Source organism: Haemorhous mexicanus, chromosome 2, assembly GCF_027477595.1.
Source record: "Haemorhous mexicanus isolate bHaeMex1 chromosome 2, bHaeMex1.pri, whole genome shotgun sequence".
Taxonomy (NCBI): Eukaryota; Metazoa; Chordata; class Aves; order Passeriformes; family Fringillidae; genus Haemorhous; species Haemorhous mexicanus.
The window spans coordinates 26,385,360-26,667,399 of NC_082342.1; the positions used below are offsets into that span (position 1 = coordinate 26,385,360).

A 282,040-nucleotide genomic window follows, 5' to 3' on the forward strand; every position below is an offset into this window, starting at 1 on the left:
AATGTGTAAATGTTTGCTCCATCCTTCTGTACACTTGAAGCCCTGATCTACACAAGTGTCACTGTTCAGGGGCCAAGCTGACAAGCTTTCCTGATGCTGATCTATGTAGCTTTGATCAGGGAGTGAATATCCCTGGGTACAGGGACAGGGCTAAGTGTATCCTTCAAAAAGTGGGACCCTGAATGATGGGCTTGGATCAACATCAGGGCCCTGGGCCAGTTGCAAGTGGTGCACCAGGTTTTGCAGGAGTAAGGGCTCTTCTTTCCAGAGGGGCTGGGGCCACAGACAGAGCAGGGCATGAGTCAGGTCCCACCACCTCATGAACACAGAGGTGGCAGCCTGGGCAGGTCCATGTAGACAGTTATGCCTCATGGGAGAATGGGGAACTTGAAAGCAGCCCACATTTCACACCACTAAAATTCCTTGTCCTGCAGGTTGCTCTGTCTGGGTTTGGTAGCCACACAGTAGCTCTGCACAGCTGGGTTCACGCCCGGCATTGTTGCCATCATGGGCAGACAGGCGCAGAGGAGGTGAGGGAGCACCGGCACAAGGGACCAGCTCTGGGTGTATCAGTTACGTCTTAATTGCAGCTGTCTGGTTGCAACGAAGAACAGGAAGGGGAGCAGAGAGCCAGCCTTGGCTTTTGTTTCATGTACTGAACTTTTGGGCTCCTCTTTCCTTTCTTCCACCACCCTCTTTTGCTCAAATACAGCCACCTGCATGCTCACACCCCACTTACTTGTGCTTTCTTGTTTTGTCCTGTCATGGCTCTTCCCCAAGAGCTTGGAGAGTCTCTTGAAAAAGAAAGCGAGGGGGAGAGGGGGCTGTGTGGAGGTAAAACACTATGCAGCACATTCCTTCACCTTCCTCCTCCTCTGTGCTCTCTCCTGAGCATCCCTCCCTTTTCCTCAGCAGGTACGTATGGAAAGTGACACTGTCAACAAACTCCCAGCAGGATTAGCCTTTGGTCATGCTCAGGCAGCTGGTTCCCATTAAATGTTCTCAATCATGGAGAATTCTTTCTCTCTCATCTGAAATATGTTATTATTGCTTTTCCTTTCTTTCAGTTTCCTAAGGAGAAGGGAAAGAATTTGCATGTGTGCATGCAGTGAACTAAAGGAAGGGAATTTAGAACTCAATCTTACCACGCTCATGTGGAAGGGTATGCATTAACCAGCTGCTGTAAAATTTATTCTTTCTTACACACACACTGAAATATTGCTCAGATTTTAAATCCCCCGCTGTCTTAGGTGGAGTCCCCAAAGATGAGAAAGGTGCTGTTTCCTGAGCACAAGCCCCTCCATCTGCTTGGCTGCAACTAGGGCAGGCCAAGATTTAAACTGGGTTGGGTTACCTGCAGTGGGAGGCTGAGAGCTGTGGCATTTGCTGAACAGTTTGTCAGCACCCTCTCTCCTGAGCTGCCACATGTAAGACCACTGAGTTTAACATATGTAAGCCCACTGAGAGCTTGGAGACACAGTTCTGGGGAAAAACAACGGGGCTGAAAGTAAAGCTTCCCAGGTGCAAGAGAAGAAATATCTCTCAGTAATTTCCCAGGGCATCCCAGTCTTACCCCTCTGCCTTGCACTATGATTCTTTTGGTCAGCAAGTTTTCTTGTTCATGCCGAGCACAGACAAGTGATTTCAAGCCTGAGACAGCTACTTGCTAGGTGATTCCTCCTTGCCTATAATTCCAAGAGCTGTCTCTTCTTGCTGTGGAGCTCCTGCATTCTGGGACCTCCCACAGGTCAGGAGCCACCTCGCTCCATACCTCAGATCCTGTGTGGGGTGGACCATGTCAGATTGCCAAAGTTTGCCACAGGCTTCCAGCACTGTGGAAACTTTCAGTTTCCTTTGGGAGATGCTGAAAGGAGCAGTAGGCTCTAACAAGAGGACCATGGATTTGGGTGGTTAGTAGACAAAGAAGGGCTCCTTAAGAAAAGAAAAATGTATTAGACTGCATAAACCCATGGCTTTTCTGAGACTGACTCATGGCCTAAATGGCATAGCTGATCCTAGAGCTTGTTGCAGAGCCGCCTCAGGTCCAAATGACAGAATGGGTTATGTAAATTTTCCCTGGTTATTGTTCAACCTCTGTTGCCTTTGAAAATACAAAGAACACATGAAGCCCCCTGGTCTCTAATGAGAAAATGCCTGCACTTGGTTTTCTCTGCAATTTCAACTCTTTCCCTCTGCTGTTTCTGCCCTGCTGCCTGGCTGTGGCCTGGTATGATGCCTGCAATCTTCCTCCTAGGACAAGAGACACGTTTCTCCTCACAGCTCATTAGTAGCAACCATCGTATCATCTTCAACCATCTGAGAAAGTGTCCTCATCTCCTTGCTTACAACTAGCTTGCCAGCAATCTCCCCACAGGGCTGGATGGCAGAGGATCCTGCAGCTCTCCTGCCTTAACACGGACACATGAGAAACAAATCAATCCCAAGTGCTTCGCAGTAGGGATGTAGTGCTGGAAGGGATCTCCTATTTTACCATGTCTTGGCCCTTGCTATTGTCAGCAATCACATCGTGCAATCTTCCACACAAATGTGAAGATCCAAACAATCCTAATAAGTTTTAAGATTCTCCCACTACCCCAATTAGTAGACTCTTCCAGAACTTGACAGCTCTGAGGCTTAAACCATTCTTCTTATTTCCAGTCTCAGTTTTTTCCTGGCTGGAGCATGCCCACTTGTTCTAGCGCCAACATTGTTCCAAGGCTTAAATAGCTCTGCTCCCTCCCTGGTGCCTATCCCTCTGATGTGTTTACCAAGAACAATCATATCCATTCTCAGCCTGCATTTCACTGGGCAAAATGAATCAACAGTCTTCTGCCTCATGATAGGCACTCTCTTCTCCTGACCATGCTGCTAGCCTTTGTCAGCATCCCCTCTCAACATTTCTCTTTCCAGTGTAAATGGCAAGAAGTGGAAACCATTCTCCATCACCCGTGTTCTGAATAAGGTCCTGAGCAGCACTCCAGTTTTTGTGGGTGTCCCAGTGCCAAAGAAAGTTCTGAGTGTGGGGATTTTTATAGGCACAAACTGTTTTTCCCAATGGATTCTGGTTTTGACCCTTGAATGCTAAGTAAAGTAGTGATTCATGGCAGTATTTTGACACCACGTAGGAGCCAGCAGCCCCACTCTGCTCTGAAGCTGTCATGCATGCTCTTGGTAAAGCATGCAAGACTTGCTCATAGAACTGTAGGGATAAAGTTATTCTTGAGGTTTTGACTCATTTGGTGGCACTAGCTGTTGAAGTTGGGTCTCTGATTTCCCAGCATTGTGAGGCACCCTGAGCTGTATCACTGGATGGGCTTAGGAGAAGGTTTTGTTATCAGGTGGTTTTCTTACAGTGCAAGAGGTCCACATAGGTTTCGTCAGTGATGCTTTCCTGGACATTCAGAATTCCTGTGAACATGATATTGAGAGGCCCAAATAAATTACCTGAGTGTGAGTGTGCTTTTTTCATAATTTAGTGTGCACCTGATCATTTCTCACTTATAAAAAGTGTGCAAAGTGCAGATGACAGCTTTTTAGGCTAGGATATGCTGCAGTAAAAAGAAACAGATAGGTGTACAGTTCAGTTAAGCCAAACCTGAAATTCAGGGGAAAAAATCCAACCAGTTTTGGCTCTTCAAAATATGATAACTCAGCCATGCTCTTAATTTTCCCTTACTGACAGCTGTCCTTCAGTTTCATTCAGTTCTGTTCTGTAGATCTGAAACACCACTTCTTTTATCTTGGTTAAAATCCTGTTTTGATTTTGCTGGGTTCCAAGATCTTAGCAGACACATTTTGTATAGAAGCAGCACAGCAGAGTGATTTCTCTCTTGATGGATTGACTCCCTGCTTGAGAAAATGCGACTCTGACATAGCACCTGTGGCCCAAACTGATTTGGTTCCTTCTCAGTGCCAGACAAGTGCTGGTGTTGTATCACAGCATGTTTTGTGTCCTTATAGAGAGGCTGAGGTGTAACAGAGAAAAAATACTCAAAAACTTAAATGGCTTCTTCCCCCCAGTAAAGTCTTTTGTTTCTGAAACCAAAGCACATTAAATCAAGAGGTTCTGCCTTAAATGAACTTCAACTGCTCTTTATTTTTAAAGAAACAACCCCCAACCAAACCAAATCCCCAAGTCCCCAAAAGGAAGAGGAGGAGGAAGAAGATGGGACCTCAGAGATGATTTGTAAATCACATTGCCATGGACCTGGTTCCTGCATTCAGCCCACCAGGTAAAGCGCAGCACCATAATGGGTCTGATGGGCCACGTGTGCGAGCAGACAGAGCGCAGCTGACTTGGAGGAGATGTGCTCTCTCTGGCACATACAGCACATGCTCTGTCCCTGCCATGGCCTCACTCAGTCCCTCCTGCCAAAAAATAAACAGGCGGGATCAAACCTGTCATGGTCTGGAAGTCTTCAGCTCTCTCTTTATTTTAACGTAGTGCGCATGGTCTGGTTTCCCAGCATTTAATGCTTTGACATAGTGCTGAAAACCTGTTAATTCTCCACTTCTTGAACTGTGGCTTCCCACCTGGTTGTCCAGGGTGTGCCTGGACCCCAAGCAGCAAGAAATTGGAAGGAGGGAAGAAAAGGGCCAGGCACTTCTCCAAAGCCAGACCTTGCCAAGATTTTTTTGGGGAACTTCTTGAAGAGTTGCCCAGGAAGCCCCAGGAGGGCAGCACCTGAAGCCCAGAACACCACTGCGTGACCCCCATGCCCTGAAGCAAAAACAGCCATGGGGTGAGGCAGCATTTGGACACAGAGAGCCAGCAAGGAGCACTGCGGGCTGTGGGGCTGGGCATGCCCATTCCCACATGGATCCAGAGGCACATCAGGCTGTGTGCCCATCTCCTGGGACACAGGCTGCTGGGTGCTGCCACTGCTTTGCCTGCACACCAACTGCAGACCACCAAAAGCATAGTCTGCCCCCAAATCCTCAATCCCTAAGTGTCCTCATTCACATCTAAGCATTCTGAGGCTTCTTTCTCCATTCTCCAAGCAACCAGATGTTAGAAGGTAACAGCTCACATGTCATCCAGTGGCCATGCCCTTCATCTGGGAACAAGGGAAGTAGGTGGCAGATTAAATTAAAGGCCAGGTTTTTCTGTGGTTTCCCTCAAAAATAACTTCTCCTCTTGCACTCCGGAAGCCTTAAATGCTTCTTTTATCAGAAATGGCATCAGGATGTTCACAAGTGATTGCCCCAGTGTCCTTTGGTGGACATCCACAACAAGAATATTGGAAAGAAGCTAAATCTAAGTCCTGACTATTCTGCAACAAGCTGAAGAGCAAGTATACTTTTGTTTCCTGTGCACCTGGATACAGATCTGACAGTTTCCCAAGGCACTGATGAGTTCAGAGACCGGCACCCTCCTTGCCTTTGGCCCCCCAGAGGCACAGAAACAGGCTAGTGTGATGCAATTTGGCCATGCCAGCACGGGATATTATATTTTTCTTTCTTTTTTTTTTTTTCTTCTTTTCTTTATTTGTCCTTATTTCAGGAGGAAATAAGGGACTGATTTGTCTCTCTCTCTCTCATTGGGACTGATTTGTCCTTTGTGTAAGGAAAGGGAAAGACAAATAGGGAATTCCAATGGGTTTTGGGGCGGCCAACACCTGGGTGGTGCATTGTGTTTAAAATGGTCTCCAAAAATAACTAGGAGCACAAAAGGGGAAAAATTAATAAGGATAATTAACTGGTTTCCATCTCGAAGTGCTTTGGAGACATGAGCTAATCAGTCTGTAGGCACATCCAAGCACACACAATGTCTGTAATTAGTTTGCTCTTCTACTTCCTTACCCTTTCCCCATAAGATTGCCCACCAAGATTCCTATCAGACAGAACAGGTCTCTTTCTGCCCTTTCTGCAGAGGCCTGACAGTCTTGCCTCCTCTTTTCAAAGTACACTGTCTCTCTGTCAGTCTGTCTACTTCCCTCCCCTGCTGGCCATGATCAGATTTCACTAAATGAATCACAGTCTAGTGGAAACTCCCTCCCATCTTTGCCAAGAATTGCAAAGTTGATGAAAATGGGACTCAGAGCCAAAGGCATTTTAGCACAGTGTCTTACCAGTTCCAACCAACTGGATTCCCATTGCAGTTGGTTGCTTCTGGTTGTCCTGTTTCTGCTTTCAGCTTGGCACCTTTCCACCTGGAGCATCTTTCCCAGGATTATCATGATGATTACTTAATGCTGAAACACACCTCCAGGGCCCTCCTGGCAGCTTCAGGCTTCCTTCCACTCCAGTGTTCCCTGGTTTATGGGGTTTTTTTCTTCAATGAAGAGGACTTGTTGAGACCAAGTGCCCATGTATCCCGATGACTGGTATGGGTTTATGTCTGGTGCAGTTCTGCTCTTGAAGCTTCCTTCCCTCTCTGACAAGTTCATGGCTCTGCTGGTTCTTCATGCTAGACTTTAATGGTCTAGCAGAGCAGGGACCCCCTGTCTGACAACCACAAGTCCTCTCCCAGGTGGGACCTGGATTCGTTGTGAAACCCAAGGCAATGTTACTTCACTTTTCTCCACCAGTAAAATGAGTGTAATAAACTCCATTTGGGAAAGACACTGGATTTAATCCCAAAATAGACTAGGAACCACTTCCAGTTCTCCTGGGGCTCTCCAGCACACAGAAAGGAGGTTTCTTCATGCCACCCTTAAGCTAACTCCCAAGGACATAGCAACAACCTAGTTCTCAGGCACAGGCTGAAATGCTGAAGCAAAATCTCTTTGTGTTGGTGTCATCCACATGTCCAGAAACAGACCTGTCCTCAGGCAGTTAAGCCTGGTGAGACATGGAGGAACAGTCCCTAGACATTTATGTGTTGATAGGAAGTTTTCCATCCCTGAGGCTCTGCAGGGAGGTCCCAGGGCTCCATGCAGGACAGCATGCCCTTTGGGGCTCTCAGAGAGGCTGCAGTTCTGTCTGGCTGCTAGCACAGCCTCCCCAGCCCACAGTGTGGCTGTTGCAGGCTGTACAGGGGCAAAAGAAAACATGATATATACCATTTCCTTATTCTCCAGCCTTCACATCTCCTTCTTGCCTTTTCTCTTCTGTCCCTTGCTTCTTCTATTTGTAGTACCTACTATTCTATTTCCTTTCCAAGCCTCTTTCTTTTCTTTTCCTGCCTGCTATCACCTCCCCAACCCCCTTCCCTCTTGTTTTCTCTCCTCTCCACCTCTGATCCACATCCAATCACTCCAGCTGACTCCTCTTCTCCTGGAACCCACCAGGGATGTGAGACAGATGCTCTGGATCAACAGACAGCCATGGCTCAGCCTCAGCCCCCAGCTGGCTCCCAGCTTTGGTGTCCCAGCTTCCCATCAGGAGAGCTCAAGCCATGACCAATCTGGGAAGTGATAAAGCCCAGGTGTGCCTTGCTGCTCTTCAGCCTTCCCACAGGAGCAGGGAGCAGTACCCCAGCACAGGTGTGGGCACTCTGACAGGAGAAGGCAACATGCCTCTGCCACCCCCATCCCACACACCACCACCTAGCCTCGGGGGACAACCACAAGCCCTTATCAGTATTCGGACCCTTGCTGTGAGAAGGAGAGATCGTTTTCCTTTCTGGGTCTCCCTGCTCTTCCTCTAGCCTTCCTGCTCTCTCCTTCCCTCTCATCTATTTCCTTCGACACTGGTCCCAGGCCCTCTGCCAAGTCTCAGATCCATTAGCGAGGTGCCTTGCTGACTGAAGCACAAATCAGGACAGATCCGGGTGCAATTAGCAGCTTCTAGCACCTCATCTGGAAGGCATTAGCTTGGCGTTTGGGGGAGGGAGTTATGGGATAGGAGGAGTAGAGGGAATGGATATAGATGCCAAACAGAATAAATAAGCTGTTTCTGCCACTCCTAGGAACAACCATCAAGCATCCAACAGCAACGCACAAGCATGTGCAATAACTGTCTGTGGGGAACACAGTTACTGTACTAAGCTGGTGTGACCCGTAGACCTTCCCTCCTCGAGGATGTGGTTATCATATCCAGAAGGTGCCAAGATGGCATGAAGGTATGCACTTAGCTACAGCTTGTGGGTGATATCCCTCCTGGTTTTCCCTCACAAACAAAGGCTTGTGGTTATGGTGTCTGTCAGTGGACTTGGTCTACTTTACCTTCCATCTGGCTCCCAGTGCACTAAAATCCCTGATAACATGATGATGTAGTGTCTGTCTTATGTGTGAAGAGCCAAGATAGACTACCAGGTGTTAGTTATCATGGCCTGTTTGTGTGGTAGACACAGTCCCCCAATAAAATAGTTCTCATCAAGACCAAGATTCTGTACAAAACATATTTGCCTCTGTTTTTTTTCACCCAGCATTGTAGATACCTTTTAGGAAAACCTTGGCATTGCTCTCTGCAAAGACCCAAGGCATCCCCTGCTCTCTTGCCAGCTGGCTCCAGGTTACAGCTTGTGAGAATGGATGCACAGGAGGCTGTGACTCTTGGGTACTCTCAGTCCCAAACAACAGGATGGAATAAACATACTCAAAGTGAGGCCTTTGTGCTCCCAGAAAGGTCCTGCTCTTTCACAAGCACAATGATGCTATCACACAACATGTCTCTGAGGGATTCCAACATTAATGACCATTAGAAAAGGTTACTGTCAGAATGAGAGAACTGAAGCCAGCCTGTTCATTACCTTCACTTTTCTTTTCTGATGGATCTTGGCTTTGGGGAGAAGGCAGGGTGGGAGTGGGGGTCCTGGGTCCCTCTGTGGTGACCGAGCAGTCTGCTGGGACATAGGACCCTGAGGGAGATGGGGCCACTGGCAGCAGGTTGCTGGCATGGCTCTGAAACAGTGTGTGTTGAACTGGGAGCATTCCCGGGGGAAAACCAAACACCGATCCCAGTCACCTCTTGCAGGAGAGCCCACCAGCCAGCAAAGCAAGGGGGCTGGCTTTTATTTATTCATCTGTGTACGATCCCCATGCCCACATGCCAAGTTCCCCCATGCCACAGCACGCATAGGCCATTCCACTGCCCGGGGCCACCTGCTGATGGCCAGGAGCTGGGGAAGCCAAGGCTTCCTCTGAGCCAGTGATCTCGTGTTATTTCTGTGAAGGAAGTAGCTGGAAACATCTCTAACAGTAATTTTTCCTACAACGGCTGATGGTCTGTGAGGCTCTGCTGGTTAATGAGGTCATGGAAAGTGAGCTGCACCTGGGCACCATGGCCAGCCATATTCTGAAGATTTCCAGCTCTGAAACTGTGGCGACATAGGTGGGGGAGTGCCTAGTTGAGGGCTGATGAAATTTGTTGGTTGAAGGAGTTGGGCACATGTTGTTACATTCTCTGTTCTCTGCTGGTTACCCAGGTAGGTACAAGGTAAAGGTGGTGATGGTTTATCCTATCAAGAGAATGGAGACTGGCAGCGGATGATGCTGAGTTAAGTTAGAAGGACAGTGGCTGGAATGATCCTGTGAGTGTTCTCTCTGGTTTTTTGTACAAAGAGGCAAAATTACAAGGCATGAGAGAAAGCCTGCGCATCCTCCTGCCCCATCTATGCCTCTTGCTTGCAAGCTGTGGCCAAAGTCAGGGATGGTAGAAACATGACATTCATCCTTCCAGCATCCTTGTTCACTGACCCAATGTGACAAGAAGGCAGCCCAGTGGTACTCAGTGTTTCCCAAAGAGCAGATGCACGATGCCTGAAGGATAGTGTACAACAGCATGTGGGAGCCTCCTCTGGGTGACAAACACCAACTGTAGATGGGAGAGAGGCAGAAAAGGGGAGCGGATATGCAATAAAAGGTGTGAGTGCAAGGGTGTCGGGAAGTGCATCTGTGCCAGTGCCCTGGGGGTGCCACGTGAGCAAGTGTCTGCCCTCCCTCTGGCTGTGAGTAGCTGTGCCTTGCCTACATCCTAGGAGGCAGAGGAAAACACCCGTGCACGCTCTGCCGGTGGCTGCCTGCACGTCCTCTCTTGTTTTCCTGGCTGAGGCAGAGGGAGAAGGCCTGGTTTCCGTTAAGGCTCGGTCACACAAAGATGCCTTTCCTATTACTCTTTTGTTTTTCCTTCTAAGCAGTGTTCCCATTTAACTCTTCCAACTCTCCCCTGTTAGTGTAGCCTGCCCTGCCTGAGGGCTGGCCCAGGTCAGAGATAATTCAGGAAAGAAGAGGAGCTGTTGGGCTGTGGGGATGGAAAATCCTCAGCCCTGCTGAGAAGCTTTGGGAACCTCAGCATGTAAGAAGGGTAACACTGTTGAGAAGATCTAGGAGGCCAGGATGAAGATACTGCAGTGGTGTAGTGCTGAGCATGGTAGAAATACCTAAAGAGTCAGTCATGGCATTATCATGACTGAATTTGGCACCAAGCTTCAAATCCACAGAGGGGGAGTGGGGGAGGCAGAAAAGAAAACATGCAAAGGCCTTTTCAAAACTCAAGACCACAAGAAAAAACTTCCTATAAACAAATCAAATGGAAATATTTTTTTAGTTCTATAAACACTTCCCCTTGAAGCGTTCAACCCAAATATTGCATCACTGTACTAAGACATAAACAAATCTTGCAGTGAAAGAGATGCACACCAACAATAGACTGGCCTGTTTGCCTTGTCCGGACTGCAAGAAGTGCAAAAAACAAACAAACAGGGGAAAGAGTGACAAGAAGAAGAGAGATGTCTGAGGAGTACTTGTCTGAATGTTCAAGGGAGAGAAGAATCACACATCCCACCCCCTAAATCCCACTCAGCTTTAATTAGGAAATTGATCTCCTTCAGGGTCCTTAGAAAATTACAGCTCCGGCAGGTTAAGGACACAAACCAAACTTGTCTTTCAAAAGCAAGGTAGCTTCTGATTTTCCCCAAATATATTATTTTTAAATATATATTCTTTGACACGACTGTCTCTCGGATGAAGATGTATTTATTTTTGCAGTGATCGTTACAGTGGTATCAAGAACTAAACTGGCAAAGCTGTCCTGTGTTTTACACCAATGTTGCACTTCCTATACAAGGAGCCAAGCCACAGACCTATTGGACAACTTGCGCTGAGAAGTAGTTAGCAGCACTTCAGCAGGAGGCAGGGGTCTGGGTCTGGCTTTCAGTTGGTAAAAATCTTTAGAGGCACTCTGGAAAGAAGAATTTGGTGTCAGATTAGAAAATGTGAAGTACCCCACAAGAAACACACCTCTAAGGAACAGCAGCTAAAGCTGATTTTGCTCTGTCAGAACTGCCATTTGCTCTACCTCATGTGTAGGTACCTCTAATCTGGCTCTACGTCCTCCATTTCTCACATTTTTGGGATGCAGTATGACTGACCCTGCAGACATCATACCTCTGAAAGCACACAAAGAGATCTGCCTCCAGCCCCTTCTCTTGCTCTTGTGCCAGGGAGAGCACTGTCCCTGTGTGGAAAAGGAGAGTCTGTGTGGGAAAGGAGAGTGGACAAGGACATACTGAGTGGCAGTGGCAGTGAGGGACGTGTTGTATTCACCATGGCATAACTGTGCTCAGCAATTTTGGTGCTCTCTGGTGTTGTGTATTTCGAGTCATAGTACTGTGCTGGGACCAATATTTGGCTTATACCTCAAACAGACACTGTAAGAGCTGCCTGGGACCTACTGGCTTGGTCTCTCTCATCATGAGACACAGGTGAGGAGCTGCAAAAGACACTGGAGTGAGAGGAAATTTCATTCTTGTTCCAGCTCACACAGGAGACACTGTAGAAAGGGCCACCAAAAAAAGTTCAGTCTCATGGGAAAGTTTCACTACCAAAAAGCTAGTTATAAATTGAAACCTCTTGGGCAGGTGAACTGGTTCTGTATTCAGCTGAGATGAAACAGAAGCAGGGTTATCCATGGCTCTTTGGCTGGAATCATACTGCAACAAGCAGACAAAACTATGGTTTCTCCAGTGGCTTAACCCTTCCACGAGCCCTCCTGGTGCTGAGCCATGCTGTGCGTGGTCCTCACACTCAGCAATCCTGGCCGAGCTGCCTGCAGCACTGCAGGGAACAGCAAACCTTCTGAGACCATTTGATCTCCCTAAGCTCTTGAGAAAACCTCATCCATGCATGCTTTCTTTGGTCTTGAGAAAATGACTTCAGGTGCTGCTGTGAGAGCTGATTTATGAGGGGAGGCTGAAAGAATAAAGGGCCTCACACACTTATCATGTTACATTGCATCTAGCTGGTGTGAATTCAGAGACATTTACACCCAGCTGGCTGAGGGAGAATTGGACCCAGACCCAGTTTATCTATCTGACAACAGAGAGGATTAAAGACCTGAAAATGCTAAGCAGGGTGGTCCAAAAATATTAGAATCAGAAGTAATGGAAAGAAGTATACAACAGTAAAATTTAAATTGCAGAGAAAAGATTGCAGCTGACATCATTCCCTAAGCCAAGTGTTGTGCCTTCCACAAGATGTTTCTAGGTATGGCTTACATCAGTCAGAAATGGGGATTAAATGGGTTTTGGGTTCAGCATGGTCTGGCACACAGCAGGCAGACTAAAATGGGAGTATTTTGAGCACTGGTGTCTTGCAAGACTTCAGAAGGCAGTCTGCAAGTGGATTACAGCATCCTTCTCCAAATTCCCACCCATACAGTCATGCCTCATGCAATATCTAACACATGCAGTCAAATGAAATGGCGACAAATAAAAGCAGCTGGTAGAAATGAAAAATGAAGAATTTCAAAGCTTTGCCTGATTTTTATTTGCCTATAACCACTGGCTGCTGTATTGTATCACACCACAAAAGAATGTGTGGATTTCTTTTTTCCTCCCTGAAAGGTTAGTTTGTTCTTTGGATTAAAAAGGATCAGAAACACTAAGTTATATAACTTTTTAAAGTTCACCTAACCCTTGTTCTCAGAGGCTGTAAATTCCTGAGCACCATGGCCTTGGTATCAGCCATGATTCTTTCTTCTTAGAGAACACCTAGCTCCTAAAGTTTTGAATAAATGATTGGTAGGTGGTCTGCTATCCTGCTTTTAAAAACGCAGTAGAAGTAAGTGTATTTGAGCACAGCCTAATGAAAAGACAAAGCAGGGCATATACACCCAGAGGCAAGGAGCTGTAAGACCAGCTCTTTCTCTTTTTGCCTTTGCCTGAGTCTCCAGATTGCATTAGGGTGATGGTATTCAGTGGACACCATATAACAAGCAGAGAGGAGAGTATTAAGAGGATACTGCAGACAGGCAATGTGTAGCCTGTCTGACCAAAAGGAGAGGGACTCATAATGGTTCAGATATCTGTGAGTGTCTGCAAGGCTTGACACCAGAGAGTTGAAGGTACTGAGGAAGATGATATTAAAGGATCATATGAAAAATAAGGAACAAATAATGGGAAAGTGCAGCTTGGTAAAATAACACTGTTTTGAGAGACATGTCCTCCAAGTTAGGCAAGAGCAGTCTCCTTCAGGCTCCCCCAGAAGGGCTAGCCACTGGGGCAGGGCAAGGGAATGTAGGTTTAAGGAGAGACACACTTCTGACACTAGGAGTTAGGACTGTCCTTTGGTCAGATGGTCAGCTGGGGAGAGAGAGGTTATCCCAGGGTGCATCCTCACAACCTAGAGGCTTGCATCAGCCCTCCTCTGGCTTCATGAGCTCTTGGATGACTCCAGAAAGCACAAGCTCCTGCCTGGGACCAGGGGCTTCCCCACAGCTGAGCCTGAATCAGGACCCCTTCCCTGAGCTCCCTTTGGTGCCTGGCTGTCTCCAGGCCCTGGCTGCCAGGCTGGGATGTGGGTTAGCAGATTTTTTCCACGCTGTTTCTCCGGGATCCCTGACAGAGCCCATCAGAGCTGCCTTTTATCAGCACTGCACGCCTTAGTGAGCCTGTCATGACTCACACACAATGTGCTCTGTGCCGGATTAATCCGGCTGGCTTTCATGCTCAGGATGTGAGCGACGGACTGGGCGGGGGGGGGGGGGGGGGGGCAGGGCGGTGGTGTTGGGGGGCACAGGGACAGATGCAGGGCTAGTGGGGGCCCTGAGGAACCCCAGCCTTTCACTTCCTGAAGTAAAGGACTTGTTTGAGGGCTGTTGCAGAGGACAGGGTGAGCACAAGCCTTAAGCAATGAAAAAGAAAGATGGAAAGGTAACAGGTGTGTGGGAAAGTGGTAAGGGAAGAGAGATTATAGGTGAATAATAGGTGAATAAATGGACTACAACAAAGAGAGAATGTGATGTAAAGGGAGATCTGTGTGCCTTAAAAGGTAAGCTCCCTTGTTGACAGACATGACAGGTAGCTATTTCCTATAGATATAATTATCTAGGGACTACACTCAATCTAAAGGGATCTTTTCAGTCTTCAGCATTAACCTGGAACACATTTAAGATACCTCCCCATCCTCACTGTTGTTGTCTGTAAACTTGCAACAACTTATACAGATTAGGGAATCATAAAAAGTGTGAAATCCTAAACCCAGCGGAGTCTGTACTGATGAGAATAAGATTCCCATCAACTACTGTAATACCAAGTTTCCCTGCAGAGTCTCCACAGAGTAAACGAATCTCAAGGGAGAAGAAAAAAACCTGCTTTTTCCAACAAACCTCTGCAAAGCTAAAAATGGATACCGGGGGAAAGGATTGGTCAAAGCCATCAAAGCCAACTCCACTAAAACATCTCACACTCTGCCATGATTTCCAGCTGAAGGGTTGCACACACACAAAAAAACCCCCCAAACTGATTCTTAAAGAGCTGGTGATGCTGCAGTTTTATTACATACATATAATTTGAATGCATATGCTAAAACATTATATACATCTTTCCTCTAATTTGAGATTCACAAGGTTCACTCGAAATTATTCATTCTATCTAATGCTTTTCACCCATAAAGTTCTGTTTCCAGCACCTACTGCCCAAGTTCCCATCTCCACTTGGAAAGGTGAACTACTTTATAGCACCCCATCCTGTCTGTCCACTACACATGCATCCAAAAATTTCCAAATTATTTCCCACTCAAGGATGAGAATAAGCTTGCCTGCCACTGAAATATCAGTGTCTCTGGATAAAATACAACACCTATTTAACAGCACAGAACAACACTGTCACTGCAAAAGATGACATGCATGGTCTTGGTTTTACATCCTGTCCATCAGGGAAGCATTTCTTATCATTATTCTGAGATGGATTTTGGCAGTGAACCAAAAGGCAGGTGGACATGTCCTACCTCTTTCTGCACAAAGCAGGTTCATGGTTCTCATGTGTTCAGTCTGAGGACTTCCCACATTAAGCACTGGCAGTGAGGTGTGTGGTCATGATCACAAATGTGGTTATATTGGCTTTCACTGCAAGAGAAGTTTTAAACTGTAGAAGAGTAATTGCTAAGTTCTGAGGAAGGAAAGCAGGATTCTAGAGGGGTGGGGGGAAAAGGCTATTTATTTAGGGCATTTGTCTGATCTCCTTACTCAAGCAAAAAGTTTTACCAATTGCCTTTGATAATTTCCCATTAACAAAACATTTTCTTAAAGACCTTGTCCTCCACTCAAAATGTTCAGTGATGTTGTAAAACATTTGCCAGACATTTATACCAATATATAATATGTTTTAATCCAATATATGTATCACTGCAAGAAAAGAGAGTAATACCTTTGTGGGGCTGTGTTTCTTTTGTATTGTTTTTATTATGTTTGAAACAGGAACAGTACTAATAAAACTTTCTTGCTGCCAACTCCTCTCTCAGAGGGAGAAGCTAGCACTGGTTCACTGTGATTTTTTAATTTCAAAATACATATATTATCCCTTGTGTGTGCTTGTGTTCATGGATGATGGGTAACATACATATTCTGAAATAAAAGAAACACCAGTGAACATATGATATTTCTGTCTGACATCAGGATGAGCTTGTCACAACCAAGTCTCTGTCCCTGACTTGGACCCTAGTGGTAAAACTAAACTGACATCAAGTTGGTTTAGTTTACACGAGCAGAGATTTCCTAATATAGGCAGGGCCTATCTCTTGTCCGTTCATCCCACCCCCCTCTTTAATTTGTCTGAGTTCTGATGACTGAGTCACTTCCCTCTTTGTTTCTCTGATTTCTTTCTTAATCTTCTGCTCCTGAAAGATGCTTAGTTCCTGAATCCCTATACAAATACACTTTCCTTTCTAAGCTTCTCACCAGCCAAACAAGATTTTGTTTATTTAATTTGACATGCTGGAGAGAAATGATCCCGTTTCCTATGGATTATCAAAGTAACAAATAGCTTTACAAGAGAGCAAACAAAGTAAAACTCATGCTGAAGCTCCTTTGAACTGGGGGCTTCCCATTCACGTCCCTTCATAAAGTGAGTCTTTCCCCTCTCCTCAACAGTACACAAGATGACTTTCTGGTCACTTTGGACCAAGGCCGCTCTTGGAACTGAGCTAGTCATCAATTCCACATCCATCCATCTACAAACTTATCTTGAATTTACAACAACATGGCCAGACAGCTTTGAACTCACTCTATGATGGAGCATTTTATTCATCTTGTCTTTGCCTCACAGCGCAATTCCCCTCATCAGGTTTTAATTTTTGCAAAAATGCAGAGCTAGAGGAACCTGGTGGTGAGCCTGGAAGCCTCCGTGGAGGGAGGCATATCACGGTGATTTTTACTGGGAGTAAACTCAGGCAGCAGACATGGTACACCTAAAGCAGCACTCTGCAACACACCTCCTGCAATGTACATTTCTGGAGAAAAATAGACCAAACAACACACCTGAGGTATGAAGCTGGGCTAAAATTCCTAAGGACTCATAGCCAGAGCTGCTGAAGAGCACCTCCCAGGACAGCAAACCTCTGCAGTGTGCAGCTGACATTTTTTCAGGGCGCTTAGGTTTGGTGGCTAGGGACTGGCTGGCTTCCCCCCACCCCCAACATCCCTTTCTGTTTATTACTGCTGCTGTAATTGGGAGGCATGTGTGGATGAATTAAACATAGCAGGACAGATGAGAAAACTCTCCCTCTTAGCTGGCTGAATGAGCAAATTTAACTGAGCCTGTTACCCACTGAGTATCAGGCTGACACGCCAGGGTCCGGTTTCCTTTGAGCTCGCCCTTTCATGCGGAGTCCCTCTGTGCCCCCTGCCTTGCTCCTCACAATATCAAACAGCTGGAGTTTCAGCAGCCCCAAGGAGAAGCCTTTGCATCCGACAGCAGCAGCAGTGGGAATTTTGTCTGGGATCAGAGAGGGACAGGGCCAATATGGGCAAATTGGTAGCCAAGGATCAGGGACACTCTGGCGTCTTCAGAAGGAGATGGGGCACCCCCACACCCCAGCCATGGGCTGTGCTTGGTCAATGCCCAGAGTAAAAGTTTCCTTATGCCTGAGGAACTGGGGTTAGTGAGGGGTTTTGGCTTTCACACTACTTCGAGCTTCAGACAGGCCAGGGGCATCCAGAAGTCGGTGCTGGTGGGGAGTTTGAAACAAATGCCTACAGCAGGCATCCCCAGCAGAGCAACAACAGAGCTTCCTGAGAGCAGGACTGCCACTGGCTTGTCCAGGGATGCCAAGGGGACGTGGCTGCACAAACCAGCACCCTGCTTTGTCCCAAGGCATTTTTTTTGGAAGGCAGAGGAGAAAAACAGTATATGAAGGGCACTGCTGCATCCATCTATTCCTTCAGCCCCAGGGATAAACAGGGAATGTAATCCTGCAGGGCTGCAATCTTTCTTTTCATACTGTTTAACAAACCCTGGGGCAATTCTCTGCACAAGGTAGCTCTAATTCTGCTCCCTCGCCTTTTTCTTCCCACCTCTCTAAGCCTAAAACTAGTCAGGGCTAATTCAATTCCTGCTTTAATTTAGGAGAGTTTATGACTGCTTTAAATTAGGAAACCAGCATTTTTCAGACAAGGCAGGTGCTAGAGGTCTTAGCACTTGTAAAAATTAGGCCACTTAGTGAGGTGTCTACATATGGATTTAGCACCTGAAGAGTGTGTTACTAAGCAATATAAGGAAAAAACTTGGAACCTTGGAAACAATACTTTAAAGATAATTAGAGAGCAAAGTTAACATTTCAGAGGAAGGAAGTTTATGTTCAACCTGTTAAGTCTTTGTGTTCAACTTTATAAGCTTACTCATTGAAATGAAAGTTGAAGGAGCCATCTTCACACACTCCATTGGAGCTCAAAAAATCCTTCAGAAAAATCAGTTTTAATCTTTCCAGTACCCATGTAATAAACCAAGGAAGTAAGAACCCCAAATATAAATGGAAGAAAACATGAAATCCTTTGCATCATCCTTATGAGAAATGAGTAACCTGGGAGATCAGAACTCTCCTAAAGTACCACTAAGCAGGAATAACTCGGAAACCCAATGATTAAAAACTTCAACTCTTTCACCTTCTTTGAAGACTGAAGGACTTCACATTTAAAGACTACAGATCATGCTCTTCTGTACATGGCAAAAACATGAGAAACCTATCCTGACCTTTCAGTGACAGATTTGTTTCAAGATAATCTTTACTGAAGGGCTTTGAAAGACCAAAGACTTCCCTGCACCTCTGGGTACATTTGGGGCATAAATTCACTCTTTTGTGCAGGGAGATGCAGTGAGGAGGAAGTGATGGGGTTGAATCTCAGGGAGTGGTAGCACTGCTTTTCCTGAAAATTTGTATCCGAGACACTTTCCGTGAAAGCAAGCACCTGCTACGAATGGATGGCTGGAAGAAAAGACCTTTTCATCCTTTTGGTATTTATTACAACTGATGACGGCCGAGGATGGGGCGCCCAGGAGGGGCGCCCGGGGGGGCTCCGTGAGCCGCTGGTGCCGCTCCAGCGTGCGCTGCCGGCCCGGGACCCCCGCGCCCGGGGGCCCGCAGCCCTCGCCCAGCAGCCCGGGCCGACGGGGCCGCCTCCCCCGCCTACAACAAACTTTTCGTCCCAAGTTTGCCGCTTCCGCCGGCCCGGGAGCGTGGGGCGGCGGGGAGCGGCCCTGGGGGCCCGCAGCTCCCGGTTCGCCGTGCTGGGGGGACGGGGATGCTGCGGGGGAGGATGGGGCCCAGCCGCCGTCCAGCTTTGGGGAAGGGGTTTTACTTGGACTTTTTTCCCCTCTCTGGCTCCTCCTCTTATTCCCTCCTCCTCAGGGGGAGGGGAACGAGGGAGGCTCTTGGGGCAGGAGTAGCCAGAACAGGGGATTGTTTGGGAGTTCAGTCATCCAAAAGCCGTCTCCCGTATGGAGGGTCTGGCTTCCCGCATCCCGGCTCCTCTTCCCTCCTTCTCCTCCTCCTCCTCCTCCTCCTCCTCCTCCTCCTCCTCCTCCTCCTCCTCCTCCTCCCCCTCCCGCCGCGCCTGAGGTTAGCGCGGCCCCCCATCCCCAGCGCCAACCCGCAGAAAAAGCACAACCACTACCCTCAAACCAAGGGCCCCCTCACTTTCCCCTTCCCCCCAAAACAGGCTTTCCCCCCTCTTTTTCTCTCTCGCTTTTTTTTTTTTTTTTCTTCTGCGTGTGTGTGTGCGTGCGTGCGTGTGTGTGTAGTGAATTCCCCGCAGATCCGGCCTGGAAGTTCCCAGCTCCTGGAGTTAAGCCTCTTTGTTGCTTCCCTTCGTTTGGGGCATCTTTGTGTTTCCCCCCGCCTGCTCCACTGGAGACCGCGGTGAGTGAAAGAGAAGGGGGCCCGGGCCTGGTGGCCCTGGCGAGGGGCTTGGGAGGACGCACGGTAGTGGCGGGCGATGGGGCGCAGGGCTTTCACCCCATCCATCTTCAGGCAGCGGCAGAGTTTGGGAAGTTGGTGTGGGGATGTGAGGAAGGGGGGCTGACTAGGGATGTAGGAGACGTGACAAGGGAGTAGTGGAGACCCACTGGTCCCCACCAGGACGGCGCTTGTTTTGGCGCAGGCAGGTGAGATGTGGGGGGCTCGGATGTTTCCCTCCAGCTCTTCCTCGTCGGCGGCTCGGCCAGAACTAATGGAGGGCCCAGGACACGCACACGTTCCCGGGCTCGCCAGGAACTTCCCCAGCAGCCTGGTACACGACCTTGCCCCGTCCTCACTGCCGGTTGGGCGAGGAGGCACGGTGAGCAGTGAGGGAGAAGGAGAAGCTGTGCAGTCAGCGCAGATCCATCCTCCATTGCTCCAACTCTTGTCAAAAGCTGCTGGGAGTTTACAGGCAAGAGTTGTCTCTGGAAGATGCGAAGGCATTTCGGTTTGTGCTCTGTGAAGGGGCTGCTGCTGCAGCAGAGAAAAGCGGGAGTAGGTAGTCTGTCTGTTAGTAGAATTTTTGTCCTCTTCTGTGACCGTAGAGTTTTTAACCCTGGTGCAAGGATGAAGAGTGATTTGGGTCAGGGGAAGTAATTTTCTGCCCGGCTGTGGGATGTTGCAGGATTGGTGCACGCATGCCTCCCTGCTTGGACTGAAACTTTGCCAGATCGTCTGGATGGTGCCTGTGAATAGAAAATGTTTAGGGGAGAAAGTGGGATGCTGAATTTGTAGCAGTGCCCAAATAAGACTTTTTCAAGTGCTCTGAAGATACTTACTTTGGAAAATAATAGACTTTAACCAATACCCCCGGCTGGCAGAAGGTATTTAATACAAATCTGTGTTTGGGCATTTCCTCAACTGATTCCCCTAGTGTTATTTCACTGGCATTGTGTGAAAGGCAATTCACATCTATTAAAGATGGTCCTTTTTTGTCCTTGCTTGTTTTAAAGAAACTCTTGTGACCTCTCTGCAGCATTATGTGAGTGGGATAATAGGAATCCATACACACACTCAGAACTCACATGTAATTCCCAGAATGTCTTAAATGTTTTTCTTGATGCCCAATTCTCTTAATTTCTACATTGCTACCATAATGTCTTTTTGATATGTCCATTTGCAATCTGCTGTTAAAATTTCTTTTCCCATGGTCTAAAAAACTACCATGGAAAATATTAGAAGAATGTGGGTGTTTTGTAAGTAGAATTTTATCTTAGTTTTCTTTTGAAACTAACTGACTGCCTGCGATTGAGAGGAGGGTTCCTCCATATTTATGCCTATGCACTTATATGGCAGACACTTTGAATTAATGGATTGAATATTGATGTTCATGTTTTGGGGAAGAATTTCAGCAGAAACACATCATGCAGTGAAGATTCGTTCTGTTTATTTAAGTGACCTAAAGAAATGAAGGTGAAATAAATTCCCATGCTGCTAGGAGTCATGTGGGGATCTTCTGAAGTAAGGACACTTAGGAAGAGCTGCGAGCTTCCTTCTGGGTGCATGATATTCTCTTACAAGAAATAAATGGAGTTTTGTTCCATGTCCTTTTCTTAATTTTCCCCTTCAGATACAGGGACTCATCCTGCATATACCAAGCAGAAGAGGTCCCAATAGGTGTTAGCTGTGAGGGTTGAAGTCAGATACAGTGCAGTCCTCCCTGCTTCCTGCTGGGGAATGTGAGCCAGGTTCATCTGGGCAGTGCACAGAAGTTCTGTGCAGCTGAGAAAGGCAGGGTCAGTTTTCTCCCACTCATACACACACACCCACAGGACCTTTATTTGAGAGATATCCCAGTACAAGAATCCACACACTTCTGCTCTGCTTGTACAACGAAGAAGCATTGGAGCTGCATTATTCTGCATGTGTGTGCTCCAAACTAATGTGTAAGTTGTATGAGTTCTATGTATCCCTGCAGTCTTTAGAAGGCAACTTTTCTGTGCCTTCTATTGACATGATACAGAAGCACAGAGCGAGAGGTTCTTTGAGACTGCAGAGTGGAAACCAGTGTCTGGTGTTTGCAGAGGTCTTTCCAGCCCTCAGAGTGTGAGACTCCTGGCTTGGAGGTTTGCTCCATTGAAGGACCAGTGAATCATTGCTCAGTCCACTTCACTGCTTGCAATTCTTCTGTGTCCTCAAAACTAACAGCAGACAGATCCCTCCAAATCTTCAGAACTAAACTGGCAGCCCTGCAATACCATCATGATGCTGGTACAGCTCCTGGCTTTCTAGGGCCAGCAGAATTGCCTCTTTGGAGCCAGCTGGAGCCTCCTGCAGAGCAAGAAGCATCACGGGCGGGGCTATGAAGCAAGCAGCCTGCTTTGTCCCCATACTCCACAGTGCTGCAGTGGAGAAAGTGCCTTTCCTGAGTTAAGAAAAGTTACTCATTTAGGGCAGACCTATTTTTTTTGTAGTTTCTTGTGATTGTTAGTGAAACACTGGACTGAAACACCACCATATCTACCTGCCAGTGTTTCCTGGACTTTTCTTGAACCACATGCCCTTAGGAGCACAGAAACCTTGCAATCTGATAACAAGCATAGGAAAAAAACCAACTATTGCTTCCTCTGCCTGGGCTGTAGGAGGGAGCATAGGTGACAGGACAAGAAAGGCACTTCAGTTGGGAACTTGTGTTGGGAAGTGGAGGTGTTTGGGCTGGGTCTTGAGCCCATACAGATGCCCTGTTGTGAGCTTGAATTTTCTCCAAGGCCTGTGCCTTACTGTTCCCATGCAGAAAATGGAACTGGACCCTGTGCTGATAGGTTGAGCGCTGGGGGGGGCACATACTAGTCTCTATGTTGGCTCTTGTCAGCTGACTTGTACCCATTCTCATGTCTCTCAGAACAGAACTCAGGTGCTCTGGGGAGAACCCTCTCTGTTGTGCTGGGTCTCCTCAGGACTGGCACAGGGCTGGAGAGGCACCTCTGTGCCTCCAAAATCACTCTTTTCCCAGGCAAAGGCAGGCTGTCTCCCAGCACCGCAGCTTGTCTGCCTCATGGAGCAGGGGAGCAATGACAGGGAAAGGTGTGTTGGGGACCATGCTGGTTGTTTTAGCCCAGGTTGGCCGGCAGGTGGGTTTTCAGAGACTTGAGCTCAGCCAGCTGGGCTCAGTTTAGTCACTCAGCCTGCAAGGTGTTGCAACAGCAGTAGGCTGAGGTAACTCGAGGTTAACAAAAGTTCCTTTGGCAGTAAATAATGGTGGATTGTTCATTTTAATATCTGATGCTGAGTGCTTCAGAGACATGAGGCACAATTCCCTTGGACTTCTTTAATGTGCAGAGGTGACTTTGATATATTAATGCTGGCATGTTATAGACCAAGGCTTGCAAATCTCTAGGTTTAAACTGTTACCTCCTGGCCTAAAAATCTGCAGTGTGAATTCTTCAGCTAGGATGGGATATCCCACAAGGAAAAAGTTCTCTTGCAAAGTCTTCGGAGACTTCCTGTTTCTGGTTAGACTGAAAACATCCTGAGGGAAAAAACGTGCTGCTGTATGTTCTGGTGTTCCTGTGGTCAGTCTCAGTTTAAGAGGATGTTATGTATTCCAGTTCCTAGGCCACAAGAACAATTTAAGGTGAATAATGACTAAGTGAATTGCAGGTCCTGAGGTGGAATGGGGATGAATATCATCCTTTCTAAATGTACTTTGTGAAATTGTTCAATGCAAGGTACTGCATGCTTCTTTTTCTGTTTCCTGATGCTGGGTTTAGTTCCCCTTGGCTCTGAATCACACGACATCATATTTGCTGCTTCTCTGGCTGAACACAGTGCTTGAAGCCGGTTCTCTGGAAGGAATGCTTGCAGAAAGGGAAGCTTTCAGAATTTTCTTTGGATGCATATTTGTGCGTAAATCTTCTAAAATCTCTCCACAGGAGTGTATGCTCCAGCAACCCAGCTGAGTGTCCATGGGAAGCTAAGACAAAAGGAGTACGGATGCAATGGAAGCAAGTTGGCTGAAAAGCTCAGAAGGATATTTATTGCAGGGAAAAGAAACCACTTGGTGCTTGCACAGTCCCAGAGCTGCTGCAGGCGGTGCAGAGCTTTCTTAAGCTGTTGCTCCCTGCTTAAACAGGGAGCAACAGATCCCTGCCCTGAGGATGTTACATGCTCCTTTTATTCAAATGGCCTCTCTTCCCTGCAAGAGGACAAATGGGATGGGAGGCTCAGCTCTGGGATGGGAGCCTGATGGGGTTGGTAGCAGAGCACCTGGACTGGGTGACTGTGAGGGGCTCTGAGCGCTGACATTGTGTGTTGTAGGAGCTCTTGAGTAAGAAGCAGTGCCAATTTGTTTTGGCTCTAGTGGCATTGATGGAGAGAAATGTGCATCAGGGAGCGTGTGGGACATGCTCAAGCTTCTTTGCCCTCCTTGTGGGCAGTATGCTAGCACAGAGGTGAGATCCAGACTTTTTCCTTGCTTTCTGCTCTGCTGCTCTTAAGAGGGTGCTGCCCTGTGTCCAGTCATCTTCCCTGAGCAGCCATTGGATGTGAGGATGGCGAATGTGCCTTGTGCCTGTGCAGAATTTTGGAGGCTTGCTGGGTGAAGTCCACACCACACCGCAGCATGTTGCCTCTATTGAAACCCACCGTTGTCAAGTTTGCAGAGGTTTTGGGCTGTGGTGTCTCTAAATGTGTGTGTGAAAGCCAGATGGTGTTTTGGAAAGTGATCATTTTTCATTAACTTCTGTGCCTGGCAAAGGCAGTAAATCTTTCACTCCGAGCTTGCAGCAGCAAAACCATTTTAGCTCTCTCAGGTCCACTCTGTCAGAGAGATTAGCTAGCAGGTTGTGCTTTCATGCACAGCCATAGACCCAGGGCCCTGCCAAGTGCAGGGATGTGTTCACTGGTTGTAATGTCAGTGAGTCTGAACAAGCTTGTGTATCTGAAGACTGTGCATCAGTCTGCCTTCAGATATATGTCCTTCTGCTGGTCTTTAAATCGTGAGTGCCGGGGAAAAGGGTGTAAAAATTCCTGTCAGAACTGTGTTGTCAGGTTTCAAATACCAGAATGAGGTTACTTTTTATTTTCTTTTTAGTTGACAGAAGGACAGGTTAGACAGAGCCCTGTGAATTAATGTGTTGAGTTTAGTGTGGTTTAGAAAGCCTGTGGTAATACAAACATAGTGAGGTAGTCTTTGAGAAATACACCTCAAATATGATACACTGGCCTGGAATACAGCATTTATTTGCAAAATTCAGCTTCTTCTGGTAATGTCACTGTAATTTATCCTGGTACTTATAGGGAGAGCAGCCACCTTGCTTAGTGATGCTAGTGTTTCAGGGTGCAAGCCTGGGATGTGAGGGCAGCTGTGTTTGATTCTCTTCTGCACTACAGATTTCCCCCCAAGTTGGGGTGAGTTGCTCTTTGCCTCAGCTCTCCACCTGCAAAACTAAATGGCACTTCCCTGCTTCCTTGTAGTGTTGAGGATAGGTCTGCTGGAGATCAAGAGAGACCATAGATTTGCTGGCTCTCAAAAACCTCTTGGATGAGGACCACAGTTGGTTTCAGCAGAGAGACTCCTGCGGCACTGACAGCCCAGTGGGTGGCTCCTGTGGTTGCCTCTGGGGATGTGTGCCCCTGCTTGTTGGGTGGATGGGGGCTCTGCAGGGAGTGCAGGATGCTTTTGGTTTGGAGGGCAGGCTGCTGTGCAGCTCCAGCAAGGGCCCTCTCTGAGTCTGACCCTCGGGGAGCCTGGCGTAGGTAGCAACAGTGCAGCTGCAGCGAACTTCTGGCTCCAGCCAGTGGTGGTACAGAGAGGCCATTGTAATCCTATGTGCTGTACAGTGTACATCTCAACAGGCTAAGTGGCTCCAGGGTTGGTTGTTTTTCTTATTTTCCCCCTCCTCCTCTTCATCCCTTCAAATCTACTTTATTGAGTTCCTCCCCTTAAATTGAAAATTTGGCCTTATCTTCAAAGAAGCCCTTTAGTGCCAAGCTTTTAAAGGTGGGGAGGAGGCGAGAGCAAAAGCATCACATCCATTAACAGCCCAGTTGCCAGAGAAAATGTTTTTTAAAACATAATCTGAAACCTTAGTGTTTAGGAGCCAAAGCCAAGATTGAATACAAGTATGGGCCTTGTCCCTAGAGAGTCGCAGTGCCGGGAGTATGCTGGCACAAAGACAGACCATGGAGCGAGGATTCTTGTGCATGCACGCACACAAATAGACAATTATTTGGAAGCCAATAGTGTTCTGGATGCTGAAGAAATTTAATCTAGTGCCTTCTGTCCCAAGTTGCTCCCTGAGCTGTGGCTGATGTGGAGAGCATTTTCATTGCTCCAGCACTTCTCTGGATGGCAGTCCCCACTGGAGCAGGAAGATTCCAGCAATTTGTTGGTCATGGGTGGTAAAAGGACTGTCTGGTCCAGCTTCTTTAGAGCCTGCTGCTGTCAGTGAGAGATTTCTTTGGGAACCCTGAATGGTGATGGGCATATGATTTTTGTGTTATTTTCTCCAGAAGAAAGCTGCTTGTTTAACAAACCCAAGCACTGTCAGATTGAAGGGTTGGGTTTGAGTTCCAGTGTCAAGGGATGTTTTCAGAAACATGTTGGGTGGGATATTTCAAAAATACCTGGGCAGACTTTGATGATGCAGTGGGGAGTTAATGGGACTTATGAATTGAGACGAGCTCCCTCTCTTCACTTTTCAGTACAGGGTCACGCTTGGGGGGTTTATGGGACGGTCCCACTGTCACCAGTCTAACAGCTGCCTAGATTAGCCCTGACCACCTACTCCTGCATGGAAGTGTGGACCCTGTTTCGTAAGTGGCTATTTAGGCGTATCCTGGCTTGCAAGCACTTGATGTGCAGCTTCTAAGCCAGAGTCATCTGGACAGAAAGAGCAAGATGGCCCCAGTTAACCAGTTGCAATGGGGTTTAAATCCCCATTTAGTGAGGAACACCTCATTACTAACTTCTTCTGGGCATGGTTAGCCAGATCACAGCAGAGCTGTGGGACCCTTGCAGGAGTAGGGCTTGATATCTACTAGCTCTTGAGTCCCTCTGGAAACCTCCATACCCCTCAGCAGGCCAAGCAGGGTATCAGCCTTGTAGCTGTCAGGAATTTCTCCAATTCGAGGCTTGTAGGGTGAGACAAGCCTGTGAGAAGCTGGTGCATGAAGAGCTCCTCAGAGAGGTACGCCAGCTGCTTTAGATGTGTTCATCATCACCTTTTGTCACTCCAACTTTACCCTTGTGGTGTCTGGGACTGGGAAGGGAAAAGATGTCTGCCTTCCAGCAGATGAGGAGCTGAGCTCCTGGTTCCGTGCCAGCCTGAACACCTTTGTAATGCCACAGAGAAGGAGTCCAGGGCCACGCAAGGACTGGTTGCCTTTGATGACCTTGCTGCTCTGTGTGCCTGAGGTGCTGTAAATGTTGCAAGAATAGATCAGCTATTGTCACCCCAGCTCCAGATCCTGTCAGAGGTGGCTGCCGAGGCAGCAGAGAGGAGGAGGGTCTTGGGATCATGATTAACTATGCCAGATCACCATGCAGCCCATTAGTTTGATGATGGATGCTGAGAAAAGGAGGTCAGTACCAAGGTACAGAGCTGGAGCTGCTGGAGCCTGGGTGTGTTTGCTGACCCTAGTCACCTCTTGGTAGGGAGGTAGGGAGCCAGTTTCAAGAAGAGTGATCTGGTTTACATGGCTACAGCAAGACAAGACAGCTCTGTGTCTCACAGGACAGGAACCAGTCTACTCCAGCTCCCACTAGAGCTGGCTGTGCTTGCCTGGTGGGAAATGTGCAATACAGGCTGTGGGATCCCGCTGATGGCATCATGAAGCCTGTGGTCTTTTCTGGAAGGAAGGGTCTGCTACTTACATCATGTACCAATTTAGGCAGGAACATTGTTGCTAAATATACAGTTGTCCTGTTTTTCTCACAATTGCCTGGGCTGCAGGTTTGGGGAGAAGGGAATAGGAGCACAAAGACACCAACATCAAGAGCGAGTGGCAGGCTATGTTTATCATTGATGCTTGACCCTATAATCTCCCTGGGGATAGCTTTGGACATCCCTAACCTCTAAGCCACTTGAAAGGACTACCTTTAAAAAAATTTCCCAAACTAGTGACCAAGCAAACAAGTGCAAATTTCATCAGCCACAAAAATGTGAGTATAACCCAGTTTTAGCATAGTTTTAGCACTGAAGTACAGGTTTCTTCACTCTCTAGATTAAAGCCTGAGAAAGGCCTGCTACGCCATCTTCCCCCATCACCATATTCCAAAACCTAAATTGCTGTTTGTATTACAGTTTTGTCTACAAGTTTTAACCAAGGTTGGGACTCAGCTATGACAGATACCATGTTAACTTGTAGTGGGAGACTGTTCCTACATTCCCATTCAAAACAGTGAGGCAAATGTGAAAGAGGAGATAAAAATAGAGCATGGAAAGGACACATGTACCTTGGAGTGACTCAGCAGGTTAGGGCTGCAGCTAAGTACAGACCCCACTGTGCCTGAGAGTCAGTCTCGTGTTCCATCTTCTACTGTGCCCTGCTCAGAAGAGGTCGAAGTCCAGTGTCAGTAAACCTTGATTGAAAGTTGTCCACCTTGAAGCTGAGAGTTGTCATAGCAGGGTCTCATATTCCTTAGCTTTCAGCTCACATCAGTGGCTACGTGTGCTCCAGTGAGTGATTTCCCAAAGGGGCACTTGGCACTGCAGGTGGTGTTGGTACCATCCTGCTGCTGTGCATGCCTTACATTGGGGCAGGCAGCAGGTCTTGCGGAGCTGGGGAGCTGCAGGTGGAGAGCAAGAGCTTGTGGATGAAGGGAAAGGAAAGGAGCCAGTTATGTCTTTGATTCTTTCCTGTCAGCCAGTTTTCAGTTGTGGCATCGTGCTTTGAAAGGTAGCTGGAAGAGGAGAGTGCCAGTGTAATAACAGTGTTTTGCTTCCTGCATGCAATCTCAAGTTAAACCATGCCATTACATAAGTATTGTGTGCCTTCTTTCCGCAGGGGGTCTGGACAGGGGCTCTGGAGGTATTGCCTTGCAGTGCACAAGCCAATAATAAGCTCTAACAGATGCTGCTAAGGCCAAGTCCATGGCTTGTATTGTGCCCAGGTGCAAGAGGAGATGTTCAGGTCAGCAGAGAGGCACCTTACACTGTAAGGAGGTGCAGGAGCAGCAGGGAGGGACAGCAGGGTTACAAAGAGCTGCTCTTCCTGAGCATATTGAGCCCATGTCTGGGGTCATATGGGGTACCTGAATGCAAATCTGACCCCTGCAGGCACAGGCAGCCCAGTAGGGAGCAGCTGTGTAGACACCAATGGCAGGACATGAGCAAAACTTGGCTTGATGCATTCACTGGGAGCTATCTCTTAAAGAGGATAGGATTGCTTCAATGACACCTGAGCAGGTTCTTTCCCCCCTCCTTTTCTGTCTGACTCAGAGCACTGTTTGGGGGAGCAGGTGGGGATTCAGATGCATCCTCTTCTGGTGTTTACTTGGAAAAAGCTTCAGGCAGACTGTATTGGGGGGCTTCTCATGGCCATGGCCTTCTGCTATCTGATTAACAGACTGAACTGCAGTCAGAGGCTTTTTGCTCAGAGGAATGCTTTGAAACATGTTGTTTTTAATGGCACTGTTGCCCAGGGCTCTTTGTGTCTAAGTGAAGGGATGACTCTTTGCTCTACTCTGCAGGAAGAAAAGCCTATCTGTAGTAGGACTCCTCCATTTGGCAAGTGTTTTGATCTGCTCTCTGCAAGCTAAATAATTGAATTACAGAGGAGATCTCAGATGAGGTGTTTGTGCCCTTGCAATCAGTGCCTTGGGAGTGGAAGAGTGGTGGGAGATGTCAGACAGCTGCACAGTTATGGTTTTTTCTTCTCTGTTGATCCCAGGTCACTCCCTGTGCCTGAAAGACTACGAAGAGGCCCTTACATAGCTGCTGCCTTCACTGCTGTCTAGCTGAATTAGACAGGGCATGGGATGGAAAAGGCATTAAAATGGGTTTGTGCCACCCATCCTTCCTCATGCTGTGTATAATCTCTTCCTCTATACCAGCACACAGCCCCCTTTCAGTTTTGCCTCAGACCTCACAATGAGAAGGGAGAACAGGATTGCAGCTGAGGATTCTAGCGTGGCCCTATTCCCTGCGTGCATGCTGCCTCGCAAAAGATGTAGGTGCCTTTGCCAGGTCCTTGCACCCCCTTTTCTCCCTGTTTTCTGTCTTTAATTTCCCCTTCTCAGCCTGAGGTCCCAGTGCTGCCTGCAGCAGTTGCTGGGGCTGAGAAAGGCTTGTTGGGCCATATCCTGTGTGCCCCTGCCCTTACTTGTCTTGGGGAAGGCTGATAAGGAACAACTAGGGGTGCCTCCCCAGGCGCCAGCCCACTGCTGCAGAGATGCTCCCAGCCCTCGCCGACCCGAGGCAAGCACAGCGTGCTGCGTGTCGGAGCGGGTCCGGGAGCCCTTGCCCGGGCACAGTGGCTGCCTGCAGACACAGGCAGGGCTGCTGCCTCCTCTCAGGTTATTTGGGAGAAATGCCGTCCTCGAGTGAGATCCATGTCTCTCCTTCCCTTCTTTCGCCTCAGCTGGTGGATTGGGGCTCAAGGGTTCAAAGGCAACATTTTGAAGTCCCCACCAGCATTTCTGATCTCACAGCATTTTGCAGGCTAGGAGGGTTTTATGCTGACCTGTGTCCTTACAGGCAGCCAGGGAAGCAGTGGACATGGCATGTGCTGAGGTGTCAGCATCTGCAAGGGTCGTGTAGGAACCAGGCCAAAAAGGATCAAGAGCTGTTAATGAGCCACAGATGGTCAGCTTTATCTTGGAGCCTGGTGATTTGGGCTTCTAGAGCTTTCTGCTGAAGAAATATATGAGTTAAAGCTGGTAGCAGGCAAGAGCTGGGAAGGAAGACCCTAAAATAAAGATCCTTAGACATATATGGAGGACCTCAAGAGATCATCTCTGCTAGAGCTCATCGTGTTTTTTCTGAAGGTCTCCTTAACTACTCGAACTAGTGTGCTGCAAAAAAAAGACTAATTTTCCGTAGAAGAATTTTGTAGTCAGTAGGTAAGACCAGCAGAGATTTTTCTGTGGCTGTTACAGAGGATGATCTCCAGAGCCTTTGCTTGAGCACAGAGCCCCAAAGGCTGCAATAGATGTGTTCCTCTCTTGCACAGGGCAGGATGCTCCCAACAGATGTTTGTTATCAGCAAAGTAAAGCAAAGAAACAGAAAAACTTCAGTTGGCAAAAAATGCAGAGGGAAATTATCATTGTTTCCCTGTTGTGCTTGCAGAGAGAATTCTTGAAGCTGCTTTCTGTCCCATTTTAATATTTTATGTTTATATAGCTTATCTCTTTCATGAGGAACTATTAAATCCTGCAGCACATTATGGATGTGACTATATGAGAACAGCTTATTTTACCCATCCCAGGGCAGAGTGTGCCAGCTGCACAACTGGATCTAAAATTATGGAGCAGCACTTTCACAAAACTGAGTGCTCTTCTTCCTGGAACAGTTAATAATTATATTTTTTCAAGTTAAGAAATAGTGAATGATTTCCCTAATGGTAATTCTGAGATCGTACTTCCCTTAGGTGGGTGAGTTTTCACAGTTGCTAGAGGGAAAGACCGTATTCCTTCCCATTTCTAATGCTGCACTTGTGGTCTGTAGCAAGTGACAGTATTTAATGTAATTTGGAGGGTAGGTACTGCCTGAGGTGAATTACAGATGGCTTTGCACTGAACAGTGAAAGGTTTTTCTAGGGGTATTTAGTGCTGTGGGACAGTCACAGATTTCCTTTCTCCAAGAAGGCGCTGACAGTCCCCGTAAGCAATTAGAGATAAATGTCCTTGAGGCAGAGGATGGCTTTTGCTGAGCACCTGGGTTCTTAAAGGAGTCTCTGTACAATAAAGGAATCTAATACTCCTTATGTTCCTTTACTGGACAGCAATATAAGGATTTTTGGAAAATCCAAAGAGTTCTAGATTTACACTTCCTGGTAGACAATCAAATGTCAGGAGTTTGCTGTGTCCTCCCAGAACACTGCTGGGTGAGTCTTTGGAGAAGGCCATCTGATCTTTTCTGTTAAACATTTGCTAAAACCTGTCAAGCAAAGGTGATTTCTGCATTGAAAAGACATTCTAAAATGATAAAGCAATTCACAACACAAAAGCTTCTTAGTCCTTTGCAGCAGAAGGACTGCAGACAAGTTACACTTCTTCAATTAGATGATTAGCATATTAGATTTAAGTTTTAAAAATGTTTTAGGCTGAGCAGGATGCCTTAATAGATGGAAGAATAGATTAGAATCTCCTGTTGTCAACCCCAAAGCCCAGGAGCTGGTGTCAGTGTTTATTTCTGGTCTTTTTACTGCTTACAGTTTTCTCCAAAAATGACTAAACATATAAAACAAGGATAGGGTTTGGGGTTTGAGGTTTCTTTTTTTTCCTTCCCCTGTTCTAAGCCAGACTCTGACCACAGTCATGTATTTGTTTTTTTTTCTCTCTTACTTCCAGATGCAGTCACATAACAATAGCCTGGAAAAAAAGTACTGGGAGTGATTTGTTCATGAATTTATTTCCTTTTTTGGGCTACAAGGAGTGGGTTAGCATTTGGGTAAGGAGGCTGGGAGCTCCAAGCCATCTCTTTCAGGATTGAAGAGGGTTTAAGTGGGAACCATCCTGTTAAAATGAGAAGCACTGCAGAAAGGCAGACTTTCTGGAGCAAGCATTTCCACTGCTCCATGGGCAGAGCCTCACGCTTGGGGCACCTCTTCTCAGCTGAACTTTATTTGTTATTTATGTAATAGCATCTTCTCTAACAGACGCTACTAAACAGGCTTTGTCTGCCACAGGCAGGCAGGGACCGACTGCAAGAGAAATGCCCCTCCTGTCTTGGGCTTCTTCAGAAGTGGATGATTGTTTGCTTTCCTTAACAGTCTGCTAATAGGAGGTAGTGGGTGGTGTTGATTTTCTTATTTATTTTATGTAGGATATCATGACAGATGGTGATTTTGACTGTTGTCCTCAGCTGTAGAAGCTGCTTTCTAAACCAAGCTAGCTATGATTCAGGCATTGTAGCGGGATGATCTGTGAAGGAGGAAAGCATATCAGAGACATCAGATTCCCAACTGATTGTGCTCTGTAATCTCTCTCCTGAAGAGCAGAAAAAGAAGTGTTTTGCAGACAGGGTTAGGAAATACATTTTTAATGTCTGTATCTTAGGGTCTTGGCAGGTGACACCTCTGATTGCAAGGAAAATTAAAAATCACCAGGTGGGACAACAGTGAATATGTGACTGCTGTGCTGGTCGGGAGGGTGGTTGTTAAAATATCAAACAGTACAGGCACTGAAATCTTGATATTTTATAGATGTTTCAATGGATTTGGTCCTTACAGGAGAGAAAGCAGAAGCAAGTGGAGCTTATGTATACTGGAGAGGGAACATAATCTGATAAAGGCCGGACCAGTCAGTAAAGTTTTCAGATCGCAGGAAATTTCCTCAAAGTATTTATTTATTTATGGCTCTGCTGAAAAATTTTCAACCAGCTGTGTTTAAAAATATAGCAGTAATGAGATACTTAAAAAAGGAGTTAATCTCTCCCTCTCTTTGACATGCTGCAGAGCACCAGCTGTAGCACAAGCAAGCCCTGGGGAATCCAAGTGGCCTGGCCATGCAGCCTGTGAGCCAAAGTCACTCTTCGGGAAGACAAACCCTGGAGGGAAGCACTGGCCTGTTGCAGGTCATGGGATGGTGACCATTTGGCCATCCTCCAGGGGCAGCAGTTTTAGCCTTTGCAGCTCTTCAGCTCCCCAGATCTCCCCAGTTCTCTTAGATCCCAGCCACTTGTTCTCAGGGCAGCAAGACCCAGTTTTGTCTGAAGTACTGGGAGGCCTTGAACTGTCTCTGACACCCCCAACGGGGAAGTGCTGGAATGAGGAAGAAGGAAAACCAAGGGCTTTTGTACTGAATTAACAAAAAGCATGCTCTGCATGTCCCTGGGTTCAGCTGTTACAGACTGCAAACCAGACTGGGTTTTTTGTTTTGCTTTTAAATGCTTCTTTAGCCAATGTATTTTTTTAAAAAATATTTTTTCTGTCTTTTTTTAAAATTACTTTTTCTGTCTGTCTTTTTGAGAGACAGAGCCAGTCTGGGACTCTTCATTTGGCCCATCCAGTCTCTGGATGCATGCACAAAGCATGCACAAGCCATCTTCTCCAGGCTCATTTCCTCTAGGATTTCCTATGGCTTTGCAATGGCCAAACCTTGTGTTTGATATCAAGGTGGAAATGGCAGGCCAGCTGTACTGTGTTACTGTGCCAGCAGGGCTCAGTGCTGCATGCAGGAACTCTGTGAGAGCTACAGCTGTGAGAGTAGTAAAAAATGTGTTTGGTGATTGGCAGAAATTGTTTTGAGGAAGCAGATGCCTCCTCCTCTGATGATGATGATGGCGTGGCACATGGTAGACTGGAAAGGCAAAGCATGTTAATTTTGGTCTCGGGTGGAGGATTGTGTGGAGAAGTCTTGTCTTCTCTGTGCCTACTGGTTTCAGCTTCAAGATGCATATCACAACAGAAAAATCTCCTCTCCCCTGTTTCCTTTTTCCACCACTGATAGGTAATCAAGATTTGGTTTTAATGACTTCCCTCTACTCTCTCTGTTTCCTCTCCCCTGCTCCACACATGCCTTTTTTATATTTTTTTATGCATTTCTTTTTGGCAGAAGTTGAAACGCAAGAAGCGTTTGGACCAAGATGAAAACAGTGGAGGAGCATGTTGGGCAGTGCAGTGCTTTGTTCTGAGTTCAGGGGGACACAAGGGGGGGAAGGGATGTCATTTCCCAGATGGGGACCCTGCCAAAGATGTTCTTGCTTCAGAAAGCAATGAGTGATTTTTGGGGCTGTACCAGGTTTAACCCTTTGTTCACCCGCTTCTGCCATCCAGGGAAACAGCAAAGGCCTGGATCAAAAGTGGGATGGTGTCGTGGTGTGTGGCCCAGGTGACATGAATGGTCTCAAACCAAAGTCTGCTGTTGTGACTAAATGCTGTCAGTGGTCTGATGTGCTTGTTCTCCTGTTGGAAACCCTAAGGAGTGGATGAGTAGTCTGCACTTGTTTATGATTGAGAGTCCAACACCGATTGTGCGATTGTGGTTGAAAAAACAAGATCAGCATGTTCCTTACAGGGGTTAGGACTGCTGTGCTGCCTCTTGTCCTGCCAGAAGCACCTGGTCAGATTTTGCTTCAGCTGTTCCCATTGCAGGACAGGGAGCACTTTTGTCTCATGATACTTGGGAAACACCTTGTCCTGTGACCAAAGGAGCCCTGCACTGTTGGGACTGCAGCAGCAGCAAGTCCCATGCAGCTTGTGGCTGTGCTGGGGACCACTGGCTGGTCATAGCACTGGTTCCTTCTGTCTGTTTTGAGCCAGTCTCCCATGTGAGAAAACTGCAAGTTTGGAGGGTATGGGGAGTGGAAAACCTCTGTAGGCATGTATTTACTGCCATGTTTATAGCTTCTTGGGCTTTAAATGTTGCATCATGTGTGCAGGCTGCTGATTTAACTGCCCAAGGACTGTTTGTTGCACAGTAGCAAATTGAGGGTAAGGGTACGGGAGGGGAGCAGAGCAGGGAAAGTTAAAGCAACTCTGCCTCTTTATTAATATCTCTTCCAGGTTATAAATACTTGGAGCACTTATGTCAGGACTCTAGAGGAGGTAGTTTATCTCCTGATGAAAAAAAGCTCAAGGGTTTTTGTCTGTGGTACTGGACTGTTTCTTAGTATGGAGGTTCAGCCTTTTAAATCTGGATGGAGTTCTCCTGTGGAAGGCCACCCTCCTCCCTCAGAGTTGGAGTGAACCAATGCTGTATGCATAAAATGCATCAAGTCCCTTTGTGTCAACTCAGAGTCGTTATTCACCACAACTAAACCTGCAAGCCTCTTTTTTTTTAGAGCCATCAGCCTCTCTGGGTCCTTTGATCTCTCACAGTCCTTCTCTAGCTGGGAGGATGACGGCTTTCCTAACCCCCCCCCCGTGAACCTCAGTAAACACAGTCTAGGTACAAAGGTGTCAGTAATTTTGACCTGCAGAACCACAAACTTCCTCTTCCCAGCACCTTTGCAGCATGAGAGTTTTTGATCACTTGTGCAGAATGCAGGTGGCCACAAACATGACAAGGAATGGTTATACCAACACTACTGTGAGTGCATCCATGGCCAGTGACTAATAAAAAAGTGATGCATCCAGTGCTGGCCTTGAAACATGCCCTTTGTCTCTTACACTTCTTTCAGACAGCCAAGAGAGGTCTGATCTATAGGAAATTAATATAATACCACTCTGGTGTCATTGTTGGGACAAGATGTAGAAGAATAGGGGCATGTAGACAAAAGATGCATGTGTAGGATTGCCTGTGATGGGTTTCTTTTTGACATATTCAATCTTGAATGCTTTGCCAGGGAGGTCAGCAGACCTGGTTGGAAATTCCATGTGCACGTCTTACTGCACAGCATGTCTAAACTTGCATATTTTTCATCCATTTTCTTGAATCCTTTAAGTCATCCAGGTACCCTTTCCAGCAGTCTTGTGAACCATGGGAGGTGAAGCCCTGACTGATGGACAGGCACTTAAGTGGGAAGCAGAGTCCAGTGTTTCCCCTCACTTGCACAGTGCCACTAGGCACCCTTGGCTTCAGGGCTGGGATCATCTGGTTTTTCATCAGATTTTTGGCTGTGGTTTCTGGCTCCTTATAAGTGCAGTAAATACCACTGCAGGCTTTCAGGTGAAGTGCATGGTACCAGAGCTGTTTGGTATTGCTCACTATCTTGGAGGACTACTTTCAGCCTGGACTTTGTCTTTATTTCACATGTCATTCACATGTCCAGGTGGTTGCATGTGTGTGGTGCAGGAAGGTGTCCACTGAACCACACAGACTGCTGTACTCACACCTGCCCAGTTCTGCAAATCCTATTCTAGATGAAAACATTTTGAAGGTGTGACTTGCTCATTGTTTGTCCATCCTGGTGGTGGGTCTTCCTGCAGTAGTCTTCATCCTCTTGGCTTCACTAGTGCCTGCTGATGGGCTCAGTTGGCCTGTGACAGCTGATCATGGGGTATTTGCAAATGGTGCCACATTGGCTCTGCTACTTCTCTGTTTACTTAGTTCTTGGCAGCTGGATGTTTGAATGTTTGCTTGACAAACACTTTCCCTGAAGTCTCTGATTTCAGAAAGTTTAGTCTGACAAATCCCAATGAATTCTCCTGTTCTCTGTTGTCAGTGGTATCTGTCTCCCTTAACCACAATATTTTGTGTGTGGTGCAAATTCATATTTTCCCCTTGTTGCAATAAGCATGCCGCTCCCTGTTTGGTTCAGTTACTGAGGCAGTATCCCCATGATGCTGACATCTGTATTTTACTAATCCAAAAATCCTGGGGCTACCAGGAAGCAGTAGAGATAATTATAACACTGCATACCTGTCTAGCACCTTTCTATGAGAGTCTGAAATTGTCTGACTCATGTTCATCTCGTTACTGCTTGTACCAGCCGGAGTTTGCTGTTCCTGTTTTTGCAGCCTGGAAAGCTGAGACACAGGGTAGGAGTGTATTTTATCCAGTAGAGGAGGCGATTCCAGAAATGTGGCATCATAACCTCCAAGACTATGAGTTTCTATCCCTCTCTGTCTTGCTAATTTGCCTCCAAAAGGGAGAGAGGTCAGAGTGGGATGGTTGGTTTTGAGCAATGCTTTATTTGCAGTGATCCATGGCTTTATTTGGTGTCTCTGTAAATTCCACCCCAAAACAAAAAAGCAATTGCAATATTTCTCCAAGGTAGCTACCTTCCTTGCCTGTGATCAGGGGTCCGTATTGTAGTTCTCAGGAAGAAAACTATCCAAATACTGTCTCTTGTTGTCAGTTTGGTGGTTTGGCGCAATGCTGAGGGACAAGTGTTCATGACTGGCCCAGAGAGGGTAAAGTCCTTACTGTGTTTCAGGGGTGGTAATGAGACTTGTGAAAACATGTCTGCAGGTGTCTGGGTAGTCAGGCTGGGCTGTTAATCCATCCAGCTGCTGGCCTGTTTTGGACAGGGTCCAAGACCAGGTAGGACACTGCTGCTTTTCTTTACAGCCTCCAAACACAGATGAGGACTTTCCAAGCAAACCTGGGCTGGTTTATGGTTTTGGGTGGAAACCACAAGCAAACCGTGTCAAATCGCTGGATTCTGCCCCAAACCAGGCAAAGTGCATATGTTTCTGTTTCATTTTGCTTGGAGATGACTGGGAGAGGGAGGAAAACGTGCATGAATCCAGTGTTGATGTAAGTCCATAGGTGATCCACTCCTAAAGGCTTCCAGTGCCATTCACATGGCTAGACCAGACGGATGAAGGCAGAATAATACATAATACCCGAGCTAACTTCTCCTGGGAGCTTGGGTTTAAGAGGAGGGATATTTTGTCTGAAACCCTTCCAGAAAGGGACAGTTGGGAGGGGGATTAATGTAAATGTGGACCTTCAACATATGTAATCTCAGCCGAGGTGATGGGGCAGTTGGGTCAGGGTTTCTTGTGCTGTGGGGCCCTGGAGCATAATGTGCATGGGAAATAGAAACCCTAAGAAAGAAAGAAAGGGGGAGAATTGCATGTCCCGGGGGGTTAAAGTGCATTTATTTTTCACGTGTTGCATCAGAGCACACTAATTTTTGCCCAGGAGGGAGGGCAAGCACATGCAAAAACAGTCCAGTTTGCTAGGAAAGGTGTGGAAGTGTGATGCCAGATAGCTCAGGAAATGTGGCTATAAGACTGTCCCCCCCTCCACTTCCTCACAAGGCACAGCTCTGCAGCAGGCATGTGCCCGGGCTTTGTAATGGAGTCACTCTCTTCCCTTGAGCCCAGGGCACCCCCGGCTCCCCATTCTGTCCCCCTTCTCCCATTCCCTCTTCTCCCACGTGCTTTTATTCATTCTGCAAACAGCGTATGCCAAATCCAACTTCACAGCTGGCTCTGCTCCACGTGTTTGTTTTCTATGCCTGCGCGGCACTCGCCCGCTCTGCTTGCGCCACGGCTCAGAGGTGGAGGCGGCGGGGGGAGAGCAGGGCTGGTGGGGAGGGAAACGGGAGCAGGCTGCTGCTTGCCAAGCCCTTATTTGTTTAAAGCTTAAGCCTGTTTGAGAGAGCCTTTTTGGAGTGAGGGGTAAGTGGCAGGGGTGGGATGCGGGGGAATGGAGAAAGTAAACTGTGTGTCAAGGAAAGCAAACTTTACAGCTGGAATTGCTCCTGATGCTTGTTGTGTGAAAGGCCTGGGGAGGGGCCTTCGCCTCTGAGCTCGTGCTCCTAGCATGGGTTCGAGTGTGAGCGGGCAGCAGTGACAAGTGGGGAGCCAGCGGCGGGCCTGTGCCGTGCCCGGTCCTCACGGGCGCTGCTGCTGCTTGACAAGCCTGGCTGTGGCGCTTACCAGTGGGTCCTAGGAGCTGGGTGGGGCCCAGGCAGGTGAGTCTCCCTTCCCAGGCTCTGAGGCAGCAGCACTTTGCCATCCTTTTGTTACGGAGCATCCCCTTGTTGATAGAGAGAAACCTTATGGCGGCCCTGCCCATCTGTCTGTGCAGGGTGACCTGAGGTCTTGCTTCATGTCCTGCCGTGCTTGGCTCACTGTCCTCAACGGGACCATCATTTTTGGAAAGGCGTGTTTATTGTTGTGGTGATAAACAGGGCAAATCACAAGCAAACACAGCCTTTAAAAAGGCCTAAACAATGCAACCTTCTCGTCTTTGTCTCTGGGAAGAGGGGAAATCTGTCACCCATCCTAAGACCCTGCTGTGATTGTGTCCCCCACGATTTTTCACCTCAGGGTGGGGCCCCATGCGGTTTTGGAGCAGTGTGGCAGCTGCTGATCATGGCATAAAGTAGGACTCTGGCTCAGCCCAGCTGGGTTCTGGCACTCAGCACTAATCCCCGCACCCCACCTTAGGCATTTGGCACAAGCCAGAGCATTTTCTATGGACAGTCATTTCTGTCCCTTTGTTTTGCTAGCCTTGAGCTTCCTCTTGTGTTTTTTGGAGTAGTGACATGTCTTCCAGGGGAAATTTGTCCCAGCAGAGAGTTCTAGAGGCTTTTGACCTGCTCCCATAACGAAAATTATTATTGTTAGTGAAAAGCAATTTAGTGACAGCTATGGAGAGTAAAAACTCCCATTTATTCTCAAAATTGGGAAAGAAAAAAAAATCCCCAACTTTTAAATGCCATCTTCAAAGGACAAGAAAAACGGGCTTGTGCTTTTTTGCATCCCAGCAACAAGTCATTGCTGAAAGGAGTGCGAACTAGAAGGCAGTTTCTCTTTATGGTGGTGATGGGGATGTCTCTAAAGCCAGCCATCTGGGGATTAAACTTTGTATTGACGTTACTGGCAAGTACTTTGTCCTGTCTCTTTTGTGTGCTCTTCTGGATTTTGCTGTCAACTGTGTTAAACTAGCCTTGTGCTTGTTAATGCAGTTTCTGGGTCTGCTCCCATTGAAGTCATGGCAAAGATCAGGCTGATTTTGGTGGGAGTAAAATCAAGTCCTTTGTTATAATCCAGGGGATGTGTTGCTTTAGCAGGTATTTCTCCTGTGCCACTGGCTTAGGTTTATGATAAGCTTGGTTCGTTTTTACTGCAGCAGTTGTAGGCACCCTTGCCCTTCAGGTGCATACTGAAAGAAGGTTCAGAGCCTAGGAAAGCTGCCCAGGTCTTTGCTTTGCCAACAGGAAAATTTCCCCGTAGCAGCTTCCCCCAAGGAAGGCTTAACAGTGTCACTGGCAGTTTCTCTGGAGTTTTCTGGTTTGTGATTTGGTTTTTTTTTATTTGTGTATTTGTTTCTCTCTATTACTGTTTCTAATTGGACATGGACAAGATTTTTCTATTGTTCCTAGACAAAGATTATTTGGATTTTTTTTTTAAGTTTGGTACTTAAAGGTATCCCATGTTTAAGCATTTGAAAATGTGGGCTGCTCTTAAAAAGTGTCCATAGCTGCTGTGTCTGGCTTGTGATCTACTCCGTGAACAGGAGCTTCTGAGTTTCATTTTGCAGGTGGCCATAGCTGACAGACACTGAAATGTGCTTGCTCCCTGAGCACTCCTGCTGTGCTCCATGCAGATGCTGCTGACTGGTGGGGTTTGTCCACCACTCCTCATTGCTTTGGTTCATGTTATACAGAAAGAGGAGTGTTTCAGCTGGTGGTTACCAGCATGAATGGATGCTGGGATATTTATTGTCTGTCCTGCAAGCTTGACCCCATCACGTGACAGAAACAATAAAATGGAGATGGGTCTTTTCAGGGCAGCTCCATGTCACACCTTTGCCATGATTTGTGGTTCTTCCTTCCCATTCTTGACCACTGCTCTGGCTGCAGGGAGGCCATAGGGTGATATTAGGTAGCCTAGGGTTTGGGTTTTTTAGCGTTGCTCTGTCATCAGTAGCAAAATGGTTGTTCTGGTCAACATCTTGATGTCCTGTAGTCAGAGAGTGAGAGTTGGCTGTGTGCGTTCCCCAAGAGCTGCTGGGGAAGCAATGGAGAGTGAAAACAGCTTTGGATAAGAGCATCCTGAAAGGAGTGCAAACTAGAAGGCAGTTTCTCTTTATGGTGGTGATGGGGATGTCTCTAAATGTCTATTTTGGACATTTAGATGTCCATTTTTCCATGGATTTCTCCATGGGAAAATGCTGTTTCACTTGAGACCAGGGCATGCTGTGGAAGTCTTAAGCTTTTGTCTCAGAGCAGCAGTGAGTTTCTGGTTGAGAGCAGGAGTGGTTTTCCTGCTATTCTGAGCAGGCCAAATTTAAATTAAGTGGAAGAGTGTCAGCTGGGGAGAGAGAATTGCTTGAGAGGTGATGGTGAGGTGACAGCCCCTGCTCAGAGGAACACAGGAAAAGGACTTGAGCCTGGATATACATGTGGTGGGTGAGCTATGGCATTGCCATGTCCTTGCCCTGAAGCAGTGGGGACAAATGCAACATGAGGAAATCTGCCAAAATCCCAGCTCCTCTATTTCTTCTTTCTTGACCCTGTCATCTAAATTTAATTTTCCTGCTTTATCTTTTCTGTCACTTTTATTCCACACTTCCCTTTAGTATCTCTGAGGGCTTTTGCCCGGCATCACTTCCCCTACATCTGCCAGGCCTGCCTTCTCTCTGACCTCCCCCTAACCCAAGAGACAGTTAGAATCTCAACATCAGATTTCAAGATTTGGGGTTTTTTTGTTTGCAAAGGATGAGAAGGGAAAAACAAAATCAGTGCCTTGAGAAATGTAAACTACCCACAGGCACATCTGTGCCTCTGTGATGACAGCTCCTGGTGGGAACTGCACCCTCCTCCACTGCAGCTGCTGACTGGGATGGAACAACCTGAGGCCCAGCTCATGTTGGTGTAGGATTCAGAGTGGTGGAGACCAGACCAGAGCCAGCTGCATCAGTTGGCACTCGCCACCCATCCTGTGGGTCCCACTGCATCAGTTGCCAGCAGAGCCATTCCCTGGGCCTTTCTTGCCCATATGCACATTCTCAATTATTCCCAGCTCTCTCTTACGTGCTTTTCCTCTTTGTCCAAAGAGCGAAAAGGTATGGACAGGTAAATTTTTTTAGTACTTGTATCAAGCATTCTAAAGTAACTACCTCTTCTACCCAATCATGTGAAGTCTAGAGGACATGGGATTGTTCTTCTGTGTTTAGTACAGCGTCTGACTGCATTGACACTGATCTCCAGCTTTAGTTGTGATGGGAATGATAAAGCAAGTGTTGTTTTGATATGGTAAGAGAGAATGCTTCAGGCAAGTAATACAGTGCACTAAATCCCTTTCTTCTGAGACTGAAGGTGTGTTTTCACATCATACTGGTATCAGTGGGTGACTCCTTTCCTGCTGCCTCCTCTGAAATACTTCTTATGATGAAGATTCAGTGTTGTCCCATAGCAAAGCCTCAAAAAAGCAAGACTTTGTTACTGCACAGCAACTGAGTTTATACCAGTTGTGAGGAAAACTGAAAACACTCCAGAGCTAATAACTCGTCACAAGTGTGTTACTACAGTGATGTGGTTTTCAAGGAGATCCTGACCCTTTTTTCCTGACACTAGCCTTGGCAAGAGAGTAGGTCAAGCTGCACCTCTGTGGGGCCTTGATCTTGCACGGCCTTGATAGCAGCAATTCTGCTGGTTCTCTGACATTTGAAAATCAAGCTCCTGAATGCAGGGCCTACAAACTTCCGTAAGTGCTGCAGATGTACACCCCGGTCAGGATTCCTCAGCTCCCTAAACTGGGACCTTAGTTGCGAGGCAGGAGAGTCTACAGGTGGATCAAGAATGAGAAGGATGGAGAGTGTTGTGGAAAAGTTGATCTAAAACTGTGGCAGTTCTCCCAGTTTGGGAGTGATTCTGGACTGAAAGATTTTGATTGGAGAAGCAGCCTGTCCCAGCCACAGGGGCAGCCCTGGCAGCTGCTCCAGGGCCCCTTTCTCCCGGCACACACTTGGGAGAAGGAGCCAGAGAGCAGCCAGTAGTTCCAGGCTTGTTGCAGCAACAACATCTGTTTTCTAGGTGCACTTTGTTTCTGAAGAGGCTGTGCAGCACACTCCATCTGCGCCTTTCTCTTTGTTTTTTTTTTTTTTTTTTTTTCTTTTTTGCCGCTTGTGCCGCGTTCAGGGCGGCTCTTAGTGGAGGCAGGCACTTCCCGGGAGGGCCCTGCGCCAGCTCCGTGCCAGCGCTGGCTGTCGGGCTCTTTGCACCCGGAGCAGTATTGTCAGCATCTTGACAGCTGGCCGGCTGCATGCTTATTAGTTACTACTTTCGTCTTGCCCTCCACCTCTCCTTCGCCTCCCTAATCACCTCCACCCTTTCCCTTCCCCCTTCCTGTTCCTGCTGCCCCATCGGCTGGCCAGCCCTTCACGGAGCCCCCAGCCTCTCCAGATTAGAGCTCTCCAGGGACTTCGTTCTTTTGAAAGGAAGAAAGAAGGCAAAAAAAAAAAAAAACCAAAACAGAAGGAAAAAAAAAAAGAAAAAAGGAGGGGAGGAAAAAAATTTATTAAAAAAAAAAAAAGAGAGAGAGAGAGAAAAGAAAGAGGGGGAACAGAAGAATGAAAACAGACCCAAGGGGCAATAGTCCCTCAAGCCATTTCACTGCATTACAATGAATATGGACTCTATTAAGCTCCGTTCTGCCTGTTAGTGTTTCCCAGGGCAACACAGCTCCCATATGGCAAGCATGCAGCAGATTAGGGTAGGCCTCTGGGCTTCATTGAGGGCCCAAGGCTTGACTGGCAGTTGAACCCCATCCTTCCCCCCCCCCCCCCCCCCAACACTTGACACTGCCTGTGTTTATCTAAAGCAAAAAGGGCCCGGGTGGGAGAAGGGGGCATTTGGGAGGTTATTGTCCCGGGCAATGGGAGAGGGCAGCGAGAGGGGTGGGGAGGGTGAGGAGGGAGGGAGGAGAAAGGGGGTGGGGGGGGGTGCAGCCCCTCATACATATTCAGGAGGGGTCTTGAATGGGCAGAGGAGAAATAAAGCAGATGGAATTCATGTTAAAGAACAGCCACAATCACCCTCCAAAAACAAGGAGAGAAAAGCGGGCAGCCTTAAAGGAGCATAGGGAGCAGCGTTTATCCAATTAGCAGGGTTGTCAAATTGAATTTACTCAGAATGGAGGGGGAAGCCAGGGGGGTGAAGGAGGGAAATTAAGTGTCTAGGGCATTGGGGGAGCATGATATTGAAGAAAGGAGGTGGGTTTTCTTTTTTTCTTATGCTTTAGCCTTGTCTTTTCAAGGACTGGAGCTGCTTTCAGGGCACACCAAGGGGCAGCAAAAGCCAGTGTGTATACTCTGTTTTAGCACAGGGCTCCTCTCCCGGTAACTGTGGAAAAAAGGACGTGTATCCTGTGGGGCAAGGCCATCCTTGCATCCGTGGCCTGCCTGCGCTAGAGCTGTCCCCGGCTGGCCGGTTTTACCACCCTGGGACTACCATGCCACAGGCAGTGCCCACAGTGAGCCACACTCACTGCAGTGCCACTGCCATGGTGGCACTAGGGAGCCCGTGGCAGGTATGAGGGCGGCATTTCATTCTTCAAGCGGCCTCACGCTTGCTGGCTGATGAAATGCCAACATGAAGGGGTTCTCTGGGTCTCAGCAAAGTCAGCCTGATCAAAGCCAGCTGGAAAGTGGCACTCAGTTTAGAGGAGCTGTTGGATGGAGAGGTGCCAGAAACTGCAGGCATTGGGTCCTCAGGGATATGAGCAAAAATCAGACAGGCTATGAGAAGGCTTTGCATCCTGTTGCTAATTCAAAGCCAGCATGCCCAGTCCTCTCCCGGGTGATGCTGCAGGCTTTTATGGAAAGAAACTGCTCAGGGAAGTAGCTTCATCTTGAGGAAGACAAAAAAATTACAAAGATGTTTGCATGTTTGGTTTGTTGCTGGTTTGGTTTGCATGAGCAGTTCTTGCATGTTCAAGGAAAAGAGATGTTTTCCCTGCAAGTTTCAGGACTTGCTTGACTTAAAACTGTGGTTCTTTTTAGGGTAACCCAGTTGCAGTTTTTAGGAAAACTCACTGATCTGTGGTGGTTTTGCCATGCCAGGTTTTACTCTGGATATTTTCTTTCTGAACATGAGCATGTATTTATCCCAGGCTTTCTCTGTTGTGGCTTTTTGATGGACTCTCTGAGCTCACAAGCAGCCACTGAGATAGTCTTTTTGCCTAATCACTTTAAAAAAGGGAGAAAGTGACCCCCTCATACAGTTAGTCAAGGGCTATGTTAAAGGAGCTAAGGCACTCTGAAATCAGAAGCTCTCTACAAGAGAGAAAAACATGCAAGCTTTTATCCCTGTTTCCACAAACACTGTGCTACCTCCTTGACTTCAAACATAGTGGTGTAATATTGGGTTCTACCTTTCTGCCCACTCCTGATACCAGCCTTTTCCCATTTGGGATCCTGCCACTCCCTAGGGCACCTGCACACACATCCCCATCAGCTGCCCATGATGTTCCATGGGAGGGGAGCTTCTGTCCTGCACCAGCCTGTCCTTTTCGCAAACCCTTTCAGAGAAAATGAGCCTGACTTATCAGTGTGAAATTAATACTTTGAAATCGGGACAGGGCTTGGGTAGAGGTCAATTTTGCCCAGTGGGGTGTTTAATGGGTTGGGGAGAAGCAGCTGGGGATGTCCAGATTGCTGTCCATGCCCAGGAATCATGCAGGGACTTTGCAGCTGATCTGCTCAAAGATGTCACCTGGACAGTATTTTTGCAGCTAGGGGATTATACAGTTGTACAGTGCAATTTTTCAGAGGAGATAGAAAAGATTTGGCATCCAAGAACAGCTTGCTTGATGGGATCGAGGTTCCAGTCAGAGAGCTTTTGATTTCCAGCCCCACTTGCCAATGCTTTACTGGATAACCTTGGGCCAGGTTGGCTTCCTCTTCTAGCTCTCAGATTCCTCAATTTGTAAAACAAAGGGGTGCCGTTGCTCTTTTCTTTTTCACATTTTCTTTTTCAGTGGTTTTTGCTTTAGGCGGGAAAAAAGTACTGTCTTGTATTAAAAAGTAATGATTACAAGTAAAATTGGCTCATAATAGTGTGTAAGACATTGCTTTTTCTGAAAAGCTGAGGTCTCAATGTATGAAACAGAGAGCTGGGAGTTTCACTGTCCCTACTTGACCTGCTGGAAACAGAGAGCAGCTGCAGTGAATTCTCCAGAGTCACCCAGGGTGTCCCCAGCTGGTAGGTGGACTGAAGTTGCTTGCAGCCTTTCCCTCGGTGCAGAGCAGTCCTTACCCCTTCCCACTGTTCATGACTTGCAGGAAGAAGTTCCCAAGGTCCATCTGCCTGACAGAACCCCAGACCACTGCCATGTGTGTCAGTGTCTTCACACAGCTCCCGGTCTGCCTGGGCATTCCCGCAGCCTTCCCATCCATCCCTGCCTGGGATGTGTGGTGCGGGATGCTGCCCTGGAGCTGGGGCATAGGCTGGTTCCTATTTGGGAGCCTTGTAAATTACAGGCAATGTGGCAGTAACAAGGGCTGCTTGGCTGGCCCTTGTTAAGCAGTAGGGAGCTTGGGGCTGTGAGCTGCATTTCCTCAGTAAAACCTTCAGTTTCTAATCAGCAAACACCTCTCCTGTGGCCTGTGCTTAATTCAAATCCCTTTTTCCTTTCGAGATTTGTCACCCCACCCGCACCCCCGCGCAGGAATGGGCCTTTCTTCCTTTTTATATCTTCACCTCTGGTTTTCCTTTTCCTTTCTCGCTCTGCTGCCTTTGCAGTGCCCTCCACCACTATGGCACAGCTGGGGCTGCAGGCAGGGGCCTCGCTGGGCTTAGGTGTGTGGTGGGAAGCTGAGCCGACAGATTTTACACCCCCACCACCCCTCCTTAACTGATTAAGCTCTCGTTAATTTCGTTCTCTTAATGGCCCCTCTTTTGATTTACTGGCCTGTCTGAAAGGGACTTAGAGCTCCACCGACAGGAAATTCTTATTTTAACCTGGCAGGAAAGAATTTAAAATAAATAAACAATTTTTTTTTTTTGTGTTCCCTCCTTCTCGAAGCTCTTTAAATTGCTTTAACTCTTTTCCTAGATAGCAATTAAGCAGGAGCTGTCAAGAGCGGTGTTATTGGTGGCTGCGGAAGTGCTGGCAACCAGGGGCACCTCACAAGGTACCTGCCTTGGGGAGATGGATGCAGCAGAGCAGGACCCTCTCATGTAGCAGCCCTGCAGCCCCTGGTGCAGCCCCTACCTGGGTCCACCACCTCTGGGAAGTCATCTGGGGTGCCTGGGGTCTCCTCCACTCCCCACCTCTGCCTTCTCTCCCACTGCAGTCCGCTCTAGTGCTGATGGCGGGACACGAGGCAGATCGAAAGCTGCCTGATTAATAAAGTTCCTTGCTTTGCACTATTGCAGGCTGCTTAAGGACAGCATTTTCAAAAGAGGTCAGCTTCCATTTAGGCATCGAAGTAAGTTGGTTGCCTATTCAGGAGAGCTCAGCATGTCAAGAACTGAATGCTTTTGAAAATCTGGCTTCAATTGTAAAAGCTGAGAATTTAAAAATCTGGCCCCAGATCCTAATAGTTCTTTTGGAATTGATGTTTCCATTCATTTTCCTCATTATTTTTTTGCTGGCCATTTACTTTTTGTACTTCACTCAGCTGTGAAAGAAATGGCCACATGTCCCTATTTAGAGCTCGTACTCTTGCCTGGAGGTTTGGGGAGGTACCATACATACACTTGTTGCAACACACCTTCTCTCCTCATTTTCTGCTCAATACTGTTCAGTCTGCCTAGTGCTGTGGCAAAATTTTTTGAGCTCCCCTTTTTTTTCTCCACCTATTGCTCTTCATCTTTTCACAGACCTGGGGGCAGCCAGTTTAGTCACTGCATCGATGTGCCTGGGTGGTCCTAGCTCATGAGGGGTCTCATGTACAGTTCTGTGCCTTTGGCTTTGCCCTTCTGGCCAGAGGCTCTGTGCAATGCGGAGCTGTGGGGAGGTCTGGTTAGGAATATCTTTGCCTACCCCCTCCCTCAGCCTGGGCTCCAGGGAGCAACTCATTTCTGTCCAACATTTTTCCATCCTGCTGCCAAACCCATCCAGACAGGGGGAATGAGTCAGCTTTGCTCCATAGGCTTCCAACGCTTAGGAACCAGACAGTAAGTCCTACCCCAAAATGTTTCTTCTCCGTCAGTGAAAGGCTTTCCATCTCCAGAAACCTTAGGGTGTGAGGTGTTTTTAAGCCTGAACTACCTCAAAGTCTTTTCCAGATGAGTGTAATTAGTGGGACCTTAACTTGTGCATTAGCAGTGGTGTCAACACTGCATGTTCTGGTATGGACAGACCCAGGGCACTTTTACAGCCATCATTAGTGGTGACTTCCAGTGGTGGCTGTGGCATAATGAAGTGTGCTTTGGTGGCTGCCTTACATGGAGAAATAAACTTGAGCAACTCAGATAGGTCTCCAAGTCAATCACTAAAGTATCTTGTGATTGACTTGGAGCTGTGAAGTCATTATGCACTGGTTGGTGGGGGAAATTTTGTGACTTTCTTGGGTGAGGAGAGTGAACACCAAGAAGGATGAGGTGTGTGGGAGGGAAGTTGCTGTCTTGTCTCTTTGGCACTGGAGGTTACCCACAGGGATTTCCACATGTAACGTGGCTGTGGCCTGCAGTAGCTGGAGTATGGCCTAGTGTTCTCTCTGGATGCCTTCAGGATATGTCCAATGTCTGAGCTCCATCCCTGCTCCTGGATGCCTGGAAGCCACATTGGGCCATACCAAGCTTGACTTAATTTGTTCTGCCTCTCAGTAGGGCTTGTCATCTTGGCCTCACAGCCACTCTACCCATGATTCTGTAACTCCTGTAAACAGCTGCCTTGGACCAGCCAGTGCACTAGACTCATACTGGCCCGCAGTATGGCCAGAGCATACTAATGCTCTTTGTGGCCTTTCCAAAACTCCAGCGGCATGTCACTTTACTTGGTGTTTCTTCCTTTTGAAATCACCAGCTCTGAGGAGGTTTTTCTTTCCTCTTCTCAACTTTATATGTCTCTTCCATGACTTCTCCTTCAAGCAGAGTTCTGGGATGTGGGGGGGAAAAAGGGGCGGCTTGTGAGGCTGTCAGAGGGACAGCCCAGTTTGCAGAGAGGCGTGCAAGCCAGCCGGCTGGATTCTTGCTGTTACGATGTGGATCTCAGCATGGCTGGCCATGGACATTGCCCTGTGCTGCACTTCTGCACCTTTGCTGTCACCAAAAGCCAAGCAAAGTAATTTGAGAGGAGCTTGGTGATATTTCCCCAAATATGTGTGGTTTCCTTGCTAGCAGTAATCAGCCTTGCCTTGAACAACTCACCAAGCATCTCAGGGAGAGTATGTGTCGGTCCTTACTTCAGGAGTTAGGAGGTTTAATTTTGGGGGTTAGGCTTGAAGGGACTTGTGCGCTCTTTTTGATGGAGATGGGTATGGAGAGCACATGCTCAAGCAGGTGATGGCTTAAGCAGTGACCATGGTGGAAGTAGGAAATACCACCCTGCAGTCAGGCGCTCCTGAGGATGGTGATTGTGGCTAATGAGCTGTTTGCTGCAGGGGGAGCAGGCAGTGTAACTCCTGTTTGGGCTGGCTGCCTTGGCTGCTTTGGGTTTGGTCTTGGGCTTCTTCCCTGTAGACATGCCACAGGAGCAATTCTGCAGTGCCTTAAGGCTTGCAGGTCATCTTAGTGCTGCAGCTGAAGGGAGCTCAAAATCCTATAGCTGCATTAGATGCAGTAGAGGGAAATCTCCTCTTGAATTCAGCCTGTTGCCTTTGATTAAAGATGAACTCAGTCAGACTTCTGAGGTGTCTCTTACGGCAACTGCTGAGGTCTTTAATTCCCCTGACCTGGCCTGTCTGCTTTAGTGTTCATTCATGGGTCTCCAAAGCAGCTGCTGCAGTGTGCAGCTCTTCACAGAACCTGGGTTGTGACAGGTGGCCTTACATTTCTAGCTTTTTGGGGCTAGTTGACACTTTCAGGTATGAACCTGGTGGTTTGTGTAGAGTTAAAATAGGTGGTGTGTTTCAGGCAGAACAGTTAATCTGAAGTATTTTCTTAGGTTGAGTCTCTTAGTTACAGTGGACTTTTACTGCTCATTTACTTTAGTGTTCAAAATAGAATATATCCAGACATAGCCAAGAAGTGGCAGCAACACTCAGTGGATATCTCCAGTGACACTTTGTTGGAAATGTTTGTGTTTTGCTCCTGAAAATTGCCCAGTGTGCATCACTGTCATTCACTGTGCTAAGTACGAAATGGGAAGGGGACTGTGTGTCTGTGTGTGCGTGTGTACTGAGGGTGGGATGTCTTGGAAGACTCCCAACCGTGCCTGGGAGAGAGGCTGGAGAAGAGAAATGCTTGCATCAGCATCTGTAGTCTCCTCAGGCCACTGGCTTGGTGAATCTGTGGCAGTTTAGGGATGTTGGTAGAGAAGCCAAGCAAGGCTGGAAAGCAGAGGGAAGCCTGAGGGTTTCATCCATCATGTCTCTTGTCATCCACAGGAATCCACTGCCACAAATTCACTGCATCCCCTGAGGCAGCTTATGGGACCCTTCCCTGGGCACCCCAGGTCACACCGCATGGGATGGCAATGACACGTGGAAGGAAGAGGCCCATGTCCCCCATCCCTTGCCTCGTGCTTGCAGCTGCCAGCTGTTTTGCCAAACTGAGTGAGTGTCTCTTCTTACCCATTCTGGTTTGCCTCAATGCTGTTTAGCATAGCCATGCCTCACAGACAAAGAGGTTTTCTCTCTCTCCTGTTCCCTCAGTAGCCTTGACCAAAGGTCTAGGTTCAAACTCTCTTCCAGAGGAGGATACATTTGGAGTCAAATGTTTCTCTCAGGTGGTGCCAGGAAGAAATGGGGCTGGAGTTCATCTCTAAAAATTAGGGTGGGTATATGAGGAGTCCAGGGGATGGTGCAACACAAGAAGAGGCCATTGGGAATGCAAATAATACAGCACTGCAGCTTTTTCGACTGTCTATTCTATTGCTGAGTCTCACAGAGCTTTCTTATTCCTGTTTTTTCCCTCTGTGCAGGTGAATCTCTGCAGGTCACCGTGCAACCTGCTTCTATTGTCCAAAAACTTGGAGGCCCAGTCAGCCTGGGGTGTGTGGTGGACCCCCCCCGAGTGAACCTCAGCTGGAGACTGAACGGGAAGGAGCTGGCTGGATCAGACGAGGTGCTGGGTATCCACGTGGAGCGAGGGAAGCTCATCATCACGGCTCTCAACAACCGCACTGTGGGGCGCTACCAGTGCATTGCTCGTGTGCCTGAAGGAGTCATTGCCAGTGTCCCTGCAGTGGTCACCTTGGCTAGTGAGTAGCTTTAGTTCTCCGACAGCCCCTGCTTTGCTTGGCCCATCGATCACACGTCTTGAGAGGCTCATCCATTCTTGCTTGCTCGTGCTGGCATCAAGGGATGACTCCTTTGGCATAGGGCCTTTTGTAGCATTTTTGATTGTGGACTGGCTGACATGATGTGGCCTGGTCTGACCCAAGCTATCCTCCTCCTGCGTGGTAGGCTGCAGATCTGTCCTTCAGGGAGAATCTTTTGCAAGACCAGGGAATACCTGAGCTATGGGATTTGGTTTCCTGACAGTCAGGCTGCCTCCTCTGGTTGCTGACTTGTTGATGGAGTTTGTAAATAGTACCTGCTGGAGTTGATGGCCCAACTGCTGCTGGGGCTGCTGCACATCTGCTGCCAGCACAGGGTCAGTGTGTGCTATTACCTTCCTGAGACACAACTCTGAGCAAGGGTCTTTGCTCCTAACCCTGAGCTTACATGCTCCTCACTGCTGCCCTCTGTCACTGGGAGACATGTGCGTGGCCAGAGGTGTCTTAGGTGGGCAATTTTTCTTACAATCACCTGGTTTTGGCCAGATGTTGTATGTATTTGACCAGAAGGGATTGTATCTGGATGCATGTGAGAAAGAGCAGTGGAGACCCCCAGCTTCTCAGAAATCCACACAGTATTTGGTGGAGCAAGTGTGTGCAGAGGAGGCTGCCATTGCCTTGCAGTGACAGTCCCTGAGTGTAGAAAGGGCTTCATCTTTCCCAGGAAAAGGGAGTTTGGGGCTGTCTTAAGAAAATGAAGACATGAAGATGTTTGTGCAAAGTGGGGCCTGGCTTTGCTTTAAAGCCAAGAACTACTGGCTTGTCACTGATTCATTAATCAGGAGTGAAATGTTTAGGCCAGGCAGGGTGGGAGGAGGAGGAGGCCAGGGAAAGCAAGGAGAGAGTTGCTGAACTCCAAGGCAGGGTGGGAGGGGGTTGTCACGGGGCCGAGTCTGTTGGGGGATTTGGCCTGAGCCCCATGCTGAGATTAAGTTTTGGAGAACACATTCCAGAGCAGAAAGGGGGCTGTGTGTGCTGGTGGCCTGATAGAGAGAAGGAGAGGAGGGGAGAGGTGGATGGGATTACCAAGGGCATGGTTTGAATTTAGGAGAGTAGGGTGTGCACAGCTCCTCAGGCTGATCAGCTCCCACTTAGCTGATCCCCTTTTCTTTTTTCACTCGCATCCCAGCCCCCTACCACCAGCTCTGTCTCCTGGGAAAAGTATGTCTGTCCTATCTGAGGTGGATGGGGGACAGGTCCTAAGGCACCAGAAGGCCCCACCATGTCCTTCAGGACAGATCAAAGCCTCTGAATAGTGCATCAGCCCTCTCCAGGAGCCAAACCACCTTTGCCTACTGGATTGCAACTAGGGATGTGTGTGCAAGAGAATGCTTGGCCATTACTGTGGTCCCTGTTGTGGCAAATGCAATTCTGAGAGGAAGTCAGGAGCACCACTTAGTGGAGCTCACAAAACTGGAGCCAGAGGTTGGATGATCAAGCAGCTAATCCATTGTGTAAAACCCCTGTGCTGTGCTGTGCTGTGCTGTGCTGTGCTGTGCTGTGCTGCACGGGTCCCTCATCCTCAGGGGTAGCTGGGAATGGTAGAGCTGCATCCCACACACCTGGATAGCCTCAGGTGATAGAGAGCACCCAGATGGGGAAGATATAGCAGTCAGTGAGTGAAGAGAGAGATAGGGCATCCCAGTGAAGGTGTGGGACTGAAGGTGTGGGAGGAGAACCTTCTGGAGGGGTTCAAGTAACCAGTCTCATGTTCATGAGCTGGAGTCTGCTTGCAACAGTGGTGTTGCTCTGAAAGAACAGGGAGCACCACTTGGTGGTGGGACTGAGTTTGAAAGCTGTGGTAGCAGGTGTGCCCCAGGCTTTCTCTCTGCTCCAGACCACCTCTACAGGACCTTGCTCAGAGCTGATTCAGTGGCAGCCATGGTGAGAGGAAAGCCCCTGAGAGGTAAGCTTGCAGTTGATAAGTCTTCTCCAGATAATCTTCAGGGCTGAAAGGAAACCCCCTGAAAGTCTTAGTTCCATCCAAAAATTATTTTGAGGTGGCAGGGGGAAAGTGAAACTGGAATGTGTGAATGAAAGCAGTGGGGGGAAGGAGGACGATGGAAATATTTTCAAGGCTTAGGTTTATTTTGGAAGGGGACCTGGAGTCATTGGAAGAAGTGACTTGCTAGGTTTTGAGGAGTGTAGGTAAAATTGTCTGGCCAACTTCTAGGCTATTTCCCCTCCTTTCTTTGGGCCTTGTTTGAAGGAAACATTTTGGAATGCCCCAGGCTCTGTGTGCCCAGTCCCCTGGGGCCTGCTGTGCTTTGCTGACAGTCAACAAGCAGATAAGCATCTCTGCAGTGCTGGCAGCCCGTGTAGCCCTGGGACTCACACCTCCTTCTCTCATCTGAGCCGATGAGAGTGATGCCAAGGCCATCTCTCTTCCCCCTGGCTCAGAGTGCTGGTTGAAACTTGCATTTAATTTCTCCAGCAGAGATAAAATAGCTGTTGCATATCCAAGAGGTGGAGGGAGGAGGGATTTGCAGAAGGGAAAGATTTCATGAAGTGACAAAGGGAGCAGCACTTCAGGCATTACTTGGGCACCACTGAGTCCAGTTAGAGCTGAACTGGAGCTCCACACAACCTTGGCAGGCCATGGCATATTAGTGCAGTTCACTGCAGGTCACACCTGCTGATCAGTGCGGTGCACAAGATCAGCCCTGCAGCCCCCAGGGCAGCACTGCAGTCTGGGACAGCTTGTATGGATAAAACAGGAGTATCCCTGGTTTTCCAAACCAGGCTTTAAGCCTTCATATGAATGACAGCTGCAAAGAAGAAAGAAATGTTTTCTGTGCCTGATTCTAGGTGGCAAAGTTGCCATCCTGCCAGGATGCCCTGCCCCAGCCCCTCTCCTGGGTACAGGTGCTGTATGGAAAAGACACAGCTGCAGTGGGCTCTGGTGGGGCCGAGTGATTCCACCAGGAACTTGTACATGGTGCTGAGGGCTGGTTCTGTAACAGCCAGAGGCTTGGAAGGTCAGGAGCTCTTTGTGGAGCTCACAGGGGCAACTGAAGTGCAGGGCTGGAGCAAGGCTGATAAGCAGAGGTAGCAACAGCTGTGTAACTCCCAGAACTCATCTGTATGCTTAGAAGATCAGGGCATCAAACACAGCAGCAAGCCTGACCTGGATAGACATGATATTTGAAAACAAAACAGAAAAATAGATGAGGGGTGCAGCAAAACAGCTCCACCTGTTCCAGTGTCTCTGTGGCCAGGGGTGTGGGATTGCAGGTACCTGTGTCCTGGGAATGCAGTGGGCAAGGGTGGCTCATTGCCCTGTTCCCTCCATCGGTGCCACACGTGAGGTCAGTCCTTGGCCTTGTGGCAGCACATGTGGGAAGCTGGGCCTCAGCGTGCAGAGCTTGTGGGCAGTGACCTTGCATATCCAAGAGGTGGAGGGAGGAGGGATTTGCAGAAGGGAAAGATTTCATGAAGTGACAAAGGGAGCAGCACTTCAGGCATTACTTGGGCACCACTGAGTCCAGTTAGAGCTGAACTGGAGCTCCACACAACCTTGGCAGGCCATGGCATCCCCCGGGATGGCATCCCCCAGGAATTTGCAACTGCTTTCTGAAGACAGCCCCATTCATTTTCCTTCGCCAGGGCCTCTCTGCAGATACTCCCCAAAAGCAATGGCAAGAGGGAGGGAGGGAGGGAGGGAGGGAAGGAAGAGGATAGCTGCCTGTTGGAAGAGCATACGCAGAGCAGGCACAGGGGCTCTGGTCCCGGAGGTAGAGGCAGTATGAGGAGGGTGGTGTTTTGTGAACCATCGGAGCTGTGGCATGAGGACTGTGAGATGGACCCAGCGTGGGGAAGATGTGCTGGGGGGGGGGGGGGGTGTGTGAGTGGGCAGGAGTCTGTGGTCTGTGCCTATCTCAGCAGGGTGAGAGGAATCTGGTGATGACAGTGCCAGTGCCCAGGCTCCTGTGGTGCTGGCGGGATGGGGAGTGAGAGCCACAGCCCTAGGCTGCTCTCACAGCTGAGGGGGAAACAGTGGAAGGTGCCTGCCCCAAGGCTGGAGGGCCCTATTCATGCCTGTTCCCCTTCCCTCCCTTTCCTCTTTCACTCTTCCTTATGGCAGGGAGAACTTTTACATTGGGGCCATCATTTAATTTACTATTGCTTCTTCTCCAGATTTATTTATGGTTTCCCATTCATTTAATCGTCTCTGTCTCGCCTGCCTCATTGCTTGGCCCCCAGCCCTGGGACTCAGCTGGTTTCCCTCCCCAGTGACAGCAGCACAGTTGGCTGCAGGGCTGCACCCCGGTTCACTCCATCATGCCTCGGAGCTGGCTGTAGATGGACATACGCAATGGTCTTTGGTTGCACGCCCTGGTAAACAAAAAAAGGGGGGGACCAAAAGCCCTCTTATCCCATCACGGCTGGGATTGGCAGTGCTCTGTCTGTCCACAGCACCTTCCAGACAATGGCTGGTAGATGAGGACTTGCTTCACTGTGGTCAGGCATGTCTTTTAAGGACAAGAACATGGGCTGGCACGCTGGGTGCTGCCATATGAGAAGGAAAACCCAGCCAGCAAGAGGGGATGTGGTTTGTCCCAGCTGCAGTGGTTGTTAGGCTCTGGTGCAAATTGCATGTTAGATGTGGGGCCTGGCTGCTGCTGGCTGTGCAGCTGAAGGGGCAAGTGCTGCATATCTCCCTGGCATGGATCCTGTCCTCCAGCCCTCCCTGCTGGGGGGGGGGGACACACATGGTACCCCCACAGCTCAGGGACAGCTTGTTTGAACCCCCCCAGGACGAAGCTGGTTGTCCCAGCTTGGCACTGTGCCCTCTGTTTTGCTGTGCTGGGCCAAATGCAACAGGATGTTGCATTTGGCCCCAGCAGGATGTGTGTGGGGGAGCTTGTCCCATGCACAGAGGGGGACAGGGGTGACCCTGACCACCCCTCATCAGCTCTGGCTGACCCATCAGCCCTAAAGGATGGCTCTACATGCCCATAACAGTGATGAGCAGGGCAGTTGAGATCTCCCGTGGCCAAAATCCACTGGCAAATAAACCAGTCTTGTTCTCTGTGGGGAAGCAGGAATTTAGGAGAGTAGTTTGGCAGGAAGCTCGTACACTTGGCATATGAGAAAGTAGTTTGTCCCAGTTCTGCTATTTTTCCCTTCTTCCCCTGCCAGTTTCACTCAGCTTCTCCAGAGGCACCTGGTTCTTGCTCCCCCAGCCACTCCAAGATCTCTTCCTTTCCTCTATTCTTTCCCCCTTTGTCTACAGTTTCACCCCTTGTCCCTCACTTCTGGGCTGAGGGGAAACCAGGAGGAGTTGCAACTCCCTCCTGTGGGGCTGCACCACCCACAGCTGTGAGATGTGGGCTGAGCCACCATCTGGGGGGCTGCTTGTGAGAGGCCCCCATGTCTGCCCAGCCCACAGTCATCCCAGGGGGTGCCGTGGCACAGGGTCATCATTTTCCATCTGCAACATGGCTCTGCTATGCCAGGACGTTGGGTCTGCTCTTTTTCCAGGCTCTTGGGCCCCTTCTTCTCCTCAGGGTGTGTGTGCATCTACATGTGCTCGTGTAAGTGTGTGTGTGCAAATCCCTGCCAGCATTGCTGGAGCCTATGCCTTGGCTCCAAAATCTTAATTTGGCTGTGATGAATCCAGACCACCAAGGCACACATTAATTTTCCTGATGCTCGTTTATATTTTGTTGATCGGCAAAACATGCACAGTGTGGGCAGGCAGACCCCGGGCTTTCACCACTTTTCCACCTCTTTCCATTTCTGTGGTTCTCACTATTTTATTTTTTGATCAGATATAAAAAGCAAAGAGGAGAAAATATCCATCATCGTTCCCTGCCCCAGCAGTAACTTTCGCTGGAGGAGGAGTGTGAGGCACTGCCAGCTTTTCACAAGCTAAGAGTTAACTTTCATCTGGCTTTAATATCCAATGGAAACATGGCTCTCCTCCTCAGCTTGTCTTAAAGGATTAATCACATTTCTGAAGTTCACCCGTATCCCTTCTTTTTATTATTTTTTTTAATTGAACAATGCCAAGAAATTCCAGAAGTATTAGGCATGTTCATTGCAAATCATTTTTATGACATTGCAAAACCTACCCTTTTCTTTTCAACCTCCTCCCCTTCCCTCCGATCTGGGCCCGGGACCGCTGGCTCCCCCAGCAGCTGCCCGACAGCCCCTCCACACCGCGCTCAGGGAGGCTTTCTCGATGCCTTGCCAAGAGAGCTGGTTTTTATTTGAACTCCATAAAGGATCTTGCTTTAATCAGAAAGTCTGCTTGAGAAATTTCATGTCACTTTTCCATGACTGTGGGTGGGAGAAGCTTGGAGCCAGAGTTCTTTTGCTCTTGGAACGCTGCTGCATTTCCCAGAGAACAAGCCCCACATTTTTCTGCTGGCCGGGGCTGCCAAGGGAGGCTGCCTGCCACCCGCACACCGCCAGCCCTCCTGCTGCCCCCTGGCCCCCAAACTGCCCGAGGTCATGGGTGCCACGTCCTGGGATGGGTTTCTGGGGATGAGGGAGCTGTCGACAGCACGTGGCCATGCTGTGGCTGCATATGCAGCGCACTGCATTAGAGCGGGGTTTTGCAAAGGAAGTGTGGTCTGATCAAGAATTAGTGGCATGGCATTCAGGAGATCTATTAGCCCTGGATCCTGGGAAGAGGCACCAACCTGAGCCTTGATATGACAGTGTGACCTGTCTCCTGTGACAGCAACCAACTGCGGGATGTGCCGTTTTCAGTAGTGGTGAAAACATCTTGGCTGGTGTACAGCATTGTAAAAATGCACGAGGGACATTTTTCCTGGCACAAAACCACCTCCCTCACAGCACAGGTGTCTGAGACAAACTTCAAGCTTGCAGTGCATCGGCAAGATTTGCCATCACGCCGGGAGAGGGTGGAAACCAGTTTTCTCTCTGAAAACTTTGGTGGGGCCAGGTTGGCATGCTCCCTGCCCTTCCAGATCTGTGGGATTTTGCTGCAGTCCTCTCCTCCTGCTTTAAAGAAACAGGGCAAAGAGAGCAAAAAGTTAGGTAGCCCTTCTACTTTGTTCCTGTGCTTCCAGTCCTGCTGCCTGCATCAACCCAGCCAGGATGGGAACTCCCATCACAGCACGGGCAGAGGGATGTATTGGGACAGAGTTTTCACAGCTGCTTTAGTGAAGGAGCAGCTGTGTCATGTAGAGGAGGAGCTGGTTTTCCTTGCAAGTCCCTGTTCTTTTAACTGGAGCTTGGGCACATGTGAGGCATCGTGATTAACCAACTTCCAGCTGCAAGATATTTGTTGGGAGCAAGAGTGGCAAGAGCAGAAACGCTGATTTCTCAGGTGTGCGAGGAGCTCAGGGAGCATCACACACTTCCTCCCACCTGGCATCTGTACACCCTTTAAGCAGGATGGGCTCCCAGAGTTATGACTACAAAGTCAGCTTCTCAGTAGCAGGACAGCAGCCATGTGTGAAATAGCAGGCGGCAGAAGGACCATTTTTGGCTGCCTTTCAGTGCTGCAATAAGTTGGCTTATTTTTTACTCTCAGGCCAGGATTTTTCACACCCAGTTTCCCAGCCCTGGAGCAGGCAGTTTCTCCAGAAGCTGTGTTTTAAGTTACTCATTTTGTAGGAAAAAGGAGGGGGGGGGGGGGGGGGGAAATCCTGAAAGGAAGCCAGTTTCCCTAGCTGCTGGGGTCAGAACAGTCCTCTGCTGGCACCATGAGGAAACAGCCCCAAGTTCATGGTGACAGTATGAGCTGACACTGAGATGTTTAGCTAGCCACTGAGATGCCTTGTCTTCTGCTCTCTTTGCAGATCTCAAAGATTTCAAGTTTGATGGCCAGCATGTGATCGAGGTGGATGAAGGCAACACAGCTGTGATTGCCTGTGACCTGCCCGAAAGTCACCCCAAGGCTCAGGTCCGCTACAGTGTGAAGCAGGAGTGGCTGGAGACCTCCCGAGGTGAGCGCACAGGCGTCTGTCCCAACAGGTTCTGCCACAGGACCCTCAGTTTCTCCCTTCCTTACCAGCAGTAGCTATCTCTACCTGCTGCCTCCTTGTCCCTTTGCCACCTGTCTGAGCACAAGTTACTTCAGGGTCTCCCTGATGTCCATGCTGCCGGGGACATCATAGTTTTTTCTTTCCCCCTTATCCACCTTTTCTTCAGGACATTGCATGCGTTCCAGGAGGCTGGACAGGAGCATATCTTGTGACCATGTGTTACTTTCTCTTCTCTCTCTACAGACAATTATCTTATTATGCCATCTGGAAACCTTCAGATCGTTAATGCCAGCCAGGAGGATGAGGGGACTTACAAATGTGCTGCCTACAACCCCGTGACACAGGAGGTGAAAACTTCAGTCTCCAGTGAGAGGCTCCGTGTGAGACGTAAGCCATTCTCCCTTCACCACACATCTCCAGCTCTGGGAACACTGATCAGTCCTATCTGGTGCAGCTGCTTTTCTGTGTGAACCATTATCTATTGCTGAGAAAACTCCTTTCCAACAGCAGAAGGCCCCAAGTTCTGCTCCTGGAGTATGTGTATGCAGCCCTGGGATTGTCATGCTTCCTTAGGATTTGTTCTTGGTGGTGGGCGGGCAAAGGCCCTTAGCCCTTTGGCAAGGTGGCTTTGCTGTGTGCACGGAACCCTTACAGAATGTCCCTCTGGTCCTGCATTGCCATTTACCCATCCCAGCACAGGAAAACAGTGTGCTCTACCACTATCCCTACTTACCCACTGCACAGGGTGCTCTCCCACCATCCACCTTCCTTCCCATGCACCTCCCTCTTCCATCTCTCCTCCCCAGGCTCCACAGCAGAAGCAGCTCGGATAATTTACCCTCCTGAGGCTCAGACCATCATTGTCACCAAGGGTCAGAGCCTGATTCTGGAGTGCGTGGCCAGCGGGATCCCCCCACCACGGGTCACCTGGGCCAAGGATGGCTCCGGCGTCTCCGCCTACAACAAGACACGCTTCCTGCTCAGCAACCTCCTGATCGACCCCACGAGCGAGGAGGACTCGGGCACCTACAGCTGCACGGCTGACAATGGTGTTGGGGAGGCCGGGGCTGCATTCATCTTCTACAATGTGCAGGTGTTTGGTGAGTGCTGCTGGAAGCCATTGTTTCAAGAAGGGCTTGGATATTTCATCTTCTTCTAGGGGAAGATACTAGCACTGAAGCACTCTTCCTCTCCCTGGACAAACCACAATGTAATGCAAACCCCTTCTTGTATTTCCATTTTCGGGGAGACCAGACTAATTCTTTCTTGAGGGCAGTAGTTCCTCCTTCTTGGGTCCCACCATGGGCTGGAGATGATGGATCATCCTTTCCTCTGCAGAAGCTCTTCTGTCATTTGTGGCACTGCTTTTGTTCTAATACTTTCTAGTGGAAGCCTGGTTGCTTTTTAGACATATTTGACATTGGCATAAGGAAGACTTTGGAGTGTCTTTGTTTTGTTCTGTTTTTTGTTCTGTTGTAGGGACGCTCTGTGTGGAGTAGAAAATATAAGGGACACTACACCTTAGATATTTCTACCACACACACTTCCCAGTCTCACAATTTTTAGGTAGATTAAGCCCATGTTTCACAGATTTTATTTCATCAGGCGCCAGTGTGGTGTTGTGGCACAAGCACAATCTTTGCCGAGTAGCATTTCAGCTCAGAAAAATGGGACTTGTAGATGTTTGATGTCATGTGAGAGGGCAGATGGCCTTGGGCTATCTCCCTTTGCAGTTTATGTGGATGCTGAAGGGGAGGGGCATTGAAGCAGACCCATGTGGGCCCCCACAAAGGGAGTGGGACTTCCGGGTAGGAAAGGATCCATCTCTCCGCTCTCATCCCTGCAAAAAGGAAAATGCAAAGCCACGACCATGCTGTGCTCCCAGCCAAGTGGTGCTCAACAGTCTGTTTGTTCCTCACACAGAACCCCCGGAGGTCACCATGGAGCTATCCCAGCAGATCATTCCCTGGGGCCAGAGTGCCAAGTTCACGTGCAAGGTGCGAGGGAACCCTCAGCCTTCGGTGATGTGGCTGCGCAACGCGGTGCCGCTGTCAGGCAGCCACCGGCTGCGGCTGTCACGCCGGGCGCTGCGGCTGCTCAGCGTGGGGCCCGAGGACGAGGGCATCTACCAGTGCATGGCTGAGAACGAGGTGGGCAGCGCCCAAGCCATGGTGCAGCTGAGGACAGCCGGCCCGGGTAAGCCCCTCTCCCCAAAGTCGTGACCATTTAGTCACAGCCTAACAGACAGAACAAGGACAGGGGAAGCAGGGGAAGAAAGTCGGGGTGTTGCCCCTGCTTCATATTTAACCTACGCTGCAAGTGCTACTCTGCCTGAGGTCTCCATATCTCTCTGTGGGAACACATGATACCAGTTTTGCTTCTAAGGGCAGGGCCATGAGTGCACATTTGGGTGGTCTCTACACAAGAGACATAAGACATCTGGGTATAGTGCCTCACCCCATGGCTTAGCTCTGCCTCTGAACTTGCACTGAGCAAGAGCTTAAAAACTGAATTCACCTGGGGTAGGAGAGGTACCATCTGATTCCTTCACCCTGTTGAACTTACACAGGGTAAGAGGGACTGCAGAGAGACAGGGAACCCTGTGGTTTATAGCAGGGGAAGGAGGGATTGTTGCCAATACCTTTTTGAGTGGTACTGCAGGCAGCACTGCACAAGGGGCTCACAGCTCTGACTTAACCACAGACTGGGATGGGCATTTACCCTGTTGTGACACCTTGTCTTCCAGGAGCTCCACTCAGCCCTGGGCAAGATGCCCAGCTGGACTCAGCTCAACCTCCAACACCACCTTCTAGGGACAGCGCCTTAAAGCTGCCCTTGGATATAGCTGGACTGCCAAAGCCTGGGACAACCCCTCTAGCAGCATCTCCACAGTGTGCAGCCAACAAGGAGCTGGTGACTCCAGCGGAAGCCCCCATCATCCTCAGTTCTCCACGGACATCCAAGACAGACAGCTACGACCTGGTGTGGAGACCCCGACCTGACAGCAGAGCCCCCATCCTCTATTATGTGGTGAAGCATCGCAAGGTATCACTGTTTTGCCCTGCTCCCATCTCCCCTCTGCACTATTCCATGGGTGGGGTGGCGGCCTCACCACATGTTTCATGCTTCGTGAGCAGGGGCACCCATCGCTCACTGGTGGCACTGGTTAGTGGGACCGCCTGAGCTGCAGCCTCAGCCTACAGGCTGGGACAGGAGGTTTGCTGTGCTATCCAGGAAGAGCCCAGTGGCAGTGCCTGCCTGCCTAAGTATGCAGAAGGCACATGCACACACTTCACCAGTAGCTTCCATGCCCAATTCCCAATTGCGTGCTTGCACAGGTAGAAAGCCCTGAGGGCAGGTTGCACAATGACTTGTTCTGCACAATGACTTGTCTTGGCACAAGCCACAGGGACACCTCTGCCTTGAACAGGCTGCAGGACACAGAGCAGCAGCCTCTCTGCTGCGTGTGCCTGTCCTGCTCAGCAGCACCAAAGTGCCCAGCCTCAGTGAGTGTGAGGAGCCAGCAGAGAACTGTCATAGCCATGCTACATCCTCTGGGAAGGTCCTTATCCCCCAGATTTATTCTGGAAGCTGGAAGGCAGTGCGCTATGGAGTACATCACTTGCAGGTGGCACAGTGTGAGCACATGGTGCTCGGCCAAGTCCTGCTGGAGCCCAGGGGCTCCTCCCTCTGGGATGCTTCACGGCACCACGGACACAGCTTGTAGCTCAGCAGTTTCTTTAAATGGTGAAGCATTGTTGAAGGAAAAATTCTGCTTTTGAGGTCTAAAGTATCTCTTTCCATTTGCTGGGGATAAGTGGAAAAAAGAGGCTTGAATTCATTTGTCTGCTGCTTTTCTTTCCTTTGGGTAGGCAGGGAGCTGCAGTAGAGAGGCAGATTTTGCCTCAAACCCCTGAGGGTTTGAGTATTTCCAAAAACATGCCAGATCGCATTTTTTGGATTCCCACCCACTGCAAGGCACCGTTTTCACGTACATGTATACTGGAATTGTGTGCTTTTGTGAAAATACAGTGTAAGAGAAGACTGTTACAGTCCTTGATTTCTTTCTAAAAAAAATTAAGAAGAGGATTTCAGCTAACCATCTCTTTAAAGAGCCCTTTAAAACAAAGGGAAAAGATGCCAGCACAGGAACACAATAGGGTAAGCTTAAATAAAAAACCAAGATGCCAAAAGCATCCCGAGACTATTGGCTGTGGTTGTCTGCCAAGAAGAGATTTATTCTCCAGTGGTGTATCATGTAACTGCCAATTTTGCTTGCAGTCTTAACTTGCAGCCTTGGAGTTTGTCCATATTGGATTTGTTTTTCAGCGCTTCACCTGGAAGGGGCTGTGGGGCAGTGAAGGTTACCATGGGTCACTGCAGTTTGCAGTAATATGTTTTCAGTGTAGTCCAAATTCTCAGCTGGAGACTCTTTCTTGGGATGCTTAAGGATTGTGTGGAAAGGAATTAGTCCCAATAACCCTTACAGTTGTTTAAAAAGAGTCTCTTTTTATCCAAGATCCTTAGGATCAAGTTATATAATGATCTGTTTTTGATGTTTCTGACTGAAAAAGCATGTGTGTGGAGAGGGAAGGAATCAATTTAGCAACAAAAGAAAAGGCTCCTTGTGTAGAAGTTGGCTGTAAAGAAAGTTAGACCTACTGACAGGAGACCTACATTTTTACTGGGCAATGTTCTGCTTCTCCTCTAGAAAATGTCTGTGAATGTCTCTTTTTACCCTGTTCCTTCACTACCCCAAACTCTCAGCAGCCTGCAAGCAGTCAGATGCCATGCAGCCCTTATTTTTGTTTCTTAAGAATTTCTCTTTCCCTTTCCTGGATATTAGCAGCCTTTAGGGCTCCCTTCCTTGGCCTCACAACTTTGCAGGCTCAGGAATAAAAATAAAACGAGGCAGGCATTAATCAGTCAGTGTCAAATGCTTGGGGAAGATGAATGATACAGCAGAGTCTTGGCATTTCCGTTCTGTGGCATTGCCTGCATTACTAATTCTCCTTTTGGCACCGGGTCACTTCAGTGTCCTGCCTATTTGCCTGCAAAAATATTATCTTTGCAGCTGGGGAGAAGGAGGAAGGTTCCACCTTCCCTCCCCCTCTGCATGGGGCATCAGGCTATCACAAAAAACCCCCCTGTGTTTCCAAGCTTTTCTGAGGGCTATGGCCATGCCCAGTCTCTTCCCTGCAGAAACCTTTGCTCTGGCATTATGGTTTTTCATTTCAGCCCTAAAGTGCCAGGGGTGAGGCTGGATAAAACTCATTAAAACAAAGTTGTGTCTGGGTACCTCATCCCACAGAAATGGCCAGTATCTAAATGAGCAGCTCAGCAGATGGGATGCAGGAGAGATTTGGCTCCTAAAATAGCTGTGTCCTATGGCTAATGCTGCATTTTGGGGGGCCACACCTGCTCTGGAGATTTACACAGATAGAGGGGTGGTGGTATCAAAGGGAACCAGAGGACAGAACAGGGGTGACTGAACCCTGGGGTCAAGAAAACACTCTGGGGCTTGGATGAGTTGTCCTGCTTATACCTTAATTGCTTTGAAAATCAGGCTGGAAACATCTCCTTCCTTTGCAGAGAAGGAAGAGAAGGTAAATGTGGTTGGTACACAACTTACTAATAAAGTTTCTGAGCTCAGTGCCCACAAGAAGCCCAGCCTGCCCCAAGCTCTGCATTGGTCTCTCAGCAGGTCACCAACAGCTCGGACAGCTGGGCCGTGAGGGATGTCCCAGCCTCGCAACATCGCCTGACCCTCACCAGGCTGGACCCTGGGAGCCTCTATGAGGTGGAGATGGCTGCTCACAACTGTGCTGGCGAGGGACAGACAGCCATGGTGACCTTCCGCACTGGTAAAGGACAGACCCTTCCCTGGGTTCCCTTTTGCTCTGAGTCAGGGGAGGGGTCCTCTGAGAGAGACATCCTGTCCCAGCCCTGAGGCACAAGACACCAGCCTTTGGACAATGGGAGTGTTTCTGCTCTGGAAACTCATCTGTCCTCAGCTTAGAGCAACTGTCAGAAGGAAAAGTGGAGGGTAGGATGGGGAAAATCCAACCCATCCTCTGTGTGGGTTGGAATAAGTCCCTTCTTCCCTTGGTGTCTCAGTTGAACACCTGCAGAACTGTAGAAAATGTGTCTAGCATAAATGTCAAGTTGTTTTTCAATCCATCTTCTGCCCGAGGACAGAAATCCTGCAACATTTCAAGAAAGCCAATTAAAAGTGCTAGAAAATTAAATTTGAGGGGGATTATTAACAAATCTGCATCTTTAGCTTTTGTTCCTGCCAGGAGGCTGAGTGCTTTGAGGCCCTGGGGCTGTTAGAGTCCAGGAAGTATTTACCTCCACATCCTGTCTGGCAATATTTGCTTTCCTCATCACAGCAAAAGTTAATTCTGAGTGCATCTCTCTGTTACTGATGCCACTTCTCCCTTCTGCACAGGCCGGCGCCCAAAACCAGAGATTGTTGCCAGCAAAGAGCAGCAGATCCAGAGGGATGACCCAGGCACGAGCACCCAGAGCAGTAACCAGGCCGACAACAGCCGTCTGTCCCGTAAGGCCCTCCCTAAACTGGCACTGGGGAGGGTGAGGGGTGCTGGGTCTCTTGTGGGTGGCAGTGGCCAGGCCATGCTGGGGTTGAAGTCTCGGTTGAGTAAATCAAGACTGCAGTGCAGGATGGGTGGTTTCTAGCTTCTGACAAGGAGAGGTCCTTCTTGGACACACCTGCTACTGCCCTTGGCAGACAGTGAGTCCTGGAGAGCAGGCAAATCCCACTGCCTGGCCCCACCTTTAATGCGAGGACATCTCAGCAACTCTCTGCCTTTTTCTGAGTTCCACACAGAGGGTTTAGAAAGCCCTGTCTTGGAGTCTGTGAATGTGTGAGGCACAGGAGCAACAAACTGCACTGCACCAGTGGGTGCTGATGGAGTGTGAGGGAGGAATGGGGACCAGGTTCCTACATGTCCTGGCATCCTCCTCTCTCAGCCAAGCCCTGGCTAGGGGCAAGTAGTTCCCATTCTACAGGTGCAGAGTGCTCCATTTGGGTATCTTGCTGCACTGGAGAAACATCAGATCCTTACCGGTCAATCTAGTTTGTTGTTTCCCACTTTGTCTCTATCATTGCTATTGCTTTTATCATTTCTGTGAAATTCTCTCCTTCAATCCGAATGCTGTGAGGTCCCATCCTTCAGTCTCCCCCACACTCATTCATTTGTTGTCTTTATTTTCATATCCATAGCTCCATTCATCTCTTTTCCTCCCATCTTTTGATTGTTTTCCCATCAAATTGCATTTCCATAGTTCAGAACTTTTCCTTATTTCCTTCTCAGCTGTTCCTTCTCAATCTCTTCTGTTTCCATCTCCTACACTTGGCTGTCCCCAGCATCAGTCTCCCCCTGCTCACTGCTTCCACATCACCCAGGCTTTTTGCTCCGTCTCCAGCCCTGCATCCACCCCTCACACTGCTTTCCCTCCCATGATGGGTGATCACACCCCAAACCTTGTGTCATCCTACTTGAGCTGGGAGTGAAAAAGGAGCAAGATGCAAGCAGGAGTAAAAGGCGCTTGTGGGCACAAACTGAAAGGCATGAGGGTTTGGGGGTGCCAGCTCTAATGAAGAGCATTCAGGAGTTGCAGAGCATGTGGCTGGGTGCAGTGCAGGTAGTCCTTCACCTGCATACCGCTGAGCCACAGGATCCTCCAGACAGAGTGAGAAGAATGTTTCATGTCCTGATGTCCTTCTGGGTCTCTTGCAGCTCCAGAGGCACCAGACCGTCCAACCATCTCCATGGCCTCAGAGACATCTGTGTACGTGACCTGGATCCCCCGTGGGAATGGTGGGTTCCCCATCCAGTCTTTCCGCGTGGAGTATAAGAAATTGAAGAAGTTGGGAGACTGGGTCCTGGCCACCAGTGACATTCCTCCCTCTCGCCTCTCTGTGGAAATCCCAGGCCTGGAGAAAGGTAGGCAGGTGCTCTCCTCCCTGCTTCCTGGAGGTCTGTAGGAAGGCTGCAGGGTCCCTGTAGGATGGCTAACCATCTGTCATGTCCTGCTCAGCGTGGCATGCGTGAACAAAACAAAGCTTCCCTAACCTCTGCCCTAGGTATGTGGGGAAAAAGCTGCAGATGCTTCTCCAATTTCTCCAGCTGCAGAGGCCAGCCTAAGTTTGACCTCCCTCAGGGAGACTTAGGCATGTTTTTCTGTATTACAGGATACAGTTTCGAAAGGCATTTGCTTTTGCCTTTTACAAGACGGTACAGAACTTTCCGTAGTCACTGGCAAGACAGATGGGCACAAATCCCATTGCACTTCACATGAGAAAAGATTTCATCACGGAGCTGGACACTTTAAAAGAAGAACATAACTACCCAAACTAAAGATCAGTAAAATGAAGTTTGGGTAAAAATTACGTGGGGTTTGAGCTTTGAACTGATGTTTATGTACTTAATTCTCATGGAGTAGAGGAAGAACACATTTCCATACCTGCTTTCAGGTCAGGATATCCTTTCAGGCATTTCTTAACCCCCTGAACACCTTCCAAAACTGCTGTCTGACCTTTGGACCATCCAGACAGGAATTGGGGAAGGTAAATAAAAGCAGGCTCCATCTAGGACATGGCTGAAATGTGGCCATTCAGTATTTGTACTTCCACAGCAAACTTGCTCTAGGCTCTCTGCCTTTTGGAGATGTAGCCCTCTTCACAGTCAGGGCCATGCTGACAGTAAAAATCTTGGAAAACTCCAATCCCTGCAGCCATTTCATTTCCTATTTTCCCCATAGGCACATCCTATAAATTCCGTGTCCGGGCGCTGAACATCCTGGGAGAGAGCGAGCCCAGCGCAGCATCTCGGCCGTACGTGGTGTCTGGGTACAGTAACCGCGTCTATGAGCGCCCCGTGGCCGGGCCCTACATCACCTTCACGGACGCCATCAACGAGACCACCATCATGCTCAAGTGGATGGTGAGGCTTGTGGGGGTACAGAGCGTTGCAGGGGCAAGAACCAGGTGTGCGGGTGCTCCTTGCCCAGATTACACATCCTCCAGGTTACCACGCTGGAGCTTGTCACAAGCACAAAATGGATCTGGGATCCAATAGCTGCCTCCACCAAAGGAGGACTGGGCTTGGGACACATAGAAGGGCAAGAAGTCACAGAGCCTAGGAAACCTTTTCCATCTGAATCCACGTTGTATACAGGAAGATTTCAGTGGACAACCATGGGGTCTCGACCATTTTGTTCAATAAGCACAGTTGAACAATGCATGGGGTGGCTGCTTGCTCCATTAGCACCTCCTCTCTCTTAGTATTTTCCAGCAGAAATGTCCTTTGCTCTCATTTGCTGGGTAACAATCCTAAATGTTGATAATAATTTACAGCAGTTCACTCCAGAGGATTTTTCAGAGTGGGTAGGATCTTTTGGATAACAAGCCCAGATCTGAGTGTTTTCAACAGCTTAGCGTTTATTCAGAGGGATGCACTGCTCTCCTCTCCTAGCTGCTTCTAGCCAGAAATTGTCACAATGCGGGATGGGCACTGCTGTTCATTTAAACTCAAACAGTAGCTGATAAAATACTGGGTGAAAGACAGCAAGAACACACGGAGCTGGGACAGTACTGCCCTGGCTGTGGGGGAGGAAGAGAGCTGTCCTTCAGAAGCACAAAGCTCCTGCAGTGACCAGTTCATGGCAAGACCCAGTTTGTCTGGAAGCCATGAGCCTACTGAAGTCAAGATGATGGTGTGCTTGCTCATGCTCAGCTGAGTCATTGTTGTTCAGGAATTTTTTTCTCTTGAATCACAGGCTGTGACTGCTGAGAGGGAGCAGAGCACTGGATACCTGGAGTGACAGGCCCAGATTCACAGCTTATCTGTTATCTGAGAGAAGCAAAGCTTGAGAGTAGAAAGTAGCACTGAGCTTTTGTACGGAAGCTCTCATAGTGCAAACCAATGGAAACACAAGGAAGGTCCTTTTGCTAGACTATATTCCTGTCCCATCCCATTTATCCCAGATGCTCCTCACCTAGTACAATACAAGCATGGACATCTCTGCTAATTTCTGCTCTCCCTCCCTTTCTCTGCAGTACATCCCAGCCAGCAACAACAACACTCCCATCCATGGATTTTACATCTACTACCGCCCCACTGACAGTGACAATGACAGTGACTACAAAAAGGACGTGGTGGAAGGTAGGAGAAATAGACTCGTCCCTGCTGGAAGACAGCACAGCCAAAAGGAGCCCTGTGCACAAAAGGCAGCGGCTGTCCTGGCTGCTTTACCAGGTACTGCTGCAGAGCTGGGCCAACTGCCTGTTCCCTGAGGAAGTTAAGGCTCCATGTGTTTGTTTCCTCCTCAGGAGATCGGTACTGGCACTCCATCAGCCACCTGCAGCCAGAGACCTCATATGACATTAAGATGCAGTGCTTCAATGAGGGAGGTGAAAGCGAGTTCAGCAACGTGATGATCTGTGAAACCAAAGGTAAGTGGGTTCCCAGGGCAGCTCTGGGAGCACAGCTGCCGCCTTCCCTGCCTGCAGCTGTCAGAGCATGGCAAGGCAGGAACCATCCCTGCCTGACAGTACGTTACCCAAGCACCAGTAAAGTGGTGGAGGCAGCACTGGAGAGAAGAGAGACACAGGGTTGTCCATGCCATTGATCAGTGTACCCAGTCTGTGCTCACCCATTGTGCAGAGTCCATTGCTGTCCCTCAGAGCAGCAGTTACCTTTAGTTTTTTTGTTTTCCTGTCACATAGGTGGTGACTGGAAGGAGAAGGGCTCACTTTCCCTTGCTGTGCTGAGCTCCATGTTGCGTTAGAAGCAGGCCCCATGTTGTCTTCAAAGCAGCTGGATTGTCATGACGGGAACAGCATTAAGTCCAAATGTGTGCTTTAGAGAAGCTGTTAAGGATTTGCTTTTGGTCGAGCAGTCCACAAGCAGATCTGGCTTGGCTTGTGAGCCAAGCACAGAGGCCTTGTCTGTACTGCCAAATGCATCAGCCTAGGATTCCTGTCATCCAGGAGTGCTTCTTTAAAGCCACCGTAGAAATCTGGCCACTCCACAGCAGCATTAACATCCCTGGACTACTGCTGTGCCATCTGCCATGTCTCTAACATTCTCTTTTCCTTCCACAGCTCGGAAGTCTCTTGGTCTGCCAGGTCGTCTTCCACCCTCCACAGTGCCCCCTCAGCAGCGTCCCCCACTCAGTGGTGGGCACAGTGGCCTGGGGACAGGAGCCATGGTGGCCCGTTCCAGCGACCTGCCATACTTGATTGTAGGCGTTGTGCTGGGATCCATCGTCCTCCTCATTGTGGCTTTCATCCCCTTTTGCCTCTGGAGAGCTTGGTCTAAGCAGAGTAAGGGCTGTTTCTTGGGGGCTGATTTACAGGATATAGTTTGCCTGTGGATTAAATCTGACCCAGGGTGTAGTTGCATCAAATACCCAAAATGTGAGGGAGTTCTGGGAAGCAGGGAAGGGATGGACAGAAGGCAAGTCTCAGATGTCCTGTGGAACCCCATAAAGACAAAGGCCACTGTTTGTCCCTTGTCCTGCTTGCCTTGTTGCAAAAAAACCTCTGGGACTAGGGGGAAGGGCTCCTTTTCACCATTTATCTCCAAGAGTGCTTTGGGTGCCAAAATAGCTGCCTCATAGGACAGCCTAATCCTATAGATGCTGAGCTTCAACAAGCTTAACTTTACCTCTAATTTTTGCCTCAGACTTTCTTTTCCTTCCCTCTGCAGAGCAAACCATTGACATGAGCTTCCCAGGAGCTGGGCTGCTGGTGTCATCCTGCCAGTACACCATGGTGCCTCTGAGAGGCATCTCTGCTCCTCGTGCCAATGGACATCCCTTTGTTAATGGGCAGCCCTGTGCCAGCAGGGCACATCTGAATGGCATCTGCACTTCTGCAGGAGTGGGGTATGCAAGCACCAAGCCCCGAGATTACAGCCCCAATGAAATGCCACAGGTGAGTCCACACCTGGAATCAAGAGCTGGTTTGTCATGAGCTGGAGGCCACGCTTGCAGTTAGAGGGCTTCTCCAGGCATGGCTGGCACACTTTGCAGCATGTAGAAGTGGCAAGGCTGGCTTCCCAAAAGACATTTCCCCTTTGTAGTGAAGTCTTAGACATGGGGGGAACAGGAAGGACTCCAAAACACAGGGGAGTTTTCTTGGGCCAGGTAAGTATGGAGGAGGCATTGAGAAAAGGCGACTCTTATGGAAACAGTTCCTGTGTTCCCTGAGCAAAGTGCACAGGGACTGACAGTGCTGAGGAGTCTGTCTGTAAAAGGGTAAGAGGCAGTGCCGGAGCTGAGACTATAAATTGTTTATCCCCCACTCATTCAGCAGTAAGTGTAAAGTGAGCTTTTCAGTGCTCAGTTTCACTGCCCTCAGTAGCAAAAGAAACAGCTTCAGCTTTTTCTGCCTTCTGCTGTAAGAGCTTCAGTGGTCTGCCCCAGGGCTCTGACTCACAGATCAGCATCTGCCTCTTAATGCTGCTGTGTGCCAGTGTTCTGCTAAGAATCCTTCTCTCCTTCCAGTCACATGAGGAGACCAACGCCTTGCTGCAGGCAAGAGTGCTGCAGAATGGAAGTGCCCAGCAAGACTACCAGCCCTCCAGGTGAGTCCTGGCCTGTGCGGAGAGAGAGTGGAACAGTCTACTGGGACCCATAAGGCTACATGCTCACAAAGGCCTGCCCTCAGTACACTTCAGTCTGTCTTAGGTCTTGAGAAACAAATCCATGCTCCAGCACTAGGACACCTTGGTCTAAATTCTCTTCACACAACTCATTCCTCTTAGGATTTCAGGAAGGAATAATTTAATTATAGAGGTGGCCAAGACCTACTCCCCTCTGTCCCCTTTTCCTCCTCCTGTTTCTAAGTGGGAGACTGAAAAGCAGGATGAGAGAAGCAAACATCTGTGATTGATGCTGATAAACAGCTGCCCTGCTTTGTGTATCACTGTTCAGACATCCTTCATTACCATGTTCCCTGTGAGGCACTATTCCTCTCAGCTCCTGTGGCACTCACCAGCTGTTGGATGGATACCAGGTCTCATATCACCTCATTCCCATAGCACAAGTAGATTCCAATTTCTGCTCTTCCGTTCATTTAGGAATGTTCTGTGTCACAGCACTGATGTGCTGGCTGACACATGACATGAGGAGGAAGATCTGTAAACAGCACTAAACCCCTTTGCCTGCTTCCCCAGATTGCCCAGCTCCAGAACAGAAGACAACTCTTTCCTCTACAGTCTCCCAGATGACTCCACTCACCAGCTTCTTCAGCCACAAGATGATTGTCCTCACCTTCAAGAGCACTTTATTGGCTTCCATCATCCAGTGATAGGAAGCAAAGTGGGAGGCCCTAGCCTGGATGCTCGACGGGATGCACTCTTCCACCAAGGTCAGTGGTTTGGAAAACTCCATGCCTCCTTCATCTCATCATTTTAGGCTGCTCTTGAGGGGAAATCTCACTGCAGAGCCTTTCTGATGGCTTGTATTCAAGTGATATGAATCAATTAATCCATCTTCCTAGGACCTAATCCATTGATCCACCCCTGTAGTGCAGATCAAACTTGTTTTGTGTGATCATGGCATCGAATTCCCACACAGACTTTCAGAATGCAGATCTTCCTCTTTGATCAGAGTACCCCTCCTCATAAACTGAACTGTTGACTTGAAACCTCCCATTGCATCTCTCTTTCCAGTGTGCATTGTAATAATTTTTTGCTCCTTTCCCCCTCAGGAAGCCCTTGCTGCTTAGGCCTAGTGCCAGTTGAAGAGGTAGAAAGACTAGACTGCTGCCAGTCCAGAGGAGATCTCCATGCCCAGAATCCGGTGATCACATCTTTGGGTCAGGACCTACCAAGACATCTGAACAGCAGCTCTCCACCACTGAGACCCTTAGAGACTCATCCTCCCACCAGCTAGGGACCAAGCTGCCTTTTGCAAAAGACTTATTCTAAAGAGAAAAAGAGAAAGGGTATTTATTTTTCTATAACACCCCTATTTATATATTTATGCACTTGTATATAGATGTATATGTGCCTTTTATAATGCTATGGAGACAGAAGGCATCCTCAGCAAGGTCACAGGAGGACCCAGGAAACAAGGCAGCAGCTCTCAGTGGCACACGATGGAAACAGCATGACAAGGGACACTGCAGGACATGGGTCCAAACAGAGCTGCCAGTACCCTCTTGCAGCGAGGGTTTCACAACAAATAATGCTGCCCGAAATGTCTTTTCCTTTCCCCCACAGGAAAGTTTGTTCCAGGAACACACTCCTGTGAATGGACTGGAGTTATGCACTCTGCCTAATCAACTTAAACAACCTTTCACATACACGCCATCTGCAGCTGCCTATCTGTAAAGACAAATTCACGCTTCAACATCTAAAATAAAGGCTTTAGTCTTTGCTGTGCCTGGCTCTAAGCTGATTCCTCGCACAAAATGAGCCTTTTCTTTTTCACTTGTATCATACAACAAGCAGGATATCTGGGGAAAGGTGACATTTTCCTGCAGTTAAGAGTTTTCCAAATAGACACTAGTGATGCTGAGTCTGGGGTCTTGTTCCTTGTCTCCAGCTGCATCTAGGTATGTGGCTACCCAGCTGGCACTGTATGTCCTTGCCCTTTGTTAGGCAAGGGATTGGTGCCAGACAGCCCTCGCCTGGGGCTCCAGGCATTTCCTACCTCCCAGGGCACAACCTGCAGCTGCACAAGAGCTGTCAGCACCAGGTATATTCGTGTGTATATATATATTCCCCCAGCAGGGACCCCTTGTAAGGGTAGGCTGCACAAGCACCATTCACACACTTGTGCTGGGACCAGCAGGAAGTTCTTGTGCCTGGCTGGGATATGGCTGGAGCCCTCCTGAGTGTACACAAGACAGAGACACAAAGACCTGTGGCAGGAGGTGGGAAGTGGGGAAGAACAGCAAGAGCAGTTGGAGGTTGTTTAATTTATTCAGTTAAAAATTAGCATCTCAGGAGCTTTGCACGGGAAGAACACAACCCTTCCAGCCTGGGGATGAAGGAAGGTTTCACAATCAGGCAGGGTAAGTGTTACAAATGATCACATACTGCCACCACACCAAATGAGAGACGCAAAAAAGAGCAACACCTGAAAACACACAGAGCTTGGCCCTCTGACTGATCAGGCAGGTAGAGGCCAGTGGAATTACAGGTTGACTTTGCATTGTTACATCCTCCTCCTGCCAGTAAATGCCATGTCCTTCCCTGAGGAGAAAGGCCTCTTTGCTTTCTCCTGGCCAGTAGTGTGTCCCTGGACTCTAACTAGCTCAGTTAGCAGAGCAGGGCCACTGCTGGTCAGCAGTAACAAATGCTTGCTTGAGGCAGACTTCTTTTACCATTTTGAGAACAAATACCTGCCCCAAGGAAACTTCAAACCAGCTTTCCAGAGCCACTTGTTTGAAGATAGACACAGACATAATGCACACACATGGACACACAAAGCGCACCTTGTCCAGTGCAACCCTCTCCAATGGACTGATAACAGTATTTAGTAGTTTTATTTGCTATTTTTTTATTCCAAATATGTTGTTACAGTCATATTTTGATAGAAAAAACAAATACAACCCTTTACAACTAAACCCCTGGATAGTCAAAACAATTAATTTTGCTCTTCCAGGCACGACTGCTGCTGCAGCTAATTTTAAGGGTGATGTGGATTGTTAGTTACTATTTCTGAAGAGGGAGTCTCAGAGTCCTGTGGTAAAGCTTGTAGAAAGAGGCACCCACCTTTTCTGCTAAGGAAAGTGAATTCTTTTACATCTCATCTAATCTGCCCTGGCTGATTTCCTCTCTCAGAAGGGCCACCTCACAAGTCATGTGCGTGAGCTGTGACTCCAGCCGGGCTGTCTCTTTGATGTCAGCACTTCGGGTGCCCTCAAATTCTCCTCCCTGTAGAGAAAGAAAATGGAGAGGAAAAAGATGGCTCCTATAAAACATGGAGAATGAACAGTGGAAATTTATTTCAAACAGGGAAAGTGAAGCTTTCCAAGAACCAGGACATACCCATGACATCTCCCCACCTTAGTCAAAACAATGGGAAAGAGTGAAGGTTCACTAACTTAGACTTACTCCCTGGTACAGAGCAATAAGTCCACTTCTTATTGTAATGCTGTTACGTGACTGTAATATGATTGTTTCCATGTAACAAAGGAATATTCTTTTAATTCCTTCAAGGCATATTTTAATTAGAAATTAGTTTGTTTCAGTCTTAGAAAGCAACAAAGTAAGAAATTGTAGAGATGGTAAGGTATGGAACAGCCATTCAGTCTGTCCACTCCTAGCCCAAACTGCTGACTGCAGAGTAGGATGTGAGACCAGAGAGCTGGGGAGGGCCAGATGATCCCTCACCCATTTCTGAACAATCCCAAACCTGCAAGCACTGCAGTGGCTACAAGGCTCACCTGACCAGTTGTCAGTGATTCCAGCTCAGTTTCAAGCTGATGCTTTTCACGGCAAAACCTGTTCAGCTGGTGCAGCTTGCTGGTGTTTTCCCTTGTCAGCTTTGTTAGCTGATGCTGCAGGACTACAATTCTTTCCTAGAAAGATGTAAAAAGTTGATCTGGGATGAGAGAGGACAAAAAGTGTGGAGTGGGGAAGAAGTGTTAGGCACCATGTAAAATGTCACAGGTAAACAACAGACTGATCCTGCCGCACCACCTGGCAGGATCAGCCACACAGCACCTTTAGTGCAGTGTCATCTTTTTGTTTTTAATATATTTAAATTATAAATGCCTAAGTAAGTAAAGCAGTTAGGCAAAAGTGTGAGAAAAAAAAAAGCCATTAGGTACATAGTATTTCTGTATCCTCCTGTGCTCTTCTGTAAAGGCAGCAATAAGTATGTTGCCTGCTTGCACCACAGCAGCTGAGCCTGAGGCATGGAGACATGAACTTTTCAGACTGCACAGATTGGCACCCCAGGCATGAGCCAGAACCTGCCCTGTACTCAAAGTCTGTCAGCAAAGGCACTGAGAGAAGGCAGGAGGTGTTGAATGCCACCTGAGAACCAGAGAAAAGCACTCTACAAGAGCTTCATGTAGGGAATGAAGTAGGACAATGTGTTTGAGGAAAGCAAAACAGAGAGATCAACTCTCTCTCTGAAAAATAGGATATGCACCAGCAACTGGAGCAGAGGTAGCAATGAAGATGGGAAATTGGAGTTGAACACTATGGTTTATAAAGGACAAGTGAAAAAAATCAAACATGAGCAAGGTGACAAAAGATTTTAGTGTAACTTTTCAGTCCCCAGGAAAACTAAGTCTTAACAGATCATCACAACACCTGTCTTCCTCCTCTTCCTGCTGCTTACCTCCCATTCTTTGAGCTCCATGAAATGCTCATATTCTTTCTCCATTATTCTCACTTTCATCTGCTCCATAGGTATATTAACAGAGTGTACTTGAACTGCTTCAAAATCAACCAGCCGACCAAACTTCTCCATCATCAGATTACTGCACCTCTCCTCCAGTTCTAACAGAGGGACATTGGCACAAATGGCATCACTGTCATTCATTGGTTTACAAGAATTTCTGCCTTATCCTAGCATTTTGTCTGAGCCCTTTGGTGTCTGCTCTGTTATAAATAATTCACACAAAACCGCACAGAGCTCACAGCTGAGTCATGCCACTTGTCCTTGGCCATGATCATGCTTAGTGTGGTCACTAAGCCACACTCTAAGCCGGTCCTAGTAAACCACTCTCACACCATAGGCTGTATAGGGCCTCTGCAGGTCTGGTGGTACTAGACACAACTTTGGGTTTGGCTGTTGGGAAACTGATTTGAATAGGTCTTCTTTCCTTCTTCAGATGTTTCAAAGGGGAGGATATTACCAAAAAATGCTTATGTGTCTTTGGAGAAACTACTTTTTATCCTAGGAGTTCTGGTTTACAAGTAGAAATAGCAAACGTGTCCAAACTTCCAGTGTCTCATCTCAGTCAGCGCTACTTATATTAAGTTGCCAAATTATTTTGCACAGCCTGATGACTCTTCAATGCTGAAGAACTGCTACTCCATCAAAACAGTCCACTTGATCTGTTCTATTTTCTGCAGTAACCCTCTGTGACATCTGTGCAAATATAGAGCCAGACGTGGTGAGTTACCCACAGCCAGTGAGAGGGACAGAAGGAACACTAGCAATGCTGTGTTGTTCAGAGTCTCTGTTACTCACCTTGAATCTCCATCTCCATCTCCTTTTTGTCCTGGAGAAGCTGCTTATGTTGCTCCTTGGCCTTCTTATGTATCTCTCTTTGCATTATCTTTTCATTACGTAGGTCCACAATTCTTTTCTGCAGATACTGCAAGGACTGGTTGGTAAATACTAAAGTCTGGGAGAAGTCATGGGGCAACTCCCCATCAACCAAGCACTGCACCTGCAAAAGCAGCCAGAAATAAGCAAGGCTGGCTTTACTTATCAAGGGCGATGGAAATGTCTCTTTATATAAGTGTGTGAGCAATAGAGAATTAGTGAGTGAGGAGGGCATGGTTACAACTCTTTTTTTAGGCCAGGCAATTGTGTAAATGAATGCATTGTATCCACTCTGGCATTATTGAATTGGGCAGAATTCCCATTAGTTTCAATACTTTTTGGGGATTTTTTGATTTTTTTTTTCTGGGGAGGTTTTTCTTTTTTTTTCCCCCCAGGAGAATATCAGTAGGTATGGACCTGAAGTAGAATACCATGCCAAACTGATACAGCACTTGAAGATCATGCACATTTCAGCTATGGACCAGCCTGCCTGTCCTTACCTCATTTCTGTCAGTACAGGAGAAGGGGAAAAAAAGGGAATTCTAGAGGAAATAGCAGCATGAAGTTCAGTTAATGGCACTTCCTTCCCAGGAGACCATAGTGAATCAGGAACTAAGGGCCCCAAAGAACAGTAACACCGTTGTTCAGATGTACACAGGCTCCTCTGCATGTGCAGATGCACAGCAGCTTGAATTACCTGATGGAGCCTCAAAGGCACAACTACATCCAGCTCATTCAGTTCGTGCAGCTTTTCCCACTGAAAGGCATCCAGTTCCCTGTTTGTTGTGTCCAGACTGGTTTCTATTTCTTTTGCCTGCAGAAGACAAATTGTGGACAAACAAAATCCTGTGATACTTAGAATACATAAGGGAACAAGGTTCTGCTAGAGTTCCTGATCCAAAGGGAAAGAAGTATATAAAAATGTGCTTTTTTAAAACTACATATAATAGGTGAGTTTCATAGGAAAACCCAAGGATTATCTACATATATTCAAGCAAAATTCTAACCTGAATACCTCTGCACATGTGTACACTCGTGAACGTCTCCTTAGAGCTGCTCTGTATGTATCAAGAGACAGCTGCTTTGTTTAGCATCTAAAACACTTGTAGATCTACAGAGCCTGCAAGATAATTTTTATTGTGTTATGCCTGGAAATGCTTATTGATTCTACATGAGAAAGAAACAATTCAGACTCAAATGTCATGCCCCAGGGTGAATACGTGGCAGCTGGCACTTAGGAAAGCCTTTAAAAATTAAAAATGTTGTATGTTAAGCATGCTTGATGGAACATTTTTGAGACAAAAAAAGTGCAAGACTTGCATAATGTTATTTTGGTAGCACCCTCTCTCTTCCAGATAACCCTTCAAAATAAGATATTTTTTAATCAGTAGAAATCAAATTTCTTAATGAATGCAGGAGTTCAAAAAGGCAAAATGGAAAATTTGTACCAAAAGTTTATTCAGTGATTACCTGTGACAAAGAGCAATGGAAAATAACTAAAAGCAAAAGAAATAGATGGAAAAGAATAGAATTTTTATGCATTTATTTTAACTTGGATTTGTGTTAGGGTAAGTATTCATTAATCTCTGTTCCCACACACACACACAGAGGATAGGCCAGATGACACCATGTGTTTCATCTGAACCAGAGAATCCAGTTCCGGCTGCTGCATGAGGTTAGACAGCTGGGAAGGAACTGACCTAAAGACTGGATCCAGCCCCATGAAAGCTAAACTTGATTTACCCTTTTCAGGAGAACAGGTATTCCATGTCAACCTGCCTCCTGCCTCTGTGCTACCACAGATATCTCTTCCCAAATGGAGGCCTCTCTTAGGGTTAGGATTCTGTTTCTAAGTCTCAGACCAGCACTAATCACTAGCACTACATTGAACATGCTGATGCTTTCTGAGAAAACACTACAATACCTTTATGGCCAAGGCATTATATTCCTTTTTGAGGACAGCAGCAACTTTCTTCTCCTCTTCTAAAGCTTTCTCAATGCCTATCCGCTGCTGCCGGAGCTGAATAGTGTTCAGGAAGAGATCCTCACTGCAGCCTGAGAGGGAAAGGGTCAAAGAAGAGCTTACTTTCACTGTGACTACTCTGGAGTTACTGAGTAGAGCTGGTACCTTCTCCTGCTGTGCACATTCCCAGCATTCCCCATAATAACACCATGGGTTTGGTTCCCTAGAGCTTCCTTAAACATACACCCATGGACCATGTGCCTCCATGAACGGGTGAATGTCTTGGATGGATCTTTTTCTTCTTTACATTCAGTCAAGGCAGCTTGTTTCCAGAAGTCAGATTAAATGCATCAAAGCCAGCATTAAAGGCAAGTGCTCAAAAATTAGCTTTTGTAAGCAATGCAGTTCCAGTAGTAAATATGTGTTCCAGTAAAATCTTCAATTATGTGAGCACATAGTTGTTTCTCCATAGCACACTTCACTATAAATTATGAACTTGCTGTAGGGATCATTTGTAGCTCTATTTGTAAACAAAGCTGTATTTCATAGGACCTGTGTCATGGTAAGGAAATCTGTGAATTTCTATCTAATACTGTGATTTCAATAATGCTTAGCAAATGCATAATTATGCCCAAATCAGCAGGCATAATAATAAAAATAAAGGCCAAAAAAAATTCCACATAAAGAGACAAATATGAAGACACTAATGCAACATGTAATTACCCTATTAAATTAGCAATTCGGAAATTTTAAGTAAGAAAAAAAAATCTTTATTTCTTCCCAACATTCCATTGAAAAATGAGATGAACAAGAAGTTAATAAAAAATTCAATTTGTGGAAATAATTTTAAAATCCAATTTAAAAAAAAAGGGAAGGCAAATTGTTGGTAAATTAGAACCTGAAAATGAAGCAGTGCTGTTACACGGTCATTGACACATCACTCAAAGATTTTTTTTTTTTTTAAACATCCTAAATTAGCTAAGCTTGTACAAAAGAAAAGGAGGGAGAGAGGTTGCCTGCCTTTTTTGAATGCACAAATGAAGAGGATTCTGAAAAGTAAAGCTACTAACCTTTCAGAGCAGCCTAGCAACAGGCAATTGCTGCATAAATCCACGAGGCGGCAACAAAGAGCTTCAATTAACAGCATGAAGATCTCAGAATTTTGCTGAACTGAGAGAGATCCAGCCAGGCCAGGCAGCTGGTTTCCAGAGAGCACCTACAGCCTTGCCACTGCTCCAATCGAGACAGGAGCCTTTTCTCTCCAGATAACCACCATGAAATGGTGAATGCTTCTTTACATAAAAGAATTAATTCTTAGTGCTTAGCTAAATTTTATTTTTCCAAACTTTTTAAATTAGGGTAGTCTACACTACCAGCAGTTTTATTGTCTTGACCAAAGTTTCCCAGGGAAAAATGCTGCACACAGAAGGGATACACACATTCCAGCCCTTCATGATTTTACCATGCAGTGAATAATTTAAAAAAACTGTGTTTTCTTTTCAAACACATGATGTTGCCCCTAAAGTTAAACAACAAGTTAATAGAAGGAAATAACAGCTTAGGCACCTTCTGGGCAAACTGAGTCATCAAAGACTATGCTTTCAGATCCACAATTTTCTTCATCAGTCTTTACATCAGGCTTTTCATCATCCTCCTCTTCATTCTCATTTTGTTCACCTGAAAGAAACAGGCACTGGCTTGCAAAATGCTCCAGACTCACCAGCTATGCATGATGCCAATGTGCTGGTGGACACAAGCCCAGCAACCCATGAAAGATCACTCTGGTGATATGTGAATCCAGGCACCTTGTGCCTATTGCATTGATCTGATGTGATGTTTTCACAGAAAGGAAAAAGAAAAAAGGGAAAAAGGGAAAGAGAGAGAAATCACCTAGTAGTAGAACAGGCACAGATGCAGCCCATGTTTCAAATCTGTCATAAAACATCACCATTGTCTGCACTTTTTGCTAATCATGTCCCACTTGAAATCAAAAGCCAAGTCAGAGAGAGCACAAGTCTTTTAGCTCAGTAGGACTGCCTAGCTTCAACAGCTTAAAACTGAGTCACTAAGACGAATGAAATCCTTTTGTAATATGTTTAGTCCTGTGACTAATAGATGATTGCAGATTAGGTTTATGATCTCTCATTAGCCAATGGACAGATTAGAGCAGAATGTCACAAATGTGACAGACTAATCACTTATCCATAGCTCCCATTGGTACAGCATGGGAAGCACCTATTTAAAGCCATGCCTCTCCCTCTTACCAATTATCAGTCCTCGGTATTGACTTACAGGATGTAAATTGCAGGAGCTGTTATCAGACCAACTGCAGTCATGTTAGAAACTGAATTACATCATTATTATCATTCAAGATGACAGCCACAGAACACATTGTCAGTCTATAAACAAATCTGGGTAGGTCTGACCTACAGGTTTTTGAACTGACTGGAGTGTTGTGTGTGCTCAGCTAGACAGAGAGACATGTACTTGACCACATGGAAATATGTATAACAAATCCATAAAGCAAAAAGAACAAAATATCCAACCTGCTTCTCTTCCTACTTCTTCTTTTTCCACACACTCAACCTCCTTCTTTAAAATATCAGTCAGAACATCAGCAAATTCATTGTTTTCTCCAAGGGATGCTTCAAAGCTGGCATAAAGAGCTTTCTCACGTTCCTCAAGCATTACAATCTCACACTTTCTATCCTCCATTTGTGCAAGGTAGCTCTTCAATTTTGACTAAACAAACAAAAACTATTTCAGTTAAAAGGTACAGCCCATGTGTACGTGTATAGGATGCATCTGTGAAGATCTGGAAACGCAAAACTTGTCTTCCTCTCTTGATTAAACCCATGGTTCAATCAAGCATCACCTAGGAATATGTTCTTAAAGTATGTGATTAGTCACTTATATCATGAAGGATCTATTAAAATACAGATGTTAAGATTATTTAAAAATTATGTATTGGAAGTTAGAATGTCACTTTAGGACATGAAACAGAAAGATGTGGACACTGGATTTTCCAAGGCAAAAAAGAGACTTTTAATTTTTGACTCCGACATTTATAGATTTCTAGAAGTGGTAGTGGATTGGAGGATGACAGTGCCACCTCTCCAATGACACTGGATAAACTAACAGTCTATCAAATTTCTTTTCCTCCAAAAAGAATGCAAAACAATAAGTTATTTACATAAAGTGTGTGAGAAAATTCATTGCAAGAATGTAAACATCAGCAGGCTTAGAAAAACTTAAAAAAACAGGGCAATATCAGAAGTGACCATCCTATTAGGCTGATCATCAAGAGTTTCTTGTTTTTCAGAATTTAGCACTAGTCACTGGATTGGTGCTAAAACAAAGCCAAGGGATACCACCATTTACTTTATGGTTTACTTTTGTCTCAAGCCATGCATTAACGGTACTGTTAAATTTAAATTAATGGTACATGTGGTCTACTTACATGTATGTCCTCCTGTTTATTGATGAGAGCACAAATTTTCTCCTCAAGAAGGTCCTCATGTATCTCAAGTTTCTTCAGGATAAGCAGCTCTTCACAGCATGTGATGCAACGCAGATCAGCACTTTTCATCTGCACATCCATCTTCAGTTTCTTGTGCCGCAAAAGGCGAAGTTCAGCATCAAAGTTGATCACCAGTGCGTTGATCTGGAGAAAAGGAGCATGAAATCAGGAACAGGAAAGGTATTATGAGTGCAGTTAAAAATGCAAAGCTAGAGAAGGGAGGAGAAGGGAAAAATTCTCTCTGCCTAACCCACAACTCAGACAGACTATTTCCTAGAGAGTACTGATGCACTTTGAAAGACAAAGTTAATCCCAAATCTTTGTCTTTGTTCTCAGCATAATAGTAAAAGAATCACTAGGCTTTCAAAGGAATCTTTCACTTCATCCCCTCCATCCCTGAAGTATTTTACTCTTCAGAGTATGTTTTCGAGTAGTCTGTAGTTTACAGTCCCAGATGCATCAATAAATAACTTCTGTCTTGACAGACTTCTTTTGAAATAGCTGCCAGCTCTTCACTTAGACATTTACAGCAAAATAAGTACTAGCAGCTGCTAACATTAACTTACAGGTGTGTGATGTTCACAGCAGAATTTGGGTATTCCCTCATAACCTTCATACACATGAACACAAGGATGTCTGTGTTGAGGCAGACCAAAGAATCAACTCCCAGCAGAAATTAGAGGAGAGATGCTAAGAAATGGAGCAAACAAGTGAATAGTGGCATACCTCTGCTATACAGCTTTCTTAAACTCTGACTTAGGTGCATCCTGAGCTTGAAGCAGTATACTTGTGTTCAGCTGCTTTGAATGGAATTTTTTCCCCCACGTTCTAGCGCTGAGTTCCAAAGCTTAGCTTATTGTTGGATAGGAAAACTTTTTTCATTTGCAAGCTTCAAGCTTTCTATGTGACCATTTCATTTGATATATCTCCTTCTTTTAAGACACGATTCCCACCCTCCTTTTGTATGGTATTCAGAATTTTATTGCATCTCTAAAACCATTTCAGTTGCCTTTTTTGCAGGCCAAAGATACATTATCCACTTAGCTGTACCTTTTAAAAAATCTTTTCCATGACTAAGTGCTTCGGTTACTCTCTTTTGTACCTTTTCTAATCCTACAAAGTAATTTTTGGACCAAAAACTTGAGACTACAGTTATTGAAGAGCTGAGAACATGAATCTACAAAGTTGTAGTGATGCTGCTTTTTAAACTCTGAAATTTTTCAAGTTATGTGTAATATTTTGCTCGCCTTTTTTTCCCCTTTTTTTGGCCACTAAGATCACAGCTTCATGGCACAATCAGTAAGAAATCTAAGATATCTTTCAAGTGATAATAGTCAGAACACAGGTTATAGTTATGGATTTATACTGATTTCCATCATAAATTTTCAAGTTAGCATTTTCCAGGACTGCAGAAAGGCAAGACTAGCTACAGTCCTGAGACAGAAGGGGTTTGGGTGTCATTTATGAACCAGTGGGACTTTTTAATCTGACAAAAATAACTTTCAATTTCCTACCTTTTTAATCAAGGCCTCCTGCAAGTATAGATTTTTTATCTTCTCCCTCTTTAAAATTTCCAGTTCCATTTCTGTTGGCTCTACTTTCTCCATCTCAAAAGCCTTCTGCTCCTCTGTGACAACAGCTGATGCATCTCCAGCCTGTGCCACAGGGTCACCCTCTTCCACCGGAGGAGTTTGAAGAAACACGTGCCTAAATGCGCGAGACGAGAGACACCCTTCCAGTGGTTCCTCAAGCTTTGCCTTGGCCTCCTGCTCCTCTTTGAACTTTAGCAGGACGTTGCTGTTGCACTCAACCATTTTTTCAGGAACCTCATCTGGATGTAACTGAGGGATTGGGGGAATAGGGAGATGTTCTGATACATCTAAGTTTGCCTGTATGGATTTGACTTCCTTCACTAAACTCTTGATTTCATCAATAGTAGAAACCTTGAGATCTCTCAAGGACACAATCTCTTTGTTCATATTCACTTTTGTCTCATGGATCTGCAAAGGAAAATCTATTTTAGTAGGACTCTCCACCACAGGAGCAGTCTTACCCAACTCAAGAAGGCTAACATTAGGATTAGTAATCCAGAATGGTTATTCTGTGATAAGGGGACACTGTATTAGTTGACTCTTTACATAAAGTAATAATTGAATGTGATCTATCATTAATATACTTGGCAGAAACTTCTCTGATCTTTATAGAAGCAAATAACACACCATCCACCTGAAGCAACTGGAATTCCTCATCTGTAAAAACCCAGACTTTATGACAAGAACTATTCCCTTTGTTTGTTCTAATGAGTTGGGTTAATCACTGGCTATCTGGTAGCATCAGCACTACAGGAAAGTGCTGAAGCCCAAGCAGGAGACTAAAATGATCCAACAAATCCCCTGAGACTGTAGCATTGCTTCTGTAATGCTTAGGCTTCACTGTCAAAGTCATCCATGTACTGCAGCCAAATACAATGAAAAACCATTCCTATGAGAAGGATAGGGGGAAAAATTACCAGGAAAGCAACAAAGACACTGCACAACATTTGAACTTATTGTGCCTTCAAGGCTGACAGATGTGAGGTAACTGTAGGAGCTCTACTATAGCAAGGTGGCTCCAAAAAAACTGGTTTCTCAGGAAGATTCCAATTCCAAGAGCAGCAATTGCTAAAGTGCAAATACAGAGAGGCTACACTAGAACACTTGTCCTCGCTCACATCCCTGTTTTTGTAAAGGTATTTCATGGAAGGGGTTACTTAGCTCAGTGCTTTTACTAGATTATCAGACTTGTAACTAAAAAAGACAGATGTTCCTGCTGAAATAGTAGTAAAGGTAAATTCTCCTTCTCATTTATAAAGAGTCACCCTGGAATGATTCAGGTGTGGGTTTGCTGAAACAAGACAGTTCACAAGAGAAGGGCTGATTTGTTACTAAAGCTTTCTCAAAACAGCCATCTGTTCTTCAAGGCCTATTCCCACATTCACTTTCAATTCCTTTCAAAAAATTTCTTCAGTGATTAATACACTATCCTCACTTCTCCCCCAAAAATGGAGCTATATACAGTTTTACATACCAAGTCTTCTAGGATTGCAAGCTGCATCATCTTCTTTTCAGTGCTTATACACTCATCTTCAGTGAGTGTGTAGTTAGTGGCACTCTTCAGCCTGTAACAGCCTATATTCTCCTGTGCTTCTTTGATCTCCTCAGCATCTTTGGAATTCTCATGGTTATGTCTAGGTTTGTTCTTGTATCTGGTAGGTACAAAATAAAGCTGAACTTCAAGACAGATAGCATACAAATGAACAAACAGTCACTTCATACCCTCTTACTTGTGCAGTAAAGATTGGGAGGTGAAAGAGTGATGCATCTCTTTCAGAAAAGAATGGCTACTTTGGAAAGAATATCCTTGCACATTTAAATGAAAATCCCAGATATTTTTTTCCCCCTAAGAACTCTTAAATAACTCTGCCATGGGAAAGTTTAAACCTTCACATTCAGACTGAGTTCTGGGTTAAGTGAGCATATGCTGCTATGAATTTCAGGGAGCCGCACATCAACAATCTACCAGTCTGTAGCACAGAATACTTGATCCTACTCTACATTGTTAAACACTCAATACCCTTAAAAGCTTTGTATTCTGACTCTACATTGGTCCTATTCCCTGCCATTCATCTCCTAAGCAAAGACTTCCGTACTTCCATGAGCATAGAATGGTTTGGGTTATAAGGGATCCTAAAGATCTTGTTCCAGTGCCCCTGACATGGACAGGGGCACCTTCCACTAACCAAACCCTGGAAAAGTGGTCATTCAAGGATATGGCTTAGGTTAGATATTTGGAAAAGGTTCTTCACCTAGAGGGTGGTTGGGCACCTGAACAGGCTCCCCAGGGCAGTGGTCACAGCACCTAGCCTGACAGACTTCAAGGAGTGTTCGGACAATGCTCTCAGGCACAGGGTGTGACTCTTGAGGCTGCCACATGCAAGGACAGGAGCTGGACTTTGATGGTCCGTGTGGGTCCCTTCCAACTCAGGATATTCTATGATTTTGTGAAAGATGTCCTGTCCCCTTTTCTTGCTGCTCAAGATAAAGACCAGCATATCACAAACACTCACATGATGGCTGAGATGCTAAGACTGCTGACCTAACCCAGCTGTTACAGTGTCTGCTCCATGAGGGGCTGGCAGGATTCACTTTGAGTTGACTGTACTGGCAGTCTCTCAGTCATGATCAATTTAGACACATTCACTATCTGAAAATGCAGCTACCAAGCTGGATTAAAATTTGATAATATTTTACAGGAACCATAGAAACTAAATATATTTGAATGCTCCTGAGACTTGGAGATACATGAAAATTCATCTGTTTTAATTACAACCCTTAGGAATAAAAACTTAAGCAGGGAGATTATAGTCCCATATGACACCTAAATGGCATTACTAGACTTCAAACAAGAAGCAGAACTAAAAGGGAGCAGAGTCCAGTTCAAAACTCACAGTTCATGCCATTCTGCCCTCCTCTTCATGATCTTGGCTTTCAGTGCATCATATTTCTCAACAAGTCTTCTGATTTTCTGACGTCTGCTTTCTATATAACGTGTGGTTGTCTTTCGGACCTCTGGTGTCTTCAAGCTTTCAGCCTCATTCCCAAAAGCTACACTTCCTGAAACAAAATATAACCATGTGAAGATTTAATGCCATGCAGCACAGTGCAGTCCCAGCTACTGGAAACTCCCTCAGACAACTCCTGTAGAACTGATATAAATTAGTTCCATTGTAGTGGATGTTTTGAAAGTATTCGGGTTCTTTGACTTGACTTTTAGTCACATTCTACCCATAGGGCTGACAGACAATTGCTGACATTGATCTAAACATGGAAAACTATGTATGAGCATTACTTTGTATGTAGGTACTAAAAAACCGCATTACAGTTATATTTCTTTACCTGCACTTACATGTTTTTTTTTTTATCTTGGACTCAGGAACACAAACTGCAATGAAAGACAGAAACCATATTACTGAAAGATTTAAATGGTTATCATTACCTCTATGCACAGGGCTTGTCTCTCTGGAGATCTCCTCTTCTGCTTGTTCTGTCTCTTTAAGAGCTGTCCACTTCTCTTTAAGTACTGCCCCCTTGCTGTCCTCCTGTTTCTTATCTTGGGTGTATTTCTCAGACACTGATAGAAGGCTGTAGGTTGAAATCTGATGATTGCTTTGAATAGCATGAACAGTGAGAGTAAATTCCAGAGAGTCCCGAAACCTGGAATCACAAATTAGACAAAACTGTCTGATGTCAGTGGACACAACATTCCATTTAACTGTAACCAAAAGGGCATGAATAGTGTAGTTTACCTATTGCACATGCAATCCTTACAGATAAATCCTCAAGTCAGTAAGTAATTGCATAGCATGATGACATCTGACACTATCTATTGACTTTTAAGCAATCTAGGAATGGAGATGATCAAGAGTAAACACATGAAGACTTTTCCCAATATTGAAACTTATACCAGGTTCTTCATGACAGTAAATTTCATCTTCCATTAAGAACTTGTCAAAAACATGCTCATTCTATCTTTTTTCCTAGTCACATACTCTGTGTGGCTAAGGTGGTTTTTCAATTGTGTATTTATTTTATTAATTCATCTTTTGCTCTTACCTAGATCTATGAAAACCAACTCAAAATGCACCTCATGCCTAAACTTTTCTTCTTGATAAAGTTTCTTTTGTAACTTCAAATCGTATAGAGAACATTGTGTTAGCAATGACATTAAAATATCTGACAGAAACACAACATGTCCTAAAAACAGGCATTCATTTCCCAGGTTGTTTTTCAACATTTCAGTAAGAGTTCTTGGTTCTTATTGAACTTACTGGCAAAACCCCAGGCAAATAGTCTCAACCATCTTTCTTCATAGAGAAGTTAATCCAAATGAAGTAATTTCCTTCATTTGACTATCTGCATTTTTACCTAAGATTCAATAGAAGTTATTAAAAATAAATATGAACATATACTCTTGTGTATGTTCCAAGAATAAGTAAGATTCTTAAATAAGAACAGAATCATAACAGAACAGATGAAATACTGATTATATGACAGAGAGGAAAAAAAAAAATGATCACATTCCTTTTTCTTGTGGGAGGTACAGCTTTATAGACAATAAGCCCCAGGGAAGGTCAGGGAGAGAAGTAGAAGAAAAGTGGTAATTACTGTGTTTGTAGTTTCTGCACTCCAATGAATTGTTTCTCGTGCTCCCAAGCCAGCTGCTTTTGCACTAACTGGATTCTCTGTAGTGTCTGCCGATCCAGCTCTTCAAAGATCCTACGGTCCATCTCAAACTCCTGCAGGAAGACAGAAAACCCAGTACCACATTATTTTGGTTACTAGGTCTTCATAATAAATATTTTTACCTAGGTGTCTTAGTTGCCCACATATCAACACCATCCTTTATTTCAGAAGCTATCTCCACAGAGAACCAATTTTTTTCCTGTGCCTCTTCATTGGCACAAATAATCAGCTGTGATTCAGCTGCAATTCAGAAGTCCAGCAATTTATGTATTCTCAAAACTATCTTAATCCAAAGCATTGGATGTAGTGGTGTTTGCAGGGGTCCCAGGATGAGGGAAGAGATGAGAATCTTGACTCCATGTTTCAGAAGGCTGATTTATTATTTTATTATATATATTATAATAAAAGAAAATTATATACTTAGACTATACTAAAAGAAAAGAAAGGATTTCATCAGAAGGCTTGAAAGGAAAGGAATGGAATGATAATAAAATCTTGTGACTGACCAGAGAGTCCGACACAGCTGGACTGTGATCGGCCATTAATTAAAAACAGCCACATGAGACCAATCAAAGATGCACCTGTTGAATTCCACAGTAGCAGATAATTATTGTTTACATTTAGTTTCTGAGGCCTCTCAGCTTCTCAGGAGAAAAGATCCTAACAAAAGGGTTTTTCATAAAATATGTCAGTGACACATTGGACATCTTTGGCCCCAACATGCTATGCAGCAACATTTTAGAAGAAGGTGCCTGTAAATGTAAATGACCCTAATAAAAGCCAGGTGTACCTCTCTGTGCAGCTGCATGTGCTTGGGCAACTCCTGATTCTTTTGAAGGAGAAAAACAAAGTCTTGTCTCAGTGCACTTAACTCCTCTCTTTTCTTATTTTTCTTTTCTTCAGCTTCCTTCATTTTCCGTTTATGCTCCTTTTTCTGCTTGAATTTCTCAATACTGAAAATGCATGAAAAGGAAATGATCTTATCTCAATGCAAGAGTGGAAAGGTTACAGTGTATACGACCTTTTAGACTTCCTTGACAGTCTTAAATTCCCAGTAAACTCAATGGCTCCTTAACGTAATTAAAAAGGAATCATCTTCCTGTATATTTGTACACTCTTAATATCAAGGGGCTTTGACCTTTTGCTGTCTCTGTAGTCTGAAGTTAACTGCCTCATAGTAGGATATTTGAATTGCTTCCAGAGAAAAATAAATGAAATGGAAAAAAAGGCTGAAAAAACGGTGTGTTTCACAAATAAATGACTCAAATTCAGGGTAATCAACTTGTCCCTCCTCTTTGTAGGCAAAAAAGAAATACATGTGAAAAGAGCTACCAACACTTGAAAATCCCTTTCATCATTATCTAAACATCTCTTACGTGTCGGCATCAGGATCCTTAATGTCTTCAGTAGCCTTCTCCTTCTCAAGACCTCTCTGGAATAAAAACATTGTCTTGTCTTTAAACAAGCAGTTATAGTTCAACAGACATTAAAGCTTTTATAGACATTAAGACAGAGTTCTCACCGCCTCTCACCAAAACAAAAGAAATCTTCATTTTCAATATTACTATCTGGGCCTTAAATATTGCATTGTAATGTTTCAAGCAGAAAAAGCAATGAAGTTGGTTTATATGTAAAAAGAACTAATGAAACATTATGGACAGAGAACATAAAACCTATAACCTCCCCAGTGGCATAAATTGCTACATCATTGCTTGTCCTAAGCTCCATATATCTTTGGTTCTCTAGCCCCCAGCCCAATTCTCTTGTCTCCCCTCACAGCCACATTGACAAGAGTCAGTGTGTTCCGGGCTAATCCCAAATTACACCTGTAATTAGTCTGGTTGGCTTTTGCTAACTGCATAATGGATTCACAATTATTAGCTGTGAAGAATGGCAGATGGATGGACATTGCAGTAGCACAAGCCTCATTTCCCTAGGAAATGATGCTCTGAAAAAAGAGAGGGGACTATCACCCAACAATTTAGTTGTACTTAATTGATCTGTAATTTAACTCAGTTTCAGATGACTTGTATTTGATTCTCTAAGAATCTCATTAAGTTTAATGAAGATAGAACTTTTTCAATCTTCCACATCACTTAAAACTAGAATAGATCCTTAATGAAGATATACTTTGAAAAGGGAGAAACTCTATTAGAATGGTCATTAAGAATGTTGTTAGCCTGAACAACAGAACCGACCATAAAGGTCTTTATATAGAGCTACTTACATATTTAAAAGTATAAATCTGTAAATATGCTTATAATTGTATATTAATAATTTCTTGTATTATTTGAGTTAGTAAGGCTCTGCTATGAAAGGTTCTAATCATTCTCTTTTAGAAAATAACTCTGGCTCTATTCTCAGTGCTATATATTCTTGTAATACTGGTAAAGAATTCCAATTAGTCATGAACAATTTTGCTGAATGACCAAAATCACAATTTCCTCGGTCTCTGTTACCAAGCATCCTTCAAAATGTAGTTACTAACCAGTATTAAAACATATTTAAAAGTTTAATTTGTTTTATGTTGACACTTTCAAGAGTTTTAAACTCTACTGAATGTATGCCCACCGTAATATTTGTTGTGCACGATGGCACTTCTTTACTCAGCAGCTCTCACTGCTTCTTTCAAGTTATATTTATTTAATTCAGACACTCTTAAGACTTTTAAAAAATTTAATGAAGTTTGAACATTTTAGTTGACATCCCTCTTCTTGTGCATTATCAGTAGAACTGCTTCTGAGTTCCAGTGTCATCTGTTTAAACGTGCTAGAGATGATCAGCTCTGCAGTGAGTACAGGACACCTATAAATTCATTACTACTAATGCGGCCCAAGAGTGAAAGAGCAACGGCATCATCATCATCTTGTGCTATTTTGCAAATGTAAAAAATCCATTGTGAATTTTAGATGAATGATACTAGATGTATGGAGAAACTACATATATGGTATTCTCCAATAGTATTTCTAGAATCCCCATCCAGAGCAGAATCATACTTTACTGGAATTAAACCCAAGAAAAGTATGAAGTATGAGAAATCCTTGCAATTCTTTCATTCCAGGAAGATGCATGACTACACCTTTAAGTGGGAAAGCACTGGCAGAATATTACATATGAATAACACATACTATGTTTACTTGGAGAAAAACAAAACACTGAGAAGGAAGAGTGCAGTCCCAGAGCCCATTTATTAGGGAAATTTTTGCAAGAGCTATTCCTCTAAATAGTTTGGGAAACTTCTGCTTTTGCTGTGAAAGATCTTTAAGAAAAATAATTGAACCATGTTTGCCCATCTGGATAGCTTCATTCCAAATAGGCCTAATTCAGTGAAAGAGGGTACCAACTTACCCTAGGAGGGGGGATTGTGACTTTTATCTCTTTGGGAAGCTCTTCCTCTGACAAGAAGTCAAATGTAAAAATGTTTCCATCTCCACCACAGGTAATCAGACACCCACCATCATGACTACAACAGATCCCCCGGATCTGCCCATTATCATTGTCGTGCACATTCAGGTACCAGTAGTCCTTCAGGGCACCCACTGAGAGGCCTTCCTCTCTGAGAGGATAAGCACGCAGGGAGCCATCCTGCATCCCACAGATCATCAGGGGGGTGCGGGTACTGTTAAATAAACAACAAGAAAGAGTAATAGCAGCAACTTCTAATAAGCAAGCTCAAAATATGAAAAGAGCTTATCTAGTTTAATAGAAATCACTTTCTCAAGTGTGGAAGCCAAAAGCAAAGTATTTGGATCATTTAAAGTATGTGTGATTCTACTATGAAGTGTTTTGCAGCTAACTGGCTGCCCAGGAACATTCCAGCACTTGCTAGGTATCTTAGAACTACTCTTAGCCCTGAGCTGGACAGTGTAGCAGACACTAACTAAAAAGCTAGAAGAGTAGTTTTCAGCCCCTGCTCCCCATTTAGTATAGATGGTGGTGAATGCAGACAGCAGAAGATTAAACCCTGAATTAAACCTGCCTCCTTTTGATGCAGAACATGCATGTTCTTACAGAGAACCTAACACTGGGAGTCTGAAAAGAATCCATCCTTTCCATTCATACAGTTCACAGAATGTCCTGAGAAGCCTATATTCTTAGCACTAGAGGGCTCTATGATCTAATTCTCTTTGTTAACTATGATAAAGAACTGCTGTTCTGTTGATCACTATATGCAGGGACTTCTAGGGGTTCTCCTGGAGTTCTACAACCTAGGGTGGTTGAGTTCCAGTCAGTACTTACTTAGAAATCCCACTTTTTCTTCTTTGAAGATCTTTTAAAATTATTCTATCAGACACATGGCTCAGCTATGTCCATTAGGAATTTTAAGTGAAACTCAGTGTCAGGAAAACCAGAGAAAGTTCATGTATATTAGAGTTGAGCCACAATTGAAAAGGGACAAAGGAGCATACTCTCCTCCCTTCCAAGTTAAATTTCATCAAGATTTATCCCAGAGCTATTTGTTACATTACAGTGTTTTACCAGAAAGAGATTTGGTGAATGGGATTCTTCTCAGTGTTCTCCATAGGAATCACTTCAAAGGGTTCATCCTTCCTCTTCTCAGGGTTTTCTCCATCATCATGTGAGAATTCGCAGTGATAGAGAAACCCTGAGTCGTACCCACCCTGAAGAAGAGAAGGACTATAAGGAAATGGTGATAAAAGAAAACTGAAGCAATTGACCAGGAAAATGCAAATTTCAGAATAATTCCTCCTTTCTTAAGGACCTGTGATACATTAGAAAGTGCTACCTCCAAACACCTAGAGACCCTATTTATCCACAGACAGAAGTCTGTCATGATCTCTGGCATTAAAAGCCATTCTACCACTATGTTAAAATTCTACCTTCTGCTTGTGAGGGAACATCTCAGTCTTTGTGCCCATTCAGGCACCACCAAGAAGGGCACCTACTTGATATTTACCAAACAATCTGAATCAGAGTGACACTACTGGTATACTTCACAAAAACCAGTGAAACTGTCAAGGATGAAAGGAATTGGATGTCCTAGGGATGACAGATTTCAAAGGGAAAGGATGTCACATCATGCAACCCAATCAACATGAAGTAAAAACTGATTTACCAAGGAAAGCCAAAATTTTCCTGGTGCTGAATAAAAGCCACAGAGGATGGGACTGGGCTCCTCTGGTATGTAGATAGGTGGCAATGGCTCCTCTTCAGGTTCTTCCTCTTTAGGTTCTTCTACCTCAAGTCCCAGCTCCTTTTGCTGCTTTATCCATTCAAGTCTTGCCTTCTCCTTCTGTTCCTTTTCTTTCTCTCTTCGTGCAATCTCCTCTTTCAGCTATTACAACAAGCAGAGAAACACCAAGACATGAAACCAAGGCACTCCACACATCACTGACTGAAGGAGTCTCATAAATGAAATCCAAGGTGGTCTTGGCATTATACATACAAAATATCTACAGAAATCTCTTTCCTGTCAACTTAGCAGAGAACAACTAGACTTCATGGGACTCTCCAGTGAAATTCCCCCCCTTTCCCTCCTCTGAGGTATTTACTCTTGATCCTTTGAAACATAAATAATTCTGAAAGACAAGCAGATTTCAACATTTCCTCACAGAGATTATTCCAAATCTTCACCACTAGGCTTACTCCTGCAGAAATCCTAAGTCCTGTCCCCTGCCTGCCCTGGAGAAAGAAAAGAAGAGGAAAGCTGAACTTGAAGAAGTTCCAGTGTATTATTGGTATAGAGCAAAAGAGAGAAGCTGTAATTGAATTAACTTCTGAACTATGAAGGAAAGATTTATCAAACCATTAAAATTCTCTTCCATTCAAGCCTACTATAGCGCAAACAAATATCAAACATTCTCTAAAACAGTAGCTTCCTAGAAAGATACTAGATAGCTGAACCAGCAAGCCCTTAAATATTATCAGCTGATCTTTGTCTGATATACCTTTTAAAAATCTCCTGTTCTAGGGACTCTACAGACTATAAAAATTACTTTTTTTATCACCAACCTTACTGTGAGAAATCTTTCCTTGCATTAGAACATCCTTTTTGTAACTTATTAATTATTTATCTAATTCCAAAACAAAAAGAGAGCTATTAATATTCTTTCTCCCTGTAGAAACATTTTTTTATTTTTAGTGATTGTTTCTCAACATTATTCTTCTCATTTGACTAAAAAAACAAAAGAAAACCAACCAAGAAACAAACAAACAAGAAAACCAACAAAACTCAATACATATTATTTAAATCTTTCCTTTCTCATGCATGCTTTGTGATCATTCTTATAGATATTGCTGGGAAAAACATCTAGAGATCTTGCTCCTGCATGCTGACTTCCTCCAAGTTATAACACAAAATGAAGTTTGCCTGACATTCAGTAATACAGGAGCAGTTAACAGAGAAGGCAGAGAAATCACAGGTTGTCAACAGAATGAGAGAGGCTGTTGCATTGTAGTGGATTGAGTATGGAACTGAGAGCCTGCTCATTGCAATTCTCCTTCTGAGCCTAACATCAGCTTGCTTTTTAGTTTCACAAAACTAACTGTAGCTGTGAGTTGGCATAACTCTTTTCCTTTGGCCCCACATATTCTTTTTAAATACCAAGTACCATTCAGAAATTAAATGCACACCTTTAAACTTATAAGATTTTTTAAAAGCCAGAAACACTGCTAAAATAAAAGAAATGTTTCATATTTGCTTCAAGGTGACTACCTGACAGTTTTATAACTGTTGAAAGAAATTTCCTATAAGGTGAATATCAACCACAAGATAGTCTTTTTGTGAAAATTACCAAAATTAAAGTATTTTGAGAACTAACGCACTACCTTTCCCTTTCTCTAATGCTGTCTTCTAATTATAATCAAAATTCACATCATGCTTTCAGTGTCATGTAGGTTTGAATAAAACAAAAACAACTTGTAATTTCAAGCCACAAATGGCTTCTACCTGCCATTCCCTTTCAAGGAGATTAGCAAAAACCCTGTGATGAAATACAGGGACTAGAAACTCATCTGGGTAGTGTGGTCACCTGGCACAATGAAGAAGATGAAATTCTGCCACAGGAGAGGTTTTTACCTTGATTTGGGATTTAATACTATAAAAATGGAAGTACTGTGTTGGCAGGTTTTTTATGTGATAGGTGGTCACTGCATCCTGCTTCCCACGGAGAGGGGCAGGAACCTGGACAGCAAAGCCATTTTCACAAAGGATGAGCAGCGTGCTCTTGATCTGTATAAAAACACAAAGAATGGGGCAGATGTATAAATGGAATCGAGACAAATGGGAGGAAAAGTTGGTTAGGCAGATGCACAGGCATAAAGCCAAACTCCAGCCATACTTACCTGTACTCTTATTTCTATGTACACTTTTAAATGGACATCAGAAGTCAGTGAGCTTCTTTTATGCCAGGCAAAGCTAAGGAATTGAAGAAATCCTTGCTGTGTCCAAAACAGCTGTAATTCTGACACTGCTTAGCTTGAAAGCAGCATGATGATATTTGGAAATTTGATTAAATTAAAAGATGGATTTGACCCATGACTTAGTAGGTTTTGGGTTGAAAATTTCATATATTTCCATACTAATAAATACTTTATATCATCAAGACTTGGCTCAAAGTCTTGCCAAATACTACTTACCTTACAGTTTGTTTTTTGTTGGCACCTCACAAGTCCTTTTAAATGTGAAGTTAGGAAGAATAGGTGAGGTGAAGGTAATGATTATTCAGTGTTTTGAGCTTTTAAAAGACAAGTCTGTACTTAGTTTCAGTTTTCATAAGCTATCTGAAGAAAAGAGAGAGAGGCTTATTTTATCTGACCCATCACTAAAAATGTGCAAAGAGGGCATTTTAGCATTGCTACGGAAGCCCTAACTAGGAATGATATGGTTTGCTGGAATTCAGGACATCCCTCTGGCTGTCCTGGATTGCCAGAACCCCTGCCAGGGGGCTCAGAGACCCTGGCACAGAGCCCAGGACACCTGTGACTTTAATTATGACCCATGGGGCAAATTACCAACCTTATATGAGGATCTGCAAGCCACGAAAGTCTAAGCAGAACAAAAATTAGTTTGCCACGAAGTGAAAAATAGATTTTTAAGGTTTTTAGAATAGGAGTTCAGAGGGCAAGATAGAAGGATCTGGGCGTGTCTAGCCTTTCTCCTTCTTCTTCTTGGCCTCCATCTTCTGCTATGATGGTGGCACTTTTAGATTGGTTTAGAGTAGAAGCTCACTGTCTAACATAGGTGATAGGTATTGGGAAGTTATGGCAAATAATGTACAGGTAGCTTTTAGTATAAAAAGATAACACTGCCCTGAGTTTGGCCAGAGTGCCTCTGTCTGACCTGATGAACAAACCTCGGCAGGCCAGAAAAAGAATTTTATAGATAAGAAACAATAAACAACCTTGAGAACAAGAACTGCAGAGTTCTGACTCCTTCTTCAACAGCCAGGCAGAGAAAAGAGACTTTCTAATGCATCTCGGGGTCACTCTGACCAGCAGAAGTCCCGAGAATTGTTCCTGTGTCTATAGGATCTCAGTTTGACAAGGCATTCATTAAATGTATTTAATCACCAGTGCTTCTTTAAAACAAAAAAAAAAAAAAAAAAAAAAAAAAAGTGGTGTGACACTCAGATACTGGCACTACGTTAAGCAAGTGTTCTTATCTAGCAATGGAGGCCAGATACTGGTAGAGAAAATAATTCAGGCAGAATCTAACATCCAAGACACAACGGGTGCTTTTTTAGTGAGGAGGAGTACCTTGTCTTCAAGAAAAGGACTCAAAATGCAACTGTCAGATCTGTTGTTTCTGCAGTAAGATGGGATTTGTACCAACAAGACTTCTTTTGCCAGCTTTTAGAAGTGGGAATACCCACATTTTGCCACTATGCACCTGTAAAATATATCTTGCTAGCATCTAAATATAATGAATAGTCTCTCCTCTAAATAAGGCTACTGGACCAAATAAAATTTCAAATGTTATCCTAACCGCCTTTTAAATATTAGCAGAAACCTACATTGATATGTCCTGACACATTCCAAACACAGAATGTGAATTTCAAGCACCCAAAATCTTTCTTAATGTTGTCAAAAAGCTTTTCAAAAGCCTGTTTTAATAGGGGCAAGAGTCACAGACAGTAACACCCAAATAACTTCTTTGTCAAAGAGAATCAGTTCTTCCAAAAGCTAAGGAATAAGATTGTTTCTTCAAGTCAAGGGCTCAAAAAGCATACCAAAATCTTGTAGTTTGCATTATCCAAAACCCAAAATATGTCCATAGTGACTGAACCAGAGATTCAGCTACACAGAACCTTTTAGAATCTGTCATGCTGAAGCAGCATGAAGAACAAAGTAGCAAAACATTATTTGTATTGTCTATAGAGGACATGACTAGAGTCATGGATCTTCATCTATTTTGATTGGAAATTCTTTTTAAAATGACATGTCAACACTGCTGGGGAGGAGAGAAAACAAATATGCATTACTTACAGAAGAAGGTGGAGACCACTGTAATGCTTGTACAGGCCCAGGGACACAGATGAATCCAATAGGCTTGTATTCATCCTCAATAGCAAAAAAGAAGACTGTTTTGTCTTTACTCTGGGGAAAAACAAACAAACCAACAAACAAAGATGATGACTGAATCAAAGCTGACCAAAAATTCAAAAGACTCTAAGTACTTTATGACATAGGCACATACTTCCATTTTTTGTGTTTAAACAGGGGAAACTAAGGACTGTATTTCCATGATGATTACTGGGAGGAAATAAAAATCCTGCCCATGCTGTTCCAAGAAACATGTTGCACCCATAGCTCTTAATTGCTGTCATGGTCCTCCTTTGGCATCACCTGCCATGTGCTTTCTGCCCATTGCCACAAGAGCTCCTTTAAATCTCAGGCTCAGGCCTGATTTTTCAGATAAGGCAGCACAAGCCAATTTCCCCAGATAACAAGAAGTTCCAGAAGTGGCACACAACATGATTCATTGTACCTTAAATCCTACATTAAATGAAATGCATGGCAATTCAGCTTAAGGAACATGTAACTCCAAATGCACTGATCATGGCTAAGGACGAGCTTTTAAAAGGAGACACCTCATTAACTGGAAACCATCTCAAAGACTACCAGGCATCATGACTGACTGACTGACCCTGTGGTAAGGCCAAGCAGTGCTGGGTAGCAGCTGGATTGCTGCCAATGTGGTGTACGAACTTGCTTTTACAAATTCCAAGATCCTACTAAACTAATTCCAAAATTAACCAAATCCACCTTCAAATGGAAGTACAGAATTCACACTAAACAGTCCAGTAATTCACAAAATGAATTGTGTGAATTGCATGGTTGCTTTCCTTCAGAAAAACAGATGCGAGTGCAAACAGATCCTTCTCCCTGCACAGAGAACTACAGTAAGCAGTCAACAGCAGCAACAGAAGTAAAACTGCGTTGTCAGTAAACAAACTTTACCTTGTCTCTTTTAAAAGGCTCTACATTTGTGGCTTGGTAAAACCAACCAAACTAAATGATACATACCCCTGTGGCAAACACATTTCCCTTTAGTTCATATGCCAGGGCTGTGACTGCAGCAGCATGAGGTTTGAAAACTTGTTTCAGATTTATCTCTGCAATCTCATTGGCCTGTTCAGCATGACCAGGTAGCAGTTTGGGATCATAAATTTCAATTATGCGGACAACGCCATCTTCAAACCCCACAGCAATTAGACCTCCCTCAGGATTTACCTTTAAGTGAAATGAAGAAAAAAAAAATTTCAGTGCACATCTGAGAGCTTTAAAGAATAATCCATATGGCACATGCTCTGTTGTTTACCTTTAAACTCACCTTATGTGGAAGTGTTGCTAAAGAACAAAGAATATTACGTACATGGGAAATGTTGTTTATTCTCTCTATTATGGTACCACAAAAGAAGACAAAGGACCGGGGCCTATTTTTTGGTTTGGATTGTGTTTTGGTTTTTTCAGTGATAACATGCCACTGAAACTGAAGATGTTAATGAGGATGTGGTTGTAATGTCTGAGGAGGAAGTAATTCATACTGACATAAAGATATATCAATAGCTTCTTAAGCAAAAGAGCTGAAACTCAAAATCAAGAATTATATTTCCCTGAATATAATATGGGGTACCAAACCTAAGTATGATTTTTTAAGAGGTCAGGGAACAGGCTTGGGTCTGGCTGAGTCCATAGAAAGTACAGCAGTCAACAGGGAATGCCACTTGAGATGGAAAGGAGGAGGAGTCTTTACCCTAAGTCCTGTAGGCAAGCCAATTGCTAACAACTGAGAGAGGCTTGAACTATGATAAAGGTTAGCAGAATCAGGCCTGTGTTTTAGCTGGATATAGCTGGACTTTTGGATTTAGCTGATATTTGCCATTCATGGTAATGTCTTGAAGGCAATTGCGAGCTGACTCGTCGGTGTTCACTTATCTAACAAAGACACTGCTAGCTGTCTTATGAGGAGATTATGGCATACAGATGCTTCAAAGTATGTTGGGCTAAGTTTTCTTAGATTAATAGCACAGATTTTAAAATACATTTGCACACTTTAAACTGTGACTAAGTACCTAATACAATCTTAAATGCAGCTGGATAGACTAAGTGCCCTTTGTTTTACAGATTGTGTTTAGTAATAACTTTCATAAAACTGAACTGAGTCAGTTTTGTGATGCTGTAAAGTTTATTGTGGCAGACATCTTACCTCATGAAGGTACAGGTAACCACTTAAGAGCATCTCTGAAAGCCTGCATGGCCAGAATTATATTTTTATAAAATAATTATTTTTATAAAATAAAGGCACTCTCCCAGTGGAACTCTCTCACCTTGAACATTCAAGAAATTATTTGCCTCCTAAATTTGCTTGTAATTAATCCACCAGCCTTGCTATGTTTCCTCAAGAACATAACTAGACATTAATTAAAATTAGCAAATATGTCTACAAGTGATAGACTCCACACTCCACAAATGATCAGTTCTGGCAACATTTTTCAATGATTTGTCTCCAAATGTTTGTGATTTGTCTGGGCTGTCATTTCAAAATGTGTTAACTAACTCATGTTAATTGACATTTGCTTTGTGTGGGTTAAATAGAAGCTATTAGGCTACAAACTCAGACTACTTCCCATACTGTGCACAGAAATCTTATTTTAAAATCTTAGGAAGGCACAAAGTAGGATACCTGATAACTCATAGTACAGTTAAACTGTTCCCATACTGTATACAAACATACTACCCCACAAACTTATCTATCCTGCTACAGTGAATTTCACCAGGGCCTAACAAGTGACCTCTAATGTCTTGTTTGCTGAGCAGCTTCCTGGATGCTGGCAGGCTCATAGCCTCCTTGATGAATTTTTGCTAACGTGCTAGGAAAAACTCACAACAGCCGGTGCCCACGCCAGCGCTGTTCCTCCCTGTTTAAACTTGATTACGCTCAGTTGGCTGTTGCTGCTGAAGTCATAGATGCGCACTGACCCTGAAAGGAGACAGTAAGAATTTATTTCTTGCAAGGTCACTTACACATTAGGATTTATGGAGAAATGTCTATTTATTTGCATTAAAATCTGGATTAAATGTATGTTTTCTCTTTTGTGTAACAAAATGCCTGCATGAAAGATGACTGATGGTTACAGAGCACCATAGCTACCATGGTGTTCATGAACAAAATTCATGATTTCTTCACTGTTCAACTTATACAGAACCAAGACTTTTGAGGCTGAGAGTTGTAACAAGAAGTCCCAGGCTGACAATCTACATGTAATTTTCAAGTGAGCACGGAATTGTGGCATGCTCTACAGAAAATCCGTACTGATAACATAGGAAAAGTGATAGGCTACTACTTGGGACTGCCTAGGGAGGAAAACATTTAAAAGGAGGAAAACATAGGTAATTGTCCACAAAAGATCCAATTTCATAAGAGTGAAAATTAACAGATTGATAGGCACACATACTGATTGCATAAAATTCCCTTCCAACTAGAATTTATGCAAAATGTCGTTTGCTCAACTGGTAGGAGTTAGTCTTCAGGCTAGAAGAATATGTGCATTATATAATGCAGACAAATTACAAGACAGTACTGACAAGAATTTAATTAAAAGACCTAGTAGTGTTTTCTGAACAGTGTAAATGACATTGTTAGTGTTCTGGCCAGTAGTAGTTCTTTCAAAGCACAATAAAGCTAACACTGAGATGCCTTAACAGCAATATTTATACAAGTTAAATGAATATGTCTGTAATTGCTTTTTATCTGTTGATGAGAGCATAATAGCTATTGCATTTTCTAAGAAAGGCACAAAGATTAATATTTGCAATGGCTTACACAATGCTGCAGGTGCATGTAATTCCTTACAAGATAAAAATCCCAAAACTTATTAAACCCTAGCACTGAACACAAGTACTGTTACTCAAACTGGATGTCTCACTTTTCCAGCCATTCCTTCAGAACAAACAATTTACGAAGTTTCCCATTAAAAACTTCCATTGTTAAAATCCCAGGTGTTTAGGATGAAGCAGTCTTAATGTATTGTTTCAAAACATTCACGGTTTGCCTTAAATATTAAAGAATTGATCCCAGGAATAACAACTGGATGCAAAGTGACTTTGCAAGAGCAAATGCACAAATGCAAAACACAGTAGCTCCAAACCAAGCATCATTACCCTTCAAAACTAATAATGGCAGTGGCATGAGAGGAAAGGAACAGTGCACTTACGGTCAAGAGCTGTGGTGGCCATCAGGCATGTAAAGGGAGAGACACTGATGGCTTCAATCCCCCCAGAGTGGAAGGTACACACACGCTCTGGGTCATGGCTCTGCGGTGCAAAACAGAAGAGAAATTATGCTGCATTTTATACTTGTGCTCTCCAGTTTGAGCTTATGCTGCCTGGGAAATAATTTAATCATCCAAGGAATTACAGACTTTGCAACAATTCATTTTTTTTTACGTTAGTATGTATAGTATGTGTATTTTATTTGCCATAAAATTCTTGGAATATATTTTACTTTTCATATTAGAATTCTCTTCCCCACAGGGGACTGTTCCTATTTACTTTATTATGTTCCAGAGCAAAAATTAATTGACACTTTTTCACCTCTGTCATCTATTTCTCTATCAAAAACATCTTCAGCAGTAACACTAGTTACTAGTAGGATAAAACACTTCAAATGTGTTTATAACACTTCTTATTATTTTTTCTAGTTCTTTCTGTCACTTAAAGACTACAGTAAGGATTAGTTCAAACACCTATCTATAGAGGAAATAACAACACTACTTGAACTCATTTCCTGCATCCATGCAACTTTCATTACCAGTTTACAGAATTAAACTCCTTTAAAGTAACTCAAATTTAACAGCTGAAATTTCAGGAATCAAAAATCAAATTCCTCTTTACCATCCTGCACAATCATTACAATCAATTTGAAAATTTTTATGATATAAAATATCTCTTACAATGCTACAATTTTCTACCGCACAACTTCATAAAACACAAATTTCATTCCAGATGGAACCAGTATAGTTACAGGATGTCTCAGGATACGGTTCCTATTGCAGATGAACTGAAGACATCAGAAGAAAGAAAAAACAAAATTACCATATTTGAAAAAGTCAAATCCAGCTTCCATATTGCTCCACTTGTATCCTGAAGAAGAAAAAACATTAATTGAATATTTTCAGACTCAGTTTGGAAATAAAACTGCACATGGTGACTTCTTAAAAAGTCCTTAATGATTATCATCGTGAAACAGAAATTACTAAATGCAATTATGTTGGTCTTAAGAATCTCATTCATCACTTTAATGTAATAGAACTTGACAATACCTTTTGGCATTCTCCTATTCTTATGCCAGAGTCTCACACATTACTGTACACTAAAAACACAGCACAGCATAACATAGCATAATTCAATCAGAAGGGACCTGTAAGGATCATCTCGTCTAATTGCCTGATCACTTCAGGCCTGACCAAAATTTTAAGTATATTATTAAACGCCTCTATAAATGCCTCTTAAACATTGACAGGCTTGGAACTTAAACAACCTCTCTAGGAAGCCTGTTTCAGTGTTTAAAAAAAAACAACAAAACTGTAGGTAGGTACGTAGGTAGCTAGGTAGATAGGTAGGTAGATAAGATTATTTTCTATATATACAGAAGACTGAATTCTATTGAAAAGAAACACTCTGATTTGTACCTGAGTGTGTCTTACCTGAGCAAACCAGAAGGGCTGTTCATGGTCATGAATTTTTGTAATGAAATTCAGGCTGACATTCTTGCCAAGCCAAAGTTCATTCATAGGCTCCATCTCCACTAACCCTGTGTCATCCACAGGATCAGCAGTATCTACTACCTCAAAGTTCCACATCTTCATGGCATTGGAAGCATTAAAAAAAAGAAGAAAAAAAAGAGCTTTTTTAATATGGCCAGGTTGTTTTCATACACAATAAATATGGAAAATCAAAATTTTAAGAAAACAAAATCACTGCTTTGAACATAACCTAGAACAGTGACTGAAGCTTCAATTCAGCCCTGACACTAGCAGAGCTGTACATGGTAGCTTAAGAGCTATGCAGAATCAATGGTATCTGTGGGCACTCAGCATGGCTCATACTGAGGCAGCACAAAATAATGGGAAGTCTAACCCTTCCATGTTCTGCTCTGTAAGATAAGGACAACATATCAGTTAGCATGCATATAATCAAGTGAATTTTCCTAAGGGTAAACACCAACCTATAAAACACAACAACAATAGTGTTTGAAACCCTCCACTGTCTATAGGTCAGTATACCATTGATTATCTTGGCCATTCCACACATCAGCAGAAGACACATCATGTTCTCCCTTAAACAGCAGGGAAATAAGGATGCAAAATACTTGATCATTGACAGGTGAGATCAGAAAGTGGTGTTATGCATAAGGAAAACATTTTGAACTTAATTTATAGAATTATTTGTTAACTTCAGGATGCTTTTTCTTTAATTTTCCCCCATTTGAGGATATGTATCTCTGAGATGCTAGTTAATTTCTGTGCTATTTTAACATTAATAATCTGAGCTTTTAAACACTCAGAAAATTAATTTCCTATATTCCTGTAGCTTGTTTTTTATCTTTTAAATAACACCACGTATTAATAGGCCTGGAAGTTACAAAATGTTAGAATGTAGTCAGGAACAAAGCTATTAGAAAACCACTGAAGATTGTTTTGATTTACTAAAGTAAAAGGTGATTTATTTATTACTATTAAACAAGGAAAACTGCATGCCATGCTATCCAATTCAAACACATACACTGTGGATGTGTGCTCTTATTTTCTTTGTTATACCAAATAATTTTCAGAAATAAACTATCCTCCAAAAACCTGGTAAAGGAAACACTTAATATTTACCTGCTGACCATACATTTGCACACCTAAAGGCAGAGCAAAAGAAAAACTCACCCGAATGACACCATCTTTTCCAACAGAGTAAAGGTCTCCTTCATCAAAAACTAACTGGCTGATAGGGCCCTCATGACAAGGCTTGCGTCCAACTTGACAGAGCTCTACTTTAATGAGGCCACCTTCCCAAAGCAGCAAATTGCCCCACTCAGTTCCTGAGACAACCTTCAATGCAAATGAAGATAAGTATGTAAACACCTGCATGTAATTGTGCAGAAGCAGGCAAGAACCCAATTAACATTTGTGGCTTCCTTCCATGAAAGCATTAAACCAATGGAAAAGTACAGACACTTACAAGAGAAGATGTAATGGGTGAAAAGGTTCAACTTTTTAGCAATTGGACATAATTTGCATGCACTGAAATTGGTGAAGATTGGGACCAACAGTCTCTTTGTATTTCTGCACACTAATGTTTTCACATTAGAATACACTCCACTCAAAGTCAACACAGATCTTTTTTCTGTGAATTACAACACTAACTATTTTCCAATTATTGCAAAGCAAGACAGGGATTTTGGGCAAATTGATGGCAATATTTTCTTCTCGTCATGGGCCCGATTAAAACCATTTTTAAGCAAATAGTAACTCTCTAACTTACAAAGCAGACATTATATCAAAGCCTAAAAGGGTACATAATATTTTTTCTTTTGGTCACTTTTTCTCACTTACCTTCCCATCGGGCAGCTCTACAAAACCTATAATGTCAGACACTGCTGTTTTTCCAAACCTGCCCAAAGCTCCTTGCAACTTGAGACCAGTTAATGTGAGAGCCATCTTCCAGAACCTAAGTACAGAAAACAACACCCCTCACTGATACAAGATTTCCTAAACACTGTTCAATCCCTCTTAGACATTGCAGTACTCTTACCAGGCATTTCTTGCTCATGTATTAACTCCTTTTTGCAGGAAAACTTGGGGTTGTTTCTTTTGAAAATGACATAAAGCTTTACATCTACACAAACATTTCCCTATCCTACTCCTATGAAAAAGCTAGGAAAAGGATTTGGAATACGCAGAATGAAGATTAAACTACTGTTTAAAATGAAGAAGTGTAAAATCCACAGCTACATCTTTCCGGCTTCAACCCATTCACATACTTAGGGATATCTATTTTATCCTTGCTGTGGAGTGTATGGTGTTTAGTTTTGTAAACCCAAGGAACTGAGGACTTCATTAAAAGTCATCCAAGTCCTCTTGTGGAATTAAACTGTACTATAAAATCTTACTGAGCCAAAGGTTTTATCCTAAATAGTAGTGTCTCCTGTGTGTGCTGGAGACATTACTTTTAAGATAACTGTTGGAAATTGTAATTTGAGTCCACATTTTGGTGAAAGGTCACATTTATCATGTAATAAAAGCTATGTCAGAGTTTATTTGTACTTTTTCAGCTCAAAAGAAAGTTTATAAGAGGTTTTGTCAGATTTCCATAAATAATGCATTTTAAACTACATTTGTTCTGTGTCCAAATAAATCATTTGCTATTTCAGACCCACCCTGCAACCAAACTATAAAGCAAATCTCAGATTTTTATCTGATTTCCCCATTAAAATTCAAAGAAGCTTTAGATGCATTATAATTTTAAAGATATCATTTTCATTACAACAGAATCCCATTCATAGCATAAGACTCTGCTGTGTTAACATTTGAGTACTGGATTAGCACAGAACACAAAAAGAAAGTTGAAAGTCACTGGGTGTTTGACCCTGTTTTATAAAAGGATCCATGAACTTAGCAGGGAAGGGAATGTATGGAAACATCTTTTGTAGGCTTTTCGTGCGATCAGAGGGTTTCTGATCCATGACCTGGCAACCAACTCCAAAGGCTGTCCAAGGAGCAGATGAGCTCAAGAAATCAAAGATAGAAAGCCCAGAAGGCACAGAAGGTAAACATCCTATGTTACCAGCTAGAAGACAATGCATACATAAGAATTTTTCATTACTTCTTCCCAGTGCTTGTTGAAATTACAAGAATGGAGCCAGAGGTACTGACATTTAACATCAAGCATCATCCTATTTGGACAGCAAAGATATTGAGAGATTAGTTTGACTGGCTGAAGAATTTGAAAATCCTCATTTTTTGTAATTGTAAGCGCCAGGTAAAATAGCATTCCTCATTGGTACATGTTTGCTAATGATACATTCTTTTTAATCATCTACTCTGTATTATGACTGCAGAGGTGTTATGTATTAATCCTATTCAGCAAACCTACCTAATGTGTCCTGATCCACATGTAGTCAGATGCTCTTCATTCTCAGCAGAAAACATGACTTTGTAAACATCCTGTGCAAAAGCTTTTGACCTCAACAGAGTCTCCTCTTGTTTCCAGTCCCAGATGGTCAACATGTAGTCAGGGCTGCTCCCAACACTGGCCAGCAAAGTGCCAGTATGGTTGAAATCACCAAAAACATAGGCTACCTCTGTTCCACCTAAAGAAATGTACAAGCCCCAATATACATGCATAGGAAAGAGGTAGAAACAACACAAAAATCTACTCAGAAGGAGCTTAACATTCACTGAAATTATTTTTTATTCAATAGGTAATGGCTTTAGGTCAGCTATCTCTATCAAATAGAAGCTTCTTCCCATGCAATAAAAACTTGAAACCGATGTTTTCTAATTTTGCTGTGAAGGACCAGAAGATTCTATTTCCTCCTAAACTAAAAATGATCCAATACTCCATCTGCTGGGATCTTTAAACACTAGTCCATCTGTATAAAATAAAAATAGAACGTTTTACACTACCTTTCAGTATTCTGTAGGGCCTCACCGAAGGATATGTGTAGATGACAATGTTTGGCTTCTTTCCTTTTTCTCCTACTGCAAAGTACTCCTTACTAGGGTGTGCCTCGAAAAAGCAGAAGTCTTGTTGCATGCTGTAATAACACCTCTATCTTTATCCTGATAGTTACTGAGTTATTGTATTCACCCACTCATTAGAGAAAACATACTGCCATAAATACTACATTGCATTTTTCTGTGTATTTATTCTGAACAACTGTCAACCTATTGCTCAATATCAGAATGAAGCCACTATGCACACAAAATGGTATATCCCACATATATTGTGGAATCATCACAAATGGTGAAACAATCAGCTTTGTGATGCATTCTTTTACTATTTCTACCTCACTCAACACACTAGCTAATCTTTCTATAGCAGCATTTGTGTCAGCAGCCACCTACCTCAGCAGACAGCTGCAGAAGAGCTATCCTGAATGACACTACTCTGAAGGTGTAAAAATGTACACTGATTCCCCAGAAAAGGCTGCTTACAATGAAGCAGGATAGTCTGAGGCTGGTAGTCTGAAAGCCTCGTTTACGTGTAATAAAACTGAGAAATAGCAGAGCTTTCACATGGTAAGGTATTTCAAATTCAGAGACAGAACTTGATACTTCAACCTCTTGATAAGTTTATTAGAGTGAAACCAGATACTTTTTCTCTTTATTTTTGTGGGAGCTTGATTTTCTAAATTTTAATTGCAAGCATGACTCTATATTAGTATCAGTTGTGATTAGGACAGAAGGGTTGGAAAAAAATAAAAGAATTGCTATGAGCCAAAAGATTTAAATAAGAATGTAAAAATAATCCCAGCTGGACTTGTCACTCCTTTTAGGTAGCTGAGCCTGGGACTAAGGTGTGCAGATACTTGTTCTCTGCCAATTATATTGATGGAATGAGAAGCCCATGCTGCATGATCCACGCATTCCTTTAATCAATACCATATACTTTCTTATGTATATGAAAATGCAACTGTAAAAGTCTCCCATATCTGGCAACCACAACCAAGCAAACATTTTCTCCCTAGAAAGTGATTAAAGTTCTTAAACAAGAAACAAAAACCATACTGTGATAAACCCAATGCCACCGCCAGAGCTGCTCCGCACGTGTTTCTGATACTTAGTTCTCAGGTTCTGGAGGATCACCTGGTTGCCTGCTACATAACCTACAGTATTTCTATCCATTATCATCAGGTTTACAGGTCTGGTACAGTCATATCCAAAAGAATGTCTGGGAACAGTCCAATAAGGAAAAGATTAGACACTGGCTTTTTATAAAGTTTACTAAGTGGATAGAAATGCTTAAACTGAAACTAAAATGGAAATACTGAAACTACTGACTAAGCCTGATGGCAGGAGATAATTTTCTTCAGTATACAGTGAAAGTAAAATATATCTTGACTCTGTAACTGAAAGGAAGGCACAAGTAAAGGCCTTCTGAAGTTCATATCCCATCTTTTCATCTCCACTATGGTTACACCTCTTGCTTCTGATCATTTGGAGCTGCAAGGAATTAATATTTTATCTGTGCTCTCTTTCAAATGAAATGTAAAAGATGTGCATCAGATTACCAGGAACTGTTCTACAGACAAGAGATCAAACCAAGCAAGTTTTCAAGCGCACTTCTTAATTGTTTACAGACAGATGTAAAAAAGGGAAAATAGCAGTCTTCAATAGCAACTGAACTGTGTCTGCAGAGAAAACCACAAAAGTCACATATCATATCCTATGCTACTTGACCATACCTACCCAAGAGTTTATTGTAGCTCTTAACTGATGGGCACCACTTCCTTCATTCTATGAGTTTAGATCTCCTGAGCACCAGAATACAAATCTACCTGGTTCCTTCTGCACTTCTCCCTTATGAGGTACACAAGAGCTCTTCTGCTCTCCCCTCAGCTTCTTGGGGAACACCAGTGTGGCAAAAGAGAAAGGGAGAGCTTTGCAGTGTGTATTCTTATGCCAGTCTTCTGCCTGGTCACATTAGCTTCTCCATGATCTAGTTCTACAGCAGTACTTATGATAGGAAGCACTTTGCCCAGTAGGAAATCTTTATGAGGTCAAGACAACACTTAAAATTAAATTCACCCAGAACCATAACTGGCCAGGATTTTTACCTGTGTCTCAACCAAAGGTATCCCACTAACGCCACATAGGCTACTCCAAATTTGAACAATACAATTTTGAGAAGGTATATTTAATATCATTAGCTTTGAATTTGTGCAAGCTCAACAGAAAGGATACTTAAAAATAAGAAGGTCAGTGGGTATCTCAGTGTCGCCAGTGGCATATGGTCCTGAATATACATCTTCATATGTGTAGAAGAATGTTTCATCTATTTTCTTTTTTACCTCCTCACGCCTTTTTTGTGGTACTGAGGATACTTGAGTATAATGTTGTTCGTCCAAATTGTCTTCTGCACCTTAGAAGTGGGAACATTACAGAAATTTATATTCACCATATATTTTGGGTTAGTTGCTGATATTTGCACCTAACCATGAAAGGGAAGGAGTCACAACTCCTCACCCCCTTTGACAGAGCAATCAATACTTCATAGCTCAAAACAAGGGTTCCATGCCTTAGCAACTACTTGTCCTGGAATAGTCTGCCACAAATACTCCCTCAGGCTTTTAAAAACTTCATTGTAAATATTCAAAACTGAAGAATTTAAACAAAAAAAAAAAATTGAGGCTGTTCGAAAAATACTGGTTTTAAAACTTTAAGACTTACTAAAGCAGTTCAGTTGAGATTTGCTTGATATTTAGGTCTCCACTTTAGAAACCAAACAAATTTTAATGTGTCTGTTTTCAGTAGCTATCGAATGCACATTGTGACACAAACCAATTATTAAAACCACATTAAATGGGCCACCAGAAGACACCACTGTCCTCAAGAAAGCAAACTGCTAATGTGCGACCCAGTGTAGCTCCTCACTAAATTGCAATGCACAATACTGTCAACTTGACTTCTAATTAGTCATAAGCACTTACTAAAAGTAGTTTCCAGTTGGTTATCTCAGGTTAAATCTATTTTGTAAGCATTTCATGCTGTTCTGACTGTTTTCTCTCCTAGGTGGGCCATGAGAAACAAGCAAAGGGGTCAGAGACCAGCAAGGCAAAGAGCAAAGTTAAGCCAACTGAAAGGGAGCAGAAATACTAAATCACTGTAACTGAATACAGTCTGAGTTTGTAAGGCTGTTCCTAATAATAACAACTGTAAAAACAATGAAAACTAGAAAGTATGGGGGGTTTTAAGTTTGTACCACCATCTCCTCAGTGAACACCCATTCTTAGCAATGTTCTCAAATGTCCAATTCCACTTGCTTCCCTTCTTCCTCCTGTTCCTCTGCAGTTGGTGATTCACTTGAAACACTAGTTTTGGTTTTTTTTTGCAAAGTATAATTGGTATCACTCTCTTAGGTACAAATTCCTTTGACTAATTTGCTCATACATGCCATATTAAATAAATATGTAGTTCTGTAGTAGTAAAAGAATCTCCTCTGTCCGACAACAGACTTCCTGATGCTTAGCATTAAGTGTCAGAAGTTTACTTCCAAAAACCAGTAATTTAAAACTCAGGGGAAGGAAAGAAACAAACACATCTTATAACAGAAAAAAGGTGTAAGAGGAAGATCAAAAAAATGCCAAAAGTAATGCAGCAATGCTTAAAAAAATCCTTCCAAAGTGGATTTGTTATTCATGCTACTGGATCTAGTGAGTTAGAAGACATGCAGGACACCTGAAATAGACACTGGACAAGCATTTCAAGATGAAAAATATGCTAAAAAGAAAAATACTGGCCTCTGACTGAAAGAGTCTGGTGGAGTTAAAAACCTGATTTCAGTATTACAGAGACAGGTCTAAGCAGCAAAAATTTTCAAGGAAGGGACTTTGAGAGCTGAGGCACAGCAGGAAGAGCAGACACATGGCTTAGTCCAGAACATCACTATGACCAGAGTAAAAATAAAATTCCAAGAGCAGGAACTGGAGTTGAAGTAAGAAAGGGGTGGTGGAAGAATGGTGGAAGAAACCAGAAGCTACTGTAGGTTCAGTACTGAAATCATGACATAACGGGGAAATGCTTACCACTGGAATCTGCCTCTGCATCTTCTGCTGGATCCTGTTCCATTGGAAAAGGTGGACGTTCTCTCTCCCTGGTGGTGGTAAACACAAACCTTTAGTATTGTTGCCTTTATTTGCCATTTAGACCACTCTCATTTCCTCTCAAATGCTTTGAGATTCCGAAAGATGCTATTTGTCTTCTGCCTGTACACAAATATGGATAACCCAAAGGTATGTCCTGCTTTGTAGAGTGAATTCATTGGCTCAGGTTTTAGGACTCCAGGATCTGAATAAATTGCTACCGCAAGACTTTAATCTAAATACTGTGTAATGGTGGGAGCTGACATGATTTAAATGTGTTGAGCTTCTCTTTAATATACTGGGATGAGATCTGCTTTTGAGACAACAAGGCTATTCCTTCATCTTTATGGTGGGCTTCACTAAAATATCCGGAGACAGATATTCTGAGATCACCTAATATCTTGAATGGAAAAGCAAGAGAGATGAATCTTTAAGAAAAAAGGACTATTTTCAAAACATTTTATGATAATGGATAAATTTTAAAAGTTAGCACCATTTTTTAAAAAAATTAAACAATTTAATAACACCCCTCCCCCATATGATTTTTATCTTTCAGATCATCTTTTTCAGGGTGCTACATTTTTCACTAGTTACTATTTTCCTCTGAAGTGGAAAAGGTCCAAATTTGTCATATAAAAACCAAACACATTGACCATTTTTACAAAGTCTCAAAAAGAAGCAAAAAAGCATAAGCATTGCTCTTACTCTAAATTTATTCTGCCTTTTGATTTCATATGTGGTCTCCATTTTCAAATGAAACACCTTAAAATGCACATTGTAGCAACTTTGCATCAATATTACAGCATGAAAAAAACTATCCAAAATCAGAAAATGCAGAAATTGTATATAAAGAAACATGAATACTCAGAATAAGAAATATGGGCAAGATGCAAGAAAATCCCTCTTCATTTGTAATCAGTCATGACTTTGATATCACTAAGAAGTCCCTAAAAATGCATTTTCTGTTTCCAGCTCTGGATCAGAATCCATTTGGAAAAAGTATTTTGAGGAATTTCAGGCTTTTCCAATATTTCAGGAAAGGTAAAGTGTCTTAACAAAATGCCACCCATGAGAAGGACAAAGAGGACAAAGAAATATTTTAGATATGTCATTCCTGTTGTTCTATAGCCAGTCTTCATCCAAAAGTCCTGAGTGTCTTCCAGAATCTGACTTTCCTTCCTAATTTCACATAAGGATTATGAATAATCCTTTAGGAGTGGTGAGAAAAACTTGAAAATAGACAAGCAGAAAGTTTTACATTTAGAAAACAAATGGAAAGAAAACAATTGCAATATATCTCAATATATTTAAATGAAATTCATGAATTTTAAATGGGGCAACACAACTGATATCACTGAAGTTGAAGAAATAGTTATAGACTATTTGCATAAATAGATAGTGAAGTGTTCAGAGACCTGAATTCTAATTCCAAACCCAGTAATGACGTGTACAATTTGTATCAGCCATTTCACCTCTGGCTGTCTCAGTTATCTCCTGTGAAAAATTAGATAATAATACTTACCCATCTTAGCGAAGTGTTTTGATATCCACAGAGAAAAGAGCGATAAAATTTCAAATTATTGTAACTAATTAGCAATCATTTATCTTCTAAAAATTAAGATTATCATAGTTTTCATTATAAATTAATTCCTATCTGGAAAATGCTTTAGGCTGAAAGAGGATATGAACATTTCTGCTTGCATTGATATCTGGGTTCTAGTTAAAGAAAGATACTGCAATGTCCACTGTGCACATTTTTTTGATGGCATTCAAGCACCGAAGCTTGAATGTGCCAAAGCAAATTCGGAATTTAAGGACTCATTAGAGGCTCAAGGGAATACCATGTCTACTTTGGCGGCAGATTCTGGCTTTCATGAATTGGCTGATCCTGAAAACTCTTGTGCAGGCTCGCCATGACAAAGGCGTGCATCTCTCTGAATGTTGATTTTATTTTCCTGGAGAGAGTTAGCAGGTTTTTTTGCAACAGATTTCCTAAATCAGAAAGATTTAAGCCTTTTGATACTGAAAACTGAGATAGTGACAAGTAGAACTGGTGTGACAAGTCTAATGAGAAAAAAAAAAAACAAAACAGAAATCATAATTTTTCTGCCAATGCCTGACAAGGGCAGTACATTTTCCTCCTAGTCCTGGTAAATCAAGACACTGACTTGAAATACTGTACCAGATGTCTTCATTCAGGTATATAACTTCAGTTATTTCAAAACTAAAATGCTTTTTTGTCAATTTTGCTGCCACACAGAATCTTTATATATGGAAGCCTCTCAAAAGTTCTCAGTAAATTTGGACATTAAGTGATTTCTCATCTCAGACAATTGTCTCATTTATTCAAAATACAGCATAATTAAATCAAACGGGTTTTCATTTGCTAACACATAAACAAATTCAGTGAGATGACACCACTTTCTATTTTGTCATCCTACACTTCTCTTCTTTCCAGGAAAAAAGATGTTTAAATGTGTAAACCTCATAAATGCAGCTCTTGCCTTCATAAACCCTGTGACTGACACTTCAACAGCACAAAATACAGGAAATTAATAATTATCAAAATGCAGCATGGAGTATTACTTTAGAAAACAGAACATATCTAACTGTTATTTTAAGCTGTCTTTCCCCGTCATTAACTGTTTAACTGTGCTTAAATGACATCACCTATCAGCTTTTACATTGACAGAAGAGTGATCATCAGTTCTGACTACTAATTCAGTTTATGTAGAAATAGGGAACTATTACTGCAGAATAAAACTGCAATGCTATTAGTACCAGCAATAAGCAAGAAATTAAAAAATTATCTCTACATTGTGCTATTTCTGCAGGATTTTTTTTTTTTTTTGTTCACTTCAAAATATGTTAATTTTTTTGTAGAAAAGCTTTACCCATTTGTGGGCTTTGCATTAAAAAAAAAAAAAAAAGATAAAAAAAGAAAAGACACTTGGTCTTTCTTTCAGCAGAGATTTTGTTATTTCTTTAGTTGTTTTCATTCCACATGAAGGAACTCAGTGTCCCAGGACTGCCAATCCTGACTCCCCCTGGCATTGCACTGTGAGCCTTCCAGGCTGCACTCTCTGTTCTTCTGACCTGGGGGTAGCACTGGTCTAAAACACAGCTGCAGAATTTGGGTTTCATGAGGGGTGGGTGTCTGCCATAAGGAACACCCACATATTGATCATCTTTTCCAGGTTAAGGCATCTTCTTCAAGTCTAGTTCTGCTCTGGATGGGTCAGGTTTCTTCCCATCTGCCAAGTACTGTTTCTTTAACTCACTTTCAAACATGGTCTCCTCAGCGCTTTTTTAAAAATCTTTAATTTCTTTTCGAAAAACAGCAGACCATCAAACATCTCTCTCAGCACTCATTTTTGCCTTCAGACCACATCAGAGCACATCAGAAATTTACTGGGCTGCTGATGAGTGCAAAATGGGCAAACAGGAGAGTCTTGTAAAACCTACTTTCAAAAAAAACAAAAGTCTTATAGTGTTTAAATACAGAAAGAAAAATATCCAAGTGTAAATCAGGCATAGAAACCAGTGCTGTCTTTTTATCATTATCCATCAGCACTAGAAAATTAGTAAAAAAAGTCAGTTTAGGCAATCAACCCAAGATCCCATGGAAAAAAATAAAAAGTACTAGAGAATATGGCTGCTCTTACAACATCTTGAAGAATTGAGAGCAAGGAGAATAACAAAATGTATCAATTCTCACAGCAGTTAAGTACATAAATTATTTACTAGTCAGAGACCAGGACAGAAATCAAGGATAAAGCTACAAAGCAGGATTTAGACACATTATCATAGCCCCAGTGTCTCCCTTCTCCCTCATCAGAGACAGAAAAAGAGATGGACTGGAGCCCTGCTATTGTTCTCCTCACTGTTACTATGTTGCACACATGCAAAGTATTTTCCTATTTCATTAGGAGAAATAAATCTAACTCTAATTTACAATCTTACACCTAAAGTAGCCCTCTGTATGATCCACATGTCCTTGCTCTGCCACATGCAAGCAAAAGTTTCAAGTCTATTAAAGCCCGCCCTGTGAATAAAGATTACCAGGTTTCTACTAAGCAGAAGTAAGAGCAGGTGACATCACCAGTTACTTATTAACTTGCAGTGTAAAGAAAAATCATAAAAATGAGTATGAGAGGAGTACCACAAAGGCAACAGGCTATAAAATTAACTGCCTCACACATGGCGAAGAAAACCCAACAAGTCCCACATTTCAGATGAATCATGGGACGGTCTATCCCTGTTGCAGGACATTCATTCCTGTTTAGCGGGAATAGGAGAGGGCAGGCAAGGGACACCTGGCGCTCCGCAGGGCGGGCAGGGGAGGGAGCCTCAGCGAGGCCCTGGGGAGGCTGCGGGCACAGAGGGGCCCAGCGGGGCGCCGCGGCTGCGGGGCCGTGAGGAACGGGGCATACCGGGAACAACCCACTGCACCCGCGGGCCCGCCGGGGCGGCTGTGCCCGGAGCGGCCATGACCTCCCCACAGCCCCGGTACCTGGGCCCGGAGCGGCCGCGGCCTCCCCACAGCCCCGGTACCTGGGCCCGGAGCGGCCGCGCTCCCGTCTCCAGGCAACCGCGGCGGCGGCGCAGCGCCCCGGCAGCGGAGCCAGAGGGCGGGTCGGCGGCGCTACGGGGCCAATTGCAGGGGCTGGTCGTTGTTTTATTTTGCGTTGTTCGGGTTTTTTCTATAAAGTAACCTCTGCTTTGGCCACAGTTGCGGTGCTTTCGGAACTCAGCGGGAAAATTAAATTAGCGACAGGTCTAAAGGACACAGTCTTAAACTGCGCCAGAGGAGGTTTAGGTTGGACATTAGGAATAATCTCTTCACAGAAGGGATGTTTAGATATTGGAATGGGCTGCCCAGGGAGGTGATGGGGTAACTGTCCCCAGAGCTGTTTAAGGAAAGACTGGACGAACCACTCAGTGCCCTGGTCTAGTTGACATGGCGGTGTTCGGTCACAGGCTGGACAGGATGATCTCGGAGATCTTTTCCAACCGAACCGATTCTGTGATTCCGTGAATTCCCCAGACGGTTCTTCTCGCCCGCAGTCTTTATCATGCGCTCCCGTGCGCCCCTCGCTTGGGCGCTGTGCCCCGGGCGGCGCAGCTCGGCTAACTTCCCATACACCTGTGTGTTCAGGATATATATATATATATATATATATATATATATATATATATATATATATATATATATATATAATTTTGATACAATAAATGCATGCATGCTTTGGCATATTTATTTTTTATTTTACATATATATATTAAAAGCAGTTCTTGAAACTGCCGGCTGGTATTTTGTCTGGCGTTCCGGCGGAGGGTGCAGGTACAGAGGGAGGGGACTGCAGCCGGCGGCAGCGCCCGGCCGAGGGACAGGTGCCACGGAAGGGGAGGGACAGTGGGTGCGACGTCCCCGGGCGGAGGAGGAGGAGGGCGCGTCATGGCCCCGCGCGGGCGCTGCCGGTGGGCGCTGCTGCTGGCCTGGCTGCCGGCCGGTGAGTGCGGCCCGGGGCTCACGGCCCCCTCCGGAACTGCGGCCCGCCCTGCCCCGGGACACCCCCGCGGCGCAGGGGCCGGGAGTCGGGAGGCGCCCTCGGGTTTCGCCCGGGGTTAAGGTGGCGCGGGGCCGGGGGAGCGGCGGCGGCCCCGCGGTGAGGGAAAAGGGCGGCCCTGTCCGGCCGGACGCTCTGCCTCCGCGGTGCCCTTGCCCGCCCGCGGGGCTCTCCCGAGCTCGGCGCGAAGCCGTGCGGAGACAAGTTTCGCTCCGCAAAGGTGCGGCTGACCTCTCTCCTAGGAGGAAGTGGCCTCCTGCTTCCTGGCAGCTTCCAGTATCGGTCGCGTGCGGCCAGCTCGGCTGGGACCTGGGCGCTGGGCACGGACCTGGGGGGGATCCCCTTTGGCCTCCGGCAAACTCCCAGCCGAGCTTTTGCTGCTGGTTCAGGAGCCTAAGCCTCTTGGGGATTTCTGGGGTAGCTGCAGTACTGCTGCACCTGCTGGGCACCTGCTCGTGTGGGGAGCGGGAGCTTGCCTCCCTGCCCACGGGCGGCCTTCAGCCCGCAGTGTTCACTCTGCCAAGCTTTGCGAGTTGCCTGACAGCTTCTAACCTCCTCTTGGAAATAAATTGGTCATTTTGCTTCTTGGGTGCCTGGGTCTTGGCTGATGATATGGCTTTAAAGTTCGGTTTTTCACAGAGAGCCACTGAAGTAGGCAAAAAAGTATGGAGGGTATGCTTGTTTATTGTCTTGCTTGACAGCTGTGTTCCTGGGAGATGCTCTAGCCAAAACTTGGCTACACTGGCTCCAGAGCTTTGTGTCTTCACTGCAAAGCCATCGATGCAGCCAAAACTTACTAGATTGGTGGTGTCCATATTTGTTCTTTCTAGCCAGGATAAGAAAGATAGTGTCCTGCAGTGGAGTAATGCAGTCCACATTTAGGACCCAGCCTTAATTTCACAACTTTTTTAGTTTTCTTGGAGGAGGTTAATGAGAAACATTTAACATGCAGCAACATATGACTGTTAGCTGTGGAGGAACAGTAGGTTTTCAACCTCATTAGAAAATAAGGAATTTACCCTTCAACTCTGGCTGTTTTGCAGAACAGAGGTAATGAGAAAGCATCCCTTCCATAAATAGATGTGGGTTTTGTTAGTAAAAAGCACACTCTGATTTTTAATGTTTTATTCTTACCAGAGAGATGCTGTTGTAGGAAATGCATGGAAAACGTTCTGTTCCCATGAGCCTTGACAAGTCAGAATTCATATGGGTTTCATTTAATTGACACTGAGGTCACGGTTTTGCCAGTCTTGAGAATTTGAATTGGTTTCTTTTGATTTTCTGCATTAAGACCTCAGAGTCAGCTATTTCACAGTGAAAGCTGAAACAAGATATAAGAGCAACTGTAACTGCCTGTCAGCAGCACTACAGCATTGTAAAAACTTGTTTTATCTAGAGGTTTGTACACTTGCTGGTCTTTCCGTGTTTAAGTGCCTGTGCATATTTCTTATTTTTCAGAAAAGCCTTGCATTCAGGGGTTTCCCTGGCTTTGCCTATGTTTATGTGGTATTCTTAAGGCAAATGAGTTTGCTCAGCTTGTGCTTTCAATTGGCTGACAAGGAGTCCCATTCAAACCAGAAACTGAGCAAGTGCTGCATTGACAATACCCTAGTGCAGAATGACTTGTTGAGGCAGCATGCACGTCTGCAGCATCTTTTTCAGTGTGGAAATTGTGTGAGCTCATATTTGCTTGGAATGTAGTGTGGAGGTAGCAGCCTGAAAGGACACTGAAAGATGCTTGACAAAGAGTGATGTTTGCAGTTGTGGTCCAGATGTTACTACATAGCAGTAGCAACTTGTATTTTGCTCTCATCTGAAAACATGGACTAGAGGGAAAATCTTTGAATATATGATAAAAATCAAGTGTTGGTTCATGGAGACCTGTACAGTTGGTACCTTCATGCATCCCACTTTCCTTCCTGCCTTTCCTGCTGTCGTGCTCTGCAATTAAGAAGCAGCTAGTACAACACTGCAATCCCTGCCTGGTTCTCTGCCATGTATTCCAAACAGGGCATCCCACACTTGCCCTGCACTGTTTGTATTCCCTTATCAAAGGCAATTGGTGATAACTTTGCTATTGTTAATGACAAGCACAACTTACTGTACTATCAAAGTTTAAATAAGATAGAGACATTTCTGGAGTATAGCTGAACTACAGCATAGCTTATGAGAAACTTTTAAAATCCTCCTTGAGAATGTTCAACTGCTTAGATGGAAAGTGTTATAAGGGTTGTTAGAATGAATACATAACAAATACATAATGATAGCTTAATTTAAAGGGGAAAAGGGGATAATTGATGTGTGCTGTTCTGAAGTGGTGATAAACAATTAACTGCAGTGCTATAGCCTGAAAGTTGTATTGTCTAAATCCTGGTCACTACTAGATAATATTTGATGAGTGTCTGAGCAAGACCTTGATAAAATTAATTTGGTGTTTATACAAACATACTGCACTGCAGAACTTTTCTAATTAGGATTAAAAGCCAAGGAAGTCCCATCCCTTGTGCTTCTGGGACAGTTTTCCCTATGTAGAAGGAGAACACAGAGTGATGTGCTGCACAATAGCTACTCATGCTTTGGAGAAAATAATTCAGTCTGTAAAGAGGGCCAATGAAGCTTTCTTCTGTCAGGGAAAGATGGGGCTCCTATTCTAACCAGGGTTTGTAACCCTGGATGACTTCACCAGAGGCGCTGGGAGGTCTGTAGGTGCAGGTTCTGGATGGAGCCAAAGGAGATGCACTTTGAGTCATTGCTCTGGTGCAGATGATGTGATGGGAGGCCTGAGGAATCTGTGTACTGATGGCCTCCTGTGTTCATGTTTGCAGGTTGCCTCTCACTCCTGGTGACAGTGCAGGATGTCGAGCGTTACACCACCTTATTTGCCACTGTCATTCTCAAGTGTGACTACAGCACCTCAGCACAGCTGCAAGATGTGGTGGTGACCTGGCGCTTCAAATCCTTCTGCAAGGACCCCATCTTTGACTACTACTCAGCCTGTAAGTGTCAGGCTCGTCTTCCAAGGAATCCTCCTTCAAGTGGGAAGAAAGGGAAAGATAGACTTGCTGGGGTAGTACAGGCTTTTGACCCCTTCCTATGCAAAAAACAGATTGTGACATTTCCCTGCACTCCAAGAAAATGCAGGTCATGTCTGTGATTTCCTTTGAAATGTCAAGGCCTTATGAGATCATAGGCATCCCAACCAAAGCAGCTGTTTTGTCCTCCTTGTCATCAACTCAGAATACAGGACAGTTCAGCTGTGGTTGACACAAGTCGATCTTGGAAGCCCGTTTTATGCTTCAGCATGTTCGAATGCAAGGGCCTGCAACAAGTGGGCTTTAGGATTCCATGGGGGTCCTGTGGTTGGAGCTGGATACCTGTGACTAGATGTTACTGATTTTAGGAAATAGAAGAAACACATGCGTTTTGAAGGGCATGAAGACTTCTAAGTAATAGCATTTAGTAGTGGTGGCAGCAGTTCATGTGCAGATGTTCTGGTGCAGGCAGCCTTAATTCAGGGGGGTTTAATATGGTACACAAACTGTATCCCAGGATAACTACTTGGTCCAAAAAGGTGGTGATCCCTCTATGTTTAGTGTTGGTGTGGTCTCAGCTGGAGTATTGTATGTGATTCTGGGTCCCAGGATTTGAGGATATTAAGGTACTTGAATGCATCCAGAGGAGGGCAACAAAGCTGATAAAAGGTCTGGAAGGCACATCCTGTGAGGAGCAGCTAAGAACTTTGGGCTTATCTAGTTCAGGAAAAAGGAGGCTGAGGGGTGACCTCATTGCTCTCTACAGTTCCTTGAGAAGGGAAAGTGAATAGGAAGGTGCTGCTCTCCTCTCCTTAGTATCCAGTCATAGGATGTGTAGGAATGGCTCAACTACATCAACTGCATCAGTACTATACTACTTTACATTTTAGTCAATCCTAAAGTGATCAACAGTTGGACTAGATAACCTTTGTACATCCCTGCCAACTGAACTATTCTGCTCTGTTCTATTGTTTGTAAACCCTGCAGAATATTTAGGTAGCCAGCCATAGCATAACTGTACGCTTAGAACTGAGCTCACAGTGGGTACTGGGTGCCCAAACTCTTTATGCAATCTGGATGAGTTGGGTAGACATGTTACCAAGTGCTCTACAGCCTAGTTCCCAAGCAGGTGGGTCCCTGGCTCAACTGATCCCAGAAGAATGTGAGTGCTTTAGGCCCAGGCTCAAGCTAATAATCCCCAAAAGGGACTTCATAGTCCATTTTAGGTATAGCAGTGAAAGAGCCTTTGACAAGCTTTACCCTCATCTCTCTTCACTGCGAGCTCTTTACAGAAAACACTGACTGAATCAGCTGTTTCCCCAAGTCTCAGATCCTAAATATTTCGAAATTCAATGTTTATGAGTCTGTCAGAAAAGTATTGTACAGAAATTGCCTCTAGTCCTCCATTAATTCTCTTCTGCATCTTTACATTCAATCCTTAGCTGGAATCGGGTGATGGATTGTTTTCTATCCTTATGAGTTCCACAATGTGCAATGGGATACAGGAGAGAAAGGGAGACAATCCATAGAGCAGTTCATGTATGTCTGGAGATTTTGCTTGGTGAATAAACACCCTTTTGTTTTAGTTCTAGTACTCCTGGGTGTTTTATGACTTTTTCTTTTCAGCTTCATACTGGGAGCTGCCTTTCACGCTGCCGCCATTAGCTTCTTTCTACTGTTGTTCTTTCAGTTGTGAGTACAGGAGGCATCTCCTCTGCGGCTCTTGCATTCTCAAAATCTCTGCCATTCCTGTGGCTCTGCCTCTGTTTGTTTTTGAGTACTCCAAAGCAACTTACTGGTTTGAAGCCATGGTTTGTATTGCTAAACCAAAGCAATTGCACACAATGTACTCAAGAATTTCTCTACTGCTCACAAGAGGATATAAATTGCTCTTTTGAAATAACTTTTGCCATCTCTAATGATGTGTGTTTGTAGCATACCAGGCTGGTTTAGCCCTTGGCCAGGACCCCTCAAACGACTGCAATGACAGCCAGCGAAAAGTGCGCATTGTTATCCAGAAATATGGGCAGAAGGACCCTGTGCTGGGCATCGACTACCAGCAGCGAAAGATCACCATTCAGAACCGTGAGTGACCTCCCAGGCAGGCAGTGAACTCAGGAATTATCCAATATCTGGGGCTGCTAAGTGAAGAGAAGCATAAACATGGCTAATGTCATCTGTATCTTATATACTGCACATGGTAACAGAGTAAGAACAGTGAAGGGCCCTGTCCCCAGCTGGCCTGATGGTGTTTGGAGGCACTACAACCTAAGGCTGAGCTGAGGATGCCAGAGCATATTGCTGAAGAGCACAACAGCTGAGGAGCTCAGAAGCTAGAAAACAGTTCATTCTTCCAAGTACTGCATAATTGTTCAGGTGTGTTATATGCTCTCTGCTGTCAATGGAGCAATAGATATTGCTCCTACCAGAAGGGCCATTGGGATTGCTGACCTAAGAGAGACAGTGATCTGTGTTCCAAGACCAGTAGGGTTGGCTTCCAGCAACACAGAAAACATGGACTGGCAGCGAATGCTGTTTGTAGGAGTTTTCATTGGACTCAAATGAGATAGTTTGGAGGTGATGGCTATGCTTGGGAAGAGGAGAGATGAAGTACTCTCTGTCTCCTTCAGGCAGAGGGCTCTTTTTAGGTGGAGCCTGAAAGTAGTGTCTTGTTAGTCACAAAGAGCCCACTGACCTCTTGGTCCCTCTCCCACAGGAGCAGACCTTGTCATCAGTGAGGTCATGTGGTGGGACCATGGCATGTACTACTGCACTGTGGAAGCACCAGGAGATACCTCAGGTGATGCGGACAAAGAAGTTAAGCTGATTGTTCTCCGTAAGTGCCTGTGCTTTGTTGCCAAGATATCTCCTCCTGTTCTCCTCTACCCCAAGACATCTCCAGTAGTGGAGAGGTGCTCAGTAAGCTACCATGGCCAGATACATCAGGATCAATCCTTTTTCTCTCTCTTTTTTTCCCAACAGACTGGCTCACAGTACTCCTCATTGTTCTTGGTGGCCTCCTCCTCCTTCTGCTGATTGGTATATGCTGGTGCCAGTGCTGCCCCCAGTATTGCTGCTGCCACATCCAGTGTGGCTGCTGTCCAACGCGGTGCTGCTGTAATCAGAAAGGTGAGGTTCAAGCAAACATGCATCCATTTATAGCTTCTGTCAAGACAAAAGCTTGGCTGGGAGCTTGCTGAGCTCCACTTTCTTTCTTTTGCTTAGCATCCATATAAACTGAGACATTTATTTGGCCAATGTGACCTCCAAAACCAGCTTATCTGAAATTCAAGGAGGGGATCTCAGATACATGGAATCTATCTTGCTCCTCTGTATCCAACTATCAGAAGTTTCTCCCTGCTCACACCTTATTACCAGCTTCTCTCACCATCCAGAGCACAATCAGTTCCCTTGCCTGAGTAGCTCAGGACTTTCTTTCCCGTCTTGTGGTTCATATGCTGTGCATGTGAGAAAGGCAAGAAAATATCTTGATACTAGTCCCCAATCTAGTCTTTCTTTCAAGTATGTTGCTCTGAGAAGAATTACATAAAAATTGGAAATTTTTTATCTGCATGTTTTCTTCAGAGCTGTTCCTTCTACTAGAAGAAGGTTTGGTTTGGTTTCCTTTGGAGAAGGAAGTGAGAAGAAAGTGGAGAACAATGGTTTCTCTTGCTGGTCAGCCTTGCAAGTGCATTCTGAAGTTTTGAGGGTCAAAAGAAATTTTGTTGTCTTTGCTTTTATCAGTAATAAAGTTTCTGCAGCCAGACCTTGTTCTTTTAGTAAGGCTGCTGCTGCTTGAATTTTGGCTGTTAATTTCATATAATCTCAGCATTCCTGTAACTGAAACTTGATTAGCAACAAATAGACTAGTCCTCCTGAAGCTTATACAGTTTGACAGTAACAAAATGCAACAAATAAGTTTATTTATCATAATAAATTTGAAATGCCCAGGTTCTTCTCCCAATGCTACAAGGAGAGGATTTATGAACAAGGATCTCTGTTTCAGGTTTACCTTTACCCTCAAAACAGCTATTATAGCTTGGGTGTTAGTAAACTGTGAGAGTTTTGGGTTTAAGCATAATTTGCTTAGCCCTTGCAGAACATCCCTTCTGTTGCTAAAACCGAAATTAAACATTGGAGGCCTTACAGGTTGCCATGTAAAATGTGTAGTGTTGAGAAGGCTATGGAAATCTGGCAGAAAAATCAGTTTCTGTGAAGGGGGAGAGAGGTGATGGAGATGAGAGACTCACACCTCTAGAATTCCTAGTTCTCAGGAAAAAAAGAGATTCAGAGTTTGTGTGAGCTCTTTTCTGTTTTTCTGTGCTGCAGATTATAGCTCACTCCAGACTGCTGCTGTTATTTCCTCCTGTTAAAGAGGAGGAATTCTTGCAGGGTTTTCTAAACCTCTCCGTGTTCATGAGAGAAGGTACAGATAGGTTCAGCCTCCTTGACTGGATGCTGGATTCTGTATCTGTGATTTCCATTCAAGCTGCCTGCCCTCTGAATCCACTTGGCAAAGGATCTATGTGCCTGCGCCTCTCCGCTAATACTGCTAAACTCTTCTCTTTACTTCTTCCTGCTCTGACTTACTTTTTTTGCACTCCAAGAAATGAACTGGAGGCCTTAAAAAAACACAAGAAGATAGATTCAGGGAACATCTTAAAAACAGTGCTGAGGAATAACATTCCACACAGCTGAAGAGAAGGCAGAAATCCTCACCTGTGTAGGGTGAGTATGGGTGCTTCCTTCCCCGTCCTTAGCCACTAGAGGACAGCATAGATCTGCTGAACAGTCACAGGTGCCAGTGAGACAGGCACAGGATAATCCTGGGTGCTGTGAATCACGCCATTAACGAGCATGGGTTTGAAGTGAGCAATAAAAGGAGTGCATTGTTTGAGTAATTCAGCATTGATGTACAGAAGTATTAGAAATGCCCTGGGAGCAAGCCAATTACATTCCCTGTGGAAAGCTCTGAGAAAAACCCATCACAGTAAATATATGTACAGCCTCCTTCTGTTCCTATTCGTTCCTTTTCTGCTGTGGACTTCTTCCAGTAATGAATCAGGGAAAAATAGGATATACTTGCACCTGGGTATCACTAAGTTGCAAAATATTTTATTTTCATAATTGGCCCAGCAGCTGTTGAAATCTGTCAAAGGTGGAGAACAGATTTTTCCAACAGAGTAAGTGGAGGGAGCAACACAACTTTCTGGCAAAGCAGGATAGGAGTTTTGAAATTAGGGTGAATCTGACCTTCCTCAGATAAATATGTTCACTTTAAAAAGATCTGTAACTTCTGTTTTGCAGATGGGAAATCAGAGTATATGTTGGATTCAAATTGGAAGGCAAAGCATCTGGGGAAGAAAGAAGGGCTGATGGTAATGAAGGAAGACCAGGGCTAATTCTGGATTTATTAAGTTGTAGGTAAAAATCAGGAAATGACAGGGAGAGGGTGACTTTGGTCCCAGTGACAGCCTTCCTACCTTAAGAGGGAGAATGCTAAGCAGGCATGCCCACAGGTGGGTCTCTTAATCCTCAGGCAAAGACCAAGGTCAAAACCACAGGACATGCACTCAGCAGGCTCTAGGACACTGTCAAGGTAATAACTGGAAGAATAGGAGAGGGAGAGATAAGGCCTTCCCCTTCTGTTTATCCTTCTGTTTAACCCATTTCTTTGTATTCTTTCTGTCATCCTCTAAATTTGAAATGTAAACTGGAAGGATATCCCTTGGGACAAAAAAGCAAAAAAAAAAAAGAATCAAGTTTAACGTAAAGCTCTTGGAAGCTGTTACCTCAGACCACACAGCTTTGAGGATACCAGATTATTAGGATTAAAACCCCTGAAATTTCCAGCTTTGTAGTTCCCTCTGGTTGAAGCCAGACTGGGGAGAGTGAGGGAGTTTGCAGCGGAGAATTAAGTGGAGCTGGAAAAACTGTGGAGAAAAGGAAGGATGTGTTGAGGGGCATGGTCAGTCCTTTTGCTGCAAGTGGTTCTCTGGATAAATCCAGTTAAACAGCAGAAGGAGGACCTGTTTAATAACTGGAGTGCTACCTAAAGTGGAGAGTTCAGTCCCAAAGATTGTGCAGTCTAAATGTGCCTAGTGCAGTGAACCCAGGGGACAGAATTAATTGGGGCTTAGCTGTAGCCTGGTTTCTTAAAGAAGTAAATCTTATGCAGTCAGCTTGTCTGTCTATCCCTAGTCTCTTTCCCTCCAATAGCTTTTAATTTCATCAGCCAGCTTCAGTCAGATTGATCAGAGGGGTAAAAGTCTCAAAGGCAATTATGTTCCTATATGTTTCTTGAACTGTAATGTTTTGTTCATGCCTGCCCAGACAAGAGGCTGCAGTAAAAGTCTGTCACTTCTGAAACTCCAGGAAAACCATAAAAGAGAAATTTTTAAAGGCACTGTTGCTGAAAAGCTTCAGCAGTAATAACAGACAAACCAGGCTTTGTAAGGTCAGGGACTTGCAGAATTTACTTGCTTGTAAACTTAAGTTTTGATTGTTTGTGATAGAAGAAATAAGTTTCTGTAAGATGTTTTTAGGTATTTTCCCCAAGAGAAGCAGCAATGAGCTATGCTCTGAAAGCAAGTGAGCTGGTCTGTGTTGAGGAGGTGAGATAGAAATGCTGAAAAAAGGGAAGTGAAATTGGAATCTGACCCCACAAATAGGGGTCTGGAGTTAGCAGTGGTAGAAACCCTGTGAAAGAGAGAATTTTCCACTGTTTGCTCTTTTGGCATCCTGGACATTGCTGTTGAGAGCAGGAAATTTAGTTTGTTCACCATTTTGACCATACTGTCTTAGAGGATTTAATTTTAGCAGTCATTCTGAGGTAAATTATGGAGTGACAAGAAGAGTGGACAAAAGACTAGAAAGGGAAAAGCTAGACAGGGAAAAGCGAGACACTGCACCTCTGAGTGCCCTCTGTGAAACAGAGAGAAAATGATGAAGTGTAGAGTGGAAAATATGATCTGGACAGAACCCACATAATGGTGGCAAGAAAAGGTCTCATTTAGTGGGAAGTCAAAGTGAAAAGGGGAAAGGACCAGTGATGAGCTGAAAGAATTTTGAGAGAAAGAAAACTGTTGCATGTCTTGATGTATGAAACATTGTTTCCCACCTTTCTGCATCTCTACTCTGTAATGACAAGGCGAGTAGAAGTTTTAACTTAGTTATGTGCGGCATACTTAATCGTAGTGTTATTTGTTTCCCTGTTGCTGGGACTGGAATCAGAGTGTTGGGCAGTAAAGCTTTTCTTCTGTTTTAGGTACCTTTTTGAAGATGTACAACTTTGCATTGGAATTCCCTGTGCTCTGTTTTACCTTCGTCATGGGGTGGAGAGAGATTTTAATTTTGTGAACTTCCTGTATCCAAAGGCTGCAGCCTTTAAAGCAAAATGGTGTGTTTTCTGCAAGCTGTGCCCTGTGGAGAAGTGCTGTAAGCTTTCTTTTTCTTTTACAGTGCTGGAACGGCACCAGTTCATGAAGCGGGCTCAGGCTCTTGCACCTTGGTTATCACCCAACATGTTCTACGGAGCTGGTGACAGGAACTCAAAACTTTCCTCTTACCAGCTGAACCCCCTGCTGCAACAAGGTGAGACCGTGGGCATCATTTCTGAGGGAAATCAGGGTGAGAAGCAGGTAACTCCTTCGGGAAGTTCAGCATTGAGGCTTTAGCCTCTCTACAAGAAAAGAAAGAAAGATGTTCCTAGCCTGACTGCATGTCCTAGAATGACAGCTCTGCCACATCTGCAGCGCACCATAAACTTGTCTGGGTACATAAAACCAGCCTGTTGTTTTAAGTGTCTTGCTGGGCTCAGTGCTGGGTGAAGCAGTTTAACACTAACTAAGGTGTATCTGTGCTACACCCCAGTGACTGCAGGGTAAATATACCCAGCTTATCTTGCTTTGTGTGGCAGAGGAGGGTACTGTCTCTTTGTTCTGCTGTGCTGGTCACGGTCAACTCCTTACAGCCAAAACTGACATGACAAGTGAGGTGCAATTTGTTTGAGTTCTTATCAAATGTCTAGTCTTCAAATGATTAAGGGCAAACTGCCTTCTGTGCAACAGATCTAGCCTGCACACTGCAAAAAATGAAGGACTCTTTAATGAAACAGGAAGAATTTTCTTCTCTATTTGTTGCTTATATCTGTACATATGTGTGTGTATGTGTGCATACATATAAAAATGTTCTTATTTTCGGGTTTTTTGCAGCATTTCTTCCAGTTAAATGAAATGCAAAAGGAAACACTATGGTCTTTCTCTGATTATTTGTAAATAAAATATGGTATCAGTGCTGTAGGAAAAAAATGTTCCTCTAAGTACACAGACTGTATTTCCAGGTATGCTGGACTTCTTACCTCTGTTCTGCCTAAAACATGTTAGGTCATGATGCAGTTTATTAGTTACTACTCTTTGCACCATACCTCATGTGATCTGGATATGCAGGTTGTGGTGCCTGAGACTAGTGCAGCTCTTGCAGTGAGGTGGAACAGGAGAAAAGCAGCAACTCAGCCAGGATCATGAGTGCAGAAGGGTCTTCTCTTCAGTGTTTCCTGTTGACTTGCTGTGTTCTCCTGTCTTTTTATCCTTAGATGTATCTCTACAGAACAGTCTTCCACTGGTGCAGCCACAAGCCCAGCTTTCCCATAACAATGGTGTTTTGGACTATCTGGAGTCTGAAATCCAAAACCTGAACATGTCCCAGCTGCGGCCTCCCTCCCACCAGCGGCAGGCTGTGCAGCCCAGCTTGCTGTCCTCGCTCGGCTCCAACATCGTGCCACCTCCTCTTGCCGATCACATCTCCTCCATCCATGGGAGCAGCAACTCCTCAAGGCCACAAAGAGCTGCCCGCACCCCCAGGCCCTGGGACTCTGCTGCAGAGGACAGAAGGGAAAACCGGAGGGGGCCCTTGCCTTCCAGTGGGGATTCTCATTCCAGCTACAGTCAGGAGCCCTGGGACAGGCAGCGAGAGGATCATCCTCAGAGGCAGAGGACAGGTGGCTACAATGGCAGGCCCCAGCACACCAGATGGGATGTGTCACCCCCACGCCAAGCTGAGAGGGTCAAGGGCAGCAGCAGTTTCTATCTGGAGGAGACCAAGGAGCGCTCCAGCCACCATCGTGGTGGGAGGCAGGAGCCCGGAGGAAGGCGAGAATACGAGCACCATGCTGGGAGGAGCAATTACTCTGGCCAGAGGCGGCACAGCTACTCCCCCCCCTCTTCTCGCAGGGGCTCGTGGAGCTCCTCAGAAGAGCAAGTCCGTGTACCAGTGTCAAACCGCAGGCGGAGGAATCGCAGGTCCCGGGAGTGGCCAGAAGAGAAACCCCCCAGTTACCGCTCCTTAGAAATCATCCCAGCTCAGGACAAGAAGCACAAAGGCAGCGCAGGGACCCGCTCGGTGAGTCGGCTGCCTTTGTGCTTTCCCATCTAAGGGAAAAGGTGGGGTTTAGGGAGTGAGAGGGAATGTTTTCTCCTTTCTGTTGCCTGTTGTCTTTCAAACAGAGGCCAAGGAGCAAGGAGTGCTCTGTACAGCATGGTTATGAAGAGGCTGCTAAATACCCAGGCTGCCAAGGCTGCCTTTTGACAGGCACTCCCTGCATGTAGTGTGTTCAGGGGCAAAGTAAAAAATGAAATCCCTGGAAGTGTTCCATGCCAAGCTGGATGGGGCCCTGAGCAGCCTGGTCTAGTGGAAGGAGTCCCTGCCCATGGCGGGGGAATTGAAACCATGTGATCTTTAAGGTGTCCCTTCCAACCCAAACCGTGCTATGATTCAGAAATAAGTTAAGTCCCCTACAGGGTGATGTGTTATATTCCTGTCCCCATCCAGAGGCTTTTGGAATCCTGTATCTATATTGGTGTTAAAATAGCTGTTCTGGTATTGACTGGGGATAAGGCACTTCCAGATTAGGCAGCAGCATCCATCCCTCTGTAACCATCTCCAGTGCTGGTTTACTTCTGATTTCTTTTAAAATGTGCATGATATTTTTAATATGGCACATATGGGAAAACATCCATAAAGCTACATGAAATGAGCTTTAAGGTCATGGGTGGCATAGATAAAAAATATGTCATTCTACAGGCCAGGTGGAAGAGGATGACTCCTTTGTTGGGACTCCTGAGAACTGAACATACATTATGTGGGTAGTCAAGAGCTACTATTCACAGCTCTTCTTTTCAGTTTGCACTGGGATTATACTTCAGGTAGCAACCTAAGTGTGAAAAGCTTCATATTCAATTGCTAATATCCAAATTAGACAGTGTATCCCTCCTGAAAAAATGAAGATCCATTTAAATAAAAAAATGTTAAATGTCCCTTATCACACATATGCAGAATTCTACCAGGTGGGAGTATTTTGAGGGGCTGTATGTTGCACATTACCATTTTCCTTTCTGTGTTGTGGAAGGAAGTACAATTCTAGATCCAGCTGGAATGTGTATATATATAAATGGTGTTTGTTATGGTACTCAGAGCAGGTAGGAGGACATAGGATTTTCTTTCATCATTCTTTGTTCCTGAATCTTTTATTTTCTCTTGCAGGACAGAGGAAGTTCCCACAGTGGAAGAAGCATAGTCATTTAATGTCAGTACTGGAAGAACTAAGATTCCCACTGGACTCCTCCTAGTTTTTCTACTATTTAGGTTGGCATGGCAGCTTTTGATTGAGCAAATAAACAGCAATAAAAGGTTGGGCCAAGTTCTAATGGGCTGAGGTTCGTTGAAAACATTCTAGTAGAAACAGCAGATTTTTTAAGTAAACAGCGTATTCCAGTCTTTAAAGAGAGTTACCAGTTCTCCTGGTTAAGTGCAGTGGCACTGCTATGAGCCCAATCTGTAGAATGCTGGTGCAAGTTCCAGTGTTCAGAGAGTTGTAAAGTCACAAGACAGTAGAATAATTTAGATTGGAAGAGGCCTCTGGAGATCATCTGATCCAGTTCCCTGGGAGCTTTGTGGGGGGAGGCACAACATCTTTCTAAGGCCCTTTGTTGTGCTTCAGAATGTGTAATGTTTGTTGCTTCTGCCTGGCTGCTCAGCATAGCTGGGACGGTGGCTTCCTTTTGTCCCCACTAAGCCTCTCTCCCAAACAGGAGGATCATGGTGTAATAAGGTCTCACTGGCATGGCTGCAAATTGTGAGATTATCTGCTCTTTACTGACTGAAAGAACCTGTTCTACTTTGAGCCTAGACCTTAGTGCCTTAAAAGATACTTGTTCTGGCCTTTCATCCAGACTTGAATTTATTTGTAAACTTGAAGGGCTAACTTTACCAAGATTTGTTCTTCCCTACAGGGACTGAGCAAAGTATGACTACTCTATACCATGGACCAGAATTTCCTTCACCTCAAGGAAACATGGTTTTGGTGACTATATCTTGCCTAAGCCATGTATTCATTTCCATACATTTTATATTCTCCCTTTCCTCTCCGTGCCATGTATCATATACATGGGGTGGGATAAAGGACTCTGAAGAAGTCTTATAGTCACCGTTGTTACTACTGACCTTGATACACCAGCCCTGCATGTGTGGTGCATCTGATCTGGAGCTGGACTGTAGGGTTTCCTCAGTTCTCACCCTGACACTAGAATACAGAATTTCTCTATGCTTTGAGATCAGTTGTGAAGGAGAAGTTGTCATTTCTCCTTGATTAAATTAATCCACAGTTTTAATTTAAAATGTCCTAGAGAAAGAGAAGCTCGGTGGATGCTGGCCGCTTCCAGGAGAAACTGTCTTGCCAGAGGCACTTCTTGGATTTAAGAGACTCCAGTTTGGCAAGGAGCTTTTGGAGAATCTTGTGAATTATTTTGTAATCCAGAGGCACTGGAGATTGGCCAGTACCAGTGACTGTCTTGCCTAGCTTATTTCCCAGATGGTGCCACATGGGACCCCTGCTACTGTTTGTTCTTTAATGTCCTAATTACTGATGTGCTTATGCTTTTCCCTGGAAAACTTGGAGAGACTTTCACTTTGTCCACCTCCTTTTTTTTCCTTTTCTTTGGACAATGATGGGAAACATCACACTTTGAATAAATGGTCCTAATTGGATATCCAGTGCAGTTGCTGGTCAACCCAGGGCTACTCCAGGGTGCTCATCTTCCTACAGTTTCTTGGCTGAACATGCTTATTCGTAATTCCTGCCTATGGAGATAAAGCAGAAGGAGCTTCTCTGGTTGACTTTGTTTCAGCACTGGAGGCCTACTTTTTGAAGACAGAGGGTCTCTTTGCCCACAGCTGATGTCTATCACAATTTTTTTTTTAAAAGAACTAAAAGTGTTACTTGAATGTTTGAATTCAAGAAAGGAGGGCTAATTAGCATACTACTTGTGTGCATTAGGTACAGACTGAGCAATGTGAATTGACCCATGAGTCACATTTGAAATATAGGGAATTGTGTTTGCAGAACTTGCAAAGCTAGGATCACTCTTGAATCTATCAGCCGCTGTGGATCATTTTTTTCTAATTTTATGATGTGCTTAGGATTTTATGAACTACCTTTTTGTATGATGGACTGGTATTTTTATTAGTTAAGAGGCATTTATGATGACTGCAATGGCAGAAAATTATATGGGGCTGCTTTTTCCAAAACTATAAAGAGGTTTTAACATTAGCTTTACCCTCTGCTGACTTTTAGCAGATAGCAAGGGCCCTGCAGATTCTACCCTTGGAAGCTGAGTTGGTTACTTAGAATTCGACTCCTTGTGCCTCCAATAGGTTCATACATCACGCAAGAGAACTTTTTCCTCTCCTAGGCCAAATGTCCAGGTTTCAGGAAAGGGATGCACCTTTCTCCATCAAAGAGTAGAGGCTATTTGAGACCTATGGTGAGATCCCAAGATAGTTGCATGGAAGGAGTTCACTCTCCTTCACATTCAAATGTGTACAAGCCAGTACATATCCAGCAAGTTTTCCCAAGAGCAAGAAGCTGCTCGCACTGCAAGAAAACCAAGATCACTCTCTCTGTAACAGGAGCAGCTGCTTCAGCTGCTGGAGTATAAGCACACTAACAGCAGAGGTGGTAGTTTCTAATCTACACCTATGAAGGAGCCCTCCATCTTTATTTGTTCCTCTAGTCCCCATAATTGAGCTAGGGTGACTAATTGTAGATTGTCAACACAATTCACAAACTGAAGTATGAGAGGTTTTATCTAGATCATACTTGATTTCCTCTTTAGTCACTTTGTTTATGTTTATAGAACCATTAAACAAAACTCTTCAGGGAAAATTGATTGTATCTCTGTGTTAATTCTGTAATTTCTTAAATTGTGACAGAAGTAGATTGGGTGATCCAGCAGGGAAGCAGAAATGATACCAGGCTTACTGGTCTGCAGACCACTGTGGTTCATAAAGCACCAGTTGGTGGGCTGTGAAATAACGACAAAGGAAATCTGTCTTTGCATGCTTTAAAGCTACAAGCGAACAGAAAAGTGGGAAGGAAATAGGCTCAGCTTTAGACACTTATTTCTGATTTTAATTGGCTATAAATGAAACCCATTGTGACAGCATTGCACAATACAGTGTGAACCCTTTTCCAGTAAGATCACAGGGTCTTTGACTTTTTAAGAGAGAGAGAGAACTGAGCAGCTCCAGTACAGCACACTGAAAGGAATAACAGTAGGAAATATCCTAATCTCATTCTTTCTACATTGCAATTTATTCATGATTAATTTTTTAGCCATTCCAGAGAGCTGATGTTCATGCGTCACCTCATTCGTGATGGAAAAAGTTGAATATTTCACATATGGGAGTTATTGCTATTCTAAACTTTTGTTCTTCCATTCTTGTTGAAAGAACAAGGAATATACTTTACCCCCAAAGAATGAATCTTCTGTCTCAGATAAAGTGCCTTCATAGCCACTGGTGTTTCCCTAATTTAAAATAATGTAATGAGTAAGTGACCATGCCACGCAGGGCCAGATAAGGTTACCCATGCTACAGTCAGCTGCTTTCTACCTCAGACAAGAGATGCATAAGAGAGATAAAGAATCATGTAATTTTTCTTTGATAAAGAAAATACTTGCAATATCTGGCTTTCTTGCTTATTTGCAGAGCACCCTGCCATTCTGGAATGCCATTCCAGGAATGGCGGGGCAAGGGCTGCTTCTGTGCAATCATTGATATGGTCATGGCAACTGCCCATTTGGCACTAGAAAGTGCTGAAACACCCAGTTGCTATCTCTGGGATTGTATTCATGATAGCACTGCCTAAAGTTAGGCTGACTTCAGGGCCAGGGAACTTGCCTTGTGTGGTAACAGCCACAATGCAAAGCTCTGCAATAGCATGAATCACCCTGCAGGGCAGCTAAGTCCCTTCTGTTACTACCTCCTGCAGCACATCAGTTTAAAACACCTACTCAGAGCTTCCCATTTTTTGACCTGACATAAGAAATAAATGACACTTGAGGTTATCTTAACTTAACCCCTCCAAGTAATGACTGCTCATCTCTGTTTCTGCTAGTGTAATGCCTGTGATAGTGCCTTGTGCTGCTCTTCTGAATGTTATTCCAGCTGTAAAAGAAGATTATAAATGTGTAGATTCTCTTCAATGACTGTAAAATGTGTAATTGAAGTATAAGAGAACTTGCAACCAGTTGCTCTAGTGTGTTCTTCCCAGGCTATAAATTGCTTTTTAGTGTTTGCGCCAGAAGTGGAACCAAAAAGTGCCTGTTCTTATTTCTTGAGTTAACCTTTTTATACATCAATAAGAATCCTCTGTTGTTATTTTTTTTTTGGACAAAAATGCAAAATGGTTTGCTTGTATGGGTTTTTTTGGTAGGATTTTTTTCCCTCTTATTTTGGGAGACTTTTTTTTTCTTTGTTTTTCTAAGAAAAAAGATCATCTGGATAAATATCTAGAGAGTGAAAAAATGTCTGGAAACCACTAGCAGCCATCTTCAATGGTGTGACTCATTGTAGTTTGGCTGCCATATCTGTAAAATGAGAACACTTACTGTTTGGTTCTAAAGCATTTGGAGCACCATGAGAGGAAAAGTCCTCTAGAAATCTTGTTTGGTTGATTAATGAAGGTACTTGGTTGAGCTTTTCACACCACATGTGAGAGTCACCTAATAAATAAATGGTCAACATAAGAATGGAAATCTGTTTGGTCTCACACAGTAGGCTCAATTTCTGTCCTTCCATTCCCCCAGCTGATGCCCTTTGTAGTTGTGTTGTAGCCTTTCTGTCTCTTGCCCCTGTCTACATGTGCCGAACACAGGTGACAGGACCTACTGGAGACCCAAGGGGCACATGGAACATGAGCTATGGGAAAACATTCCCTATAGCAGCAATGCAGCCACTTTCTGACTGGGACTAGGGAGCCTCAGGAGATGTTACCATAGAATCTTATGAATGGTTTGCGTTGGAAGGGACCTTACAAGATCATCTCAACCACCCTGCCCCTGCCTTAGGCAGGGATACCTTCCACTAGACCACATTGCTCAAAGTCCCATCCAGCCTGGCCTTGAGTACTTCCAGTGTCCACAACTTCTCTGAACAACCTGTTCCAGTGTCTCACTACCCTCAAAGAATTCTTCCTTCCATCCCATCTAAATCTACCCACTTTCAATTTAAACCTGTTTCCCTTTTTCCTGTCAATACAAGCCTTGGTCAAGTCTTAGTGTTTCTGATAAGAACCCTCCAAGTATTGGAAAGCTGCAATAAGGTCTCCCTGCAGCCTTTTCTCCAGACTGAAGCCCCAGTTCTTTCAGCCTTTCCCCACAGGAGATGTGTTCCAACCCCATGATAATTTTTTGTGCCACTCTGGATCCACTCTAACAGCTCTGTGTATCTTGGGCTGGGGATCCCATAGCTGGATGTTCCTCCTGGTAAGTTCACAGAATTCACAGAATGACTAGGTTGGAAGAGCCCGTAAAGATCATCGAGTCCAATCCATAGTTTTGACAGCTGTGTCAGGTGTATTCTCATCTAGTCAGCCTGTGCACAGGGAAAGAAGCGTGAGAGGAGTGCACACCACTGTGCACCATTTGGTTAATGCATTTGCTGTAAAAGGAGAGGAAACTGGTGTAACAGCTGCAGGTAAGTGCCAACAGTCAGAGCAGTGGGGTTAGAGCGCAGGAAGAGTGGGAACAAAATTTAGCCCAGCTCTAGCTGCTATTAATGTGGAGTTTGGTCAGTTTATGAAAGGGGCCTCTATGACATGGTTGCTTGCAAAAGTAGGGGGCTCAGTGACCCAGAAGCTGCCTTCCACATCTCTTGGGCTCAGGTCAGATTGACCCTCCATTACCAAATCTCAATAACAGGTCCAGAGTCCTCCACAGCTTCTTGCCTGTCCCACTGAGCTGGACATGCTTGCAAAAGAGCAAATGGGGAAACAAAGCAGACCTTTGACCCCTTGCTACCACTATATTAGCTCTGCATAAATGCCAGGGTCTCAGATGAGCACCTACCTCAGCCTGAGAAAGAGAGAAAGCAGGACAGGTAAGAGCTGAACTCTATTCTGGGTGGCTTGGACTTTGTGACTGGTGTATCTAGCTCATAGACAAGTGAGTGGAGGTTGCCTCATCTCCTACTGTGAACCAAAGTGTGAGCCCTTCTCACGCTCCGTAGCCAGGAATGGTGCTGAAATAGAGGAGGGTGGGAGTACCTGGGGTCACGTGCTCTGAAGCTGAGTGATGGATAATCCATAAGACACTCATACGAGGGTCAAACCCATGGTGGGAGTTGCAGAATTTCAGTGTTGGGAGATACATAACCTTTTCCCAGGTGCCTCCACCACAGGGACTGCAAGTTCTAAAGTGGGTAAGAGCATCTGTTCATGCTCCTGGGAAGCAAATTTCTGCCTTTTGTGTACGTGGAGAAAAACTAGCTCTGGGATTAAAAATCAAGGAAGGGTAATAAAGGAGCAACTGTGCAAACATCTAGTGAACTGGGTGGTAGCTTTTGGAGGTAATCTGTGCAGAAGGAAATAAAAATGTATGGAAATCTCCTTACTGGGGGATAAAATGGAACATTGACTTGTAACCACCTGGTACAGGATTTAGCAAAGCATTCACATATAATAGACTTCTGGTCAGTTTTGCTTTTGCAATTCCTATGTTCAAAGTTTCATTCGTGTTCCTCTGAGTGATGAAGCCCCCTAATTGGGGGCATAAATAAATTTTAATTTCTAAACACCTTTTTAAATGCAGAATGTTTGGAAGCTTGTTTAGATGTAATTTCATATTTTCAGTGTGCCAAGTAGCAAATTCTGACTTTTTTAAAAGACAAAAGTAAAGGAAGTCAGATGAAGCTAAATTTTGCATTCACTCACTTTTGGGAACTTGTTCTGCTTAGGCTACTGTCTGCTGCATTAATCCCAGAGTGAAAAAGACAAGGGAACCTAGTTAGCTACTTGGGACTTTCCTCAACTAAAGCAAGAGAAAGTGCTCAGATCACTGAGTCACTAAGATGATCATTGTATGTAATGTACTAACTAGCACAATGTTCTTTAGAGCAATTTATCAAAACAAATAAAATGAAGAAATCCCACAATATGAATTTTTCAGTTGTACTTAAGCATTTTGGAAATTGGTTCTGACTTCTAGCACTTTTACTGGTTTGTTCAGTGCTGAAACAGGATTTTAGATCTCATATAAAAGAACTAGCTTTAACTGCCCATATTTCTTTGAGCTCTGAAAGTTATTATTGTGGATATTTGTGAATATACAAAGAAAAGGACAACATTTTTATACTACCTTTTCCTCACTTCTTCAGAGGAAATGCACATGAACTTTCTGTTCTTGTCTTCGTTTATTGGTTAGGTTTGTTGCAGAAATTTGGTGTTTAACCAACATGTTTTATTTCTCTGAAAACAACCCAAACACTGTATGCTGATTCCTTCAGGTCTCTCTGTGTAGAGAGCAGAACTGGTACTCAAACCATGCTGCAATCCAGGGCATTGGTGGTAGCTCTGATTCTGCTCCTTAGCACCACTCTCCCGGGTAAGTCTGAAAAGCTTTGCTGTTTGTCTGAGACAAAGGTCAGCTCCACAGATTCTCATGCATCATGAAGTAGGAATGAAGCCAAATAATTCAGTTGAAGACAATGAATACACACTGCTTGGCAGTGTGGAACAAGTCAGTAGAGACCTGGCATGAAAACTGCCCATACTGGGTGCAAATGCTCTGCCATGGAAGGTCTATGACTTAGATACCCATGACTGGGTGAAGAGAGGGTGCTGAATGCTGGAGAGCAAATCCTGGGGGAGGTTCTGAATCTCAGAATTTCAAATCTCTTCCCCTGCAGCTGGGGGAAGATACCAGAGACACAAGAGACATGAGAAACCTCATGGAGTTTTGCTTTTTTTCTCAGAAGTGCAGTCCAAGTCCATCTTTGAGAAAGACCGTCGTGAGTTGCTGGCCATCCCTGAGACTATTGCATCTTACTTCTATGAAGCTGTGAACAAGGTGTCCCCTAAAGTCAGCCAGTTCTTGTTGGATACTGTCCAGAGTCCAACAGTTATTGCTGCCAGGTATGGAAAGCTCTGTACTAACACTCCAACAGCCATGTGTGAAAAGGGAGAGGGAGGTGTGGGAGAAAGAACAGACTCATCAGCTATCCCTGTGGGGAGATCCAAGGGGAAATTAACCAGCAACCAAAGCCTGATGTACCAAGGGAGCAAGGTGCTGGAAGGGGGAGTGAGGTGATACGGTCTGCTGGTGAAAGCTCTTCCCAGGGATGCACATTGTACACAGTGTTCACAGGGATGGCAGGTATTGCTCTTTATCGACAGGTAGTGAGGGAGGAGGTTGCTGGCTGGTGGGAAATCAGCTCCTCTGGAAGGGTGCTGCAGTGCTGTGAGGGGCTGAGTACTCAGTGTGCCAGGATCACTTGATGCAAATCACAGACCTGGCTCTAGTTGTGCATATGTCTTGTTCAAGGTAAGGGAATGAGTTTCCTCACAAAAGGAAAAGCATGATCACCCTAGAGACAGTTTCATGTAACTCATGGCACACATGTACTGCCTATTCCTGTCTTCTGAGGAAAACCCCTCTAGGACTGCTGAGGAGCTTTGCTCTCCTGGTGACAGGCAGAGTGGTAACTACAGCAGATGGGAATTACCCTCTCATACTTGTGTGTCTTACCACATACTCTGTTGTCTCCTGCAGACAGAGAATCGCCAAAGAAGCAACTAAAGTCAGTATAATGTTTGAACAGCTGGTTGAAAAAATAAAGAATCTGTGGTACACAAGAATCCTAGGCTATTAGCCAAATGAAGACAAGTCAGCCTTTCCTGATGTGAGCGTGTAACACCTTCCAGTGTCCTCTTTCCCCCTGCCCCCCTACGGACCAAGATAAGTCAATAAGACAGAATCGATGCTCCTCTTAATGCCACCAGAGGGAACCCACCTTCAAAGACAAAAGATGGAAGGCGTCTGCCGAAGGCATCTGCTGAAGCCTCCCCAGAAAAAAAACAAGTGGCTGGGCATGGGGACGGCAATATAGAGATTCTTCTGTAGCCAAATCTTGAAAATTAATTCCTCCTGAATGGCTTGGTCATTGCCCCTCTAATAAAAAAAAAAAAATGTTGGTTGTTACACTTCCTTAAGTTTATTGTTTGTATTGACCATTATGGCATCTGACTCACCTTGGCATCCCATTCTGCTGAGAATGTAGCTGTGATTCACAAGAAGTTTTTGCAGGCAATGCTAACAAACCCTGGGTGTTCAGGCACTTTTAACTAAGCTCAGATTTTTCTTGGGTGGAGGAGGTACTACCTGAGCATCTTTCAGAGTAGCCATAACTGACTGTGCTTCTTGGGTAGGTGGGAAGCAAATAGGTGCACCTGTATCACGTGTGTGAAGATTTCAGATAATTTGGGAAAACAAGTGCCAGTAAATTGAACTGTCCATCAACCTAAACTGGACTTTGGAAGGATGTCTCATTAGTCAGAGAGGCTACTGAATGAGCTTTTCCAAAGGAGAAATGAGTGGAAAATTTCTCACTATCTTGACCAGTTTATTAGAGGGACCTATGCCTGGCACTGTGTATGAAGACCTGCCACGTCCTCATCATTCCTGTGTAACTGCATCAGCCCAGAAACCGACACTGGACAGAGAAATCTATTTTCTTTCTCATTAAGCAAGCAGAAGCAAGTAGGCAATATTTCTGAAGTCACAATAGCAGACTGTGGCATAGGCTAAAGCAAACCAATAATTATGTTGTTTTGTTTTGTTTCTTTAATTATCAGTCAGATCAGCTATAAGCTTGCACCTAACCACTTGCCTGGAATAAAATCCCCTCATTCTCCATTTTCTTTGTCTCAGCAATTCATTTTTACCGTGTGCAATCACAATGAAATCAGTGTCCCCATGCAGAGCAGCAAGTTCTTCGTTCTCCAATGGCTTCACCTGTTCTGCAGAGATGTTTTGCAGGTTTATTTATTGCTGCTCATATTCCTTAGACAGTCTGTGCTTCTCTGGCCCAATGAACAAACATGCATATGTATTACGTAAATGGACCTGTATTTAGGAGGAGATTCAGAAAAGCAGATGTTTTGGTGATAAGAATATTTACCACATGAAAAAGCCAGGTCCATTAGCTCTTTTGCTACAGGGATGACTTCCTTCCTGCTTGTTTCCCATGTGTCTGTTCAATCTTTTTTTTTTTTTTTCCCTAAATATGACACTTAAAAGGAGAAGCCCTGCAACTTAAATTCTCTCTTGTCCCAAGGAATAAGTCACCATTCTGTATTTTCTCAGAATAGATCTTGTTCTTCTGGCATTTCAAAAGTACTTCTTTCTGACAGAGTGAAAGTCATGAGTGTATGAAAGAGCCTGAATATTCTCTTAAGAATTTGGTGTCCTGGAAATTGGCATTTCAGCCTTTTCAATCTACTTGTCTGCACTGCCAAAACGAGTAGGAAAAAGTTTGGAAAGTATAGGGGTCCTCATGTAGCATTTTGAGCCTGTGTGTGACTTCACCAATGCAACCCAGTGGTGTTGCTGTATTGCATCACTGCACAGCCGGAGCAGCACAGTAGCTGATATGAATTCTGTGCTAAAACATTAAAAAGTCAACATTTTGTTGAGTGCACTTAATTTTATCTTTTTGCTTCTTTGCAATATGACCTCCAGAAAATCCAAGCCAGATGAATCCTGAACAGCAGTTTGATGTCTGATTTTAGCAGATGGGCAAAACAGAATCAGAACATAGATCTCTGTGTTTGTACTCAAGCTCCTGACCATTTAGTTAGTTATCTATGCATTTTTATGCTTGAAAAAAACAAGTAGAAAACCTTCCAGGTAGTTAATCTTTTGTACAATCTACAACGTGGGGCAAGCTATGAAGAGCAAAGTAGACAACCTTCCACTGCCACTTCCACCCCTAAAGGATGTTACCAGCATCCTTTAAGACAGAAACTAGCAGCTGAGACAGCATTCAGGCTGGGATTAGGTAGAGGAAAAAAAGATTTTTATCCCAAAAAGGACCCTGGGGCAAATTCAAGGGACATGTAATGAGTGAGACGTTTTATATTTCAGTGTTAAAATATTTCATATCTACTCTCAATTCTCAAGTGGAATAAACAAGGTAATCTGTAATTTCTTTTAAAAATATGTACAGAAATCACTTCCCAAGTGATGCCTGTTGCAGAGCTCACTGAGTGCTTCAAGATTCTTGGAGAGGCTTTGTAAGTGAAGCATTCATTTCAGTGAGATTCGTGTCATAGGAACTTTCTTGTTGAGTAATTATCATTCACCTTGCAAATTTGGAAAAGCTTGTGGCGTAACTGGTTCAACTGAGTCAATTAACATGAAATGATAAGAAATGTCAAATTTCTGTTGTTTCTGAGATGGGGGAATAACCCTTTGGGTGTTCATGATTTCTGCAAAAAACACCCTTTCTTGAAAAGTATTTATCATGGTGGGTACTTTACGCCATTTTCAGTGGCTCGGATTGTTTATGGCTTTTACACTTCCTACCTCCCCTCCTCTCTTCAGCGTTTGGAAAAATCACTAATTAATGCTAAGGGACCGCAGGCCCCGGCTCTGTGCTGCTTTGAAAAGTGGTTGCTGCCCTTTTCGACAAGCAGCCCAAGTCCTTCGGCAGCAGAGAAGTCCAGTGCAGGATGTTTGAGAAGACAAGGACTGGAAAAAAATCTTGTAAAATATTTGAAACTACTGGCTGGTACTCACACCTACACACATGCAGACATTCCATCTCAGTACCGCAGTTTTTGTTCCCTGGTGAAGGCCGTGCGGTCAGGCACAGCGAGGGGAAGGAGCAGGATGAGATGCTTGATGCACAGTAAGACGCAGAGCGGACATAGTTCTGAGGGCTCTGCCCTTCCCCACGGGCTATTGGCAAAGAGGCTTTCCCAGATTTTTAACGTAAACGCCAAAATCACAAACGGGGTGCTGTGTGTGCACGGGTGCGTGAAGTCAGTAAGGAAAAAAAGGCACAAGGATGCAGCGGCTGGCTGCGGGGGCAGCGCTCCCTGCGGAGGGGCTCGGTGGGACAGCGGGAGCCTTGCGTGCCGGCCGGGCGGCCGGGATCAGTCAGCGCCCGCTCCCTTTCGCTCCCCGCCCGCCGTGCCGGCCGCAGGGCGGGCGCTGACTCAGAGCGGCACTGCCGCCGCCGCCGCTTCGCACGCGATGTCGCCGGGTCCCCTCATCCCCCGCGGCCTCCCGGCGCCGCACAGGGAGCGCAGGCACGCTCGGGGAGCGGGAACTGCCTGGGGAGGACAAGGGGTACCCAGCCCGGCAGGGGATGCTCGGGTAGGCGGGAGTCGGGCGGGAGTGGCTGGAGGAAGGGAGGAGCAGTTTTCCAGCCATAATCCCACTCTTTGGTGAGGCTGGAATAGGTAAATTCCCCCCTACTGGCCGCCTGACCCCGTGGAATGGGAAGCGTGTTTCGGCATGGGCCGGGCTGGGGCTGAGAGGCTGCAGCTGGGCCGGCGTTGGGTGGGGAGGGCTTGAGTCTTGTTTCCGTAATACACAGAAAGTTTTTCTTATGTGTTTGCTCGCTTATCTGCGTGCTCACCCGAGAGGTGGGGGCTCCTTTCATCTGGGTGTGCAGTGACCATGCTGTGCTTTGCAGACACAGTTTTTTGTGGGGGAGAAAGGGTGTGCCAGGTTAGATGATCCCGTGTTGCAGATTTCTTTATGGTTAGATTTGGGGGCGATATGCGACTAGGCCACTTCTCTATGTGTTTATTTGTGAAATGTTTCCTAAAGTGTTTCTGGGTTTGCTATTCAAAAACCCAGAAAATTGCAGCATAAGTCCAAGCTAACTAATCAACCACGACATGCACTGATTCCTGAAGATCTTAACAGAAGAAATATTTACAAGTACAGCTGTTGTACATGTCAGTAAAGAGCACAGATCATATATATTCACCTTTATATTCACCTATCTTCAGGTTTACAGTAGCATCCTTGTTAAATTGATTCAGATGTTGGTTTTGGGGCTATTTTATTCTCAGTTCTCTTGAGAGAAAAAAACTTCAGATGTAAAGGAAAAATGTGCGAGTGACTCAGTGTTTGAAAACCAGTGGATTAAGTTTTCTGCTTAGAAAAAATATTTCAGGACAGTTATTTTTTTCCTGATTGTAACATTTTCTCTTCTTTCCATAGGCTTCATTGTCTCTTGCATTTCTTGGGGGTGCCTGATGTTAAAAGTCAGTGAAGGATTGCTGCTTTGGAGTGGAGTACAGATCCTCCCAGGTAACCTGTCCTTCAGCAGCGGCTTCCAAATGCTGTGCTCAAATCGGCTTTGATACTTGGAGGGCACGGGACTGTAAAACAGCCAACGTGGCTGTGTGACCTGCAGGAGTAATCTCTTCTCAGCTGTGGTCAAGTAAATCCCAAGTTTTGTTGTTTTGTTGTTTTTGGTTTTGTTTGTTTTCTTTTTTTTTTAAGGAAGGAAACCCACATAAATCAAACCTTTTTAATGGCCACTGGCTGTTTTATCCTTAGTTTAATTCTGCCTTTTGTCAGTTAAACTGCCACTGAGGCTGTTGGCTATTTCAGCCTTTTAGGTTGCCCATATTTCTGAGCTGCTTTGCTCAGCATGAAAGTGGGAAGTGTCCTATTTCTTCTTTTTGGGTGGCAAAAATAGTTGGAGCTACATACAATTATTTTAGCAATCTAAGTAACTAATTAATCCTTTTCTGGTCAGGAAAAGGCTTGTGGTTTTTAGATTTCAAATGAGCTTTTACTATTCTAATTATAAATTTGACTTGATAGAAGTCCTATTTTGTAAAAATAACTGGTAGATTTTTCTGGAGGGAGAAAATGATCATTTTATTTGGAGTTACCCATTTTTCCAAATAGTACTTTGATACCCCAGAAAAATAAAATCTATTATATAAAATCAACATATGTATACATGACACATAATACTTGACTATTTATTGAGAAGCAATGCTTCATCCAAAACAGTCATTAATCTGATTAACTGTGTTTCTAAAATGTTCTTTGTTCAGAAAAATTCCATTCTTCTTTGGACTTCTTAATAGCAGTTAGGTTTAAAAATTTTCCACTTCAGTTGTAAGTGCCTTTTCCTCCATATATTACTGAGGAGGGCTCACTGTGGAGGTGAAGGAGTGAGGAAAAAAAAATTTCTCTGTTGAATTGACTCACCATAGGTCAATAATTTTTGCCAGCTCATGTGCAGTGTTAGAAATATGGTGCAGGCCATTGTCATCTGTAAACCTAGAGAAAAATTCTTGTATCGAAAGACAAGAACAGTAGGCACTTACAGAAGTTTTTTGGGCAGCTCATTGCTATCCACCATAGAGGGCTGGCAGGTAATGCAGACATTGCAGACTCCTGTCATAACACATAAAATCAAAATATGGAGCACGAATGCAGAAAGTACTTCAGTTCTTGCCATGCATTTTCCCCCACAGAGTACCAGGGTTTATAACTGACTCCCTTGATGAAGCAAATCTCAGACCTGACTTAAATAACTGAGTAAATAAAAAACCTGGTTTTGAAGCACCTAAATTGGTATGTGGCAGCATGGCTGTTTCCTGAGTGGACTGACTATGTGTGATACTAATAGATGGTTATATCCTCAAAACCCTTCAGCTTTCCTTTTAAAGGAATGTTTATTTCCCTTCCAGTGTGTGTAAGGAAAGTCTGTGGTTAAAGGGTAAACCTACTAGTTCAAAGCCAAGTAACAGGAACCTCTGAATATATTTGGCATGGCATCTCATGATTTTCAGTGAATTTTGTGAGTCCTGAGGATAAAGGACAGCTACCTACCCTTATGGGTTTTGACAGATACATGTGAAAAATAATCTGTTAAGTGTGTGCTTTTAGTGAACCAGATGATTGCCTGCAGTTTTCTCCAGCTGCACTGGTAATGGCACTTGTTAGAGCATGAGTCAGAACAGAAGATTGCTTTTTTCAGATCAAAAGGAAGAAGATGCACATCACTATTTGTCCTCTCCATGAACATGAGACACTCTGTGTCAAAGCCCGGTAGTTATCCTGCAGCTGTTAGCCGACACTTCAGCTGCTGTGTTTTTATACCAGAGTTTATCCTGTCCTTACAGCCATGGGAGAAGAGCAGGGAACAGAGGTGCCTAAAGCAGAGAACACAGATGCCTAAATTACTGTGACCTTGCCCTATGCTTCATCCAAGTTGCTTGAAGGCACTTTAAAGAAGGTGCAGCCAGCAGCATAGGAAACCCAGTCCAGCAGCACAGCTGGGAGCACTATTTGGATGGCTCCTCTCTCTGTGTGAGGCCACAGAATTATGAATTTCATGGGTCTTCAGAGCTTTTGGAGATGAGTGTGTCTCATCTTCATTAGCATGAATTCTAGGAGACACACTAATCCACCTGGGTTCAGTGCTGGGTAGGTAGTTTGTGAGTTAGGCTTTTAGTCTTCTCAGCCAGCCAAACCCCAGCTTTCTTGAAGTTAGTCATACAAAATTCCAGTTGATTTTCAACAAAACTAGCAGTTTCCATACTTACAGTAATTACTTATTTGGACAACAGTGGAAATAAGGACTTATAAGCATCATCAGTCTAGTTGCACAAGTACTTAAAAATTAGAAGAGTAGGAGAGTTACCTCTCCTTTATGAATCAGCAGGGATTTCAGACATTTTTAATAGCTTCAGGAAGGTCGCAGCCTCTTGAGTGGCTGTGCAAAAGTGTGTGTCATGGCACCCTCAATGAGGTTGCCAAAACACGACTCCTGGAAGCTAGGGGATTATAAGGGTTGCTCAAGGTTTATTCTCTTCTCTAGCTTTAGATTTTTCCAAAGCCTTCTTCTCTGTTCTGGTGAGGCATCTTGAAAAAGTTTTTAAATTACTTGGTAGTGTTCCTAAGTGGTCAGAAGTACCATGTTCTTTGACTAGATTTCATAACATCTGACACCCCATCTAGAGCTGAGGTTTTGGGTGCACCACTGCACTTCTCAGTGCATTTGTGGCCCTCTTTGCTTCTCAGCACCTTTCTATTCACAGTGTCCTGGCTGGTTATGAGGAGAGCAGAGGTTTATGAATGTATCTGTGTCTCTTGAAAGCTGCCAACCTTCTACTCTTACTTGCAACACCTTTCAGGTGGCGTGATTGTACCCATGGTGGGTAACTCCCACAGGTTCAAACACAGGCAAAAGGAAATACGCACCTGCTGTATTCTCTCTTTTTTTTTTTTTAATGTTCTTTTTTTCATAATGGCTTGCATGTTTTCTCTGTGTGAGGCATGGGTAGAAGTTTCTGTGGTTCCCAGAGGCTGACGAGTGGGTGACAGGGGAAATGGTGGTTGTAAGTCAAGCAGTTGTTTAGGCAGTGAACAGAGGGAAGTCACATGAGTGGTCAAGTCAGGTGCATGGTACCATATATGGCAAACATTTGTGCTGTATTTAATTATACATGGTGTTTCTCAGTGCAAAAGCTGCTCTTTGCATTTCAAGTTTGACTTTTTGGACATTTTGTGTAACAGTTTTAAAGCTAGACTGAAAATTTTGATGGATTTTAAAACCACTGACCAAGTTTCAATCTCTGAGCAGATGCCACACAGTTTCACAGTCTGGTTTTCTTCGCCTCAAGTTGAGGGTTAAAGAAAGGGCAGTCTTTGAGAAACAGCTGATCTTTTATATTCATATTAACTAATTTTATCAATGGAGAAAGAAAGAGGGCATCAGATTCTGGGAACTCCATTGCACAGTAAAAAAGAGGGTTGCTTTTTTAGCTTTTTTCTTCAGAATTGACTAGTAACTTTTGGATGCATCCAGTTATTTCCTGATACTATTGAATCCACTTTGCTTTTGAAGGATCTGCTTTTTAGAAAGGGAGAAGTCACCTTTTCTCGATATCAGTGCTAATACAAATGAAAGCCTTTGAATTTACCTTGTGGGAAGCATATTCTTTGAGATAGGATTCTCATCTTACCTTCCCTGTGACCTACTCTAGTCCCCAAAGCAGCTAAATTTAGTCCAAATTTTAATAGAAACATTTGCCTTTTCTTTTTTGAGATCTGTTGCCGAGTTGCCTCTTGTAAAATCCCATGTACTCTAGAAAATGTGAGAAGTAAACAGGAGAGGATGTATACTCACTTATTAGATTTAGTGGGAGATTCTGACTAAGAATGTGGTCTTTTACTAATAATGAAACTGTTTTGAAGTTTGAAAATACATATTTTGGTCACAATGCACTATTTGGATGATTGATATTGATCATGTTGGCTCTCAAACCAAAGTGGCCTCAGTTTCCAAAGCTGCTGCAATCTGTTCAGAAAGATAAGTGAGGTGAATTGGGAAAAAAGCCCCTACTTTTCAACTCATATTTAAAAAAAAAAAAATGAACACAGCCTCAATTTGGGCAGCAATTTTTTACCAGCTCAGAGGGGGAAGACTGCCTTTCTTCTTGAAGGCTGTTAGTTTTTATTCCACTTGCTTTTTCATCTCCTATATTTTGCATTCTTTTACTTCATTATGAGCTCAAGTCTTAGCTGCCCAGATGCCTGGGGCCAGAACCCCTCTGTCATTTAGTGAGACTGGACTATTCCAAAACCTCCTGTCACTTGCAGCAAGACTCCAGCAGCATACTGAACACCTGCACCTGCTAACCGAGCAGCTGCTTGGGTTGTTATTGAGACCAAGAGCGCGCTAATTGCAGGCTTTGTGGTACAATATTAAAACGTTAGATGAGACACCATGGGCCCTTTCTGGTTTTTTAGGGGCTCCCAGCCACTTCTGTGTGTGACGTTGGGTAGCATTGTAATTACTTCTGAGGCCATTTAACTCATTGCCAGTTTCCATCCGTTGTGAATTTAGGTAGCTCGCTCTTTGCTCCTCTTCATGAGCTGATCCCTTTCTCTGACAATATGCAGAATGCTGACATATTTGGTAAATAGCCTGAGGTGATGGATTTTCCATTGCAGGATTGTGGGTGTCTTTCTGTTCTTCATTTGCTACGAAATGTTCTCCTTAACTGGGTGAAGCCTTTTAATCCAGAGAAGAATCATAGAATTATTTCAATTGGGAAAGACCTTTAAGAACATTGAGTACAAGTGTTTCAGTTAGACATTTTGGGACACGTAATGATTTGTACTCAAATCAGTTTGTAAATCTACTCACAAGTTCCTGCTGACCTCAAGAGCAGAAGTGATCCTGCAGGGATAACAAATTAGTATTCCAGTAGTAACAGTCTATCTGTTAGGAATATGTGTAAGTGTCCCCACCCACGAGCTGATATCTCTTTGTACAATATGCTCTGCAAAGCCCCTATTCTCCTATTTATGAGGAGAAAACCTCATAAATATCATTGCAACATTGTTACAAAGTCAGGAAATATTCTTTTTGTAGTCCACCCTATTAGAAACCTGAGGCACAGACAGGCTGCGAGGGCTTTTCCTCCCACCAGTCTAAAGGAGCCAGCACAAGAAGCTGCCGATGAAATCTGGATGCATCTAAGTCAGTGGAAGTTCTCCTCTTGGCTTCCAAGAGCCAATCTTCACTGCAATACTTGTGGAGGGTCAGTCCACACTGTGTCTACACCACTTTTCTTGTTTTTAGCGCTGCAAGTTTGCCCTGCTTATCCTTGGTCTGAGGCTATTCCCTGTGTGACTTTTTCCTCAATCTTCTGCAACTTGAAGTTCCATTTAGCTGTGGAGCAGTTGTTGGTGTTAGCACATCTGCTGCTGAAATTAAGGTTGCAAAAATTCTTTGCCTATTTAAGCAAGCATCAGGTCTGAGTACAATTTTTCTTTGTGTTGAGATGAAATATTTTATTTCTGAAAATTTCTGGTTCATTCAAGCCAAAATGGAGACCAAGAGACATATCTAACAGGATCCTGATTTATATGAAGAAGAAAAGGCACTTCAGCTTTGATTGTGCACACCTCAAGAAAGTGCACCAACCTCTAGACTGGGAGTGGTACTGGTGGTGTAGTTGTTTTCATTAAAAACCGCAAAAGGTCCTGATTTAATTCTAAGGCAATATAAAAGCATCTCTGAAATAATGAAAATGTTTGTGGAATGGGCAGATGAATGTTTCCATCCCGACTCATTGACAGATTTTCTAGCAATGCTTTGCTACTTTTTCATGACTATGAAAGCAGAAGTTAGATTACAAAAAGCCAAACCATATTTATTAGCTGCAGTCATATTGGATTTATTTTAAAACAATAAATGTTGTGTGGGGAAAAAGCCCAATGCAAATTACTGGCCAAGGTCTTTGGTAAGTGTCATGTCAGAATTGCACTATTTCCATTTTACATAGCAAAGCAATTTACTGTCATTCAATTCTTTTAACATGGAGAAAATAAGCATCCTGTTACATTATTCAAGTCTTCCACATTAAATACTTTCAATCACAATAATTTTGGTATCATCCCAAGATATGTAAATGCCAACAAACAAATAATAAATGTTAATATGGAATAGTAAAAGTTCCTGAGGTAAAGCTATTCAAGTATAGGTTGTCTTTTCTTTAAATAAAAAAAGATTGAAAATAATATTTACCATGTCATGAAAGTGCCAAATGATCTGCAGTTCACAAGAAAATAAATTACGCTAATTTGGGTGAAAGACTGAAAGAAACTGGCAAGTTTTCCTTTGCTGAAATAATTGTCTCATGTATTTTAATTCTTTGCTCATGTGGAGTATTTGCTGTGGCATTTATACATTATTCTCCTCAAGCCTGACAATATTTATCAAGTTTATTTGTTATTTTCCAGAAACTAAATCTTTAGGCATGAGATCTTGGTGGAGCTCCTCAGTAATTTTTCCGATTTGATCTGGTGTTTTGAAGTATTAAAAAAGAAAGAAAGAAAGAAACCAGCAGCTCTAACTAGAATTATTTAAAGTCTTGTGGATTGGCTATATTCTGAAGTATTGTAGTGCTTTCAGCGGGGATCAAGGAAATAATGAACAAGTCTGACTTACTGTTTTTTTCTATAATAAAAATCATATCTTAGTTGAAAGGCAAATCTTAGGCTTATTTTTTTACAAAAAAAAAGAGTCTCTTGTTATATACTTGTAAAAATAGAAAGAAGATAAGAGATTGAGAAGAGACAGCAGTTTCTGAAGGTCACTGCAAATAAATTTAAAACCTTATAACTTTAAGATTGGAACTGACACTGGCCTCATTCTCAAACACTGGCAGGTCTGGGAAGAGTTGATGCCCTTCACGCAGCTGTAAGCCTGAAAAAGGAGTTTGGCAGTTAGGTGGGGGTGGGAGGGAAAGCCTGTCATGTGGAGGAAAAAAAACAAAATCTTTTAGAAGAGGTAGTGAGGGAGGAAACAAATGCATGCAGTGAAGGGAGGGGAGAGAAAAAAGCTTGTGTGTCTCAGTGATACCCTCGTTTTAGTATCCCACTGTGTGCCAGAGAGCACTCTGCCACCAGCAATTGCTGAAAGACGCTTCTGCCTCCTCCAAGCCTGCAGAGCCAGCTCTCCACCTGCTCTGCTAGCCAGTGGTCCAGTGTGGAACTGGCTGGGGAGCTGGGCAGGATGTGCAGGTTTCTGGGTTTGCACTGCCCTTGCATGATATCTGCTCTTGTTTCTCTGCAGACATTAAACAGTTCAACTGTTCAACAAGGTTCAATGCAAAATGCAAATACCAGGATTTATTTGTAACACTCAAAAGAGTTATTCCCATTTACAGTCGTTTAGAAAATACAGAGGTGTGAAAAGCCATAGTGAATGTACACATGCTGCAGTGACATCAGAGGGATGCCACTTCCATTGTCCAGTCTCCAGGGTTTTTTTCCTCTACTGTCCAGACAGTTTTTACATGAGCTGTGTTAGCTGACATAGGTGTCTTCCCTTTGAAGCCTTTAAGCAGGTTTGCATGTGTGTAACCTTTCACTCTAGAAATCACTCCTTAGTAGAAGGCAGTGACTCTTTAGTTCTGACCCAAGCAATCAGAAATTGTGTCAGGTCCTCAAAAAAGTCTTAAAAAGCACAAGTGTGCTTTTGTTGGTCTTGTTTTCTTTAAGAGAAAGGTTAAGTGCAAGGTTTTGCTTGTCTCCTGGTCTCTCTGCCTTAAAATTCTGTTTTTTCTGAAATTCAAGGGGCTAAGCACTTTCATTATTACAATTAAACCCAAAGATTTAATGCTGTAATAAGAACCTGAGACTTAAAATGCACAAGATCGAGTTATGAGAACTGGTTACACACAAATTCGTTGAAATATTGGATTTTTAAGTTCAAAAAACCTCCAAAAACCCAAAATTGATCAGGATGGTTTGAAGACATCGCACACTACTTGTGGGCAAGCGAGGAACCAGAAAGAAACACCTGGGTTCCTTTTCTTGCACAGAATAAAAACCTGTGCAGGCATAAGTTCAAAACTTGTTTTGGAGAGGCCTTGACTGAATCATATGGTTCTTCTCTGTTGTTTGTAGCACTTGTACTGGGGTTCCAGGATGAGCATTTGTAGCTATTTCTTGGTATGATGGTTTCACATTCACACCATGCATTGCCACAGCAATCCCTGTGAAGCAATTCTGTGGTTGTTTCCATCTACCTGCATTTAAAAGGAAGCAATATCCCTCCTACCTGAAGCACTGCTTGCATTACACTTGCACCTGTCTGTTGTTTCTCCTTTTTTTTTCCTGCCATCTTTGGGGGAAGAAGTTCCTTTCTCCACAGTCCAAGCTCACAGTCAGAGGGACACAGAGCACTTCCTCTTCCTGGTGGCACACTCTCCTGCCACAAAATTGGATAAGGAATGGCTCAGGTGGCTGTCCAGGGTATCAGAGCTGTTGCTGCTCATTTTCACCCGTGGGCACAGGCACTGGAGCATGGCTCTCCGGATGTAGTTGTCAAAGAAAAAGTAAATGAAAGGGTTGGCACAGCTATTGGCAAAAGCAAAAGGGCTGCTCACCTTCATGCCCAGCTGGGCAACCGTGCCAGAAAAACAGTCGGGCTGCTTTAGGAGACGCAAAAGGGTGGCCATAAGCTTGAAAAGGTTGTAAGGGACCCAGGAGACAACAAAAGCTGCCACTACAATGAAGACAATCTTGATGGATTTTCTCAGTTTCTTATCACGTTTCCCAGCCTTCTGATAGTGCACACAGAGTCTCTTGGTGATGGAGCAGTAAAAGGTTAAGATACTAAACAGAGGGAAGAAGAAGGCCAGGATTAAAAGCATCAGCGACATGATCTGTTTGACTTCTGTCACGGCTTTGTCTGTGCAGTAAGTCTTTCCATATTGCATCTTCAGTTCTCTGGACAAAAGGGTTGGTATCCCTAAGCAGCAGGATAATACCCAGACAGAGATGCAGAGTGCTCCAAAATAGGATCTTGTCCTGATCCGTCGTGCGACAGAGGGGTGCATGATAGCAAGGTACCGGTCAGCACTCATGCAGGTGAGGAGCAGGATGCTGCAGTACATGTTGACTGAGATGACATAGGAACTAGCTTTGCAGAGGAAAGATCCTACCCTCCAGCTCTCGTCTGACACCTCCATGTCCACCCAGAAAGGCAGTGTGATGAGGAAGATGAAGTCAGACGTAGCGAGGTTGATGATAAAGATGTCAATCAGCCTCCGGACCCTCCGCTTGAAGATCAAGGCCGCTATCAGGACTGAGTTGCCAACAATGCCCACCAGGAACACGGTGCTATAAAGGATAGGCAGGAAAGTAGACATATGTTGCAGGTGCTGGTGCTGGCACTGGTCATCGTAGTAGTAGTCATAGTTGAAGGTGACTGTAGCCATGGATGACAGCGGGGTGAGTTCCATTTCTGTCCCAGCTGTCTTCATCCTCTCTCTGAGGGAGGCTCTGAGCTTCCCCTACTGTGCCCTTCCAGGTCTTCTTTAAAAATATTTTATCAGTGAGCAGGGAGGAGGGGGAGAGCCGGGAGGAGGAGAAAAGCGGTTTTTGTGGGGAGGTAATTTGTACGCTTTTAACCAACTGCAAAGGCAACGAACAAGCAACAAGAGTATCTGATGAGTCAAAACCCTGCCTTCAGAATAAATGCATTGTGGCTTTTTTAAAAATCAGGTTTAGTTTTACTGATTCTATCTCCCTTTTGCATTTTCCAGCTTCAGGTTTTGCTTTTCCTTCAGGTGGAGGGAAGGTAGTTTTTGAGATTCTGAACTTTTTGGTTTTTAGGAAAGTATATTGGTAGTTTAAAAAAATTTGAGATTGTACCAGCTTATAAGAAACCCGAGAACAGTGAATTCAGGTGCCCCAACCTTTATCTATATTCAAAACATTTTGTATAAATTGCTTGTCAGGACAAGTCTGACTTTCCTGAGGCTTGGAGATTTTTACTTTACTTGACTCTTTATGATTGTTGCTTTCTGTTTGAAAGAAATTCTCTCATATGGATATATATAGGGAAAAACATTTAAAACTCCTATATCCATTCTGCCCTGTAGCTGGTTGTTCTTTATCAGTCCCTGCCAGTGCCCCACTCCTGCCCTGCAGTCCCGCCAATTCCCCTAGGCCTGGACTTTCCACATCCAACTTAAGGAATGTATTAGAAACTTCGAGAATAATGTTCCAATTTGTTGTATATTCTTCTGTAATTTGAAACTTGATTTGATGCTCCCATCCCCCACATAGGCTTTATCATCAGCCACAGTCCTGGACTCTAGAGCAGTGGTTTGTTCCCTCTCCTTCTGGCTGCGCAGCCTGCGTGACTCTTGAGCTGTTCTTATAAACAGTGCTCACTTGTCTTAACGAGCTCTGATTTCCTTCATCTTTCATTTGCAGTATCAGTATTGCTCCAGCTGTGACTTACCTTACAGACAGCCCTTTCAGCATAAATCAAAGAGAAATTCTCATTTTTAAAACTACTAAACTCACTGCAGCTTTGTCAGTGCATACTAATTTGAAACCTGCACTATTGGTCTTCATCATCCTTCCTCTCTTCTAAAAATAAATTCATTTTCTCCTTCCTCTCCCTTCCACCAGCACGTTCACAGTCCAGGCAGACCTCCAGGATTCTCAGAACTTTGAAGAAATCACCTCCTGGTGCGTGCTCCATCCCTGGGCAGACAAATTGCATCTGTATCTGTCTCCACATGCAAAGAGCGACTCTAAATAGTGTGCACAGTGAGTTAATCCCTCCAGAGCACTCTGGATGCACTCAGATTCACTCTCCCAGTGCTCAGGTTATGTGCTGCTGTGCAGCAGCTGCCTGGTAGACTTCCAGGCACCTGGAAAAGCAGAAGCTGCTGTAAAATGACTGGCTGCTGGATGGAAGAGAATTTAAGTGGGCACTGGCTCATGTGATATGCTGATATGCTGATAACTAATAAGTACCCACTTATACACAACGGCCTTCCTAGCTGTAGAGCACTAGTGGACTCCAGCTGACTATTTTCATGGAATGTGTAAGCATTAAGATAGTGAGTGTAATTCAGCCATCACAAACTCTGAAAAAGGCTCAAGGTGTATAAAAACACCCCGGCTAAGATTATTGATTTGTATGCCACAAAAGTAAATGTGAATCTGTAATGAATAACAGGCTAAAAATCATCTTCCTGCTATATCAAACTGGGTTGTAAGCATTCACCCTAAAAATCATTATATTCTCTTCTAAGCAAGATGCAGTGCCTCTGTTCAGAGTAAAAAAAAAACTCCACAGATTTGTAAAAGGCCTTGTTGTTATTCTAGAACTAACCTCCTGCACGTGATTGCCTAAAACACAATTCTTATTTTCAGTGAAATGTAAAAGTATCTTCTGTGGTGATTACAGTGAGTAGGTACAGTTGCTGTGAGTCTTTTTCTTTATGAGAGACTTGTCAGTGGTCAGTTACAGTATGGATTTTTATGCCAGCTTATTTCTTCCCTGGCAAAGCTGGGAGAAGGAAGCACAGAACCAAACTCCTAAAATTCTTAGAATCAGATTGCGTTGAGGTCATTGCAATTTGCACGCAAGTGACATCAAGTGTAAACCTGCAAGAAAACACAGGCTAAAAATAATCTTTTCACCATCTGAAAAGTACAAAGAATACACAGAGTTTTCAGCCAAGACTTGTGTAAAAGTGCCCAAGTAGACTACACTTGACAAAAACAATGGTTGATGAATTCAGTGCAGAGGTGAATTTTATGTGATCTTTGCTTATTGCTGCTTCAAGGAATGTGTTTTAGTTTAGTTTAGTTTTGTTTTTTTTCCAAGTAGCACTCGGAAATAGAGGCATTCTCTTCCTTTAGTACTAGGGCAGGAGACCAGCTGAACCCTACAGTCAATTCTACACTTGTTCTGCCTCTCTTGTGAAGGTGGATCTATGTAATATTTTACTCTGCAGTTAGAATGTAGCAGCTTACAAGCAGTTACAGGCTTTAGAAATCAGACACAAACTTCTCTTCCCTCCATTGCACACTACTTCATACTCCTTGAAATTCACTCCTTCCCTCTCTGTCTCAGAGCAAACAAAAAAATGAGTAACTTAAAAAAGCTTACAGGCATCATAAAGATACTTTTATGTCTGTGTATTCCTATGTTTGTGGTTCCTCACTACGTTGTCTCCCTTTAGATTAATAGCCTTACTCACTAAAATAAAAAATTAAATAGTAAACCTTTTCCAACAGGGACCAACTCTTCTCTACTGAATTTGCTGTGTATTTCTTGAATGCTCTTCCACATGTGCCACTTCCTTATCAGGGCAGAAGAGTTGTGAAGATAATCTAAAGCATTCTTATGAATAATAAAGTGATCTATAATTATCTGAGTGGAGCAGCAGCAGGCATATTTGTCAGTAGTCTGGGGTGTTTTTATGTGATAGTGATTTCACTTAGGGCATCATGTAGGGTCTTACTCTTCCCACATCTCTTTTTCCTGAGAAAGAGCCAAGCTATCAAAAATACTCAGTACATGGAAATCCCTCTCCTAAAACTCCTGCATAGATATTCCAAAGAGCTCAGGAGGACAGACTCCATCCTCTCCTCATCCTACTCCAGTATTTCCACAGCATTTTCCTCCTCCCAGGCTTCACCAGATACATGTAAACCCTTTCCCCCCAAAAAAATTCTCTCCTGAAGCAACCAGCTACTGGTTTGGCTCAGGTGTATGTTCTTCAACCTGGGATACCCATCTTGTCCAGCCCTTGATGCAGCTCTGAAAAAAAATGAAGCTTCTGGGTTCTGAGTAGTTTTGAACCTGAGAACCAACTTAACTTTTGTAACCAGACATTCAGAGCAGGTACTGTGATGGTGGCCCTGCATTTGACCAGATCTGCCTTAGGCTGTGTGTTTCTCTGACAGTTCTGCCTCTCTCAAATGCACCTGTGAGATCTGCCAGGTCAGAGTTTGCATCATTCCTCAAATCTTCCTCACAGGAATGCGGAGGTACTTCCAACAGTAGCAAGGGAAAAGCTTTCATGTATTTGTTCATGGTTCTGCACTGCCTGTGATACATGTATTGTGGTAGGCAGTCACATAATTTGTGGGGAAAATATCTGCACAGGAAGTAGGCAGTGTTGCTGATTTTCTTTGTTACATACACCACCTCCCCCTTACAAATTTCTGCAATTGATGCATTTCAGGTAGCAAGGTGTGGGTTTGGTTTTTTGGGTTTATTTTTTTGTTCATTTTTTAGTTGTTGTTGTTTTACACCCTCTGTTTTACTGATAGTTTAAATGTCATTTTATTCCAGCTTGTACATGCACTTTTATGTAAGCACAGTCATCTAGATAAAATAAGCTGCATATCTGTAAATTATTAATAGTGATAAATGCTGAGAAGGACAGAGGTTCATTTGGCTGTAAAATAAAGTGTAGTTGTTTCTGAATGATTTTACTTAAAAAACCATGTAAGAAACAGACCTAATTAAAAAAAGAAAAAAATAAAAAAGCCTACACTAAATTGGCTGAAACTGTCCTATTATGCTATGGCTAATTAAAGGCATGCTCAGAGGCAGCCACATGAAGGCTAACCAATGGAAGTTTCATCCCTCAACAAATAGGAAAGGGTGGAACCTATTCAGGTAAAATTGTGTCATTGAGGCAATGCATCAGGAAAGACTGAAATAGTTTCATGCTGGGAGCAGCAGTCTAAAAAATGCAGTGCAAGAAGAAAATATTTTTGTACACCTACTTTTTAAATAATAATTATTGTTTCTTGCCATTTATCTCATCCTTTTTTAATTTATATTTTTGTGGATGTTTTATAATGTACATTATATATTGGTGTGGTAGTACATGTATATACTTTAAAAAAATATTTACATTATTAGGAGTGCCTGCTCAAAAAGTTTTTACTGACAAGGTACATGATAAAAAGGTGTGGAGACCACTGACATAGAGGATGAGTATCATTATAATGCCCCAGTGCTATTCATGGTATTCGGGAGAAGCACATCTAGAAGGTTTTCTGTCTGTGAAAATTATACTACTGTGTCCTGTGCGACAAAAATATTAAAGAAAAATAAAGAAGGCAGAAATAAAACCAGGCAAAATGCACAGAGAGGTCTGAGGGGAATCAGAGGATTTTCTACTCACTCAGGCTGTGTAAAATGCTCATAGATGGTACCTAAAACTAAAACTGCCCTTTTTATTATTGCAAAGAGAATATTTCTTGTGGGAGGTAGCATCTTGTAAATTAACTTGTAGTTTTGGAAAAAACAGGCAGACTTTTGAATATCTTTTCAGGTCTGAATCAATAACTCCTGATGTAAATATGATATATAAAGAAGGTTTTGTTCTTTTTTCATCCTATATCAGCTTCATTTAATACAGACAGTGCCACCTCCTACAAATGCTGACTTATTTCCTTAGATTGTGAGAACTAAGATTACAGACATTTTGTACTAAGCAATTTAATTATTTTTTGCAACATATTGGGGGTTTTGTTTTGTTTGTTTTGTTTGCAGCACTCTGATGTTAAACTGAGTGCCTGAGAAGTCAGTACTGCTTGTGATCCAGGTCTGCTAGCACAGATACTTTTGCAAAAAGCAGGAACAGCATTTATGCCATAGCCCTCAGCATTATTCCCTCAGCATCATTCCCTTTGTGCTTGTAAATTAAGCAAACTTTTACTTTTAAAACCTTCCCAACTGATCCTGTTTTGTAACTAAACAGATCAACCAGCAGTTCTGCTGAGGCACATTGAGGAGGTGCGAAAGGAAGAGAAAAAAAAAAAAAAGATAGTTGTTGGCAAGGAATGACCCCGTGCATTCACTTGTAATGTTTTTATTGGCTTTTTCTTAGTATATAGAAGGGTATTTTTCCAGCAAAAAAACATCCAGGTGAAGTCTGTAGAGAGTATTTGATTGTAAGTAAATAAAATGAAAATGCATCTCTTTGTTCCGGATGCTTTTGAGCAGCTGCACATTTCACATTGATCAGGGCAAATCGAGGAAAAAGAAGAGGTCACTATAGCCTAATAATGGAAGTAGCAGTGGCTGCAAAGCTTTTCAAAATTAATTTTCATTTTTATGAAATTAGACCTTTTAGGAGAAAAACTGAAGATGTGCCAGTGTTAGATAATTCACTGCACTTTACAGTAAATGGTTCAGACTCTGCTTTTACCACAGCTCAGAATATACAGGGGTTTTGTTGAATTTTTTTTTCTTTCAATGTTTTCTGGCTTCAAGTTTTGATAGCTTTTCCAGGTATACAGAAAGAAGTTCCTGGTTTTTTTTTTCTTCCTTATTACTACTACACATATTTTGTAGTCTTGTAAGTCCTTAGTTCAATAAATTAACTCCTTAAATGTAAAACTCCTGTTCTATAAATAAAATTGACTGACCTTCTGTGATATATTTCATTGAGAGAGATTTTCTAATTCCTCAGTGATTTTCATATCCCTTTTCAGGTTTATCTCTACTTTGTCAACGTATCAAAACTAGACATGCTATTTCAAAGTCAGCAGCAATTCTAGATGTGATACCACATCTTTCCTCCTTGTGATTTCTCTGTGCATCTGAGGTTACAGGAAAGTTGGGGTTTTTTGGCGGGGAGGGGCACTTCTTGGCAGTTGGTACTTCACCGACATTTTTCCTTTTCATTTTTCATTTCCCAGGATAAAATGTTATGTCAGGTAAGTATAGACTCCAGTCTTTGCTTTTAAATTAATGAGTTCATCAATGACCTTATTGAAATGCATAAAATGTTATGTCAGGTAAGTATAGACTCCAGTCTTTGCTTTTAAATTAATGAGTTCATCAATGACCTTATTGAAATGCATGTTTGCTTGCCCCAGCTGCAACACGATCAGGTCACCCTGTCCCAGTGCCTTCTCCATGTCATTATTTACCCTTCCCTCATGTCATCTGTGAGGTTTATCAGCAATACTCTGCTTTCTTTCAAGTCACTGATAAATATGTCAAGTATTTTGGAGTCCAGGATTAATCCCAGACAGACCCCAAAATATCCCTTTGTAGACAGTTACATTATGAGGTGGTGGTGAGACAGCTTCATGTTCCAGAAAGTGGGGCATATAGAGAAATTGCTTAAATTAAATGTAATTTCTGATTTTTTTAAAATTAAAAAATTAATGTTGCAGCAAACCCAAGAAGTTTCTCCTACAACCACTTTCACCTTTGCATCCTAGCTGCTAAACTGGCAGCAAAAATGCTCCCTGGCTGTTTGGCAGAGGACTTGGGCAGGATAGCTCCCCAGAAGTCCTCAGAGGTGTGAAAGCCTCAGATGTTTCTGGGTTTTCTTCTGCATATTTGCTCGTTTGGAGTTTTGTAAAACCAAGACTGGGCGGGTTGATCTCTCAGCCATGGGAATTGTTAACCACTTCTAAGAATCCTCTTGTAATTACCGTGATTTTGGGTACCAGGATGGAGGGAAATGGCCAGCTTGGGGCCAGTGTTGCCAATTTTTGCAATTTTTCCTGATTTTTTTTTTTCCCCCCTTACTTGGTGTTTTCTCGAGTTATTCAGCCAGGCTGTCATGTCACCATTTTTTAGAAGCAATCAAGAGAAACAGAAAGAACTAGAAAGGAGGGTGCAGCCAGGTGGGGATCAGCCTCTTCTCCCAGGGAAACAGCGACAGGAGGAGAGGACACAGTGCCAGGAAGGCTCAGGCTGGCCACGAGCAGGAATTTCCCGACACGAGGGATGAGGAGCCTCCGGGAAGAGCGGCCCAACGGGGGCTGAGGACGGCGCCTCCGGAAGGGGGCGTCAGAACTACATCTCCCAGCGTGTCCCGCGCGGGCGGGCGTGGCGGGCGGAAGCGAGGCCGGGCCGGGTGCGAGGCGGTGGCGGCGATGGGCGGTGGGTGCCGGGCCGGGCCGGGCCGGGCGGTAAGGGGATATTGGGCGGAGACGGGGGACGGGGCTGAGGGCTCAGGCTGTTGCCCTGGGGTTTGCTGTCCGCCCGCAGCTGTCGCCCCCGCGCGGGGCTGACGCCTGGGAGGCCCGAGACCCCTGGGGGCGGTCGCGCTCCGTGGGGATGCCCGGCCCGGTACCGGGCTGACCCTGCAGGACAGGTGCTCTTGGCCCGAGGGCTCTTCAAGTCATTTCCCCTCTCCATCTTAGCTTTTTTTTCTTTTTTTTTTTTTTGTTCGTTAATGATAGCATTGGGAGATACCTGTGAAGTAATTTCAGAGTAAAATGATGATGTCCAACCATTCGGTTTGCTCTTTGCTTATAGGTCACTGGTTGTGAACTGGTGGTGTGGAAGAAACTGAATGAATGGAAGAGTCAGGGCAAAAGTTAAGTTTGCGTTTCTTGCTCTCCGCTGGCCACAGGACACAAACAACGCCGTGCCTCTGAAGAGACCTGGAATCATCGGAGCTGTGTGTCCTGAGGGACTCTGAGCATCTCTGAAGGTAAAAAAGTATTTGGTAGCAATCTTTCCTGACGTTTTGTTTCCCTGAATATCGCACGGACGATCCAGCTTGGTGTTGTTTCCAGCCTTCTCCCCCTATTTGCACCCTCTTGCAGGCCTTCTGCCTAATCCCTTTTTGATTACTGGCATGTTTCCTGAGAGAATGCCAGCGAATGCAGCAGGGACTCTTTTGTGATGTCATGTAAAAGGAGTTTCTTAAATGTGGTGACCCACTGTTGGCGGAGTGACCACAGCAACACGATAAAAATGTGCATGTTTTTGTATTCCCTTCTGCCATGGTACAGTAACTTCTTACAAAGACTGTCCAGTCTTCAGTCTTAGAGTTGATTTTTTGCCAGAATACTGGTTTTTGTTCTGTTCTCTGTTTTTTATTTCCCAGCTCTACTGACTTGTCCCCTTTGTTTTTCCCTTCTTTGAAGTGCATGCAATTTTGTCATTCTGTTGAGTATTGCTTCCAGTTTGGCCTTTACCTTCACTTTTTTGAGACTTTAAAAAAAAAATCTTTTTTTAAATTTTCTTTTCTGAAAATGTAAAAATTTTTGTGTGTCTCACTTTTTTAAAAAAATGAATATAATTGCAGTATCTCATTAAGCACTTTTTCCTGTTTACAACCACCTAGTGTTATCTTAAATTCATTGCATAGCTTAGTTTTGGCTGTAATTTGTCTGAAATAGCATCTCCTGTTAGACAAAAACATGCTGTCAGAGCTGTATGAACAAACCTGTTGAAACAATGAAGGCTCTTGTTGATAGCCTGTGGATAAAAAGCATTTTTATTTGTTATCAATCTTTATGTCTTTATAATTAGTGTCATCATTGGTGTAGTAGTGTTATTTTTTTCATGAGTAAGTTTATTCTAAAGCACCTCCTAAACATTGTTCTGCTCAGAATCTTTTGCAAAGCGTGGCATTAATCCCGTAAACAGCCAGTGTAACTATTTCTTACTGACTATGCTCACTGCTTCCTTTGAGCTCAGCCTGGGACTGGCAGGATGGTTCTCCCTTTTAAAGGACACCTCATTTAAGGGAGAGCTTATTTCCTGTAAATGAAGATGCAATGGATATGCACAGTGAATGGGCAAGGTAGTCAAGTCTTCTCCACTGACAGGAAAAACTGGTTCAAGCTTTGCATTAAGTGTTGTAGAGTTCTTCATCTTTTTGTAAGTAGTTGAAGTGTTAGCAGAAGCACTGAGGGGACCTTTATTGTAATAAATTGTGGGACCACTCTTACCTTGCTTGTCACTGTCCTGTCCATACTGAAAGTCATTTTGGGACAAATGCCACACAAAGCCACTTGCTAGATTTTGGGGTCTGTAGCCTCCTTGGCTGTTCTCTACCTATGCCTGCAGTAACATTACAAGGACTGAGTGTCAGTCACTTGCCATGTCCCTTTTACCAAGTGGATAATGAACACAGGTCAAAGCTTTAATTTGCTCTTTGGTGATTAAGTCTTCATTTTGCTTATGAACTGTTCTTGGTTGCCAGCTTACATCAGCTCTGCCATGTTCACAGCGCACAGAAGGCTGGTCCAGAAGTGTGTGGTTGTTTTTTAATGGTGATCTGGTAGGGATACTGCCAGCAGCAGTGTTCTGCATGTGGCAGCAGGCATACCTAGCTGAAAGTAAGACTTTTGGGCCAGTTCTTTTCTTTCTCTGTGTTAGGTGTCAATTTGATAGGGCTTTGTCATTGTCAGCATTTACATTGAAAGGTAGTGACGATAGATCAGTGGCCCTGGTTACATTCCTTGTCACCAGACACTAGTCTGAGGATGGAGCTTGTGGGCTATTGTGATCTTTCCACCCAGAGAGTGTCCTTTCTAAAGAGAGGAGACTGTTGCAGAGAGTTCCTCTTGCAGTAGATGTGATTGCAATATAGTGGAAAATCCAGACCAGCCTGCTCAGCAGCCTGTTCTGCTTCTTGCTTGGAGAGTGATCTGCTCAGCTCTGAGCTCAGCTGGGCAGCCCCTTTGGCCCTGTAGGTGCTACTTGCTCTGTTTGCTTCGGGGACAGTGTGTGAAGTGGCAGGGATCCCTCAGTTGACTCAGTGGGGCTGAATGATGAGGTCAGATATATACAGCAGCTTGCTCTCCCTCTCCCATATCCTGTGTACCTGGAGCAAGATGCTGGGATATTGAAGGAGAGCGGAAGTACATAATCAGGGATTAAATACTGCACAGAGAATTTGCTTCCAAGTCTGGGCTTGATTCTATGTTTTCCACATAAGTAAAACTGGATATGATGTGTTCTCCCTCTCAATATTTCTATTATCTTATAAAAGTTCACAGTTTGTAGATTATTATTTAAGTAAGTTGTGGTATGCAAACTTTGCAGTATTTTAAATGGGTGTTTCTTGTCAGTTCACCACAAATCACTTCTTTCTCATTGCTAAGGATGCAGTTCAAGGATGTATATTGAAGAGAGTGTGGCTCATTTAATATGGAAATGAAGCATAGGAAATTATATGGGAACACATAATTTCTCCTCCTTGTTAGCCAGTTTCAGACAAAAAGAGGAGCAGATGGAGAGGAAAAGAAATAAGAATGGTGTTGTTAACAGCAAATATTGATGCCTTTGAAATTCCCTTCTTTAATTTGCAGTTTGTTTCTCAGTTCATAATTTCTTACTGACAAGTCTGACTTGAGACACTTCACTGTTTTTTTCTTGTGAATGTTGAGGTTTAAGGCACTTGCTGTTTCCAGTTGTGGTTCCTTTAGTTGCAAAGAAAGTAGAGCAAAATATTTTGATCAAAGTGTGTGGGAGAAGGGAGGAGACAAGCAAGAGACCAGCTGATTAGATAGTAGCTCCTGCCACCAGTCTACCTCTAGCTGCTGAGCTAGTTTCAATTTTTTTTTCCCCCTGGCAAGTGTCTCAAGCCTGATTCATAATAATCCATAAATTTTATCAAGCACAGAAAGCACATGAGAACAACTGGCATCTGAGAGGAGTCCTCTGGCGCATTGCAGCCACAAAACATTTCTCATATTACCGATCAGTTACTCGTTAAAGTCATGGTATTGTCATAAGCATGTGTGATATTTGTATTTTCGCCATGCCTCCTTTGACCCTGAATCTATGCCATTTGGGCGCATGACCCCACAAAGGATCCCTAAGAGAGGGACTCAGAGCAGAGGCCTTGTGGGAACATATGAAGGCCTTTCAGTTTTGTCCCGTTGTTCCCATTAAACAGGGCACCCTGCTGTGTTTTTCTAGGTCTTCAAAAATACCACAGTATGTATTTTAACATAATTGCTGCATTTACCATAATTTCCAAACTTGCCTTCCAGTACTTCCTTCATCTTCTGTCTCTAGTGCCTAGATACATTTCTCTCTTCCCTAAAGGCGTTCCAGCACCTTGGCATGGCTGCCCTTTGTGAGCAGCCTGGAATGGCTTTTTCAGCATGCCTATGGTTCTCATCTTTGCTGTAAACACAAGCTGTGAAAGCCGTATGTGGTGGCAGGATAAAAATAACTTCTACTCTTTGTAATCTCTTAAGGAAAGCTAAGTCTTTTTCCTGGGCGTTGTGGATGGAGTCTCTGACGTTCCCTACAATCAGGATCACAAATGGCAGCGAGCTGTGTCATCTGCTTTGGGGACGAGTTGGTGTTCTGTCAGTTGCTGTTTCAGGGTGAGCAGCCAGTGCAGTGTGGCTGGGAGAGCACACTCTCCAGGATATTATCCCTTCTTGGAACTGGCAGATCCAGTGGATGCTGGCCAGCACTGAAGATTTGCTCAGTGTTCCTTTGATTCTAGCAAGTAAGAAAAGGAAGGCCTCCATATCCTGAGGGGACCGTGCAGAAGGGGGCTGATGAGTGTGGCGCTGCTGGGATAACATTGTAGCGTTGCTCACTTGTGCCTGTGTTCCCACCAGGGCGCCATGATGGATAACCGGTTTGCTACAGCACTGGTGATCGCCTGTGTGCTCAGCCTCATCTCCACCATCTACATGGCCGCCTCAATCGGCACCGACTTCTGGTACGAGTACCACACCCTGTCCCCAGCCGAGAATGTTAGTGAGGCTGGTAGAAGCATCTGGGAGGAGTTTGTCAGCAAAGATGCAGACGAGAAGACGTACACAGATGCGCTCTTCCGGTGCAACGGCACGGTTGGATTGTGGCGGAGGTGCATCACTGTACCCAAAAACTCTCACTGGTACAGCCCACCAGGTATCTCCGGAGCAATTATCACTTCCCTGGCTTCCCTGGGGTGCTGTGTGCTAACTTCCTCAGAACAGATTCATGCCACTTTGTTCCTCCAGAAGGCTTATTTCTAGTTTTTGTTTTGGTTGGTTGAGTTTTTGATAAAGACAGTCCAGATTTTTAAAGAAGCAAAGGGCAGAATGGTCTGTGGCTGTCAGTGCTGCAGTTTCTGGTTTTGACACCTGATACTTGATCTAAATTTAGTCGTACAAGCTTGACTTTTATTTTGCCTCAGCTGTTCAGTTGGGGATACCTTTATAGTTGCTCTACCAGTTACTGTCTTTTTAGGACAGATCCTGGGGTCCAGCAATGGAATAAAGACACTACTTTATCAAGGAGGCACTCATTCCTTTTAGCTAGTCATTTACTTGTTTCACATCACAAATATCCCACCATTGCATCAGCACACCTTGGAATCCTTGAATGGATATAGAATGAAATATTTGTATTACTTTTTCAAATCATTGAGGGATAAAATGTATGGAAACAATTATTTTAATTGCTTCAAAGTTACTTTTGAGTATTTACTGTATGTGTGAACTCCTTTATTTAGAACCTTCTTAAAGATGTACTTTAACTACATTTTGTGGAGAAAAAAACATGCATGAAATACTTTTTTTTTTCCTCTCTCATGAAAATACTTATTTTGGAAGACAATTAAACCAGTTCTGCTCAATAGTATTGTCAAAGTAAAATCTGAGGTAGAAACTTAGTGTAAAGAAGCAATTCCTTCATGTTCCTTAAATAGGCCCTTCTGTCCCATTTTTGATTTAACTGTTAGTACGAGACCACATTCTGCATTTTGAGATAAGCAGACCTTTGTTAAGGGACCCTGAGCTCAAGAGTATGTGACAACATAGTTGAGCGTCATATGCCACCACATTACTTTGCCAATAGGTTACACATGGCACAATTCTCTGTGGATAATCCATGGAAGCTTGAAGATTCTGCATGTTAGAATGCTGTCCCTTAGTGTAGTACCTCATAACAGACACATTGTGCCAATAACATAATAGGAAAACATGTACAGATCTGTTTGGAGAGGTAAATTTTTTTTTACAAAAAGAACTCTGAGGCACTTCCTAGCTCAAATTATTGGGAAAGGAAGATTTGAAAAGGGGGAAGAAGGGTTAAAGGGAGACACCTAACAGCAGCTTTTTCTTTTTTTCCACCCCCAGAAACTGATATGACTACAAACTGCATCAGTTTCTCCCTCTCTGATCAGTTTGTGGAAAAGTACATAGAGCCTGGAAATCACAACAGTGGCACGGATTTGAATCGGACTTGTAAGTGTCTTTCACTTCTGGTAGACAAACAAGTAGAATTAAAAAAAGTTGTTTCTCAAATTCAGTCACTAGTGAGGAAGGCTTCTATCTCTCTTAGTCTTGCTCACCATTTATTGTTTTTTACAGTTATGCAGGTGGTAGGTCAAAGTTTAAAAGGAAGACATAGATGGGTTAGCAAGGGTTTTGCCTATGAATGCAGTATGGGGATTTGTGAGTTAACAAATTAAGTCCTTTCTGTTTCAATGGAATCTTTGGTCCTTTTTGACTATGAGCATAGAATGTCTGATGAAGCAGAAACAGCAGGGTAGAAGGGAATGGGGTGGTGGGAGAAGATCTTTTTCTAGCCCATTTTCAGCAAACTTGTCTGGTGTGGTTTTTTTCACCTGCAGATCTCTGGCGGTTGCAGTTTCTCCTGCCCTTTGTCAGCATCGGCCTCATGTGCTTCGGGGCTCTGATTGGGCTCTGTGCTTGTGCCTGTCGCAGCCTTTACCCAGCCATTGCCACTGGAGTCCTGCATTTCCTAGCAGGTAAGTGTCCTGCCATCCTCCTCCAGAAGCTCAGGAGTAGCCCTGGAGCACTCTCTGGGTGAGCTCATTGTGCTTTGCTGCTTCCCTCCTCAGGGCTGTGTACACTGGGCCTCGTTGGATGCTATGTAGCTGGGATTGAGCTGCTCCATAGGAAGCTGCCTCTGCCCGAGGATGTGAGGGGTGAATTCGGTTGGTCCTTCTGCCTCGCCTGTGTGTCAGCACCTTTGCAGTTCATGGCAGCTGCTCTTTTCATCTGGGCAGCTCGCACCAACAGGAAGGAATTCACCCTCCTGAAAGCCTACCGTGTGGCATAAGTGCTGCTACTGCAGTCTGGGCTTTCCATGTTAGAGCCTCTTCTCTCCCAGCCCTTACTACTTTTTTCTTTCAGTCAGAATTTTATTGTGTACTGCTTGCTTCTAGCCAGTCAAGACAATTTAGCCTGCAGGCCCTGAAGACAAAGACCTCTGGGCTAAATGACCAAAGCCTGCCAGAAGTCTGCAGAACTTGAACAGGTTTTTTAATTGGGTTTTTTTTAAGAATTGTGATTATTTTTTAAGCTACGTTTGGTTCTTTACAGCTCCCTTTAGTTAGATGTACATGCCCCTTCCTAATTTTATTGCCCTGTGAGCCTGGAGGAAATAGAAGTGGTGTTGTGGGGTGTAAGAGAGACAAGAGAACGTGCAGGTACGCAAGAATGGGAACCTCAGTGCATAAATAATACATAATCAGGAGCTGTCTGCTACGTGACTGAAGCAGGCAGTACCTACAGGGAGCACCCAAGTGACATGAGGGAATTCAGAAACCTCTGTTATGGAAATACTGTAGCTAAATTAGTCTGCAGCTCGGCTCTGGATCTCCTGTTATCACTAGTTTGCTGCATTTTGCGGCATCTGCCAAAACTGCTGGAGGCAGAACAGGCAGGTGTGGCACTGCCTGTACAGCACACTCTCCTGAAGGCACACTCTGGACTTGTTTCTGCCAAGGAGTGGAATGAGGTGGCCCTCATGGAGCTCTGTCCTGCTGTAGCTCCACTGCTTCCAGGACCCAGGCTAGTTTGGTATCTGCACTACATGTGATTGTACACTCTGATCTTAATTTGTGGTGCTTTTGCTTGATGTGGAATAAGGCTTTCTTCTTTCTTGTTAAAAATGACCTCCTCACAAGTTTTTTGGTTTTAATTTGGTTTAGTGTATGTGTGTATATGTACATATATAAACTTAACTTTTTTAAACCTCACCTGTTTATCCTGTATAGCACACAACAGGGTTTTTTGAAAGGTGCTGCTCTTTTCCTGTCTTGTTTAATTTAAATAATAATAGTAATAATAAAGACTCAGAAATTTTCAGCATTGCATGAATCTGATGGGTGGGTGAGGGAATGATCTAGTGTGAGTTTTGCTTGGGGAAGGAAGAACCAGTGTCTAGATCTGTTTTCATGGAAATGTCACCAGAAACAATGACATTAGATCAGATATTTTAAATTAAATTATTGAGCTCCTGCTAACTTTAAATTTTCTCCTGCTCATCATTGGTCGTCACAACATCCCATCATTTCTAATTAGTTCAAAAATGTTATATTTATTCTAAATCACTGCAACTCTAGCCAGACTGGGTGAGGTCATATCTAGAAAACAATGTTCCAAGACTGAACTCTAATTCTGAGGCCTTGGCTCACCTTGTTTCCTTACTTCAGGCTTAATAAAAGAAGTAGGCCTTAGGAGAAATAATTCCTGACAAAATGAGTGATCGCAAGCATTCTGTGGGATACTGGTTGATGAGAATGACACAGAAGGAAGCATTTTTATCTCGTGGCTGTTTTTCTATTGTGCCTTTTTGCTTTTTTTTCCTGGTAGGTGTTTCTACTCAAGCTATGTTTGCTAGGTCAGCAAACAGCCCTAGTCATGATTTCACTGAAGATCGGGTATAACTGCTTGTGTAATTTCTTTTATTTTTTTTTTTTTCCTCAAGTATGTGATAGGGTTCTTTTATTATCACTGTTGAAGCCTTTACAAAGTAAAACAGAGATGATGATGAAAACCAGAATCACTGAAAAAGCAGTGGCAGGCCATTCAAGATAATCCTCTTTCTCCTGCTGTTGAGTAGTTTTTTTTATTTTTCTTCCTTAAACAGTCTCTTTCCTTCCCTACAATGTCTGGGCCAGTTTTAAGCTTGTGAGAGGAGGTGTGGTACTTTTGTGCAGTTTCTGAGAGTAAATGAAAATCTGTGCTGCCTGATCTTTACTGATAGGGTGCTTTTTCGGAGTAATTATCCTGACTTAGATAGATAAGGCCTAACAGCTCAGCTTGTCATGTTCCTCATTTTGTAGAATTACTAGGGCACGCAAGCCTTAGCATGGGTCAAAAGGACTAAAGTTGCCATTCTGAATTTGAGAGGAAACAGTGCTGCTGATTTTATCTAGTACAGTTTATGGGGTTTTTTCTTTTTTTTTTTCAGGAGCTGGCAGAGTAATTGTATTGTGTGATTTTAATCTGAGCAATGGAAATCCCATGCCCTTACTCTCCTCTTGTATGGGACTCTTATTTTTCTGAAGTGTAACTCTCAGTTTTCAAATGTTGGCTTGCTTGCTTCCAGAAAGCTTGTTATAGGGATAAAAGGGGGTGATAGAGATGCTGTCAGTTCTTTCTTCATAATTTTAAATACCAGCAAAACTAAGATTGCCTGCTTGTGTCTGTGCCTGGGACAAAAGAGGCTTTAATTGAGCCTTGATTTGGACTACTTTAACTAAAATGTGAGTTGCCTTTCAGATTTGGTGGGAGTTATTTTCTGTTTTGCCCTTTTGTAAAAATTTCTTCATCAGAGTGGATCTTGGTGAGAGGCAAATCTCTCCCAGGAAGAGGGCTGGCCCTCTCTCTTTGGGGTGGTGGATCTGCATATTGCTGTCTTGCTTTGTAACTGTGTGTTTTGCTCAAGGTGAGCAAAAGGGAGCAAGAGTTCTTGGACTGCTGACTTAGGTCCAATAAATGGCATTGGAGGAAAGAACAACAGAGGAGATACTGGACATAGAGTAATTCTGTAAAAGAGGTGATTAAGCACATTAACAAATAATGCGATACCCAGAGTGTGTGACACAGGCCCTTCACACTGACAGAGCCTCATGACTTGTTCAGAGGCTGCATTCAAGAGGAACTTGAGGCATATGTGTATGTTTCTGGTCACGTACATGTGTGCAAATGCAGACACCATTGCTCAAAAAAGTAATAATTGCTTCAACTCAGGAGGATAAAAGGCTGTATTTGTATTCCTCAATCTGTGAGGAATACAAGTACTGACCATGGAATATGTTTGTGATCTGACCATGGAATATGTTTGCTGATACTGGTTCAGTGCTGAAGGCAGGGATGGGGCAGATACAGTCAGATGAAAATAGGAGATAAAAGGGGTTTTTGTGTGTCTGTGTGCACAGGGGAAATGGCACACATCTCTGACACTGTTGTATGGGCTGGTGAAAGTGAATAGAAGTGATATCAAAGGAAAAGGAAAAACAAGAGGAGGAATCTGGAATGAGTGTAAGAACTGAGGATCCTTGGCACTACACGGGAACAAGCTCCCAGGACTCCAGGATGGACTCCCCATGTGGTACTGTGTAGGCAGGATTGCAAAGGCCAGCTGCTCCTGCACCACTCACAGCACTGTCACAGTGGTGACTTAAGTGGGTGAATCGTCCTCTTGTGCTTATGAGAAGCTCCCAAATGTTCTGTCCCCCAAATCTGAGGTCATCAAGCTGCATTTTAAACATGCCACTGTAAGATGTTCCTTCCTCACAGGCGTGGGTTTGTTTTCCTGCTGACTCTCTGAAACCTCTGGGAAAGCAGGACTAGCAGAAAGCTTCACAGATCAATTAAGTTTTTAGTCTAGGTAGCAACCTCTTATTTTTTTACTTCAAATAGATGTTTTCCCCATTCTCTCCCCATGCTCCAGCACTTCTGAGAAGGGACTGATCAATGAAGTTGCAAAGAGGAGGTTTATTACTGTGTCTGTAAGGACAGCTCCTGCTGGTGTTAGAGAGTATAAGAATAAAGCATTATAGAGCAGTCACAAAATACTGGTTTGTGTGTAAAGAGGACAGTTTGCCACATACAATAGTATTGATGTATTTGGGGTGCAAGTGGTAGAAGAGTCTGGGATGACCCAGGAAGCGTTTCTAAATCTTGTCATGCCAGAAACTGTGTGTCTTGATCTGGTTTTTCTTGTGGATCATGCTGGCCTGGTGATCCTTTCCTCAGAGCAGGTCTGTTGCAGTCTTTTTACTTTGGTGATAATGAATGCCTCCTCTCTCCTCATCTGAAATGCTCTGAAGTATTTTTTTGAGAAAGGTGTTTGGATTTGGTTGGGGGGTTTTTTGTTTTGTTTTCTTTTGATTTTTGCTGCATAGGGCTGGCACCAAGTTGTGTACCAGCTTTCAGTCAGTCCCTTGCAGTGTTGTTCTGTGATTCAAGGCAATGACTTCTGAAAAGCTCTTTCCCACTTTCTAGCATTGAGTGTACTCAGCCAGCACCTGTTATTCAAGGAAAATTCTGAAATGTCAGCAGCTTGTTATCATCACATCTCTGACAATCCACACACTATTTGTGTGCATTTCCTGCTTGAGTGGATTGTGTATTTCAACTGAGAGGACAGCATCTTGAAGCTGCTTTTTTTTTTCCCCCTCATTTCCTCAGGAATAGCTACAGTTTGTGCTATAGAGCTTTATAAACTGATTTCAAATAGGAATGGATCAAAAATTTGCATGCTTGCTCTTAACTTTCCTATTGCTGTGGAATATTGCCCTATGTTTTTAAACTTTCAGGACTACAGAGTGAGAAATTAAGCCTTTGTTCAGGTCGTGGTTCAGATATATGGGAGTGGAAGAGTGAATCCTCCATAACTGGAAGATTGCCTAGGTGTCTGGATTATGGCAATAACAGCCATATGCAAATTTAACACTTAACAACACTTAACATACCTTGTCTGCCTACTGGTACATGCCAAGCCTTTGTACAAACCAATGAGCACTGAAAGAAAACCTGAAAGTAATAATATATTCCACTCCTTTGTCTCCTCCTTCCTTCTAAATTTACCCCTTTTAAAAATAGCCACAGGGACAGTGTTTAATTTATTCCTCAGGTTGGAGCCATGAGTGTCAGATGTCTCTCCTCCATGCTTTCTGTGTACAGACAATGGTAAAGATAATGCCTGATTTTTGTAGGGGATCCAAGCATCTCTTTTACTTTGGGTTTCCTGAAGTGAAGACTGGAAATCTCCAAGGAAGCTAGAACCTTTTGTTTAATGAGAATTGTTACTTAGTCAGAATCCTCTTTAAAAAAGGTAGGGATTTTAAAATAGTTTTTGTTTTCCCCCACCTTTCTCTTTCATGTGCCTCTTTTAAAGTCTCTCTTATATTAAAATGTTTTAGAAAACTATATTTTTATATATTTGTGCCCCTGGAAGCTCAGCCACAAGGAGTTGCATTGCCTGTGTTAGTATGGAATGTCCTTTGCTCTGTGCCAGGTGAGTATTATGAGAGCCTGTCCCAGCAGTGTCCATCCACCACATGCCATCAGTATTTGTACTCTTGGACTGAGCTACAGAGTCAGCCCTGCAGTGAATTTTGGGCTTTTTTCATCCTCCGAGGCCAAGTACAGCTTCTTCCTTTAGGTGATGGGATTTTTTGGGAAATTTCGCTACAGAGCCAGGTAGCTGACACTGTTGGCTCAGTGACCATGACAATACCTTTTTACATTAAATGGTTTCCATGTGAATTCCCTGGGAGCCTTTCTCATTTTCAGAGGATTTGCCTGTGACAAACAGTATAAGAGCACCAAAGGTGGCCGCCTGAAGTGTTTACACTAACATTGATTTCATTGTTGATTGAGTCCACCCGTTGATCTCTGAGTTGGTGGGTTTTGGAGCACTGGATGGCTGAGAGCAGGAGTGTGCTGGACTGGCAGTGCAGAGTGGATGCTCTTTTTCTCTGATGCCTCAACTCTGCCACAGCCTTTCCAAATCCCCGGTCTCAGCCCTGCACTGGACAGTACTCCCTTACCCATGCTAATTCCCTAATTTAAACAAACTGCTTTGTATGGGGGATTCTGTGGTCCCAGTGACTTAAGTAATTTCTCCAGCCCTCATAAAATTGTTTTGAAATTGAGAAAGGCATGGGGTTCTTGCCCACAAATGACATCTGCTTTCTGAATGCTCTCTTGGGCTGTAGCAGTGGTTTCTTCTGCAAACAGATCCCTTTTGTCTTGTGCTGAAGTGACCCATTCAACCAGCTAGCCTGGATTTGCATTTTGATGTTTACTTCCACACAAAACAACAGCAGCAGTGGTGCAGAACCACAGTGTCTGCTCAGCGCTGGGACTGCTCGGGTTCACTAACGGTCCTGGAGTTCTGGGAAGTGGTGACCCATCCACAGATGAGGATGTCACCAGCGGTGGCAGTAGCATGATGCTGCTGGCAGAGGCACCCCAGTGTCCCGATGCAGAACTGGGAGGTGAGGCAGGAGAAGCTGCTGAACTGGCTCAGGCTGCACTGTGAAATGCGCAGCCCTGGAGAGTGTATCTCAGGTTCTGGAGCAGCTTCACCATTCTGCTTGAGCCACTGCAGACCTGCCTGGGTACAGCACTGAGACAGCTGCATCAGTGGGGTGAGGGATGGACAGCATGGACCATGATCACTCTGGGATTTCCCCTGCGTGCCCACCGGGGCTTGAAGGGGCTGGAGCAGCCAGGGCTGTCCTCTGCTGGGAGCACAAGGAAGTGTGCAGCATTGTGGGGAGAGGAAGCCAAACCTGTTTTGCAGCAGATAAATTTGCTTTACCTTCAGCCACCTTTGTGAGCTGACAGGCGTGGCATCATCCAGGTGGCAAACTTGTTACTCCCCTTCTGTGTCTCCTTGCTTCCTTGTCCCAGCTCCTGAATGGATGTCCTCTCACTGATTATCCCCTCCTTGTTCTCTCTCTTTCACCACAATAAATAAACTAGCTTCTCAGGTCAGAGGCACTTTGGGCCATCCTTGGAAGACCTTAAATCTGTCCATATTCCCATTGCACACCCAGCTGGGTGCATCTGGAAGCTTAAAACCAGCTAATTGGAAATGTGAGGCAGAGGGACATGTTAGGGCAGGCAACTAAAGCCACTGGCACTCAATTTAACATGGCCTGGATGCTGCTGGCTCTGCTCTGCCAGGTGCTCAGTTTACAGTTTAAACTCTCTGCATGCAGTGTTTCAAAATGAGAATTAAGAGCTTCATTTGCAGTAAAAGATAAGCATTGTACAGTCTGGGCTCTCTGCTTCTGTTACACTCCCTGCTCTGGGTCATCTTCAGCCCAGGAGATGCCAGGAGGCAGCTGATAGCTTCTTGATCCATGGACATTGTTGGTGTTCAACAGGCTGTTGAGAAAACAGATCAATTGATGGAGCACTAGAGAAAATTACCATGGTGGTGTTATACACAATGCAAAGATTCTGGTCTACAGATAAAGACATTGGGGGGGGGGGGATTTCTCCCCCCCCCCCCATTTTTCAGCAGCTGTATCATATGTTTATCTTGAGTTTTTTCCTCTATTGCAGGTAATTTTTAGATTAACTGGTAGAATTGCTAGAAATTACAGGAATCACCTTTGTCTTCTCATTGGAAGGGAATATTTTCAATAAAGATGTCAAGCTCCCTAACTTAATGAAAAATTGTGAGGGTTAGCTGCAGCAGTGAGAATAGTCAAAGAAGTCACTGAAAAAAGAAGGTTGAGAAAGTTGAATTTCAGAGAAAGATTATGTTTTCTGTAGGTTTCCTATTCTGGGGCATAGTAAATTGGAATATGTGTAAAAAATGCAGGAAATAATTGTTCTTCACTTGACCATGTTCAGCCTTAACTGGCATTGTGTGTTGAAGCTGTAAATAGCTGGGGGTATCCTAAGAGGAGTGAACACCACCTCTAGTGCTTTTAGAAACCATGACCTACAAGATAGGGAAGGAAGGATTTTTGTGTGGGTCAGGGGACATTTTTTACAAAGGAAATCAATACAGACAATTACTGGTTGTTGTCCACATCCACTGGTAAAAGGACAGGGGGTAACCAATCTGTAGTAGAGGAGCACTAAGCTGATGGACCAAAAAAAAAAAAAATCTGTTTTGGCGTGCTTGGTTCTGGGTGGATGATTATTTGTCCTTTCAGCCCTACATTGTTCCTCATCCAAGCCATCTTCAGGAAAACGTATCATTACCCAAGAGCTCATCTACTGAGTGTTAAAGACACCGTTTCTGTGGGACTTTCTTCAATTCTATCACAGAATTATTTGTGAAATACAAATACCAAAACCGCTAATTAAACATGGACCCACAAATGAGTGTTGTGAAATTTGATGAAGATTCAATTACTTATTTTACTTGAGACACTGTCTCAAGATGTGTTCCAAAAATTCACTTACATTGGTGTTTCCTAAAATCTTTATTTGTTGCATTTGTTTGAGATGTGTTTAATTTGGAGCTTATTTAATCTAGTTACTTAGTGAGGCAAACCTGAGGAAATTAAAATGTCTATGTATTTGTGATGTTGTCCTTCCTTCCCCTTTAGAATTTACTGGTCAGTTCAAGCCAGAGATGCTGAAATACTGGTTCTATTTCTTGTAAAGGAACCTCATGGAGGACAAGGACACTATTGGTGCCTTTATTGAAGGTGACATCTGAGTGCATACTAAGATGTTCTCAGCAGAATAATCCTTTGTCTAGATGGCAATTCATGGTTATCTTACCCTTCTTTGTTAATCATGATGTCACTGTTATTCAATGAATGAGAGGTATTAGGTATCTAGACTTTTTTAGGTGATTTTGCAAAACATTAAAGAAATGCACTGGGGTTTGCTCTCCTGGATTTAGAACAAACAAAAGACTAGCCTTGAAATCTTGCAGACATTTGAGTGATGCCATGCAGATCTGGTCTGTAAAATTCACAGTAAACTGATACATAACTATTTGGAACCTTGGTGCAGCATTCTAAGAAAGTCTGTTGCTGTAAATGGAGCAGCTCTGTTTGACTCTACGTGATACATCTCATCATATTCCTGTCCCATTTATGGCATTTCCTGTAGGGCTGAACTGAGACCACACATATTATTTGTATCCAAGAACTGCTGTCTCTTAGGCATTGCTGGAGTAGTTCACAGGGAGTTACATTAAAAATTTGTCATAAATAGCAGAATAACGGCAGATGTTTAATATGCAGTGAGATGTCTTTTTGATGTTTGTTATGCTGAGTCAGGCTGAAAGTGATCAAAGGAAAGCATCAGAAATTAGAGGTGATAGAGAATTAGACAAAAGCAAAATTTGGAAAATAAGTCTGAGTAAATAATAAAGCTGACATTCCTTCTGGCCTTGAAGGAAAGCAGACAGCTTCATACAAGTGACACAGTCATATCCGTTAAGAGATAGTATTCTTCTCCAGCTTATTCACACAGAAGTACTTATCCAGTTTCCCCACAAACTTCTTTGGAATTTACCTCTGAAAATGATGGGTTTTGTTACAGATTTCTCTTTTCATAGATTTTTAAGGCAGAATATTCTCTTTCAAATAGGAAATAACTTGTTTCTCATCACACTGTTCTTCTAATAAGAGATTCTGCCCTATCTGAAGTCATTGTGTGCTTCAATCTTGGGCTCCCCTTTGTTCTCTGTATCTTTGTTTTTTAATGAAAATTCTTTCTAATGTGTGACTGACTTCTCTCAGATGAGTCCTTTGAACTTTCCAGCTTTGTCTTCAAAAGCTGCACAAATCTTTTCATAGTGACAAAATTTAACAAACAAGAGGAAAACATTAAAAGCATGAGCAGGTAAGCCCATGGAGATAAGAACTGGTCCAGCTGGAAGTAATCAAATTTGAAGAGATTTTCTAGCATCTCAATGCCACTTTGGATCTGTGATGCTGATGTAATAGGTCTCATATTCAAAACTTAGAAGGAAATGCTGTGAGTTCAATTCTGGTAATACAAGAGTTGATCACACACTTAAGGGTTTGAAATAAAATCTTAAGATTTTAGGGTTAGATGTTAATTTTGTTTCAACATATTGCCCTACACTTATAGAAAAAATAAGGAGAGACTTTGGGACTTTGTTGCTTGCCTAGACTCTGTGGTATAGGGAATTTGTTTTGAAACCACGTTGTGGCTTTCAGCTCATGGGGTTTGCTTTGCTTTGCTTTGAGATTTTCTTTGTTTTTGAGGCAAAGAAAATCTTAGTAAGAGAACTGTCTCCCCAGAGATCACTGCATCCACACTTATAATCTCTAGAATTATGCTGCTTTGTAGCATGTCAGACTGCTTCAAGGTCGACAAATTGACTTTGTCTGAGGCATTATCCTATGAAGACTTACAAAAATATTAGGTTAAGGGAAAGTGTCAGCCAGTTGAATATTTCCAATCCCTACTTTTTCACAAAGCTTATTAATATCAGGCTTCCAGTTAAAGCTCTGTAGGATGGTACAGACACAAGTGAGCAAATAGCACAACGGAGCCCTGAATATACAAGTTAAAATAAATGCACAAGTACACAATTATGGCCACGGGCAAAATATCAGTCTTGGCACTACTCACCGCATGTAGGTAGTAAGAAGTGCAAATTCAGAAATCTTTTTTTACTAGTCAAGTACAGTAATTATAGCCAGAAAAGTTTGGCAGAGAAGAAAGTGAGAGAAATATTTTCTTTAGAAGAAAATAAGATGTGACTCAGAAAACAATATTTTGGTCATATCTGGCATTAATATAAGCTGATAAGCAAAAATTAATTCAGCAGTAGTCTCAGAAAAAATACTCTATGTATGAACAGTAAATAAAGCACCAAACACATAACTTGGCAGTGGTTGGAATGTGTGAAGACGTGCTCAGCACTGTGTAAGAGAGGATAGCACGCTTGCCAAGCCAAATTTAAACTAAACAGTGGCCTAACTATCGCTCTGCCAGGGAAAGCCAAACTGCAATGCCAAGGAAAATATGAAGGTTAAAATATCAGGGAATATAGTGATTACTGAGAAATATGTTTTGATTGATGGATGTATATATTTATAGTTAAACTTGCTAAACAAGTGGCAAGTGATGCCCTCGGTAGATCTACAGACAAAACAATTGCTAGTGGAAGAACATGCATGTAATTTTGGCTTTTCTCTAGCAAAACTGCAAAAAATTTTTATGTTTTGGAAACAAAATAAGTAACATCTTCTTGATAAGTTACTCCAAGAATTAGACTGTTTGTGTCACTCAGTCCAGCAGAGCTTGATGGATTGTTTGAAGAAAAAACCCTACAATAAGCTGTATTTCTAAAGTAATAGAAGACACTGGCAAATAGACAGAGTCCTTGCACTGAAGTACATAAAGCCGAGGAACCAAGTGCCTCAATCCCTGGCAAGGTAATGGAGCACCTCACTCTGGAGACCTCCCTATTCACGTGGATGAGAAGAAGATCAGGAGTAGTCAGCATGGATTCACTAAAGGTGAATGATGCTTCACTAACCTGATTGTGTTCTACAATGAAGCAATCACCTGGGTGATGAGGGTGGAGCAGTGGCTATTGTCCACCTTGACTTCAGCAAGGCTTTTGACACTGTCTCTCACAGCATCCTCATACTCAAATTCAGGAAATGTGGACTGGATGAGGGCATAGTGAGGTGGATTGAACTCAATGAACAGCAGATCCCAGAGGATCATAATCAGTGATCACTAGTGGTGTCCCTCAATACTGGACCTAGTATTATTTAACTTCTCCATCAATGACTTGGGTGAAGGGGCAGAGGCCTCCTCAGCAAGTTCACTGATGGCACAAAGCTGGGAGGAGTGGCCAATACCCCAGAGGGCTGTGCAGACCTCAACAGGTTGGAGGGATGGGCAGAAAGTCCCCACAAAACAGCTCATGTTTGGAGCTCTTGTCATATTCTAATACACTGCCTGCCTAGCAGAGGAGTTTGAGAACCAAAAAAATCTGTATCTTCAATCCAACAGAAGTAGGAGTAAATATTGATGGAATTGCCCCTCAGCAGACTTCCAGGCAGAAGTCAGAGAGAAACAGTGAGCAGGCAAAGAAGTGGCACAAGCTTTACCAGTGTTCACACTCATTCTTCTGCCTGGAGAAAAGAGAAGATTCATCTTCTCACAGGTCCCAAATGGATTGAGTATCCAGTATAGCTTTGCTTGTGAAGATACTGAAACCTTCAATAAGTCTTATGTCAAAAAGTTCAGGAGCTGATTGCAACACATATCAGAGCTGTTCAGAATGACAAGAATGCCTTCAAGCACACATGGATGCTGCTTACTGTGCAAATATGACAGTGATAGAGATCAGGGACTTGATGTCCAGGGGGATATACACGGATAGGAACAAGATGCAGAAAGAGACAAAATACACAAGTTCCAAACATAAAATAGAGCAAAGTGGGAAGGGTGAGCATCTAGACTGTGAGAAAACTCACTGAAGTCGAACATAGCCATTTTATCTAGGGCTGTCTGGAGCTGACCTACTCTTTGCTGCCCAGCCTAAAAGGCCACAACCCTACATCAACTTACCCAATTTATCATTGCAGATCTTTTTTCTGCTAACTATTCAAGCATTCTTATTGAAGGCGGTTTCTTGGTGTGCTGGGAACTGGGTGAACTCCTGAACTCCCAAGTGATGACTGGCATCCATGAAATGATAAGAAATTTAATCAGGCACAGCCTGCTATCTCATTCCACCACCTCACAACCAACAGCATTCTAATCATACATTAGCACTTAAAATTATAAATACACAGTGTCCTTCAGTGCAGCCTTAAATTTTCTGTAAGTACTATGTCTGGTATGAGATACAGGCAAGAGAGCAAGGTAGATTTAAAATTTCCTATACCTGTAAGGTACAGGAAAAGGCTACATGAAGTCATATTCAAAATGCTTCACCTGAATTATTTGCTGAATATAAAAGAGGCAGTTTGAGAATTGAGATCTCCATGAGGCTGGGGATTTCCTGTGTTGGCAGTTCCTTGCTGTGTCTCAAGGCACAAGGCAGTAAGTTCTTCAGCATTCAGAGCACAGCAGCATCCAGCCCTCTTGTGCCCAGGACCCTTTTGTGCCCAGGACCAGACCTGATCAAAGGTGCGGGCTTTGATCTGATAAACCCTTGTCATGTGAGGGAGGAAACGACTGGCACTGGCACTGCAAATGTGGTCATTTACCTGCTACAAGGACAAATCCTGAAGAGGAGATGTAATACAGGCAGCATGCCCTCATCTAGGGGCTGGCCAGACAGGAAAAATTCACAAATCTACTGGGTGACCATAGTGACCTGCCCAGAGTGTTGTGTACCAGCAGAACAAATCTCAGAGCTATCTCCTCTCTTCTTCCTGAAGGGTGAAGCTCTTTTCACTGTCCTGATGCTTTTCTTCTTGTCTTTTTTTTTCCCCAAAACCTTTTAATATACCCAACATGGAACTCAGAAAACAACAATTTCCAAAGCCGCAGAGGTGGTGAGTCATGTAACAAAACAAGGTAGCAGTATTCAATATGAATGTTGGTGCAGATGTGTACATATCTATAGAGAGTTTTTGAAGGGCCTGTGGAAGGAATCCACTGTGTGAAATACAGCATTTGAACTTGAGCTTGAAAATTCAGACTGTCATTGTGGAAGTAGTGGAGAAGAGTTTTTAGGATACTTTAATCAATACAAGCTTAATTGTGTGTCTCCATGTAGGTGAACAAATCCTGGTCTGATGAACTGCAGAGAGTTTCCAGTAATGCTTAAAAGCTTGCTGTCATGGTTTCACTTGCCATATGCAGCATTGGTAGTTGTTAAGAAAAGAGAGTGGCTAAACCTTTGCTATGCAGTGTTTCTTCTAGTAAGTCTGTAGCAGACTTGAGCTCATGGCAAATCATTATAGCAGTATCTTCAGGGGAAGATTTTGTGTTTCCTGTAGAAGTAGCAACACCACCTAAAATTTAGCCCATTACTGACTTACTCTTTATGTAGTGAGATATCAAATATAGGAGACATTAATTTGTAGACTTGATGCATCCTAATTTAGCAATCTGAATAATGGAGCAGAGGTAGTGTAACATATGTCCTCTTTTCTTCAGGAACTCTCTAATTGCCCTGCCTCTTTAAAGTGGAAGATTCAGAGCTCCCAAGTGCTCCCTGATTTAAACAGGACCAACTGCTGTTATGAATGGAAGCCTTCAGTAAAAAAGGCACTTTTCTGTGTCTCTTGCTGCCTGAGGTTGGAGACAGTTACCAGCCTGAGTCTTCAAGCAATTTATGACATTGAAGATGAAAGTGGTAGATTGAAACATAAGGCAGAAGGAGAGAGATTTGAGATGGCAAGTGTAGAAGCAGGAAAACTTTTAGCAATTGAAAAAAACTGAAAATTAAGCCTGAACAGTGGGCAAATGAGAAACTAAAGCAGACAGTGCACACCAGACTACTTAAAAAGGAAGGACAGGAATATATTGGCAGAGTTGAGTGAGGATAGTGGTCTAGAGTTGTCAGGGTTGAAATGTACTTGCAAAGGTGGAATAAGAGTTTTATGTGCTGACTGGTATTACACCTTCCCCACTCAGGCCATCCCCTCCTCTGTCTCCCAGGAGGATCTATGAACACATCTCTGTTTACATTAACTTTACAACCAGAAAAGAAAAAAGGTACCAATTTGCTCTGTTGAGAACTGCCCATGAATTTAAACAAGACTTCAAAACATTGACACATCAAACCAAGTATTTTAATAGGCTTCTGAGTCTGGATTAGTATCATGAATCTTGGTGTCATTGGTATGGATTCATGTCATGGGTCTTTCAGGGGTTCCTGTTAAATGAGCACAAGTATTTATGTTAGTCATTCTTTTTCAGGGAACTTAGAGGCATTCCAGGAACTTGTTTTGGAGACCAGACTGTATGTTCATCTCTGTGTCTGTGGGTGTTCCCTGGTCTCCTGTTGGATGAAGCAGCCAAACCTCTTGGTGGATCTCACACACTAAAGGAGCTTAAGGGGGTGTCGGTATTGAAAGAAGACACCTTTATTCAACTTGTACCCATTTACTTTATCTTTTAAGTGGGAAATGTCACCAGGGCTCTGAATGGAAAGCCAGCTGTCTGAGGGTGCTCAGCTGATCATGTATCCCTGGCTTTTGCTACAGGCAATTCTCAATGTGGTTCCAAGGAGATGCACTTGTTCCTGATTTGTATCAACAGCAGTGTCCCCAGGTGGTGATGGCAGCAGGTTCCGCACTGCCAGGGCATGCTGTGTTTCTGATTTCTGACTGTCTATGGCCAAGGGACATTGACTGCAGTCCTGAAAACCTTTTTAGAGTCATGGCCCCCTTGCCCTGACAGTTGCAGTGGGTTGTGTGAGTTCCACCAAAGCCCAACAGCTCCTGGAGGACAGAAGAACCTCTCTGTTCCTAAGCCAGCCTGTCTCAGGCAGCCGGCTGGCTGCTGCTCTACAAAAGGAGCAGCAAAAAGAAGACAACAAACAAGGAAGAACAAACAAGGAAGTGGATGCTTCCAAAGGCCTCAGCATGAGTGGCACTAACACTTGGGAGAAGAAGGCTGGGAAAGTCTTGATGTTCCCAGCGACAACAGGAGAAAGTTACTGGGGCCTGTCACCACCTGCAGTGACTGTACAACAGTGAGACACGTGCACCTCATCTCTCTTCTGTGGATTGCATCTCCTCTCTCTGTGGCTTGTGGAAGGAATGTGTGAAGGAATGCAACTCTGTGTTTCGTGTGAAATGAATGGACCTTATGTGTTTACAGATCCTCAGGAGGGCTGGATGGAGCCAGCCATGAGGGTGCAAAGGCAGCCTGCTGGGGTGGTGTAGCTCTTCTCTAGCACACAGCCCACTGTGTTTGCCTCACATTCAGCAATGCTGATAAGGAAGAAACTGCTGCTCCCTCAGCATATCATATTACTCTCCTGCTTCAGCTCCTTGTCATTTCCTGACTCCCGTCAGCTCCGCCTGCCTTCCACTCCAGCAGGTTATACATGCAGAGGTCCATGAGGTCCACTCCTTCATGGGAGGAGTGCAAGAAAGTGTGCAAAAGGGGAATAATATATGTAGAAATGACTTCAGAGGGGAGGTCCCCCACAGTCAGCTCAGGAGACAGCGCCTTCTGAGACTGCTGGGAGAAAACTGTGACAGTGAAATCTTGAGAGAGGTGGCCTTCTACCTTTATCACCTAAGGGGGATGTGTGATTATAGACAAAAGCAGGCACTGACTTTGAGAGGGTGCTGCAGGCTGGAGCCATCCAGCTTCACTATTCAGAACTGACACCATCAAAAGGAGACCAGCACACAGCAGCAGTGAAACTCAAGGAGGTGCATACTGGAAACCCTCAAACCAGGAGGAACTTTTAGAAATCATTTTGGGGCTGACTTAGAAATTGGAAATAATAATTACAACAACAACAACAACAACAACTATAATAATAATAATAATAATATGTTGTTGTCTTTTCTCGTTAAAGACTGAATGGGCTTTATCAGCACTAAAATATGGGCAGACCTTCCATCCAAGACAATATTAAGCAAAACTGTTTACTTATTACATTACTGTGTTAACTCTGTAACTGGTTATGCCACCAGAAGTCACATGGCAGTCTTAGATTTACTTTTCTTTCTCCAGACAGCTAATGTGGAGTGTGCTTCTTTTTAGAACTGATTTTCTCATCAAATTCTGACTACCCAAACAGTCATTCTGTATCGTTCAGTCTCTAGTCTCCTGGTCTTTGTAGGGGCAGATCCTTTAGGGAATTCTAATGCCCATAGTATTGCAAGAAAGAGTCCTCTGCTCTCAAGGAATCTTGAAAATCAAGGAAAACCCTTTAGCCTGGACAGCAAAAGCACCATTGATTCTTCTGGTGCTGAACAGAGATCTTCTCTTGAGGTTGGTGGCAACATCCACAGTGGTGGCTGGGTATTTCATTTGAGGAAGCACAGCCTCTAGGCGATGAAGCACAGCTCATCTTCTACAAGAAGATCTGATAGTTTGAACTTCATTGGATAAGCCTTATATAAAACTGTGGATTTCTTACAAATTTCTTCTCCCTTTCAACTGAAGACTTTTCCCAAATACCGTTTTTCAACAACAAGCCCAAAAGTATGCAGTGCCACCATCCATCCTGAAGGCCAGCTGGTTTGGTGGTACATGCCAAGGGAACTGTTTTCAGCAGAGCCAGTTTATCTGAACAGCCCCCCAGAAGTACAGATCAATTGCCCCACACAAGTGACCTGACGCTCAAAGTAAGTTTATTTTGCATGCAATTTGGGACAGACAGTAGTGTGAGTCTGAGTTTGATGAGATGACATTCAACACTCTCATGTGCTGCCTCTTGCTACTAGTGAGAGTGGAGCTCAAAGAGGTGACATGCAAAATTCACATGAACGGGTAGGATTGGAGAATTAATTTTATTTCCCTAAACAGTACTAGAAATGCCCTCATGGTCCCAGAGTATTTGTTGTAACATAGTAAGAACATTATTAGCATTAATGCTATTTAATAAATATGCTGATTAACTTAGGCAACAGTAATCAGTACCTGCACAGATTAACAAACTTGGCCAGTCAGTGGTGTGAAACAACCATGAGGATATGATATATTAACTCTGCTTTGCATTTTAAGGTTGAATTTGGGCATCCTTTCCTAATACCCTGAAGAAGTCGTCTTTCAGAATTGAAGATACATTTGGCTATGACAGCAGTCTCTATTTTGTATTTGATGCTGAATGGGGGGCAAAAAACGAATCTGTCATTTGGGGTGCTGTGAGAATAGGAAGAATAGAATTAATTTGTGATCTGAAATTTCATAATGTCTTTTTTGATCAGGTTTCTAAATCAGCAAGGCTTTGGAAGAAAAAGATTGTCTGTTTGTAAATCCAAATTATTCTGATAAATCCAAATCAGAATAGATGTTTTTGGCGACAGTTCCTGTAAAGCATCTGCAAAGGTTCACAACTCCCTCTTGGTTCCCATTTAAGAACTGGGCCACCCAAGTACCTGTCAGGGGTGGGGCTTACTCTAACAGGGTGTAGTTCAGCCCAACCCCACATGGTGTTTCAAAGCCTGCCTTCTTTGTTGCACTTCTCACAGGTCCTGTGTCCATGGAGCCTTTGATCACAGCACATCTGTCCTCCAGCATCCCCTTTCTGCAAACTCTCATTCTTAAGGTCAAATGTTTGTCAGCAACAGCTCACACACAGAGCAGCCCTGAGCACAAACTCAGGCTGGGTGGGGAATGGCTCAGGAGGAGCCCTGGGAAGGACCTGGGGCCATTGGTGGACAAGAAGCTCAACCTGACCCGGCAATGAGCACTGACAGCCCTGAATGCCAGCTGCATCCTGGGCTGCATCCAAAGCAGTTGGCCAGCAGGGCGAGGCAGATGATTCTCCCCCTCTGCTCTAGTTTGGTGGGACCCCACATGAGGTATTGCATCCAGCACAAGAATGATGTGAGCCTGCTAGAGCGAGGCCAGGGGAGGGCCATGAAGATGATGGGAGGGTAGGAGCACCCCTCCCTCTAATGAAGATAGAATGCTGGGGCTGTTCATCATGGGAAAAAAGGCTCCTGAGAGAACTTACAGCAGCCTTCCATTATGTAAACAGGGCTACAAGAGAACTGGAAGGGGACTTTTTACAAGGGCTTGTAGTGACAGGACAAGGGGGAATAGCTTTTAAATGAAAAAGAGTAGGTTTGTGTCGCCCAGATCTTCTAAGTTCTTCTGAGCCTTCTGATGTTTACATTTTTGTAATGGAGTTTCTCACACATGCTTTCATGTAAATAATGATTGGGTTTTTTGCATTCTTTTCTGGAGGAAGAGAAAATTGATGGACTGTTGGTTTGACCAGTGTCATTAGTGTGGTGGCAATTTCATCCTCCAATCCAGGGTCACTTTTCAAATTCTATATATATCGAGGTCGAAAATAAACTGCCCTTCTTTTTTTACCTTGGAGGTTCCAGCACTCATGTAGTTTTATTTCGTGTCCTATTGTGACCATGAGGTTTGGATTAGATATTAGGAAGAAATCCTTTACTGTGAGGGCGCTGAGGTACTGGGATAGGTTTGCTCAGAGATGTTGTGGATGCCCCATTCATGGAAGCATTCAAGGTGTGACTGGATGGCACTTGAAGTGACTTGTTTGAGTAGAAGGTGTCTCTGCCCATTGCAGGGGTTTCAAACAATTTTAAGGTCCTTCCCAACCCAAACCGTTCTATGATTCTATGATTCTATGTGATTTGGCATTATGGCTTGAATAAAATGAATAGTTACTGAAGGGGGCTTCCAAGGACAGAAGCTTTGCAGCTTCTCCTGAGCCCCTCTGAGGTAGTGCAGGGCAGGGAGCAGCTGGGTGTGTGTTGTGCTCAAGCTGTCCTCCCTCCTCTCCTACTGCCAGCACATGGCCCATCACTGGGGTGGTGGTGGAAACTTCAGGCTGGTAATTGTTCTGAGATTTACTCAATCCTGCCGTCTTGTTTGCCCTGTATCACAGGGCATCTCCCAGGATGTACTCTATCTTGAATACTTGCTTGGCAAAGAGTGACAGCAGCTGTACTGGGGCAGGTCTCGGCAGAAGGAAGCCACATAAACGACTTGCTGATGACTTTTGGTTCACTACCAATGTGTAGCAAGCAAATATTTAAACCCATGCCATTCAGAAGGGAAGCATAGCTTTAGCATAGGGAACTAAGGCAAGGGGTGCTATGATAGTCCTGGGCTGTGCCCAGGATGGGGCAAGCAGCCCCATTCCCCTTCTCTTCCACTCCAGCACAGCAGCCCACCCTGCCCACACCAGGGAAGGGGCAGGTGCTCAGAACCCAACAAGTCAAGTGGCTGCTGTACCAAGGAAGGAAGGAGTTTTAAAGCTGTTTCAAGCCCAAAGACAAAATAACTGTGGCCATTCCTCCTGCTCACGTTGGGGCAGGCAGAGGCTGTGTGACAGGGAGGCCACCTCGGGATTTGGCTGCCTGCTGTGACCAGAGCCCCAGCGGGCTGGACCCTGCTGCTGGTCTCCTACCATGGCTGGTAGCTGCATACTGACAAGTCTTCAAGAAATCTATTGGTGTTAGTCAGGTGCAGCAACAGGCCAAGAGGGTATTTATCCCTCAGAGTGGGGCTGAATTAGCTCTTTTGGTCAGTTTATAATTAGGTACTTGCATTTAACAGTATTCTTTCTGTTGGATTTTTATAGTTTTGTCTTTTCTTTTTTAAACATGAAAATAATCAGTCTTAAAATAAAATAATTTATAAAAAATACCCTGGGAAGTGATCTATAAAAGGAGAAAATCCTTGCCAAGGGAATGCCACAGCAGCGAGCCCAAGCCACAGAAAGCCCAGTTGAAGGCTTCACTTTGCCTCAGCTTCTCAGAGGTTAACCAGGGTCTGTAAGCAAACAGCTTAAAGGAGCCCGGCTTAGTGCCTGGGTCTTGGGCTGTCCCAGAGCCTACCGGCCTAATGCCCCTGCAGCAGCCCCTCCCTTCCAAAGGCGATGCTGGGCAAACAGAGCCAGGCCTCGCCCTCTCCTCCCGCAGCGAGGAGCCCTGCGGGGACAGGACAGCGCTGGGGCTCGGGGACATCGCAGGAGAGGTGTTCCACTTCAGACGGGCGCAGAGCCATGTGTATATAAAGCCTGGGGCAGCAGACCGGCAGGGTTGTTTAGCACAACCACACCTCGGCTCACTTGGCTGCACGGCCAGGCACTGCCGGAGCGCCGGCAGCTGAACCCGAAGTACCCAAGTGTGGGAGCGATCTGCCGATGGGCCCCCGCCTGCTGCTGGTTCTGGCGCTGCTTCAGGCAGGTGAGTACCACCCCTCGGTCCCTCTGCCCTGCCATGCCTCCCCCTGCCCGGGGACAGCCTCTCCCTGTGCCATCAGCTTTGTGGGCTTCGTGCCAGGACCTCCGTGTGATGTGGTCAAGTGAGGGGAAAAAAATGTCACTAGACAATCCTCAACTTTGCAGTGAGGGACGGTGTAAGTGAGCTGCCTGTCGGCCTCACTTCCCAGCCCCAACTATGGTTTACATAACCTGTATAAACACAGGTCTTCTTTCTTAATAGTTTTCTGCTACAGAGTTGTTAGTGTCCATGTTCCATTGAAATACCTTCTTTTTATACCAGTGTCCATGGAGCAGTTTTCAACACATCTGAATTTAAAATAATTTTAAAAAATTCTGTTTATAAAAGCCATAAATGGCCGCTAACATAAAGCCCCTACAGACAAAGGCAACAAAACACTAAACTGGCACATCTGAGGTTTTACCTGCAGTAGAGTTGTAAAAGAAAAAAACAACCTCCTGCCTTCATTTACAGCAAAGGCTGCCAGTTTAAGCAGGAAATAGTGCTAAGTTGTCAGATTCACCTCTGCTCGCCTCTCTGAAGGTATGTTCTTCTCTAAGGTCCATTAGTAGTTTAACTAGTGATTGGACATGCTGATAACGGGACATTTGGCTAGGAGCAGACTGCTGTGGAGACTCAGACTTTTTCAAGGCTTTCCTGGCTGTGTTGGCTCGGCTGCCTAGCATAGAGAAAGTAATTTCAGTTCTTGGTCAAGTTATTAGCTGTGCACCTGAATATTAAAAATGTACTTGCTAGGGCTGACCTCTCAGTTGCAGCAGCGCACTGCTGGCTCAAAACCCAGACAGCTTTCAAAGAACAGGAACATCAGAGGCTGCCTGGATGCCTCTTACAGAACACACAGCCCTAAGCACACTAATTGAGTCTTTTGGACTCAATTTCCTTCAGGGTGTTCTCTCCACTTTCATAGCAACGCTGCACTGTAATTACAGTTCCTTGATCTCCAGAGATATCCCCGAAAGAAGAATGGCCTTTCTTCTTCTGAGTGAGGTACAGTTACCTTACAGCAGCCTCAACTATTTTCAGCCAGTGGCCAACAGGCCAAGCCCAGCAGTCCTAAGAGGCCAGTGAAAGACAGCTAAAAAAGAATTCAAGCCATTTGTCAGAAGGCCGGGATTCCTACAAAGAAGTTTTTGTCTCCACTGGAATATTTTCAGGGTCAGCAAACTGCAACAGGTTGAAAAATCATGATTTATACCCCCAAATCCAAACCAGCTCACTACTTGTGATTTCCCCTGAGAGCTAAGCCCCCTTCAAACTCTGGAGCCTTGCTGTTTAGACAAGGAAAATAAGTGGTCTCTTTAGTTCTCAATAAAACCCATCCAATGTGTTTTTAGCACGAAACCTGAACACTCAAGTAGTGTTTAGCTGAGCAGGCGCTTACTTTTTCAGGAATGTGCATTTAATCCCTGAGGAATGCCCCAGGAAGCAGACTGAGGCTATGCTGGACAGCCTGAGGTGTGGATCCCTGCGGTGAAAATGGTGGAATTTTCACCCCAGGGATCCACACCTCTCCTACTGGAGGGGTCGAGCTGGGAGAGGGAGCAAAGCCCTGCCTTGTCCTTCATGGGGAGAGACTCTCCTTGTCTTCACTAGCATTTGGATTGGCTAGGAGGGCAAGCTAGCCCAGGAGATGCGGGAAGAGGCCCAAGCAGGGGGATTAGAGGCTAGGTTTTAAAAGGAAAGCAACTGTTTTAATAATAGTATTGAGTCCTTGGGTGGTTTAGAGGATTAATTAGCCCGTGTTTGCACAACACTTTGAGGAGGTCAAGCGTGCTGCAATAGCCAGGGGCATGTGGCAAAGCAATTTCAGTGACCAGTTCCCAGCTCCCAGAAGTCACCTTCCTCTCCATCCAAGCATGCTGGAAAGCCCCTGTTTGATTTTGGAGTGGCTATGCATGGGTGGGATGAGCAGATGGGCCAGGCTTTCAGGCTGAGGATTTTGATCCTACTGATAGAGCAGTGCAAAGTGCATTTGGTCCTTCACAGTAAATCCAGGCATGAAATACTCCTGTTTGTCAACACAATAAGCTGCAACGTTTGCAACTGAGCATCACAGTGGTTTGAGTGTTAGGGGCAGGGTACTCTTGGTTTCCATTACAGTTACTGCAAGAATGAGCCTGTGGCTTCTAAAACAGTTCCAAATTTACATGCGAAATCATGAGACTGTTTGAAAGACTTGTAACTCAAAAATCTCCAGACTGGTTTGGGTGGCCATCCGCACACTCCAGCTGACACAGAGCTCCTTTCTCCTTTTTTCCCCAAATTAGTGCAGCCCACCTGTTATGACTTAGGTGGAACATAATAAGGGAAGCGGATTCAAGTGTTGCTAGCACTTTCAGAGTCTCAAGAGAAAGCGGTTGTACGCACATCTTGGCTAATGGAGGCACTTAGTCCTTGAGAAAGTATGTACTCTGCAGGCTTAGGGGGGTGTAGCTGTCCCTCTATGCAGATTAATAGGACTATCAGTATGTTTTGCCACCTGGAAAAGGGGTTAAAAGATCCTGAATAATAGGGAAACTTGGATAATGTAAGAAATCTTGAGCAACATAGAAACTTCATTTCTTTCCACAGAGTCCTGTTTAGGTCTGGTGGCCTGTCTGTACTCTGCTGCTTCATGTCCCAGTCAGGACCATTGCATAGCTGGAAAACTGTCCCAGGTTTGGGAGCTCTGGGGTGCAGTGAAGCCCAGGTGGCCCTCCATGGTGCTGGCACAGACCCTGCAAAGTTCAACAGCTTGGGCTCTGTGATGAGCATGATCACGCACACTGCTCCTGGGTGCAACACAACTGCAATCGCACACTAGTGCACCAGAACTAGTAAGTCCTGCTTGAACTGAGCTCCTGTGGAAGAAATAGCATGCTTGGGCATTTCTGCATCCGCCTTTTGATTATCCCAGACACAGGCAAAGCTCCCTGCAAGAGCACCTTTGGCCAGCTGAATGTCATGACTAGTTAGATTGTCAGGGCTGCACCCAACCAACCAGTCAAAATCAAAACCATCTCCCTTTAAGGACTGTAGGAAAATCAGTAGCAGGCATGTTTAATCCTTGTGTGTAACCATGTCTTGTCTTTGCAGTTTGGAAAGGTGCTCTGGGAAAGTCCCATTCACTGCACACTCGAGGAATCATTGAACTGGCTGGAGCCATAACGTGTGGCACGGGACGGTCTCCCTTGGCATATATTGGCTATGGGTGCTACTGTGGACTAGGAGGACGAGGCTGGCCTAAAGATAAAACAGACTGGTAAGAGAAACCTCAGCTATGTGTCCAGAAGCAGTGCAGATCTCCCTATTTTTCTCAGTTTGTACTACTGTGACTCCACTGACTCATTTGCTGCCTTGTGGGCAAGGAATTTAGTATATATGAACATACTGGGGATTTGGGAGTGATGACCCATGTATCACTTGGGATTTGAATGAGGGCTTAACCTCCTTCTGGATGACACCAAAGCTCTTAGGACCTTGTAATATGTGGGGAAGAGGGCAAAGGAGAAACCAGGATGTAATTTTTTGAAATTGCTGTTTTGTTTTTTCATAGAGAGCACACCCTGCCTGACAAAAGGAGTGTAATCCAAGGTATTTGGAGGGTTATTTCACCTAGGTCCTTAAAATGAAAGTGATGGAAATATCACTGTTTATCCTCTTGAAGAAATCTGTATAGTTGTAAGGAGTAATCAAACCTGTGGCCTTCATTGGCTGTTAGTTCCCACTGAATCAAGGCAGAACAATAAGGGAGAGCATGATGTTATCTCCCCTTTTCTTTGTTAGTGTGGAAGATGTTGGGCTTGTAATTCCCAACAAGTGTTGGAGGTGTTGCATGCAATCAAAGTCTTCTTTCCTGTACTGTGCAATGAGCATAAAGAGAGTAAAGGAGAGTAAAGCTGAGGATAGTAGACTCTTGTTGCTCTGAGCCTGGTATTTGCAATCTTTCCAGGTTTGAAATATCAAAGTCAAAGCAAAGTCTATCTACAGTCAATAGACCAGGTGCTACTAGTAAGCAAGCTCTGCTTTTAGCAGGGGTGAAGGCAGTCTGCAGCTTACTGGGAAGGAAACTGAGCTTTCTAGAATACCTTGCTGCTGGAGACATTGCAGGTTGCTACAAAACCAGATTTTGCTGAATTAAAATGACAGAAAAAAGGGGCGGGGGGGAGTGAAGGAAGAAAAAATGTCAAAGTTAAAGATCTCTGTGGGCATCAACAAGAAGTTGTCTGTCCCTTAAGATTAATGGGGCTGTCTTCATTAATGCAGCGAGATGTTTCACTCCCAAAGCCCTCTCATCATGTCCCTTTATTTGTCTGTGAAATATTTCATCTATGAAACAGTCAATATGGGCCTCACAAATGATGAGTAACTGCAGTAATATCTCTTGGCCTGCTTATCACAGTGCATATCTACAGCAGTGTATGTAGAGTGTTTAATTATTTTTGTTATCCTTTAACAAATTTTACAATAAAGCCTTGAAAGTAAAACATGACTTCACTAATTTGGAGCACTGCTTTTATTGAAGGGCTGAGCAGAGTGACTTAAAAGGTGTTTTCCATAGAGGGCCGAATGACATTCAAATTTACGTGACCCTGGGAGGTGCAATTAGTCATCACTCCTGAAAAAGAGAGAGTAAAATATGGCCACGTGTTCACCAGCCAGTGTTTCTGCTGTTGTTAAAATTGCACGGATTATTTTAGGATTTTATCCTAAAGGCAGAAAATGAGGCTTTGCAAGTGGAAACGCCTCAAAATATCAGATAGCTTGTAAAAGGGAAGCTTGATCCTCTAAGTACATTTATTATTATTCCTTAGCTGCAATGCTTGGCTGCTGTAGAAAAAATTAAAATTTTTATTTAGGTTCTTAGCTAGGAAGAATCAGCAATGCCACACTAGATTTAGGCCTAAAAAATTCCATTTTCTGTTTGCTAGAGAAATATTGATACCTGTTACTAACAACTACTGCAGTGATTAGTGTGGTTGAGTACCCCACACCTGTCTAAGTGACCACATTATTTTCCCTATTTGCCATTCTAAAAAAAAGAAAGAGTGGCAAAACTACTGGCTGTGAGCAACAAATACTGTTTGAGAATTATCACCTCCTTGACCTTCTAGGTTTGTTACAGAGAACCTTACAAAAGGAGTAATTTTCTTGTGTGTAATTCAGTCAATCTGTCTAGACAGGGCTAGAGTGCTTCTAAGCACCTCTCTTTTAGGTGAAAAAGAAAAAAAAGCCATTGAGTGGGTAATCCTTTTATAAGGTTTATTCCACATACTGACTTTGATGTGGTGTCACAAATTACCTTTTCCTTTTTGTTCCACTCTCACAGTTCCATCACTTCAAGGCATAATGACATTTCTTCCACATAGAGTCAATCGATTTGTTTCTCCTTCTCCTTTCTGTTCCCCTAGATTGCTGCAGCACCTGTGTTGTAAAGTAGGACCCAAGGGTGCTCAGCACTTCCCTGAAAACACCATGAAAGGCAGGGTGCATCTATAACTCATCTAAGTTACAGGATCGTTGAGACTGGGAAAGATCTCTAAGATCATTGCAGCCAGCTGTTAAATCCTGGCCAACTCGTAGGGAAGAGTAAGATTTCTCCTCTGTTGCAAGGTTGAAGCAAAAGGAAAAGACACACAACAGTGAGGGTGCTGTTGATGTGACAAACACAACGTGACAAATTCTTACCTTATTGGCATTTGCTCAACAGCAGGGGTCCGGCCAGCTGATCCCTGCGGACCAGCCGGACCTGTCTGTAGCCATTAGGGCTGTCTCGTAGCCCAGCCAGTGACAAGCAGGTTGTTGACTACCCAGGTGACACAGCTGTGTTTGTTTGCCATCGCTGATGATCGGTGGTCAGCCATGGTGTTGGCTGCCTCTGTTTGTGTTGGAGTAACCGAATGTTAGCAGGTCATTAAAAGCTTAGCATCACTCTGACCCAGGTGCAGCAAAGGGCATTTCCAGACAGGAGGAGACCATCTGAAAGTGGTAAAGGACAACAATAGCATTCCTTAGTCTTCATTCCTTGACAGTTCTTTCAGATGTTTGTAAAATAGAAGCCAAAAGTCTTCTTGCTTTGTGTTGGAGTAAGTTACCTGTCACCCTGCTGCCGCTGTGGGGATCATCAGGAGGAACTGCTGTAAGGGGAAGGAGAATTGTGCCCTAAATCCTGTGGTTTTGCAGAGTTTATGCATCTTCCCCTGGTTTTGCCAAGCTCCTACATAAGGAGCGAGTTCTCACAGCTAACTAGAACACCATTTGTTTGTACAAATTCAGTGCTCATTTGCTTGTCCTTGCCTGACTAACAGAACGTCTTTTGCCTCCTACAGTATCTGTCCTCACTTCTCCTACCTCTCTTTCTCTTTGTTCCCTCTGGCTCTTTATAAAGAGCCATTTGTTTCCCTTGGCACAAAGCCCCAACACCTCCCTTTGCTCACATTGCTGCTTTTCCCCATACTCCCCCATCACTGACACCAACTTTACCAATTTGGCTACTGACTCACTCCCTCACAAACTTTGGTTTCTATAGCTGGCACTCCCCTCCACCACAGCCTCCAGTGCCCAGTGTCCCATATATGAGACACTAGTGATGGGCCTGCTCTGCTACCTATCATTCCTCTCAGGATGGATTAGGCTTTGCTGCAGCTTCAGGGTTTTTATGTAAAATCAGTCTGTCTCAATTTTTCCCAGTTAGTAGAGTCGTTTCTCTGTACAGTTCTTGCAGGGATGTCTTCTGGAGATACAGGAGATCACTGCTCTCTGGCTCCAGCCTCTGACCTTGCATCCTTGCTGAAACAACCTTTGTTATTCAGCAGAGAACATCTCTAAGGGCTGAATCTTTTCTTGGTGGAATTTGAATCCCTAAATTACAAAAATAAAATTCAAGTGAGGTCAAGTTTTCCATAAATTCAGAAGTAATTGACAGTGAGAATGATCTCACTGACTAGTCCACAGGACAGATGTCACCAGCTGAGCTATTCATCCGCATTCCCTCTATGGTCAGTGAAACACAACTGCACTTTTCAAATCTCATGCTTTTCACCCTGTGTTAGATCTCTGCAGCATGAAAATGTGAACTGTGGTGCAGATATGCATAGAGGGAAGATAGGTGAATGCCTTAGATGTAGATGGTTTTTAAGGTTCTTCAGTTAAGTCATATGAATTTCACCATTGAGACTGATTAATTTGTAGCCTGCCCTCAGAACCTTTAAGGGCCAAGGAGCACATGGCAGGTGAACTGAAAAGACTAAGCTTCTTGGTGATACTGAGGAAGGCAAAAAACACCCCAGTTCCAAGTTTTGGGATGGGTCTAAGCCTAAGCCAGTGAGCCACAATAGCACAACTTATAGGAACACTTCTGCCCCTTTTCAGCCAGATTACCATGTTTTGAGCACACATGCTTTCATGAGGCCAAAAGCTCAGAAGAAGAAGTGCAGTTGTCATGGGAGCAAATATGGCATTAATGAACTCCTGAGACAAGTGAGCTTTCCCAAAGATGCCAGAATACTTGCATCATTAACTGATGATTAACTGACAGGCGGGGGTGAACATTGCTGTCATGAGCTGTGCATGAGCAAAGCGCCCTGGAGTCTGTGCCAACAGGCAGGATGCAGGAGGACACCAGTACTCTCTCTTTTTATGTCTCCCAGGTGCTGCCACAGGCATGACTGCTGCTATGACACAGCAGAGAAGGAAGGCTGCAACCCCAAGGTGCAGCGCTACCAGTGGGCGTGTGAGCAGAACACTGTACGGTGCGGTAAGGAAAGGCTGGCTCCTGCTGTGTGGGTTTCCCTCCCTCCCTCCTCTGCAGGCAGCAGGCTGACCAAAGAGCTTTGGGGGCCCCAGAGGCAAGTTTGTGTTTGCCAAGCTGGTTTCAAAGCTGCTTTAGGCAATGTCTGTTCTCTTCCAAGCTCCCTGCCCATTCTTGCCAGGAGCTGGGAGGAAGGCTGGATTCCCAGCACAACCCATTCCAGGTAACCTGAGATCCACATAGGCTGAAGAGCAGGACTGGGGGCCATGGAGCCCCCAAGCCATCTCAGTTTGGCAGGGATGCAGATAACTCTTTGGAGACTTTCTGCTCACTGGCATTAAGCGTGCCTCTTCCTACAGCTGTGGGTCTTCAGGGGTGCTCTTTCCATTGCAGTTCTGGCCCTCCCTCCAGCAGGACTGTCCACTTTTTTACTACCCTTAAGCACTGCTAGAGAAGAGCCAGGCTACTTAGCATGGCTGCAAGACAGGTTAAATAGGATGCCAGCCTGCACCTCTGCCCTGTGTGGGGCTCCAGCCTGAAGTTTTGGGGTTCCAGTAGGGATTTGGAACCATGCAGAATCAAATGCTCTCGAGTGCTTCAGGCAGCCAGCAAGTGTGGGCTGTGCTCAGCTCTACAGCTGGTACCCAGTCAAGGTTTGAATTGCACAGTCACAGCCCGTCAGTGTCTCACACATTTTGTTTTGACATACACCAGATGACTTGAGTCTTAGAATTTGTCACTTGTGTTTCTAAGTCTTCAGAAAGCTCCTGGTAGTAAAATCCATTGTAGAAGACTTTGAAAGTTTGAAAAGAAATTGTGAGAGTAAAACTTATCCCCATAATCATCAAAGTTACTTGCTAGAACATTAAAAGACTATTTCTCCCTTATCAGAAAACCATATTTTACTGGTGCAATCCTCAGCCTCACCAGCAGCTGAAGATCTGCCAGCAGATAGGGGATGGGACACAGCACATCTGCAGTTGTTCTTTTCCAAATTCCAGAACAATCTAGTAAATACAAAGTCCCAGGCAAAGAAATGTCTTGCTTTAATGTACAACTGCTCTCCCTCCTGCCATGTTTCCATAGCTGACTGATATTTTCTGCTAGTCATTTTACAGGGGAAAATTCCTGTTTCTTTTTGCTGTGAAGGAACAATCCAAGTTGCAGATATGAGATATATAATTCAGTCCATGGGAGTGGACACAGGAGTGCAGCAGGCTGCAGTTGCTCTGACTTGGCCAACAAGTTAAACAACTTGGCCAATAAGTTAAACAAATTTCATTAATTCCTTAACTGATGTCCAGGCAAGACCTGATGCATCCATCAACTGTTCTCCTCAAGCCTTCAGCAGGCTACACTCCCTCTGATAACCCCTGTGAGGAGGAACAATAGAAATGTGTTTTGAAAGCAAATTTCCTACCCCAGGCTACAGCACGGCAGGTCTTATTAGGATGTGAACGTATAATGTCTGATCCCATTCAAACAAAAGAGATGAAGAATTAAATTTCCAGGCATGCTTGCTGAGCTCAGGGTAATGATGTCCAGAAGTGTTAGAAGCAGAACTGTTTGCACTGTCATTTCAATGCAACAGGAATTAGATGCCTGCTGCCTGACACTGTACCATATATACAGACATTTTCATGTAAAATAAACTCATTTTACTTGGTATTTCTCCTCTTTTTGCTACTATTAGGTAGTTTTGTTTATGGAATGAAAAAAACTGGCAAAACCATATTCTTCAGTCCAGATATGCCATCACCTGTAGGCAAATTCCATTCAATAGATATCTGGAATATAGAAAAGGCTGTTAGTTGTGGGGTCTAGTCAAAAAAACCCCATTCCTCTTGAATGAATGTTGCAAAGCCAGACTTTTGTACTCACATTTGATGAACAGTTGCTGGCTCAGCACAGGAAGAGCTCAAGGAGCAGAGGGGCAAGGAGAATATCAGGCAAGACTGGTAGCTAAGAGAAGAGTGACCTTAAGTCCTCATTGACCCTTAAAACACTTTTAGCAGTAAATATGTGATTATTCCGAACGGCTTAGGAAACTAGGACTTTTCTCGATTTTTCAGATACAGGGTTGATCCATCAAAGTCCAGTGAAATCTGAAAAAATTCCTATACTCATTCCAGTTGAATGAGTGAAGCCCGATTGAAGTGAAGCCCATGTGCACTGGCACATTATACTTTGCCTAGTGCAGGGTTTTATGGCTGTTGGATAACCCATGGTAGCAGCCTCAAAGAAGCAAGGCACTGTGCTTTAAAATAATATTAACCCAACAACTGCATTTAAACCACCTATAGGTGGGATGAGGTTCATTAACCTCAATCATTTGCAATGTAGCCTTCTAAGCTAGTGCCTTTGATGTTATTTATGGTCATGCAGTCATATATTTGCATTCTGTATAGTTCCATGTATGACTCTGATCACTTTGTTAGCTGCTAGCTCATAAAAATCAGGTACCTGGCCCTGCTGCAAAGCTCCTTGGCTCCTCTGCTGTGATCAGAGAGAGATAGCAGCAACTGATACAGCAAGAGTGAAGGACGCCTGGTGTGTGCTCTGATGCCCTCAGGTTTCTGAACAACTCTCTGGGAGGCTCCTTCTTTCAAAGTAGTGTGGGTTTTTTTTGAAATCAGTCTGTTTTGCAGAGGGAGGAGTTAGAAAGGAAATTCACCGACTGAGGAGCAGTGGAATATTTTTACCTCAGGCTAAGATTAAATAATTTTCCTTTTCAGCTTTGACTACTGAATTAAACCCTCATAGTTCACACAGTTCTAGAAGCCGGGAGTGCTCTGTGCTGAGCAGATATTTTTATAAGCATTGCCAATCTACATTTAGCTGCTAATTTCTGATGCTCTTTGTCACAGTCAAGGTCAGACCTGTTGACAGAGAGGGCAGGGGAGGGTCAAATCCACTCACAACACTCAAATCCACTCACAACGTTGATCCTGCTGCCACAGCCTTTGATCCCTAAGGGCTGCTTGTTTAGGGGATTTTTCCTCCTAAAACTGTTACTTGCCTTTGATTCAGAATCTCTAAACCTCAGCTCACATTTTCTTTTGCAGATAACCTGACAGACCGATGTGAAAAAATGGTGTGCCTGTGTGACCAAGAAGCAGCCAAGTGCTGGGGAGCAGCCCCATACAATCCTCACTTCATCCTCTGGCCAGACTTTTTATGCGGACAGACTCATCCCACCTGCCATGTCAGATATGGAGGGCCAGAATAGTATTTTTAGGACCTTTCTTCGCACAATTTGAACTTGAAGGTGGTGGAATAAAATTTTTCCTCATTTTCCAGATCTAACAATGGTGTGAGAGAATTTCTATCAGTCCCAGATTTATGGGGAGGAGAGACAGACCAGAAAGGTGTGGAGGTGGAGTTTCCCTCTCTGTGAGAGAGCACTTGGAATGTATTGAGCTCTGCCTTTGGGTGGACAACAAACAAGTCAGGATCTCATGGGTTACGAAAAAAGGGCAGACTAATAGAGGTAACACTGTTGTGGGTGTTTGCTAAAGGCCACCTGAGCAGGTGAAAGTGCATGAGGTCTTCTACAGACAACTTGAAGCAGCCTCACAGTCACAGGCCCTGGTTCTGGTGGGAGACTTTAACTACCCTGACATCCGCTGGAGAAACAACAGGTGACAAAAGTGATTAGGGTCTGGAATATCTCTCTTATGAGGAAAGGCTGAGAGAGCTGGATCTGTTCAGAGAAGAGATGACTGAGAGGGGACCTCATCAGTGTCGACGAATAACTGAAGGGAGGGGGTCAGGCTCTGCTCAGTGGTGCCAAGCAATGGAACAAGAAGGCATTAAGTAGAAACTGATGCACAAGGAGCTCCACCTAAACAGGAGGAAGAGCTTCTTTTCTGTGCAGGTGACCAAGCACTGGAACAGGTTGCTCAGAGAGGTTGTAGAGTCTCCCTCACTGGAGATATTCCAGACCTGTCTGGACACAATCCTGTGCCACATGCTCTGGAATGACCCTGCTTGAGCAGTGATGTTGGACCAGATGATCCACTGTGCCCCTTCCAACCTTACCCAGCCTGTGATTCTGACAGGTAACTTATATGATGAAGCAAAGGGAAGATCCTGCTCTGATCCTGCTCTCAAGATCTGCTTTTGCAGAAACAGAGGGTTTGGTCTGTGGTGCAGTGAGAACACATCTCCTGTCACAAAATAGCACTTTTTTGTTTGTTTGTTTGTTTGTTTGTTTGTTTTTTATTTTGTTTTGTTTTTTTTTATCATAGACTCATATGGTCTCATATGGTAGTTTGGGTTCGAAGGAGCCTTTAAAGATTGTTTAGTTTCAATCCCTGTGCAATGAGCAGGGACACCTTTAACCAGACCAGGTTGCTTAGAACCCAGTTGTCTTATCCCTCATGCTCCAGCACCACAGCACCGGAGACACTTGTGAGCTGTGTTCAAGGGTAAGCAGAGTTACGCTGGGCTATTGAAGTTGCAAGGTCAGCAAGGATTTCTGACTTCTGCTTACTAGAGGCATACCCACACTTTGCAAAAGAATATACTCACTGCTCCCCAGACTTCAGGGCTCTCTGGTACATGTAGAAGGTGGTCTCCCATAGTAGCAGCGGCGGACCCAACGCAGGAATACTGTGCATTGACTCCATGATTGCAGAAGGCTGAACAAATGCTTTATTGAGCTACACTATACTATACTGTAAGAAAAAGCCATCACCCTTGCCAGACAGTCCGATACACGCGTGGATCCAATTGGTCAATGAATCAAAACACCATCACCAGAGTCCAATGAGGAAATCACTCTTTGGTAAACAAACTCCATAACACATTCCACATGTGCACAACAACAGGTTCAGCAAGTGAAGACAAGAATTGTTTCCTCTGAGCTTTCTCTCAGCTTCTCAGGAAAATCCTGGGAGAGAATTGTCTCTTTCTGTTCAGAGGATATCTGATTACCACAGTCTCTTATGTGGCATGTCCCACAGTCACTGACTGCCTAGGAATCAATTATTGTCACATCAGGAAACAGCTGTGGAGAATATCAGTCATGTCAAGCAAATTCTTCATCTCTCCTTTTTTTTTTTTTTTTTGAGTATTAGAGGCTTATATTCAAATGCTACATTTCCTTCTGGCAGGAGAAAGCAAAATCCCATTCTTTCACCCCAGAGTCGCTATGTACCAGTGGGCCCTCTTTGCATCTTTGTCACAAGCGTTTAGGCTGGACAAGCCACCAGGACAAGAGCTTCTTTGGTAGGAGGCACAGACAGGTGGGAGCCACTTCTGCATTCCCAGAAGCAATGCTTTTGGTTTCCTCGGGTAGGTGCTAGCACTACATGGGCACCTGGAGCACCTGGGTAGTCTGGACTCCTTCTGTCTGCTGAAACTCAGCTGACAAACTTTGAACTGCACCTTTAACATATGAACTAATGGCACATAGAGACCCAGGGTGCCTCATCAGAGTCTAAATTCAGAGATACATGGCCAAACTAAGTGGAGTTTTTGCAGGTGATAATACGAATTTCTTCACAAAAAGCTGCTTTGCTTCTCACTGCAGGAGGATGGTAAATATGCCACTGTGGCTGACAAAGCTGCAGGAAAAAGAAGCTTGCTAACAAAAAGAAAAATGCCAAAGTCAACATGTAGAGGCAAAGGCTTTTATTCCGTCTAGAACTCCATTTTTTGGCTTATGTGGCATCAGAAGTTGTTCCACCTGCAGGTTTTGCATGTCCCAGCGATTCCTGTAATGCTGTACCTCAAGCTATGCTGAGCAAGATGGAAAGGAGAGAGAATAAGTGAGCAACAGAATCAGGACAACACAATAAACTCATCCGGGGCTTTCTGGCAAAAGAAGAAGTTGTGAACTCTTAATGTACAGCATTCGCAGAGGGATGATGCTGTGTGAGCAGCATCGACCTATGGCAGGGAGTGCCCTTCCCAGCGAGAGCTGGAAGATCCTGCCTGGAGAGAGTGGCAGAGCTCCCGGCGTGTCCCTGTCCCCACTACGCTGTCCATCAGGTGGCGGCAGCGCTCCAGTGAACTGCAGGAGCAGCCCTTCCTTCAGCCCTTCAGGGAGGGGATTTTTTCATCAGGCTGAGCAAGACTTTTGAGCGCCAGAAGAAGAGGTGCAAATCACAGGTCTCAATGAATGCAAAAAGTCAGCTGAGCTCGCTCTGAAACTCATACCATATCTTGGATTGCTCAAAACTTGTTTCAAAATGCAGTGACACTCTCCTCAAATTAGACCAGTTGACAGAACAGAAAAAAGCAGGAGAGCTTTTGGGTACATCAGCCTCTTATTGGGGCATTTCTTTGGCTCACGTGTTGTTTGCCCAACATTATCAGCTGATCTAACAGAAGACGGGTCTATAAGTAGGGCTTTAGAAACCACACATCACACACCTAGGCCATCATAGGCTTTCTGTACACAAGCATTGCAAGGATACAGATGTAAGAACAAAATTGGCAGGAGTAAGAACCATCCTTCAGTATAAACATAAAAGAACTGAATAAGTCCTTGGTCTTTGTTAAAAGAAGCTGTAACATCTCATTGAAAAACTCTTAGTCCAAAGTGGCAATTAAAGAAGATCCTATTATTCTCTTTATAGGTAACTCATTAGGCCCATTGGTATAGTTCTACCCAACTTAAACAAAAAACTATTTGAAAAAGTGATGGAACATAGAACCACCTCTGTTAGAGTTTCCTTCACACTGCTTATTTTCTGAACCAGATCCTACGTCTAACCAGAGGAAAATAAATGTCTAATTTGTCTTTCAGTTAAAACACAGGTACCTTTGGTGAGACTCCTGTCTCATGCAGAGGATGCACTTCTTCAGCTGTGGGGTTAAAACAACGATCAGAACCACTATACCTCCAATACCAGCTGCCACAACACCAATGATTGTTCCAATGGATTCTTCTATACCAAACAAGCCTGAGGAAGAAGGGAAGGCAGAGAGAGATGTAAAATGTTTTCCAGACAAGTATATGCAATGCAGCCAGCATCTTTTCTGCAGTGGCTGCAGAGGAAGCTGCTTACGATGATGATGCTGATGTCTTGTCTGACATGAAATCCCTTCTACACGGAAGAGTGACTTGCACCACAGAGCTACTGATTTTTTTCAGTCCTATGTAGGAACTCCTAAGCAGCATTCCTAAGCTGCTATGCTATCTGGTGCTTGAGAGACAGGGCAGCCCCATCACCCCAGAAATCTCCCTCAATGGCTAGACACTATGGGATGCTAAAAGAAGCTGCTGCTTGAGTTAATGGGACTCAGGCCTGTATACTTTATTTTTGAAAGGAAAAAATTATTCTGACAACTTCAGGAAAACCAATCGTCTGCCTATCTACTTCCAAGGGAGACAGCACCAGGGAGTAGAGAGAGAGCTCCACTGGAGTCCTTTCTTTGACTGGTTGCTCTTGGGACTGTTGCATGACAGAGATGGCATAGTGCTGAAATTATACATTTCATCATCTCAGGAACACAGAAAGGCAATTATGCTGGCCAGAGTGCAGACATTTCAAGAGTAACCTGTGCTACCGAGACTATGAGATCAAGCCAACAGGAGACCTCATTAGACACATGACCAAAGCCCTTGCAGAGGGGCACAGTTTGCTTGCTTAAGTGTTACAGCTGAAACTGAGTAGTGTTATAAAAATTAGTAAATCAGGCTCAAGAGGCCAAAGGCTTAGTGAATCTTGGTGAGATAGAAGCTTTGGTGATGAAAAAGAGGAAAATGGCCCTTGCATAATTTACTCTTGACACAGAATGAAGCTTTTTTTTTAAAATTAGATAATAAGATAATAACCCTTCTAATGTGTTGACTTTTTGGGACTGGAATCTGTTTCGCCTACACAATTGAAAGTTTGACATTTCCAGCTGCTACAGACATAACAAGTTACCTCTTTACTTTACATGCCTAGTGTGTATCTGTTGGGCTAAGAAAACATATCATGGCACTTCTAATGCTACTTTATTGTGAATGAAGTTAATCAGAAATTATATAACGATCATATTACCTATGATCCTTGTGATTACTGTGGGATTACTTCTGTCGTTCAGAGTTAAGGAGTGACTATGCAAGTTAGTGGGTTGGAGAGAAATAATGTCCAAAAAAAAAGAGGTCTGGAGCTGTTCCTTGAGATGGCACCTTGTCACCTGTCACTCATGGGGGTTCTGCCAGAGCTGTGAGTACAAGGGAAACTTGTCTGCTTCATTCTTTGCAGTGACTTTATTTTTATGGATAACATTATTCCTTCTCTTTGTGGTGTAAATGCTCCTCCTTATAATAATACTTGTGACTGTTTATAGAGACAAGCTAATGAATTTTAGCTGGCCTTACAAAAATAATGAGAAATGCTATAGAGCAATTACACTCCATGACACCAGGCCCTTTGCAGATGCCAAACAGGCCAACTTCTTTCTTTCTACCAGTGTGCAGACCAGCTTTGGAGGAAAAACAAGGAAGAAAAAAGTAAATAACTCCAAGTATTACCCAGAGCCTTCCTGATCCTGAGCTTTGTGCCATCTCCTGTCACCACCTTCCCGTCTGGAAGTGTGACCTCACAGAAATAAATACCATGGTCACTAGTTGTCACATTGAGGATAATCAGGGAAACATCCCCTTGGGACAAGTCTCCACTCATGAAGATCCTGGAGTTATTTGGCAGGATGGTCACATTCTTTTCTAGCAGGTCCATCTGCCCCTTTTCATCTTCTTTGTACCATTTCACCATCAGGTCGGTCAAGGAGGGATGCTGTGGACTGTTAAGATGACAGTTCAAGACCACAGTTTCACCCTCTTTGGCTTTCTCCTTGGCTGGTGTTTGAGTCACCAAAAGGTCCCAAGGCTCAGGTGTCAACAACAAAGGCTGTGCTGTTACATGAATCACAGCTGCTGCATTCTCCTTGTCTGTACCTCCACCAGTAACTCCTATATCTGTACCAGGAAAGAGAGAGAAGAGGACAGCTGAGGGTGATAGGATTATAAATGTCCCTGCTCCTGACCTCCAACCAACACAAAGAATGGCTCCTGGAATTAGCACATGAGGGCAGTCATTGTTATGATGATAGGGATTTTCTTCCTAGTTCCTGCTTCGATTCCTGCTTCCTTCTTGTGTACAGACAGGTCTTTTCCTGAATATCAGCTCCTTTCTACTGCCACACTAGAGAAAGGAAGATAAATGCCATTGTCTAATGGCTTTGGGTGAAATTTAGAGTCCACTCAGCCCCATTTTCATCTGCAACACTAACCTCTTTCTTCCCACCCTGAAAAGTCTCAGGGCCTGATGTTCCTGCCTCAACTGCTTTTGAGGCAAAGCAAAAAATGCATGCTCAGTTATACACTGGCAGTTCTATTTTGGAAAGTACAGTGAATAAGTGTGCATCTAATGCAACTGCCTGCATCCCAAAACCTAATGTGCTTAGAATTTTTGTCATGCACTTTCAGTTACAGGACAAGAAATCTTGAAATTGTGGGAAGAATCTCCATTACCAGAGACTGAACTCCTAGCAGATCCCATCAGCAGTCTGGGGGACAGAAAATCAGCCTTATGCTCATACTGAAGCTGAGGGTGACAGCTATTCTCTGTGAAGGGACTGTCTCCAGCTAATTTTTGTTAGAAAAACATGAACATGTCTGTAGCAGACATTTCAACCTGCCTTCTCATACTCAGGTGCTAATCATAGTATCATGTCCTTGAGCTAAGAGTAGTGAGAGTGGATCTCATTTCTGGAAACACGCTTGGGCACAGAAAGTGAGAGGAATAGTTGCTGTCTCAAAAAGAGGGAAAAGCAAACCCAAAAATAAGCTTTTGCCAAGAAAGAGTTCAGACCAATTTTTGGAAAAGGCTCTTCTATTTTATTTTCTTCAAGTGAAATAGTCTCCCTTTGAGCGAGCTGGTGTCCTCTCAAGGACTGCAGACACTTCCAGAGTGAAGGTCCTGATTTTCTATTGTCTTGAGTCTTTCATTGCCATCCACGGAGTGTGAAACGCTGTTGTGTGGGTCTAGTAAAGCATCACAATAGACACTCTCTGCTCAGGGACAAATGTCTCGAGGCAATGGAAAACCAAATCCCTTTATGATCAGTTTGAGAGTTACTCGAACAGCTCCTCCAGGCATGCTTGTACACAGAAATCACAGTTGTATTCACAGTTACTATTATTTATGACTCATATCAGAGTGGAAGATTTCTGTCAGTCAGCACGGCCCTGTTGTTCTGGGAACATTACAAGAGGCTGGGGTATAGAGCTTAGAGTTTAACTATGAAACAAGAAAGAATTCATGGATGCAAAAATACAGGAACTATATGAAAACTATGAAACTAGGCAACAACAGAGCGTGTGAAACACCTTATGAGCTGTTTGGCACTTGGTGTGTTTACCTCAAAGTGGAAATTTTTGCCTTAGAACTGGAGCACCAACCCATAGGGATTGGATGCCTGAGAATTTTTAATCTGGTCCCCTAAAATTAGTCGTTATTAAAGGTACCAGGCGAGATATTATCCTTCTGTTCATACTTAATCTTACCAATGAGCCCACTGGAACTTCTTGGGGAAATCTCAGGTCCAGATCTTCCCTGTCCAGTTAGATATGTGTATTGAGGCAGCAGTCATAAAAGTTGAAGTATCTTGTCAAGATACATTGAGGAAATATAAAATATAATTGAAATAACTGACAAAGCTTGACATGTTACAGTTTTTGTGCATAAAACATTCTGAAGCGATCTATTTGCTTATTTATTAGAGTGAATTTCAGCAGTTTCATAATGAATACTCTTTTAAAATCTCAGTTTATTAATAATTTTCTCCACTGGATAACTGCTGCTTTAGCTAGTGTGTGCTACTGCTACCTTGTTTTCAAAGAAAGGCCACAAAATTTCTTCTCTGCTACAAATATTCCAGTCTTGCCATATGCGCCCCTGTAACACAACTGTAATTTTTATTTCTTTTAATGATGCAAAAGGTGTACTTTTTACATAGACACTTAGTGGCATAGCGAATGTAGCTGAGTAGGAACAATGTGCTTTGATGTTGCCTCTATTCATCGTGAGTTTTATAAGCCTCTCCTACCATGAAACAATAGTCATGATATAATAATTATCATCTGGTTTATTTCCACATTTTTCATTCAATACAAATCATGTAACTTAATTAGGAAAATCAAAACAGGAGAGGAGTAGGCTGTCTTGTTTTGTCCCAGCTCTCTTTGGGTTTCACTGAGAAGGTCACAGTGCTGCATCTATTTTTTCCCCCTTTCTTTTCTTTCTTTTTCTTTTTTAAGGCTGCAAAACTGGAACATATTAGTTCACTGGTATTCAATTACACAATGCCCTTATCGTTTTGGCATCTGGGAGTATACCATGCCAAATGCTTTGCTGACTCTGCTTCAAAGCTATTTTAAAGTCAATTGCTTCATTAGAAGAGTGGTGTGTAGCTCCCTTGTCATGCGGGTTGTGGGGCTCAAGCCCATGGAGAGGAATGCAAGGCTTTGTGGTGAAAGCACTTGAGCTAGACAGGGTACAGAGAAATACAGCATGGATGATCTTGTCTAGACCTGGACAAACGATTAGATGATCTAATAGGTCATTGTCATGAAGTCCTTAGTTCACATCCAGTTTTCAGTCACAAGGGGAGAAAGCTCTCAGGGACTCCCTGCAACGGGGCAATGTGCTCTGCATTTGGCAGCACTAATAGGGCACCTACTAAAGCCCTCAGCCTCCCCTTCATGTAACCTGCAGGTTGATACTTCCCCGTATAGAGCCATATCATACCTGTAAGTGAGAAATACGCAATTCAGGCTAGAGGAGCTGGGGTGACAAAAGGAAAGAATAAAATACAGCTGCACTCTCTTCCTGTCCTGGAGCCTCACTTAAGTCTTTGGTGCCTGCAGTAAATCCGAGCAGCCTGCTAGCTTCTTCTGCCAACTGCCAACAGCATGGGGGAACCACAATGGTGTGTGGAGGTCAGTGCAGAATTCTACTTTTCCAGTTTAGCCTCCTCTCCGACATTCACACTCAGTAGTTGGAGGAGGAGTTGAGGGCAAGTAGGGCTCAATTTCCAACCCACGAAAAAAATCCTCTGTTGATGAAATTACTGTCTTTCAGATTTTGTTTGCTTTAGATCTCAGCTTCACACTCATACCATGCTGGTGCCATGAAGGTGCTTTACAAACTGTATCTGGCTCTCAGACATCTATGATTAAGTGATCAATGACTGCACATTGCTGCTTTTAATTTATATTACTTTTGCCCTGAGCTGAGGTTGGCTCTCACAAACGGATATGAATAGCTACCTTGTGACAATAACTGGTGGCTAATATATCAGAGAAACAAAATAGAAATGAAGTTTCTAGGAATGATGAGACACATCTGGGAAAAGACAGGCAAATACACTCTTCCTGAACATTTATATTAGATAAACACGAATGTATCAAAAGAGAAAAGTATGCTTTAATGCAATGCACAACACTGATACAATTTCCCTGCATCCTGAGGAAGCTCTCAGTTAAAAGTTGCACTTTGAAAATAAAGAGAACTTCTCAAGCCAAGCTTCCAAGAACATGTATTTCTTCTAATTAAGGAAGGTGGTTTAGTACTCACCCACCACCAAGAAGAAGATGAATGAAGAGACTGCAGATCTATAGAGTTTCCCAATGTGCTGGCTCATGGTTGCTGAAGTACATGGCCTTACCATCTCTCCCTCTGGTAGTACGGGTAAAAAATATGTGTGTATTATAGCAAAAGGATCTCACATTCTGCCTAGTGCATGTCACACTTACTAAAGTTACCACAGCTTTGAGCTCACAGTGCTCTGCCTGCTCCCTGGACAAGAGCCACATTGCAAGTGACAACAACAGTTATTTCCCCAGCGGCTGTTCTGATCTCTCTCTGAGAACATGTTGAAAATGCTCTGAGAGGAGAGGGAAGATAATTCATTGTTTTTTGCTTTTGGCCTGTATAAACCACAACTTTGGGCTGGGTAGAGACTATACAGATATTCCAAAGGAGACCTCTTTTCTGCTGAACCCCTCCCTAGTAATGGTGAGAACACAAAGAGCACTGGCTTAATTTTCTGAACAGCCAGACTCTAATGCACCACACTATCACCCTAATGCACCACAAATGGAAACTTCAGGAACTCACTATCTTTGTGGCTATATGCACATGGTGTTTACAGGTTAAGTGTATTCCCCAAAGTGTTTTTTAGTGCAGAACAAATCCTTTTTCATCAAAAGCTGACTACTTAAACTCTACTTATATTTAAGCAGAGCTTGTCTATGCCACTTGGATGGAGGGGGAAACTGCTGGAGAGGGTGGCCTGTCTGCAAAACCAGCAGGTATACTCTGAATTAGTCTCTATTTATAGAAGGCCCACACAGAGCAGGACCATGTGAGAGGAGCTACAGCAGCTCCAAACCTCATCTGTACCACCCAGCCCTGCCAGCTGTGCTATACCGTACCAAGCATGGGCTTCTGTCACTATTTGGCTGACACCTCTTCCCCCAGCTGCAGGATTAGGGATTATGGCACACTTTATCTAGTGATCTTTCATATCGTCAATACTCTCCAGGTAATGAATTGTGCTTGAGTATCCAGTAAAGACTCAATTCCATAACTCTTAAAGCACAATGCAGCTGAGAGAGGCATGAATATTTCTGCTTTTCTTTGCATTTGAAAGCACAAAGAACCCATATCTGATTCACAAAACTTGGCTGACTAAACAATGTCAAGAAGAACAGACTATTCCTGAAGTCACCACTTGTCACTTTAGCTTTGGTGCGCAGATCCCAAAGCAGCAGAAACAGCGAAAGCAGGATGGGCTAGAGGGAGTATGGTTAAAACAATCTAGGAAACAAATACGTCTCTGAAATGGCTTGGGAGAATGGGAAGGCCTGTGATTACCAGGCAGGAATCATATTAGGAAGGGAACTGGGACCAAGTGCAGAGCAACAGAGCACTTCAAAAGGAAGATGGAAGTTTGTGAGGGTCTTCTGAAGGAAGTACTGGCAAAGTGTTAGTGAGTAAAGCAAAAATATCTGTGAAAGGAAAGCCAGAGGAGTCAAAAACAATGAAGAGTTTGATGAGGGAATAACCAGTAGAGTCAAAGGCACCTGGCAGATCAAGAGGATTTTGGACTGAGTGACTGGTTTAGAGTGCCGATTGTGACTACGTGTCAGAGGAGTCAGCGTGCAAGGACGGATCTGAACAACAGGCAATCCAAACACTGCCTGATTTAAACCAAAGTACTTGGTGTGCTTCAAAAAAACCCTTCAAGTGTGTTGTCATGGACATACCACCATTACTCCTGCAAATGCTATTTATGTTCATGTCATCTGGAACTAGCAATTCTTCTGTGAATCCTCCATTAAGTAGGTCATGCCTGAGCCAAAGTGCCAGGTCAGCCAGCTTTTAACTGAGGGAATACAAAGGAGGTTGGTTAGTGCTGCTGGCAGCCAGTAGCTGAACATGAAGTTTCTCCCACTTGAATAACCCAGTACGATTCAGTTTTTGGACAAAAAGAAAAATAAACCGGTACCCTGAGTGTTGTTGAAAAAAGCCCCCCAAATTCAAGTTTGAGGTGCAAATCAAGAAAGCAAGGTACAAAAATGAAACAAACAACATATTCTTTTCTATGCTTTCTTGTAAATTTTGGACACTTGCAGTTGCTTGCATTTACACTGGCCTGTCTGGGCCAACAGCTGGGTTTGGGTGTCACCCACAGGGACTTTAGGCACTTTTTCTAATGTAGCAGCAAGCAGGTATCACAGCACCCTGAGATGTCCAAAGGGAGCCTCCACACATTTCCCAGGGAAGAGGTAGAGAGAAAGAGGACAACAGAAGGAAATAGAATTGATACAACAGGCTGCTTTACCCATCCATGCTTTATCCATCCATCCATCCATCCATCCATCCATCCATCCATCCATCCATCCATCCATCCATCCATCCATCATCTACCAGCCAACTACCTAGCAATGTGATTTCTTTGCACCTCATAGGGCTCTTCTTTCTCCTGTGAGGTGAGCTGAGGGTGCAAACCTGAGAGCCATGGTCGCTCTGGTTGGGTCCCTTGATTTGAGGAATCCCCCCAGGTACTCAGAGCTTGCGGCAGAAACTACTCGGCGCTGCTCAGCAGCTTCAAAAATGAGACCCAGGGCTTCCTGGGATGAAAGCCCCCTCACTGACTTCCTTTATGTCACCTCATTCTCCGCTCGGCCCGCAGCCAGCCTTTCCCCCTCTCCCCCTAGGAGTCCCCCCGGGGCGGCCTCTCGGCAGTGTTTTCCGTCGAATCCCACGAACCCAGGATTTGGGGGCCGTTTCGCTGCCCGGGCGCTGTTTAAACGGCTGCGCTCACGGAGGACGGAGGGCGGCGGGCGCGGGGCTCTCCCTCGGGCAAGAGGCAGCGAACGCCGCCCCTCGCCTTCCCCGCAGCCGGGAGTTTTTTCCTACTATAGCCCTGAAACTTTCCACAGGCGCAGAGGCTTCCCAGTTAACCCTTGCGGAAGCCGCAGAGGGGCTGCCGCGGCCGGAGGAGGAGGGCACCGGAGGCACCGTAGCGCTCTCCGCCCCCCATGACGGCTCCCCCTCCTCGGGAGCAGCGGCGCCGCTCGCCCCTGGCAACCTCCTCCCGCAGCGGGCCGGCGGCGCGGCCGGCGCCGGCCCCTTTAAATGGCGGCCCCGCCGTGCGCCCCGCGCAGGCAGCTGGCGGGTGCCGCGCGGCCCTCGCCCCGCTCCATGGTAAGCGCCGCGCTCTGCGCTCCCCGCCCGCCCCTCCGGAGGGCTCCGTGCCCCCGGCCGCCGCCCCACCGGGCCAGCGGAGGGCCGCCTAGGTAGGTGCGGGGGGCGGCAGCCACACGGGGAGGCCCCGGACGGGCGGCGGCAGCGCGGCCCCGCGGGCAGCGCTGGGAAGCTCCGCCGTCCCCACCCACCTCCGCAAAGTTTTGGGGCGAGGCGGGGCCGGGGGCAGGGTGGCACTCGGGGCGCCCCGATGAGGGGGGTGGCGAACGTCCCGCGGGGTCTCCGCAGGGAGGGTCTGGGCTCTCGGGAGAGCCAGCGGGGAGGCGGCCGAGGGGTTGCCGGGCAGCCGCTGAGCCCCGGCATTTTGGTGGGGAGGAGCGGGCGGGCAGCAACTGGTGGAGGTTGCAGCGAGTGCGTGTATACGCGTGAAAAAGCCCTTCAGGGGCGGCTCTGCTCTCACACCACGTAAGCCCGGAGTGTTTGTGCCTTTGCCTCGCCCCGCTGTCCCCTCCGCAGCCTGTCCCCAGCCCGGGCCGCGGCCCCGGCAGCGCTGGGCGGGGATGGCCCGACACCGTCTCGGTTCTGAGTTTGTTTGGAGTTGAAAACCAGCGTTACCTCATCCGTCGGTAGTACAGGCGTGGTTACTGGTTAGGGCCCTGGGCTGGTTTTGTACCGTTTGCTGGCTGGGATGGCACAAGTGACATTCTGTGGCTCAGTTTCCCTTCATAAAGTAAAACTGACTTCCAAAGCGAAGAATACTGATAACAATGGAGAGTGCTATAGAATTAGAAAACAGTGCTGCTTATTATCTTAATAATATGATATGAGTCAAATTATTTTTCTCTGAAGTGTTTGTATTTATGTGCATTTTATGGTGTAACTAACAGTAAGTATAAACACTTGATGTGTCAGTAATATAATAATATATGTCAGTCCTCTGGTAAAAATGCTACACCTGTATGACCTTTCTCAAGTTCTGAAAGGTCTCACAGGTTCCTGAGACGTGCTGCATGTTAGGCACCAATGTCTTGTGTTAATATTATCTGAGTTCCAAGTATCTGTGCAGCTTCAACATGCAAGTTGGGGGGGCTGCACCAGAAATAAAATATTTTGATAAAAAATGTTAAATATAATTAAATATAGTGTAGTCTAGGTGGAACAAAATAAAACCAATGAAAGAGCTGTTAGTGGAAGTGTTTCCATGCCACTTACCTTGGTGAAACTACCATGTCAGGTTTCATTTAATATACAGCTGTTAAATGGACTAACCATCTTGTTTCACCTTTCTCCACCACTGCTGGATTACATACCTTACTTCTTTGTTCACAGGAAGTTCATGAAGTGGATCATGGTCTTATTAACCAGCTACTTGCTGATTCAGAGGAGACTCTTAATTCATGCACAGAGAAAATGCAGGGTCCTGCTCAGTATAGCTGGAGTGCTGACTGGAGCTTTTGGGTAATGTGATTGAGCTCTCTGCTAACTTGGTTTTAATTTATAAATATAATACATGTCTATTTTAATTTACATATGTGTGTATATGTACAAGCTTTATATCCACAGTTCTCAAGTTGCTTTGTAGTCATGAATTACTAAAGTGTTCTCCACCCATGTAGTGAGGCAGGTAATTTTATCATTACTGGCTTACTGAAGTGTAAGGTGAGACTGAGAGGGGGTGAAGTTGTTTATCTGATGTCTCAGATCAAGTTAGTGACAGATCTTGTGGCTTCTGTGCCCAGCCCTGTCTCCCAGGTCCTGGCATGAACCCTTGCCAGCCAACGCATGCTAGTGTTTCTTATGCCTATAGAAATACATTTTTGATGCTCTGATGCTTTTTAAGCATAAGGGCTGAATTTTGATTCCTGGTGGTGGTTGGTGGTTCTGAATTGCGTTCTTAGTCTTTGTTTTTGTCAAGTAAACATATTTGTTTTCCACAAGAGTAAATAAACTTCCCGTGTTTCCTGTAAAAATTGACTTTGTGACTAAAAAAGGCAGAAAATAAGTAATTGAATTTTTTTTCCTTTCCGGGGAAATGCCTGACTGAAAGCAGAGTGTATAATAAATAATAAGTGCTTATTTCAGTGCTTTTCTTTTGAAAAATTTTTTGCAAAATTGCCTTGAGAGAAGGTGAATATTTTTTTTTTAAAAAGCCTTGAGAGAAGGTAAATGTATATGTGTGTAGACTTGGAGTGTATGTTTTGCTGTTAATTTGGTGCATGGATTGTTATTGTTTGATAGGGAAGGAGAACACGTGTGCATGGAGCCACAGGCAGGGTAATAGCTGATCTTGTGGAGACATTGAATACCAGAGCTGTGAGGAAGGCAATCTGACTCAGGTTCTGTATCAGGTGTCCTCAGTACGTCTGTGTGCTTCAGCTCATAGAACATCATCTGGTCCACCGTGTCCTTCTGATGAGGTCGTCCCAGTGTTCATTGTGCTTAGCAGGTGAAAGATTGAGTAACTAGTGAAGGCCAGAAGGAGTCCAGGGCAGAGCTGTGAGCAGAAGCAGGGGATCAGATTTTCCAACTCCTTGTTTATAAATCTAGCTTGTATGTTTTCATCATTCCTCTTCACAAGCAGATGTCCTAATGGTCAGGGCATTTGTTTTTGCATCTCAGGCCATAGGTTAAATACCCTCCAAATGCATGTGTACTCTTAAAAATGCAGTAGTAATCTGGAGCCAATGGAAATGGGACAGGACTAATCAAATCCCAGCAGGTCATAGACTCGTGTTGCTAGAGTGAGTTCTTGGGGTGTTAGTATTTTCTTCACTATCCCTACAGAGCCAAGGCTGATCCAGGGCTGTCCTGCCTGTGTCCAGCTGTGTGTCTGTACTTGAGTCGATAGGAAGTGCTGTGCAGACATTGCCACTGCCAGCTATGTTCTTGTTAGGTGGCAAATTAGATTCTGTAAGCTAATGCTCGATGGTTTGTATGCAACCACTAATGCAGGTGGTATTTTGTGCAAGGAATAAACCTGTTCAGGTCTTGGTGTTGGGTTGTTGGACCTGCAGTTACCAACTCAGTGTTTCTTTGATAGGCCTGGCGATTTAAAATAAAGTTATTAGAGTATTCTGTATGGAGAATGTAGATGTACTATTGGCTTTGCACTCTTAGGTTTGAGACACATGCTAAAGGCTTGAAGTTTCTTTGAACAGAGCTTTGAGCCTGCACAGTGCAGGATATTATGTGTCCTCACAGTGCCACTCTGCTTCCTGTAGTAATGTGTGCCCGTAACTTCAGGAGAGTGGGATCCTTCAGTGTGGTGGCAGCTGCTGTGTAAGGTGTTTTTCACTATGATTAAATGATTATCTTCTGCCTGATTTATACTCCAAGACCTTAGTATGTGTTTGATGTTGGTGTTTATCTGGTTCTGCAAACATGACCCTGCAGTTAAAACAAAGTAATTGCTCAAATACTTCCCTCTTGTAAGATAATGCTGTGGCTGGAAATGTTGTAGCCTTACCATCTGTCACAGATTAGTTTTAAAAGCCTGTATCAGTCTGGTTGCAGGAAGCCACGGTGTTTATTTTCTCAGCCTCAAGGCAACTGAATTGTAAAGCAGCAAGAACCAGGAAGTCACAAATTTGAGGTGAAAATTAATTAATTCTATTTAAAATGTTATGTCATTGGCATCTCTCCTTGCACTTGACAGAAAATGTTTCAGTAACTTGCATGGTTGATGATCAGCTGCTGACTATTAAACCAAATTAAATCTTCCTGAATTCTGAGTCATAGTAAATGTGTAGGTGACAGCATGGAAGGCAGCCTGTTGCAGTGTGTGAAGTATGTGTCACTAACACTTGACAATGGTGATCTTAGTGTCGTGTGGCAGGTGGGGACCTGTTACGCTCATTCCCACTCCTGAGTCAGTAGAATGGAGGAATTGCTACAACAGCAGGGTTAGCCTCTGGTAGCATCCAGGGATCAGCTTTGTTGCCAGGGTTATTTGCTTGGAGAGGCTGCATGTTTCCAGCAACTTAGGTTTGCTCCAAGGGCTCATTTCTTCTGAGGGTGATGTGCTCTTGTTTTGCTGATGATAGAAACCACATGTGGATGTTAGAGCCTGACTGGTTTGACTTCAATTTTTCATGGATTGAGTGGGAGTAGGCAGTTGTGCCATGCCTCTGGAAGTCAGGCCAGGTATCATGAATGCTCAATAGGTGCTGTGAGCACATGTAATTAGCAGCAGGCTAGGGTTGGCAGCCTCTGGGACACAGTCTCTCTCCTGGCTATGGTGAGTGGGGAGAAGGAAAGGGAAGCCAAAAAATTATCAGGGAGGGAAGATTATCCTACTATGTGGAATTTTCCTTATCTCTTAAAAAAAAAAAAACACTTTGGATATCTTTACTTAATAATTTTGAGAAATAATTAGTTTTCTCTGTTACTGTAAGCAGTTCTTAAACTGATAGTATTACTGACTGCTGTTTTTGACGGTGTGTCATGGGATATTTTTTGCGGTTTTTTTTTTTTTTTCCTCCACCTGAAGGTGGACAAAGCTGGACTTCAGTAAACTCAATGGAAGAAGAAAAAAAGATTGCTTACAAACTTAATCTTGGGGCTTTCTCGCTCCACTGGAAACTGTAAAGCTTTTATCTCCAGTTGATTAAATAGTCCTAGTTTTGGCAACTGTAAATATATGATGAAAGTCAAAGATGATTGGAAATTGTTATATCTGGAAGCCCTATCTCAGGATTCTGAATTCACCTTTTTATCCTTTTTTATGCCCTTCATACTGAAGTATGGTTCAGTTTAATATCCTTGGCAGAAGAAACCTGTGAAAGCCTTAAGTATTTTCCTACAATAGTGAAGAAGGCAAAGGTGAATGAGCAAGCTAATGAAAAGGATCCTTGCATCAAAAGTGAGGATGTTGTGTGGGGGAACTCCAGTTTGTATTAATGAACAGTCAAAGAAAGTTCATGTATCTCCACAGTAAGAAGAATGCCCATGGAAAAAAAACCCAAAAAAGTAAGTCCTTCCCTTGGAATGAAAAGGTAGGTAGAATGAGTGGAAATCAAATGAGCATCTCAGAAAATTGCTTCTGTCTGGGAGGCTTCTTTAAGAACTTGAAAATATGAGATGTCAAGGAGGTGTTGAAAAGAAGATAATAAAAAAGGCTTAAAAAGGCAATTGATTGGAGTATAAGTTGAATGCCAGTTTAAAGTGTTGGTCAGTGTGAAGGAGTTTGAAAATGGAAGCAAATAATTGATACAGTGAAAATAAGCCTTTTACTTTTCATATTATGAAAGAAACTGAGGTTGCGCAAGATGGAGAAATTATTTTGAATTTTTACACGCATGGATCTGGTTTGATGATCTACAAGAAAGAACTAGTCTGTGAGTGTGTGACAATATGTGTGGCAAGAATACAATAAGCATATATAACTCAAACCTGCACAAGGAGGGATGCAGATATATATCATAATTTGGAAGATAACTTATTGAGGCACAGATACAAATTTAGGCACTTTGGGCCCCAAGACTGATAGGATTAAATGAAATATTTCTTGTATCTGTAGTTGTTTGAATCCTCCTTCCACCTTTCTCTGAAGACTCACACCACTCTTGGAAGGGCTTACTGGGCTGGTTGAAGTTGTAATTGTTTTGGGGACTGATATTTAAGGCCTTGTGACAGTAGCTCTCCTATGTTGTATACTTGGTATGTTGTTTCTTCTTATCTGTGCCTCTAAATGTTTGGGTTGTGGAGGAGATGCATCAATTCTCTTGACATTGGAGGAGGATTTTTGGCCTCCTTTTTATTTGCTGGTATGAAGCAGTCTGCTAAGGACAATGAGAATTGGTTAAATTAATTGCTATAGGTCTACAAAGAGATTAAAAGCCTTTAAGCACATTAATGCTGCATTTTGTCGTTTTGTTAGTTGGTCTTTTATTTATTTGGTTTGGTTTTTTAAAATGCCCTAGCTTTAGTACAAATAGCTTTTGCTGTAGTTGTAGGATTGGCATGTTGTTTGTTTACCTGCCTGGAATCTCCAGAAACAGGTACCTTTTTTTTATCACAGGTACCCCGTGATAGCCCTAATTATACAGCAGCAGTGTTTTAACCTGGTCGGAAGACAGACTGCAGTTCTAACCAACTCTCGAACATGGGTGATTAGGCTAAAGGGGTTTTCTCCCTTCTTTTTGTGCTGGGAATGTCTTTAGTGCTGTTGATGCAGCTCCAGACTGAGCATTGAGGTAGATCTGCTAGTTGGCATAAAATTTCGACCAGTTCTAAGCAAAGACTTTCAGTGGTGCCCTGTCAAAATAAGCTTTTGCCAGCTGCAGCAGTAGGTAGCATTAATTGTTACTATACGCATATAAATTAGCCTAGAACCTGAAGATTAAGTATAAAAGGTCAGAAAGAAAATACTTCAGATTTTTGTGGTATACTTATTTTTTTTCTAGCCATTGGGAGAAAAACCATTAGAAAGGCAACATGGCTCAGGAAATCTTCATGGAGTTGGAATAGTGATATCCTTTTAATAAAAGGGAAGTCCCTAATACAGAATGAGAACTTTAAAAGTCAATTCCAGGAGATGGAAAAAAGATTTTTTTAAATTTTATTTTTGGCCTTAGTTGTTTGTTTACAGCTTGTATTTCTGCAAACAGGTAGTGGTGTAGCACTGTCTTTTTCAGGTCTGCTGCTAGTGAACCACGTGTTTATAAGGAGATAAAAGAAGACAGGTAGATAAAACTGTGCAAGATATGATTGCTTTGTGGTATATGAAGTCATTAGCAGCAGCCAGGAGATGTTTTGGGGCAATGGCTTGGTGAGTGCCACTTTCCATAGAATTTCAAGTGCAGCAGGGCTGCTGGCAGGCTTAATGAGATGACCAGAGTAATTTATAGCAAAGCAGTTTATGTAATTGGCCACAGTCACTCCTGCATCTATGTGGTGTTGTGGTTTAAAATGCTCCTTCAGGTATTCACTGTAGTCCTGATTGAAATTATGATTGAAATTATTTGTCTCCTTGTATGAGTTGCTAAAAACTAAATGGACCAAGGGGAATTACTACCATGGTGATTGTTTCCTTCACAATTTTGTTTTCTGATCCTTGTTTGGGCACTGTTCCTAAACTTAAATATACATCAGAGATGCAGTTACAGAGAGACAGATTTTATTGCAGGAAAAGGAGGGAAATGTTCAGCTGAAGGGTGCTGTTTATTTACTTCTGAATTTGGCTACTTTGGCATCAAATAATCTTGGTGGGACTCTGTTGCAGGTAAGGAAGATGAGTTGAGAACTTATGTCTTGTAGTTTCTTTATTGTATAAGGCATTTTTCATCACCCTGAAAACATCTGAATTTTCCCCGTGTCTGTTAAATGGATCAAATAAGTCTAAAGACAGGCAATTTTTTTGCATTACTTGGGCAGCCTGCCATGAAAGATCAGGTGAAAAAACAGATATTCTTACCCAATAACATTGGCTACTTGTTTCATACATGTGCCATAAAAACAAATGTGAGTCAGATGAAACTGCTGTTCAGAAAGGAATGTATTTTGTTATCCAAAAGGAAATAATCTTGATTTGGCTTTTAATTGCTATAGCATCATAATACTTAGTACACTTATGGCTGTTGAAACCTGGACAACATAGTTACAAGACTCAAAATTAGCCCTAGGAGTAGACAGATTAACTTGGGCTAAAGGGTAACTTTGTGCTGGAGGATGACAAACTCGCTTTAAGTACAATTAAGTATTAAGGTAGTGCAGAGTTCATCCAAACACACTTGGTTGATTTGTATTAAGTTTGTTTTAGAAGTTGGTGTATCACAGGACTTTGTAGTTAAATTTTGATTTACCCTTTTTGTTAAATTTTCATGGGGTAGACAAAATTACTAAAATAGAACAAAAAGAATGCTTGAATGCTGCATTTATGAAGTCAAGAAAGTAGATACAGATCCACAATTTTCCCCTAAAATGAGAAGGAGTTTGGCAGTTAATAACCTTGTGAACTTGACTTGTGCTAGTTCTGGGGAGGCAACATGAAATATGGTATCTGGTCAGGGGCATTATAGGACTAGTTTTACAACCAGGTTCAAAAATGTTATTTCCAGCAAGGGAGCTGTTGATGAGGATGCTGAATAAATCTGAGATTGGGACACCTTGGCTCTTAAAAGCAGTTTAATTTCTAATTCAGAACTGAGGAAGATGTTTGTCCATGGAAGTGTCCAAAGTTCTTGAACTTTTTACTTAATTTTCATATTTAAAATCTAAGTGTTTCATCCAAACTCAGAGGTGCTTGGTGGCAGTCATATAAATAATTATATTTTAAACTGAAATAATCAGACTCATTGCTAGTTGCAAATGTCCACACTCAGGTGTTCAATCAGCTGCAGATAGTGTTATCTTATAAACAGGAAATGCACTTAAAACAGTCTATGCTAATGCTGTTTTTGAGAACTGAGTCACACTGGTACCCAGGCTCTGGTAAGGCCTTTCTGAGATCACTTTGAATACTCTCACTGGCTTTCTGATGGAAATAAATTGCCAGTGAATATTCTTCTATATGGATATACTTCCCAGTATTTTGCTGCTCTTTCAGAACAGGAAGATTGCCCATGTTATATCCTGTCTTTGCTTTCGGAAAGCAGAAGAGTTACCTTGTTTTTCTGGTGAAACCAGTTCCTGCTATTTGCATATGTAGCTGATCTTGCCAGCAGAACTGCAGGTCCTCCAAAGCCACCACCCATCTAGGTGCACAGAGACAGCTACTTATCCTAGCCAGCAGCTGGGGCTGCAAAATGACTATAAATACAGCCTCTTTTTGTTCCATTATCTTCTCGTTTTAGACTTTCAGATTGAAATCCAAGTGATTATAATGCCTGGACATGCACTTTTCTGTTCCCTCTGTCAGTTCCCTCAGTAGGGCTGTGCTGGGAGAGGGCTCTTTCTTTGCTCCTGACTCCATGTAGTTAGTTGAGGAAATGTAGCAGACAGGTAAGGCAGGTGGAAAGGGAGAGCCAGTGTAAATAAAGCAGAATAGGTGCATGGCTGCTGTTCCCCTCTCAGAGCAGGCAGAGATCTGTTGGGCATGCAGAACCTTGGATCCCTTGCCTGAAAGTTCTTATGAAGAGCTGAGCTCTGGGTGGCTGGTAATGTATACATTTTGGGGAATTTGGGTGTGCATGAAGGATGCCCTGATGTCCTGAGCTCTTGCTCTGAACCTCAGCCTGACTTAAAACAGGAGACAGTGGCTGAGTTTTGTGTGAGAGTAGATTTGTCTCCATGCTGAGCTGCCAGGTGCAGATGTACTCTTCAGACTGGTTCATGGATTGTAGCCTTCAGCGATGCAGAGAGGAGAGGTGCTAGGCATTAAGTGCTTCTTTCCAAGCTGATGTTTCTCTGGTGATAGTACTTTTCCTCTGCTATTCCCTTTTGGGACTTCTGTGAACTTGAAGTGATTTATGCTACTGCAGTCTGCTTCCCAAAATCAGTTGATGATGGTGATTTTAGATCAGAGCTGGGCAATTCTTAAATGTCACTCCTGCATAAGTTTTCTTTGCCCAGTTGCTGCAGTATTTGTGTGCCTGTTCTGCAAGGCTGGGGTGTTCCAGCCTGTTTTCCAAACCGGCATGCAAACAGAGGCTGGCAGAATGCTAGCAAGCACTGCTGGAGGGTGGCCAGCACCAGCTCTGAGCAAGTGGGTGAGAGAGGGGGGAGCTGTAGAGGCTTTGGCCAGGGATTTGTATGGTTTGGAACAGGCTGCAGGAAGCTAGAGGAAGATGTGTAGGGGGTGTGTGTCTTCTGACTTTTCATGAGCTTCATGCCTCAGTCAGTTTTATTCTGAAATAGAACATATGCTTTGCTCTGCACTATATGTGACAATCTTGAGATTTTCATCTCCAAATCAGAGTTTTGAAAGTACATTGGCCTCACTGTTAAAATGCTTTAAAACACTTACTTGCAGAAGAAAAACTACTGAACCATTGCATCAGAATAAGCAGAGGATATTCTCAATCCAAGCTATTGTTTTTCAGGAAAAAATATATAGTACTAGTAATGCCAGGAGGCTTTCTTATAATTGATAAGAAAATTATCAGTTTCCCAAGCTCCTTCAGCTAAACCCTATCTCAGTGAAATGGGAAAATGAGCTAATTTTGGTGTGACCTTGAAAGAGAAATCTGTGAGAGTTCCTCACGTGTTCTAAACTGAAATACTCTGTTACAAAATTCTTCCTGGTCTGTTCTACTGTTTTGGTTTGTTGGGTGTTTTGGTTTTTTTTCCTTTTTTTTTTTTTTTTTTTTTTTTTTTTTTTTAAGAACATGAAAAATGTAATCTCTAACTGGTTATGCAACTCAGAGTTCTCTGAAGAAATACCTTTATATTTTCAACTCTAAATATTTTAATTTTCTTCTTGGAAAGGATGCCAGATTTTAAAATTCTTCACAAAAATGTTACCTTTGTTATAATTATATAACCTGATGTTAGCAGCATAGTATTTCATAGGATTTAACATCATAGGATGTTAAATTTTCCTGTCTGTCAAAATCATAATTGTAACAGCCTTGGTTGTGGATTTTCTAGGCCGTTTTTCAAGCCATGCTCCACTGTGTTTTGATATTCATACTTATTGAGGTGAAGCTCAAGCATGAGACCTTCATTCCTGCTCTTGGAAGAACATTGTGACTGGTGAGATGTGGGAAATGACCAGGCCTTCTGGTGAGCAGTATTCCAGCTCAGCCAAGTTCATTTTCTACATGGGGAAACACTTGTGATCAGTTCTCCCTGGTCAGTAGTTGCCCAGAACTGCTTTTCAGGAAAACAGGCTTTCATCATGTGCCAGGTCAATGCTGGCTTGGTGAGACTGATGTCTATCTCACTTGGTGAGAGCTGGGCTACTCTTGTGGGACACAGTGCTTTGATGTGCTGTACCCAGTCTACAAAATAAATGGAAATAGTCTTCCTTTCTGAGACACCTCATTCAGTCACTTTCTTGACACTGGGTGTCAAATGTTTTCTGAGTGGGCATCCAATATTTCAGCATCTCTCCATAATAGTGAATTAAAAAACAGTTCTGAGGAGTTTCTTTCTATGTGGACTTTTGGAAGCTCCTGGTGTTAGTGGTGCCTATGTGAGAACTAGTTAATAGTAACACTCATTTTGGGAGATCTAGGGACTCTGTCTTTAGCCTTGTTTATGGAGTCTCATAGGCTTAAAAAAACAAAACTACCACCCCTCACTCCCCTCTTGACCCCAACTTTCCCCACCCCCAACCAAACTAACCCCTGGAAGATACAGTAGCTGGAGTATTTGCCAGTGACCTGTATTTTAATATCTCTTTCTTTAAATTATACATTCTGTATTTCCAACAGAAGGACACATTTTCATAAGTTGTTCTGGGTGCCACTGAAGGAGAACGCTCTTGTTTTTCTTCTCAGTCACTAAGAAATATTAGAGTTCCTTTCTCTTTCAGCTTCCACAAAGAAGAGGGGGGCTGGGCCACAGGAATGGGGCATAATGGCTTTAGTGCACAGCCCTGTGCCTGCCATTGGCCCTGTGCTTATGAGACTCCCCTCTCCACAGGTAAGGGTGAAGGAAAAAAAGCATATAATGAATATAAGGAAAATAGCTGTAGCTCCCTAAACATTTCCCCCTCCCACTGTGACTAGGAGCTTGTTCACATTTCTTTGAGAGCGTGGGAACTTTTGGAAAGCAGGCTTCTAAGGAATACAATGGCTGAGCAAACCCTGGCAACAGTTGCTTTGTTTCCTTTTTTTTTTAATTGGTTGATATGCCTCTCATGACCTATCAGTTAAATATAACTGTGTGGATAAGCAGATAATCAAATATCTCCTTATTAAAAAAAAAAAAAAAACAACAACCAAAAACTCCCAAACACATACAACACTCCTCCCAAAACCAACAAAAGTGAACCAAAGTGCACAGTATAGTGTGCGCAGCACAGTAAGTCACCCTAAATAATGTCATGCTTCTATGAGTAGTTCTTTCCCCATGCAAAATAAATGCTTTTGTCCTTCAAGAGAGAAAAGAATGTAAGTCACTGCTAGTAAAGCTTTTGAGTACTCAAAGATTGAAAATTGTTCCTATACAGGTTTTTTTGTAATTTTTGTCAAGAAGTGGTTAGTGAAAATAGATCACTGTAACAGAATGGATCTGGACTGTTTGTGTGACAAGGTGAACTGAAAGAAGTCTGATACTTCCAACGTACAGCCTAGTGCTTGGTGTCAGGAGAAGTGGGAAAGTGTGCCCTGTAACTGCAAAAAGATAAGGCAGACTGGTAGTCATGTGGATGTGAGCTTTCACTGTGATTCTGTGCCTAAAAGCAATCTATGATTCAGATTTATGTTTGTGGTAATTTCTGCAATGCTATATCTAGCTTTCAAGAAGGACACTGAAAATGAGAGAATTCAGAAAAGCCAGAAGAATAAGTCTGAAAAAGAACAATCTTTTTGCTGATAGGCTTGAGAAGCTTAATTCCTACCTCAGAAGGAGATATGGAGTAACGTGCTTACAATCTAAAAATAATTCACAAAGAAAAGATAAAGTTAACCAAATATACTAGCAGAAGAACTATCCATAGGTAGGATGGATTTTTCCATCCAGAGTAACTTTTAATTTAAACAGGTAAAATATATATTTAATTTTTTTCCAAAGAGAAATTTGGTCATTGCAGCTCTACTTTTAAAGCCAGAGAGCTGTGGCTAGTATATAATAGATTAGATTGGATGAATAATGAACTTTTGTGGACTAAAGAAATGGCTGCAATGGGATCAACATTTCTGTGATGGAAAGGCTTGTCAGACCTGGCACCTTTTACAGGTGAGAGATCATCTCAGTGTGCCATAGAAAGTGTTCCTGTGTTAATAAGGGAGTCTGCCTGAATCTGTCTTGGAGTATGTGAAGTCTCATGTTTGTCTGCCTTACACTGTTAACAGCCCTGAACAAAAGCCTCATTTAACTTGGTTCTCATCTCCCCTAGTGAGGCTTTAATCTCACTGAAAGTGGGATCTTAGTATGTTTTGTTTAGGTTTTTTCTGGGTTTTTTGGGTAGGTTTTGGGTTGGTATCTTTACTTTTACTTTCCTATTTTTTCTTAATCAGGTAAGTTTAAAGAACATTTGCAGTATAGAGGAATCTTGTATAAAATCCAGACTTCTCTCTGACTGGGTGTTGTTATTCTGGAGGCTGTGTTTTTTTGTTTTTTTTTTTCCTCCTGATGCTAGAAGGGTTTTATATGAATTTGAATAGGGAAGAAATTGTTATTCGGTAGAAATGCAACAGCTTTTGCCAGAATACTTAATGTTTGTTTTAATATGCTAATGTAAGGTTAAAATATACTTTTATCCTAGCCTTACTAATACCTCCAAAATTGTTTTTAACCATGTCTAGAAACTTCATAGGAAAGTACAGGTCTTTGGGGAATAGTCGGGTGATCTTTTATTTGGGGTTTAGAGTTAGTGGCTTGGATTTAAATGTTGTTAGAGGAGCAAAGCTTTAAGTTCCATGTGCCATATTTTGATGGTTAACTGAGGCTTCTGAGCATAAAAGAAATGGTAGTTTGGGCAGCTTGCTTATAGGCTTGTGTGATTCTGGGACCCTGAGCCTGTGGTGATAACTGATACTGAGACTGAAGCTCAGTGGGAGGCATCTCTTGAAATTAGATATGAGAGTTATTACCCTACTGATAAGTTCAACTTACCTGTACTCTCAGCTGTTGAATTCATAGCTGCATGTCAACTGTAGAATGCAAATTGTCAGGTTACCTGGGTTTTATGGTGTCTCAAAACAAAGGGAAAACACTAACAAAACAAATGCAGAATTATTGCTGTCATTAGTGGTTGTTAAAAAATGTGCATACCATTCTGCTGAAGTTGATTGCTTATTTGCATGCTTAGTGATATCTGCAATCAAATAATTTCCTAATGATTAGGATTTTTGCTGTATTCCTGGGAGAAGTTGTTGCTTAATTTTCCTCTGCAGTTTGCTAAATGGCTCAAATTGTTTGCAGTGGCTACACTTTAAAGATGTAAATGTGAAGGGAATCTGTTTTTTTAACAGGCTTCTATCCTATAAATAACTCAGCTTCGTTCTATTTAAGTTTACGTAATTTTTTTCTGGAACGTGACTTTATATAGTTGAACCGTCCATTTCCAAACAAGGTATGAGAATCATTTGGTTATGTGTATCCAATATCTGGCTCTTACATAACTGTCTTCTATAAAACTTTCTGATTGTCACTGAAAATGGTTTTCTGTTTATGCTATTTTATGGGTTTCTGGTATATTTTGTGGCTTCAGATGAAAAATGCTAATAAGTTGTTGGCTGCACTTAATAATTTCCTTAGTGATTAAATATAGCATAACCATAACTGCCTAAGATTATCCTCAGGTCAAGTGTTTGCCTGATGGTTTATAATTAAACTTAGAAATGTGTGTGTATTAAAAACAAATTGCTGTTTTCATCTTGTGAGTGCCATGCTCCAACTTGTTTTATGTCTTTCCTCTTTTTATATTTGGTGCTAGATTTTGTAACTCAGAGGTGGCAACCTGCTTCAAAGGCTGTCACTTGTTGGACATTACAGTAGAGATTAGGAGAGATGCTGTATTCATAGAAATGTCTTGTTTTCTTCACTTTAAGGAAGTTGAAATTGCTATTAATGTTAAAATCGCCCCTCTTGTTTCCCAAGTCTGTTGAGGGATCTCTTCTCAATCACCAAGCCACCTACTGAGTAGTTAAAAAGTACATATTTAAGTGAGCTAGTTTTCATGCAAAGTAGGGAAAAGATAAGGTTCAAAAGTTTCAATGTGCTCACATTTTTCTGCTGATCAGATAAGGATTCGGAGCAGATTCTGTGTCCAAAGAGCTCAGTAGAAATCTAGGATTAATAAGGTTTTCTTAGAGTCCAGTCACTCATGACAACACTTCTAAATGCCAGCAAGGGTTTCTAAGACAAGCTGTAGCAGGTTTTATGCTCTAGAAAAATTTCAGTTCTAAGTAAAACTCAGTATCCTGAGTCTGGATTCTTGGAGCTGTTGAACTGGCTGATTCAGGCACTAATGTCTGTGACACTGTGATGCTCCTTTTCTTTGATTCCTTTTGTCTTATAACCACAAAGATGCTGAACTTCAGTGTAGCTCTTATCTCTTGTATACACCATGTTTGAGAAACTACATTTCTCCTTAAAAGTATTGCTTTTCTAAATCATGATTTCACAAATTGTGACTTTAATTTTCCTCTCATGGCAAACCAATTCTTTTATTCCCTGTATGCTGGCATTGGCAATACACACCCCCCAGAGTTCAGTCAGCTGAGGTAGGACTGTGTGTAAACCATAGGGTCTCTGGAACTACAGGTGGAAACTTGACAGGTGTGAGTTAATTTTTCTTTTTTCCCTATGTCTCTTTTCAGAGTAATTGCAAAGAACGAGATTTCTTCAAAGCAGTGCAGATATTGGATGCCTTTTTTTGATGATCAGTTAAAAGTGTGCATTTCAGGGCTGGATGTTGCAAGCCAAGACACCATAGCCCACCTACTTCTGCAGATTATGTGCTTTCCAAGAATGTTGTTTTTATAATAACAGAAATAACTGAAATATAACTGGAGGCATTACAGTTTAGAGGAGACATGTCTAACATGTTCCTCTTTAGCTATACCCAAACCTTTCATGTTTACTTTTCTCAAAAGGGGAGGGTGTCTGTATTTTTTGTCTCCATCCCATGCTGCCTTTTTGAATTACAATGCTCAGAATATCAATGGAGAGCAAATATGTACTCAAACAGAGGTCAAACATATAGGCTTTTTTTTATTCATGGTAGTAGAAGGTAAATTGACCTAATTTTTAAAAGCTGATCTGTGTCAGAGCAACTTTGCTCTCTCGTGTATTACATGCACTTAAACACTTGACTTTGAGGTTGCACTTGAATTTGCACTTCCTGTGGCCTAAGAGCTCAATTCTCAAGTGTAAGATGTCAGGTGTAAGATCTAAGTGTAGGGTGGTGTTCAGGGAACTTTTGAACTGCAAGAAGCAGGAATGTCCTAAGAGAAAGAGAGCAAATGTGGGAATCTTGAGGAGGTGGGAGCACTGTATTTTTTCTAGTTTATTAAAAGGCCATCAAGCTGAAGATAAATCTGTTTTTGTCCTGGGGTTTTTTGGACAAGCACATACATAGTGGAAGAGTAGTGGCCAACTAACATGCTGCAGGAGTGTGTCAAAAGTAAGGTCATACAGTCAAAAGTGGTTCTTTGCCTCCTTTCTTCCTTCTTCCCCCTAAATATAAATAGCAACTAATCTTATGGTGGAGATGGGTTTAATGGTGAATGTCAAGTTTTGGTGTAATACAGGTGCTCAAACAGAGAATAGTATCCATGTGCTTAAGATCTTTAGAAAGGTTAAAAAAAAAAAAAGTGAAAGAGGCTTTTGTAGTATAATTATACCTGGTTCTAGGAACACTTAAAAGTGATTTCTTCCTGTAATAGTTTTAGTTCAGCTGATTCATGGCCTTACACCTCATTTAGTTAAGACCACCTCTAAAATAAGTGACCAATATCTGTTAAGAAAAAAAAAAATATGATCCTCTTACAACTGGAAATGAATAGTAGGACTTCTATACAGAATATTTTCTGGAGAATATTCTGAAGCTCTTCATTTGAATGGGAGCAGGCGCATTTGTTTATAGGAGTAAGGAGGTAAAGTCCATCAAGATAGTCCTCTCTGCTGTGAGTTTACTGCCCAATTTGAATCTTAAGAAAATCATAGACAGTGATATCTTTAAAATGGGGTGAACTGTAGAACATGACAGAAAATCAAGAAGTGATGGTGGTGCTGCTATTCATTCTTACTGGAGGAAACTATTACCTTTGTTCTTACAAGTCTAGTTACAGCAACTGTTGAAAAATCCAGTGCATTGTAGTATTCCTGAAGTGGTACTCCAAGTAGACATTGATGTTCTCTGTTGGGTCCTTTTGTTCTATTGGCCTCCCTGAGAGCTTGATTTTTTTTAATGTCACCTCTGTGTTATGGCCTTGCTGCCTTTTCACTTAGTCTGTGCTAGAATATTTAGTCCCAGAAGGGCTCTCATCCTCTTATGGGTGGAGCAGGTTGCTATCATAGCACTGTAATGCCTTGTGACTGGCATCTGGCCTGATACAGGGAATAATTTGGCCCATGCCAAATAAATACTCTTACATAAGTAAGCATAAAGTTACAGTGATGATCACATTTAGATACCACCTATTCTTTATTGCTCTTCTGAGGTTCATTTGTTCTTCAAGATAAAATTACCTATCCAGTATGAAGACAGTTGATGGCTAAAAATAAATCTGTTTGCATAACCTTTTACTGTTCTTTTTTGCAGCTCTCAAGTTCCACTTACAAATATAGGAGTGAGGAATTCAAGAGACAGTTTTCTCATCTGCCAGACTCAGAGAGACTTATAGTAGGTAAGAAGTAATTACAGCAAAAGTCCTTGTCTTCTGTTTGGTGACTTTGGATTGCAGTTGTGTCAAAGCATTTTGTGTTTTTTATGGCAAATTCTGACTACAGGTGATAACGCCCTATTCTCCTGTCTTTGATCTAGCATGAAATGCCTTCAAGGAAAGCCAGGTCCACACTCCTCTCTTCTACTGCCTGCTTTGTGGGAAAAAAAAAGGGATGTTGTGTCAATGACATGTTTTATGAAAAATCCTTTCCTTAGGATTTTTCATAAAACATGTCGGTGACAATGTTGCTTCTGAGACCCTGTTAACTAGGTAGATCATCCTTAGAAAAAGCTTTCCCCTTGCTCCCTGGAACTAATACCCTTGCCCAAGGCACCTTGATTAATGTGACTCCTGGGACAGAGTGACATGTGGGTGGTTGTAATTTAAAAGACTATTTTTCAGATGAATGGGAGAGGAAAGAAGCAGATGTCAGGAAATATCAAACTATGATGCATAACTTTTCTCAGCACTGAAATATTCCTTTTCCAGCTATGTTTCAGCTCTGCTGCAGAATCCAAAGATGGCAACCCTACCTCCTTTGCATAGTGATGCACCTTATTCCCTTCTTTATCACCTGCCTGTGCTGTATTTATGTAACAAATACACTGTATATTTTCATACAAAAGTGGCATTGTGACTGTTCCAAGTTCATCTCTCATTTTATGAACTTTTAAAGTGAATATTGAGAGGCTGTTTAGTGTATGCTTGGAGTATGAAAGCAACAGCTCCGAAGCTCTTAAATCCCTGTGTCTTTTTCCAGCCTCAAGAGGCAGTTATCCTCTGAAACGCCTTATGCATTTCTAAAATACTTCAGTAGGGATGTAAAACAGAAGGAAAGGGTATTACTTCAAAGCATCGTTTTGATGTTTCTCCTTCTACTAGATTGATGCAGGAAGCCGTGGAGCAAACTCTGAAGCACAGTTTCAAAGAGATTGCATAGGATTTAGAGAGATTTAGTAATGGGTTAATCTCAATCTGTTCCATAAGAAGCAAAGCCAGTACTTTCATAAAAATTTCTTTTACTCCAAAAAAAGCAGTGTTTCCTTGAATGGACTTTTTGCATCCTCCAAGCAAGGAGCTCTTCCTTTGCTTGGTGTAAAGAAAGTTGGTACAGGCTTTACAGTGCTCCAAGAAGCCATTGCTTGCTGCTGTTCATTAAAAGAATTGTTACTGCTTTTTTTTTTAAATCAGCTGTTAAAAATAAGCAACTATTTCACTGTAATGAGCACTGTATATAAATATTATATAAAATAATATTTTCTTAAAATGAAAGGAATTACTTAGACTGTCTAAATGGGAGCTTAAAGGAGTGCTATTATAATCTGCCTGAAAATGTTGTTTTCAAGCAAAATATTAGGTTAGTGGTTCTGAAAACTCAAAAGGAGAAATGCTAATCTCTTCCATTTGTTTTGATAGTCTCTTTTGTGTAGGTAGGTCAGAGTGGGATTGCTTATCAGTTGCCCAATGATGACCTTTGTAGGTCTGAATCCCTCTTCTAAAAACCACAGAAGTCAGATGCAAGCTTCTTAGTAATGCTCTCCTCAAGTCCTTGACTTCAAACTCCTGTCGCCTTCCTCTGTCAGCATTTTGGTATCTGACAGTTCTCTAACATGCACTTAGTTCTTTAGATTTAAGCTTCTGTAGTTCTATTTGTAGTTACATCTCCAAGGGCTTGTATACTTGCCTCATTCTTGTTACAAGGAAATTTATTTGATTATTTGAGGAGGAAAAAGCTAGAAAATTTTAAGAATCATAATAAAAGCTTCTGTAAGTGCCGATTTAGGTTGAAGTTAGGATGTTGGGGACTCCTGAACTTCTTGATATTCAAACAAGAACTGTATTTATTATGTTCTTGTAGTATACAAAATCAAAATTGTGGCTCAGACAATACCAGGTATAAAGCTATTAGATACCTCTAAGGGTAAAATCACTGATATATATATTGCATCAATACATACATTCTGCATATTTTGTGTATGTTAGGTAGCCTTCTTTAGGTTGGACCTCCCCAAAGAGGTCCAACTTAATTATCTAGCAGCAGTTCTTCTGAAAATTTCTTTTGTTTGAATCTTCAGGCTCTGAAACTGGGAAAGCTCTGAGATTTTTAAGGAATACAACTAAATCCTCTGCTCTTATTCTTAATTAGCAGGTGTCTGATGATGGGTAATTACATTGTAGATGAAATCTATTTCTCAATAGGGGTGTTTCAGTCAGAGACAGAATCATAAAAATTATAGTCAACTTCAGGAAATACCCCCTGCCTCAAGAACTGGATAGCTTCAATCTGCCTATTAGTGTCTCACTCTGCAGATAGTTTTAGCTAGTGACAGGATCTGTTTAGTAGAAAACTATTGTCTTGCTACAACATATGAACTACTGTTACGTTGACAGTATAATCTGTTGTACTATAAAATGTTTGTGTATTCTGTTGTTTAGATGCTTTGAAGTTTGACTAATGAATACTTCTCCCATGTACTTCTGGTCTTGCCTGATGCCTCTTCTCTGAAAACCCAAGATAGTGCACAGGGGTTGATAGATGGAATGCTGTCCTCACATGGATGTACCATCAACTCTGGCTTTGGGCTGTTCCTACAGCAATGGTCTGGATACAGGCCAGTACCAGTCTGCCTTTCTAGGTTTCTTAAAAGTGAAAGAAATGGCTTTTTATTGTATTTTAATATCCCATTTCATTTTAGTTAACAGGTTTGGGTCAGCTGTGCTGCAGTCAGTGGGTGAGTAACTTGCTCTTGTTCTCTGTACACAGATTACGCCTGTGCGCTCCAGAAGGACATCCTGCTGCAAGGACGCTTGTATCTCTCTGAAAACTGGCTCTGCTTCCACAGCAACATTTTCCGATGGGAGACCACAGTAAGATTTCTTAGCTCACTTGAATCTCACCTTTTCCATGTCCTGTCCTATCAGGATATAGGATTAGAGTCTCTCAGATCTCATCCTGTCAATCTCATACTAGTAATTCTGGGCTGTGAAGAAAGAGCCTGCATCCCTGAGTGGATATTCAAATCCATTATGTAAAATAAGAGTAGCAGTGGAGGCATCTGAATGCTGAAGTAAGCCTGTTCAGTCTGTTATTCAACATAAGAAGTTTAGGAATTATGCTAAAGCTGACTATTTACAGTTCTGTAATGACAATTTGCTTTTCCTTACCATGCAAAATTGTCCTATAAAGGAATGTATCACATAACCTCCTACTGTAAGTCCTGGGGCATGACGTGGTGTGTGATGTTGCCCTATTCAAGAACTCTCCAGCATTAAACCTTACTTGACATAGCCTTACATGTAAATATCAGCATCTAAGAATAGCTGAAGGGAATTGATAAATGACTTCTGCAAGTTCTCATATTGTGGTCTGTGGCTTTTGAACAGTACAAGCAAAGGTAGGTATTTGTGATATGTTGGCTCTTTATTTCTGTCAGATTAGGTTAATGAGTTTAAATTTCTTCATTCTGATGCAGTTGTTGCATCTGCTGTAGAACTTGCATGAAGCAGTGAATAAGAAAAGGAAGATAACAGATAACCTAGCAAACAGAGGATGGACATGTCAAAATGTTCTGTGAATTATGAGACTGCTCATAACTTAAGTCACTATCTCGCATTTGAGTGCTCCAAAATACACAGGACAAACAACAAATAGCTTGTGTATTTAAGCCCGTGAGGGGCTGTAGAAATAATTAACTGAAAACCAAGCTTAATTTCATCAGATGGATTTGATGATTAAATGTCTTATTTCAGATGTGAAATTAATTTAAAAATAAACCCATTGGAATTATACCCTTGAATGTATAAACTGTTCAAAGACTGATTGGGGCTTTTTTTAATCCAAAACAGCATGCATCCTGGCAACCTGTTTCTGCTTGTCTAGTAGGGTGATTATCTTCAGCAATACCTTTAGGCAATCTGAGCTCATCAGCTACAATGGTACAGCCAAGTTTGGGACCTCATTAGCAGGCTGTGTTGTTGTAAGGAGAGAGGGAGTAAGTGGAGAACTTCCTGCTTACTCAGGAATAAACAAGTTAGAGATGTATGTTCTTCCTTTCTCTATGCTGAATGGCAGCACAGCCTTGTATTCAAGAGAAGAGGGGAGGCAGGGTGGAAGGAAATGGCTTCTTGCAGCCAATCAGACCATGTTCTTCTAAACAGAAACATTTCAGCTACTAATATACAAGTCAAACGTGCCTAGGCAGGAAGAATTTCTTGCAGCGGCTAGACTACAAATAAAGTTTTGAAAATTGACTATATTGTAAACATCTGTGCGATAGTCTGTTACCTGATCTCTCTCATCTATGGCCTGCTTTATGTATAGCATTCTGATTGGGATTGACTTTCAGATCTGTGATTTGTGTTTGGTTGGGATTGTGGCTGGAGGAATGGAAGAAAAGCAGAAAGAATCACTTATTTCCCTAGTCCTAGTGTGAAAGAAGAGGAAATGACTCTCAAGTCACCTCAGCTTCTCATTTGAAATGCTTGCTGTTAAAGCAGCAAGTGGAGACAGTAATTGCCTTTGTGATCTCATCTGGATTGCATCCCAGGGTTTGGGGTTAGTTTGAGTTCTTCTTGCATGTTCTGTAACTTCTACCTTTATAGTCATAAGTTATTTTTAATATGTCTTATTAAATGTGTTTCTGCTTAGATTTCTATTGCTTTGAAGGATATAACTTTCATGACAAAGGAGAAGACTGCTCGTCTCATTCCAAATGCCATACAAATAGCAACAAAAGGAGAGAAGGTAAAAATCTGGTTTTAAATTTATTCTTGCTAAAGGATAGAGTCCCGAGCACAGCACTTGTTCTAGTCTATATTTGCATAAGTACTTCTCTGTCAAATGTTTAAATGTGGTTGGGATTAGAAGGCAGACTTAGGTTTGTTTGATAATTCACCTCCACTTTGACTGCAAAATCCCTTAGTGGTGTTGATACAGTAACCAGAAAGTAAAAGTTTGTATCGCCTGTTCAAAGGAAAACTAATTCAAAGCATGAATTCAGAATGTGTGTTCTTCATTCTGGAAAAATATCCAAGTCTCACTGGATTTCAGGTACTCCTTGAAGAAAACTACTGAAAACAAAAGGACCCATGTGATGTCATGGGTTTTGAGTAATGGAGAAATTTACCCCAGAACATGTGCTGGGAAATGAAGTTTTTGAGTGTGTATTTGAAAAACTGAAAAGCATGATGCAGAGTCTTATGTGTAACACGCTTTGTGATTAGTTCTTCTATAAATGCCTTGAAAATAATTCTTGGCAAAGAACAGAGCTTTCCACAGTGAACCTGGAGCTGTTCTTTGGAAGCAACTGTGATTGATCATATTTGGCTGTTCCCTCTCAATTCATCCAGTATTAACTTTCATTGACAAGGAAGATCGACCTCTTTGCTAAAAAAAAACCCAACTTTCCAATGGGAAAGATTTTAATACTTGAAATCATGCACATAATTTGATCTCCTATTTTAATTATTTTAATTTCACATCATCTTGTGTGAAAATGTTAGTAAAAGGCTTATGCAGCAGAAGAATGGAAATACCTGTGGCCTGTAAGAAACAGGCATATGTGTTTTTGATTTGTTCAACCTTCTGTGGGAAAAATTTAAGTGTGTTTAAGTTGAGGAGGAGCTCTTCCTTTTATACCAAGGCTAGTCACATGGCCAAAACAGCAAGTGTCTTCATTTACGGTGTGGACATTGGGGAAAATCATCACTGAGAGTGATGCAAACTGTGGAACCCGAGGAATATGACCCCAGGTTTGTTGAATGTGAAATGAGGCAAGCTGTTACTGATGACCTTGGGATATTCAAGATACAAGGAAGCATTCTGGGATTCCTGAAAATAGCTATACATGAGCTTATGTTTTACCTTGTTTTTTTTTCTGCAGTTTTTCTTCACATCATTCAGTGCAAGAGACAGAAGCTACCTCAGTATCTTCCGTTTGTGGCAGAATGTGTTGCTGGATAAGGTAAGCTTGTCTGCAACAGTACCTGTGGTTAAGCAGCCAAATAAACTTTTTCTAACATAAACAGGTGTGCCTCTGGAGAATAAGAGACTAGAAGTTAGCTTTTCCTTTCTGACTTAGAATTCTAATCTGATGTTCTGCTTTGGTTCCTTGCACTTTAGATCACAGACGAAATTCTCATCTTTTCCTTCTCAGACTGCCACCTACAACTCTGCTGTTGAAGAAGCATTTTGTCTTTGCATATAGGTTGCATGCTTCTCTTCACTACGAGCTCAAGCATATGTTACTAAATTGATATGCATTTGCTTCACATTTTCTATGCCTAATTTGTGATCAAAAGGCAAGAGGCTTTCTCAGTGAAAACTTCAAGTAAAAAAGGCCAAAACTCCTTCTCAGATAAGTTAGCTGAATGTTTGCCAGCCAACTCATTACAACTGTGCTGACCTTGAATAAGTGCAACAAAGGCAGGCTGTATGATATGGAAGTGTATTTTGGCAACTTCAGCTAGTTAGCTTGATTTATATTGCAATTTGTGGATACTTAAGCTAATCTTTCTAAAAATAGACTGACACATTTGCAGAACATCATGACAGACAAGATAATTTTTTTGTAAGAAAGACAATTTTTGTAAACCAATTCCTTCCTGTTTGTGTCTCTCATTGTTTAAATATTTCAATTCAGTTGCAATTACACACTGAAATATCCATATATAACACTGCAATGATCCCCAAAGGTTTAAAGCTGTTGTACTATTTACACATAGTAGCTACACCTTTTTTCTTTTTGTTGGATGAATTTTAGGGTAGTCTAGAGGCACTTTTTGTCAAAAAAAGAGCTGAAAATAAGGGGAAGTGCTATTTGAGGCAAAACCAATGTTTCTTGCAAAACTCTTGTCCTTCAAATCAAATACTATTTAATTGTCTTGAATCCAGCCACAATGTACTTTGTCACCTTTTGACTGGAATGGGCAACTAGAAGTAACCTTGCTTTCTTTCATTGTGCGGAGTTTGTCAGAAATGGCAGTTATGTTATTCAGTTGATTCGTTTGTGGTGCTGGAGGGTCAATGTATGGACATTCAGGTATACAAACCTATCCTAGAGCTCAACAGAGGTAACAAGGTGTTTACTGTTAAGGTATTAGTTTTTCTTGTGTGTTTCTTTGACACTGAAGTGACTGTCACATTAGGATAGATTTTTCACTTGAGAGCATTAGCTAAAGGATAGATAAAGCAGGAGGCATGGACTGCATGCAAGATGAGATGAATTAAGCCAGCAGGTTTTAAGAACCAGTGCATTAGAGTAGCCTGGGAATGATTCTTATTATTTCTATCAAATCTTGATGTTAGCTTGCTTTCATCCTCACTGCAGTATGTTAAAAGATAAATCTGTTTATGAGAATTTCTGCATGGGGTTCTCAGTTGTAAAATAGAACATGGTCATGAGGTGTATGTAGGGCTTGTTAATGTAGTATGTTTAGAACTATTATTGAAACAGGATTTCTGTTAGGTTGAGCTGCTACTTCTGAAACGTAGTAATGACTTCTGATTCTCTGCTAGAATGTATTTGAGTCACCTGTCAGCCTTCTTTATGATATTCTTTACTAGATAAAGCTATAGAGGGACACTGTGGAGTTGAAAGTAGAAACTGAAGTTACTGGAGCTGGATCCACTGACACTACTAGAATGGCAGCTGTCTACTGAACTAATATTAAAAGAGAGCCCTTGGTGTTTTCAAACAGTTTTGCCATTTTATCCCCACCACTCCAATGTCAGGAACAGAATACAATTGGAAAATGTCCCATACACCTGAGGCCCTGCCATGATATGCAGTGCCTGAGTATGTAGAGTTTGGTGTTCCTGCTTCAGTGATCAAAGGGATGCCATCAGAATTTGTAAGGCTTTTGACAAAAAACAAATCTCACTCTGGAACCAGTTTGAAGCCTGTGAATAGCTTGTTTATATTCTGGAGCACATCTGCTAGGCCTGGAGATCACATCCAACAGTTAAATGATGAAATAAAGTTGTCATCAGAAGTATAAATCTTACTATAGGTGTCACAGTGCTGGTTTGCACCACCTGATGGTGAATAATCCCCAATTTTCAGGATTTGGAATTACATTGCTTCAAGTCATGATTGTGCAGAGGTGAATTTCAGTACCTGGCTTCTTCAGCACTTCTGGGCATAGATTTTGTGTTCTGAAGTCTCACCTCTGAGGAGTGACCTGTCTGCTTTACCTGATTCACCTTAAGCTTTTACCACCTGCAGAACTTGTCGGTGGGGGTCAGCCTCATACCCTTTCCCAGATCTCCATCTGGTGGCCATTCTGCCTTGTACCTTCCAAATACTGCATGTCCTAGGTGGTTGAACAAGTAGTCCTTTGATAAGCCTGCCTTTCTGTTAGAAGCGACTTGCACTGCACAAGAGAACCAGCAAATGGTTGCATGCTCTTCTGTGCCCAAACTTACTTTATCCATCAAGATGCTTTCCCCCAGTTTCGTACCACTGCTCTGACAGACTCCTAGTCCCCTTTAGCTCAGTTACAATTTTGTAGCTCATAACTTCTTCAGACCTTGCTCAGAATACACTATAGTGTGTTTGGTGCCCTGCAACTTTAGCTCCTCTGCAAATCAGTGGGTACTTTCTTCTTAACATGGGTTAAGAAGAAAGTACCCACTGATACCCACTTAAGCTTTTTATTCTTTAAATGTCCATGCAAAGACTTTTTTTCTTTGAAGGAAAATTCCACTTTATTTTTTTTCCGTCCCTGTTGCAAAACATGTGCAGAGTGAGTCTTGTAGGCTTTTACCTTGCCATTGTGTTTTAAATGATCCAGCATCATGGAAAATAAGGAATCATTAATGCAGGTCTGGAAGAGACATGACACCGGTCTTGATAAAGCAGATAGCTGCTTCCACATCCACTGCAGCTTTCAATAATACTTCAGCTTCTAAAATCAGCCAAAAATCCCATTTTGCAGTGGGCTTTCCAGATTGGTACAAGGAATTTATTCATGGCTGATATTGACAATAAGAGCAGTGCCATTCAGAGTTTTGCTTTATTTTCCTAAACCTTACGGGTGTCAAATATCCCTGAAGTTTAAGGGAGAAGGAACAAATTAAAATGTAATTAAGGCAGGTCATTCAAATCCCAAACAAACACAGTGCTCCTTATTTCTAATGGAACAAGATCTTAACTTAATTGGTCTCAATTCCCATGAGTCCTCTGCCTTAGAGTTGGATTTATTTTCCTATTGTTCTTCTTATGCTTTGCTGGGTAGAGATTTGCACCTGTCTCCGGAGACATTGTATCAGGTAAGTCTAGAGGTATGAGAAGGGACCAGAATTTCTGATCACCTGGGCTTCTTGTGGCAAACATCTCCCAGGACAGCAGTTCTGCCTTCCCCAGCAGTTTTTCAGGGCAGGCTGTGAAAAGAGAGATGTTTATTTGCACCTTTGTGTATATCAAGATTAATTTAAGAGATGAAAGAAGACTTGGTTTGATTCTGAGCTTCATGTTTAGGTAATTAGAGGGAGAGTTTGCTGTTTCCCTCCCCTCTTCTGCAAACAATCCGAGTTCTGTATCAGAGTTGCCTGGCAGAAGTGTGATGTATGGTGAGGGTTGTCTGTTTAGTCAACCTGTATGGCAAGTCTTGTTCTTATTTCTGCATTTGTCCGTAGAAGGTAAAAATCATCAGCTTTGCTTCTGTTGGTGGTACTCTGTTGTATTGCTTGTGCCATGACACCGCTTTGTCTGGCACGAAGCAAAGTATTGATGATCTGTGTTCTGCTTGAAAAGACAAAAGTGTATCCCAGCTGCTTCTTGGAGCTTTTGTTTTTGTATACAAAGAGCACTGAGGAAAAATGCAGTGTAGACCATCACTTTGAAAGAAATTAATGTTTAGATTTTGCCTTTCAAGCTTCAGATCTTCTCTTAGGCATCCTCTCAGAAGCAGAAGTCTGACCCAGAAAATTTATGCCCTTCTTTGTTTTCAGAACTGACTCTTTCTGATACAATAAAGCAAATCTCGTTTGATCTTGGCTTGTGGCCATTAAGAAACTTACTATAATATCTAGCTGAGCTAGGAATAGTTGACCAGAGTGGGAGAATCCTGTTTTAGAAGCAGAAGTTGGTAACATTGCTTTTACAAAACAACAGGAAAAAGCTTTATAGATTCCTTTATAGAAGCTGAAAAGCTTCTCTGCTTTTCTCGAACTATTGAGCTGACGGTAAAAGGGCAGACTGATTTGCCCATAGACAGAACATACCGGTGAATTTAATTATCTCTGTGCCATTATGACTGGGCAAGACATTGGCAATATTGGGCAACAGAAATAAAAATGGCTTTATTTCTGTCCTTTGATTCCTAGTTGGAAGGTGTGCTAGCTAAAGATTCGCCTCAGTCATATTTTGAAACCATGTAATGCTCACCCCTGTTTTTGGCCATTTAATAAGAATAGCTGTAGGTAGTTGTTTGTGGTTATGAGTTTATTCCTTCAGAAGACAGAATGCCTGGGGAAAGTAAGGCCAGCTGTAAGTGGATGCATGTGTTTCAGCACTGCATTGCTCTGTAGAACAAACCCCCGTGCAGAGGGAGGCTGGCATTAGCTGCTATGACCCTTGCTTTATAGCTGTGTGTTTTGTGTTTTAATGTTTACTTTGCCCTTGCTGGGATTAAATACCTTGAAACTGATCTCTACCAATAGAGTGCTTGTTGCCAGCTGCTTTTTGAAAAGCCCGAAACGGTGTTGTGCTGGAAAATAACCGAGGGAAAAACCCTTCCTCGTCTCCTGAGTTGGGCTATTTGTCCCGGCCCTCGGGGGGAGCGGCTGCCGTGCGATGCGATGCAGCACGGGGATCTCGCAGCGGGGGCGAGGGGGAAGCGGGATCCCCGTGGGGCCCGGCCCGGCGGCGACGGCCGAGATTGGCGCTGTCCCGCCCCGGGCCGGCGGCGGCCGCCGAGGAAGGCGCTGCCCCGGCCCCGGCGCGGGCGGGGGGGCGGCCCCGGCCGGGCCCCGGCGCCGCCGCCCAGCAGGAAGTGGGAGCGCGGCGGCGGCGGCTCCCGGCGGGAGCGGGGCTGTCCCGGGAGCGGCGCTGCCCCGCGGGACGCGCCAGGTGGGTCGCGGAGCGGGACGGGGCACGGGAAGCGCCGGCAGCCCTGGGAGCGCCGGGGCTGCTGCGGGCACGAATTAACATCCTGAGTGCGTGCCTGTCTAAAATTGCGGGTACTGTAACTAACACTCTACAGGTGAAGCAAGCGGGTGGAGAGGATCATTTAAAGGCCTTTTAAATAATGCATGGGTATTTAATGTCATCATTTCATGCAAATAGTAAGCACTACTTGTGTTACTGCCTCATTAGCACAGTAGTGTTCCCTTGATCAATATGGATGGTGGCCGAGGCACATTTTCCAGTGTTGTGTCTCCTGTTTTAAGATCTCTAGTATTGCTCTCTGAGCTCTGTTAAATACCAAAACATTTTATTTCCTTTCTTTCTGGTTTTTTTTTTCACCCCTCCGCCCCCCCCGCCCTCCCCCCCAGCCCTTTACAGCCAAGATGGACTTTGAAACTCATTGCTTACTTTGCAGATATGAGTGTGTCATACTACTTTCACCTCCAAGCTTTCCTGATGATTTAAAAGAGCTTAAATATGTCTTGGTAGGTGTGGGAATTTGCGGAACAGGACAGAGATACTGTAGAGCAGGAGAAGACTTAGCTAGTGCTCAGTCAAGGTAATCCTGAAGTAGAGCAACTACTTTTCATGATGAGGATGGTGGTGGTACGAAGTGAGGACCTCCTGTCCCACCTTGGCAAAGTGGACAGTTGGCTGACCTAGACACCAGTGTAATGACTGAAATGCTAGCCTCCCACAATTTGTAAAGTACTCTGAGCATCCTCAGGAAACAGGTGGGTATCTATTAAGCAGTTTGTTCACAATCAAAGAGGTAATTGCCATATCAAGTGAAGTTCAAGAGGGAGTAACCTTGAAGGTATCTGTGAAAATATTGGTGACATGTGAAGAAGCAAGTAGTGGCTACAAGTGTGTGTTTTCTTAAAATGATGATTTTTCTTATGCCTGGTATTGTTGGTTGAACAGCGATGGGAGTGTGGAGTAGACACGAGTACAGTTGCCCAAAATGCTGAAACCCAATCTCGGAATGTGATACCTGAATGCTTTTGGTCCTTGTCAGAAATGAGGTTAAAGGCTGTGGCGTAATACAAACTTGTTGCTGTTTTTCCTCCAGTGCCTTACTGTTCCATACCGTGGTTCTTGACTAGCCTGCTTTATTTCAGAGGTTGACCAAGCAGGAATTCTGGCAACTGGTGCACCAGAGCTATGGCTCTGAGCTGGGCCTGAACAGCGAGGAGATGGAGAGCTTCCACTCATCGTCAGAGGACAACGGGCAGTCTCGGTAAGGAGAGGCTGTTCAGCCTATTGAAACATCTGGGGAGAAGCAGTGTCCTCTTTCTTAGAAACTCATTTTCTAAAGAATGCTGTAGCCTTACCAGCATGGTTGAGCCTGTAGTAAAAGGTTGCAAAGGTCTGAACTGCATAGACTGAGTGTGCATAAAAACTTAACTGGGTGAATTTGCTAAAATAGTAGCAGTGCAGCTGAGGGCCCTTAGAAGAGGAGAGAGTAAGACCTTGTTCTCCCTAGATCTGCTTGGGGACCAGCATAGGGTAGCTTAAATAGCCACCTTTTTGTATGATGGTGCCTAGTCAGCACCTTTATGCCCTTCAACAGTTTGGAAGGTTTGCATAGAATGGAGCTATGTTATGGTTCAGACACTTTCTTCCCCTCCTCTGTGGAAACTGAAATATTTGTTTTGCCTTGTTCTCCTGATATCGGATGTCTTCGCTTATTTTTGTATTGTCCTCAGCTTGAATTAAGAAGCAGGAATAATAATATAACAAGCTGGGATAATTGTAATAATAATGATGTGGGTTTTTTGAAAGAGTTTCCTTGATTTTTTTTTTTTTAAAACAAATGTGAACTAATGTATGACCTGCCAGTGTCAATCTAATAACAGCACTTTACATATATCTGTGTAAATAAGCATGACTCTACAAAACTGAACAATTTGTCTCTTCAATCCTGTGTTATCTGAGTATGTTTGTGAAAAAAATGTCTTGAGTTCATTACAGGCTTCAAAAGATGTTCTGTTAAATATTTTTGGGGGTTTTTTTGTTTGATTGGTTTAGTTTCTGTTTTAGGTTTGCTTGGGTTTTTTTTTTTTTTTTTTTTTTTGTTATGTTTTGGGTTTTTTCTGTTAGAAAGTCACAACTTTGCAACTTTGGAATAAGCGATGCAGGAAAAAAATTAATTTCTGACACTTTCTTAATGCTTTTTCTTTACAAATTAGTAATAAGCTGTATGTTTCCTCATTTCTCACAGAACTCACTTTCTTGGTTTTACTAACCTTATGATCAGAAGCTGAATGTTCTGAGAGGTGGCTGAAATGAGGAAGATGGCTTGATATTAATGAGCTGTATATGGGAAGAATGATTTGGTAGTTTTTAATGTTATCTGAGCAGCCATGTTTTCAATGCAACAATCCCACGAGACGCTTTCTCGGACTTCTCAGTGCTTAGGTCTCCAAAGATATCTTCCTTTTTGCTTTGGACAGATCCAGCATTTGTGATGATTCTGGAGAAAGGGATGAAAAACTACCCAAAATGATTGGTTTAGTTCGTGAGCCCACACTTCAAACAGAAGGAGAGTCACTCAACAGACACATGTTGCCGGGAGTAAGTGCTGACACAGCCTTTCTTGCTGTTTGTAGTGGATAAGCATATGTTCTTAACGTGTATGTCTGTAAGCATGGGATGAATGGAGATTGTAACTTCCAAAGAGGTCTTTGAGAAGTCAAGAATGTTTCTTAAATTTGAAAATGAGCAAAATTTGGTGTAAGAGAATATTGTTGGGATGAGCTTCAGCAGTGCTCTGTCACTAATTCGCTGCACAGCCTGGCTACAATGCTGAGGCTTCTGCCCTGGTCTGTTTTTTTTTTTGTTTTTCCTTTAAAAACAAAATTTCTTGGTTTTTCTTATCCAGTTCCCAAGGGGACCATATTTGTGTTTTATCCAAGTGCTTTTTGAAAGTAATGCCTTTTTCACTTCCAATGCTTTCTTGCTTGTACTTATTTGTCATTTAAAAAGCTATCTCCTCTTATATTATTGTATCTCCTATACATAAGGCTTATTAAAGGGTAGTTACACTTTGTCTTTCTTGCCTTCAGTGGTGAGTTAGTCTGCTGTTGTGAATATATGAAACCTTTTTTAATGCTTCAGAAGGAAGGGAAAAGCCCCCACACTTGCTATAATAAGGATGAATTTTACCTTGATGCCTTGGATTAGTACAACTAACAAGCATGAATGCCTCACTCATGTTCACTCATGTTGTATGAATTTGTGAATGTGTTTGGCTAGTGTGAACAGCAAGTGCATTAGTAGTGATATGAAATGGGCACAGTGTCTAGCACAGTTACTAGGGTTCCTGTGTGCAGCTGCAGTCCTAAAAAGTTGCAGATATTTTCTCATGGTTATTAGGTGTCCCAAAGGCCTTGGAAAAGAAAATATAACACTAATGGATTTTTTATAAGCTTCATTAGGTCTGGGTACTTAATTGCCAGTTTTGCTTAGGAGAATATGATGAAGGAAGAAAGGAGATTATTTTAATAGTTTTTACCACCCTACCCTTTAAATCTTCTGGCTTTTGACACTTGATAAAACTGATCTGGTGGATAAGTAGGATTTAAATAGTTTGCAAAAATCCAAGCTAATGGCTAGAGACTCATATCTAGCAAAGAATATTGGTGTTTCTCAGATGTTAAAAGCATAGTTGCTTGAGTGATGGGTACTCCTCATGGAAACCCTAGCAGTATAAAACAAGATTTTTGGAGATTTGTAAGGGAGGCCTGAGAGGACTGAGGAAGCTGCTGGAATTTGGACTGTTGGGGACAACTAAAAATCTACACAGGTAGCCTTAGTTTGCACTTGTCTTATTTGCACAAGAACAAGCCATTTAAAGATAATTGCTGTGCCTGGAAAAGAAGCCACACCCTGAGATGTCTCTTGCAGGTGCTAAATCGAATTTGGCATCTTAATAAGGAGGAATGCTGGGGGATTTGGTCTGCAAAAATGCCAGTCTTCTGCCTTGAATAAATTGCCTCTGAAAAGTACTTTAATTATAGTGTAAAAGTGTAGTCTTGATAAACGTGTAACTAAACTGTTTACTGTTTCAGGGTAGCTAAAATGCACAATGATTTTGTTTACTGTATGTGTCACTTGGCATTACTCAAGAATATCCATGGTCTGTCCACAGCCCCAGGATTGCAGCATATTTTGTAGAACCACAAGGGCAGTAGGAGGAGGCAGTAGTGCTTAGAATGTATTTATCAGAAGTCATCACAGTGATGACACAAAGCACACTTAACCACCTTCCAGTGACTGGAGGGAAACAGGCTTAAACTCCCTTTACTGCTCTGATAGACAAAGTAAGACCCTAAGCTTTCGTAAGAGGAAGATCTGAATAGTGGAGGGGTTTGGTCTAGTATTTGGCCCATCTTGGAAAGAATATTGTTTATGGCTGTCTGTAGTTGATTGACGCAAGTTTACGTGGCTTATCTGCCCTCTCAGTACATGTGGATGTGGGAACCACCTTGTTGCCTGTTTTTGCAACCATCATCTTCCCTCCTCCCCTTGTAGGGAGGCCTTCCAGCCCCAGATCTTGCTGCTTACAGGCTGAAAACAAAAAAGCCCTTGGCACAGAGCTTAGCACTACTGGACTAGCTCAGGAGATAAATGTACGATTGGGAATAAATTACAACTCTTTAATTACAGCTGACAGATCTTAAAATCTTTACTCTTTAGTGTGAAAAAAATGCAAACCAACCCAAAACCCCATGAAATCTGTGTTAAACTCGATCAATTATTACAAAAGCCCCAGCTTGAATCTCTTCTTCCATGAGAACATGAAAAGGTTTTTTTTTTCTAGGAGCTGTTGCTTTTGTCTTATGACTTGAGCCTGGCTTCCCTGCTCTGCTTATGGCATAGTTGGCTGCTCTTATGCTGCTAGTGGGAACCTTGTTTCACTAGATCGTGATTGTTGTCAAAATGCTATGAGACTTCCTTGGATTTGTGCTGGATCAGTGTGTCAATTTTTAGGCCGTTCTGTCGCAACTAGCTCCTTTTGTACTTCCATCTGTATTGGTATTTTGACATTTAATGTTGGTTCTGTCCTAGATCCTGTTATGTGACTGAGTACATGACAGCTTCTCTCAATAGGAGCATTTGTTAACGGATGTGTTTTTCTGATTCAGTCTTCCTTTATAATTTTTTGACCCCGAAGGAGTACTTTTGTCTGCTTATACTGCAGTCAGATTTATGTCTGTCTCTGTTTTCCAGCCACCCACCACCTAATAGCCCTTGGTTGCACAAGATAAGTAACAGGTTTTTATTTTTTAAAAAATCCAAGAAGTACAGGAAGTACATAATGACTGTTCAAGCAGTAGATGCTTTTGTTTTCTTGAGTCAATGCTGAATACTCTTTTGGGATGATGGTTTTGCAGATGAGTCAGAACAACTCAGTTGAGGAGGCCTGATCATATTAACTGTGGTCCACACATTGCTCTTCTGGGGCTGTGCTGCGCTTGATCCTGGATGTTCCACTGGTGGCAGCGGGGCCTTGAGGAGAGGTTTAGAATGAAAACTGATTCAGAGCTGGTAGCCTAAATTTTTGGGTGGCATTTTTAGAAACACAAACTTTGTCCACACAGTTTCCCTGGAGATTTACTTCTTTAAGTGTGCAATGGCGTACATGCTTAGCTGACAGCTCTTGTTTAAGGTTAAGAGCTGCATCACTGATTCAGTGACTGATGTTCAGAGGGATTTCCTGCTTGCTTACATATTGGAGGTGGCAAGTGATACTCCCTTGCTTTGTTTGTGAGAAGTAATATTTTATAAGTAGGATGGCTCTAGACAGTATTTTAAATCTTCTTTTTTCAAAGTATGATGGTGTCCTACAAAATAAGAACTTTTCAAATATGTAACTGGGGTAATCTAATCTTGCTGAAAGAGGGGTACCCTGCCTGTTTTATTGGGCCCTTGCTAAACAGTTAGGAAAAACTAACCTGATGAATGTAAAGTAAATCTGTGAAAGGTTAATGAATTTATAAATGCTAATGTTAAAGCAAGGAAGGGGCCGAAACTGAGCAGGTGGGTGCAAGAGGACTGTCCCATTTAAGGGAGCTCTTGGTACCAACAGTACATACAAGTAAGTCTGTTTCTTGTTACCAGAGTTTAGTAAAATATTTAAATAAAGGGAAGAGAGGTTCGCTGGGGTAGAGGAACAAGGGGAAAATTAGTGCTTGACTGTGTGGTAATTGAGCAGATAGAACTTGTGGCTGACTTACTTTGGATGGCTGTCTTCTTTTATAGTAACTTTTTTTTTTTTTTTTTTTAATGGTCTGTGATTACTGATATTTTTTCTGTTGTTGGTTGTTTCAGGTGGAGGAGTCCTCAAGTGAGAAGCAAATAAAGAGTCCTCTTCCATCTTCAGAAAGAAAACCTGCTAAGCTAGTTAGGAGCAGGTCTTTAGAAAAGTCCTTGGACCTTAATGAGAATGAAAATCTTCCAGAGAGGAGCAGTGCTTCAGATAGTGAGGAAGGTAAATCTTTTAACAGTTGGGATATGTAAGACAACATGACTTTGGTGTTCCATCTCACTTGTGGAAAAAGTTAGAGAACTTTCTGATCTTTTGAAACTTGTTTGCTTATTTGTTTCACAGAATTGCAGCAAAAGTATTTTTTTAATCTTTGTTTCTGTGGGGAAAAAAAGTTGTTGGGTGTTTAGAATGAAAACAAATCGTGGTTTTCTTTCTTTCTTTTGGTGGGTACAGAGTTGCCAACAGCTTAAATGAAAAGTTTCTTGACAATGGGGTGGTGCTTATTTCAAAGATATTTCTTTCCTTTGTATTTCTTGGAAACTGAGGGGAAACATTTTAGGCTGAACTTAAGTTTCTGAAAGATTCCCCCAATTCCCTTCTTTACACTTATACTTTCTTAAAGCTTATGGGCTTTGATGTTATTGATGGAGTAAGCTGAGGAACTTACTGAAAGCCCAGGGTTTCAGCAGAGTATTGTGCATATTCTGAATCTGATCTGAAGATGAAAAACCTTAATGGATATCTTGCAGCAGCTTTCACTCTCTGTGCTAACAGTGGATTCTAATATACCAACCTCATATCTTGTTACCCAGTACAAGATAGAAGAAGCGCAGGTACCTGGATGACAGACTTGTGCTGAGATTTGTGGTGCTTGTCCTGTGGCCCACAGTAGCCCCTGACAAGTTCTCACTTTCTGTGGTGAGAGTTTCACTTACTCTGGGGGAGTTTTCTGTGCCAAAGGGCTCTAGTTGTTCACACATCTCATTGAACTTTGGTGGATATTCTGTAGTATCTGAATTTTGTATTCTGTAAATGCCTTTAGAGTGAAGTGTGCACAACCTGTATTGGTTCCAAGGTTATATGGTGGTGAGAAAAAAAAAAGACAGAAAACCCCAATAGTAGTACTGTGCTCAGTAGCAACTGTATATTTCTTTCATGTGCAAAGAGAACTTACTTCATCACTTGTTGTCAGGAATAGAACAGTTTAGTTAATTGAAGGCAGTTCTTAGTCTCACTGAGAAATTTTGTGTCTTGTTGTTTCAGAGTTGACAATTGAAGCTGTTCGCAGGTGTCATTACGGGGGTATTATTGAGGTGTGCAGGAAAGCTTTCAGAGTTACGGATTGAGTTGGCTGCCTTCAAGTTGTGATTTTTGCCTGGGGATATGGTTATATTCAATTAACTTCCCTGTTGCTCCCCCATACTGCTTCTGTGTTGGCTTGAGTTCAGATTCAACTCAATGCATGTCAGGCATTATCATTTTTGTGAATATACCTATTTAAAGAGGCTGTTGTTTATGCCATACTCCTACATGCTTAAAGAGTAAATTAATTCACAAATTAATTTACTCTTTCACAGGTGTATCTCTTAGAGCAGCAGAAAGTTCTGGCTTTTGGATGTTTTAGATATTTTGCAGCTTTCCTATTTTCTTATTACTACATCTTTCTTCTGTCTCTGGATTTTATTTTTTATGGTGAAGGTCTCCAGTTAAACTGATTAAAAAGTAGTCCTGTTGTCTTTCCTGCTGCTAGTTGCCTAAACAATAGCAGTAAATAATCTCTGTCATGCCGGCATTAGTGATATTGAATAAACAGAGCATATTAAACTGGAGATATCTCTTTAAAAAAAGACAGCTGACTTCATGCCGCTTTTCTTATTTTTCTTCCCTTCTCCAAGACTAGTCTTTTTTTTATTAGGAGCAGAATTTTCTAGACTCACAACATTAATCTTTTCTCTCAGAATCTTCATGGTTAGAATTTTTTTTCTTCTGTTTCTCTGTCTGTTTTCTGTTGCAGTTGCCCCACACTCTCACAAGGTGAATTCCTTCATGCAAATGAAACTAGCTTTCCTACATGGCAAAGGTTTACCCATGCAATTAATTTCTCTTGTGTCCTCTGGCTCATACTCAGGCTGCCCATGGAGGTGTCCTGGCAAATAAGGTGAGGGGCAAGCTCAAGACTGTTGTTCTTCACAACATTAATTCCCTTGTCCTAAGCAGTTCTTACCTTGGGTATGGGGGGTCTGCATCCCACTGTGCACCACTGGCCTATTGACCTGCATCTTGGTGGTTTTGTTCAGTTTCATAAATCAGAGTAAAAATAATGAGCCATGACAAACTTTTGACTAAGCTAAACATTAGTATCTGTGGCCTGAATTCTGAATTTCAGAAAACAGATTTTAGTTCAAGCATAGAATACATGTTTCCAGCACAGGGCCAAGAGATCTTTATAATTTCCTCAAGACTCTTTAGTATATGGTAGCTTGTTTGTTTTCCATGACCATGTTCAGCAACATGAAATACTTCAAAGAAAGAAGGGGGAAGCAGGATATAGGGAGAACAGTATTTTCTGCTAGAAGGCTCTCCTGTATTCAGGGAGATCACACAGTTCTGTTCTCCTTGTGTAACCTGACAGACTTACTGTGTTGTGTCTGTGTGTACTAATAACCGCCTTAAATGTGTGATCTGCAGGAGAGCATAACTGCCTGCACCGTGGTGCTGCAAGATGGGCACAGCAGAGGCTTGACTGCTTGCAGATAGTGGTATATAGGGCATACAGTGTTTAAAATACAGGACAGTTGAAATTAGATTCAGCCCTGTGTTAGTTGTCCCCCTCTTCCCCCCCAATACAAAATTTTGGATATGCATTGTATGTAAGGAGGAGTAGCCCTGTTACCTTATTAGCATTTTAATCAAAATACTGAAAGATATATTTTGTTGAAAAAAAAATTATTTACTTTGGTGTAAAGGATATATGTTTGGAGGATATATGTTTAAGTCACCTGAAGGCAAAAAGTGGTGGGGATTTTTTATCTTGTGAACTTGAAAAAGCTAGCATTGTGACAATACTTACTTAGTAGCTCCCTGAGATAATTCTGTACTTAAAGTATAGGAGAGTTCTCTGAAAATGGTTAATACTGCTGGTACAGTCTTTAAATAGATGATGTCTGGAGCATGTTCACTTCTAGGAATTGGTTTTTTTCACTTGATTTCAGGAGTAATTGGCTAAAAGCTTCTACCTACATATCTTTCATGCAGCCTGTAATTTTTCTCCATCCCCAGCAGTATAGAAATGTTCAACAGAGCCAAGATTTGCATACGTACTTTTTAAAAATCCTGACCTCCCCCAACTCTTTGGAGTAGAAAAATCAGCCTTCTTACTAATTTGTTTGGTAGCCTCTGCTCTTATCAGTTCAACGTTCTTAATTTGCTTGTGGCATGTGCTTAGCTTTTTGCTGTGGGTTGTTGAGGGGAATTTTAATAACAGTGGTTTTCTTACTGCCCCATCCCCCCCATTTTCTGTCTCTTTCTTTGCATTGCAGATGTGTTTAAACTTCTACCATCTCTGCTGCATAATGGTATTATATTCAAACATGATTTCACAGCTTGCCTTGCAGTGATGAAAATGACCTTAGGAAGTGCAAAGCAGTAGTGGGGGAGGGAATAGACCTGCTGTCGTTAAGCTGAACCAGAACACTCTGGGTAATATGTTTACTTCTGTGTTTTTGACTTTAGGTAAGGATCCCCCTAGGGATCCTTACCTAAAGTCAGAATAATCTCATGTTCTTTTAGCAGACAGCTCCAATTCAGCTAGAAATGTATTCAGGTTAAGAAAGTTAGTGTTGATAATTGTATGCTACTGAGTGGTTAGAACAGTACTGAAAGTGAAGGAGATAAACTGATATCTCTGTTTTTGCACAAAACATTTTGTAAATAAAGAGCATTTCAAGCCAGTCTTAGGTAAAATGCTTCATGTTGCCCTACTGTTGTGAAAAACAAAGGCAAGTTTACCTGTATGAGATGAAACAGTAGCCAAACATGTATCTTCACTTGTAGCAGAGATAAGTGGTTAAGGCTGGCTGTTCTGTTGAAATTACTAGTGTATAAAGTGTACGCTTATTCACTGCTATGCTACTGTTTGTGCTCACTGCTTCATCTAGGATTTTTACAGATAAATTTTGAGAAGCCCAGATGGAAGTGTCTTGAAGCTTGTCAAGCTCTTGGTGTATCCTACTACTTGGTTCCACAGATGTGGAATTTGCAGCATTTATGCATACATGCACCTTCCAGACCCAGTCCAAAAAGTTTACAGTTTTTCTGGAGAACAGCTGTTTGAATCCTAGCATCAAAAGTAGCTGATGGGCCTGTTATGTAAACCCAGGTTTAGCTTGGATTTTCTGAAAATTACTGCTGTATGTGCTAACAACATTTTAAAAAAACCCTTTGTTTCTTCCAAGAGCTGAGAAGGATTGTAAGTAGAAAACATGTTTCTCAATAGAGAAATATGGCGCTTCATTGACTCTTCCTTATTAGAGACATGACCATATAGAGCTAGTTGTAGGTAAATTAGCTAAGGGAAAGTTTTATATAGACCTGTGGGTGCTTTTTGTTCTGACTCACTAGAAAGAGGACAGACTCAGAGTAATGGAGCTTGGTAGCAAGATCTGCACCTTAAGGTAATAAAGCATGGGCTTTGTGCATATGACAAGTTGCCCTAGCTTACCAAATTACCAGCAGAAAGATAGTAGCTGTCATTGGGCATTTCAGGTGAACGTGAAATTGAGTTGTTTAGCTCAGGTTCACTGGGTGTTGTGTTTGCTAAGACATATACAAATAGCTGACAAAGCTGATCTGATGCTTATCTGGTGGCTTGATCATGTGTCTGGGTGTCTTTATTTTTTTGTAAAGTGGTTGCAGATTCCTTGGGCGTGTCAACGTCCAGCTGAGTAACACTCAACCGCAGTAACTAGGTTTGAATTGCCTGGTAGTTGATACTGTGCTAACTGATGCATAGTAGGCGGGGAGGGGGGGGGGAATGGATGTCAGCATCAGTATCTGAAACTTCCTGTCTCTTAGCAAAAGAGAGGATGTGGGGAGTGCACTCTGAAAGGAGAGATCTGTAATGTTGGGGTCTTGTTAAATTAGGTCAAACTTACAGTTCACTTTGCCCTGCCTCTTGTTAGAGTTAGATTCAGTTAGGAGACAAAATACAGTGAGCATAAGCTGAAAACTCGGGCTGAATTTCTGGCTTCCCACAGAATGTTTCAGCACTGCAGAATTTATATTCTGCATGTAATGACTGCGTATTGACTGGTTAAATAGGCCTCTTGAAATGTGTGTTTGCTTTCTGTCCCATCTCATAATTGTGTGGAATTAAAATTGCATAAGCAGAGCACAGAATGGAGAGGAAGTCAACCTCTTGTGCAAGCACAAAAATGCAGCACTCACGCTTCACTTTTGGGGTCCTACTTTGAAGCCTGATGAGATCAAGGAGAGCTTTTTTGGAGGCAGATGTTCTAGCAGGCTAGGACCAGAACTAGAGAGGGAGTCTGCTCAGTCAGAACTGGCTTTCCTTGGGGACTGCTGTGGTTGTTCAGTTGGTGCATTTGACTTATCAATACTGACTGCTACCAAGGCAGGAATGTTTTAAGTGCTGTAACCTTAACCTGCAGGCAGCTTGTGAACTACAGCGTGATATTCAGGCTCCCTTTGCATTTGTGGCTGGCACTGACCTTTCCTAGCCCTGAGCATTCATTTGTATCAGTTGAAAGGTTGGCCATTCTGACTTTTGTCTGTCTGCTGCAAGATTTGCATTTGGACTGCTTGTTTCATTTTAGTGATGTGTGGTGCTGGGGGGCTTGTTTCTCTTGCTGGTAATTATAGTTTAGGATTGACTTGTTTCTAAAGCATAAGCAGATTGAGTCGGGATTGGCACAGGAAACTGCTTGCCCTCTAGGATTATAGTTCTATCCCTTATCTCTTGCAAGTGTGGCTGAGAAAACCACAAAGCTGAGTCATGCCAGCAACCACCAAGAAGCAGAAATAGCAAAGATCAGTGCTGCAGCCACAGAATGCCACTGGGGTGCTCGGTGGCTTTGAAATAGATGATGGCATTTTGAGCCTCTCCATGCATTTTTGGGAACTGCAGAATGAAGCAGGGTATCCCTTGTGTTCCTGTTCAGTAGGTATGGAGGGAAGAACTGTTTGGGAGTCTACCTGGTCCCTTAGACTGTGAGCATTACCAGTGTTTCAACTGTTAAAAGCAGAATTCTGGAGCCAGCCATAAGACGAAAACTGTTATGGTTTTTCTGTCCTTCTTGTCTTTTGCACAATAGACACACATATTAATTGAAATTATGCTAACTTTCTTTCCCTAATGTTTCTTGCAGGATTAGTAGAATACTGAAGGCAAAATTAAAGGGATGGTACCTTTTGCTATTAATTTATGAATTTGCACAAGGAAGTGGTAGTAGTGGTGTGTATTTGAAAATCAGCTTTGGACTTTGTTCCTGAAGGCAACCTACCTATCAAATCATTTGCTGCTATCCTTACTGGGTTTCTGAGAGCAAGAAACAAATGCTGATGCAAGCCTGGGAAAGATTTAAGCTGTAATAAAGCCTAGAATGCTATCAAGGTTATGCATAATACTGTTCTTAACCTGATCTCTGTCTTTCTTAGCAGTGAAGGAGACTGTCTCTGACAATGATCTCTATGGGAGACTTTTTATAAACAGAGTTTTCCATATCACTGCAGACAAGATGTTTGAAATCCTTTTCACCAATTCTCACTTCATGCAGAGGTTTCTTAATTCCAGGAGTATAGTAGGTAATAAACTCTTCTCCCTTCTGTCTATCACAAGCTACCCTGAAAATTTTTACCTCTGAGAATTGCTAAATAGGGCTAAGTTGAATTTTTTTGAAGTTTTTCCTTGCTTTAAAAGAATTTTTAAGCTTTCAAGTTTCACTATGAGAGAGGATATCTAAAGCTAGACTATTGTTTCCCTAGGTATGCACATTTTGGAGTAAAAACCTCATTTCAGTGCACCACAAAACTGCACCTCAGTGCTTGAATTTCGAGTATGTTATTAAGTTGATGCTTTCTGTGGGGTATTTCTGATTACATTGAGTCCCAGAAATAGTGAAATTTGTATGGCTGGTACACAGGCAAAAATCATTGCATCCTCCTAAACAATACTCACAGGCTTTAATTTTCTGGGTGAGTAAATTTTATTCACTGAGACCGTAAGAACAGAAAATCAAGTCAAAAAGGGTAATATTTATTCAGTGTCAGCTGGGAAGGCAATGTGGCAAAAGCCTTTGATAATGCTAAGTGAATCTATTCCACTCTAAGCAAATGGGAAATGACATATTTTCATTTAATTGCTTACTCTTTTGTCAACCCTATTTCAGTAGATTCAGGCTCAGCTATCCAGAGCCTCACTTTTGTTTACTAGTGGGCTACATGGGTATGGTTTTTTCTGGAAAAGCCCCACAATTAATTGGAACCAGTTTTGTCTTTCCCCCTATTTCTGTTCTCAAACTGTTAAGACATGATAAGACAGGTAATTTTTATGTGAGATCTTGCATAACTTCTCATTTAGATGCTGTATCAACCCCTTGGAATAGAGACTCCAATGGCAATCAGTTGAGGACTTTGACGTACACTGTAACGATTAACAATCCCCTCTGTGGGAAGTTCACAACTGCAACGGAAAAGCAGGTACTCTGTGCATGTCCGTGTCTGTCTGGTGCCCTTTAAAGCAAGGGCAGGTCAGCTCTGTGGTCTGTCAGAGTTCTGACTGTGGATTAAAGTTCAGTGAACTGAATGTGCATCTGCAGTTTAAACAAAGCATCTCTCAGGTGGCTTGCTGTGTCTCACCATTACTGACCCAATGCTTATTAAATGAGAGTGGCTTTCTACTTTACAGATGGCTGTAAACTCCCATGAAACTCACGGGGAAACGTATTAACATCTCTTAGGAACTGGGGGATGAAAAGGTGCAATTAAAGGCTTTCAGTGTCCGCTTCTGGGCTTCCCAGTATGAGAGGTGAATTGCCTAACAAAGGGCCACTAAGATGATAAAAGGACTGCAGCATCCCATGTTGGCTGAGAGCTGGAAATGTTCAGCCCAGAGAAGAGAAGACTTAGGGGCATCTTAAAATTTTTAGAAGCATGTGAAGGAGGGTGCAAAAAATTCTGAGTCACGCCCTCACCATCAAAGGCCACGGATTTCAGTGGTGCCCAGTGACAGGACCAGAAGTGATGGACACAAATCATCTGAAACACAGATGATTGCTTCTGAACATCAGGAAACACTTTTTCACTGTGAGGGTGACTAAGCAGTGGAACAGGTTGTTCATAGAGGTTGTGGTACCTCCTTCCTTGGAGGTGTTGGAAAGCCACCTGGACATGGACCTAGGCAACCAGCTCTGGATAGTCCTGCCTGAGTTTTTGGACAAGACAAGCACCAGAGGTGCCTTCCAATCTCAACCCTTTTGTAGTTCTGCTTTGGGAAAGGTCTCAAAGAAAAGCTGTGGTCATGAGGCAGTGGCCAGCCTTGTATCTGGTATTTGAGGTAGCAGTGGGGAAGTCCTGATGTTGCTGATATTGGCTCAAGCAGGAGGCATCTTCTCTTTTCCCACCCCACCTATACTTGATATTAACTGGTTTTTATAGTGGTTCTTCAGGCTTTATCTCTCCTTGAGTTCACTTGGAGTTGGTTGATGCAGCCTAAGGAACTCAGGCTGAAAGGGGTGGGGGAAATTTGTGTACCATGAGTATACCTTCTTAATTTTATTTTCTTTTTTGATAGATCCTGCATAAGCAGAGCCAGAAGGGTCAGTCTTACCAGGTAGATGCTGAGGTCCTGACCCATGATGTCCCCTACCATGATTATTTCTACACTGTGAACAGATACTGCATCAGCCGCACGTCCAGTCACAAGTGCCGGTTACGGTGAGCCTGCATGGTGCATGGGGGGGAGGGCAAAAGCCAAGGCAGGGATGTTCTCAGTTGAGATTTGCCAGCAGCACAGAGAATGTTGGGTTCTCTTCTGAAAAATAAGCTTAGTTTATTTCTTGTCACATGTATGCTGTGCTTGGATCTCATTAATGCAGTGAGAAATTAACGGAGACGTTGACTCTGAGGTACAGAACTCATCTCCAAGAGTGAACTGGGTCATGACCAGCCTTGTGTTTTTGAGTGCAGCTGTGTGAGTGGGAGAAATTGGAAAAAATTGAGATGCTTTATTAGAAGGTTTCCCAGTCATCCTTGCTAAGGGTCTGTAGAGGAGAATGATTTCACAGGAATGTGCAGGGAAGATAGAATGTACTTAATTTTGCAAGGAGGGTACTCATGTGAACTCTGTCTAGATAGGGAATTTCCTCTCCGATTTATTGAAAACATTGTAAGTGGTGCTGTCTTCAGCAAGAGCTTTTTTTCTCAAACTTAATCAGTGCTCAGGAAAGGTTAGCAAGCCTGGATTCTATTCTGGCTAATCTCAGGCTACCGAAAACTCCCTCTCTACTGGGAGAAAGGAAGGAAGGTCCTTGAAAGACTGCTTTGGATTTTTTATGAGTGAATCACTGTTCTTCTTTGAGACCTAGACTTGTTTTTTCTGAGACATGCGACAGCCCTAGGATAAGAGCAAAACCCTTGGTGCACATGGTGCACAGAGCATACATGTATAGAACAGAAGGCACATGGTGATGTTACAGCTGGCCTTACTAAACTATGTTTAAAATGGCTCAGAAACTCTATTTGAAAGGAGTTGTTTTGTTATACCATACACAGTGGGCTTACACTGATTGGGAAGATTACTTAAAAAGTTGAAAAAACTGTATTCTAAGATGGTCAGTCTTCTTGACTGAAATCAAGGACATTGTCCTTTATGAATAGCCTTGGGATTCACTCAGAAGCATGCCTCTGAAGGATTCTAGTCCAATTCGTTTTTATTCTGGAAGCAGTATTGATTAGCTTTACCTGAGGAATGCAAGGAATGCATGGTAGGAATGTCATTTTCCCCTCTGTCATTTTCATGGAAAGACAGATTTTAATTTCTGTCTACTCAGGGTAGGATGTGAGCACTTGAGTTGTGATAAAGAATTTCACTTTCTGCTATTGTAGTGCCCATGTAATATATCATGTGTACTCACACAAAATAAAAATCAGGACTTATTATCTGGAAGCCTGAAATCCTATTTTAAATAAGCGTTAAAATGAGAATGCTTCAGAGGGTAGAAGTCATCTGATAGTGTGAGCCTGAAGGAAAGCATTCCAAAATGTTTCCCATAATTTGAACATTTAGATTTTGACACTTTAGCTAGAGATGTTGTCTTTGCTACTGTCTCTTGCTTTATTTTCCATGAAAATACTGCCCAGCTGGAGAGCAATGGCAGTTCCAGTTAGTATTGCAAATTTTAGACATAAGCTGGAGGCTGCTTCTGATAAGAGTTTTCTGCTATCACAGTGCTGCCTAGAAGAGCACTTTTCCATTACTGCTTTCTGTTTTCTAGGGTTTCTGCAGAAGTGAAGTACAAAAAACAGCCTTGGGGCCTTGTCAAGTCTGTAATTGAGAAGAATACCTGGGGAGGAATACAGGAAAACTTTAAACAACTTGGTGAGGCATTTTCTTCTTTGTGCTGGAGTAAGGAGCCTACCTTTGCTGTGTATGGGTTTTTTTTTTTTTTTTTTTTTGGTCTGTCAAACCTGGCTTCTTGAAGAATGGCTTAAAAAAGGCAACACCTAAGCAGTCTTACACTGATGACAGGAAGTTCTGTCTTTATCTGCCAGTTCCAGGGTATGAAAGAAGTCATGTTGCTAACAAGGAGCTCTTGTATACCTGGCCATTATGGCTTTCACAAAGAAACACGAGGAGCAGCAGGAAAGCTGTTATTCTCAGCTGCATTTGCTTATCTCTAAGAATTTCCTTGACTGTGCATATGAGAAGAGAAGCAGTGGCACTTGGCAGGCTCCATGAATGTCTGTTCACAGCCTGGCCAGCCACTGCTGCAGGCTCACAGTCTAACATAATTTCTAGCCTCAGTCTACCAGTGTCATGCAGTGCTCTTCCAACTGCTGTCTGGCATAGCATTGAAGAATCCTGGCTGGGCTGAGTGTGCACCACCTCTGCAGAGTGTTCCAAGTGCCCTCTAGAAAACAGAACAGGGGTAGAGGTCAGAGTGTAGTTTGCCAATTACCTGCTTTAAGTTCATGTATTGGAAGGTGTGCTTGTTCCTCTCACTGCCACCTTGCATATCTCACAATTTGTCTTCACCTTTTTTTTGACAGTTTGGTAACCTCCTTTTTTTTCCACCTCAGAATCAGATCTCCTAATGGAGGAATATGCAATTAATCAATCCATAGAAGACTCTGGGAAATTACTTGCTCTGAGAAGAAGGCGACGCACTTTACACCGGGGTTTGGCAGAATCACTTCCTAAACGCTCTTCCCAGCATTCCTCTGGTGACATGGGAGTAGAGTCCCAGGGCAGCTTAATAGGTAGGAATTTTTTATATCAAGTGTTTTCCAAAAGGTATGTTCAAGAAAGCATAACTCTTAAAATAGTGCAAGAGTAGCACTTGCTACTCTTGCACTATTGCTCTTGTCTGTGATAGCAAATGCTTTAACAAGTTCAAGCTTCTTCAAGCTTGCATAAAGTATGTTTGGAGCATGCATGATCACTTTTATCATGAGTATCTCATGAAATTAGGGCTAATATCACCTTCAGTTTTAAAACAAACAAAAATCAACCAAAATCTTAAATACTGCTCTGTATCTGCAAAGGTTTGAAAATGAAATTGGATCAGGGAAAAAAAAAAACCTGATTCATGTAAAGGTTCTGAAAAATTTATTTTTTTCTCCAAATAACTGCACACACAGGTCATGAGTTGATTGAACTTTGCCACTTGTCTCTTGGCCCTGTCATCTCAGTTTTGGTTATTGATTTTTAATGTTAAAAAGTCTGTTTTCCATATGCTTCTGTAATTTCTGGGTCACTGAAGCATTTCTTGTAGTTCTACTGCCCTTAGGCACCACAGACTTGGCCACCAGCATATACAATATTAGTTTCCCCTAGGGAGATGAGGAACATCTGTGCACCAGTTTGTACCAGGGAATGGTAGATTCCATGACAGAAATTGAATTGTAAACAGTGATGTAGGAGCAAGTACACTTCCCTAAAGAGGGAGACAACGCCGAGTATTGATAGCACTGAGAGAATATTTGTATCAACAGCATGGGTAAAGGACTCTTTACCTATGTGAAACTGCTTCCTAATTACTTAATTTTGCTACTCTTGCTCCAGCTTTTCAGATGAGCGTGCCTCTGTGTGCATTACAGCTTTTATGTGTGTCTTTTGTGCAGGGCAGGATGTGCAAAATTAATTATAAGGATCAGTGTGCCCACAGTGATAGGTGCTCAGTTTGGAGAGAACAGGCACACACTGTCTCTCAGTGTCTGATCCCTGATGCCTGCCAAAGAGCAGGTGGCCTCTCAAAGGGCTGTTTTCAGGACAATAGATAAACCAAGCCAGTAAGGATGGGACAAGTTACAGGAAAATGTGACTGACACTGGTTGTCAGAAAGATGAATGTGAGCAGGAGCACACGCAGGAGAGATCTACTTTGCAGCCTCTCTGCTGTGTGTGACTAGCAGCACATATGCATGTTAGTAATTGATGGCCTTCAGCCTTCTCAGGCTATTCAGGTTAATGTGATCATGCCCCAGTATTGTGTTCTCCCCAGCACAATGGGTGGGGGAATTCTGATGGAAGAGCCTAACTGTTCAGCCAGCTTCTCAGAGATGACTGCAGAAATGCTTTGGTGAATGTTGGAGGTGATCCTGTGCACCTACATGACCTGATTTTATTTTTCCATCAGAAGTTGTTGGGCTATTCTGTGTGAAGTGCTGAGCACTGACATGTATCAATCTGCAGACATCCTTTAGGGATATTCTTTAGTACTTTTTAACTTCCTTCTCTTTCATGCCCTATAGGAAGGAAAAGAGATGCAGTAAGTAGGACCACCACCATCATTGTAGTAATGAGTGTCTTGTAAGTACTCACTTGCATTAAAGTGTTGCTTGACTCAAGCTCATCTTGGTTTTTATCTGTATTTGTTCCTCATTTGCATGTTAAGATTGCATGTGGCATGATAAACTAATTTGAGTGGAACATGTGGGTATAAAAGGGGAGTGGATTGACTTGGAAATGACATGTGGGATGAAAATGCTGACTTGTCAAACTAGTCTACCTTAAAGGTTTACTTAGGTCTGTCCTATTCAAAAATAAAGTCTAGAATCTACCCATTCCTAGCTTTAAAAGTTCCAAGAAGAGATAGTGTTGCTATTTTTTTGCTATTACCCAGCCTAATGGTAACTGCTAGGAATTGTTCAGATAGATACTAATTTTCACTATAGTACTGCCCCACTCATTTTTTTGCTGGGAGGATTCTGTTTCCTTAGCTGTCTTTAGCCATTTTCTTGTGTTTGTAGCATTGCAACTGAAACTGTTGAAAACTTGATTTTTGTTCTCTTCTATATGCAGTTTGCTGCTCTTGGTCTTGCTGAATATAACACTGTTCCTCAAACTCTCAAAGATAGAGCATGCAGCTGAGTCCCTTTATCATGTCCAACTTCAGGAGGAAAGCTCTTTGAAGTAAGTTGAGTTCACAATCTTTGCTTGCTTTCTTCTTCAGCTTATGTGAGAATCTGATAAAAAGAAATAAATTATAAATAATGAAATTTGAGTGGTAAGTTTTCAGAAGTGGCTGGGGCTTGCTGTACTTCTGTGGTCTATGCTGAAATCCAGTGGCATATCTGACTGCATCTTGCAGTAATAAATTTCTTCTTTGACAAGCTGTTTTGGAAGAAATGTTAACCTTAGTTTGCATTTATCAGCCTGCTGTGACTCATCTTCTGTGAATATCATAGTGCTGATCACAGAACTGAAATGTTCATCCTGTGTGAACCAGCATGTTCTCAAAAGGAATGTTAAAGATACATTTGGCTTTTTAGCTTCTCTCTGTGAGTCTCCTAAATCTCCTCTCCTTCACAAACTTCCATGTTAGGTGACTTTTTTACTGAGACACAGAAAGATGTTGCTTCCTCTTGAATACAGTATCAACAAAAAAGTTAAAAACCGTATTCTGATTTTGAGTCTGGAAGGGATGTGGGGACCTCCCATAGTGACAGTCTCAGAACTGGTTAGAGTGACTTTCTTCGTAAGAAGGATTTTGCTCCCTGAAGTGTGGACCTTATGTTGTAAACATAATGTGAGCACAGTTTTTTCTTGGTGGCTTTTGCCTGCAAAGGTCTGAGGTACTCGCTTCAAGAAAATAGGTATTGGAATTTATCTGCAGGCAGCTTTGTATGTGGCTTTTGTAAGAGGATGCTCTTAGCAATGGCAGAGCAATGGTGGCAGAGAACAGTTGCTTTTAAAAGGCATCGAGGTGCATGTTTCATGTTTCTGATGTAATCTTAATCTTTTTCAGCATATCCCCAGAAATTGTATCAAAAGAGGAGATACCTCAATATGATAAAGAACAGGTTAAACATGTGAAGGGAGTTTTAAGAGACTCAATTGAAATGCTTGAGCAGGTAGGTCTGAAAATCTTTCCTGGTGATGTTCTTGTTTCTCAACAACTCAAGTTTTCTCCCTTGTGTTGTCATAGCTTGATGTGGTGTGGTGCTAGATAAAGTTTTCTTGGTCTGTTTTGCCCCAGGCTTGAGTTTAGTTAACAGGCAGTGTTTATGTTTCTGATGTTTTGGATTGCTTTGGTTTTGAATTTGTTTCTTGGAGGGTTGGGGTTTTTTTTTGGTCGGTTGGTTTTTGTTTGGGTTTGTTTGTTTGTTTGTGGGTGGGTGGGTTTGTTTTGTTTTTTGTTGGTTTGGGTTTTTTATTTGACTAAGATGTAAGTACCCATGTCAATTTTCTTAAACTTGTCAAGTGCTTAAGAGATGTGTTAGTGCAGTTCTGAATCATGACAAAGCAAAGACTGGAGTATTTCAGAACAGATTCCCTTTTCTAAGAACACTCATATTAAGATTTCTGAAGTGTTTTGCTGTCTTATTATGGAATTTCTTCATTCAGGTTTATCTTGGCATTTGCTCCCCACTACTCTTCTAGATATTGGCAAGAGTTTCATTTAGCATTGATATCAAGGGGCCACCTAATCTCCAGTGAAAGATAAATAATTTCTGCAGACCATGTTTCTGAGAGGCTCCATAGAAGATAATCCTCCTTCACAGTAACTTAAAATTTCAGGCTCTTGTATACTACAGACCAGAAAAAAAACAAACAAAAAAACCCCATGAATACTGTTGTTGTGTCTCTCTGATGCTGAAGTCCATGACTGTTAAATCCTTACGATGCTAGGCTGAAATTTCAGCTCAGTACCTGAAGGACAGTAAATTCATGCTTTAGTTTTTACTTACTACTCAGGAATGTTCTGATTTTAACTTCATTTATTCTATCTTGTAATGCGATGGAATAAATCATTAGTTTAGGAAAGCTGAAGGGGGAGTTCACATGTACCTTTCTCCATAGTTTGCTCTTTCTTCTTCCATGTAAATACCCATGCCAATTTTCTCCACTAAAGGAGGTTAGAAAAAGAAGCCATTTCTTACACTCCTCTTTTAGAGGTGTCTCTGCATGCACAACTGCTAATAATCTATTAATTAACTACTTTGATCGCAACTTGAAAAAGCCTGAGTGCTGGAAGTTTCACTTTAGAGATGAAATTTTCTGATTTTCATGCCATTTTTATTTTCTCTGCTTACTATCCGAACAATTCCTAATTCTGAAGTGTTAAGTGCTTTTGAACAAACAGTGTAAAAAAAGAAAAGTGAGAATTTAGCCACCTTTTTCATCCAGAATGACACTTTTTGTCTGGCAGTCCTGATGCATCTTAATGCTTGCTACCTTGTGTTTTCTGAGGGTTGTCAATAATCTAAACATGTTTTGTGCACCAAAATGCACTAGGAGGGCCAGGTGGTAAAAGAAAATTCATGTTGTGCTGCCATGTTCCTTGGAGTATTTGCACTGAATGTTATCTGTGACTGAAAATGAGTGGGATGGTTTATCTTCTGTGATGTTGTCTGGTGAGGTGTTAAGACTTTATCATCCTGGACTGTTAGTATTTATAAACTCTACGGAGTGTATCTTTGAGGAGAGCACAGTAAGCTAACTGTTTATGGAAACAGAGAGGAGGAAATCACATGAAATCTTTAAAAGAAAAGAAGGAGGGAGACTATTTTCCTGATATCTCTCACCCATGCAGGAGACTGACTTAAGTAATTGGTGGGGGGGGGGTTGGATTGTATTTTCACAGCTGAAGATTTCCCTTTCCACGCTCCAAAGAAGCTTTGACCACTTGAACAGGACACAGAGCAGCAAGACTGAGAGTTAATAGCCACATCAGGTTTTCATTCAAGATGTTGGAAGAACAGATGGGTGTGTGAGGACTTGTGGGGTAGGGACTGTAACTGTCTCCTCTGGACTCTTTACTATTGCACAGAATAAAAGGTTTGTGGAAGAAGTAAGTCGGGTTCCACGTTGCCATAGCTTGGCAGTCTTGTCTCTCCTGCCAGCCTTCTTCTCTGGGGAATTTCAATTCCAAACAGTGCAGAGCTCTTGGATCCATCTTGGTGAGTGAGTGAGGGCACTTGTACTGCTGGTGAATGGATCTGAACATTTCAGAGGGGAAAAAACACTTGGCAGAGACCTGGGCTTGTCTTACGAAATTGCAGCTTTTTATGTCAACGTAGGAAAATGACCATCAGTGAACAGTGTTTTGGAGAAAAAAGAATGTTAGTGGATTCACAGCCACACGATCTTCATAGTCTTTTTTTAGCCATGGGGACCTCGTGAAGCAAGTCACCATCTTAACGATGAATATGCCTAAGATTAATTAACAGGAAAGGCTTTAAGATCTCTTGCATACTGCAAGCTTTGGCAGGCTGCCTTCTGCCATATGTTTCCAGCTCTCCCAGAGAAATTTCAGCCCTCGGTGTTTTCCCTCTATCGAGGGCTGTGCTTCAGCGTGGTGTGCCCACTGATGATGACACTCCTTTTCATGCGCTTCAAGCGTTTTCCAAGCAGGTTGAGGGAAAGAAGATGAATACAGAAAGAAAATCCCAGAAAATGCAAGGGCCGGCCCCCTCCCTCGAGTTTGGGCCGTGTTAGGAGGGCAGCGCTGGCTCGGGCGGTGCACAGCCCATCGGGCAGTGATGCAGACACAGGTGTGGGGTAGGGAGGGGGTGCAAGGTGGGTGTCGAGGTGTGCGGGGATGGGGGGGCACTTTTTCCCGGCCCCGTGTCCAGCCCCGGGGAGCGGGGGCGGCCCGGGCCCATGGCGCCGCCCCCCGCGGCCGCCACCTGTTGCGCTGCCCCTTTAAGGCGGGTGCCCCCGCGTGACGGCGGCGCCGCCCCCCGCGCGCCCATTGGCGCGCGCCGCCGTCAGGTGGACTGTCCGGGCGGGGGGCGCCCCCCCGCCCCCCCCCCCCCGCACACCTCGGGGCGCGCGCGGCCAATGGCGGGCGGGCGCTGCGGCGGGGGCGGGGCCGCGGGGCGGGGGTGGCGGCGCGCGCGGGGCACCTGAGGCGGCGGCGCCGGCGGGAGCCGCTCCCGGCTCCGCGGGAGGGACGGGGCGGGCGGCGGCGATGGAGGAGCCGCTCTGCTGCTGCGAGTACGTGGACCGGCGCGGCCGGCGCAACCACCTGGCGGCGTGCTGCTGCGACTGCGAGGAGCTGGACGACGGCTGCGACAGGTACCGGCTCCGCGACCCCGGGGGCCGCCGACTGCGGGACGCTCTCCCGGCGGCGGCGTCCCCGCGGGGCTGCCTCTCCCGACTGGCACCGGGAGCCGCGTCCCGCTTCCCGGGAAACTTGTCGGGAGAGAGGGAAAGGGGAGGCGGTGGGAGCGGGACGGGGCAGGGGGCGCGGCTGCCCCGGTGCCAGCCGGCGCTGTACTCCCCGTGTTCGCAGGTGGCTGACGTGCAAATCCCTGCCCCCGGGAGCGCTGGAGAGGATCGGCGACAGCATCGCGGACCGGCTGCGGGTCCCCTGGTTCTCGGGGGCCGTGAAGATCAATGTCAGCCTCGTGCCGCCACTCGTCCTCCTGCCCGTCTTCCTCCACGTTGCCGCCCTGCACTTCCTGCTGGGGCTCATCATCCTGACGTCCCTGCCCGCTGTGGTGCTGTGGTATTACTACCTCACCCACCGGAGGAAGGAACGGACTCTGTTCTTCTTGAGCCTGGGGCTCTTCTCCTTGGGATATATGTACTATGTGTTTCTCCGGGAGGTGGTTCCCCGGGGCCACGTGGAGCATTCCCAAGTGGTCACTCTCACGTGCGGGTTAATTCTTATGCTTGCAGCCCTGTCTCGAGCCAAGAAGGACCCTGGCTACCTTCCCATCCTAGCAGGCAACGAGAGGCCATCGCTGCAGGATTTGCACAACAAGAGTATTAGAGGGAGCTCCAGCGAGCTCCATGGCATCTCAGGTGCTGCCAGCAGTCGTGCTGTGAATGGGGAGGCTAAAGGTTATTGCAGGATGTCAGCTGAGCAGCCAGCAGGTGTGAAAAAGGACTGGTGCACTAAATGCCAGCTGCTCAGGCCAGCCCGAGCAGGGCACTGCCGGCTTTGTGGCAGGTGCGTGAGGAGACTGGACCATCACTGTGTCTGGTAGGTTTTGCACGGCTGAGGCTCCCTGTGTTCTCTGTCTGAGTTCCCTCCTTTTTAAAGTAAGCTTCTTTTTCTACCGTCTCTGGCAAATAGAGTTGCTTTTGCTATGTGCAAGACCTTAGGGCACTCTTTAAATACAAAAAGCTTTGTATTTACCCTTTAAAAGAACAGTTAGAATAACTGTTTATTCTGAGTGGGTTGAGCTGATAGCTGTAAGCGCCTACAGCATACTTCAGAATTGCTTTTCCTTCTTTACTATTTTTCATTAGTTTGGGATTGTTTTTGTTGTGGGTTTTCTTGGATTTGGTTTTTTTCTTTAGACTTGGTCTGTAGAGCACTAGCAATCCTGCTAGTTAAGTTGCATTAGCACTCTCGTGGGGCTAGGCAGCCCAAAGCTACCTTTTGGGTGTTCCTGTGGTGCTGGAACCAAGGGGGCAGTAGGATATAATGTATCTCAGCAAAGGATGCTACCTACCCCCGCTAAAAATTTGATGTGAACAGTCTGCTGCTGTTACCCTACAGATCTGTTGTCTTATGTTTGTAACCTTTCTATATAAAGTTATAAAGCTTTGAACATTTTTCAAAGTTCTTGGTCTGTGTCGATTGGAAGTACCTTGGAAATCAGGTTCTCTGACAGCTGGGGGAGGGAGAAGGAACAGAAGACAGTTTCTTTTCTTTTTTAAGCAAAGTAATCTTTTTTTTCCTTTTGGAGGATTAACAGCTGCGTAGGGGAGCAGAACCATCAAGCTTTCATCCTTGCACTCTCCTTCTTCATGCTCACCTCTGTGTATGGGATTATTTTGACCCTGCACACCATCTGTAGGGGCCGAAGTCTGTTTGTGGCATTGTTCTACTGCCCTGGGGCCTATTCTGACTACAGGTGAGATGTCCGTCTGGGAGAATGTTGCGGTGGGAGCAGGCTTGCTCAGGCAGCTTAGCTCCTGTTCCTCGTTCTGCTTGTTGTCAGACCTGATCACAAAGTGTTCCCTAAAAAACTCTGGAAAGCAAAGATGTGTTTCTGCTTTTGCCAAGGTGGGCAGCCTGAGACTTGGAGAGAGCTTGCTATTTATGTAGAAAAAGTTGAAGGAGCTAGGATTTATTGTATTACGTATAGATGTACTTTTAAATTTTTTCCCCCCTGATGCATGTAATGGTCTGACAGCCTAGAATCCACATGCTCTCTCTCCCTCTCATTCCTTACTATTTAACTAGTGAATGTCCTCCAAGCTATTTGCCTAGAACATGCTCTGTCTGACAGGGAAGGTGGTGGGAGCTATTGGACATGAGTTCAGACACCAGCACTACCACAGATGGACAGAGTACTGCTAGTACTCAAGTAACCCTTCCTCTACTCCATCTCATGACTTGTAGAGTGAGAGCATCCTGGGGTTCTTAAATAAGGCCTGAGCACCATTACAACACGAAGAGCTTGAAGAGCTAGGCTATGTGATGGCAATGTGTAAAAGTATCTCTGCTATCGGTAAAAGCTCTTGTTAAGTAAACCCTGAAGCTTTAATTTTGAGAAAGCCTTTAAGGATTATCTGATGAAAGCAGCAAAGTGAGATCACTGTGGCAGATGTAGACAGGGATTTGAAAGGATAGTGATTACCAGGGAAAGTCACTTTAAAGCGGCTGCTCCTGTACTAAATGGCTTCCTTCCCATCTTTTTCCCTGCTGCCAGCTCTGCTCTGTCATTCACCTGTGTATGGTACTGTGCCATTGTAACAGCTAGCATGGGATACATCCTCCTTATCCAGCTGTTGAACATCAGCTACAACGTGACTGAGAGGGAAGCTCGGCTGGCTCTGCGGGACAACACTGGGCGCAGACTGCTTGGCGGGTTAGTGATAGACACTGGCCAGTATAACAGGGGACTCCTGTGCAACTGGGGCCACTTCCTGAGCCTGGGGTCTTCTCCTCCACAGCGCTCTGCCGAGGACATCGTGTGACACTCATCTTTCTGCAGCTGGCATTGTGTCATGGCTCACTGACTGTTTAGCAGGGGAGCAGCGCCTCCCACCAGGACTCCTCCTCACACAACCTTTCCTCGTGGTCATTATGTGGGCTATCCACTCACTGACAGCAGCAGATGTTTTCCCTGGTGTAATGGTTCTTCACATGCTGTGAGCCAGCAATAGGATGCAGAAAGCAGTAAGCCATATGTGCAGGTGGGAGAGGAGGAGCCTGCTGCCTTTTTCCACCATGGGAAACAGCAAGAAGAGCACAAGGTTTTGAGAACTTGAGTTTCCCTTAGATGTGAATACTAGCATCAGGAGGAACCTGCTGCTTCAGAGAGTGCACTGGTTCCCGCAAAGGTTAAGGAATCCATGGGTTTGTACCCATGTGTGGCATTTTGGAGATGTCAGAAGAGTGAACTTCGGATACAGATAACAGATGGACCCCTGCAGAAACCAGGATCTTTGGCTAAAAGAGACTGTCTAGGCAGTCACTGGGCAGTGCTCTTGTCTCTGGTGCATTTATTTCTTTATTTTTACTATCTCTGATTCCATCCGGCTGTGTACATGCTTCTATTAAGTGCCTTTGTGAGCTACGTTCCTATAGGACTTTGTAAGATCCTTTCACCTCCTGACCCCTAAAGTTGTTATTCCATCCCTGCCTGTCTAAATGAGTGAAAAGACATCCCATTGTTCTTTCTGCAAGCTGGGTCTGTATTGGTTTGAAGGCTTTGCTCATCTCCCTCAAAGTGTTTCTGCTCTGATCATGGGTTGTGACATGTGACAGCAGATAAATACACCAAGTAAGGAGTTTTGAAGCACCACGTGATAGTGAACTTTGAGGGCAAAACAAGAGTGCTGTCTGGTATTACTGTAACTTTATGGAAATTACCTTCATCCTATGTCTGTGGGAGAGTAGGCAATTCTGATAGCAGCATGTTTGGTAGGTAGCATCTTGGTTGTGTTGTTGTTAGCGCACTGATCTTGTCTTCTCTCAACCCAGTTACTGTGGAGCTGCCTGACTAGATCTGATTTCTCAAGCCAAGAAGACAAGGAACAGATGAACCCTAAGGTACATAGGGAGAGGTGGAGGATGTGTTGGAGGTGTTTGGTTTTGGGATAGATGACCTGTACTGGCAGGTAAATTAACTTGTTAAAATGTGCTCTGCAAGAGTGCCATTTTTTTCTCATCAGCCTGCAACTGTATTATGGCCTGGACTTGAGCTTCAGCCAAAATAACAAGGTTTTGGTAGCAGTGGTTTCTGGATTTCATGGGTGGGACTTTTTGTGGCTTTTTGTTTTAAACCCTTTATGTATGCTGTTGGCCCTGCAATAATAAGAAAGGTCTGGCCGGAAGAGCTGGGGACCATTGCACAAGAATTTTAGGTTGGGCCTAAGGTGCAAAAGCGGAGATAGAGCTTTGTCCTAGCAATGGTGTTTCAGACATGTGCAGTACGCATGCGTCACGCCTGCCCCTGAGTGCATGGGCATGGCAGGCAGCTGGGGGATGTTAGGCAAGTGATGCACTGTGCTGCTGTGCAGTAGCTTTGAAGAATAAACCAATGTTGCATGTTGCCAAAAGAAAGCAGGGTTGAGGCTCTCCGTTGGGATCCCTGCCATATTTTTTGAGAGTGTTCCTCATGTGTCCCAGTTTAAGGTAAAGACTGTGTCGCTCTTTGTACTGTTTGGTTTCCTCAAGTGGCACATTTTATAACCAGCAGATAATTGAGGAGCAGCTGCATTTTGAATGTGGCAATACAGTTACTGAATTTCCCCTATTTCTTTCCCCTTTTCATCCAGTAAGCAGTTCTTTATTAGGTGGTAAAGGGAAAGCTCTTTTGCTTCCTACCTCTAACCAAGCACAGTAGAAGGTTCTGACCACTTTCTTGATGATAATGTGAATAAAAATGTACACAGCTGGACTGTGCAAAGAGTTCCTTTATGACCTTCTGTTTGGAGCTTGAAGCCTGATCCTAGGAGTTCAAATTGAGACAAAGTTGCTTCCACTTGAGTAGTCTGTAAATGTTTTCATGGCACATATGTATATTGTGATGCCTGCTGAGATGATATCAAGTTTGGCAACCCTTGAGAAAAGGATGCTGTGGGCTAGCAGGATCTTCTTAGATCTTACCCTGCTGGCACTGAGGAACATACTGGCAGAAGGACCTCCTGGGCTGAATGAACCCCTGCAGTGGAGACAGCCAATTTGTCTGTCCCTGTGTGCTGCATGCACAGGAATCAATCATGCACCCACAGGCTGAACAAGCTCTGGGAGCTTTTGCAGGTTTGAGATAAGTGATTTCTCAGAGTCCTGCTACTCCTGGCTGGGAGAAAGCAGAGCAGATCACAGGGCGCTTCCCTGGCAGTGCTAACACTGTGGTGTTCACTTGCTCCCACAGGCAGAGATTGGTTTCACCTTTGCAACCTGTCACTGTAGCTTTGTCCCTTGTCTCTTAGTGAGTGGAGGTTTAATCTGAACTGCTTACACCGAGACACTCTCTGGGTTGTTCTCCCAGGCAGCATGGAATTTGGAGCGCAGATTAGGAACAAAGGACCTGAGAGCTGAAAGCATGCTCCAGTAGAGTGGGGGCAAAGTGCTAAAGTAAATTTCATTTTTTGCACTGGCTCCAGGGGGAACTGAAACCATTCAGGGCACTAAAGGATTACAAGGATGGAGTTTTTTTCTAGGAGGAAAATGCAGTACTGGTTCCTCAGTGAATATGAGGTTCAGGTGGCTGTAATCTGCATGGTAATGGTGACTGTCTCTTTAACGGCATGGCATTGGTTTACCTCTTCTTCCTGATAGGATTTGCTTTGTGAACGTGTTGGGCGATGAGAAGCATAAAGTAATGGGATATTTCAAAGGCATCTAAATGGGTGGAAGAGTTTCAGTTCCTTCAGATGCATATGTTGGAACTCTCCTTTTAACATCCCTGAGAATTAACAGGAGACCTTTGGAGGGTAATGCTTCCATTCCAGTTATTGCGAGGGCAAATTGTTGTGATCTGGTGTGCTCAGGAACAGTTTATTTTCTGAGTAATTTCCTGCTGAGCTTGGTACTGACCATGCTGGTACAAAAACATTAAAATCTAGGCATACAGAGTCAGTCCTTGGGCTCCCTGTGTTAGAAGCTGCCTAGATCCTTGCTGCCTGGGGGTTGGAGCAGTGGGAGCAGCCTGCATGTGACAGGGGACTTGTGGGTTGTGTGTGGCCTTCAGGCAAGGACCAATGTCTCACCTGTAAAGCTGTATGCCTGGCAGGAAACAGTACCCTGCTGGCTCTTGATCATTTTCCCTGTGTGTGAAGAGAGGACCTAAAAGAGCAGGGAAGGATTTTGGTAATAGCCAGCCAGCCTTGATGTTTTTCAGCCCAGACTTTGAAAGTTAGTTTATCTTGTTTTACCCATGACCTTTTAAGAGGCATTTGTTGTTTAACAAATAGTGTGGACTTCTGTAAACCAGGCAGCTCTTAGGGGCCCAGGGTTCTGGTTTTGCTGGTGTTGTAGTGTTACACCCTCCATGTCCGAATGCCATCACCCCACTGTTTGGTGTCTGTAGTAGGAACAGTGCACCATTAGATACACCCTGTAAGTGCTGGCTTGGCACTCGTTAACTGTGTCTTCCTGCATTGTGCTTTTTTGTAGGCGAGTCACAGGTCCCCATGTCAGCTGTTTCTCCATTTAACTTGTCCTCAAATGACAAAAGTCACTGGTGAGCCTGAGCTGGTGCTGCTTGTGACTCCTAATCACATTTCAGCCTTCATGCTATGATGGTGCTTTTTTTTCCCTTCAAAGTAGGTTGCTTTCAAGTGTCTTAATGAAACCATTTGCTGTAAAATTTCTTCAGAAGATAAAATGGATACTGCCTCACTGCCTAATGTCTTAATAATGTGCTTGGTTTTTTCCTCCTATATGAATGTATATTGCCTCATTAGGGCAGGAAGCCTGTGTGATTATGGATGTGTTTTCCTGTATTCCTTTCAGTGAAAAATTCTACAGTTACCTAGGATTGAGGTTTTTTGCCACTACCAGGAGGATCCTGCAGCAAAAATCTGTTTGCAGACAGGTGAGGTTCTTTGTGAAATGTGGGAATTCAGCCTATAAGATCTTGTCTTTATGGAATTCCTCTACTGATAATGTGAAGAGTGATGGGCTCTGGAAGAAAGTGGAAAGTATTTTTTTTTAAACCTGAGCTTCAGGAAGAAATTTTGTGAAAAATTTGTGAGCTTTTTAGAAGAGACTGATGTGTGTATGTTTATGTCCATTTTGCATCATGTTTAGTGTTTTCAAATGGGTATCAAATGAATCAAAATAAATTAATGGAAATGATCTGTGGAGTGGCCTGTTGATTTATGCCGACACATGCAGGCAAGCTGAATGATCAAAAGCTGCCACTATCTCATGGCTATTCAGCTGAGAGCTGGACTTGGAAATAAAGGAGCAAAAGGCTAAGGAAAACTTGGGAAACAAATGTTCTTCGAGTTCTGCAAAGGTTGACCTTTGGGTTTGTTGGTGGTGAGATGAGAGACCTGCTGGCAGTTCTCAGCATCTTAGAGACATTCCCTCATTGTAGCAATTTGAATGGTAGCAATTCATCCTACAAGCAATGTATTATCAGTATCTGAGCAGGTTCCAGGCCTTTTTATCCTGTGTCTTTCTTTCCCCCTGACACCTGCCCACATAATACACCCAGAACCCCAAAAAGGAACAATCTCTTGCTTTAAACTATTTTCTAAGCCATATTTGGAAATTACATAGGATGTTCTCCTTGTAGATAGTGGGAAGAGATGTAACCTTTAATTCTCTTGGTATCTTGTGTCTGCTGCTGAAAGTCAAGAGAACTTTTAATGAGTAGACTCACAGGTGCCTTTTGATTGTTCCAGAGCTCACCTTTGATTTGCCTGGGTGGTACTTCTGTCTGCTATTCAGCTGTTTGTTTGAAGATAATTCTGCACTGCTGACAGCAAGAACCTTCCAGTAGGGTTTTAGTTGGATGAGACTGGTGTTTGCAGAAGGTTGTCAGACTTGGACACCCAAGCATGACTAACTGCAACTCCAGTGCTGTTATGGGGACACAAGAAACTTCCATCTCCCCCTAGCTTTTATTTTTTCCCCTGGTGTGGCTCACTGTGCTGGTCCTCCAGAGCAGGGCCATGCCTGGAATGGCAGCTCCTGTGCTGGGAAGGCCAAGGTCTGTTGCTGGGGCAGGTGCCTGTAATGGATAACAGGTTTGCAAATATGTGGGCTGTGGATCACACTGCAGTGGTCCATGGACCCCTGCCAGGCTATTGTTCCTCCCTGCCTGGGGAGAGGAGAGGAAATTGTTTAATATTTCAGGCATCCTTTTAGATCCAGTTTGTGCAGAGCCTGGGAGACTTGGAAGTGACTGGTGTACAGATTTAATGAGAAGATGGTATTTCTGTGGTCAAGGTTTTTGGGAAACTTAAAAAGCTGTAGGAGCAGGGGTGTCGCTAGAGGATGGGGAGTTTGCAATCACTTCAAGGTTCTGTATTTGCTGTTGTACTGCAGTAAAAGTCCTCCCCCCACCCCTGTGCAGGAGAACGAAAGCCTGGCTGTGCAGCCACCTCCCTCTCTTGCTAAGAAAAGCAAGGAGCTGACAGGCAGGAGTGTGCCTGAGCTGTGAGTGTGGGCTGATGACCAGCATTAAGGCACTGACATCTGCATCTAGCCAAGTGTTGGAGCAGGAGGAATGCTCTGGCACAGTTGCAAGCTGAAGCTGTTTCCTTGATCTGACAAGCTCTCTCATGTCACCTTCCTGTGGGAGCCTCAATTTGCAAAACACCGACATTGTGCCAGGGATTTTAGGGGTATCCTGTGCATCATCTGGCATGGCCTTGCTTCTGCCAAGGAGGTATGAGTTGTTTCAGCCAAGTGTGCATCAAAAGGGAAGTCAAGGGGCTTCTCATGTCCCTTTTGATTTAGACCATGTTCAGTATGAATTTGCCTGATCCCTGAACATCTTCCCAATCCCTCAGCTGGATTAAGCTGAGGCTTCAGCTCCCTGTTTGCACTGGCAGTAGACCAGGGCTGTCAAAGCACAGCTCCTGGATCTTCTTTTGGCTTCTTGCTGCTGTAACTGCCCAACCAAAGAGCATCTTGTCAGGAGAATCTTTCAAAGCTACTAGGAATAGAAGGAAACCCTGGAAGGTAAGAGTATTGGAAACAAAGGACAGTTTCCAATGTGTTGACTGTACTTCAAGTTCTTTGGAGGCAACAAAGCCCCACATAAGCAGCATTATTTTCATGGATGGTGAGTGGGCACTGAGATGAGTGGGAGCTGTGGGCTTTGAGGACAAAATGTGCATTGCTGGGGAAAGAATCTGCAGTTTAGTAAACTGGATACACCCCTGAGTAGCCAGTGGTTTGGAGCACCTTTTTAGCTGTGAAAGATGTAAATTCAATACATGCCCAGCCTATTACTAGGGTCAATTCCAGGCTGCATGTGGGCACATCCACTCTACTGCTACAAACTCCTGTTCCTACCATTACAGCTGCAGCATGTCCTGTCTCTGGCTGGCTGGAATGCTGCCTTCTCTCCAGATGGAGATGCTTTCTCACCTTTTGTCCTCTGGGTCACTACTGTCCTTGCACAAATCCAGGTGCAGGGTGGGCCAGAGGCCTTCCTTGCTGTGTTCATTGTCAAGCCCAGGTAGAGAGGAAACTTCCAGCAGAAAAATGGGAGTATAAGGGCTGGTTCAGGAGTTCTAGGAGCTCATTGGGCACTACATGGCAGAGACTTCCAATGGGAAAGAATGTCCCAAGAGCAACTGGATTGCTGTTTAGCACGAGGTGTGGTTACTAGCTGCACTGAGGCATTACTTTGGGAGCTCAGCCCCAGCTCTGCTCCTCCCTGCCTGTTTGGCTCAGTCCTCTGCAAAAAACACTCCCTGCTCTTCCTCACAACACGTGTCATCCAGCCTCTCCCAGCTTGTGCTTCCTCTCACAATCTGCCTCTTAATGCAGCCAGATGGTCTGAGCTCACCCACGCTCCATGCAGGCACCTTCAGCTCCCTGCACTTGGAGAATGCGCTCGTCTGACCTGCTGCTGGTTGGGTCTGCACCGTGCCTGTGGGAGAAGGGGAGTGTTTGGGTGTTGCAGAGGATGGCTGTGGGAGGTACCTGCACTGACAGCCTGGCTTTGTGGGCTGGGTCCTTTTTCTGGCCATATCCCTGTGACCACATGGACAAATTCCTAATGCTAAAGCTCTGAAGTGTGCTGCTGTGCTTGGGCACCCACCCTGCCCTATGCCCCTTCATCTGCAGCACTTAATGCTGGTCTAGGTCCCTGGCTCTGGCCTTTTGTCCAGTGCCATTCAGTTGGCTTGAAACAATCTGTACCACTAGCTCAGTTGTATTAATTTCAGATTTGGGTTTATTGCAAACTTTCAGTGCATATATGGGTTTTACTAATGATCTGTTACAAGATAACAGCAAACTGTTGTCTTTCCGGGGTTACTCAAGTACTTCCTGTACTGCCAAATGCTTTTGGAGAGCTTTGCCTATCTTGCTGTGAAACGGAAATTATTCCAGCTTCCTGCCTTATGTTGTTATGAAGACATAGTGTACCTGAATGGCATTACCTGTCTGCATTATGCTGCAGGTTAAGGTTAAACAGTAGTATGAAACTTGCATTTTAATCACGTCAGCTTTAGCTTCTGTAAAAGCTACAATCTGCCTTTTTCTTGGAGTTTTGTCTTTTTTTTCTTTGAAGTACTTTATCAAGTGAAACACTGAATCAAGACTTGCACAATACACCCTAAAATATTAAACAGCTTGGGAAATGTTTAAATGACAGTTGAGACTCATAAACTTGGGACCACTGCATGGTACCAAAATCAAAGCACTGTGCTTATGAACTGGCCAGTGGGCAAACAAGGCAGCCTCTTACAAAAAGGACCCAGGTTTTAGACCTTCTGTATGCAATTATGTGATCTGGATCATTAGAAAATATGGTTTGCATAAAAAACTCTTCTCTTTCCCCCTCCCATCCAAACTTTCCTGGCACAGTTAGGTAGAAACCGTGCTCTGGGTGGCCAAGTTCACAGCAGTAGTTAGGAGTCAGCTGACAATCAGGTCTGTCTGCCCTGTGGACAAGCTGTCACCCTACATAGTACTGCCAACAGAAAAACACCAGGTTACTGCTTCGGCAAAAAGAGGTGCAGTTCAGTTCTGAGCTTCCTTGGATGGAGGAGGATTCATGTCATGGCTGCAGCTAGCTCTGCATGCGGAAATGGCCTTGGCCTCAAAGACAGCCTATGCTAGGCTTTGGTTATCTCGGCTTCATAGCCGCAAGCCAAGACACCCCTACAGAGGCTTAAAAGGACTAAGTTCATGAAGTGCAACATGGAACTGTGAGATGAGCTTCCATCTCTGCTTCGTTTACAACAACAGTGACCACAGGGAGCTCCTTTTCGCTCAAGGATCCTCTGCACTTTGTAAGCCTTCCCCCTGGACTTGTTTCAGTCAGCAAAGAGATAGCACTGAACTGAACTGGTCTTCTTGTCTCCTTCCCATCTCATCCGACTCTCTTCTGTCTTGTTTGGAAATTGGGGAGAATTTCAGCTACTCTCCTCCGTAGCTGGTTTCTTCTTTCTTCTCTTTCCCTTTCCTTTTTCATCAGTAATGGGTACTGCCTCCATGTCTTAAATGCGTTCAATGTAATTCTCCTAAAAGAAATTAGGGACACAAGGAACAAAGTGACAACATGAACATGTGTACATGACATAAATGGCAATCAAAAGAGAACTTCTAATTGAAGGGGGAATTCAGATCTTGAAGATTTGTCCTTTCTGCTGTTAGTCAGGGCTGTCACATGTTAAACATCTACATGCAGACCATTTCATTGAAATGTCAATCATGCTGGGGAAAAATAACATATTGCCCTTTTCTATTCCTTTCCACCAAGAATTCTGCTCTTCTCTCTGACATGATTCATTAGCTGGTGTTTGCTTAGCACTCTAAAGATGAGAGAGGTTTTCTGAAGAATAAATAGGGCCTCTAAATAGGGAAGAAGTTTCCTAAATAGGAAAGAAGTTTCTTTAGGAAAAATGCAGGCTCATTTGGTCCAAACCAACCCCGTGGGAGTGCAGGCAGCTGGGCTCCAATTCTTACCTGATTTTAATCACCCCATCAAAGGTGCCCTTGCCCTGGATTCTCATACAGACAATAGGGAACCACAGTCCTGTCTAAAGAAGAGTTTGTTATGGCAAGGTCTGAACTGCCTTTTGCAAGTCAAGAAAGAGAGAAAGAAGAATGTCAGGTGATTATGCTCCTAATAGGAGGTCATATATAGAATGAATCCAGTCTCTTCCTGGGTCTGACTTTCCCCTGGTTCCTCCAGTTTGCTGGCTTGTTAATGCTAAACTGTGCACTATTCAGACCTTACTAGTGCAGCAAGTTAGAACAGGTTTGCTCTAACACATAAGAGATTAATTTAATTTCATTCTTCCTCTAAGGTGCTGCAGATCCTGTTGGGGCTGTGCACAGGCACAGCCTATTCATGACAGCATGCAGCTACCATGCTTTCATGATGAGTGTCCTAGGGTGACGTTAGGATGCTGTTATCCCTATTCGTGTGTGTGTAATTTATGCTGGATATTATGTTCTGTGCCTTTAAGACTGGCAGAGTGAAAGTTTTGTTTTGGGCCTCTGATCAGCCACTTGGCAGGACATACAGATAGCACACTACATAGTGCTGCTTTTTTTGCTTTTGGCCCTGCTTTTTGCTTTTGCTTCTGCTTTGCTCCTGCTTTGCTTTTGCTTGCTCTTGCTTTTTTTTCCCTCTTCTCATTAGTTAATTTAGCTAAACAGTCCAAATTCCTTCCTGGACTGTTTTCCCTTTCTGTTTGGACCTACCGACCTCCGGACTGGGATCTGGGAAACACCGAGAGAGAGTTTGCATCTTGTGGCTGCAGCAGCTGCCCCAGCGCCAGAGGGACTGATAACACCGACCACACCCAGGAGAGACTTTCTGAATTTGTCATCTTTCTCAGAGCAGTGAAAGAGTGGTATCATCCGGTATTGTTCATTGTGTGTGCCGGGGGGTGCTGTGCTTGTCAAATAAATAGGTTCTTTCCACCTCTCTCCGAGGAATTCTTCCCGAACCAGTTGGGGGGAGGGGCCGTGTGGGTTTGCTTTCTAGAGAGGCCCCTTTTTGGAGATTCTCTCCCAAACTGGCCCTAAACCAGGACAATGAGGCAGGTGAACAGACCTCTGTTCTCTGCTGAACTTTGACAATAGTTTTTTCTTCCTGCTAGAATGCATTTTATGGGACAAGGAGTGGACTGGGTGGCTCCAGCTCCAATCATGACTGGTAGAACTGACTGCTCTAGTTTTTGCTGCCAAGTCAGGCTGGTGATGGCATAAATGTAAAGACTCCTTAAGTAGGATTTCTAGTTGATCAACTTTGGATTTGTGAACTAAATCATCTGCTGTGGACAAAAAAGTACTATGTAATTCCTACACAATCATTTGGCTTGCTATAATTGTACTTCAAGATTTTCCTAAGGCAGTTTTTAGTGGAAGCCGCATGGCCAGATCTGCTAATCAGCTTAGAAAGTTTCAGCTTCTTATCCTTACTTAGGCTCTCACTGTATTCTCTTTCTTTCATATTTAGAAGTCCTGTGAAGGGTGCCATTACACTTTCTTTTCCAGGCTGCATGTAAACTTAGCATAAACCTCTGCCAATGCTGTCTGTGCATATCACAAAAGCAAAACACCAGCAGTACAGAACCTGTTCCATGTGTTCCTGGGGACAAGCTGACCTGTCAAAAAGTAGCTCCTAAAATTATCTACACAGTATATTAAAGTAAAGTAAAAAGAATTGCTAGTAAGGGTACGCACTCACTTGTTACTGTGTTCAGCAGCAATCTTCAGCCTCTCCCATAAGGCCCTTTTTTCCTCCATGATATGATCAAACCATGCCCAGAAGCACTTCCTCATGAGGCAGACTGTGCGAAAGGTGCTTGCTCTCTCCTCCTGAGCAGAGAGATAATCCTTGTACTGGGGAGGAGGACAAAGAAACAGGTGAGAATGGCTTTTTTTTCTTCTTTTCTCTCCCAGCCTCTGACCCAATAAATAAAACAGTGCTGAGGATGTGGCAGTGAAGGGTGGTGGGCACAGGAGTGGAGGAAAATAACAGGGAGCAGGGTGAGACAGTGCATAAGAGAAAATTCAGTGTGGAATAGAGTTACGGAGAGTGAGAAGCTGAGAGAAGGTCTTTGAAAAAGGAATAATGTTGCTGGAATGGGCAGATAGCATAACTTGGCAAAGGTTGTGCTACAGGTGAGTGAATTGGCACTGTGGTTACAGGAAAGTGTGGCAGCAGCCAGCTCTCTTGGTATTGTTTCTCCACTGTGGTGCAGGCCAACCTTTAGCCAGTTCCTGAAGCCCCATCTCAGTAGCATATGGGAATAGAAGTCCTCAGCCCGAGACATCTTCTCCCTGAGACTCTGCTGGGCATCCTGCAGCCAAGTCATCAGGCATTTCCTCTGCAGGCCCAAGCTGTGGTGCCTTTGTGCCACCTGAGTGAAGACAAGACAGCAGCTGGTTACCTGGACTGGTGACTACCTAAGTATAAAGCCACAGAAAATTGAGTGCACTAGAAAATCATCTCAGCTTTTCTGGGGCCACCTAAATCCAGATTTCTGACAGCTGGAATAACTTGGAGGATCCCACAAAGAGGGGTCAGCATAAGGAACAAGACCAGTCTCTACCAGGCCACTGCTGCATCACTTGTAGAGAATACCCTTTTGAATGAGATGCTCAGTTTAACTGATTGTGAAAGGGGCAGAGGCATGGCCTGTAACAGCTTAGTCCAAGCCAGTCCATAATGCCGACCAGCGGGGTGGACATACGGAACAGCTTGTATCCATCTACTTCCCAGCTGGAGGCCTGTGTGCATTTGGTCAAGTACTGTGAGTAGCTCCAGTTCCAGTGACTTAAATGGAAGCTTTCCAACTTAGCCCTGGGCTCTGGCTGGATTTTCAGGATACAGCTGAGTGTTATCAGTCTCTCTCTGATAAAGGATGCTGACTCAGTCACATGCGGAAATGCTTTTTTAGCAACATTCCTGCATTGAGCTCTCGGAAGCTCCCACTCACTGTTCTGCACTCAGGATAGGGCCAGGATAGAACAGATTGTTGGATTATCACCTGTAGTGTCCTGCCACTAGCAGTTGCCAACTCTGTACCAGGAACTTCATAGAGAGTGAAAGCCCTGATGATAGGCTGGGGTTAACTCCTGCAGCTAAAGTTGCTTGGTGGTATCTCACTGATAAGCTTTGCTGTGGAGTAAGAAAACTGGCAGGCGCGTGTCATATGACTTTAAATATTTTTTTCCTGTTTAATCCTGTTTAATCAGCTATAAATGAGGACGCCATCCCTGCAGGTTTTTAATGGCTTTTCATGATTATTGTCAGATGGGCTGATTTAGAAACTAATATAAGGCAGGGTATGCAGGGAGAATTTTGCTTTTTCCATCTCTACCTGGCCTAAAAGCCTATTAAGGCTTCTGCTAAGTGCTGCATCTACTTTTTCTCTTCCTCCTATGGCACCAGTCATTTCCTCTACCCTCAGCACTTACCACTAGGTTTTCCTTGGCTTGCTCCCTCAGCCTTTTCCATGGCACTATTCCTAGCTTTCTGAGAAGGACCTTCTCATAGTGATCTCTAGCCTTTTTCTGGAGCTGCTGCTCTTTCTCCAGCCTTCTCTGCTTCTCCAGTTCTTTCTGCAATACAAAAAGCAGTAGTTTTAATTCCCTCAGGATGAAGAGGATATTAAGCAATGGCAATAGATTATCATATTGGAGCTGGAGGTTCTGACTTGACAGGAATTAGGGATCTGCATCAACTTTAGCACTGCAGACCAGACATGACCCCATGCAGTAGAACCTGTGCCCTAAAGCATGTTTCTTCTCCTCAGAGATGATGGTATTCCTGGACACTCCCTTGGGCTGTGTATCAGCATTGCAGTTTTGGAGTTACCATAACAGACATGTCACCTGTGGCTACCACAAGTGCTGACGAAGCAGGAACTTCTCTGATGTCTAAAACATGTCCAAAAATTATTCTAAATTTATGCATGGACCCTACCACTTAATCTAGCCTAAACAGCAGGGGAGGGATGTGGGTATTTTGTACCTGTGTAACATTACTTTTGACTGATACTCAGGAATGAAGGTCAAATATTCTAAAACACTCAATCTAACTAGACGAAGGTTAAATTCCTGTAGGATCTCAAATGCGCTATTTGGGTTATTAGGAGAACTCATTTCCAAGTAACAATAATGAAATGCAGCTATTCCTAGGTTAGCTCCAAGAGGAGAAGGTGCCCTTGATATAACTGTCAGGCTCATTTACTTCTGAATCATGTGTTTGTGACTGTATCACTGTGTACATTGGAGAGGTGACAAGAGTGGAAGGAATCTGAGAGTAGACTGAACATGCTGCCACTGTAAGGGACTTATGTGGCTGTATTTCAGCAGAGAATGTCCAGCAGCTGTGACCTCTAGTCCTGCTGAGGAGACAGCATATACTTCATAGCACATTTGGGACACAGCCCTTCCCCTCACACTGCCAGAAAGAGGGTAGTCTGTGAGTCTGTATTGTGGGTGCTGTGCTGTGCAACTCTGCTCTACCAATGAGGACCTTCAGTTCATATTAGTCTGGCTGCTGACTGAGCACCAGTGGGTATTGAATCTTCTTCCCTATCTCTGCTAAAGGGGA

The 282,040-nt window shown here is 43.7% G+C and overlaps 11 protein-coding genes across 24 annotated transcripts in view; 7 read left to right on the forward strand and 4 right to left on the reverse strand.

Annotated features, from left to right (window-relative positions):
- The first annotated feature begins 19,018 nt into the window (after positions 1-19,018).
- On the forward strand, positions 19,019-73,831 carry BOC (BOC cell adhesion associated, oncogene regulated). Of its 2 annotated transcripts, none has more exons than XM_059837989.1 (19): positions 19,019-19,514; positions 50,561-50,728; positions 51,097-51,375; positions 59,232-59,378; positions 59,661-59,804; positions 60,224-60,517; positions 61,341-61,613; positions 62,164-62,462; positions 65,122-65,281; positions 65,869-65,979; positions 67,181-67,387; positions 68,205-68,386; positions 69,502-69,607; positions 69,775-69,897; positions 70,549-70,770; positions 71,156-71,382; positions 71,955-72,034; positions 72,626-72,819; positions 73,162-73,831. In XM_059837989.1, exons 2-19 carry the CDS (start codon positions 50,644-50,646, stop codon positions 73,344-73,346), a joined length of 3,318 nt encoding a protein of 1,105 aa, XP_059693972.1. In that variant the 5' UTR covers positions 19,019-19,514; positions 50,561-50,643; the 3' UTR covers positions 73,347-73,831. The 2 variants fall into 2 exon arrangements, with proteins under 2 accessions (XP_059693972.1, XP_059693971.1); XM_059837988.1 differs by having other exon boundaries at positions 19,020-19,514; positions 65,119-65,281.
- A 1,114-nt stretch (positions 73,832-74,945) lies between these two features.
- Positions 74,946-112,757, reverse strand: CFAP44 (cilia and flagella associated protein 44). The gene is made up of 33 exons (XM_059870341.1): positions 112,715-112,757; positions 110,874-111,051; positions 109,698-109,860; positions 108,594-108,696; positions 108,061-108,277; positions 106,521-106,635; positions 105,852-106,016; positions 104,625-104,780; positions 104,014-104,061; positions 103,134-103,233; positions 101,805-101,899; positions 99,943-100,149; positions 98,902-99,012; positions 96,494-96,646; positions 94,532-94,750; positions 93,934-94,076; positions 92,803-93,073; positions 90,831-90,886; positions 90,245-90,407; positions 89,377-89,507; positions 88,208-88,425; positions 87,660-87,825; positions 86,228-86,417; positions 84,688-85,164; positions 83,114-83,317; positions 82,200-82,395; positions 81,220-81,330; positions 79,615-79,745; positions 78,388-78,504; positions 77,613-77,814; positions 76,755-76,915; positions 75,850-75,984; positions 74,946-75,337 (listed from the first exon to the last, which is right to left on the reverse strand). Exons 1-33 carry the CDS (start codon positions 112,755-112,757, stop codon positions 75,203-75,205), a joined length of 5,280 nt encoding a protein of 1,759 aa, XP_059726324.1. The 3' UTR covers positions 74,946-75,202.
- Positions 112,758-118,160: 5,403 nt separating this feature from the next.
- On the forward strand, positions 118,161-136,465 carry ILDR1 (immunoglobulin like domain containing receptor 1). Its single transcript, XM_059837990.1, has 8 exons — positions 118,161-118,284; positions 121,167-121,337; positions 123,309-123,458; positions 124,090-124,209; positions 124,356-124,502; positions 128,835-128,966; positions 129,967-130,772; positions 131,913-136,465. Exons 1-8 carry the CDS (start codon positions 118,230-118,232, stop codon positions 131,952-131,954), a joined length of 1,623 nt encoding a protein of 540 aa, XP_059693973.1. The 5' UTR covers positions 118,161-118,229; the 3' UTR covers positions 131,955-136,465.
- A 139-nt stretch (positions 136,466-136,604) lies between these two features.
- On the forward strand, positions 136,605-140,905 carry LOC132323118 (apovitellenin-1-like). The gene is made up of 3 exons (XM_059837991.1): positions 136,605-139,309; positions 139,680-139,839; positions 140,477-140,905. Exons 1-3 carry the CDS (start codon positions 139,249-139,251, stop codon positions 140,574-140,576), a joined length of 321 nt encoding a protein of 106 aa, XP_059693974.1. The 5' UTR covers positions 136,605-139,248; the 3' UTR covers positions 140,577-140,905.
- An 11,463-nt stretch (positions 140,906-152,368) lies between these two features.
- On the reverse strand, positions 152,369-154,576 carry GPR15 (G protein-coupled receptor 15). The gene has a single exon (XM_059837993.1). The coding sequence runs from the start codon at positions 154,534-154,536 to the stop codon at positions 153,436-153,438; it is 1,101 nt and encodes a 366-aa protein (XP_059693976.1). The 5' UTR covers positions 154,537-154,576; the 3' UTR covers positions 152,369-153,435.
- Positions 154,577-161,793: 7,217 nt separating this feature from the next.
- On the forward strand, positions 161,794-169,876 carry CLDND1 (claudin domain containing 1). 4 transcript variants are annotated; one of them, XM_059837994.1, is made up of 6 exons: positions 161,794-161,948; positions 162,327-162,504; positions 166,391-166,685; positions 167,897-168,004; positions 168,394-168,531; positions 168,625-169,876. In XM_059837994.1, exons 3-6 carry the CDS (start codon positions 166,397-166,399, stop codon positions 168,843-168,845), a joined length of 756 nt encoding a protein of 251 aa, XP_059693977.1. In that variant the 5' UTR covers positions 161,794-161,948; positions 162,327-162,504; positions 166,391-166,396; the 3' UTR covers positions 168,846-169,876. The 4 variants fall into 4 exon arrangements, with proteins under 4 accessions (XP_059693977.1, XP_059693978.1, XP_059693979.1 ...); XM_059837995.1 differs by having other exon boundaries at positions 161,905-161,977; XM_059837996.1 differs by lacking the exon at positions 161,794-161,948 and adding an exon at positions 162,032-162,162.
- Positions 169,877-189,083: 19,207 nt separating this feature from the next.
- Positions 189,084-200,416, forward strand: LOC132323121 (phospholipase A2-like). Its single transcript, XM_059837998.1, has 4 exons — positions 189,084-189,321; positions 192,454-192,619; positions 197,007-197,113; positions 200,173-200,416. Exons 1-4 carry the CDS (start codon positions 189,279-189,281, stop codon positions 200,334-200,336), a joined length of 480 nt encoding a protein of 159 aa, XP_059693981.1. The 5' UTR covers positions 189,084-189,278; the 3' UTR covers positions 200,337-200,416.
- A 1,324-nt stretch (positions 200,417-201,740) lies between these two features.
- On the reverse strand, positions 201,741-211,916 carry LOC132323124 (uncharacterized). The gene is made up of 4 exons (XM_059838007.1): positions 209,689-211,916; positions 205,584-206,027; positions 203,880-204,021; positions 201,741-202,852 (listed from the first exon to the last, which is right to left on the reverse strand). Exons 1-4 carry the CDS (start codon positions 209,780-209,782, stop codon positions 202,843-202,845), a joined length of 690 nt encoding a protein of 229 aa, XP_059693990.1. The 5' UTR covers positions 209,783-211,916; the 3' UTR covers positions 201,741-202,842.
- Positions 211,917-212,676: 760 nt separating this feature from the next.
- GRAMD1C (GRAM domain containing 1C) lies at positions 212,677-264,205 on the forward strand. Of its 7 annotated transcripts, none has more exons than XM_059838001.1 (18): positions 212,677-212,826; positions 214,156-214,284; positions 230,144-230,228; positions 233,032-233,135; positions 234,916-235,011; positions 236,150-236,230; positions 242,518-242,636; positions 243,853-243,973; positions 247,733-247,892; positions 254,346-254,492; positions 255,268-255,386; positions 256,480-256,622; positions 258,182-258,285; positions 258,987-259,166; positions 260,660-260,717; positions 261,210-261,320; positions 262,156-262,261; positions 262,755-262,979. In XM_059838001.1, exons 1-18 carry the CDS (start codon positions 212,758-212,760, stop codon positions 262,788-262,790), a joined length of 1,968 nt encoding a protein of 655 aa, XP_059693984.1. In that variant the 5' UTR covers positions 212,677-212,757; the 3' UTR covers positions 262,791-262,979. The 7 variants fall into 7 exon arrangements, with proteins under 7 accessions (XP_059693984.1, XP_059693982.1, XP_059693983.1 ...); XM_059837999.1 differs by lacking the exon at positions 262,755-262,979 and adding an exon at positions 263,995-264,205 and having other exon boundaries at positions 212,678-212,826; XM_059838000.1 differs by lacking the exon at positions 262,755-262,979 and adding an exon at positions 263,995-264,205 and having other exon boundaries at positions 212,678-212,826; positions 254,349-254,492.
- A 1,051-nt stretch (positions 264,206-265,256) lies between these two features.
- Positions 265,257-272,625, forward strand: ZDHHC23 (zinc finger DHHC-type palmitoyltransferase 23). 2 transcript variants are annotated; one of them, XM_059838011.1, is made up of 5 exons: positions 265,257-265,430; positions 265,648-266,343; positions 267,056-267,223; positions 268,025-268,183; positions 268,269-272,625. In XM_059838011.1, exons 1-5 carry the CDS (start codon positions 265,324-265,326, stop codon positions 268,468-268,470), a joined length of 1,332 nt encoding a protein of 443 aa, XP_059693994.1. In that variant the 5' UTR covers positions 265,257-265,323; the 3' UTR covers positions 268,471-272,625. The 2 variants fall into 2 exon arrangements, with proteins under 2 accessions (XP_059693994.1, XP_059693995.1); XM_059838012.1 differs by having other exon boundaries at positions 268,025-268,438.
- Positions 272,626-275,666: 3,041 nt separating this feature from the next.
- Positions 275,667-282,040, reverse strand: part of CCDC191 (coiled-coil domain containing 191) — a 22,165-nt gene continuing 15,791 nt past the window's right edge. For 2 of the 3 annotated variants that reach the window (XM_059838008.1, XM_059838010.1), the window contains 4 exons: positions 280,900-281,043; positions 279,687-279,839; positions 279,164-279,318; positions 275,667-276,983 (listed from right to left, as the gene is read on the reverse strand). In XM_059838008.1, the coding sequence (XP_059693991.1) occupies positions 276,833-276,983; positions 279,164-279,318; positions 279,687-279,839; positions 280,900-281,043 (603 nt within the window). In that variant the 3' untranslated portion in view covers positions 275,667-276,832. Of the gene's footprint in view, positions 276,984-277,428; positions 277,503-279,163; positions 279,319-279,686; positions 279,840-280,899; positions 281,044-282,040 lie in introns of all 3 variants that reach the window. The other variant, XM_059838009.1, reaches the window with a different exon arrangement.

What these genes read in the sequence shown, in the direction of transcription:
- LOC132323124 (XM_059838007.1), bottom strand. Translation starts at nt 209,782, where the DNA reads ATGGTAAGGCCATGTACTTCAGCAACCATGAGCCAGCACATTGGGAAA. An exon ending in CATCTTCTTCTTGGTGGTGG is followed by an intron (nt 206,028 to 209,688) that starts GTGAGTACTAAA and finishes TTCCTGGTACAG; the next exon opens with ATATAGGAGTTACTGGTGGA. An exon ending in CAGGATCAGGAAGGCTCTGG is followed by an intron (nt 204,022 to 205,583) that starts GTAATACTTGGA and finishes CTTCTTCCTCAG; the next exon opens with GCTTGTTTGGTATAGAAGAA.
- BOC (XM_059837988.1), top strand. Translation starts at nt 50,644, where the DNA reads ATGGCAATGACACGTGGAAGGAAGAGGCCCATGTCCCCCATCCCTTGC. An exon ending in GCTGAGGACAGCCGGCCCGG is followed by an intron (nt 61,614 to 62,163) that starts GTAAGCCCCTCT and finishes CTTGTCTTCCAG; the next exon opens with GAGCTCCACTCAGCCCTGGG. An exon ending in AATCCCAGGCCTGGAGAAAG is followed by an intron (nt 67,388 to 68,204) that starts GTAGGCAGGTGC and finishes TTTTCCCCATAG; the next exon opens with GCACATCCTATAAATTCCGT.
- GRAMD1C (XM_059837999.1), top strand. Translation starts at nt 212,758, where the DNA reads ATGGCGGCCCCGCCGTGCGCCCCGCGCAGGCAGCTGGCGGGTGCCGCG. An exon ending in GGCCCTCGCCCCGCTCCATG is followed by an intron (nt 212,827 to 214,155) that starts GTAAGCGCCGCG and finishes CTTTGTTCACAG; the next exon opens with GAAGTTCATGAAGTGGATCA. An exon ending in TAGCAACAAAAGGAGAGAAG is followed by an intron (nt 235,012 to 236,149) that starts GTAAAAATCTGG and finishes TTTTTTCTGCAG; the next exon opens with TTTTTCTTCACATCATTCAG.
- LOC132323118 (XM_059837991.1), top strand. Translation starts at nt 139,249, where the DNA reads ATGCTGCAATCCAGGGCATTGGTGGTAGCTCTGATTCTGCTCCTTAGC. An exon ending in CCTTAGCACCACTCTCCCGG is followed by an intron (nt 139,310 to 139,679) that starts GTAAGTCTGAAA and finishes TTTTTTTCTCAG; the next exon opens with AAGTGCAGTCCAAGTCCATC. An exon ending in CCAACAGTTATTGCTGCCAG is followed by an intron (nt 139,840 to 140,476) that starts GTATGGAAAGCT and finishes TGTCTCCTGCAG; the next exon opens with ACAGAGAATCGCCAAAGAAG.
- CFAP44 (XM_059870341.1), bottom strand. Translation starts at nt 112,757, where the DNA reads ATGGAACAGGATCCAGCAGAAGATGCAGAGGCAGATTCCAGTG. An exon ending in AGCCCTTCTGGTTTGCTCAG is followed by an intron (nt 104,062 to 104,624) that starts GTAAGACACACT and finishes TTTCTTCTTCAG; the next exon opens with GATACAAGTGGAGCAATATG. An exon ending in ATTCACCAAATCTCTTTCTG is followed by an intron (nt 93,074 to 93,933) that starts GTAAAACACTGT and finishes TTTATTTAACAG; the next exon opens with TACCCGCACCCCCCTGATGA.
- ILDR1 (XM_059837990.1), top strand. Translation starts at nt 118,230, where the DNA reads ATGGCCCCGCGCGGGCGCTGCCGGTGGGCGCTGCTGCTGGCCTGGCTG. An exon ending in GCTGGCCTGGCTGCCGGCCG is followed by an intron (nt 118,285 to 121,166) that starts GTGAGTGCGGCC and finishes TCATGTTTGCAG; the next exon opens with GTTGCCTCTCACTCCTGGTG. An exon ending in GTGCTGCTGTAATCAGAAAG is followed by an intron (nt 124,503 to 128,834) that starts GTGAGGTTCAAG and finishes TTTCTTTTACAG; the next exon opens with TGCTGGAACGGCACCAGTTC.
- CLDND1 (XM_059837994.1), top strand. Translation starts at nt 166,397, where the DNA reads ATGATGGATAACCGGTTTGCTACAGCACTGGTGATCGCCTGTGTGCTC. An exon ending in CACGGATTTGAATCGGACTT is followed by an intron (nt 168,005 to 168,393) that starts GTAAGTGTCTTT and finishes TTTCACCTGCAG; the next exon opens with ATCTCTGGCGGTTGCAGTTT. An exon ending in AGTCCTGCATTTCCTAGCAG is followed by an intron (nt 168,532 to 168,624) that starts GTAAGTGTCCTG and finishes TTCCCTCCTCAG; the next exon opens with GGCTGTGTACACTGGGCCTC.
- ZDHHC23 (XM_059838011.1), top strand. Translation starts at nt 265,324, where the DNA reads ATGGAGGAGCCGCTCTGCTGCTGCGAGTACGTGGACCGGCGCGGCCGG. An exon ending in CTGGACGACGGCTGCGACAG is followed by an intron (nt 265,431 to 265,647) that starts GTACCGGCTCCG and finishes CCGTGTTCGCAG; the next exon opens with GTGGCTGACGTGCAAATCCC. An exon ending in GGGCGCAGACTGCTTGGCGG is followed by an intron (nt 268,184 to 268,268) that starts GTTAGTGATAGA and finishes TCTCCTCCACAG; the next exon opens with CGCTCTGCCGAGGACATCGT.
- GPR15 (XM_059837993.1), bottom strand. Translation starts at nt 154,536, where the DNA reads ATGAAGACAGCTGGGACAGAAATGGAACTCACCCCGCTGTCATCCATG.
- LOC132323121 (XM_059837998.1), top strand. Translation starts at nt 189,279, where the DNA reads ATGGGCCCCCGCCTGCTGCTGGTTCTGGCGCTGCTTCAGGCAG. An exon ending in CCTAAAGATAAAACAGACTG is followed by an intron (nt 192,620 to 197,006) that starts GTAAGAGAAACC and finishes TATGTCTCCCAG; the next exon opens with GTGCTGCCACAGGCATGACT. An exon ending in GCAGAACACTGTACGGTGCG is followed by an intron (nt 197,114 to 200,172) that starts GTAAGGAAAGGC and finishes TTTCTTTTGCAG; the next exon opens with ATAACCTGACAGACCGATGT.